The following is a 282821-nucleotide window of genomic DNA, read 5'->3' as shown; positions in this document are numbered from 1 at the left end:
GTCTTGTCAGACTTGTGGGGGGAGGTGGTGGGAGCTTGACATGCAGTGCAGCTTTTGTGAGCGTTGCTTGTAAGGCCAGCATTTGTTGCACAACCATAATTGCCCTTGACAAGGTGATGGTGAGCAGCCTTTTGGAATCGCTGCAGTCCATGTGCTGTAGGCACACCCACAGTGCTGTTAGGAAGGCAGTTTCTGGATTTTGACACAGTAATCTGAAAGGTCAATTCTTGGATGCCTACTATAGAATTGGCACAGGGACTCCTAAAAAGGAACAGAAAAGTAACATTAAGCTAACCATGTGCAATGCCAAGTCAGAGAAACAATGAAAACAGATAGAATGCTGAGATACATAGGCCCAGATCTTCCAGTCTAGGGATCATCGGAGACTGGACATATGACCAAAGATGTGTGTCGGGACGGAGCCCGCAGGTCTGATGATGTGCTAACCTCTGTGGGAATTGCCAGGGAAGTTTGAGTTTCCAACGGGCAATTCCCCTGCTCCCCAGAACCCCCTGCAAAATGCTCCCACTCTGAGCTAGAGTCGAAGAATTTGGACAGTTCCGACTTATTTACCTGAATAATTACCCAGGAAATATTTGATAGAAAAATCCTAGTCTAACTCCTAGGTAACCATGGAACTGACCCCCCAATCATTCACACTGACCCCCGGCTTCTGCCTTGACCCCCTGACTACAGCCCCAACTCCCCAACTCCAGCAACCCTACCCAACTCAATTATTCCACCTGACCTGATGACTCCTGACCATCCCCCACAACTCCACAATCAACATCCCAACCTGACCCAACTACTCCTCCTGAGCATTTAAACCTCTGACCATCTGACACCCCCTCCTGACCTGACCCAACTAGCCCCCAACTAGATCTGACTACCTCCCACCACCTGACTAGCCGCCGACCTGACTACCCCTCCTGACTCGACCTGACTATTCACCTACCACCTTACTGACTTATCCACCTACCCACTCACTCATTCATCAACTCACCCATTCACTAACATTGATATTTGACATGTAAACTTACCTTACAGCAGCTAGTGCCTTAAAAGGGGGTGTGTTCAGACATCCCCCCCCACCCCGCAATGTTTCAGCACTGCAATGGAGCTCTCCGATGGATGCTGTGCTCCATATTTCTGGATAAGCCAGGGTCCGAAGACCTAGCCAGAAATGCGGAGCTGCGTGCAGTGCAGAAAAGTATGGTTGGAGTGGCAATCGGATGGTGATTGCCGTTTTGCGAAAGATCCGGGCCATAGTCATTATAACGGGGTGATTCTCAGCCATATTTTCAGGTGCTAAAGAGCCTCCATAGTGGCCAAGTTGGAGTATTGCGCTGAAACACAGGTTGAACCCGTACTTTTCACAAGATGTAGGGCTGCATTTTGTGCTGGTGGCAGTGTCCCACAGCCAGGGTCAAAAGTGAGGTTGGGGTGGGGGCGGAAACATATGCTTCAGCAGGCAGTAGGACGTGGAGCCACATCTTGTCAGCGGTGGCAAATAGAGAAGTTTAAATTTATTAAATATATTAATATTAAATATTAAAAAATATTGCCAGACTATTACTTTGAAATAAGTATCAATAGAATCAGGGAATATAAGTTTTTGCTGGCACTGTGTCACCTGCCAATGATGTCATTGGCATTGGTTTTCTGCACATGCATGGACAAGTGCGCATGTGCAGACGGGTATCGGTGGCCATTTTGTGAGGCCATCCTGCATTGGCAAGGACACGATGATGATTTAAATAAGTTAAAAATTAAAATTGCAACAGTTTAAGGGAAAAGAATACTCAAAGAGAAACAAACATTTGGAGTATTCTATCAAAGGTAAAGATGTCAAGAACGTTAGACCATTCAAAATGCAGCTGGATGCAAGGTTTGATGAGTTGCAATAATGGCCGAATGGCCGTTTCTCATACATAACTTCTCTCTCATATCGAGAGAACACGTACGGGGTCAGCAACTGCACGGACACTGCAGGAGACATTTTCTCCCAGATACTTTAGGGCTTGAATTTTTCAGTCAGCATGCGGGCGGTGGGCCTGACACGCTGGCGTGTAAAACGACACACGATGATGTTAGGCATGCGTTCCGATGTCATCACGCTGTCTCATGATGTTTCGTTTGGCGGATGCGCACCAGCGTCGGCTGTGCACCCGCTGATAACTGATAGGCCTATTAAGGCTATTAACTAATTAATTAATGTAATTGTTTACACTGCTCGTCCAACCTAATGGTTGGCAGGCAGCCAAAAAGGTCAAGCAGCCTTCACATTTTTTGGGAAACCTCATCCACAAGCGGGATGAGGTTTCCTAAAGCTTTTACCATTTAAACAAAAAAATTTTTGAAATATAAAAACATGCCCCATCTCATGTGACACAGTCACATGAGGGACATGTTTAATTAAATTTTCAAACCATTTATTTATTTATCTCAAAAGCGCTTTTATCTCCCTGAGGCACCTCTGTGCCTCAGGGAGATTGAAGCACTCTTTCATGTACATGCACATCATTTTGGTGCCTTGTGTTTGACTGAAAGCCCTCTCCCAACAGCAACTTGCTGTAAATTAAGCTTTTGTTGAAGATTTGAAAGCTATTTAAATACATCCTCAACTTTCGCTGTTCATCTGCTGTTGAAGGTATGAATGGGACACATCTGGAAACTTTCTGGATAGTTCAGTGAAACTTCACCAACATCTTCATCAACACTAATTCTAGAAATTTGCTGAGGACGTTTACGAAAAACAGTAAGTGCTGTACTACCCTACCTTAGAGGAGTCACCAGGAAAATGGGAATGCAATGGGTGTCATGCTAGTGGCCCCCCTTGCGTCTGGAGGAAGAATGGACAGAGGACATGGGATCAAGCAGAAAAGCACCTGATGCTGCAGGAGAGAGGGACAGGAGGTTGAGGTGGCCTCCTTTCTCTGTGCAGGAGGCCTCCCTCCTCCTCTGGGCCTCCACCACCTTGTCCAAGAATCTGTGTGCTCTCTCCCTAATTCCTTGAGCCATCTTGAAACATTTTCTTGTGTGACAGTAAGCTGGGTCCACACCCTCATTGGAAATGGGTGCATGGAGCCCACACATGCTGCTCCAGGAACATTATGACTAATCAGCACTTAAGTGCTAAACCTGGAGGTGCCTGTTTTAGCACCTCCAGGCAAGGTGCATGGAGCCCACACATCCTGCTCCAGGAACATTATGACTAATCAGCACTTAAGTGCTAAACCTGGAGGTGCCTGTTTTAGCACCTCCAGGCAAGTTCAAATTATGGTAATAAGCAATTAGGCCCAAAATTGCAGGCTAAAACCAGACTTTCAAACAGGCATGCCTTATTAATACAGAACCCACATAGTGTATGTTTCACCCTTTCAGAAAAACATCCCTCACATAGTAACTACCAAACTAGATTCGTTGCTATTTGATATTACTGGTTTATTTTGTGTAGGAGAATCAGAGGAGAGTCAGAACTCGGATATTGTGGCTACTGTTTTCTCAATTAAACCGACAGCACCCTAGTGCCTCCATATCATAATTAGAATAAGATGTAAAATGCTATCATGCAATTCATGTTAAATATTTCCAAATAAATGATTATGGAATTGGTTGTATCATAATACTATCGCGTCTTGATGATTATTGCCGGCTATCATTCCTTTCTTCTTCAGCTAATGGTGAAGGTGGTGATCTGAGTTACCTAATATCTACAACTATTTTCAATACCAGTTCTTAATCAGATGATTGGAGGACATTTCCTGGAAGCCAGATCTGGGGCACAATTTTTCTCTTATCGGGCGGGTGCACACCTGACTGGAAGGGGAGTAAAATAGTGCGTGATGATGTCAGGCAAGCATCCCAGCGTCATCACACACTCTCGTGATATTTCACTTGGCGGACGTGTGGGAGAGGCAGCAGCACGTCTGCCAACAATTAAGAGGCCTATTAAGGGCCTTAATCAATTAATAAATGCCATTCTGAATGCAAGCTGCTAACTTATCACAGATTGTTTAAAACCAACAAATACCAACAGCCTATATATCCTGGCGGGTATCACTCCCCGATATAAGAACGGTAGCCAGCAAGAACGAGCGACTTCGTCAAACATCAGATGAGAGGCATCCTCTACCTACACCCAGCCGCCTAAAGTCAAGGAAGAGCTTCATGAACAGTGTTGTTCCATTACAATCAATCCCAGCTGAAGCCTGCATCACCTTGTGGAAAGACCGGCTTGCCAGTCTCGAACAACCCCCAGCGATGGAAATTCTACAGGATGAAAGACTTCCCCCAGGAGCTAATTGCAACTGGGCAACCGGGAAGTGTCTTAACAGACTTAGGACTGGTGTAGGTCGTTCAAAGGTGTCACTAAGCAAATGGGGATAAACAACCAGCCCGACAACTTGTGAATGTGGAACTGAGCCACAGGCTATGCAACATCTCCTGCAGATCTTGCTGAATTCAACAACAAGGCGCAAAAATGTGTCCAGTTCTGGCTGGGCCATGTATAGACTGTCCATGGACACAATAGGAAGAAGAATTAATAAAATTTGATTTTTCGCTGCCCGCCCAACTGTTTGGTTGGTAGGCAGGCGAAAAGGCCACGCAGCCTTTGTATTTTTATGAACCCTCATCCAGGGGCGGGATGAGGTTTCCAACAGTAATTACAGAGTCACATGAGAGGACGTGTTTTTAACATTTTCAAATGCTTTATTTATGTTTTTAAAAACCTTCAGCTCCCCAAGGCAACTCTGTGCATTCAGGGAGCTTTCAGTGTGCATACCCGTGCGCATGCGCAAACGTCCACTCACCCTCCTCCTGCTGCTACCCGGCATTGCAGCGCGCGATTTACGCTGGTTGGCTGTTAATTGACCAGCTGGCGTGAAATCCCAGTCAGATTCGCAGCTGTTCCCGGGCCTGCCAGATGAGGTAAAAATCCTGCCCCTTGTCTTGTTAACTTTTTACTCGACCTTGCACAAAATTCCACTTCACCTCCTGCAACATGCCACCTCTAGTGGTTAATTTGTTAGTGCCTGAATCACTGGCCAGCATTGAAAATGGATTTCATCTGAATGAGAATTCAATTTTCCTCCTTTTGATTTGAGCAGAAAGGATCAACAAACTAAAATATTATTCTAGCTTATGGAGCAAATCATTATTTAATATTAATGCCGATGCTACTCGTACCTTGAATACAACTTCAACAAGTATAAGTGACCATTGTTTCCAGATTATGTAAACTATCACAGGACTCAGCAGGAGAGCACATTCTGCCTTTAGTCTCAGAGCTTTTCCCATGTGCTCTAGATCCAAAATACAAGAGCTTTTTAGAATTTGCCCTGGAAACAAGCTCGAACGGAAGAATACTTTGTTAGATGACAACAAAGTGTAAGTTTAGTCAGACCTGTTGCTGCATAATTATTGTGGACTGAAATCATTCACATAGTCATTATGGCAAATAATTTGCATATGGAAGCTCTTTTATTCTGTCCCCTGTGATCTGTTGGAAATCTTGTTTTCTGGAACATTCTAGCCACCACAGAGCTATTTTACAGCCAGCAATACTTAGCGATTTAAAATAAAATAAAGTAACAGGTATGGAATGCTAATTTTAAGATATAAATAATTTATAGTAAAATAAAACGATTTAAAAAAATGTAGAAGACAACATTTGTGTTATTTCCAGTGCTTTCTCAGTTTCCTGAATATTTTCATTAGGAAGCCACCAAATTCCAACAAAATTCCATGTCATGAATGAACATATCACATGTATCTAAGTCTGAGGCAGTATGTTTCCATGTGCTTCTTTCATCCTGTTTATCTTCATTGCCACACCTTTTCCATCTTATTTTTAATCATGTATTTGTTCTTTTCTCTCCTCTTCCCTTGTCCCTTTTAAATATTGTTCGTCTGTGATAGCTTCCACTTCTGACAGAGTCCAAACCCAAAATGTTAACTCCTTTGAGAATTCTCTCTACTGTTGATCGTGGACCTGCTGAGTAAAATGGTAACAGAAAATGCTTGAAACAGATTTCCAACTTTGGCAGATTTTTTTGCTTTGTGTCAGCAGTATGTTTGCTTGTCTTTACAACAAAATATTTTTTCAGACTTATTAAATAGCAATTACTGTAATAGTACCAATAGCTTGCATATACACAGCATCACTAATGTAGCCAAATATCCAAAAGCATTACACAGGAGCTTTATAGCATATAATATAATGCTAAACTATATAAGAAGGTAATAGAACAGATAATCAAAAACTTGGGGCAAAATATTTAGCTTGGCAGGTGGGCGCCCGCCTGACCTGCTCGAACGTGAAGTGATGCATGTTGATGTTGGCCGAGCGTGCCGATGTCAATGTGCAGTCGCGTAATAGTGCGATCAGAGGGTGCGCGCCAGAGTCAGCAGTGCAACTGCCAACAATTAAAAGGCCTGTTAAGGCCTTTAAACAATCAATTACATTTTAAAATTTAAATTTAAACTTAAATCTTAAATTTTTCACTGCCCGTCCAACCTTACGGTTGGCGGGCAGGCGAAAAGGCCAAGCAGCCTTCGCATTTTTTTGGAAACCCCATCCACTGGGAATGAGATTTCCTAAAGTAAATAAAATTAAAATAAAAGTTTTAAAATTTAATTTATAACATGTCCCTGCTCATGTGACAGAGTCACATTACATTTTTCAAATCTTTATTTTTTTTAAAAAAACACATCATCTCCCTGAGGCAGCTCTGTGCCTCAGGGAGATTTTCAAGTGCTCACTCGCACGCATGCGCAAAGTTCGTGCTCGCCCTGCCCGCCGTCCCACCGCCCCCAACACAAGCAGCGCTGAGCACTGCCACTCGCGTTTCACGCTGGGTGGACCTTAATTGGCACACCAGCGTGAAATCACAGCCCGGCCCCCATCGCGGGCAGCCCCCACTGAGACTGCCCGCCAAGGGCAAAATTCTGCTCTTGGTCAAAAAACTAGTTTCAGAGGTGCATCTTGAGAGGGGAGGAGAGGGGTGTAGATTGGCAGAGAGGCTCATGGAGGGAATTCCAGAACTTAGGACCCAGACAATTGACAGCACAGACTCTAATGGAGAGACAAAGGAAATGGGAGAGTTTTAAAAATGTATTCATTTATGTGTGGGTGGTGCTGGCTAGGCCAGCATTTATTACCCATTCCTAATTGTCCACGGAATGTATAAGAGACAGAATTGGAGTAATACAGAATTTCTGGAGGGTTATAGGGCTAGAGGAAGTTACAGAGATAGGCAATGGAGGGAATAGGGATAGGCAATTGAATGCAAAGATGGAAATTTTAAAATTGAGACATTGCTGGACCTGGAGCATTTGTAAGGTCAGCAAGTACAGGGATTTTCGGTGAACAGGAGAAGTAGAATATGACCAGCAAAGGTTTGGGCGTGCTCAGAATTACAGAGGTAGAGAATGGGAGACCGGTCAGGAGAGCCTTGGAATAGTCAAATCTGGAGCTAACAAAAGCATAGGTGAGGGTTTCAGCCACAGCTGGGCTGAGACAAGGATGGAGATATGTGATATTATAAATGTGGTTGTGGGCAGTCTTGGTGATGGATGAACTCAGGATCAAGTAAGATACTGAGGTTACAAACAGACTGGTTAAGACTCAGAAAGTGGTCAAAGAGGGGGATGGAATTGGCAGGGAAGGGGTAGAATTGGTGGCCAGGGAACACAGTTTTTTGAAGGGTGTCTAAAGACAATGACTTTTGCCTTCCCAATTGTTAGTTGAAGAAAATTGCAGCTTATCCAAGATAAAAGCAAACTACTACAAATGCTGGAAATCTGAAATAAAAACAGAAAATGCTGGAAAAACTCAACAGGTGTGGCAGCATCTGTGGAGCGAGAAACAGAGTTAATGTTTTGAGTCCACATGACTCTTCTTCAGCTCTGAAGAAGAGTCATTTGGACTCAAAATGTTAATCTGTTTCTCTCTCCACAGATGCTGCCAGATCTGCTGAGTTTTTCCAGTATATTCTGCTTATCCAATACTGGATATCAGATAAGCAACATGATAAGGATGCACTAGAGGGGTCGGCTGAAGTGGCGGTGAGGTAGAGTTACATGTGGTCAGTGCACATCTGAAATCTGATATTGTGGCCGGGATTCTGTCAGGCTGATAGGTGTCTCGCTTAAGAGCTAGAGAACTGGCAGGGAAACCCCATCAGTTCCATGGAGGAGGCCCGATGGGATCAAACGCCTTTCAGGCATTAATTGGCCACCATCAGGCCTTTTCCACAATTGAAGGCACTGGTGGCAGAAGTCCCATCCACCAAGAGCTGGAGGCTAATCCACGGAAGGCAGCCCCTTGCTGCCAGGGCCAGTTGGAGTGGTTATAGCTGGCTACAATGCACCCACCAGAGGTCCAGGATCATTGTCAGACCCCAGGCCAAAGCGGAAAGAAAGTAGGATGTGGATTGTGGAGTGGAGGTGGCAAGAGATGGGGCAGCAGGGGGATTGGGGGCAAGGGCAGGGGTGGCTCTCAGTGGACCCCCACTTCCAGATGTCAGGTCCCTACAAGGTCCACCCCACCCCCTCCTCACTTTGGGAGGCTGTTGGTAAATCTGTTAGGGTTTGCTGGGCAGCCTTCTGAGGGTGCAGGAAAGCAGTATGGCCCACATTTAAGTCCTGAGCCACCACTAAATGTGCTTAGGGATAATGAGTGTCAACTGGCTCATTAATGAGCCTAATTAACATCCTGAATCCCACATCAGCTCCTTCCACCCACTGACTTAATTGGGGGAGGTTTGTTTGCTACTGCAAGACTGACTTGGGGTTTCTCCTACAATTAAGTGGGCCCAATTGCCATATTTTCTGCCATGAGAGGCTGCTTTAAATCCAGCCCTGTGTTTTTGGATGTGTCATTGAGGAGTGGCATGTAAATAAGAAATAGGAGAGGACCAAGGATGGATCCATGGGGGATACCAGTGGCAATGGTACAGGGTCAGGAAAAGAAGCCATTGCAGGAGATTTCCTAACTATGACCAGATTAGAACATCTCTACAAATTGGAATATTGGCTTTCATTTGCAGAAAAGGTACATTTTGTCCGATTTCATCAAAAAACAAATTGATAATTTTGTTTACAGGTTTCAAAAAGCCAAAGGTAATTGTTTACCATTACACAATTACACTTGGCCCGGAGTGTCCTGATGGGGCGCATGAATTCTGCCTTCGTCAAACGCGCGCTGAAATGCTCAGCGCTGCCATGGTGGGGGCAGGAGGAGGGCGGGCGTTGACAGAAGCACAGGTGCGGGGAAGCATGGAATGAAAGCTCCCTTAGGCAGAGAGCTGCCTCAGGGAGCTGAAGACTGTAAAAGTGATAAATAAAGATTTTAAAATCCGGAAAAAGTGTCCAAGCATCAGAATTAGTCACCTGAACACATACATGATGAAAATACTCTCCATACATTTTTATTTGTTTAAGTTAATAACGGAAACCTCATCCCTCCCTTGGATGAGGTTCCATCAAAAATGCAAAGTCCACCCGGCAAATTCACCCATCCGCCAACCGTAAGGTTGGATGGACCACGAGAAATCGTGGAAAATTGGGACTTTAATGGGCTTAATTGCCCTCTTAATTGTCAGTGGGCATGCTTCTGACTTTTGTGTGCGCCCGCTGACTGAAATATCTTGTAACACACAGATACAGAAATACAAATCAAACTTAAACATTAAAACTAAAACTCATTCCTAACCCCCACAAGTACCAATATGACGTACTTAAACTATCTCTATTTCTTAACATTACTTACTCTTTTTCTTTTTAAATAATCACAGAATCACAGAATTGTTACAGTGCAGAAGGAGGCCATTCAGCCCATTGTGTCTGCACCGGCTCTCTGAGCATTTTAACTTAGTGCCAATCTCCTGCCTTTTCCCCGTAGCCCTGCACATGGTTTCTATTTAAATAATCATCCAATGCCCTCTTGAATGCCTCAATCGAACCTGCCTCCACCACACTTCCGGACAGTGCATTCCAAACCCTAACTACTTGCTGTGTGAAAAAGTTTTTTCTCACCTCGCATTTACATCTTTTACAAAACATTTTAAAACCCTCTGGTTCTTGATCAGTTTACAAGTAGGACCAGTTTCTCCCTATCAACTCTGTCCAGGCCCCTCATGATCTTGAAAACTTCCATCAAGTCTCCTCTTACCCTTCTCCTCTCCAAGGTAAACAGTCCTAACTTCTCCAATCTTTCCTCATTACTGTAGTGTCTCATCCCTGGAATCATTCTCTCAAACCTCTTATGCACTCTCTCCAATGCGTTCACCTCCTTCCTATAGTGTGCCACCCAGAACTGTACACAATACTCCAGCTGAGGTCTAACCAATGTCTTATATAAGTTCATCAAAACCTCCCTGCCCTTCTACTCTATGCCCTTATTAATGAAGCCTAGAATACTGTATGCTTTAGGAATAGCTCTCTCTACCTGTCCTGCCACCTTTGATGACTTATGAACATATACACCCAGGTCTTTCTGCTCCTGCCACATCCTTTAGAATAGTATCCTTTATTTTATACCATCTCTCCATGTTCTTGTTAACAAAATGCATCACTTCACACTTCTCCGCATTGAACTTCATCTGCCACCAATATGTCAATGTCCTTTTGAAGTTCTACACTGCCCTCCTTACATTTTACAATTCTCCCAAGTTTTGTGTTATCCGCAAACTTTGAAATTGTCCCCTGAACACCAAGATCTAGATCATATATGTATATCAGGAAAAGCAAGGGTCCCAATACCGACCTCTGGAGAACTCCATTACAACCTTCTTCCGGTCGAAAAAATACCCATTAACCATTACTCTCTGTTTCCTATCCTTCAGCCAATTTTTTATCCATGCTGCCACTGACCCTTTTATTCCATGACCTATAACTTTTCTCACAAGTCTGTTGTGTGGCACTGTATCGGAACGACTTTTGGAAGTCCATACACACCACATCAACAGCCTTTCCCTCACCAACCATCTTTGTTACCTCTTCAAAAAACTCCAGAAAGTTAGTTAGACATGATTTTCCTTTAAGAAATCCATGCTGACTCTTCTGAAGGAGTTCACATTTTTCCATGTGACTATTAATTCTATCCCTAATCATTGTTTTTAGATGTTTCCCCATCACTGAAGTTAAACTGACTGGCCTGTAATTGCAGGGCAGATTTTTACAGCCCTTTTTGAACAAGGGCATACTATTTGCAATTTTCCAGTCCTCTGGCACCTCCCCCGTATCCGGGGAATATTGAGAGATCATTGCCAGTGCTTCTGTAATTCCCACTCTCACTTCCTTCAATATTCTTGGATGCATCTCATCCGGTCTCAGTGCTTGTCAGCTTTAAGTGCCATCAGCTTATCCAATACCTCCTCCTTATCAATTTTAAGCCCTTCTAGTGACTGAGTTTCCTACTCTGTCACCATGGTCTGGGCAGCTTCTATCTCGTAGGTAAAGATATATGCAAAGTATCCATTTAACACCTCGGTCATGCCTCTTGCCTCTATGTGTAAATCCCCTTTTTGGTGCCTAATCGATCCTACTCCTCCTTTTACCATCTTTTTACCACTGATGTGCTTATAGAACACTTTAGGATTTTCTTTTATGTTAGCTGCCAGTCTTTTTTCATAATCCCTCTTTGCTTCTCATATTTGCTTTCTCACATCCCTTCTGAACCTTCTGTATTCAGCTTGGTTCTTAATTGTATTTGCTACCTGACACCTGTCGTAAACACACTTTTTCTTCTTTAACTTAATTTCTATCTCTTGTAGAAACTCTTGCTATCTGGTTTTACATTTCTAGTTAGCTTCCTCTCATACTCTAATTTCTTTCCCCTTATTAACCTTTTAGTCATTCTCTGCTGTTCCTTCTAGTCTGATGCATCACATGACCTGCCACTCATCCTTGTGCAGTTATATGCTTTTTCCTTAAGTTTGATGCTTTTCTTAACTTCTTTAGTTAACCACGGATGGTGGGTCCTCTCCTTAGAATTTTTATTTATAGTAGGAGTATACTTATTCTGAGTATTGTGAAATATCCCTTTAAATGCCTGCCACTGCTTCTCTATTAATCTATCCTATAGTCTAGTAACCCAGTACGCTTCAGCCAGCTCAGCTTTCATGCCCACATAATTGCCCTTATTTAAGTTGAAAATACTAGCCTTAGACCCACTCTTCTCCTTTTCGAAATGGATGTAAAATTTGATCATGCTGTGGTCATTGCTACCTAGGGGTGCCTTCACTCTGACGTCATTAATTAATCCTGTCATATTACACAATGCCAAGTCCAATATAACCTGCTCTCTGGTTGGTTCTAGAACATGTTGCTGTAAGAAACTATCTCAAAAACATTCTATGGACTTCTCATCCAGGCTACTACTGCCAATCTGATTTTTCCAGTTTATATGTAGATTAAAGTCACACATGGTTATTGCTGGTCCCTTTATCACAAGCACGCAATCTTTTTTCTTGTATACTTTGTCCTACATTGTGCTTACTGTTAGGGGGCCTGTAGACCACTCCCACTGATGACTTCTTTCCCCTGCTAATTCTCATCTCCACCGAAATCGATTCTACATCCTTATCTCCTGAACCAAGGCCCTCTCTAACTATTGCACTACGCCATTCTTGATTTACAGTGCTACCCCTCCACCATTACTTAGCTTCCTATTCTTCTTGAATATCATATACCCCTCAATATTCAGGGCCTAATCCTTGTCATCCTGCAGCCACATGTCCATAATGGCTATCAAATCATATTTAGTTACTTCAATGTGCGTTATCAATTAATTTACTTTGTTATGAATGCTACGTGCATTCAGGTAGAAAGCCTTTATTGTTGTTCTTTTGTTATCTTTGTAACATCAAGTCTTGACTATTGGTGTATTCTTAGGTTTTATCTCTCTCCCCTTCCTTCTATGACCCTCATTTCCCATACTACTATTATGGTGTCCTGCCTTGAATATACTCCTTGATTTGCCACATCTACCTAAGCTTGAACTCTCACACTCCTTGTCTAGCTTAAAGCCTTGTCCACTTCCCTAATTATGTGATTCACAAGAAAATGCATCCCAGAGTGGTTCGGGTATTGACCATCCCAATGGTACAGCCCTCACTTTCCCCAGTACTGGTGCCAGTGCCCCATGAACCGGAAACCACTTCTCCCACACCAGTCTTTGAGCCACACATTCATCTCTCTGATCTTATTTGTCCTATGCCAATTTGCACGTGGCCCAGGTAATAATTCAGAGATTATTATCTTTGAGGATCTGCTTCTTAATTTGGTACCTAGCTTCTCATACTGACTATGCAGAACCTCCTTCCTATTCTACCTATGTTGTTGGTACTCACAAGCACCACGACAACTGGATCCTCCCTCTCCCACTAAAAGTTTCTCTCTAGCTCTAAGCAGATGTCCTGAACCCTGGTACAAGGCAGGCAACACAGCCCTCTGGACTCTCGCTCTTTGCTGCAGAGAACAGTATCAATTCCCCTCACTATACTGTCACCTACTACCACTACATTCCTGTTTGCTCCCCCCACTTGAATGGCTTCCTGTACCATGGTGCCATTGCCAGTCTGCTCAACCACCCTGCAATCTCAATTTCGTCTACACAGGTTGTGAGCGCCTCAAAGCTGTTTGACAATTGCAAATTGTTCTGAAGAAGAGTCGTGTGGACTGGAAACATTAACTGTTTCTCTCTCCACAAACGCTGTCAGACCTGCTGCGTTTTTCCAGCATTTTCCGTTTTTACGACAATTGCAAAGTCTGAGGCTCTTCCACTACGTCTGCTCAGTCCCATTACCTGCTACACTCATGGTCACATCCTTCTGTCCCTCACTGCTGACCAAAACAGGCAACCCTAATCTAAAAGGCATGACTGTCTTCTGGAACAATGGGTGGAACTCTCCCATGCCTCCTGGCGGGTTTTGTGGCAGGCGGGAGCGGAGAATCCAGCGGGAGGCAAAAAATTGGAAACCGCCATTGTAAAAATAGGTTGCAGTTCTCCTGACAGTGTTTTCATAGTGCGTCGGTTATTCCACCAAATAGTAGCACAGACGACATTTGCATTTATTAGCATGTCATGATTGCTCATTAAAACAGCTGCTCACTGGAAGCTTCACACGCCTTCCGATCTTCCGTCATACCAGCAGGAAATTATGTCGGTGTCAAACCCGTTTGAAAGGGGGTGGCTTGCACAAGTCAGACTTCAGTTCGCGGGTAACTCCGAGGTGAGTGGAACATACCTGCCATAGCACTGTGCTGGTCTTGTTGTGATGAACGCCACTCTGCTGGGGCTGTAGGGTTGGATGGCCCCTTCTCTTTGCTTTCATTGTCCCGAGAAACACAATCTGCTGTCATACTCACACAGCCTCCACTTTCAAAGATTAGCATTTCAGCCAGGGGTGGGTTGTGAGCGAGGGGTCAGGCTGACAAACACAAGGGGGTCAACGGGGAGTGAAGATTGTGGAATGGCAGTCAGGGAAGGGTGAGCATGAGGGGGGCCTTTCTTGGATCATCCTCTAATGTCTTGTTGCCTCCGGAGTGAGCAGGATTCTGCTTAGAAAGAAAGGAGGCAGACTTCCCTGTGATGAAAGCCACTTAAAGCCAATGGATTCATTAGCTCAGAACTCAGAGGCTTCACATCACAGTTGCTGTGTCTCAAGGCTAACACATAGGAATGTAGAATTAGGGAATGCAGGCAATAGTGAGGGAGACACAGCTGTATCATATATGGCATTACATCAATGAAGGCCTGTCACTTGTTTACCAGATGTGGCACTCCTAATGGGCCAAAGGGCATCCACTCATTGACCATTAGCAACTGATTAGTCATTAATATGCCACATCAGAGATTGGAGCACAGAGCTAGGTTGGGTCACTCGTCTCACTGTAACAGTAGCATCCCACACAGGGCTCAAGAAGTTACATCTGTGATGCCATCTTGGTCATCTTGATGTGTGTCCTAGTGTCTCAGGGACAAGGCAGCATCAGCCACCATGCAAGTAGGCAGGAAAAACTATGGACCCTTACAGTCTCCAAGTGTGCCACCTTCTGAGCTTCACTTTCTTTCCCCTTGAATCATTAATATTTTCAATGTTTCCTTTCATATAGAAGGCCAAAGCACATATGGATCCAGGGCTCAATGCTGCCATTGCAATGGAGAAGGCAACTCAGCACGCAGCTCCAGCAGGAGAGACATGGTCAAACAGAATCAAAGCATGAACAGGAGGGTCAGGAGGAGAGACCCAGACAACAGGGGTGACTAACCAGGCCTAGGGTCTATTGTCCAAGCATCTCATATTTACAAATGAGCGAGAAGCAATGCTGTGCATGTCTGTGCTTATCCCAAGATCTAGTACATCACTTATGCCATGCTCTTTGTGAAGATCTGATGCCATGAGGAGTTGGAGGGTATCCCCTGCCAGTGGCTTTGAAGGTGACCACTACACTCAACTTCTTGGCCTCTGGTTCTTTTCAAGGGTTAACAGGCAACCTGTGCAGTATTTCTCAGTCCACGACACATCGCTGCATAAAGAGGTCACAGATGCCCTTTACAAGAAGGCCCATCACTATGTCAGCTTTGCTCTTGATGAAGATAGCCAGATTGCAAGATTCACCGGCTTCACCGCCATCTCAGGCTTCCTTAGAGTGCAGGGTGCTCCATGGCAGCAGGCCCTAATGTTTATACACTGCAAGGGCTATCATTCCATCAATGTGCAACTGGTGTATGTTCACTGGAAGCACATACTGCACGTTTGTGCACGGTACCCTGGGAGTTGCCATGACTCCTACATCTTGAGTCACTCCCCGGTGTCTAAAATTTTTGAGGGATCATTCCATTTGCTTGGGGATAATAGGGTACCCACTGAAATGTTGGCTGTGACCTTCTGAGGAAAGATACAATGCTGCTCACAGCTCCATACACTCCTTTTTAGAGCAGACCATAGGGCTTTGGAAGATGAATTTCAAATGCTTGGAACACTCAGGTGGCTCAGTCCAGTGCACTCCCGGCAAGGTTTCCCGCATCATCACAGTGTGTTGCACCCTTCACAATCCGGCTTTGCAAAGAGTTGACCCCCCTGCCAGAGGATGACCTGGAGGAGGATGAGAGCTCATCAGAGGATGAAGATCCAGAGGCCCAGGAATCTCAGGAGGCTGCTGAGGGTCAGTATAAGCATGATCATGCCATGGAGGAAGGAAGACGTGGGAGACATGCCCCTAATAAGTTAATTGCTGATGAGTTCCAGGAAGAGTAAAGTCAATTGAGAGAATATGGCCACATCTCTCCTAGCCCTCAATGCCATCTTCTTTCAACTGCCAACCACTTGCAGCGAGAACAAGTCCCACATTCACACTTGCCCCATGAATTGCCAGGCCATGACCTTTGCTTTGGTCCCTGGGGCCCTGTGAGTGAGCTCACTCTGGGAACTGAGAGCTCACATAGGAACAAGAACGATGTGAGAGCAGACCTGAAGTCCTTGCCGCCATCTAATGATGCAAAAACTGCTGCGACTGAGATGTGGACATACCGAGGGATCTCCTCCTCCCATGCATGTCTTTCCTTCTGCCACTACCACTGAGGAGACACAATTGCTACCAGATTATCAATGCTGATGAGCAGTCCTGACTCAATAGTGTTCTTTGAGGAAGGAGGGTGAGAAACACTTACATCACACATTTCCAATAAAGATTTTAACACATCACCCTGGCATCACACAAGGGGTGCAGATACTATTTCAACTGAGGTTGGCATCATAGGAATGTGAATCTCACAGTGGGATGCTATTACTGAGTGGGAGGAAGGCTAAATTTCAGAATAAGAGGACTCCAAAGTACAGAATCACAATGCCTTCAGTTGACAGGAACAGTCACAGAGCTATCAAATGTATTAACAAAAATGCAACTTAGTTACATGTCCAGCACTCCTATAACCCAAAAGTGACATCAATTTTTCTTAACTTTCCTAGCTCTAGCGCTATGCCTGGGTGCAGCCCTGACACCCAGAGCAGAGGTGGAGGCAGCCTGCTGATTGTTACGTCCTGATGTCTGTGAGAACCTTGGTAGATGTCCTCTGATGGCACATGGCCTGGAGGACCCCGGCCTGATATGGGTCACCTGCTCAGGGGCAGAAGCACCATTGGTGGCCTGAGAAGCTGAAGTGGATGAGGTCACAGGCAGGGAGGGCTTGGAGTGTTCTGAGAGGAGGCCCCCTGGGTGTTCAGCTGTCGCTCATCCTCCCTGTGGGTGCCCATGGGCCCCACCCTGACTCCTGCAGGAGTTGGTGCACCCAGAAGCAGATCAAGGTGCCTCGTCTCCATGTCACCAACATCCTGATGGTGCCCACCAAGGGGCGTGGCCATGGAGTGCAGGGCCAAGTGCAAATCCGGCAAGACATGCTGAACCAAGGTCTCCATGGTGGCTGCCAGCCTTCCCACGGTGACCTCGAGGTGCTTGCATGTCAGAGACACGACATCAGACAGAACGTGGACTGACTCCTCCATCATTTGCTCTAGTCTGCTGAATGATAGTTGAATCTCTGCCTAATGTTCCGCTGCCTGTTGTTGCATCTCCAGCATAGATTTGGCAGTTGCTTCCAAAGACTCATCATCTGACTTGGACTGAGTGGGTGGCTGGTCCCCAGCAGCCCCCCGAGTTCCGGAGACCTGGGCTGTCCCTGCCTCCAATTGTGAGTGTTCCCCAGGAAGTGAGCCTGAGCCTAATCTACATCCATGACTCATTGACATGTCTCTAGGCTGGTGGAGAGTGCTGTGACGGTTCTTCTGGAGATCCTCTTCAGATGCAGTCTGGGGTCTCACACTGATGGTGCTGGAATGGCCTAGGGGCCTTGAGGTGCTGGTGCCTAGAAAATAGAAAAGAGAGTTTCAGTTAATGAGCATGTACTAAATAAGATTGCACCCGATTCACTGTGATTGTCAGGATTTGATGAGGCGATGGAGCTGTGATCCGTACTAGGTTGGTTGGAGAATCTGATCTCCCTTTCCCCATAGGAGCGATCCCTGTTATCCCCAGCTAGCTTGTCTGCAGTCTCCTTGAATTCATTCGAGGGCGATGATGTCAGCCGTCCCTCCCCCGGTCTGCACTCTCTTGCGCCTGTTGTGTGCCAACTTGGTCTGTATGAAGAAGAAAGAAAGGCACATGCTGAGAAGGGATGGAGTAGATGTTGGGTGAGATGCATGTTCCCTGTATGTGGTGAGCTCTCCCCAGAAGCGCCAGAGGATGGAGTGTGAGCAACATGATTGATGGGATGGTGGTGATGTGAACATCTCGGTGAGAGAACAAATGTCCCCTGTTAATAGTTGCGTGAAACCCCTGAAGAGACTAGACATTTGATTGCATGATGCCATGATGTGAGTTTGGTATTGGAAGGTATTGAAGGATGACTTACTCTGATGGAACGGATAACCTGCACTGGATGGCACTGAGCGCTGATCTGCTCCGCTACGGTGCCCCAGGCCTGAGAGGTAAGCCATCTGTGGGGTAGAGCACATGACGTTGTTCCTGCGCCCCTCTGACCAAGGAATGGAGAGTGAAGTGGGGTACAGACGTCGTTGTGAGGCCCTCAGCCTTTCTCTTACGGGTTGCAGGCATCTCTGGTGGGCTGGAGAGATTGAGATTGTGTGTTGGACTGGCATTTAAATATGGCGCCCAGATCTCCAAACCGGCCAGTTGACGGCAAGGGGATGAATCAGCTCCCAACCTGCCAGGTGATTCAGAGCAAAATGCATCTCTGCATAATTAATGAGGCTCCAAGCACAGAATTGGGCATGTTTGGCACTGTTAGGGATGGCGGGCTGGATGCTGCCCCCAATGTGTCCAGGTATTTCTACCCTTCCCTTTTGTTGTGCACTGTCTGTACTCTGGCTTCCAGGTCAATAATCCTGATCTGGAATTCCTCTAGCTGCTTACACTTTCCGCAGACATGTTTGTCATGGATTGTCTTGGCATCACAAAACCCCACATTCCGTAGCTGCAACATAACATCTGTCTTGCCATTGTTACTTATGTTATTCAGATAATTTAATTACTCACTTAATTAGCTTAGGATAATTCCTATGCATACCATACCTCTTTCCTCATGCACTGAATTCCCATGTGAACCTAATTTGCTACTCACTCAGTCTCCATCTCACTCTAGCATAGTCGCCTGTCACCTTGTGCGCCCCTTACTGATCGTGCGGTTTGAAAAACCTGTCTCTTTTATAGACCCTCTCAAGGGTTACTAGCTAGTTTAGGTTTCTGCTACAATAATTAACACCATTTGAACCAATTGCTTCCAGGTGATTGACAGAGAACTGCTACTCCAGGCAGTTCTCTCTGTTTAACAAGCAAACCTAACTCACCTGAAGGTTAGTACTTTGTCAAGCTTTGATTCTTAATCTGTGGTTAAACCTGAAAAGGATTTACTGGAACTTACCACGTGATCCTTGTTCAAATTATCTGTTGTACTCAACATTGATGGAATAATAAATTAATCAGGGGTGCATATTGCCACAGATGCTAGACAATAGATATTATCAGAAAAAAGAACATATGCTGGCTTGAGCGATCTTCACTTATTCAGAATTCCGTGCATCAATGCATTTCCTTCCAGGAGAGAAATTTATGTCAAGATAGCAGCTAAAATAATGAATGATGACATTGTTAAGATGCGGCAGATGATTTATGCCAGGCAAACGAAATCCTCAAGGGAAACTTGGTTGCGCTATTGCAATGGTTTTGCGATTTGTATTTATTATGAGATGTGTGCACTGAATTCAGAACTAATAGGTTTGAAAAATTAAATTAAATTATTTATTAACAAAATATAAAAGATTTCAAGCTAACACATAAGACTACAATTATTTGCTATTATAATAACTCCTAAAATTTCTAATTAACCTGACCCCCAGTTACACTCTCTTTAAAGCAACAGTGCAAAATAGATTTTAGATTTAAAGCAAAATCAGCAAGTTAACACTTGAAAGTGGAATTCCAAATGGCTTTTCCCCAACTTCAGTTTCATTATAAAGCAGACTGGTACACATGGCTGGAGGTTTCATGAAGGGTATTTCACTTACTCCTGTTAGATCTTACATGGCCTTCTGACACATAGCCTTTCATTCTTCTTTATATATTTCTTCTCTTTTTAATATGTAAATTCTATTGTTCCATATGTATTTGAAATTGCATCTTCCTCATAATATAAAAACTTCCATGTTGCCAATATATTGTCAGTAACCTTTGGGAAAAATAAACACATTCCTTAGCCTTGCTTATCTAGCTAGTTGTAAACAGACTAAGATCCCTTTGAAATCTAAAGCTCTTCATTTATCTAAAAAATGCAAATTCCCTTCACACCTTACATGCTAAGCCAGCATCCATGTTTACTCATTAGCATGTCAAGCACCTACCTTCTTTAGATGATTTCAAACCTGCAGTCGATTTGACTCCAAATGTAATTAAATCACACAGACAGACCCAACATAAACCCACTTCACAACAAACAAACAAAGAATTATGAAATTATTATACTTTCATCACACACATACATTTCAAAAACTGAGAGTGAATGATAGTATTGTTGTTTATGTTACTGGACCAGAGACCTGCAGAGCTATGAGTTCAATTCCCACCAAATTCAGTTAAATAAAAAAACTGAATAATTTTTTTAAAAAGCTACTGTCAATAATGGTGACCGTAAAATTACTAGATTGTCATTAAAAACCCATCTAATTCATTAATTTCCTTTAGGGAAGGAAATTTTTTAGTCTTACTCAGCCTGGCCCATTTATGACTCCAAATCCATAGCAATGTGGTTGAAAAAAATGGGTTCACCACCACCTTCTCCAGGGCAATTATAGGGATGAACAATAAATGCCGGTGTCCATATTCTGTGAATGAATAAAACCAATTCATATTTTATCTTGAAAATCCACAAAGAATGTAATTAAATAAAAAAAGATGTTGTGTTTTAAAGTACACCTATTAATGATGCTTCTAATGCAGCTGGATACTTGGCTGGATGAGTTAGAATATCACAAGTATGAGCTCCAACGGAGTGAGCGATTGTTTCTTGCTATTGATTGCTTTTGTGCTAAAATTAAAAGAAAGATTTTCTTTGCTAAAATAGCCATGCTTTTTCCTTTTGAACTAAGAGCTCTTTCAAGTTCATCATAGCTATAATTTTATAAGTTTGCTCTGCAGTCATGCAAGGCTAATTGTCAACAGTATGGGGAGGATTTTTCCCTTGTCAGGCAGGCTCAGAGGGGCATATGGGGGTGGTCGGGAAGCTGACTGCCACCTGCGATCGGGGCCGGTCCGCAATTTTACTCTGGCGGGCCAACTGAGGCCCGCCGAGCGTAAAACATGAGTAGCAGCGCTCACAGCTGCCTGTGCTGGGGGGAGAGTGGCAGAAGGAAGGGTGAGCGGAACATATAGTCATAGAGGTCTACAACACAGAACAAGGCCCTTTGACCCATCAAGTTTGTGCCGGTCAACCAAGTACCTAATTATTCTAATCCCATTTTCCAATACTAGGCCCATAGCCTTGTATGCCATGGCATCACAAGTGCACATCCAAATACTTCTTAAATGTTATGAGGGTTTCTGCCCCTACCACCCTTTCAGGCAGTGAGTTCCAGATCCCCACCACCCTCTGGGTGAAAAAATTCTTCCTCATATCCCCTCAAAACCTCCTGCCCCTTACCTTAAATCTATGCCCCCTGGTTATTGACCCTTTCACCAAGGGGAAAATTTCCTTCCTATCTAAACTATCTATGCCCCTCATAATTTTATATACCTCAGTCATGTTCCCCCTCAATAGCCTCTGCTCCAAGGAAAATAACCCCAGTCTATCCAATCTCTCCTCATAACTATAACCCTCCAGCCCAGACAACATCCTGGTAAATCTCCTCTGCTCTCTCCATAGTGCAATCACATCCTTCCTATAATGCGGATTCCAGAACTGCACGCAGTACTCTAGCTGTGGCCTAACCAGTGTTTTATACAGTTCCAGCATAACCTCCCTGCTCTTATATTCTATGGCTCAGCTAATAAAGGCAAGTCTCCCATATGCCTTCTTAACTACCTTATCTACCTGTCCCGCTATGCACACCAAGGTCCCTCTGATCCTCGGTACTTCCCAGGGTCCTGCCATTCATCGTGTATTCCCATGCCTTGTTTATCCTGCCCAAGATAAGTTTAAAACATTAAAACGAAGTTTTTAAAAATGTTACAAAACATATACCCTCACGTGACTCTGTCACATGAGCAGGGACATATTATAAATGAAATGGTAAAATATTTATTTTATTTTTATTTGCTGTTGAAAATCTCATCCCGCCCGTGGATGAGGTTTCCTAAAATATGCAAAGGCTGCTTGGCCTTCTCTCCTGCCCGCCAACCGTAAGTTGGACAGGCAGTGAAAAATTTATTTCGATTACAACTTTAATGACCTTAATCAGCCTTTTAATTGTTGGCAGGTGAGCTGTTGACTCCAGTGCGTGCCCGCCAACTGAAATATCGCGTTAGTGTGCAACGATGTCAGGATGCTTGCCTGACGTCATCGCGCGTCACTTTACGCTCAGTTGGACTGGGCGTGTGTCCGCCCAATGAGCTAAAAGCTCTGGCCTATAAATTGATAAAAATCACCCTTCTAGCATCAAAATCAAGCATTCCCAGGTCAGCATGGCAAGGCAGAGTAAAACTGTGTGCTCCAGTCTCAAGTGAACCAACACATTTCACACTGCAAGAGATATTTGCCCCATCAATCATTCTATGCTGCTCTGTCCTCGGGGAATTGAACTGACCATGTCTTATATAGGGCCTTTGTAGGCAGAAGTGAGCGGAATTTTAACCATGGTGCGCCATTCCCGACGCTGGAAAAGCAAGCGGGCGACACTTCTGCTTTTCTTGCTTTTTGCTGGTTCCCATGCGATTGCAATTAAAATTTAAAGTGCCACCGGTGGGCACAGGAGACACGGGCAATCCCATGATGAGGGAAGCTTTTCATTGGTGAAACTCGCCGCCAATCAGCAATGCTGAAGGTATGGGCAGGCTACAAAAGAGCCTCCTACACAAAAGGGAAGGCTCTGCGCTATGGCCACAACTTTCCTGATAAGAACTTAGTTTCATTTCTTGCTGCTTCCCCTGATCCAGCTCACCACACTCAAATTCTCCCTCCACTTACTATTCTTTCTTGTCCTGGAGCACTCCCCATCACATCCAAGCCCCTTCAACCTTAAAGATGTCAGCGCCTAGTAAGAGACTAGCTCCATGGTTCAGCCTTGTCTCGCTGTAGGTTCTCCAGGCAGTTACGGAAAGGTGGGAGGTACTCTTTCCTGGAGATGGCATCAGAAGATCCTCCTGCCTGACCAAGTGGCAGAGGAGATGAGCAACCATGGGGTCCATAGCAGAACTTGGGTACGGTGAAGGAAATGGGTAAATGACCTGTTCTAAACCAACAGGGTAAGTTCCAGGGTGACATCTTAACAAAGGTTCTCTCATGGGGCCATCAATAATTCATATCTGCGAGTGGGCAGCTATGCCAGGAGGGTAAATGCATGATCAGTCTTAGTGCCAAATAGCAATTAAGGCCAAAATGTGTGGAAGTTTGGCATGTGTTTGGACACAATATGAGGATGATGCCAGTATGTATGATGGGAATGCCGTACAGACGCAGGTGTTAGACATCACTTAACATGTTACTAACACTGCACATTATCATGTAGGACAAGCAGATGCATAATGGCCATGAAAGAGCCAAGATAGGAGGTGGAATGGCTGGAATAAGGACACTAACCTCATCTGAGAATGAGGCTCTCCAGCACATGGGAGAGGAGGGAGGTAGAGCAATCGCAGACGGTGAGGCTGGGACAGCTGGGTATAAGGATAAGGCAACAATCCTGATGGGTGGTAGTGGTGGTGGCATTTGGGCACACAGGAGGCAAGCAATAAAATGTGATGCATTCGTTCTGTGATGATGCTTAATGTGATTCTCTTTGCTTTTCACCATAGGTCAACTCCATCTCAGGACCAGGCCACAGCCGAGGCAGGAGCCAGAAGGCTCCTCTTCCGGCGATGATGAGACCAGTGCCCCATAGGATGTACCATCACCTGCCTCATCAGCAACATCTGCCAGCACAATTATATCCATACGGTCCACGGAAAAGTTGCATGTAGAATCGGGATCACTATCTGGTGAGACACATTGTACATGTATTTCAGCAGCTGAGGGAGACTGTGACAGCTGGGTTCCCTGACACTCGGAGGACTGCTGGGGACCAGGCTGAAACTGAGCCCCACACTGATGTTGGGCCTCTGGTTGCAGCCACAAGAAGGCTGCTGGAGATAGAGCATAAGGTAGGGGAATGTATGGTAGAGATACCAGAGGTTATGCACAGTTTTACAGGAGGTGTCCATTCAAGCTATGGGTTCTGCCATGTCCCAGGCATTTGAGCATTTGTCTTCCTCCAAGGGGAAGGTGGCAACTGCCAAGGAGAGCCAGGTTGAGTATTCGATCCATATGCGCTCTGAGCCCTCAAGGCTCCATGTCTCCAGAGGACACCTGTCATGGTTACCAAGGCAACAGGGCACAACATTAAGCAGACAGCCTCCACTTCAGCTGCTCATATCCGATTGCACCAAACCAGATCAGTAGGAAACACAAAAACATAAGACATTTGAGCACAACTGTGGCATGGATGTTTCATAGAAGTACATATCAAAAGTAATTAGCACACAATGTATTGCTTTTGCTATAATCATAGCACTCATTGATGGTGACAGATAACACAGGAATATTGCCTTGCTTATGGAAGAAGATGTTTTACTTTTGTATGCAATCTTTATTGAATGTTCATGTGAGTTTCCAGTTTTGTACTCACCAGTACAATGTGCTGGCCCTCCCTTCTATGCACTGTAAAGGAGATTGATCGAGATTACTCTCAACGAGGATAATTGAAATGGTGTAGACGCACAAAAAATGCAGTAAAGATGGTGAAGGATCACAATAATTGGTTAGAGTAGGCTAATATACATATATTCAAGTGTGGCACAGGTGTCCTCTGCACCAATGAGCGTGTGTGACAAAGCTCCACTTCCCATGCTATTCCAGGAGGCAGAGGATGCAGGTTTAGAGATTGCTCTGCAAGGGAGGATGGCAGGAATAGATCTACATCCCAAGAAAGCAAGAGAGTTCTGGCAATGGGACAATGGTGATGTATGAGCTTCACTCCTGGGGGAAACGTGTATAGAAGGTATTGTCCCTGGTATCCCGGTGCATTTCTCCCCCTAGCCATGGCATCTAGTAGAGGATCATTCACATTCATGGCCTCCTCCTCAGGCTCATACAAATAATGCTTACCAGAGAAGGAGTTATGGTCCCCTGCTCATCTTGTTGCAACAGGTGTCTGAGTTGCAAGGCCAGGTTGTGCATTACACAGCAGACAATGATTTTTCGTGATACCCTCTGTGGTCTGTGCTACAGGGCCCCTCCAGAATGGTCAAGACAGTAAAAGTGCATTTTGAGCAAACCAATGGTGTGTTCAATGATTGCTCTGATGGAGGCATAAGTTTGATTGTAGTGCTTTTCTGTTGTGTTCTGGGGATGCCGCACTGGAGAAGATAGCCCTTATTGCCCAGGGATCCAGCCGTAAACCTGGACTGGGGTGTCAAAAAGCTCTTGAAGCTGTGAGATGTCAAGGTGTATGTGTCATAACAGCTTCCTGAGAGCTGAGTACTGACCTGCATGATTCTTTGCCTGTCATTGCAGACCAGTTACACATTTGAAAATTGAAACTCTTTATGATTCACAAATGCAGCTGACTTGTCCCAGGGAGCTCTAATGGCCACATGACTGCAGTCGATGACCCCTTGAACTCTAGGGAAACGAGCAATGGCCCTGAAGGCCTTGCTGCCTGGCTGTCATAACCTGTGCAAAAATGCATGAACTCATTGTAGAAGAGGGTATGGTGCTTCATGGTGACTTTGTTCCCAATGCCATTCCACATCATTTTGTAGAAGTTCTCTGAGAGGTGCTGTCAGGTCTGACACATTCAGAATGAATTTCCCAAGATAGGTCACCATTCCCAAAAACCTCCCCAAAGTTTTCTTACATTCTGGGGGTGGCATGTTCACAACTGTTTCAATTTTACTCAGGTCCGGCTTCAGTCTCTCACTTCTTAGCACATGTCCCAAGTACTTGATTTCATGAAGACCAACACATCGTCGATATAGGTTTCCACACACTCTAGCTCTTCAAACAGCTGCTTCACTGTTCTATGGAACACCTCCAGAGCTGAATTAATACCAAAAGGTAAGTGTAAAAACCTGTGTCGCCCGTATGGTATGTTGAAGGTACAGAGATAGAAGCTGCATTCATCCAGCTTGACCTGCCAGAAGCCTGAACTCGCATCCAGAACTAATGTATTTAGCATCGGCTAGCTTACACGTGATCTCTTCTACTGAGGGCAGCTGGTAATACTCTCCTTGTATTGCCTGGTTTAGGTCTCTGGGATCCAGGCAGACTCTCAGATTTGCACCTGATTTCCCTACAATTATAATTGGATTAATCTACTTTGTCAGTTATTCAATTTTCTTGATGATGTGAAGTTTCTCCATTCTGTCCAACTCTGCTTTCGGTCCCTCAGCATTACTGGTTTTCCTGGGCAGGTGTATTTTGGGTGTCACAGTTTCGTCAATCTTTATGGTGTGTTCTCCTTTTAAGCAGCCAATCCCCTGGAACACATCTTTATACTCGTTCAGGATGTCATCAGTGGCGACAGTCATTATTCTCTTGATTAGCTTCAGATTTTCACAAGCTTTGATTCTAAGAATGAGTTTTGCATCAGTTTTCACCACAATGAATGGAAATGCTTGAGACTGTTTTTGTAGTTCACTTTAAAAGTGCTCTTGCCTTCTACCACAATTTTTTCACCTGTATAAGTAGACAGCTTTACTTGTGTTATATTTATCTGTTTTTCTTTGCTTATCTTATGATACAGGCTTATGGAAATGCTTGTGCACCTGTGCTAAGCTTGATTTTCACCATCATGTTGGCAATTTTTAAATCAACCTTCCATTCATCTTCTTTGGAATTTGTTGTTACTGCACCAACGAAAAGTTCAGTTTTAGTGACTGTGTCATCTGCAATCATGTGCACTTCCTTCGATTTGCACATCTTAGCAAAGTGATTTGGTTTATCAAAATTCTTACACTGTTTTCCATAGGCTGGACAACCACATGGTAAATACTCTGTTCCTCATGGGCTGCATTTAAATGTTTTAATAGCAGTTTTGTTCTTTTTACATTCAGACTGTCTATTTGTTCTTTCCAGGCACTGTTTCTGTTTAACTGCATCTAACTGTTTGACCACGTACGGCTTATCATCTTCTGTCATCTATTTAATCTGGCATTTCGTTGCCTCTGCCGCTCTGCAGATGCTAATTGCTTTCTCCAGCGTGAAGATCAACTTCTCGCAAAAGCCATTTTCTCAGTGTTGTTTGCAATTCCACAAATTATTGTATCTTGGATGAGTGATTCTTCAAGTGCTCCAAATTCACATGATTTAGATCGTTCCCTCAACTCAGTTACTTACTGACAAATGTTGCCACTGCCTTGCAAGCACATAAAAAATCATGACACTAGTCATGATCAACCCTTTACAAATTCCTGCTGGCTCTCTCTAATAAGCTCAAATAAGCTCAAGTGCTCAGCTGCCTTGAACTTAATTATAAATTCCAATAACTTTTCAACAACAGAGCCTGAATTCCACGTGCCCCCAGCGGATGCGATTCCTGCAGGGTGGGGACATAGGGCACATAAAATAGAGTGGGCACCCATTCCACCATCTTCCTGCCCGCACCTGAGCTCACCACCATAATGTGGGGGTCAGGCGGGTGCTGAAATTGACAGCCCGCCCACCATGCTTAAATGAACAATTAAGCGTCAATTAGGCTTGTTATTGAGCCAATTGACCCCAATAATAGGCTGTCCATACCATAAAATATTTGGCATGAGCAGCACAGCAGGAGCGGGAAGACCGAATTTTCACCTCAAGTGATTAAAGGGCAGGAAGGAAGGGGGGGTAAATGTCACTCATTGGGTGTTGCCCTTTGGCTGATTGCGGGTAGCCACCCTTAGGTTGAACTCCCCTTCCTTCTTATCCACTCACTCCCTTAAACACACCCCCTCCCCCCCAATGCCCCTCTCTCTCACCTACCCAAAATCTCCCAGCCCAAGACCCCAGACTTACCTTCTCCGGGGATCCATGGGCTTGGGGTTCTTTTGTCTCCAGCAGTGGAAGCCACTGATGCCTTCCTGGCACTGCTGGGACTGATTGAGCTACCAGCAGCTCCAGAGGGTGGGACTTCCTCCCCAGCAAGGGGCAGAAGTCCCATTCGGCCCTCATTAATCACCCCCGCAACACTTCACAGCTGCAGGAGGGGGTGAGCATCCAGTGTGTCAGCTCCACGCTGAAATGGTTTACGGGTGAGAGGTGAGGTGGGGGACATGCCATCCACAGCGCCCACACCCACCATCACTGTATTATTCAGCCCTGTATATTAGACTAATGGGTCTATAATTTCCTGGCCTCATTCTCTCGACTTTCTTAAATAATGGAGTTAAAAAGGCATTTTTTCAGTCTGACTCGAGAGAGCTTTGGATGATGATGGCTAAAGTGTCTGCAATCAGGTCCTGAGGTAAGCCAGTCTTTTATGTCATTAGTTTTTCTAATTCTATTTTCTGGTGAACAGAAAAATCTTGTTTTACATGGAGCTTTTAACATAATAAAATTTCCCAAATCACTTCACAGAAGCATTATAAGCATGTTATCAAGCTGCAGAGCTATGAGGGCAGATGACCAAAAATCTTGGTCATAGATGTAGGTTTTAAGGAATGTCTGAAGAAGAAGAGCAAGATAAGAAGCAGAAGTTTAGGGAAGGAATTTAAGAGCTTCGGGCCCAGACAGCTGAAGGCATGGCCACCAAAGGTAGAAAGATTAAAATCAAGGATGCTCCAGAGGCCACAATTAAAGGACTGCAGGCAGGACACAGGCTGAGGTATTTTGGGAGTGACAGAGTGCCCCACCCCCCAGCCACATGGGAAGGCAGCCAGCTTCATGGAGGTGCCCTCTCTGCAGTAGCCCAGGGGATAGCCAGAGGGTTTCCCCTCTGACTCTCAACTCTCTGAATTTTTAAATTTTTAATTTACTTGGCTGGAGATGCTCCAAGATCTTCTAGCTGCTTCAGCAGTAGGGTTGTCTCAGTAGCGCTGCTGGGACTTCAGAGCTGCTAGCCCTCTAACTGGGCCAGTAGCATCAAGAGATTGCCCGTTGTCTTTAAAGGGATGGCAGACCAAGAGGTGGCCAACGGGGAGGCTGCTTCTGGTAAAATTGCTGAGCCTGTCCCACTGCTGGAAAGTGTGGCCTCTGGACCCCCATTTGGTCTTGGTGTCAGGATCCCAATACCCGCAATAAAATTTAGCATATCAGATAATCTGAGGGAGGGGTGGAGTCGGGCAATGTTAGGGAAGTGAGAATAGGTGGACTTGGTGATGGAAAGGATATGTGGGCGGAAGCTCATCTCAGGGTCAAATATGACAACAAGATTGCAAACAATATGGTTCAGCCTCAGACAGTTGCTAGGGAGAGGGATACAGTCAGTGTCTAGGGAGCAGGGCTTGTAATGGGGACCAATGACTATGGCTGTGGCTTTATCATTATATAATATTATATTCGATTAAATTTCTGCTCATCCTGTACTTTGATTCATTGTTAATTTCTATCAAATGTCAGGAATATTTTCCTCTTCCTCCACTGTGAAGACTGATCCAAAGTAACTATTCAGCAAGTCTGCCTTTTCCCTGTTTTTAATTGCAATATTACCTGTAACTGTTTTTAAAGGGTCTACACTGCCCTATACTAACCCTTTTCTTCTAACATAATTGTAAAAAAATTTTGTGTTAATCTTAATATCTCTCAAAAGTTTATTTTTGTATTCCCTTTTTGCAACACTTGTTATTTTTTGTTTTACTTTGCTATATTTTACAACTTTCCCCATCCTCTGGATCTACATTATTCCTTATACTTTTATGCTTTTTAGCATGCTTTTCCTCTAGTTTTATGTTGTCAGTCAATTCTTCTGTCAACCATGACTGTTTAGTTTGGTAAGTAGAGCTCTTGCCCCTTCAGAGTATATACTGACTCTGCATTAAGCTAAACTATTGATGAAAATCTTCCCCTGTTCGTCTGAATGTTGTATCCGATAATAGTTTTGACTTAGTTTGATATCATCAATCCCCATCTCATCCCATTAAAGTTAGCCTTAACAAAATGTGGAATCTTTGTAATTGTGCTAGTTTTCTCCTTTTCAGTCCAACACTGAATTTGACATTATTATCACAGATAAATCTTCCTTTAGAGCTAGATTATTAATTAAATTTGGTTCATTACTCATTACTAAATCTAGAATAACCTGCCCTCTTGTGGATTGTAGAACATATTGTTCCGGAAAACTACCAGTATCTTGGATACACATCTTGCATGTTCTCCAGTGAGCAATTACTGTGACTGAGATTAAATCTGGGCCCTGTTAATCTAAAATCAGTGAAAACTTAAAGATGCAGATTTCAGTTTTCCATTTCCACAGGTAAACACATTTGGACAAAGCAAACTGTTCATGGAAAATAGGGGGAGGACACCTACAAAACCAGAAGTAAATGAATGATCATCATGGGCTAAGTACAAGATTATATTGAAACTGGTTCCCATAAGGGAAACATTCTCTTACATGCTAGCACTTTGGGAGAGAGCAGTCCCACAGTGTTACATTTCGCATTTAAGCACACCTAGGCTAGAAGTTTCCCGTCGGTAATTTGGGGGCAGGGCCCATTCGCCAACGGGAAAATGATGCGGGATGACGTCGGGAGGAACCCCTGACATCATCCTGGTCCCTTTAAGTTTTCAGGAAGGTGGGCGGACAGCAAAATCAGCTGTCCACCCACCGACCTGTCAATGGCCAATTGAGGCCATTGACAGGGTAATTAAAGTAACTAAAGGCCCTGCCCGTCCAACCTTAAGGCTGGCGGGTAGGCCAGGAGCCCCAGAGGGCTTCTGATAATACTTGAAACCTCATCCACTGGCGGGATGAAGTTTCATGTCCGTTTTTAAAAACTTTAATAAATGTCATGTGATATTTATTAACATGTCCCATCTCGTGTGACATTGTCACATGAGGGGGACATGTTAATAATATTTTCATTTTTCTATTTTTTACTAATCTCCCTGAGACAGCACTTAGTCTCAGGGAGTAGTGCACTCTTTCAAGCACATGTGCGAAAGAGCGCACTTTGACAGCTGGGGTTTCCCTCACCCCCACACAGGAAGCACATAGCGCTTCCTGTCGGGCAGGCCTTAATTGGCCCGTCCATTCAAAATGGCAGTGAGCTCCGTTTTGGCAGTGGCGGTCGGCAGTTTGTCCACCACCGAGCCAGTGGGGCCCGCACGCCCACCAAGGGCAAAATTCTGCCACTAAGGTGTGCACATACTGATGGGCCGAAGGGCCTTTTTTGTGCTGTAGACTTCTGTGACTCTATGATCCTCACACTACTGCAATTCACTGATGATCTTCAGAGTCAATGCCGTTCTGGTTATATTGGTGTCAAGTGAAGATTTGTGCTTTCAGCCTTATTAAAGGAAATCATGCAAAAAGAACACTGGGTCCTCTCCCCTACATTTGATACAGAAACTCAACATCATTGGTGCCCCAGAATAGACTTATTAGAAATTAGAAAAATTAAAGTTTGTTGGTATTAAAAGGACAATGGAAGATGGGTACAAAATTGAACAAGGGGCAGAAAGCAAAGAGTAGAGGTAAACTATTGAGCGGAATTTTATGCCGGTGGGAGGTTATGGTTCCGCCAAAGTAGATGAATGTTTGAACAGCTTATTGTTATTTATGGCCCCACTCCTGCCACAACAGGGCCGTAAAATTCCGCTCATTTTTTTTCATACTGGAGGGAGGAATGCAGCGGTGTTCCCTGAGAATCAGTATTCATTCTCATTTTGATATATATTAATGACCCCGGACTAGGGTATATAGCGCAAAATTTCAAAGTTTGCAGATTGATCAGAGTGGGAAACTAATGTGGGGGGACATTTGCAAATCTGGAGGTATGTATAAAGAGCAGTCTGTCCAATCCAATATTGGCCATTTTGTACTGTCACCACAAGCTAAAATGGCCCCCTTTCCATTCTCAAAATGCCTGGCATAACTTTATTGGGGAATCTTATGAAAATGTCAATTAAGGCTAAGATTCAAACTCAGATTGTCAATTTAGGAGCTGAACATTGTGATCTTATGTTGATTAGATGACCATGCTTCATTCATCTTATTTATAAAGTATGGTCTACCTGGGATTTGCATCATTCTACATAAAACAATGACAAAATAAATGTCTAAGAATTTTCCAGGGAACCTTCACAGTTGGATCGGCCTCTTTGACTGATACAGAACACATATAAGTTTGGCATGTACTCAACTACTCATATATGTCAAATATGCAACCACATTATATACCTACAAAACTGCTGCAAAATCTTTTAGCCAGATTATATAAAATGTGGTAAATGATGGCATAGTGGTTATGTTACTGAACTAGAAATCAAAAGGACTGGACTAATGATCCAGAGACATGAATTAAAATCCCACCACAGCAGCTGGTGAATTGAAACTCAGTTAATTAAATGAACCTGGAATGAAATGCCAGTATCATTAAAGGTGACCGTGAAACTACTAAGTTATCAGAAAAAACCATCTAGTCCACTAAAATGTCCTTCAGGGACAGAAATATGCCATCCTTTGCTAGCCTAGCAAGCCCTCACAGCACACATACCCTATGTGATAAGCTTCTGGCATGGAGATGCAGCAGATGCCCATGGCCCCTACATTCCAGGAGGATGATGGTGACATGCAGTGGGGACACTCCATAGATCCTCACATAGCTCATGCAAATGTCTGTCTCCTGTCTGGCTGATTGCACCTCGCTTGCATTCTATGAGCAGGATCATATCATGGAGATGCAGCGGGGAAACAAAGAACAAAGAACAAAGAAAAGTGCAGCACAGGAACAGGCCCTTCGGCCCTTCAAGCCTGCGCCAATCATATTGCCCGTCAACTAAAACAAGTTAGTTAGACATGACCTCCCCTTCACAAAACCATGCTGCCTCTCACTAATACGCCCATTTGCTTCCAAATGGTAGTAAATCCTGTTACGAAGAATCTTCTCCAATAATTTCCCTACCACTGACGTAAAGCTCACCAGCCTGTAATTTCCTGGATTATCCCTGCAAACCTTCCTAAACAATGAAACAACATTTGCCATTCTCCAGTCCCCTGGGACTTCACCCGCAGCCAGTAAGGATACAAAGATTTCTGTCAAGGCCCCAGCAATCTCTTCCCTTGCCTCCCTCAGTACTCTGGGGTAGATCCCATCTGGCCCTGGGGACTTATCCACCTTAATATTCTTCAAGACGCTTAACACCCCCTCTTTTTGGTTCTCAACATGATCCAGGCTATCTACACACTCTTCCCTAGACAAATCGACCGCTAAGTATTTCTCTTTGGTGAATACTGATGAGAAGTATTCATTTAGTATCTCTCCCATTTCTTCTGGCTCCACACACAAATTCCCACCTCTGTCCATGAGTGGGCCTACCCTGTCCCTGGCTACCCTCTTGCTTTTTACATATGTATAAAAGGCCTTGGGATTTTCCTTAATCCTACCTGCCAATGACTTTTCATGACCTCTTTCAGCCCTCCAGACTCCTTGCTTAAGTTTCTTCCTACTTTCTTTGTATTCTCCATGGGCTTCATCTGTTCCCAGCCTTCTAGCCCTTACGAATGCTTCTCTCTTCTTTTTGACTAATCTCACAATATCTTTCATTATCCAAGGTTCCTGAAACTTGTCATGTTTATCCTTCATCCTAGCAGGAACATGCCGGTCCTGAAATCTTATCAACTGACGTTTGAAAGCCCCCCACATGTCAGTTGTTGATTTGCCCTCAAACATCCGGCCCCAGTCTAGATTCCTCGGTTCCTGCCGAATAAACTTTTAACTTCTCCTGATCCTATGGCATCCTTTTTGAGCTGAACCCTTCAGGATCACACTGTCACCGGACACAGATGCTGATAAGATCGGGGCAACTGCACCTCAGAGGTGTTGGGAGCACACAGAGAGAATGACGGAATTCTGTGCCACTGACCCAGGACATTCTGGCTGCAATAAGCCCCATTGAGGTGCCGGCATGACTGATGGGACAGTGAAGGCACAACATCAGTGTGCTGGAAATGTTGCACAAAGCACAGGGGAGAAGCCGTGGACTGAGACAACTGCCTTTATCTTGTGCAGGAAGCAAAGTTTCACATCTGAGCAATACAAACACTGCTCTTCAGAACAAGGAGCCATAGGTAAGGAGAAATTCTTAGGAGTTAATTAACAAAGAGAACATTATGTACATGTGACTAACACCTGTGCTCAGGCTGTGTAACTCTATCTTCTTAACCTTCCTAACCCTGCTGCTATGTCTTGGTGCTTCCCTGACATCCACAGAGGTGGTGGAGGCAGCCTGCTGACTGCAAAGCCCTGTCTGTGATGACCTTGATGGGAGTCCCTGGAGGGCCAAGGCCTGGAGAACCCCAGCCTGCTTTTAGGGCCCTGCTGTGTGGCAGTGGCACCCTCTTTGGCCAGTGGAGCTTGAGCTGCTGAGGTCACAGGAAGAGGGGAGTCGGATGGACCGGGCACTCTCAGAGTCAAGTGGAGGGATGGGCCCAGAGTACGCACCTGCTGACCCTCCTCCCTAAGGGTGCCCAGGGGCCCCTGGCTGACTCTTTGAGGAGAAGCGGAAGCTGGGATGAGATCGAGCTGCTTTGCACCCCTCTTGCGTTGACACTGTTGGAGGCCAACTTTGGCATTTACGATGAAGTTCAGCCTGAGCAGCAGTGCAGGACCGATGTCCTGGACCAAGGTCTCCATGACGGAGTATCGACATGCCGGCGCTATAACCTCAAAGTGAAGTCGGATGGACTCCTCCATCATGCCTTGCAAGCTGAGAAGTGCAAGACATCCCTTTCTCATGTTCCCGAGCTTGCCTTTGCAGCTCCAGCAACTGAGGTATGACTGAGCCCAGAGGCTCATCATCTGACACGGACTCAGCAGATTCCTGGCCTCCAGCAGTACTCTGAGTGCCGGAAACCTGGGAAGTCCCTGCCACCGCCTGCTGTGGATCAGACAGTGCGATGTGCCCACCTCAAGGCTACTCTAAGGCTTGGTCCCACCGAGGTGTGTGTCTCTGCACTGGTGGAGGGTGTGGGTGAGTGCTCTGATGGGCCTTCAATTAGGCTTTCAGCAGATCCCTCTTTTGAGGTGTCTCTGGGGCCTGAGTCAAGGACTTGGATCGTGGGCCCCCTTGGCTGTTCCCCAGATGTGCCTGTGAAAGCATGGAGAGATAATTAATGCATGGCAGTGGCCTGTGAAAGAGGACACATCGCTCACAGCATGGTTGTCTGATGGATATTGCACTGGATTCTCACTTGATAGAGTAGCGCTGACGTCACTATCAGCATAGAAATGGTCCAGGTCTTCGCTGGCCAGTTGTATGACTCTGTTTTCAAAGTCTGTGAGGACTTTTATATCGGGCATTCCTCCACTATTCTGGAACCTCTCTCTCTTGTTGTGTGCCAGCTTGTCCTGCATGAATATAAATGGAGTGTAAGCAGGACGCCTGCCAGACCAGATGATAAATATGCCTGGCATGTGTGGGTGGTGAATGGTCCCATGGATGGGATGAGGACAATGAAGGTGTGTGTGAGAGAATGAACGGGCGATGTCCCTTGAACTGGCAATGAATGAGATCCCTGTGGATGTGTAATGGGTTTGTCAGTGTGTGAGTTGACAGTGATGAGAAGCATGCTTTACCCTGGTGGAATGGAACAGATCATTCATCCTCTTTCGGCACTGGGCAGTTGTCCTTTTTTGCAGGGTGTTGGCACTGACTACCACTGCCACCGCTTCCCAGGATGGATCAGTGATTTTGCTGCCCCTCCCTGCAGTCAGAGCGGGGATACAGGACATCATGGTAGGCCTCCACGGTATCAAAAAGGCATTCCAGTGATGCATCACTGAATCGGCAGGCTGCAGTCTTCTTGCCTTTTGGGGCCATGTTTCCTGTGCAGCAGGAAGCATTGGGAGGTGTGCGCACGGCTGCACTTTAAATATGGCGTCTGGCATGAGGAAGCAGCGAGTAACAGCCTGCCTGCCATCGAAATGGACTGTTTCCCGGGAATGCATAATTAATGAGGCAGGATTGGGAGGGTACAGCGTGAAAAGCTGCCATTGCAGCCAACGGGTAAAACATTCATTTTCCCACCTGCTGCCATACTTCGTGCAAATCTTGGATGACTCTGCTCATTATCTTTTTTTTAATTCAGTCATAAAGGATGAGACTAGTATAACTTAAAGTGCTGTTGGTAGGAAGGCTTGGAAATATCAGAAAACTTCTAAACTATTTGAACAACCCACTTCTATCCCCCTTCCCAAGATCCCAAGAACAGGATTCCCCTTGCAGACCCATTGTTTCAGCCTGCTCCTGCCCCATTGGACAGATTTCTTCCTATTTTGACTCTATTTTTTCTCCCCTTTTCCAGTTTCTGCTTACCTACATCCATGACTCTTTTGATATCTTCCATCGCTTTAACAGTTTCCAGTTCCCTGACACTAACCATTCCTCTTTCAGCATAGGCATCTAATCTCGCCACACCTCCATCCTCAACTGGGATTTTCTTACCGCTTTCTGTTTTTTTCTTGAACAGAGGACCAGCCAGTCTTCATCCACTATCATCCTCCTTCGTCTCACTAAACTTGATCTCACACTGGATAACTTCTCCCGCACTCACTTAGTCCTGAGCCTGAATTTTACATTGGCTAGGCTAGAATTTATTGCCCATCTCTAATTGCCCTTGAGAAGGCGTTGGTGAGCTGCCTTCTTGAACGACTGCAGTCATGTGGTGTAGGTACTTCCACAGCGCTGTTAGGGAGTTCTACGATTTTGACCCAACGACAGTGAAGGAACAGCGATATATTTCCAAGTCAGGATGGTGAGTGGGTTGGAGGGGAACTTCCAGTTGGTGATGTTCCCATGCGTCTGCTGCTCTTGTCCTTCTAGATGGTAGCAGTTGTGGGTTTAGAAGGTGCTATCTAAGGAACCTTGGTGAGTTCCTGCAGTGCATCTTGTAGATGGTAGACACTGCTGCCACTGTGCATCAGTGGTGGAGAGAGTGAATGTTTGTGGGCTTTTAGGCTGGCGGTGAGCATGAAATTTAAGGCACACAATTCCCTCTGGGTTCCTGCCTGCCCCGACCACACAGTGATTTTACACTGGGCCAGGCAAATTCTCAGTTGAGAAGCCTGTCCATTCCCCAATTTAGGCACTTAAGTGGCCAATTAACAGCCATTTAAGGGCCATTTCCCACCTAGCCTCAATTTTTATGCTGGCAGGAAAATTGAACCTCCGTGAGGGAAGCCCGAAATACATCAAAGTTACATCCTGGGCAGGAAGGGTAGGGGGTCACCTCCACCAGAAGCTCCCTTCTGAAGTCATGCACCACCCCCTGGTCTGGTGGCCTCTGGACCTCCCTTCCTCCGGCCTCTCCCCTGAGACCCTGATCGCCCCCCTCACACTCACCCTAGGCCTTTCCCACCCGTCCCGCTCTGAGACCCCCAGAGCTTACCTGGCCTCTGGTTCCTGGATTTAGTCTTCAACGTCTTCCTGAACTTCCTTTTCTAGCACTGCAGGGACTGGAGACCTGCCAGCAAATCAGATTGGCCGGCAGCTCTCTAAGCAGGACCTCCCCCTGCCGTAGTGAGGTGCAGAAGTCCCGCATGCCGCCAATTAATGCTTGTGTGAGCGTGAAATCGGCTGCAGCACAGACTGTGCCAGTGGAGATGTGTTCCCTGCCAACTCTTTGGATGGAGGGAAACATGACCCTGTCATTCTAAAAATTCAGATCCATTTGTTGTTATGGAAGCCTACATGGGTCCTAGCTATGTCTGCCTTTTTGTGGGATATGTGGAACATTCTTTGTTCCAATCCTACTCAGGTCCGCTCCCTCACCTCTTTTTCAATATATTGATGAAGGCATTGATGTTGTTTCCTGCTCTCACTGAAAGATTTTATCAACCTTACTTCCAATTTCCACCCTTCTCTTGCCTTCACATGGTCTCTCTCTGACTTTTCCCTCCCTTTCTTCAACTTCTTTGTCTCCACTTTTGGGGATAGGCTATCACCCAATAAACTCTATAAGCTCATGGACTGCTACAGCTACCTTGACTGCATTTGCTTACAATATGGCTGTAACATCAGAATAGAACCAGTTCAATTGATTCTGGTGCTGGCAGGGGACACCCACAAGAGTTCCTTTCTCAGGATGATGCACTGTGTGGGTCACACCGGAAGTAGCTGGTGGTGCAGTACAAATGTCACATGAAGGTAATCTGCTTCCATAGCACGTTTCCTAAGGCGTTGTGGATTTGAATTTCGTGCCCTATAGGTTTTGAATGTTGTTACAGATGTAAGATTGCTGCAGCAAAGATGAACAGGGTTTTTTCATTTGAATAGATACATATTTTTTTCAGATGTTTGTAGCACCATCACATACCTGATGGTGGAACTGTTGAGCTTGTGAAAATCAACCTTTCAACAGCATTGATAATTACTAGTTTTGCAAATCTGATTCTCAACCTTTCTATGTTAATCCCTTTTTAATTGCCTTATTTGCTTTAATGTTATAATTACAAACCAAATCAAATTCTCAGACATATATAAAATATAAAAGCAAAATGCTGTGGTTGCTAGAAATCTGAACACTGGATTTTACCAGCCCTTTAGAGATGGATTGGGAGGCATGAGGGCTGGTAATATGATGGGGTAAGGCACTGGCAGGGAAGCTCAAGGTCTTTCCACCACCAGGGGATATGTGGTGGGAATCTCAGTGGTGCGGCATAGCCTCATAAATAGAGACCAGGGAAGTCAAGAAAGGGAAGGGAAAAGTCATAGATGGACAATGTGAATGTGAGAGGAGGGTGAGAATTGGAAGTAAGATTGACAAAATTTTCCAGCGCGGGGGCAGAACAGGACACGGCACCGATGCAGTCATCAAAGTCCTGGAAAATTGAGGTAGGACACCTGAGTAGGACTAAAACAAGGAATGTTCTACCGACGTCATGTCTGATTTTTCCCTTTCTCAACTTCTCTGTCTCTATTTCTGGGGACCTGCTTTCAACCATTAATCACAAAAAGCCCAATGACTCCCACACCCAGCTTAAAAATGCTTCCTTGCATCATGGTTCTTGTAAGGACTCTATTCCAATCTTAATTTCTCCATCTATGAGCGAACTGTCACAGTCCCCTGGTGGGCCAGATAGCAATTTGGGGGTACAAGGTGGGTTGAGATGGGGCACTGCTGCAAGGGTGATACCCTCACCGACACCCGAGGGCCCTGCTCAGGGGACTGCAGCAAGGGAATGGGGGTTTGGGCTCCCCCAAGAGGGAAGAGTGAGGACTTATGGAGCGGAGATGCCACCACCACTTCACTGGGGGAGGGGACATATCTGACCTTGCGAGTCGCAATGTTCTCCCCCGCCCCTCTGAGATGTGTGGCATCTCTTCTGCGGTAGGCTGGGGGCTGGAGACCTCCATCTGTGAGGCCCCTGCCACCTCATCCAGACCCTCCAGATGCTCTGCCCTATGGGGTTTGGGCTGGTCCACCCTCTTTAACAGGACCACCAGCATGGGGTTGTGCGCTCCACTGCTGCCGGACACGGGAACCCACGTGGAGATGACAGCAGGTCCAGCACATGGCGCTGAGGCGCACAGGGGCCTGGGAGCAAGCACAGATACGTTGGTGGGGCGGGATGATGAGCCGGTGTTTTCAGGAGTCAGGGGATCAGGGTGGGTTTGGGGGTCCTGGGGGGGCTGCCTCCAGGTGTTGGGTCTTCCTCCGCACCTTCTTGCAGTGTGGGGTCTCTCCTCTCGCCTCGCTGGCAGCTGAGATGGCTGTGGGGCTGCCTGTGGCACCTCCCCTTGCGGGGAGGAAGATGGACCGGTGGCGGGGGGAGGAGCGACGGTGCCAGCCGTGGCCGCCTGGATGGTGCGGGCAGCCTTGGAGATGGGGCAGTTCTTACGGACATGCCCCATCTCCTTGCAGGCATGGCACCGTATGCCATCCACAGTCCAGAAGATCCTATAGACGGCCCCTTGAACTCCACAGTAAAATCCCCCTCAGTGCACCCCTCCCAGGCCAGGCAGACAAAAACCTGGCGCTGGAAGGAGTACATGTGCTGGAGGGCTGCATCTTTGAGGCCGAGCAGGATTGGCAAACCCCTAACCTAACCTACCCGAGTTGATGGAGGTGGGGAAGGAGGAGCTCACTGGGGACAAATGGCGGGACGTTGGAAAGTATGATCCTCTGGTCGGTAGCTGCCAAGGCCCACAGTGAGCCCCTTCTTTGACCTCAAGAAAATTAGGGCTTTGCCATACATTTTCGAGGCAGCAATTACAGCTGAGGGGCCAACAACCCCAGCCAACGCCCTCATGCACGCCTTGAATGGCATTTCTGGGTTGGTGTAGCTCTTCACCCCCTTGGTGAGGAGGTGGAAAGGTGACAGGGCTGCGGAAGCAGCTGCACCCGCTCAAGTTTTCTTGGGGGGCCCTTCGACTGGTGACAGCACTGCCTCCGCAGTCATCTGGGAAGGCCCGGCTACAGGCAACCCTGTCGCAGCCTTAGGGGCTGAGCCACACCCACCCTGAGCTCTATATTCCACAATATCCCACCCCAGGAAGAGGGGGAAGGAAGGTGTAACCTCCCCCTCCAGGGTGACAAAAAAGAGAGGAGAGAAGGGAGAGAGGTAAAGGACAGGGAGACACAGGAGGAGAGAGCAAAGGGAAGGTGGGTGTCACTCAGTGGAGTGGAGTGTGGATAGGGGCCTCAATGTTCTTGCCATAGGGGGAGGGTGATGTCTTCACCAGGCAGCCAGTATTGCATGGTACACAGGAGTCAGCCCTGTCCCTCTTCACCAGGCAGCACCAGCTACCTGGACTCAGACACGGTTGGCGCAATGGGGGCAGGTGGCGGGGTTGGGGGAGAGTGGTAAGATCTTAAACACACGCACACACACACACACCCCTTCTCCTTCAAGTCTCTCTGCAGTGGTCTTCTCTCCTCCCCCTATGAAACACACACAGCTACCTTCAGCCCCCACTGAACCAAAAGACCAGACACCCATCTCGGATGTTAAAACAAACAGTCCTTGCCTCCTGGCCTCCCTGTCCAGCAGCAGCAGCACCTCCTCTCTCTCTCTACCTCACCTCCTAGCCTGAGGCCCTGCAGGATCCAGATCCCCAACAACACAGAAGATAGAAGAAGGCTTGAGGGAAGGCAGCAACATAATAACTGGAACAGCCATTGGAAAACAGCAGCAGGAACAGCCACAGGAATACAGCAGGAGCAGCCACAGGAAATACAATAGCAGCAGGAACAGCCATCGGAAAACAGCAGCAGGAATAGCCACTGGATATACCACAGCAGCCAGAACAGCCACCAGAAAACAGCAGCAGGAACAGCCACATGAAATCCCACAGCAGCAGGAACAGCCACTGGAAAACAGCAGCAGGAACAGCCACAGGAAATCCCACAGCAGCAGGAACAGCCACAGGAAATCCCACAGCAGCAGGAACAGCCACAGGAAATCCCACAGCAGCAGGAACGGCCACAGGAAAACAGCAGCAGGAACGGCCACCGGAAATACCACAGCAGCCAGAACAGCCACAGGAAATCCCACAGCAGCAGGAACAGCCACAGGAAATCCCACAGCAGCAGGAACAGCCACCAGAAAACAGCAGCAGGAACAGCCACAGGAAATCCCACAGCAGCAGGAACGGCCACAGGAAAACAGCAGCAGCAGGAACAGCCACTGGAAAAGAGCAACAGGAACAGCCACTGGAAATCCCACAGCATCAGGAACAGCCACAGGAAATACACCAGTAACAGCAGGAACAGCCACAGGAAAACAGCAGCAGGAACAGCCACTGGAAATCCCACAGCATCAGGAACAGCCACAGGAAATACCACAGCAGCAGGAACAGCGACAGGAAATACACCAGCAGCAGCAGGAACAGCCACCGGAAATACCACAGCAGGAACAGCCACAGGAAATCCCACAGCAGTAGGAACAGCCACCGGAAAACAGCAGCAGCAGGAACAGCTACCGGAAATACCGCAGCAGCCAGAACAGCCACCAAACAGCAGCAGGAACAGCCACAGGAAATCCCACAGCAGCAGGAACAGCCACAGGAAAACAGCAGCAGCAGGAACAGCCACTGGAAAAGAGGAGCAGGAACAGCCACTGGAAATCCCACAGCATCAGGAACAGCCACAGGAAATACACCAGTAACAGCAGGAACAGCCACAGGAAAACAGCAGCAGGAACAGCCGCTGGAAATCCCACAGCATCAGGAACAGCCACAGGAAATACCACAGCAGCAAGAACAGCCACAGGAAATACCACAGCAGCAGGAACAGCGACAGCAAATACACCAGCAGCAGCAGGAACAGCTACAGGAAATACCACAGCAGCAGGAATAGCCACAGAAAATGCACCAGCAGCAGCAGGAACAGCCGCAGGAAAACAGTAGCAGGAACAGCCATAGGGAATACCACAGTAGCAGGAACAGCCACAGGAAATACCACAGCAACAGGAACAGCCACAGGAAATCCCACAGCAGCAGGAACAGCCACAGGAAAAGAGCAGCAGGAACAGTCACTGGAAATCTCAAAGCAGCTGCAACAACCACAGCCAGCACCAAGCTCAACCACAGCAACAGCACACAGCTCAGGCAGTAATAAGCTGCAACTGAGACCGATCAGGAAGCACAGCCTGGGTATTAATCACTTGTACATACTGTTCACTATTGTCAATAAATGCCTAAGAATGTCTCCCTGCCTGTGGCTCCATGTTCTGATGAGCAGTGTTCTTGTCATTCAGATGCGAAACCTTTCAGCACAAGATAAAAGGCAGATGTCTCAGTCCAGGACCTCTTCCCTGTGCTCTGTGCAGGATTCAGACCACAGTGATGGTCCAGCCGCACAGTCCGTAGAAACATTACAGATGCCTGTACCTTGGCGGTACTGTTCATTGCTGCCAGAATGTAGTGAGCAGGCGCCACAGAGTTCTCTTATTCTCTATTTGTGCTTTCAGCACCTTTAAGGTGGGACTGGACCCCATCAAACCAACATCTGCGATCAGTGATGCTGTGCACCAGCTCCTTGAGGGGCTGAGGTGCTGAAGGCGGACACAGCATCAGATCTGTCTAAAGTTTCATGCTGTCTCTGAGATGGCCCTGAGATGGTCATAGAGCGCAAGTGAGCTGCTCTCAGCTATACAGGAGTCAGACAATCTCAGGGGCTGTGTGAAGATCTGTGGAGTGTCCTCACTGCATCTTCCTGCCATTGAGCGACTATTAGGGCCTCCACTACATCTCCATGACAGGAGCATTCTCACAGAGGGTGATGATGCTGCCATAAGCCAGACTGGAGTGAAACGTTCACAACTGCGATGTGAGGATCTATGGGGACACCTCACTGCATGTCATCATCATCCTCCACAAATCTGGCAGTTATAAGGATCTCCCAAGTGCACTTGCCTCATCCAGCGTGAGAGCCTCATCTCTGTCATTGTAACCACTGAGGACCCCCTCACTTTCATCCCCATCGGTGTCCTCCTCATCCGAGAAGACCTCTATTCAGCTCCTCCATCTCTTCCTCCTCTCCCCGTTGCAGCGCCAGGTTATAAAGGGCGCAGCAGACGACAATGATGCATGACAACCTCTGTGAACCGTATTGCAGGGCTCCACCAGACTGGTCCAGGCACCGGAACCGCATCTACAGCATCCCGATGGTCTGTTCCACCAAGCTGTGGGCTGCTGCATTAGCCTCATTATAGTGCCGCTCTGCTGCAGTCTGAGGCCACCGAACGGGTGTCTTCAACATTGGCCTCTGTGGGGGTAGCCCTTGTCCCCGAGGAGCCAAACTTGCAGTCTCTGTGGACCCTGGAAGACTGCAGGGATCTGCCAGTGACTCAGGATGTAGGCATTCCCTGGAAACCATGCGCACACCTGCAGGGTGTGTTTCTGGTGGTCGCACACCAGCTGCACATTCAGTGACTGGAACCTTGTGGTTGATCAAGTCCACCGAGGTTAGCGATAAAGACCTGAGCACCACATGAGTACAGTCAATGGCACCCTGCACCTGTGGGAATCCCAAGGTCAGGGCGAATCCAACAGCTCTTGCGTCCTGGCTATCCTGGTCCTGGGAAAAATGCACAAAATTGTGTGCCCTTGAGAAGATGGCATCGTGACCTCATAGATGCATTTGTGGGTGGCGGCTTGTGAAATCCCACAGATGTCCCCTGTGAAGCCCTGAAAGGAGCCACTGGCATAGAAATCGAGTGCCGTGGTCACTTTCACAGTCACTGGCAGTGGATGCCCTCCCTGTCCCCTTGCGCAAGTCCTGTTGTAAGTGGCAGATGTGAGCCACCAGGTCTCTAGATATATGCAGTTGTCAGCGACACTGGTGCTCAGTCATCTGCAGGAATGGCAGGTGGTGTCTATAGGCCCTGGGTGTCGCTAGGCGGTGACCAGCTACGCCTCCCTGTCTCTCCTGGGTAGCGTGTGCAGGAGTCCCTGCTGACCCTTCTTCATAAGTTTGCTGCTCCTGCCTTAGCACAGCCAGGAGCCTCAGTTGCTCTCTCCTCGGTCTTCTACAGTCTCTGTAGGCCATCAGGCATACAGCTAGGTCATCAGGATCCATGATCCATGATCCTGATGTGGTCCTCCTGCAGCATGAAAGAGAGAGAGAGACATGGTTATCATGGCTGTACTTAGCACCTTCCCTGGTCCGATGTGACCACCCCTTAATGCTTCCCAGAGAGTGCTGGCCACCCCTTGGATGGCTAGAGATGAGTGTGCTGCACGGCTGCCTTGTCAGCCGTGACATGGGGGAGACAGGTCCCAAACGGGATGCTGAGATTGCAAGGGGCTTTGAGCGTCTCCAGCAGTGACTTCTACATGGCCAGCGATGGCAAGGAGATTGTACAACATGTGCAGTCCAACTGCTCTGCGGTCCAATAAAGTGGTGGCAGATTCAAAGAGGGTGAGGGTGCAGGGGGGATGGAGCTGGGTAAGGTATAGAGTGCCCTTTGGTGCCTCCGCATTGCTTGCATGGGTGGGCAGGCTAGGAGGCTGACCCCAAACATACCACAGTGGCTGCGCCTGATCTGTCTCAGTTGCAGAGGCATGGTTAGTTTATACAGGTGTCCCTAATGCATGGCCATTTCCCTCACTTACCCTGGCCCCCACCTCGGTCTGCACGCGGAATGCAGTGCCAGGGCAGCGCTCCTACCCCCTCCCCCGACTGACAACAGTTGCCTAAAGGCTGGCCAGCACTTGCCCCCTGACACTTCCTCTCCTCAGCATAGTCACAGCCAGAGTCACAGCCTTCAGCCAATCTGTATAACCCATTTATGAAAGAGTCAATGGTTTCTCCAGACTCCTGGACTTGCTTGTTGAATTTTGCTAGCTCTAAACTTTTATTACTTATTTAAAAAAAATTGAGGGATTTCAGAACCTCTTCAAACTCATCTGATGATTCACTTATTTGTTGCCTCGCTATGATGTTATCGGCTATTGGACCTTCTAAGTACAGGAGTGTATTCACTTGTTCAGCCTCTGGCCCTTCTAAGTACAGGAGTGCATTCACTTGTTCAGCCTCTGTCTTCTTATCTAATCCTGGAGCTATCATGTACCTTGAAAATCTTTTTTACCAAAGCCTCCAATTCTGCACTTGGGCTGATCCTTGTACGAGCTCAGACTGATCTGGTTGGGTTGATTCATGATGGTTTTTCAGCACAGGTAAGTACAGCTTTAAATATTGTGTCTGTTTTATGGATGGTGCAGCAGTAACTGTTTTGTTCCCTTCTTTCTGCGCCTGTTGGGTTTTGTTGGGCGATTGTGGGTCCAATTTCAAAGGGATTCATATTTGCAGCAAATCTTTAAATTGAAGGTTTGGGCCCTGTAGAACATTTTTGGAGTATTCTAAGCAAATTAAAAGGTGATTGCCAGCTCTGGCTGAGGTTTTAAAACTTACTTTTGTTTCTTTCAATGGAGCTCAGTCACCACGTGGTATGGTGCTGACCCTAGACCCAGATTGGTCATTGTGATTAAAGAAACTGATTGCTGTGCCTGATCAATGCTCTGAAAGGCCTTTGTACTAAATATTGCTCAGCTTTGCGATCCGGCTAGATCCTTTGACGCTCTAATCGATGGGGCCTCACAATGGACCTCCATGTTCTCTGGTGGAGTCCTTTAGTTGCACAGTGGATTTTTCTTCTGCCCTTCCAGCCTCCATATCTGCATAGGAGGCTCTTTTAAGGTGATTTCCAGCTGTGTCTTCAGTTCAGGTGCACTCCAGTCAGGTCAAGGTACTGTTCCTTTTGTTTTTCAGATTCCAAGGTCCTCCACCAGCTTCTTTGTGGTTCTGGGTTTGTCCATTAGCTGCCACCATGTTGTAAGGTTGCTTGGTGTCTCATTAAGAGGTCTGGAGGTTTGTGTGGTTGAACATAAACCGTTTATTGTTAACATACAACTATATACATATCTCGAAGTTATAACCCTAGTTAGGTGTTATCTTCATGGTTAACTCTCTCTACACACAGTCTACTGTCATGTGACTCTCTACATCACAATGTGCGCGGTACTATCCTCCATTCCCACATTAACTCTTGCTATGCCAAACACCCTGATACTACATCAACCAGAGCAATTTTTTTAGACTTAATCTAATTGGTTATAGCTAAGAAACAAGAGGCACTATTACAATACTGTATATAATCTATAGACCAACAACTAATGGACCTTGTATAGCCTTGCCTTCTGTGTAACTCTGTCCCCTGACTGGCTTGTTTGACACTGTTCCCTGTGTAACTAGGCCCCCTTGTAACCATGCCCACCTTGAACTCTGATCCCTGTGTAACACCCATCTGCTATGTAGCTCTGCCTCCTGACCAGCTGGTGTAACCCCACTGCCATGTATAAACCCAGTTTCTTATTACTTGGTGAGTTCAGGTAGTATAGCATCAGCAGCTAGAGCTTTGCCCAAGGCAAGTAAGTCAATAGCTTCACTAAGCTTCTCCATTGTGATTCAATATCCAGCTCTCTCATGGCAGGAAGGCTTCCTATGGTGTACAGCTTCTTCATTGACCGTGTTCTCCCTAGAGTTCAACTCAAGGTAGTGTTCTACCCATCCCTCCAACTGTTCCCTGCAGTATCTGCACAAACTTCTCTGTGTCTGCTGGAGGGAGGGGCAGTATATGCTTTGATGCAAAGTTAGTGACCCGGTGCAAGAACAAGGGCGATCTCATGATTACAACAACTATGTTTCACTGCTGAGCATCATGGGAAAAATATTTGCCTGCGTTGACCTTGTAGAGTGCAGATCCTGGCTGAACAGATCTGGCCAGTATGTAATCAGAACTGTAAGATATAGGGCAGGATTTTTCCTTCGTGGGGAGGTCACGGCAGGTGGGTCCCGGGAGTGACCAGGAAATGGACTGCCGCCGGTGATCAGGTTCGTACTGCAATTTCACGTCAGCAGGCCAATTAAGGCCCACCCAGGATGAAACACAGCTCTGCATTGGCCGGGAAGGGTCGAGCGAGGGCAGGGGCCTGTCGGCTGCCGGGTCCAATGGCGACCCGGTGGCCAGTTTAAAAGCCGCTGGAAAGCTGCCACAGAAGACATTTCTTGAACCGACACCATGGACCCGATTGCAGCTGGAATGGCAGGAAGGAAGGTTGGGTGAGCACTCGGCCCCCCTCTTCTCTGATGAGTGACTCACCATCCTCCTGGAAGAGGTGGCTGTCAGGAGGGACATCCTTATCCCCAGAGGTGGAACGAGGAGGCCACCACACCCTCACCAAGAGGGCACGGGAGGAGGTGACAACGCTGGTCAGCAGCCGTAACGTGGTGCGACACTCCTGGGTGCAGTGTCAGGAGTGCTTCAATGACCTGCTGTGCTCAGGGAGGGTGAATACCATGTTGGCATGGGTCAGTGTGTAGATGTGTTAAGGTCTGGCCGTCCCCCCATGGACCTCAGGGTGATAGAGTCTGAGAGCCAACTGTCAATTGTGCCCAAGCTGGCCAAGGGGGTGAACCCTGGCTGTTTGGCCTGAGTGCCTTGCGGCTGGAAGGCCATGACTAAGATGTGCCCTGCAAGGTGCTCCTCAGCTGGGGTTGGCCAGGCTGCAATGGTGCTGCAGATACAGAGTGGACTAATCAACTCTTGTTGTTTCAGGAGAAAACAGCCCACAACAATATAGAAAGGTCATGGACTGGCAGAGGCCCCGCTAGCCTCCTGATCCTCTCAAGGTATGAACAAGATGCGCTAGAGCTTGAGAACCGGCACGCCCTACGTGCAACCGGGCGTGGAGAAGGTGTGCCAGACGATGGCAAGAATGCAGTCCACAGAGGTGAGAATTTCGGCTTGTGCAACCATTCTAGTGTAGTTTTTTTCATTGATGTGAGCCCCGAACCTAGAGTCCCCATTGATTATTGGAAGACAAAGGCACCATGATGCTGATTTCCATTGTGTCAACAGGGTGCCTGGCATGCACAGTGACAGTGTGATGACTTTAACTAATGACATGTCCTTCTTTTCCCTTTTAGGTTCACCAGCAGGCGTTCGCTCTCTGGATCCCGAAGGGCCACCCCTGACACTGGAGGACGACCAGGTGTCATTTGTACCTGCGTCACATCCGCTCTCTGAAGCAGGCACTAGTGCAGATACCAGCACCTCGGTGAGCATTAGAGCGGCGACTAGTATCTCAGTGCACATTGGTGAGGGCACTTAACAATTGCTTGAGGCGCAGGCAGAGGTAGAGAGTGCCCCGGGCAATGGCAGTCGGAAGACTGCTGGAGACCAGGATGATGCTCAGTTAAAGGCTGATGATGAGTCTTTGGAGTTGTCCATTAGGCGGCAAATGCTGGATGTCCAGCTAGATGTGGAGGATCTGGCGGAGATCCATGAGGGTGTGTGTGCCATGGTTTCCGTGATGGAGGAGTTCATGCGGAGCATGAGCACTGTGTCATGACCGAGTGTACTGCTTCCTCCATTGAGAGAGTGGCGACTTTCATGGAGAGGAAGCTCCAGGGACAGAATGAGGGGTTGCCCTCAGGTGGTCAGTGTCAGTGTGGGAGAAGGATGAGGCATCCAGTATCCCAGCTAGGTGCTCATCCATCAATGGTGTGCAGCAAGGTCCAGAGCAACCTCACATTGGTGCATGAGTTGCTTCTTATCTCTGCAGGTTCCTCTCAGGGTGCTCTGGATGACGGCAGCAGCTCCTTCGCCCCTCTGCGAGTGACTGTGGCATCTGCTGAGGCTGTGGCGACTGGGGAGATGTCAGCAGTGGCACTGCCACTCCCTTCCAGGTGGGGTGAGCACAGACCCCAGAGGCCAGAGGACGACTGCCAAGGTTATCAAGGCCAACAAGACAGCAGAATCAGCAAGCTGTCCTCAGTGCCAGTGCCTGTGAAGGGGGAGAACCTAGACATAGCACTGGCAAACATAAGTTAAAGGCACCATGAGCACAAAAGGGACAGATCATGGGTGATTTTATGTTCATTTTTGTTTACTTTATGCATACTGGTCTGATGTTGAATGTCAGAAATGTTTCTGTTAAGATTATTGAACTGTCAGAATGACATAAATTATGTTTTTGTCATCATGGCCTGAGTATGCTTCACCTTTTAATTTCATTGGTGTGGGTAATGCTGGACGTAGGTAGCTCTGAACTTTATTGCACAGGCACTGAGTATTCCTTGGGTTCAAATGAAAGGGTCTGTTCAGACATCTGGGATGGAGTTTGAAGCTGATCTTTGGTAGCCTAGCTGAATGAGCGTTGGATCAAGGCGTTCCTGCAGGTTACTGAGGTCTGATTATGCGCCCTCAGCGTTCTCCTTTTCAGACTCACTACTGGACTCATCCTCTGTGGCCTGTGGAGCTGCGTGAAGATCCTCTTCCTCCAGTGGGTCCCCCCTTGCCAATGCCAGATTGTGGAGGGCGTAGCATGCAACCACGATCAGTGACACCCGTTCTTGGGGGGGGGGGGGGTATATTAGTCCTCCCCTTGAATGGTCCAGGCATCGGTAATGCATCTTAAGAAGACCTATGGTCCTCTGTACTAATGCCCTTGTGGAGGCATGACACGTATTGTAACGCTTCTCTGCTTCTGTTCTTAGGTGGTGGAGAGGCATCATGAGCCACCTCTTCAGCAGATAACTCTTCTCACCCAGCTGCCATTCATCCAGTTGGGCTGAGCACTGAAGAGCTTTGGCACCTGGGAGTGTCTTAGGATGTATGAATCATGGGAGCTGCTAGGGTACCTTGCACAGACTTGCAGAATCTGTATCGTGTAGTCACACACCATCTGCACCTTCGTGGAGTGGAAGCCCTTCCTAATGACGAATGTTCCCAGTTCACCCGCTGGCACCTTGATGGCCACATGCGTGTAGTCAATTGGATCCTGGACACAGGGGAACCCAGCAATCACTGCAAAGCTCTGGCTCACTCAGCCTGGCTGGCTTCCACCGTATGGTAAAGAATAAAGATCAGTACCCACCTGAACAGAACATCTGTCACCAGCTTGACACAACTGTGGACAGCTGATTGGGAGGCTCCACACAGATCCCCCACTGACCCCTGGAACGAGCCAGAGGCATAGATGTTGAGGGCCACTATGACCGTCAGAGCCACTGGCACAGGGTGTCCACCCACACAGTTGGAACTGATCTCAGGCCCAATCATCTGGCAAATGGAAGTTATGCTCTCCCTTGAGAGACAAAGCCTCCTTCGGCATTGCACCTCAGACATATTGAGGTAGCTGCATCGCCGCCTGCAGACCCTGGCAGCAGGATAGCGGCGTCTTCTGTGGTCCCTTCCGCCTTGGACTATTGGCTGGCCATGCACCCCTTGTGCCTGTGCCTCTCCTCCCACAGGTCCCTCCCCTGGAAGTTGCATTGGGACACGTGATCTCCTCTCCCTTCTACCCCTCTCTTCCACCTCAGAAGAGGTGCCGCCAGCAGGGACCACAGTCCCCATTACCAGGGTAAGGGATGGTTGTCTGATACATGGAAGGGTCCACACTATCTGAATCCTCCGGGGGTTGGCAGACAGCAATGAGTCCTGAAATGAAGCCTGGAAATGCTAACAATGAAGCCCCGAACAGAGATGAAGCTGCCAAGTACCAGTAGGCAACCAGCTGCAAATTATCTCCAAAACTCCTCACTGCTCACATTGGCAATGCTGCTGACCCTTTTTATCCCGCCCTTGGATGAAGTTTGTGAAAATGTCGGCTGGCTACCTGCCCATTTTGCCCATTGGACGAGCAGAAAATTGCACGGGCAAGGAAAAATCAGTCAACTAGGCTGTTATAAGGGCCTTAATTGGCTGTTTAATGAATGGCAGGCACCACCCTGGCACCTGCATGCACCCACTGAGCGAGATATCGCTGAGTGCATGATGAAGTCGGGACACTCACCGATGTCATCGCGCACTATTTTACTCCCAATTGGGTTGGGCCCGCAGGATGAAAAATTCTGGCCATGATCTTCTCAGTCCAGCAGCTGCAAGAGAAATGCTGTAAACAAAGTAGACCACTATATATTGCCTTCATCGATCACACCATGGCAATCGACCATGTGACCAGAGGGGATCTATTTAAGCTAATGGAGAAAATTGGTTGCCCGACAAAGCTGCTCAATGGGATCTCTTCTTTCTTTGACAACATGATGGGTAAGCTCAGCTATGAAGGAACAATGTCAGAACCCTTTGAGATCCATAATGGGGTCAAAAAGGATAGTGTTCTACTACCGACACTCTTTGGCATATCCCCTCTCTGCTGTCCTGTGCTGTCAGTTCATCTACCGAAGTCTACATACCAGAACTGATGGAAAGCTGTTCAGCCTTGTCGGCTTGGGATCCAAGACAAAAGTGTGCCAAGACTAAGTAGAGAGTTGCTCTATGCTGACAATGATGCACAGCATTCGATACCGAGGAACATCTACAGCAGCAAATGGACAAACACTGTAAAAAGTTTGGTTTGACCATCAGCATCTGGAAGACAAATGGCATGGTTCAGGCTGTTGCCATACCGCTATCTATCAGCATTAACAATGTGATGCTGAAGGTCATTGATAGCTTCACATATCTATCCTCACTTGATGCTGAAAACAACACAAGTATCGCAAAAGCTGCAGCTAATATACCTAAGCTGCGTAAGAAATTGTGGAACAACAGCAATTTGACTGAGAATACCAAACCGCGAGTCTATCAAGCCTGTGTCCTCGGTACAGTCCACTTCTACAATAGTGAAAACTGAACAACATATAGATAAAAGCAAAAAGCTGCAGATGCTGGAAATCCAAAACAAAAACAAAAATAAAAATACCTGGAAAAACTCAGCACGTCTGACAGCATCTGTGGAGAGGAACACAGTTAATGTTTTGAGTCGGTATGACTCTTCAACAGAACTGAACAATATATGCTAGGCAGGAGAAAAGGCTTCACGTTTCGAGAGCTCATGACCCTTCAGCAGAACTGAGTAAAATTAGGAGAGGGGTGAAATATAAGCTGGTTTAAGGTGGGGGAGGGGAGGAGGAGAAGTTGGGGGGAGGGGATGCGGTTGTAGGGACAAGCAAGCAGTGATAGGTACAGATAATCAAAAGATGTCACAGACAAAAGAACAAAGAGGTGTTGAAGGTGGTGATATTACCTAAACGAATGTGCTAATTAAGAATGGATGGCAGGACACACAAGATACAGGATAGGGGTGGGGTGGAATAAGACCAATAGGGCATAAAAGGTATAGATTTAAAAATAATGGAAATAGGTGGGAAAAGAAAAATCTATATAAATTATTGGAAAAAACAAAAACAAAAGGGAGGGGGAAGAAACAGAAAGGAGGTGGGGATGGAGGAGGGAGTTCAAGATCTAAAGTTGTTGACTCAATATTCAGTCCAGAAGGCTGTAAAGTGCCTAGTCGGAAGATGAGGTGCTGTTTCTCCAGTTTGCATTGAGCTTCGCTGGAACAATGCAGCAGGCCAAGGACAGACATGTGGCCAAGAGAGCAGCGTGGAATGTTAAAATGGCAAGTGAGGTTTGGGTCATTCTTGCGGACAGACCGCAGGTGTTCTGCAAAGCGGTCGCCCAGTTTGCGTTTGGTTTCTCCAATGTAGAGGAGACCACATTGGGAGCAATGAATGCAGTAGACTAAGTTGGGGGAAATGCAAGTGAAAGGCTGCTTCACTTGAAAGGAGTGTTTGGGCCCTTGGACGGTGAGGAGGGAGGAAGTGAAGGGGCAGGTGTTGCATCTTTTGCATTTACATGGGGCGGGGCCGTAGGTGGGGGTTGAGGAGTTGGGAGTGATGGACGAGTTCCAGTCCTACTCCGGCCCCCTCCCACAACTCTTTCTCCGGTACATCGATGATTACTTCGGTGCTGCTTCATGCTCTCGTTGGGATCTGGGAAAATTTATTAATTTTGCTTCCAATCTCCACCCCTCCATCATTTTCACATGGTCCATTGCTGACACTTCCCTTCCCTTCCTTGACCTGTCTCAATTTCTGATGATAGACTGTCCACCAATATCCATTACAAGCCTAGCGACTCCCACTGCTACCTCAATTACAGCTCCTCACACCCCGCTTCCTGTAAGGACTCCATCCCATTCTCTCAGTTCATTCGCCTCTGTCGCATCTGTTCTGATGATGCTACCTTCAAAAACAGTTCCTCTGACATGTCCTCCTTCTTCCTTAACCGAGGTTTTCCACCCACGGTCGTTGACAGGGCCCTCAACTGTGTCCAGCCCATCTCCCGCGCATCCGCCCTCACACTTTCTCCTCCCTCCCAGAAACATGATAGGGTCCCCCTTGTCCTCACTTATCACCCCACCAGCCTCCGCATTCAAAGGATCATCCTCCGCCATTTCCGCCAACTCCAGCATGATGCCACCACCAAACACAACTTTCCTTCACCACACCACCACCCCCTCCCCCCCAGCGGCATTCCGTAGGGATCGTTCCCTCCGGGACACCCTGGTCCACTCCTCCATCACCCCCTACTCCTCAACCCCCACCTACAGCACCACCCCATGCAAACGCTAAAGATGCAACACCTGCCCCTTCACTTCCTCCCTCCTCACCGTCCAAGGGCCCAAACACTCCTTTCAAGTGAAGCAGCCTTTCACTTGCATTTCCCCAATTTAGTCTACTGCATTCGTTGCTCCCAATGTGGTCTCCTCTACATTGGAGAGACCAAACGCAAACTGGGCGATCACTTTGCAGAACACCAGTGGTCTGTCCGCAAGAATGACCCAAACCTCCCTGTCGCTTGCCATTTCTACACTCCGCCCTGCTCTCTTGCCCACATGTCTGCTCTTGTCTTGCTGCATTGTTCCAGCGAAGCTCAATGCAAACTGCAGGAACAGCACCTCATCTTCCGACTAGGCACTTTACAGCCTTCTGGACTGAATATTGAGTCAAACAACTTTAGATCTTGAACTCCCTCCTCCATCCCCACCTCCTTTCCGTTTCTTACCCCTCCCTTTTGTTTGTTCCAATAATTTATATAGATTTTTCTTTTCCCACCTATTTCCAATATTTTTAAATCTATACCTTTTATGCCCTGTTAGTCTTATTACACCCCACCCCCACTAGAGCTGTACCTTGTGTCCTGCCATCCATTCTTAATTAGCATATTCGTTTAGATAATATCACCACCTTCAACACCTCTTTGTTCTTTTGTCTGTTACATCTTTTGATTATCTGCTCCTATCACTGCTTGCTTGTCCCTACAACCACAACCCACCCCCCCAACAACTTCTCTCCCCTCATCCACCCCCTCCCCCACCTTAAACCAGCTTATATTTCACCCCTCTCCTAATTTTACTCAGTTCTGTTGAAGGGTCATGAGGACTCGAAACGTCAACTTTTTTCTTCTCCTCCGATGCTGCCAGATCTGCTGAGTTTTTCCAGGTAATTCTGTTTTTGTTTTGGATTTCCAGCATCCGCAGTTTTTTGTTTTTAATCTTAGGAGAAAAGGCTTCAATGGTTCAGACGTATTCTTGGCACCTCTTGGCAGGGCCATGTCACCACTTCAGAAGTCCTGGAGCATTCTGATTCCATCAGCTTATGTTCATTGCTGAGAGAACATCAACAACCTCTACTGTTTTGTTCATGTTCATCAGATAGATGATGACTGTATGCCCAAAGACCTTCTGTGCAGTGAACTTTCTACTACGTCACGACCTGCTGGGCATCTATACCTTCACTACAAGGACACATGAAAGAGATATATGAAGATGACGGACATTGACACTGATAACAGGGAGACAGTTGCCTACAGCTGTGACTTCCAGAGTATGACTGTTTGGAAGGGCATGGAAAAGGCAAGCAGAAACAAGAAAGCTCAGCTGGCTGAGAAGAGGGCCCAGAGAAAGCAGAGGCAAGCAAATCATGCACCTTCATAGCCCACTATCTTCCTTTGCAGCAGCTGCAGCAGATACTGCCATGCCAGAGCAGAGAAAAGCATCTGATGACTCAGAAGGCTGCCAAGAGATGTGTAACCCCACCCGCTGACTGGGCTATCGACTCTGCCTCCAGTGTAAACCATCTATATAACCCTACCCCCCGTGCAGCCCGTCTCTATATATAACCCCACCTCCTGTGTAACCCTTGTGTTGTCCCACCATGTGTGCCCCCACCCATCTCCCCATCCATGTAAGGCTCCACCCCGTGTGTTGATCCGTCCCCTCTGTTGTCCCCCTCTGCATCCCTGACGTGTGTGGCCAGATCCTGGCCTAACCCTGCCTTCTTGTCTAATCCAACCGTCAGTCTAACTCTGCCCCCAATCTAACCCGCCCATTCTCTAACCCCAAACAGTGTGTAACCCCAACCCCACTCTAACCTTGCCCCCAATCTAACACGCCCATGGTCTAACCTGCCCCGGTCTTACCCCACTCCCGGTCTAAACCCATCCAGTGTGTGACCCCCCCCACGCACTCTCTAACCCCCCACCCCCACCCCGCTCTCTAACCAACCCCACCCCCACGCGCTCTCTAAACCAAGCCACCACCGCGTGCTCTCTAACCCGCCCACCCCACCCCCACGCGCTCTCCAAACCGCCCAGCCCCCCACGCTCTCTCCAACCTGCCCACACCACCACGCTCTCTCCAACCCCCCCACAACCCCCACGCTATCTAATCGCCACACAGGCCCCTATGCTATCTAAAACCCTACCCGCCCCGCTATCTAACCCCCTCGCTATCTAACCCCCCCCCACTCTATCTAACCCCTCCACCTCCCCACACTATCTAACCCCCCTACGCTATCAAACCCCCCCCAAGCTTTCTAACACCCCCACCACCCCCCACGCTTTCTAACACCCCCACCACCCCCCACGCTATCTAACCCCCCCACCACACCATCTAACACCCCCACCCCCCCACGCTATCTAATCCCCCCATGCTATCTAACCCCCCCCACGCTATCTAATCCCCCCACGCTATCTAATCCCCCCACGCTATCTAAACCCCCCCACGCTATCTAACTCCCCCCACCACCCCCCATGCTATCTAAACCCCCCACCTCCCCACCACGCTATCTACCCCCCTCACGCCATCTAACCCCCCCCACACCCCCTAACCCCCCCCCCACACCCCCTTACGCTATCTAACCCCCAGCTCCCCCGCTATCTAGCCCCACGCCCCTCGCTTTCTAGCCCTGCCCCCTCACTTTCTAGCCCCACCTCTCACTATCTAACCCCACCCCCCCGCTCTATCTAACCCCCAATCCCCCCCAACCCCGTCCAACCCCGCCCCTCAGGTTCTCACCCGGACCTGTGTGCAACTCCGCCCTCCGATATCACCCTGGCCTTTCTCTCGCGCCCTGGGAAGATTGTTTCCGGGTCGCGCCCGGCAGCCTGAGGTAGCGCATGCGCAGTAGTTAGCACGGATTCAGGCCACCTGAGCGGCGCATGCCTGGGCCTAAGCTGTTATCTTTGTCGTTTTATTGTTTTCTTTTATTATTAGTGTTGTGGTGATTGAGGTGGCTAGAATCAAGAGAGTGGAGCTGCCCAGTGTTGTGATCTGCCCCCCTCCCATCCCCCCCTCCCTGGTCACCATGGCGATCAGTCAGTTCCGATCACTCAGAGTCTGTACATGTTTGGCCTGGCTGCTCTCCTTCTTCAAGAGGCTCATCTGCAGGTCAGTCCTGAGGCTCATTTACCAGCTCAGAGTTTGCATATTAACACACTGTGTGGAATTATGATAACTGCATAGCTTAAAATCAAGAATGAAAACATAGCAATATCTATCTTGCCTCTACTGGTTTTTCTCCGTTCTATTTGCAGATTTCTTCATATTGTTACCAGTGTTGTGTATTTTTGAGTGATTTTGTTACCTGGTATATTGGTGTTTACTTTTTAAAATTAGTATTCTTCGCGCGGCCTCCTTTCAATTTGCTGGCATTGCTAGTGCCGTTTGGCGATGTTAATCTCTTGGTTCTACGTTTCAATGGAAGAAGCAATTTTGCTTCATAAAGTGGCACCACATTTATTTCCCTTAAAATATCTGGGTTCATGGTATCCTCATGTCATAGTTCAGAAGCAAATGCAAATCAGTCTTGTCATGTTTGAAAATACTTATTGAGTTTATATTTAGATTCTCTCGTGAGCTGAACATTTAAAATGTTGATAAAAACAAAAACAGAATTTTGAGTTCAGCAATTCTAACATAGAAGGGTTGACTGGAAAGAGAGACTCTCAATGTGGAGCTTAAATTATTTTTTTTATCCTGTGAAGAATGAGGCAAGTTTTAAAGACAACATATGCCCCTGATTGAGAGTGCATATTCTATACATTAGTTAGCTTGTTAATGTCTAGTTAGTTTGTTAATGTCTTCTAATCTTCAATGGGTTAGGAGGGTGAAATAATTGATATTAATCTGAAAATAACAAAGCAGTGTGCTTCAGGAGCTTCAAGTCAGTCATTCAGTACAGTGTCCTTTCACATTTGTGGCCTTCAGGTTATAAAGAACAACAAGTTGCATTTATATAGTGCCACTAATGTCATTGAACATCCAAGGTATTTCACAGGAAAGATATCAGACAGAATTTGAAATCGAGCCACATATTAGGACAGATGATCAGAAGCTGGATAAAGAGGTAGTTTTTAAGATCAAACTTAAAGAAGAGAAAGAGGTAAAAGGTGAATTCCAGGGTTTATGGCTGAGCAGCTGAAAACACACTGCCTATGGTGAAGCAAGTTAAAATGTATGCACAAGGGACAAGAATTGGAGGGGTACAGATCTTGAAAGGTTGTAGGACTATACAGACAGAGGGAGGTGAAAACATGGAGGGATTTGAAAACAAGGATGAGAATTTTTAAATTGAGGCTTTGTTGATTCAGGAGCCAATGTAGGTCAGCGAGAGCAGATGATGGGCAAATAGGATTGGTGCAAGTTAGGATAATGGCTGCAGAGTTTTATATAATCGCAAGTTTACAGAGGATGAAAGATGGGAGGCCGGCTAGGGGAATGTTGAAGTGGTCAAGTCTGGAGGTAATGAATGGATGAGGGTTTCAGAGGCAGATGAACTGAGGCAGAGCTGAAGTCAGGTGTTGTTATGGAAATGAAGATAGTGGTCTTAGAAATAACATGGGCATGTCTTTGGAAGCCAGTTGGATGTTTTGTTGTTATAGGAGTATTTTTGTCTTATACTGAAAATGAGTTTGATATTAAGATTCAAACATAGCAAAACAATTGACTACAGTTGAGTATTGGAGTCATAACCTGGAGTTTAGCTGATACTTTTGGGGGCCAGATAGCTTTTTTGCTGAAGAAATTATACAACTGAAGCAGCAGCCATGACCAAGTTGATTGTACATGGTCTGTTCAAGAAGTCAACTTGATAGTCAATTTTTCTCATTCATAATTCCACACAGTGTGTTAATGTGAAAGCGTTGCCACATGTATGCAAAGATACATTAAAGTAGTTTTCTTTACAACTGTAAGGCTGAATCTGGCTGCAATGAAAGTTGCTGTACACTTGTCTCACTTCTTGATATTTCCAGTAGTTTCTTGATTGCAGAAGGAGTTCAAATAATATCTTGTGCATCAGGAGAAATATTCCAATGTTCTTAACTTTGTAATTGAATAACTTTATTCTTGATCCTGCTAATTGTTAAAGTTCTGTAAACACCTTACTGATTTTTTTTTTATATAAACTTCCTAAATTTTCACACTTAATTTTGTTGAGGGAAACATCATAGTGTAAATGGTACATGCAAAATTTGTGATCGCTTCAGTTTGTTTGAGATATCATTTAAATTTCTGCCTAATCTGTCTCTATATCATTTAATACTCAAGTTATTCTGTAGGTACTCTGGAGCCACCAGTGTTATGAAATTTATCATGATTATATGGCAGAACGCATTTCATCTCATTGGAGCAACAAAGAACTACGAATCTGCAAATGTTTTGAAGGTGCCATTTTGCCTGGACCACCTGTAGTGTCTGGGAAGATAAATACAAGCCAGCAAGTGAAACATTACTTCCAGCTCACCCATATAGATTAGAAGAGGTTTAGAATAGTTAACTGCCTGCATTTCCAAAGTATGTATTTCCTAGTCACAGTTGTATTTAGAGATGCCGGCAAAACCAGCTTTCCAATGGTATTCTTGAAAATGCATGCAGCATACCTTGCATCACATCTGTTATTAGTTTGGAAAGGAAAGGCAAGCAGCACTTAAAGCTTATGACTAATTGTCATGTGTGTTCTGCCTGAAGGCAAGCCCTTGGCCCATCGTCTGATGATGCTTTATCCTGAGCCATTTTCTTGCCAGTATTTTTTTCAGTGGTGGTTTGCCATTGCTTTCCACTCTCGAGCAGGGCAAGGAAGCAGGTCCCAAGTCTATCTGGACTGGAATCGAACCCACGCTGGTATCATTCTGAAAGATACGCTAGCCATCTAGCGATACTTCAACACTAATTAGTGCATTGTTAACTGAGTACAGATATGGTTTTTCTAGTCCTGTCTAAGAGCTGAATAAATGTAGCTGAACACAGAATGTGTCTTAGTCACCATTGCTGAATGCAAGTGAGGAACGACTAAACCATGGTAGATAAGTGAAAATATTGTTTACAGGTTTGTGAAAAACAAATCCTATTTATGTGTTTGATTTTGAGGGCATGGGGGGGTGCTCCAAACTTACTAATCCATCTCAAAAGACGATCCTTCAACCATAAAAGATTAAGAAGTATTGTACGATACAACTGCAGATCCTGGCATGGCTATAGTGAATGTTTCAAGTTCAACTGTCTTCTTCGGAACTGAATTCATTTTAGACTTAAATCATTAACTCTGTTTCTCTCTCCACAGATTCTGCCAGACATGCTGAGTTTTTCCAGCATTTTCTGTTTTCATTTCAGATCTTCATTGCAATATTTTGCTTTTCTTTTCCTCCACATCCTTCAGTTTTTCCATTTAACCTTATTCCCCTTTCTGGTTTTTCCTCCAAAAATGGTATTGCGTTTGAGTTCTCCACATTAAGTGTTATCTTTTGTCTTTCCAGTCAACCTGCCAGCTTATGTGTCTTCCTGAACTCTCCTTCAGTTTTCTATTGTTTTCCAAACTTCTCACCTTTGTGTTATGGAGTCATAGAATTATTTATAATTCGGAAGGAGGCCATTCAGCCTATTGACTCCATATCAGTTCTCCATTTGTCAAGGCAGTCAGCCCCACTTCCCCGCTCAATCTGTGTAACAGTGTAGTTTAACAGTTATTATGGTAGTAATTTGTAGACATGTGTATGTGTTTAATTTGTTAAATTAATAAATGTTTAATTTATATAAGTTTTACGTAAAAAAAAAAACTCTGAAGGCTCGGTGGTCTTATTTTCTTCAAGTGCCCATCCAATTTCCTTTTAAAATCACCGATTGTTTCCACGACCTTCATGGACAGCAAGTTTCAGGTCATTGTCACTCGGTGTGTAGAAGCGCTTCCTCTCATTCCCCTGCATCTCTTGCCCAAGATCTTAAACCTATGTTCACTAGTCCTTCTACCATCAGCTAATGGGTAGTTTCTGTCTGCCTACCATTTCTAAGCCTGTCATAATTTTGTATACCTCTATCAAATCTCCCCTCAGTTGTCTTCATTACAAGGAGAACAACCTCAGCCTTTCCAACCTAACCGTATGACTAAAACCCTCTTGTCCCTGCAACCATTGAACCATTGTCAGCAAATGTGTATACGTTTAACACCTTACTCCTCCAGCGAGGTAATTGTAAATTAGTAGTGGCAAAATTAGTTAATTAATATTCTCTGCTGGATTAACTAGCCAATCTAGTAAGTAATTACAGTATTCCATAAACTCACTGGTTGTTTCTGAGTTTAATCATCTCCACTGGGTTAGCATGAGGAATATTGTATTTAGGCACACATCCCCATCATGAAGAGCTGTTCATATTGTTGTTATTGTTATTGTTATTGGAAATTATTTTTAAATTGGAATTGTAGTAGGGTCTGTGATTGTGTGTGTGGCTTAATTGGATTAAAGCCAGCTAGTCTGGGTGCTTTGATGTATATTGGTTTTGAGATGTTAATTAGATAAACTTAAGGAGGAGGAGGTAAAGTGTAAATTTGCATTTGTTGAATAAACCATTCAAAAGAACGGGTAAAATCTTGCAACTAGCTGGGAGACACCAAACAAAAAAATGTCTATATTACTAATAAAATTGGTGGAATGAAAAGATTATTGTTAGGAGAGGCAAAATTTAAAAAAAAAATAGTAATACAATGGAAAATTTACATTCAAAGGGGAAGCTAGATATAAACAGAAAGGTGTGTGTAAATCAGGCATTTAAGATCTAACCAGCCTGTACGCCTGCAACTGTGTCTGCAAGGAGCCTCATTTTGAACTCATATGGTCAAATGTGCTTTGCCTGGTGTCTGTTTAAAGTCAATGGGTTATTGTTGCCTTGGTGAGGATTTACCCGGGAGTGATTAATTTGGGGATTGGTTTAACAGTTATTATGGTAGTAATTTGTAGACATGTGTATGTGTTTAATTTGTTAAATTAATAAATGTTTAATTTATATAAGTTTTACGTAAAAAAAAACTCTGAAGGCTCGGTGGTCTTATTCCTGAATTCAGAGCTGCATCTCAAACATTTCAATTGAAAATATAGGTTATGATATTGTTCAAGTTTCCCTCTGGGATTTAAACAACTCAGGCTTTACCAACGGCTGTGTCATAACACCCCTCAGGTAGGAAGAGAAATGTTGTTAGAGTTTCTGCTCTAAATGATTGTTGGAAAAATGCATTTAGTTGAGAGCAATATCAAACATGGTAGTGAAGTTTCCACAAGTGGCCCATGCAGGTTTACATATGAATAATGTTCACTTGAATCAAATTTTAGTGGATAGCTGGTATCTGAGAAATAGTACACCAACAGAGAGTCTTTTTAAAAAAATTCTGTATATATCTATTATTCCTTATTGTCCTTGAGAAGGTGTTGCTGGACTTTGAACTGCTGCAATCTGTGTAGTGTTCTTAGGTAGGCAGTTCCAAGATTTTGACCCAGCAGTCAAGAAGAAACTTGAAGGGGAATTTGGAGTTGATGGTTCTCTCATGTACCTGCTGCCCTTGCCCTTCTCGATACTGGAGGTCATGGGCTTGGGAAGTGCTGCTAAAGCAGTAGTGTAGATAATATAGTATGGACTACGCCCCTGATAAAATGATGGTGGATGTTTGTTTAAGCTGATGGATGGGATACCAATCAAGTGGACTGCTTTGTCTTGGTTAGATGCACTAATCCAAGCAAATGGACAGTATTCTATCTCAATGCTGACTTACACCTTGTAGATGGTGACGAGGCTTTGGAGAGTGGGAGGTGAGCCACTTGCTGCAGAATATCTACCCAGTAACCTGCTCCATTAGCAATGACATTTGTGAGTTTCTGATCAATAATTACCCAAGAATGTTGATGCTGGAGGATTTGGCAATGGTAATGTCATTCTCTCCTCTTGGAGTTGGTCAGTGCTTGGCACTTGAATGGTGTGAATGTTGAGATGTGGGGTGAGGAGAAAATTGACAAAGATGTGTAATTTACAGATTGTTGAGAAGTGAGTTTTAAACCACTCGTTGCATGCCTAGTTATTGAAAAACAAGATCCATGTTTGTATCCTTTTATCTGATCAAGATACAAAATGGAATGAATACTTCATATCCATCTTCACCCAAGCGAATGAGGATGAAGGTATTGAACTCCGGGAGAGAGACTGCGAGGTTCTTAAGCAAATTGATATAGGGAGTGACAAGGTATTGGAGGTGTTGGCAGGCTTATAAGTGGACAAACCTCCAGGTCTGGATGATTTGTGTCCCAGACTGTGGAGGGAGGCGAGGGAGGAGATCGCAGGGGCTCTGACCCAAATTTTTAATTCCTCTCTGACCACGGGGAGATGCCAGAGGACTGGAGAACAGCTAATGTGGTTCCTCTATTTAAGAAGGGTTGTAGAGAGAAGCCAGAGAACTAGAGCCCTGTGAGTCTCGCATCAGTGTTAGGGAAACTATTACAGAAAATTCTGAAGGAGGGAATCTACCTCCACTTGGAGAGGCAAGGTTTGATCAGGGATAGTTAGCATGGCTTTGTCAGAGGGAGGTCATGCCTGACAAATTTGATTGAATTTTTTTCAGGAGGTGACCTGGTGTGTAGATGAGGGTAGCGTGGTTGATGTACTTTATATGGATTTTAGCGAAGCCTTTGACAAGGTCCCACATGGGAGAAGGCAAATACACATGGGATACAGGGTAATTTGATAAAGTGGATTCAAAATTGGCTTAGTTGTAGGAGACAGAGGGTGATGACAGAAGACTGCTTTAGTGACTGGAAGCCAGTGGCATACCACAGGGATCTGTGCTGGGCCCCCTATTATTTGTCATTTATATAAACGACATAGATGACTATGTGGGGAGTAGGATTAGTAAGTTTGCGGATGACACAAAGATTGGCCGGGTGGTTAACATTGAGTTGATTGTTTTGGGCTATAGGAAGATATAGACAGGATGGTCAAATGGGCAGATAAGTGGCAGATGGAATTTAACCCTGAAAAATGTGAGGTGATACACAGTAATTTGACAAGGAAGTATTCAATGAACAGCATGACACTAGGAAGTTCTGAGGAACAAAGGGACCTTGGCATGTGTCCATAGATCTCTGAAGGCAGAGGGGCATGTTAGTGGGGTGATGAAAAAGGCATATGGGACACTTGCCTTTATCAATCGAGGCATAGATTACAAAAGTGGGGAGGTCATGTTGGAGTTGTATAGAACCTTGGTGAGGCCACAGCTGGAGTACTGTGTGCAGTTTTGGTCGCCACATTATAGGAAGGATGTGATTGCACTGGATGGGGTGCAGAGGAGATTCACCAGGATGTTGTCTGGGCTGAAACATTTAAGTTATGAAGAAAGGTTAGATAGACTTTGGTTGTTTTCGTTGGAGCAGAGAAGACTGAGGGGCGACCTGATCAAGCTGTATAAGATTATGAGGGGCATGGACAGGGTAGATAGGGAGCAGCTGTTCCCCTTAGCTGAAGGGTCAGTCACGAGAAGACATAAGTTCAAGGTGAGCGGCAGGAGGTTTAGGGGGGCTGTGAGGAAAAACTTTTTTACCCAAAGGGTGGTGACGGTCTGGATTGCACTGCCTGAGAGGGTGGTGGAGGCGGGTTGCCTCACATCCTTTAAAAAGTACCTGGATGAGCACTTGGCATGCCATAACATTCAAGGTTATGGGCTAAATGCTGGTAAATAGGATTAGGTAGGTAGGTCAGGTGTTTCTCACGTGTTGGTGCAGACTCGATGGGCCAAAGGGCCTCTTCTGCACTGTGTGATTCTGTGATTCTCCTAATTAAAACTGATGAAACAGTTGAACTTAGTTGTATTTTGGGTGCAAAATTAACAGTTAAATATTTTGAAGCTTTAAGGGATTAATGCTTGTAGCCCCTGTTTAAAAACTTCTGAGTATTTTGCAGGCTCAAGTATTTTAATTCTGCACCAGTTTCTTCTGGAGGCACTGTTCTTGGTCACTGACGTTGCCAGTTCCCTTGTTTGAAGTAATCTGTAGAAACAGGCTTCCTGTTTCAGCTAGGTCACTGATTCTGAGACACCATTTTTAAATTGAGGCCGGAGCTTGATACTTGGAAAAAATCTGCTTTGAGCAAGCAGTTTGTTTGAATGGATAGCAGTCAGACTGAATATTGGCCCAGTTGCTCAGTTTTTTATTGCAGCTAAAATATTAAACTTTTTAAAACTGACTTGTGATGCTTGAAATTAAAGTTCACATATTTTCTTCAACAATTGTCTTATACTATTAGCTTATACTAACCAAAAATCCTTGGGGGCACCTCCTTTGTGATGTTGTTGAATCCCAGGTGCCTAACTACCTTCTAGATCTTTTGCAAGACAACTCTCAGTACTTGAAATTATTTTAATAATTATCCATTAAATAATGTAAAAGATTACACATTGTGGTATGCTAATGCTGCATTATTCTTTTCCTCAAGGTCTGGAAGGGGTAGGAAATTGAGTGGAGATCAAATAACCTTACCAACAACGGTTGATTATCCATCTGTTCCTAAGCAGGTACCCATTTTCACCATCAAGTAAATAGTTAATTTTATTGAGTGTTTTATTTTGCTGTTAAGCGGTGTATGACAATAGGAGTTTCAAATAAATTAATAATGGTTGTCTTTCCATAACAGTTATTAACTGTCGTAGTTTAATTTCCAAAGTTTGCAATTAAATCTACTTTTAAACGGCATTTTAAACTTTGTTACAGTCCAGCAGCATTTCATATTGAAAGGGTTGGAAAAAAGCCTGTACTTCTTGCTAGGTGTTTTTTTTTTCCCTAATTGTTCTTGGGATGCAGTCATCACTAGTAAGCCAATATTTATTGCCCACCCAATTGCCTTTGAGAAGGTGATGGTAAATTGCCTTCTTGGGCTGCAGTGCGTATGGTGTAGGAGCACCCATGGTGCTGATAGGTAGGAAGCTTCAGGATTTGGACCCCGTAATGATGAAGCAACGATGATATATTTCCAAGTCAGGATTGTATGTGGCTTGGAGGGGAACTTCTAGGTGGTGATGTTCCCATGTGCCTGCTGTTCTTATCCTAAACAGTGGAGGTTGCAGTTTTTGAGGGTACTGTTGAAGAAACATTGGTGAGTTGCTGTCGTGAATCTTATAGATGGTATTCACTGTAGCCATGGTGTGTCAGTGCTGGAGGAAATGAATGCTTAAGGTGGTTGATGGGGTGCCAGTCATGGGCTGCTTTGCCCTAGATAGTATCGAGCTTTTTGAGCATTGTTGGAGCTGCATGGATCCAAGCAAGTAAAGGTTATTTCATCACACTGCTGACACACAAGTGTAAGGCAATGACCATCATCAATGAGAGAGAATCCAACTATCGCATCTTGATGTCCAATGGCCTTACCATCACTGAATACTCCACTATCAACATCCTGGGGTTTACCATTGACTAGAAACTGAACTGGAATAGTGATATAATACAGTGGCTACAAGAGCAGGTCAGAGGCCAGGAGTCCTGCGACGAATAACTTACCTTCTGACTCCCCAAAGCCTGTCTATAATCTACAAAGGCACAAGTCAGAAGTGTGATGGAGTACTCCTCACTTGTTTGGATGAATGCAGCTCTCACAATGCTCAAGAAGCTTGATACCGTCCAGGACAAAACAGCCCACTTGATTGGCACCACATCCATAAACATTCACTCCCTCCGCCACCGATGCACAGTAGCAGTAGTGTGCACCATCTACAAAATGCACTGTAGGAATTCACCAAGGCTCCTTCGACAACACCTTCTAAACCCACGGCTGCTACCATCTAGAAGGACAAGGGCAACAGATGGAGGGGAACTTCCAGGTGGTGGTGTTCCCATCTAAGTCACCCACCATTGTGACTTGGAAATATATCGCTGTTCCTTCACTGTCACTGGGTCAAAACCCTGAAACTCCCTTCCTGACAGCACTGTGGGTGTACCTATGCCACATGGACTGCAGCAGTTCAAGAAGGCAGCTCACCACCACCCTCTCAAGGGCAACAAGGGATGGGCAATAAATGCTGAACCAGCCAGTGAAGCCCACATCCCGTGAATGAATTTTTTTTTAAAATTGCGTCTTGTAGGTGCTGGACAGGTTTTGGGGAGGCAGAAGGTGAGTTACTCAGCACAGAATACCCCAGTCTCTAACCTGTTCTTGTAGCCATAAAAATTATGTGGCGGTCCTGTAGAGTTTCTTGTCAATAGTGATTCTCAGGTTGTTGATGGAGGGAGATTCAGTGCTGAAAATCCCTTGATTGTCAAGGGGAAATGGTTACATTTTCCTGGTGGAGTTGCTCATTGCCTGGTGCATGCATGCTGTACATGTTACTTGCCACTTATCAACCCAAGCTTGAATGTTGCACAGGTGTTAATGCATGTGAGGACTGACTGCTTTATTATCTGAGGAGTTGCAAATGGAACTGTACACTGTGCAATCATCAAACATCCCCGCTTCTGACTTTGATGGCGGAGGGGAAGTCACTGATGTGGCTGCAGATGGTTGGGTCTAGGACATTGAGGGCTAATGTTATGAGCTTCCACCCATTTTTGCTCACGGGATGTGGGTGTTGCTGACTAGGCCAGCATTTATTGTCCATCCTTAACTGCCCTGTTCAGAGGGCATTTAAGAGTCAACCACATGGCTGTGGGTCTGGAGTCATATGTGGGCCATACCAGGCAAGGGCATCAGATCTCCTTCCCTAAAGGACACTAGTGAACCAGATGGGTTTGATGGGTTTCTTTATCCAGTTGCTCTTAAAATAGCACACAAGTGGATGTCAGGGTGTGTAAAGTTGGCCCCGCTGGTGTTTCTCAACTCAGTTTCTTAATGTTGTTGGTCCAAACAAAAAATGCACCATAATTCAGGATAATTGTCACTATTAACATAAGAATGGTCAGTGTGGAAAGTGGAAGAATTCATAATGGGGCCAATTGTGGTTCTTTTTCAAGATCAGAGGAAAAAGTACATTGTTAGACCAGAGAAGAGAAGGCTACATCCGGTCATACAAACTGACATTTGTTTGATACCAATATATTGGATGACTAATAATATACAAAACAAATTTATCATTATCTGTAGTATAGTAGTTACATGGAATTACATGGAATGTACATACAGAAACAGACCATTTGGCCAACAAGTCTGTGCTTGTGTGTTTACAGCACACAAGTCTTCTCCTTATCTCAAATGAGTTGGGTGCAAATAATCATGCAGCAGTATGTGGCGAGTTATTTACAGTTCACTATAATGTAACATTGAAAGTGTTGTGAAACATTGCACTTTATGGTATTGCTCAGTGACACTAATTAGGATCTTTTGTATCACAGACATGTAAATGTGAAGTTGAAGCAAGCCAGTGGGAAATAATTGTATGGGCGAATTTTATGACCCCAATCGTGGTGGGGTCAGGGCCGTAAAATATGGCGGGCCATTCAAAAATCCATTGACTTCGGCAGGACCTTAAAATCCTGCCAGCTTAAAATTCTGCCTTGTGTGTGTATTTGAACCCATATAAACAACATATTAATTGGTCTTCAACTTAACTCCAGCCCATAAAGATAGTTGTGTATGGAGAACTGAGCTACTAGGATAAACAGTACATTCTCCTTTACCTCAGGAACAGCGCAATGTAAGGACCAAACATCTCGATTCTTGCAGCTCCCCTGCGGCCACATGAGTTTATCAGAGTTCTCTGATTTGAAGTTAGATAACTCAAACTGCAACTGCCCATCAGGGGCTTAGTATAGACAGTGTAATTTTCTTTCAGGTACGTCTATTGAGAATTTTTTTCTTCCCTTCACCCATTGGTAGTATCTGTTAACTGAGCATTTGAAAGTGACGCAGAAGCTAATATTGATGAGGACAAAAATGAGAACTGTTTCCCCTCTGGAGATACCTCATAATTTCCTGATACCTCTTTGTCTAGTTCTCCATGAGCATTTTCCCATAACCCCTGTACGCTGTGGACCCTCATTTGGGTTAGCTTGGCATTTTACCTGACACTGACATTGATCTAGGATGGATCCTTACTTGAACTGAAATTTGGACTTCTTCATTTGTAGTAACATTTCTTTTGTCAAGCATTCCAGAGCCAAATATTTTCCTATTAGGTACATATTCTCCAAATGTTGTAACTCCTGCCGACCGGAAAGACGTCAGGAACAATTGTGCCATAGACACTTGGCCTGCACTGCAGCCACCGGTGCATACGCAGATTCTCAGAGTTGCCACTGTACTCCTCAAAATTGAAGTATATTTCACAAACTATTGGTTATGTTGGGGCAATCTCAAAACTTTTTAAAATCATAACAATGAGATGCTGTCATTTTATACAAGTATAAGTACTCAAAGATGCAATATTGTACCAGAAGACTGCCAACATTGTGATTAGCTACTGGAGTAAATTGAAAGGCAAGAAAGTAACTGAAAATGCAGTACATAGAGAAAATGCCAGCTTAATACTGTAACTTTAACCACTAAATTATATTTTTATTTTGCTTTATTGAACAAGCTGGAAAGGATTTGTGCACTGAGTTCCTACACAGCCTGATTAGTTCAGTTGGTAGGTAATGGGATTCATAACCCAGGGGTCTTGAGGCCCATGTTGGATGATGTTCTTTTCTTATATTTTATTCAAAATACTATTTTTTATTGATTTTTACCAATGGCAAAACTTCACAGTTAACAGCATGTAGTTTTGGTTTCCAAGACTGGGTCTTGCCCAAACTAGTTGGTTGCTGGTGGAAGAAAAATCTATTTTTTGGCATTACGCAAGATTGATTGATTGTTAAAATAATTGCTGTCTGAGTAGTTGCAATAGATAGTTGTGAAAAAATGCATAATATGGCGGCAGAAAGCAGAATTGCACTCGAAGGCATCTCTCACATGAAAAACTGACATTGCATCTGTGCATGTGCAGGAAGTGTCCCCACCTCCCACCACCACCACCATGTTGCAGCACAAACAAGTGCAGCCTTCTCCAAAATCATCTGCAGGTGGGCCTTGCAGGGATGAGCGGATACTTCCGGTCGAGAGAAATTACAGGGTTATTAAATGGTTGTCTGATGATAAATATAGTATATTAATTGTGCTAATGTGATGGGGAACTCTGATAGCCAACATCAATGATGCTAAACAAAAACAGAATTACCTGGAAAAACTCAGCAGGTCTGGCAGCATCGGCGGAGAAGAAAAGAGTTGACGTTTCGAGTCCTCATGACCCTTCAGAACTGAGTGAATCTTAGGAAAGGAGTGAAATATAAGCTGGTTTGGTGGTGGGGGGGGGTTGTAGGGACAAGCAAGCAGTGATAGGAGCAGATAATCAAAAGATGTTACAGACAAAAGAACACAGAGGTGTTGATTTTGGTAATATCTAAATGAATGTGCTAATTAAGAATAGAGGTAGGGCACTCAAGTTACAGCTCTAGTGGGGGTGGGGTGGAAAGGCTAGCAGGGCATAAAAGATTTAAAAATAATGGAAATAGGTGGGAAAAGAAAAATCTATATAAATTATTGGAAAAAACAAAAGGAAGGGGGAAGAAACAGAAAGGAGGTGGGGATGGAGGAGGGAGTTCAAGATCTAAAGTTGTTGAATTCAATATTCAGTCCGGAAGGCTGTAAAGTGCCTAGTCGGAACATGAGGTGTTGTTCCTCCAGTTTGCGTTGGGCTTCATTGGAACAATGCAGCAAGCCAAGGACAGACATGTGGGCAAGAGAGCAGGGTGGAGTGTTAAAATGGCAAGCGACAGGGAGGTTTGGGTTATTCTTGCGGACAGACCGCAGGTGTTCTGCAAAGCGGTCGCCCAGTTTACGTTTGCACTCTCCAATGTAGAGGAGACCACATTGGGAGCAACGAATGCAGTAGACTAAGTTGGGGGAAATGCAAGTGAAATGTTGCTTCACTTGAAAGGAGTGTTTGGGCCCTTGGGCGGTGAGGAGAGAGGAAGTGAAGGGGCAGGTGTTGCATCTTTTGCATGGGCATGGGGAGGTGCCATAGATGGGGGTTGAGAAGTAGGGGGTGATGGAGGAGTGGACCAGGGTGTCCTGGAGGGAACGATCCCTACGAAATGCTGCTTGGGGGGGGTGAAGGGAAGATGTATTTGGTGGTGGCATCATGCTGGAGTTGGCGGAAATGGCAGAGGATGATCTGCGGAGGCTGGTGGGGTGATAAGTGAGGACAAGGGGGACCCTATCATGTTTCTGGGAGGGAGGGGAAGGCGTGAGGGCGGATGCACGGGAGATGGGCTGGACATGGTTGAGGGCCCTGTCAACGACCGTGGGTGGAAAACCTCGGTTAAGGAAGAAGGAGGACATGTCAGAGGAACTGTTTTTGAAGGTAGCATCATCAGAACAGATGCGACGGAGGCGAAGGAACTGAGAGAATGGATAGGAATCCTTACAGGAAGTCCTTACAATCCCCATCCACCACTACTCTCCTCCGTCTGGCTGAACTTGTTCTTACACAACAATTTCTCCTTCAACTCCTCTCACTCCCTCCAAATAAAAGGTGTGGCTATGGGTACCCGCATGGGCCCCAGCTATGCCTGTCTCTTTATGGGGTATGTGGAACATTCCTTGTTCCAGTCCTACTCCAGCCCCCTTCCACAACTCTTTCTACGGTACATCGATGATTACTTCGGTGCTGCTTCATGCTCGCGTCGGGACTTGGAAAAATTTATTAATTCTGCTTCCAATCTCCACCTCTCCATCATTTTCACATGGTCCATCTCTGACACTTCCCTTCCTTGACTTCTCTGTCTCAATCTCTGGTGATAGACTGTCTACCAATATCCATTACAAGCCTACCGACTCCCACAGCTACCTCGACTACAGCTCCTCACACCCCGCTTCCTGTAAGGACTCCATTCCATTCTCTCTTCACCTCAGTCGCATCTGTTCTGATGATGCTACCTTCAAAAACAGTTCCTCTGACATGTCCTCCTTCTTCCTTAACCGAGGTTTTCCACCCACGGTCGTTGACAGGGCCCTGTCAACCGTGTCCGGCCCATCTCCCGCGCATCCACCGTCACGCCTTCCCCTCCCTCCCAGAAACATGATGGGGTCCCCCTTGTCCTCACTTATCACCCCATCAGCCTCCGCATTCAAAGGATCATCCTCTGCCATTTCCGCCAACTCCAGCATGATGCCACCACCAAACACATCTTCCCTTCACCCCCCCAGCAGCATTCCGTAGGGATCGTTCCCTCCGGGACACCCTGGTCCACTCCTCCATCACCCCCTACTCCTCAAACCCCACCTATGGCACCTCCCCATGCCCACGCAAAAGATGCAACACCTGCCCCTTCTCTTCCTCTCTCCTCACCGTCCAAGGGCCCAAACACTCCTTTCAAGTGAAGCAGCATTTCACTTGCATTTCCCCCAACTTAGTCTACCGCATTCGTTGCTCCCAATGTGGTCTCCTCTACATTGGAGAGACCAAACGTAAACTGGGCGACCACTTTGCAGAACACCTGCGGTCTGTCCGCAAGAATGACCCAAACCTCCCTGTCGCTTGCCATTTCAACACTCCACCCTGCTCTCTTGCCCACATGTCTGTCCTTGGCTTGCTGCATTGTTCCAATGAAGCCCACGCAAACTGGAGGAACAGCACCTCATCTTCTGACTAGGCACTTTACAGCCTTCCGGACTGAATATTGAATTCAACAACTTTAGATCTTGAACTCCCTCCTCCATCCCCACCTCCTTTCTGTTTCTTCCCCCTTCCTTTTGTTTTTTCCAATAATTTATATAGATTTTTCTTTTCCCACCTATTTCCATTATTTTTAAATCTTTTATCCCCTGCTAGCCTTTCCACCCCACCCCCACTGGAGCTGTACCTTGAGTGCCCTATCATCCATTCTTAATTAGCGCTTTCTTTTAGATAATATCACCAAAATCAACACCTCTGTGTTCTTTTGTCTGTAACATCTTTTGATTATCTGCTCCTATCACTGCTTGCTTGTCCCTACAACCACCCCAGCCCCCCCAACTTCTCTCCACCTGCCACCCCCCCCCCCCCCATCTTAAACCAGCTTATATTTCACTCCTTTTCTAAGATTCACTCAGTTCTGCTGAAGGGTCATGAGGACTCGAAACATCAACTGTTTTCTTCTCCGCCGATGCTACCAGACCTGCTGAGTTTTCCAGGTAATTCTGTTTTTGTTTTGGATTTCCAGCATCCGCAGTTTTTTGTTTTTATATCAATATTGCTAATTTGCCCTCCATAACCTAATTTCAGTCTTGATTGCTCAGTTCACTCCCTGTTTGGTCTGTCCCAAGAGAATATGGTAATATTGTATGTTGTTTAATTTCCATTGGCTCTGTTATCTCTAAGAAGTGTGTTTGTAATTGCTGTTTACTGGTCAGACACCTGCTATGTTGGAGCTCATAACATGTAAAATTTCTCCATCCAGCTTCTTTCTTGGCAGCCCCTTTAGCTATTGCTTGTCCAGCAGAAAATATTCTGCAATTTGGAAAAGTTTAAAGAATCCCAGCAAGGAACAATCCCCTCTTTGGATGAAGGAAGAGGTCCAGCAAAATTCATTTCCCTACTGCAGTGGAATCACAGGCTTGATAAACAACAATTTATAAGACACCAGCTTGCAAAAAAATGCATAATATAAGAACAGAAAGGAGAGCTGCATTAAAAGCATCTCTCTCATTAAACAAAGAGATAAAAACAAAAAAACTGCGGATGCTGGAAATCCAAAACAAAAACAGAATTACCTGGAAAAACTCAGCAGGTCTGGCAGCATCGGCGGAGAAGAAAAGAGTTGACGTTTCGAGTCCTCATGACCCTTCGACAGAACTTGAGTTCGAGTCCAGGAAAGAGCTGAAATATAAGCTGGTTTAAGGTGTGTGTGTGGGGGGCGGAGAGATAGAGAGACAGAGAGGTGGAGGGGGTTGGTGTGGTTGTAGCGACAAACAAGCAGTGATAGAAGCAGATCATCAAAAGATGACATCTTTTGATGATCTGCTTCTATCACTGCTTGTTTGTCGCTACAACCACACCAACCCCCTCCACCTCTCTGTCTCTCTATCTCTCCGCCCCCCACACACACACCTTAAACCAGCTTATATTTCAGCTCTTTCCTGGACTCGAACTCAAGTTCTGTCGAAGGGTCATGAGGACTCGAAACGTCAACTCTTTTCTTCTCCGCCGATGCTGCCAGACCTGCTGAGTTTTTCCAGGTAATTCTGTTTTTGTTCTCTCATTAAACAACCTGACACTATATCTGTGCATGTGCAGGAAATTCTCCATCTTGTTTTGTGGCACAAATAAATTTGGCCATCACTGAAATGACCTGCAGGTGAGCCTTGCAGGGATCAACAGATACTTCATTCATTCATCTGCTTTACTCCAATAGAATCACAGGCTTGATAAACAACTATTTGTAAGACACCAGGTTGGTGGAGCCTGATGGTTTTGTTTTGAAACTTTACATAGATGAAAAGATGTTAACTTGTATGTTTTGTCATGCTAGACTAGTAGCTTGTTTGCTAAAATAAAAAGCAAAGTGCTGGAAAAACTGAGCAGGTCTGGCAGCATCTTTGGAGAGAGAAAGAGTTGATGTTTTGAGCCCAATATGACTCCTCTTTATTTCAGACCTCCAGCAACTGCAGTATTTTGCTTTTATATTAGCCCGTTGGCTGATGTTTTTGAAAGGTTACAGAATTGTGTTAGCTAAGTGGTTCGTATAATTTCTGGCAAATAGAACTTCAGACGTGCCTTTCATTTCATATTTTGTCTATTCTGTTCAGCATGAGAGTACACAATACTTTCCTCATGTGGCAGAATTGTATTCCTTCACTCAGCAGCTGACCTGCTGATAGATCACCAGATTCTCATCATGCAGTTTTTTGGGTATTGCTTGACATTGATTTAAACTGTTGGTTGGGCTTTGAATTAAGTGAATTATTACCGATACTGATGTCTCAGCTAGATTTCTAGTTCTAGCTTTATGTACAGCACAAGATTTCCGAATAATGTATTTGATTATCTTTCTCAGTTCTCTAAATTACATGAAAGCCAAACTCTAGAAGATACCTGCATTGTTGCTACAATCAGAGTCAGGAAGATATAATAAATTCCAATAACTAATATTGTAAAGTAGAGTAATAGTGGTGGGTGGGTGTGTGCATACGTGTGTGTGTGTACGTACATATGATCTGAAGGCTTTGATGTATCAGAAGATAAGTTTGAGATGTTAAGTAGGTAAACGTGGGTGAAGTTTTAGAATGTGGGGTATTTTTGCATTTTTTAATAAACCAGATTAGCTTGAATTCAAAAGAGGGGGTGAAATGTTTCACCTGGCCAGGAGAAATTGAGTGTATTTATTTTTCCCAAAGATTACTGGTAAAATTGGTACTATGATAGATTTTTATTATTAGAGTGGTAAAGTCCAAAGGCATAGTGAAACATTGGGAATTTGTATTCATAAGGGGAAAACATGTATAAAGGAGCGAAGGTTGTGTGTAAGGGAAGGCATTTTAAGATCTAACACAACTGTGAAAAGCCTCCAGCACCTAAGCCTCAAGCTGCTGTCCACAAGGAAACGAAACTGAGAAAAACTCACTTTGAATTTGACTGTCCAGGGTGTGTGCTTTGCCTGGGTCTGTTTAAATCTGTTGTTTTACTGTTGCCTTAACAGAGGTGTAACTGGGAGTTAGATTAACTAGGGGAGCTAGGCGTTATCATAGTAGTAATTTGTAAACCTATGTATGTGCTTAAAATAATTTTTTTTTTTGTTTAGTAAAGGTTTCATTTAGTTTTGGAGGAAACCTAGAAGACAAGGTGGTCTTATTACTACTGAATTCAAGGCACGCATCTCGAAATATATACTAATTGCAAAACAGTTGTGGCTTTTCAAGTTTCCCTTTGGGATTTGAGCAGCTCAGCATTTAACATCAGCTGTCAGGCAGATCTGGTGGAAGAACCTACTGCAGTTGTGTATTAATCTGAAATTGAATTCCATCAAGAGAAAGTGCTCTACCAGTCGAATAACCACCAAGCAATGACCATTTCCATCAAGAGCATGTCACATCCTTCACCTCACCTTCAAGGGTGCCACCATTGCTGATTCCTCCACCATCAACATCCTGTGGATCACCATTGACCAGAAGCTTAAAAAGACCAGTGAACACTCGATTGCAAGAAACTAGGTGCTCTGCAATGGGTGACTCGCCTGTTGAAATTTAATGGCCCAGATCTTGGCGTTCAGCAGTGAAGGAACGGCACTTGCCGTTCACCTTGCTGACAGCTACTTGCAAACATTTGACCAGCTTTAGAGTGGAGACTTCCTGTCATCATGTATCCAATTCAGCATGGCACCCTTTACATTGATCTGTAACGTCTGAGCAGTGCTGTAAACGGCAAGGCTCTTCAGCCAATCAGATTGAAGAATATTTATTGAGCCATGCAGAGTCCAAACCAAAATGTATTAAGCAATATCAATTCAACTTGAATGATGTACAGAAGATGAAGTAAAGATTGGAAATGCAGATGGGATGAAGGGAGAGCAATAAAAGACACAAGACAGAAAAAGTTTTTAAAAACTTTTAAAAAAAAATCTAACACTTTCCTTTGGGAATGGGAATGAGACTCTGCTGGTAAATTTACTTTTTCAGGGCAAGAGAGGTGTTTATAAATGATCATTACTAATCACATCATGAAAAACTCATGAATGCACCAGCCCTAACTTTTTCAGCCCTCACTATTGCAGAACTGGTGGGCATGCACCTCTAGTTCATGCCAATGCAGCCATTTCAGTACAAAGTTTATCTGCGCAGACTGCAACAGCACACCATGTGGAGGTGCGGGGTATCTCTGACAACAACCTTTGGATTTCCACCTTTAACTGTGCATCTGTGGTGTTAAAGTTGCTGTCAGAATTACCCCATTATAATGCTGTACACTGAGTCTCACTGTTGGTATTACAGCAAAATTTGGGCTAATGCCTTTTCCCATCTAAAATGCTGGATGTATTAGAATACTTAGTACTTTCTTGGAAGATTGCAGTTGCAACACTCAAAGCTTGCTGCCATCCGCTGCTGTCATTCATCACTACAATATTGGCTACAATATGTAATAACTTTTATCCACAATACTGAACCACCTGAAAGATTTGTAGGAAGCATTCTGCCATCTACAGAAATATCAAAATAATGCCAGCTACAAGTGCATTTCTACAACTTTGAGGTTCCTTTTTCTCTAGAAATACTGGAGGTTGAAAGTGATAATGATCCTGAACATCCCTATACCATCTATGTATCTTGTGAGTAATATGCTAGAGGTCTGTAGTTGATGAAATCAAATCTTTCATGGTGTATATCCTTGTAGAAGATATGCCCTTCAACAGGGCTGCAAAGACTTTCAACAGCTGCCTGTTGCATCAAATGGGGAGCAGAGTGCTGTAATTAGTGCATGTTTAACATTCAAATATTAATACAGTGGTCAACATTGCAGGCACACCTGCAGCATCCAGTGACCTGTTAACATCTGATGAGACCATTCCACTCTAGTGTAGGGAAACCCCACTTTTCAATCAATAACAAAACCGGCCTCTAGAGGGATCAATGGGAAGTATTGCTTTCTGGTATGTGTTAATGACCTGAACTTCTGAACTTGGCTATTCAGGGAATGATTTCAAAGTTTGCAGATGACACCAAATCTGGAAATGTAGGCGATACAGAGAAGAGTTACCAACTTCAGACAAGAATGGGCAGACACCTGGCAGTTGAAATTTAACAGAGAAATCTGATTAGAATAAGAAGTATGTAATTTAGGGCTGAGGTGAGGAGGAATTTGTTCATTCAGAGGGTAGTGAACCTTTGGAATTCTCTGCCCCAGAGCATTGTGGAGGCTCAGTCATTTGAGTATGTTCAAGGCAAGAGATTGATAGATTTCTAGATTAAGGGTATCTAGTGTCATGCAGAGATATTGATGTCTACAGTATTACTTAAATTATTTTTAAAAATGGAATTGAAGTGTGTGTCTGTGTGCGTCTCAATTGGATTAAAGCCAGCTAGTCTGGGTGCTTTGATGTATAGAAAGAAGTAGGTTTGAAATGGTAATTAGATATACTTGGAGAAGTTTAAAAACATAGGTGTTAAGGGGGCAATTTGCATTTTTAAATAAACCATTCAGAAGAATGGGTACAATCTTGCACCAAGCTGTAAGACGCCAAGCAATGTGTTTATATTACTAATAAAATTAGTGGGATGAAAATGCTATTGTTAGAAGATTTGATGTTAAAAGCCGAGGATACAATTGAAAATTTACATTCAAAGGAAAAGCTAGGTATTACCACAAGTATGTGTGTGTGTCTCGTAAGGTCAAATGGTGTCTGTTTAAAGTCTATGGGTTGCCTTTGGTGAAGATTTACCTGGGAGTGATTAATTTGGGGATTTGTTTAAAAGCTATTATGGTAGTAAATTATGGACGTATGTATGTGTTTCATTTGTTAAATTAATAAATGTTTAATTTAATTTTATATAAAAACCCTTGAGGCTTGGTGGTCTTATTCTTGAATTTAGAGCTGCATTTCAAACCTACCAATTGAAAATATAGGCTATGACAGTTTTCAAGTTTCCCTCTGGGATTTAAACAACTCAGCCTTTACCAACTGCTGCTAGATTATCAAGGAATATGGGGATAGTGCAGGAAAATGGCATTGAGGTAGAAGATCAGCCATGATCTAGTTGAATGGCAGGGCAGGCTTGAGGGGCCGAATGACACACTCCTGATCCTATTTTGTATGCTCCTATGATACATTTTGGTAGAAAGATTGAAACCATTTTAAAGGGAGCACAGGAACAGAGATTCCAGCAGAGGTTTGTGCATGTAAGCTGACACAGCACAAAAAAGCCATAAAAATTTGCATGTTTTATGATATGCAGGTTCTCACTGGGAGTCCTTTTTTAAAAAAAACTTTTTTATATCTTCCAAGCCTGAGGTAGAAGATTGGAGTTCCTGGGATGAAGATGGTCCAACCAGTATTAAGATTGAAGGAGGCAATGGTAATCTTTCAGCACAACAGAATGGTACTGGAGAGACTGAAGAACCTGATTACTTTAAAGACATGACACCAACCATACGAAAACCTCAAAAAGTATGTCACCTTAATAATCTCCAATTAATACGACATAATGAAAAATGTTCCTTGCAGTTTATACTCTATGAAATACAATTTTTGCTAAGAAAATATTGTAATACGAGTTCATCATTTAATATTTTTCCTTTTTACTGTCAATATTAAATTATCCAAAATAGTTTAATATTTTAAACTTCTTGCACCCGAGGATTGATTGCAAATTTTAATTTGAATATGTACTGCTGACTTTGATCGTGAAATTCTACTATAAATTCAATAAGTCTGTTTGAAAGTTTTAACTTTTTTTTTATTTCATAGATTGTTATTAAGAAAAAAGAACCATTAAATTTTGGAACTCAAGATGGCAGCATGGGATTTTCCAGTAGACTAGCAGCTACACAGGACATCCCATTCAATCAACCATCAGTAAGTATTTTAATGACTTGCATTTAGCTTTGTTTCTGATCATTCCCAGGAAAAATAACATTGGAGAAACAGACTGATCAGGACTAGGTGTTTCATGGTGTAGGACATAGAGGCTTTATTGCAGAATTAAAATCCATGATTATTCAGAACAAGGTCATTCTAATTGGCCATTGGTTATAATATTCGAGAGTATCCCTTAAAGCTCTATATTGTTTGCTTGCTCACTACTGTTTCCTAATTATGAGGAAGCAACATTATTGGAATTGGACTTGAAGCTGCCAGTGAAATTCAGGGTATTAAATGATTCAAATTTTGGATTAAATGAGTTAGAACTTTAAAGGTCATTCTAATGGGCCTTTGGTTATAATATTTGAGAGTATCCCTTAAAGCTCTATATTGTTTGCTTGCTCATTACTGTTTCCTAATTATGAGGAAGCAAAATTATTGGAATTGGACTTGAAGCTGCCAGTGAAATTCAGGGTATTAAATGATACAAATTTTGGATTAAATGAGTTAGAACATTAAAGGAATTTGATTCTACGCTTCAAATTATAAAGTTCTAAATGCCTAATAGCTATTATAATTAAATCCTTTCACAATTTGCTGATTAAAATTGTTTCACGTTTTCACGTTCTCTCACCCTCTTAAGAATAGAAGGGGTAATATAGTGTATATTATCCAGTATTGTCAGTCTGGGTATTGATACTGATTTTATCAATATCTCAGCTTTGTTTCCATGGTCTTATTGCCTACAAAAGGCACTGATTACACTTGAAAGTTAATCAGTTGGCTGTTTTGAGGTTCCGTGTTTTGTGGACATGAAAGACATTATATGAGGTTTTTTATCCGTTCTTAGGATGTGAATGTCACTGGCAAGGCCAGCATTCATTGCTGATTTTAATGGCCCTTGAGAAGGTGGTAGTGAGCCACCTTCTTGGGCGGCTGCGATCCATGTGATGTAGGGAGGGAGTTCCTGGAGCTTGACCCAACGACAGTGAAGGAACAGTGATATAGTTCTTCCTAGTTTTTTATTTATCCAAAATTCAGAAATGTCTAAATTTAAAGCAGTAAAGAAAACTTTATTTTGAAGGCCTAATTTTCTAAGGTAGCATTGTGTTATAGGTTTTAAATATAGGAAAAAATTACTCATGTCACTTGTCCTTTTGCAGCCCGAACTAGGAGATTTTGAAACTTGGCAGGAAAACATTAATGCCTGGGAAGAGGAGGGAGATGCCACCTGGGAGGCAGAAGAAGTGCTGAGGTACTTAATTTTAGGTTTGTTATTGGCATCAAAATAAGTTGGGTATAATGGTTTGCAGTATTGGCTTTTGTCTTAATATCATAGCCAAAGCATATTAAATAACAATGTGCAGTTACATAATGCTTTGGCATAGTCCAAGGAGCTTCACAGGAGTTGAGTCTGACAAAAACTGACACTGAGCTCAAGAAGGAGATATTGGATGGGTGACAGCTACCAATTCTGGGGCAAAAGGATTGGGAGATGCATTACATGCCAGAGTTGGAGGAACAGAGTTCTTGGGCTCAATATTTACTCAATAGTTCCATACATAAGGAGTCTCTCCTTTTCTGTGGAGGATCAGGGAGGCAAGGAAGCCTCTGATAATTTTCTCACATACTCATACACCTCCATCTGACTGGAATTTGTTTTTTCTCTATTATTCAAATGTGGCTTAATGTGTCATATAGTCACTCAAAGGAAAGATCTGTTTTTCAATTCTTCTGCAAACTATTTCAAATTTTCATTAGATGCCAAAGTTTTTTTTTGACATCCTGTGATTTAGTTTTTATTATAATCTCATGGTTATTTCAATAATTTGAGGGTTTTTTTGATGGATATACTGGTATCCGACTCAATGTAAAGACTTTGATATGAACATTTTAAGATGGCTTTTTTGCATCTTCAAAGTATTGTGCATCCATACCTAACTCTCCCCATCCCACTCCATAAATTGCAACTTAATTAGACTGTTACACCCTTATATGTTTAAACACCCATATTTCTGTTGTCTTAGTTCCTGACTGTACCTCTAAGTTTTTAAAACCCTTCTACAAAAGCAAAGCAAAGGTCCTGGTTCTGATCAAGGGTCATCATTGACCTGAAAATTTAAGACCATAAGAAATAGAAGCAGGAGTAGCCCATTTAGCCCTTCTGTTTTTCTCCAATAATACTGTCCTGTTGAGTATTTCCAGCATTTTGTTATTTTAAAATCCTTCTTGGTTTTAAAGACCTGCATAACCTCAGTTTATACGACCCCTACAACATCCTCCCACCTTATGTTTTTTTGCCTTCTGACATGATCTGCTCCACAATTACTCTTTCAGCCTATTATGTGATTGGCATAAAAGCTGCCCTGGCAGCTTGTTTTAAAAAAAAGTCTACTGCAAATTAATAGGGATGATCTAGTTAAATATGTATTTTAAGTCAATAAGCAGCTGCCTATATTTACAATTTATTCATGCTTAAAAAAAATGTCTTTACTCTGAAATGAGAAGGATGCCTAGTGTCTCCTCATAGTCTTAAAAAGCTGAATTGTTAGCATTCTTTAATACTGCAGAAGAAATATTAAGCTAGTAATTGTACACAGATGAAGCTATTTGAATAATTAGAATAATACTATTTGAAAAGTGGCTTCCTAGTATAGATACAAACTGATACAGGCTTGGCCTAAATAGCCAAGTGGTTATGGTACTGGGCTTGTAACCCCAAGATCAAGAGTTCAAATCTCACAATGACAAACTATGAAACAATGTAACTTCATCTGAATAGGAACAGATGGAAACGTGTTTGTACTGGAAAGAGTTACAAACTGATACAGATCTCAAAACCGGCTGTCCGAAAACAATTTCAGAATGTGCCATGCATCATTTTTTTTATTTTACTCAATTACTCAATTAAAATTAACTTGCCTGGGGGCAATTCAGCAAGAGGCTGCACAGTGCTGTACTTATATGCTTTGCTGCTTATGTGCCTGTCTATTCCCTTGCTTCAAGTGACCCTTGACCCCACCTGACCTGGTATAGCCTGAACCACCCACTGCCCGAAGGCCTAACCCAAAATCAGGAAAAGATCCAAATTCCACCCCAGCCCTGAGGCTGCTGGTCTTGAGAGAATGTACCTCCAATTCTGCCACAAAGGTTTCCTCCCTCCTATCATTCAGCTTACCAAAGCTAACCAAAGTGATTTTTAAAAATCTTGTTAATGCAGTAGAGGGAGTGTGTGTGTGGATAATTTAATATAAATCTATTATACTTTTAAAGTATGTATGTGCTAATTGAAGATGACCTTTTCAAAAATAAAAAACAGACCTTTTTAAAAAGTCTCATTTTTGTCACAAAGTATCTGAAATATTAATGTTGATTTGTGTGATATTTTAATTCTGTGGTTTGAAATGTTCAGTTTAAGCCCCAATTTTAAGGGCTGCTCTGAAGTAACCCATACAGTACTATATCATTTTGTGTTGCTGTGCAAGTTTATCCTTTGTTTCCTTCATCAACTCTTTTTTGCAAGGTTCCTTGTCAGTGGAACCATGTATTAGTTTTGCTGTTTGTGCTAAATAATATGCTGAACAATGTTCTGTGTAAATGTACAATTTATTGCTCCTTTTTCTCCTTTAACATTTCCTATCCCCACCCCCCTCCCTACACACTTCAGGCAGCAGAAGCTTGCAGAGAGGGAGAAGAGGTCAGCTGAACAACAGAGGAAGAAGATGGAGAAGGATGCACAGAGATTATTGAGAAAGGAACAGAACAAAATTGCTGTAAAACTTTCATAACGTGAGTGATATGTGGACCTGTCACTGTCAGCAGAAGACGTTACCCTCCCATGGCAACTATGACCAGTATACTTTGATGAAGAATGCTTTTATAAGTAATTTCTACTGATGTGCATTTGACCAATGAGCATGCATTTTAGCTCAAGTCACCATCTGATGCTCTGAAATCTTCATGGATTACTGGAAATCATTGGGATAGATACAAGATTTTACGATATATGTACATTTTATTCTCAGCTATCCAATCAGTGCATTGTTGAGTGCAGTACTTCACTGCCCCAGTTCCTGAACATCCTAATAGATTATTTGCTGGAGTTCTTTTCTGATTCCCTGGGTTGAATATAGGAATATTTGTGGCTTGATGGACATAATTTATCTGCTGTGTGTAAAATATCTTTTATTTGAAATTATATTTAATCATAAATATGTGTTGGCCTGTTCCTTTGCCTGTCTGGATTTGACAGTTATCCATCTGTTCTGTTATGCCAGACACTGAAATGTTACCAACAAAATCAATGGATTATCAGAACTTGAGGGTTGGTGCTGTATATATTCATTTTAACAGGTTACTGAGAGAATAGTAAGTATATTTAAAAAAAGCTAAATGCATTTGTATATATCTGGTAAACTAGTTGCTCTGGGGTAATTGGCAACAGCCAAAAAGAGGACTGTTACTGAAATTTGTTTTTGTTTTTTGACTTTTGGCATTCTGGAAGTTAGCATTTCAGCTGAGATTACTGTACAAATTTGAAAACAAGCTCTGCAGAAAACAATGAAGAACATAATAAGCTTGGTATGTGTGTCTATATTCGTAGTACATATTGACTTTGTCAGAGCGCTGCAAAATTCGAAATTTTATGTAATTAATTGTTCTGCAGTTTTTGCCATATTTTGTCTTTTGGAAACCAGCTGAATCAGTTTGAATTTATTTTTTCTTAATGTTTTTCATGTTTCTTTTAACTATAAAATGACACGAATGATGCCTTGAGTGAAATTGTGAATCCTAAATGAAGCCGGTTGTTATTCTGCTATAAGCTGATACCTATTTGTAGTCTTATGATTTTCATTATTAAGAGCAGAACATTTTTAATATTGCCTGAAATGAGGCTAACCTGCTGCCTAATTTTACAGACGGAATGGAAACCAACTTGCTTTACTTTGTTTACTACATTCTCTATTGCTATTCATGTCCACCTGTTTTGAAATGTTTTAATTAAAAGGCACTTCTTGTACAGCTAAAATTAATTAACTTGCAATGAGCATATAATTTTTCCTAATTAAGGTGCATTCTACTTTGGGCCCTTTTCACTTCAAGACCCGTCCAACCCGAACCTTTCTCATCCTGCATGTACTTGGGTTTTTAGGGAAGTTTTTCAAATAAAATGATAAGTTGCATACAAAATGTATGTTATTGCACTAAAAGTAATTTATCGTGCATCATCTTGACCAAAAGCTGACAAAATAACTTGTAAACGATGTATTCAAGATCTCTTGTGACAGCTTTACTCCTTTAGCACATGTTTCAATCTATGTACTATTCACCTTGCAGTTGAAAATTTTTTAGTAACATTTTCTTTGTTCAGTGCTACTTCAAATCCATTATTACTTTGAACAAATTTGATGGAAATATTACCAAAATCAATGATCCCTTACATCCAAAACTATTACAACAGCTTTGGTGATGGCGTTGAACCATAAACTGCAATATTATGTGGCCACATCAGATGCCTTTGCAGGTAAAATTGTGAGAATACAAATTACTTGTCAAACTGGTGATCATTGACTCTCAGAAACATAATTGTTTCCTTTAACACATATAACAGCTTATTTCGCGATACAGCTTTTCTCATCAACCTTTATGCTAAGTAATGTAAATTGTATAAATTTTTCTGCCTGTATAATACCTATGTTTAAATCTATTGCACAGCACATTGTACAGTATTAAAAGGGTGATTGAAAATTCATGGGCTTTTTGTTCAGTTCAATACAGGTGGGACACTAAATGAAACTTGGAGCACTATAGCTAGTGTTATCTGATCTTCCTGTGAAATCTATTTACCGTTGCTTTCTCCTGCAAGTGATGACAAATCAAACCTGTGTTGAAACAGTTTGAAGTTATTACCATGTTTTGTTTGCTTTATAACATCAATTTTTGGTGAAAAGTAAATGTTTTCTTTTATGTCTTGAAAACAGGAAGCAAAGAAGCTGTTTGCACTTTCAACATTGCATTGGTACATAACCTAAAGTGACTAATGAGAGCATTTGAATGGATGATGTGTTTTTAAGATGTAATTCATATCGGGATACCACCTAAAACTTTAGTGATGCATTTAGTGAAAAAACTTCCCCAAAGACTAGTTCCTAGTCATAGACATTTAGTTTTGGCTCTCTCTGGTAGTTGACACCTTAGTGTTAGATTAGTGGTTGCTTCTAGATAGTATTATTCCTACAGTTTTGTCTAAAGCTACAAAACATTGGTCCTGGTGCTTCTGAATTGGGTCACTTATTAACATCACTCATAAGACTGAAAATTACTATTGATGATATCAACAGAAGCACTTATGTATTTGTAATGACTTAATTCATTCGTGGAATATGGGTGCCATTGACAAGGCCAGTATTTATTCCCAATCTCTAATGACCCTTGAGAAGGTGATGGCAACCTGTGTCCTTCAATCGCTGTATTTGGTCAAGTGCATATTGTACTTTGCTGTAGCAGTTTGGTAAAACTGAGTGGTGTGCTAGACCATTTCAGAAGGCAGCCAAGAGTCAACCACATTGCTATGGGTCTGGACTCACATACAAACTTGACTGTAAAAGTGGCAAATTTCCTTTTCTATAAGACATTAATGAACCAGATGGGTTTTTTAACGATAATGTGATAGTTTCCTGATCACCATGACTGATTGTAACTCTCTTACAGATTTATATCATTAACTGAATTTAAATTCCCCAGCTGCCATGATGGGATTTGAAATTGTTTTTCTGGATCATAGACCAATCCTCTGGATTACTAGTCCAGTGCCATATCCACTATGTTACCATCCCCCTCAACACTCTTCCATTTCACTTTATCGTAAGCAGATTTGAGAATATTGGACGGAAAATACCACGGCATTCATGTAACGTTCTACTATTAGCTATTTTACTGAAAGCGTCAATTAATAAACTGGTTTAATATTTCCATTAAAGAAGCAATCACAAGCAAATCGTACAAATGCATTGAGTATTGTCCACTATCATCAATAGCAAATTTCTAGCCTCATTTCCTTTTGAGCCATTAGAAACATAACCAAAACATCTCCCTGGGGAAGGAAAAGATGGATAACAGATCTCATACCTTGCTCCAGATAGTTTTGAATTCATGTTTTAAAGTAAGCCTGAGTCTCAATATTCTAAACACCGTGCTTGGAGCACTGCAGCTCCGAATAACAATGATCTGATCTTTTCCAATGCTCTAGAGCAAACTATTGCCCTTCAAATGCAGGTACAAATAGGTTAGGATACAAAGAGGTTACAGGGAGTATCAGAAAATTGTGAAGTATCAATGACTCACCTGAAGTAAGAGCATCATTCTTTGAATAATGTGAATCCACTGTAAATATAGGAGTAAAGCTTAATTTTAATGGTTCTGAAGAAATCATGATTAGCATGTATGTAACATGCTTTATAATATTGTAGCTTGGTGGTATTGCACTTAAAGTAAAAGGATGTTTAAAGGAATGATGAGGATGTTTAAGGAACGAAAATTTTGTGAAGGCAGGGCCATGACTAAGACAATGAATGAGTACCTTGCATCTGTCTTTGCAAATCTATTCACATTTTTGTGGCATTTTTAACATAAAATGGCCTAAGGCAATTCATGGGAGCATAAAGAGATATGGCGGATGACAAATATTTGGTCAGAGGTTTTAATGAGTGTTTTGAAGGTGGAAAGGAAGGTAAAAAGGATTGGGGAGGAAATTCCAGTGCTTACCACCTTGGCAACTGAAGGCACAGCCACCAATGATGGAGCAATTAAAATTGGGGAGGCTTGAGACCAAAATTAGAGAATAACGGATATCTTGGAGCGTTATAGGGCTGAATATTGGTATAGAGGTAGAGTAAGGCCGTGGAGGGGATTTGAAAGCAGAGTGTTGCTTAACTGGAAACCAATGTAGGTCAGTGAGCACAAGAGTGATGGGTGAACAGAACTTGGTATGAGTTAGAAGATGGCAGCAGAGTTTTGGATGATCTCAAGTTTACAGAGGGTAGAATGTGGGAGGCTGGCCAAAAGTGCATTGGGACAGTGTAGAGGTAAAAAACGACATGAATGAGAGTTCCAGCAGCAGATGAGCAGAGGTGGATTTGTATTATATTATGGAGGTGGAAATTGGCAGCCTCTGAGATTGCCCAGACATGTGGTTGGAAGCTGATCTCATGGTCAAATATGACACCAAGGTTGTGAATGGTGTTTCAGCCTCACAGTTGCCAGGGAAAGGATGAAGTTAATAAGAACATAAAATTCTGGAGTTACTCAACTGGTCAGGTAGCATCTGTGGAGAGGGAAATACATTAATGCTTCATGTTGGTTTCCTTTCATCAGAACTGGAACAAGTTAAAGATGCAACAGGCAAGTACAAAGGTATAGAGAGGGGGAGGGGGTATAAAGTTAATGATGCAACAGAGCTATTGGAGGAGTTTAAAAATAGGAAGGAGGCACTAAATAGCTTAGAACCACTCAATGTTAACAAGTCACCCATTCCAAACGGGAGGGGTCAAGTTCTTGGAGAGAAACGCTAAGGGACATAACTTCTGGTGGAGTGGCAATTGAGTTGGATTGCCACTCCGCTCGTTATTACTTACCTTGAAATCCAGCCGCTCCTATCTTGCCCAATCTTCCGACTCAGGCTAGGTGAGACCTGTGTAATGCAGCGGATTCCCAAGGCCTACAGACGAGGGCAGCACAGTTGATGGTAAGTAAGCCATGCCCCCTTTTATACTGCACTAGCTGCCATAAAGCAGGTAGGTTTAAAAGTCCAGCCGCTTTGTCAAGCCAGGGAGAAGGTAACTATATAAGGCAAGTGGGGGGTTGGCGGGGTGTTGTGCTGGGCCCTGGGTGGGGGGGTGAACATGTTTGGTGCTGGGTCAGGCCTTGTGGGGTTGCCAGATTAGGCCTCGGGTAGGGGGCGTTCTGTCGGTTAGGGGGCAGTCTGGTTTACGGGGTGGGGGTGGCGGGGAGAGTGTAATACGGCGGGATTTTCTGCACCCCGTCACCACGATCTTCCGGTCCTGCTGCAAGTTACTGGACTTCTAGCTGGTGCCACCTCGCCTGCAATGGGGGCCGGTACATCCTGGCCATAGTTACCCAGAAGCTAGAAGTCTTCTAACTTTTTCTGGCTAACTTGCTGGATGACAGTTGGAACTATCCAAAATTTGCGATTTAAGTTGTATTTTTGGATGGTTCCCTGGCAGGGTAATTGACCAAAGGAAGTTTGAACTTCCTGGGCAATTACCTTGCAATCCTTACCTGGGAATTTTATATTTTGTTGGGGGGGGTGGGTGCACTGCATGGTTCCCCAACACATCCTTGGGGTTTTGGGGTACCCCCCCCCCCAGATACAATGCCCAAAATTTGCAAGTTACAGCCCCAGGATTCGGTGAGAAACAGAACGCATGTGCTGTTAAAGCACAAATTCCTTAATTCTTCTTGAATCTTTCTGTAGGTATGTGTTTGGTAACTTTAAATGGACAAAGTGCACAATGCAATTTTCAACACTAGCAATATTATGCATTCTCACTTTTTTCTATAAATTTAATATTGCACTCAGTAAGTACACCTTTCTGAGGAAAGGAGTTGGTGGGTTGAATATGAAAATGCAGACCTTTGTGAAAACTCTCATGGGGAAAACTATTACCCTTGAGGTTGAACCCTCAGATACTATTGAAAATGTAAAGGCTAAGATTCAGCACAAGGAAGGTATTCCCCCTGATCAGCAGCGACTGATCTTTGCTGGAAAATAGTTGGAGATGAAAGATTTGTTCACCAACTCAAATACTTAGGTGACTATGTTACAAAACTATGGTGGACATTTTCTCTCATGAGTAGGATATCACCTAACTTCAGGTGTGGCCTCATTTAACTCACGTTCTTCATATGAGATGTTGACGCCACCGCCTTTGGTGGATTGTCCTGCTGGGACAGGAACTACCCACGGAAGAGTGTGGTGTCTAGGACGTTGTTAGTAAGGCATGATCCTGTGATTATGACTGTCAGGCTGCTGCTTGTTGAGGGACAGCTCTCAATTTTGACGCAAGTCCCCAGATGTTTGTAAAGAGGACTTTGCAGATTTCACAGGGCTGAATGTGCTCTTGTTTAAGGTGCCTACATCGGCCTAGTTTTATTCCTTTTTTGACATATCTGCAGCGATTTGGTATAATCGAGTTAAAAGCAAAAAACTGCAGATGCTGGAAATCCAAAACAAAACGAAAATACTTGGAAAAACTCAGCAGGTCTGACAGCATCTGCAGAGAGGAATACAGTTAATGTTTCGAGTCCGTATGACTCTTGTTCTGGTGAGTCATACGGACTCAAAACATTAACTGTATTCCTCTCCGCAGATGCTGTCAGACCTGTTGAGTTTTTCCAGGTATTTTTGTTTGTGTTTTGGTATAACTGAGTGGCTTGCTAGGCCATATCAGAGAGCATTTAAGAGTTAACCACATTGCTGTCGGTCTGGAGTCACATGTAGGCCAGACCAGGTAAGCATGAAAGATTTCCTTCCCTAAAAGGCATAGTGAACCAGATTGCTTTTTATGACAATAATTGTAGTTTCATGGCACCATTACTGAGATGAGCTTTTGAATTCCAGATTTATTACTTGAATTTAAATTTCACCAGCTTCCATGATGGAATGTGAACCTGTTCCCTGGAGCATTAGCCTAGGCCTCTGAATTACTAGCCGAATGACATTACCACTTTACCACTGCCAACCCATATAGATACAGAAACCCATTGGAAGGTGGGAATAACTGTGGGCTGTTTATTAAAAGGACTGTAATTCCATGGAGGCTGCAATGGGTCATAGGTATAAAAGGGGAACATCACTTTCTGTAATTTAAAGTATAAATTGACTAAGAAAAACAAAGCTTTGTCAAAAAAATGTGTCATTTATTACAGCAGAAGTTTTAAAATGTAAAATATTGTCATTATATCAGATGGATGTTTGAATCTCAAAGTTATCTGTCTCTATAAAGATCGTAACAGCTCTGCATTTACTCTCATTCGATCCTCTTGATCGTGTTTGCTTGCATGTTGATTATTTGTTCTATGAGGTAGCTCAGGAAAACGTGTGTATGGGAGGTGCAAATATGTGTAGCTGGAAGCTTCCCAGTAGTCAAATGAGCCATTGTGTAATTGCGAGGAAAACAATACAACTCTTACTTCCATGATCGCTCTTGGCTGCAGCTATATGTATCATTTTTTTCCCTAAGTTTTCAAACTGTGAATGGATCTTTTGATTTCTCCATTAGCTTTTGACCAACAGGGGGTGATTTTTTTAATGAGTGAAGTTGAGGCAGTTTACGAATTGACAACTCATGGCTGCTGAATGGGAGCCTATTGTCACTTCTCACCATTTGAGGGACTCCAAAGTGAAAATCTGGTCAAGCTTCGGGATAACAACTTTAATTGAAATAGACTTAACTATTTCCACAACTACGAATCTGCTGTAGTCATCAATGACAACAAGTAGGTGTTCATCAATGTGCAATTCTGCAAAATCAACATTAACTTCAATCCATGGTTCTGGAGCTAGTTCTGACACCTCGACAGGGTCACGAAGATTTAACACTGTGGTCACTTGACATGGCAAACACTGATTTTGTGCTCTACCATGCTGTCAATTCCTGGGAACCATACCTTTTGCCAAAGGAGTTGTTTGGTTTTTGACAATCACCTGGTGACCTTTGTGCTATATCTACAGCACATTCCCTTAATGATTGTGATATGACAATGCTGTTATCACAAGACACAAGATCAGATGTGGCTGTAACAGTGAGCTCATTTTGAACATTGTGAAGGCTGTATTATGTCAGCAATTTCATTTGTATACACTCTTAATTATGTCTTTCCAGTTTTGTGATTCCTTTCCCATCACACACAGTTGCAATGCCTCAGCTTTGTTGCTGTTTTGACGTAGCAACTTTGGCACTGGATTTAGGCTTATTTAGTTAAGATGTTGTTTGGAAACCTTTTCTTCATGAATATTTGTACTAACTGTTGGCAACAGATGTTACACAAGATAGTCCCCTGGGTTGAGTTTGCCTGGCTGATACTTAACATGGAACTCGTATTCCCATAGTGTGACTATCTAACACTCTGTTTTCGAGTGGATGGTTTGCTATGTTGGTTGTTGAACAAGCTTACTAGTGGTCTATGATTGGTTATGAATTCAAAATCGTTTTCGTACAAGTAGAAATGAAAGTAGAACCATAGAAAAGTTATGGCACAGAAAGAGGCCATTCAGCCCATCATATCTGCATCAGCCAAGATAAAAACTAGCTGTCCATTCTAACGGCACCTTCCAGCACCTGGTCCATTCATTCAGATTGCAACACCTCAGGTTCAGATCCAGGTACTTTTTTAAATGAGTTGAGGGTGTCCGCCTCCACCACCAAACTGGGCAGTGAATTCCAGACTCCCACCACCCTCTGGGTGAAGATGTTTTTCATTATGTCCTCTTTCATCCTTCTACCAATCACCTTAAATCTGTGCCCCCTGGTAATTGACCTCTCCGCTGAGGGAAACAGGTCTTTCCTGTCAAGTCACCCCTCGGCCTCCTCTGCTCAAAAGAAAACAACCACAGCTTTTCCAATCTTTCCTCATAGCTACAATTTTCAAGCCCTGGCAACGTTCTTGTAAATCTCCTCTGTACTCTCTCTAGAGCAATAATGTCCTTCCTGGAATGTGATGACCAGGACTGCATGCAAAACTCCTGCTGTGGCCTAACCAGCATTTTATACAGCTCCAGCATTACATTCCTGATTTTGTATTCTTTGCCTCATACAATAAAGGAAAGCATTCCAAATGTTTTCTTTACCACCTTATCCAATTGTCCTGCCACCTTCAGGCACCAGTGGACATGCACTCCAAGGCTTTCTCTACCCCTCTCAATATCCCCCTGTTTATTGTGTATTCCCAGCTTTGTTTGCCCTCCCCAAATGCCATTACTTCACACTTCTGTGGATTGAATTCTATTTGTCATTTTTCCTCCCATTCAACCAAACTATAGATATCATTCTGGAGTAAGGATACACCATGTGATTGAGAGTGTTTCTCTTTCGGCAAATAAGGTTGCTCTACAGGCATTAGTGATTCGCTTGTCATTGCAACGATTGGTGCATTATCTGTCTTGTGTTTCTGCACAAGAACTGCACTTGAGCCTGGTTTGCACTCACAACTAGCTAGGTAGTTTTTTTGAGGGTTGAAATAAGCATTTGTACAACTTGCTGACAACAGTTGTTTGATCTGATATAGAGCCTGTTTGGGTGATTTTGTCCACTCCCACTTGATGGTCTGTTTTGTCAGATCATGTCAGGGTCAGATAATGTAACAAGATCAGGAGTGAAGTGACCACTATGTGTGATGGGTCTCACAGACTCTGGACATCCTGCACATTTGTATGATCAGTAACAGTCAACATGTATTTGTGAAAGGGAAATCACAATTGAATAATTTATTGGAGTTCTTTGAGGCATTAAATTATATGCCCCCCCCCCCCCCCCCCCCCACCTCCAAGCTCACCATCAGTGCTAGTAGAATATTGTGCCTTTCAATGGCTAATAACGGTTAAAGAATTCACCATTGTAACCCATGCTTTTCATTTTGGTCAATTCTTGTTGACATTTACAACTTTTCTAAAATATTTATCTCAAGACATATCTCAGCCTTGACTCATGATAGCATTCTCACTTCAGAAACTTGTAGACTCAAGTGCAACTCTAGACATTATAGCATAAAATCCAAGCTATGCAACGGTGCATTACTGAGGGAGTGCTGCACTGTCAGAGGTGCTATCTTTCAGCTGAGACATTAAACTGGTCTCTAAGGTGAGTGTGAAAGATCCAATGGCACAACTTTGAATAAGATCTGGGGAGTTCTCCCTGTTTTCCTGACCAATATTTATCTTCAAACAAATATTAGTAAAACTGATAATCTGGTCACTATCATATTGCCATTTATGAGATCTTGCTAGATGCAAATCAGTTGTTGTATTTCCTACAAGAGACAACACTTCATAAGTATTTGTGCTTGGGGCATTCTTAGTTTGTGAAAGCTGCTATATAAATGCAAGCGTTTTTATATGACTTTTTATTATTTTAATTTTATTATTCTGCAGTTATCAATGCAGCCAAAAAAAACCCAATGCCTTGGCAGGTTTTCTTTTAGGAAGGTTTGCAACTAGATCACAAAAATATGGACCATAAGGACAACCAAACTCTTTGATTAAACCAAACCTCTGTTATTTATGGATCATCTTTTGATTAAGTACACTTTGGAACGATACCACTATTAAGTTCAAATTGTTACACTTACATTGATCATCAAACATGTTACTATGTGACTATTACCTTTAATGTATTTTTGATATTTGAGTTTTAAGAAAATATTTGGCTGTTTTAGTGTAAATCGAAAATCAGAATCTATAATCAAATAATCAAAAAAATTATTTGCTAGACCCCTCCAATATTGACATTATATTAAAAAAAGATACAGGACAATCCATCCAAATTCCAAAAAAAAATCATAATACTAGCAGTCTTAGTTAAGTTATGAACTTTTGGCTTAGCTAGAGATTATTGAATGACTGACTATTATAGGAAATAGAAAAAATTCTGACATTGGTGGAAGTTAGGGGACTCCTTCTGAGTTTCAGACTGAGGTACATAATGCAGCAGAGTGCAGGGAATTTAAGTTTGTATACTTAACCTGGATGTACTTGCGCTTCATGACTTTTTGATAAAATTCACACAAAACTGGTTTAAAAAATGTATTAAGGCTCAAAGCAAGAGGCAGAGGTGCTGGTAACTTTTTGGCATGCTTTAATTTAATAAATTTATAACCTTTAATTTAGAAACATCTGAAGTACAGTAAAGAAAAGTGAAAGTAAACAATTCAGCAATATTGCACATGGCTCGAACACAACACAAATCAGGAAAATGCAATATTTTGTAAGAAGCAACTACATAGAAGCATCTTGTTGATTACTTTAAAACATGTCAATGTACTGTGCGTAGCAACTACTTATACAGGTCACTGTTATATTACTTGATCCAACTAGCCGATGCTTGTACTGATGCAACACAACAGTAACAAGACGTTTCAGGTTTCCAGTACACCGTCCCATACCACTGAAAACATACAGACAGCAAAAGGCCAAGAACCTTTGGTTGCACTCCATTTTATCATAAACATAAAAATACAGCATTACCATTAAACTGTAGCTTCTTAAAACAGCAACAATATACCCAGCTGAACCATAATAAAACATTGAAAAATATGTTCAAGCAGATGCTGGAGCCAGCTACCTTTTAGAAGGCTGAATATTCAGTATCTTCTATGCAAAACCTTGAAGGCAGTTTTCACTATCGGGGATTAATCTCTGTTTAGAACAGTCCTTTAGTAATTAAAATGGTGTTCAAATCGAGATCCAGGCCCATACACTTAAACAAAAATACATCACTGTTCCATGCCTTTTAAAAATGTCACCACTACACAGTATACTGGTATATTGCTCAGTAGTGGGTCAACTTTGGCCACGTAAATTCCATTTCTTTCCTCACAAGGAAAGCATTCACATTTATAAATTACCCATTCTTCAAAAGCAGCTTGCAACACTGTAAACTCATACCACCATAAGTCAAGTAATATATCTATACTTATTAACAGTGCAAATTAAACCTCACTGATGTGATGAAACACATCTAGCCACATACAAAGACGACGCAATAAGCTAATTCCAGTACTCTTCAAGTATCCTAAGCTAAAATCTAAGTGCAATTAGTGGGTGTTTTTATTTTCAGCTGGGTGACAGAACAGTGTGCGAGGTGCATGGCGCAAAGAGTGCAAGGCCACCAAACAGCACCCACGCAACAGAGCACCAATATTGTACAGGGGCTCTGTCCCTCCTCTATGTGTGGAAAATACCCATGCCAAAGTAGGCACCACAGGTGCAGCCACTGCCAACAAATCAATAATAAAATGGCTGCTCCAATAGTTTTTCTGACATAGTGCAGATGGCTGCTCCTTTGATAAATCATGTTCAGTACTGTCTGTTTCATCAAACATGGATGTGGAAGTAAGTTCTCTCATGTGGTTTACCCTAGGCAGGTGTTGAGCTTGTTTATTGTAAGTATTTGCCTGAGGGCTCATGAAATGGTTAACAGATTCTAATTTAGACACCAAAATTGCAGTGTTTGGATTGTTTGGAGTCAAATCCAACAAAGCATCGGTGACTATTGTTTCAAACTGTGGTGCACATGTTGCTTGACCGGCATCTGGTGCCCAGGCTGAAGATATGGGGCTGGTTGGGCTGCTATGCTGTGACTTCAGCATGTGTAGAATGAGGCTCTGTACATCTGGGCTATATGGTACTACGTCAGTCTGAATAGCTTGCTCCCTCACCAGCCTATTATAATTGTTCATAAAGATCATGCCACTTTGAGCAGAAATCTCAAGTGCTGCACTGTTAACAAGTGACACCTGCATTTCATTAGCCTGAGGCCAACACCCATCTCCAGAGCTACCTTCCGTGGGTTTTGACCTAAGAATTTGGTCAAAGAGATCTGTTCTGCTTGCCATATCGTCATTGGCAAGCAGACCACTATCAGCCAATTCTTCAACAGCTTGGTCTTCTAGGCCCATAGCTTCAGCCATTTTTGTGTAGGTTGTGCTACGTGCCAATGACTTCACTGGTGATGGACACATGCAGTCCAGAGAGGAATCATCTCTTAAAGCACCATTCTGAGCCAACTCCATGCTCTGTAGCAAAGACTCCAGTTTCTTGTTTTGGATATTAATGTCAACAAAGTATTTTTGAACACCTTTGTCCTTCTCCACCAAACTGTTCTTCATAGTGTCAATCACCTCACGTAATTGTTTGATTTCCTTTCGAGCTTCCTTTAGCGCTAGCTGGGCTTCAACTCGATGACATTCTTCTTCAATCCAGTCTTCCCGCATGCGAGCGAGCTGGGACTTGAGATCTGCAACTTCGGATTCCCTTTTAAAAGAAAGGTATGATATACATAAATATAGCTTGGAGACTAAAATTTACAAAAAAATATGGGTAGATCCAAAAATGTATTGGAAATCTTAAGTGCTTAGAAACTGTGTAAAATCATCTGCCAATAAAACAGAGGATGCATAGAATTTTGGCAACTTGCACTAAAAGACCACATATTAAACATATGATGTTTTTGTTTTGTTTTATATGAATTTAGGACATGTTTGTATGAGTAAAACAAATAATGAGTCTTATGAATGCACCCTAATGAAGTTTTGTATTTTTTTTTGGAGAAGACAATACTGGGTATTATCAGTATACTGTAGCGGTACTAGATTTGTATTTGACGAATTGGAAAACCTTTGTTGGAGCCTTAGAAATAAGACTTTTATAAAATATGTACAAATTAGCTAAAACTGTTCCAACAAAACAGGTTTCGTGCATCTTCCTCACTGGTCAATCACAATGCAAGATTCAAGCTATAACATTAAATTAAGTATTATTTATTTAAATTTAAAGTTCTTCACGAATTGAAATTCTACTGGCTAACATCATATATAAAAATTTTGTACAGGGAATGAAAATGCAAAGTGCACTCTAGATTTATTTTTTGACTTCATCTACATAAAAATGTATATATCCCATAATTTTGATGGACAAAAGATCCTGCGGGCCTGCTGATCTCTGTGTCCAACTCCACAGTACAGCCAATATTATGGATGCTAAAATGCCAGTACTGTTGAGACATTGTCTGTACCTGTTCCACTAATACAAGGTCAGCTTATTTGAATAGTTTTCTGGCGCCCAATTATATGGATACAGATTACATTGGTACATGAAGCATTTTACTTGTGGTCAAACATTTCCACCATTTCAGCCGAGAGATTACTGTTGTCAATATTAGCCTACAGCACTTAAGACATTTATTTGATGTTCCTTGGTCTGTTACTCAAAACAAGCATCAACTCATTTATTTTTAATAATTAATGCCTCCACTAAAACAACAGACATGAGGGGCTGGATTTTCAGGGACATAGGACTGGGGAAAACTGGCCACAGAGCAGCGTGCCCTGAAGTTCTTACTTGCTTTCTGCCCTCAGCTGTTTTCACAAGGGCAGGGGAGGGAGTGGGTCCCAGAACGGGCCTGCTACTATTAAGAACGCAACTAACAGCATTGTGGGCTGATTGAGAGCCTGTCTCCAGTAAGTTTTTTAATTTTTAAGGAAGTGGCTGGACTTAAGCAACTGCTTTACACCAGCTGCATGCAGGTGTGAACCATGTATTGGAAGCATCAAAAGATTAAAAAGTAAAATAGTTTTGCCTCCTTTGCAGTTAATCATAAAATGCTGTAGCATGGGTTGTATCTATATTCATTATGGTGAGATATGACAGGGCTGTGATTGGAAGATGTAACTATCTATTAAACAATGTGTTTGCCAGATTGTTACTTCTGCCAACTGGCAAGCTGTCAAGTAAAAGATCAACACTGTAAATGTGGAAAAGTCTGCAGATGAATTAAAAAGTTTATGAAATGGATAAAATGTAGAGTACATTTCACAGTATTGAAAGTGTAGCACAGTATGATAAAAATGTCTAATTGTTTAAACTTTTCTCATTGCTTTTATGTATTCAGTTTAGATATCTATTGAGATGACAGTTATAAAGTCAGTTTGTTTGCTTGGGGAGAATTATGGGGCGGAATTTGACAGCCCCATTTCGATGGGGGTGCGGCCATAAAATGTGGCGAGCCATTCAAACATCCATTGACTGCAGTGGGACTGTAAAATCCCACCAGCGTAAAATTCCATCCATGGGCTTTTGGCAGCAATCCAATTGCCTCATGGTTTTACAAATGCTTGACTCTATTTATATAGCTCGTTTGAAGAGTCAGTTTGTTTACCGGGGGAAAGTTATAGGCTATTTATTGGTTTCCAACTGTTATAATAGGGCTCGTGAATTCTGTTCATAAAGTGAATAATGGGTGACGGTAGAAGGGTAGGTTTAAAGAGCAGGTTGGGTTGGAGGGGGTTAAATTGATCAGAGGGTTTACATTTCTACAATTTGAGGCCTTCCCGATACAACTCCTGATTCCTTTGAAAGCAACAGGCTGATGTTTTTTGAGAATGGAGGTGGGCCTTTTAACCAGCCTAGAATCACTCTGATTCCATCCCCACCTCTGGCCTGTCACTGAGGCCAATTAAGGCCATGTTGCTGGAAAATCCTGCTTCCCAGCAGTCTTGCAACAGAAGCAGGATCGCAAAGAAGGGATTAGACACAACTCCTGATTCCCGCCTCCAAGATGATAATGTGGTCCAAGGAATGGCATATGCTCACATTTTCAACAACTGAAGTCACCAAAATAATATCTAAACTTTAATGGTGTTATACAATCTTATTGCAGTTTGTTTTATGTACTTTCAATGCTCCTGTTTACCAGAAATGCTGGTGGAATAAAATCAAACAAACCTTTTAACTGTTCTCCTCTTCCTAAAAAGAGTAAAACTTATATGACATGAGGAGTGTGTGGCATAATTGGGAACTTTGATGCCTCCTATTAATAGAGTGGGAGCTGTCTACAGCAGTCAGCATAACTGAAGAAAGAATCTTGAAGTATTAGCAATCTAGTACAGAATTCAACCACCCTACCATGCCAGGTCTGTATTACAGTAAACTCTACATGACCTGCAAAACTAAATGTTGTAGGAGGCAGCAGTGAAGCCGCTGCGTACATCATGATGGAAGAGGGGAAGCAATCAGTTTTCATGTGGGTGCTGAGTCAATAGTACGGGCAACAATCAGCGGTGAGCACAATCAAAGCAGAGGTCTCAGGCATGGATGCGCTGGACCCAGGCAACAATAAAGATGACAGAAAGCACACAAGTTTCTCTGTAGCAATCATCTTCTCCCAGCTTCATACTCTTTACAGTAAAAGGCCAAGTTCAAAATCTAACACTGAACAAGCCACACACACACACACACATACATACACACACATACACTCACACTCCACTTTGTCTTAACTGATAAATTCTGGGTGAAATTGGAATCAAACAAGCACCAAACCATGTACACTCTGGTCATGTTCACACATCTGGGAGGTGACCAGGATGGGTCTCCATGTTCCTAGATTTCACCCCATGACCACTTGACCTGCTTGCAACGAGATTCTTCCATGGTTTGTGGCCTTACTCATATTTCACAATAAGACATATGGACAAAGCAACTGTGGAACATTTGCCAGTAAGAACAAGTGATGCATGGGCTGTGTATAGAATGGATAAACGTGGTGGGACGTGGCCAAATTTCCAAAGGCCCATTACATTCACAGCTCCTCCCTAACACACCTGAGGTTAGTCATGGTCCAAAAATTGACTAAGAAGACTTCGCCCCCCCCCTCATCAGCATCCTAAAACATTGCACAGTGCCCAAATCCTCACCACAACCACCTGCCAGCTTCTCTTGCCCAATTTCATTACCTGACCCTAAGTTCTCTCTAATGAGTAAAAATCTGGCTTCAAAAGGTACATAGACTTCATTGTATGTACTTGCAGGCACCATATAACCTGTAATGTATCACACCTCCCCCCACTAATCCCAAATTGTGTACTTTGGTGAAATCAATGACAAGTCTTCTAAATTTCTTCACAGTTTCCCATCAGTTATTTTATCAATGGAGGCAGCAGCGCACAATTAGGGCAAATATAGTCAAAGAACAGGCAACAGTTAAAAAAAATGAAGAACACAAAGTCATTTGGTGCATGCGACAAAAACAATATCATAGAGCTTTTTGAAATATTACTGGAAGTAAGTTTTCAATAATTTGTTGAGGGAAAAAAAGAAAACGAGACAATGGAAGCAGAGGACAATGTTCAACGGTTTCACACTGCATAACAAAATGGATAAGTAACATTAGCTCAGGGATCAGCAAATATTTTTTACCTGAAAAGCCTTTCTTAAAAAATGCTTAAAATAAAAAAACTGAGAAGCGGCAAGATGAAAATTTGGCACTTATAAATCAAATATGTGGCAAATTGCCTAGTGTCTCTGGTAGACCATACATCATAAGACATAGGAGCAGAAGTAGGCCATTTGGCCCATTGAGTCTGCTCCACCATTCAATGAGATCATGGCTAATCTGATAATCCTCAACTCCACTTTACTGCCTTTCCCCCATAATCTTTGATTCCCTTACTGATTAAAAATGTCTATCTCAGCCTTGAATATACTTAACGACACAGCCTCTACAGCCCTCTGCAGTAAAATATTCCACAAATTCACTACCCTCTGAGAGAAGAAATTCCTTTTCATCTCTGTCTTAAATGGGTGACTACTTACTCTGAGATCATGCCCTCTGGTCCTAGACTCTCCCACAAGGGGAAACAACCTCTCAGCATCTATCCTGTCAAGCCCCCTAAGAATTTTATGTGTTTCAATAAGGTCACCTCTCATTCTTCTAAATTCCAATGAGTATGGGCCCAACCTACTCAACCTCTCCTCATAAGAAAATACCTGGGATCAACCTAGTGAACCTTCTCTGAACTGCCTCCAATGCCAGTATATCTTTCCTTAGATAAGGGGACCAAATCTGTTCACAGTATTCTAGGTGTGGTCTAACTAGTGCCTTGTATAATTTTAGCAAGACTTCCCTATTTTTATACTCATTTCCCTTTGAAATAAAGGCCAACATTCGATTTACCTTCCCAAATGCCTGCTGAACGTGTATGCTAGCTTTTTGTGATTCATGTACGAGGACCCCCAAATCCCTCTGTGCTGCAGCTTTCTGCAGTCTTTTGCCATTTAAATAATATTCTACTCCTCTATTCTTCCTGCCAAAATGCATAACCTCACATTTTCCCACATTATATGCCACCTGCCAAATTTTGCCCGCTCATTTAACCTGTCTATATCACTCTGTAGACTCTTTGGGGAGAATTTTCTCCTTGGGGGTGGGGTGGTGGGGGAGCTGAGTAGGAGTGGCATGTAGCTGATGACTGATGACTGGCCATTTTATGTGGGCGGAGTGATGCACACCCGGAAATTCTGAGCGTTCCTGTATGGGCGGGGGGAGGTGGCTGAGTCGGGGCCCGCACTCTTTCATGCATGTGCACAAAAGAGCACAAAAATCTCCCTGAGACACAGCTGCCTTAGGGAGATCAGTTTCATCATCAAAAAATTAAATAAAGAAAAAAAAAATTAAGACATGTCCCCTCATGTGAACTTTAATAAAATTTTTTAATCAATTTATAAACACTTCATGAAAGCTCACCCAGCCCGTGGATGAGGTTTCATGATAAATGCAATGTCTGGGCTCTTTGCCTGCCCACCAACCTTAAGGTTGGAGGGGCAGCTCCGTTAATTACTTTATTTAGTTTTAAAATGGTCTTAATAGGCCTTTGACAGTTCGGAGGGTGTGCAGCCGACTCCAGTGCGCACCCGCTGAACTGAAAATCAGAATGATGTGGTGATGTTGGGACGCATGCCCATTTTTACCACGAGTCATTTTATGCGTTGGCGAGCAGGGCTGCGCCCCCGCATGCCGACCCTAAGATTCTGGCCTATGTGTCATCCTCATCACTTGCCTTCCCACCTATTTTTGTGTCATCCGCAAACTTGGCAGTAGTACATTCGCTTCCTTCATCCAAGTCATTAATATATATTGTAAATAATTGAGGCCCCAGCACTGATCCCTGTGGCACACCAATAGTTACAGGTTGCCATCCTGAAAATGCCCCCCTTATCCCAACTCTCTGTCTTCTATTAGTTAGCCAATCCTCTATCCATGCTAATATCCTATACCCAACACCATCTTACCTTAGCCTCATGTGCGGTACTTTATCGAACACCTTTTGGAAATCCAAATATATTACATCTACTGGTTCCCCTTCTCTATCCTGCTTGTTATCTCCTCAAAGAATTCAAATAAATTTGTCAGGCATGATTTCCCCCTCATGAAGCCATGCTGACTCTGCTTGATGATATTATGTATTTCCAAATGCTCTGCTATTACATTCTTTATAATAGTCTCTAACATTTTCCCAATGATGGATGTTAAGCTAACTGGCTAACTGGTTAAGTTACCTGTTTTTTGCCTCTCTCCTTTTTTGAATAAGCGTGTTACATTGGCAGTTTTCCAATCCTCTGGGACTTTTCCAGAATCTAAGGATTCTTGGAAGATTGCTACCAGTGCATCCACTATCTCTGTAGGTACTACTTTTAATAATATAGGATGCAATCCATTAGGTCCTGGGGACTTGTCGGCTTTTAGCCCCATGAGTTTCCCTAGTACTTTTTCTCTAGTGATAGTTATTGTATTTATTTCCTTGCCTCTTTCGCCCCTTGACTATTTAGTATTTTTGGAATGCAATTAGTGTCTTCTACTGTGAAGACTGATGCAAAGTATTTATTCAACTTCTCTGCCATTTCCTGGTTCCTCATTATTATTTCCCCAGCCTCATTCTCTCAGGGGCCTATGTTCACTTTGGTCTCTCCCTTTTTTTTCTTTAAAGATCATACTGTCCGTTTTTATATTACTTGCTAGTTTACCCTCAAATTTTACTTTCTCCTTCTTTATTTTTATGGTCATCTTTTGTTTTTTTTAAACTTTCGCAATCCTCTGACTTACCACTAATCATTGCCACATTGTTTTTTCTTTCAATGATACTATCCTTAACTTTCTTGATTAACCATGCTTGGTTTATCCCCTTCCTAGAATCCTTCTTCCTCGCTAGGATATATCTTTGTTGTGAGTCATGAATTATTTTCTCAAACGTCTGCTGTTGTTCATCAACCGTCTTTTCTGCTAGACTCCTTTCCCAGTCCACACCAGCCAACTCATTCTTTGTAAGCATCCTTATTTAAGTTTTTTCCGAACCATGTTTCTCACTCTCAGACTGAATGCTAAATTCTACTAGTTATGGTCACTGTTTCCTAGGGGATCTTTTACTCTAAGATCATTTATTAAACCTGCCTCATTACACATTACCAAATTCAAAATAACCTGATCCCTGGTTCAGTCCACAACTTACTGTTCTAGGAAACTGTCCCAAAATACACTCTATATCTTGCTTGTGGCTTTCTCTGCCAATTTGATTTTCCCAATCTATATGAAGATTAAAGTCACCCATGATTAATGTTCTGCCTTTTTTACATGCCCTCATTATCTCCTAATTTGTTCTCTGTCCTACAGTATAGCTACTATCAAGAGGACTAAAGACAACTCCCACCTGTGTCGTCTTCCCCTTGTTATTTCTTACCTCCACCCATATGGATTCTACATCTTCTGATCCAAGATCATTTCTTGCTATCGTACTTATTTCATCCGGTACTAACAAAGTTTCTCCACCACCCTTTCCTTCCTGGCTGTCCTTTAGAAAAGTCACGTACCGCTGAACATTTAGCTCCCAGCTTTGATCTCCCTGTAACCATGTCTTTGTAATGGTATAACATCATACCCATTAGCCTCTATTTGTGCCGTTAATTCATTTATCTTGTTCCGGATACTACATGTATTTATGTAAAGAGCCATTAATTTTGCCTTTTTACCATTTGACCCCCCTTTGACCCTATTGTCTGCTTTTTTTAATGTTTGTATATTCTCTCCCTTCCTGTTACACTCTGGGAATCAATACCTAAACAGCTGCCCTGCAACGCTGCAATATCCTTTAGTTTTGTTAGCCTACATATCCCTGCTCCAGAACCCTCCCATCCTCCCCCCATTTAGTTTAAAACCCTTTCTACAGCCCTAGTTATTCGATTTGCAAGGACATTGGTCCTAGTACAGTTCAAGTCCCACCGGAACAGCCCCCTTTTACCCCAGTACTGTTGCCAGTGCCCCATGAATTGAAACCCATTCTTCCCACACCAATCTCTGAGCGTTTTAGCTCCTTGACTTTATTTACCCTATGCCAGTTTGCCCGTGGCTCAAGTAATAATCCCGAGATTATTACCTTGAAAGTTCTGTTTTTTAACTTAGCTCCAAACTGTTCAAATTCTTTCAGCAGAACTGCCTTTCTAGTCCTATCAATGTTGTTGGTATCAACGTGGACAACTGGATCCCTCCCCTCCCACTCCAAGTTCCTCTCCAGCTCTGAGATGTCCTTAACCTGGCATTGGGCACGCAACACAGCCTTTGGGACTCATGCTCATGGCTGCAAAGAACAGTATCCATACCTCTAATTATGCCATCCCCTATCACTACTATGTTCCTATTTCCTCCCCCTACTTGAATGGCTCCCTGTAGCACGGTGCCATGGTCAGTTTCCTCATTCTCCCTGCAGACCCCGCTCTTGTCCGCACAGCTTGCAAGAACCTAATAACTGTTGGACAATTGCAGGGGCTGAGGCTCCTCTAATACTACCCCCTGGGTTCCCATACTTGCCTCACCTGCAGTCACACCTTCATGTCCCTGATCACAGACCAGGTTTGAATGACCTAATCTGAGGAGTGTGACCACCTCCTGGAGCAAAGTGTCCAGGTAACTTTCCCCTCCCTGATGTGGTGCAATGTCTGCAGCTCGGACTCCAGCTCCTCACTCAGATCCGAAGTTCCTCAAGCTGCAAATACTTATTATGGATCTATTCACTCTGGATCACCTTGGTGTCTAGCAGTTCCCACATGCTGCAGCAGCAAAACATCACCCATCCTGCCATCACTATTGTATTTATTTAATTTATTAATTAATTACTCCAGTATCCCTGCTCTTTACACTTTATTGTAATTATCTTTACACCAGTATTGATGTTATACATTACTTTTACTTTAAAGACTAGAAATACTCACCAATCAGCTGCTTTCCCTGTACTCGAGTCACATTGTGATTTGTGATGTCACTCCGCCACTGGTCGCCCATGAAACTCCCCGCTTTTTTAAAAATGAAGTCTCCTTGTTCCTTTTTAAATGAAGTCTCCTCGCTCTTTTTTCAAATGAACTCTGCCCACTCTTTCTAAAAATTAAGTGTCCCGGCTCACTTTAAAATGAAATCTCTTTTTAAAATGAGGTCTCCCCACTCTCCGTGCTCTTTTTAAAATGAGGTCTCCCCGCTCTCCATGCTCTTTTTAAGATGAAATCTTCCTGCTCACTTTAAAATGAAATCTCTTTTTAAAATGAGGTCTCCCCGCTCAATTTAAAATGAAATCTCTTTTTAAAATGAAGTCTTTTTTAAATGAAGTCTCCCCGCTCTTTTTTAAATGAAGTCTCCCCGCTCTTTTTTAAATGAAGTCTCCTCGCTCTTTTTTAAATGAAGTCTCCCCGCTCTTTTTAAATGAAGTCTCCCCGCTCTTTTTTAAATGAAGTCTCCCCGCTCTTTTTTAAATGAAGTCTCCCCGCTCTTTTTTAAATGAAGTCTCCCCGCTCTTTTTTAAATGAAGTCTCCCCGCTCTTTTTTAAATGAAGTCTCCCCGCTCTTTTTTAAATGAAGTCTCCCCGCTCTTTTTTAAATGAAGTCTCCCCGCTCTTTTTTAAATGAAGTCTCCCCGCTCTTTTTTAAATGAAGTCTCCCCGCTCTTTTTTAAATGAAGTCTCCCCGTTCTTTTTAAGATGAACTCTCTCCATTCTTTTTAAAATGAAGTCTCTTTGCTCTCAGCACTCTTTTTGAAAATGAAGTCTCCCCGCACTCTTTTTAAATGAAGTCTCCTCATTCTCCGCGCTTTTTAAAAAAAATGCATAAATGGTAGAATGCATAATTTTCATTTAAAATAAATAAAATCATGTTTACAGTTTATGAATCAAAAAAGACCTAACTGAATTATAATTTTTTACAATAATTCTGTCAGTGAAGCCAACTTTAAAACAAACTTAGCTTAAGAGGCATAGAATTTTTTCAGCTATTAATTTTCTTGATTAAAAAAAGCTTCTAATAACATATCCAGGATAATTTATCATCTCAGCTATATTAGAAACAATAATGGTCTCAACCAAAAAAACTTGTTCCACAAACCAAAGGCATTGGTGGGATTTTCCGGCCCTGCGAGTGGTTGGCGTCATCATGGGCGGCCAAAATGTTCTCGTCCACAACGATGCCCACCGCTGGCAGGACCGGAAAATCCTGGCCATTAACTACAACCATGATGTAGCTATGCCACTTCAACAGGTTTATTTAGAGCATGATGATTTTTTTTGTTAAAATAATCATTTGAATCCATATAGTGCAGCATAACGATTAGCTTTCCATCCGCACAACAAAAACAAGGCTCTTACTTTTCTTGACTTAATATTTTTATCATGGTGATATGATCCAACTGGAAAAGGTTGAGAGACATGAATGAGGTGCAAAGAGCTGCATGCAGCTCCGAAGCTGCAGGTTGCAGATTTGTGCTCTAGCTGATAAATCAGTACTGCAATAGTATTGTTTGTCAGCAGACCTCAGCATTTTTAATTGGTGATTCTGTTTACACAACAGAAAGAAACTGCAAATAAAAATAGGAAAACCAACACAGGTTAGTTGATTGCTTTGCCAAGCTGCTTTACTCTGTCCATGAAAGCAACCACCCTGTGATAAGCCACCAACTCCTCTACTATTGATATTTTGACCTCTTTGTCTTTGGCTGCCTACAATGTTCTAATCAAGTGCAAGGGCTGAATTGAAGATCTGGTAAGGCAGCAGCTCTTACAGTTGCAGATTGGCATTAGAAAGCAGGTGGAAGAAAAGCTGAGCAATTGTTCAGAATGACACAGAGAACTGTGTGCGAAATTGCTCCATTTGATATGGAAGAGATGGGCATTCTACTGCAGGATGTGGATCAAGGAAGAATGGGCCATATTTCATGCATGGATGCAGATTTCCAACTGAAATCAATGAATCACCAGGTTCCCTCACATCTAGCAGCAAATGAGAAGACTTGCTGGTAATAAGCACCAATTATGACATACGCCTAAATTGGGAACTCCCACACCCACTTGGAGGTACCATTTAATGCACTGCACAAGCACTCTATTTTGAACACACACTTTTGTTCTGCCAAAGCAGGATGGCATACATTTCTGACAGATGGAAGTGGCTGTTATGGAACAACAAACAGCTGCCCAGAATTCCAGTTCAAGAGGCTTCTCTGCTCTTAAGAGATTTCTTACTGTAGCCAGCAGAATGGCTGCAGAGGATTGCCTAAGTTTTCTAAAAGCCATCCATTGAATGTTTACTTCAAATAATACAGGCAATGCGGCCTAGTACATGAAGAAAGCATTGTGGCTGCTTACTGGATAATGGCAATCCGTATGTATATTTTTTCTTTGATCAAATACTTAACCATTAATTGAATACAATCTTCTATTTAAGTAACTCATAGATTGTATCAAGAACACTGGTTATCTCATGAATGCTATCTATAATGCCCTGCATCGAAGGGAACCCTATCACCTGCTGAAAGCTGTGTGTGCTGTATACTCTATGCCTACTGTTTAAGCAGGAAAATTGTTTGTTAAGCAGGGAAAATGATGAAGGTGTTGCCCCTTACAAACGCAACAATTTTCCTTTGCTTGTTCAATGTATGCTACATTCTAGTGGGTCTGGCAGAGGTCCCATTCTGTCTATGACTATTGTACTGCATCAAAGCTTCGGAAGTATTTTCATTCCTCATTTTAAATCTTAAATTAGAAGCTCAACAGAATTCCTATCCTCACCGATGGTATGGTATGATTTAAATGGAAGCCAGAATCAAGAATATTGAAGAAAAATTTTGGCAGCAGAAACAAAAGTATAATTGCAAAGCCAGTGCATGGAGCAAAATCCACCAAAGTTAACTGCAAATGCAAAATAAAAGTCCTGTAAAAAATAGGTAACCACAAATATGTGGCAATAATCGCTTTATGGGCTGAAATTTTATGGTTCCCCTGGAGTGGGATGGCAGGCATCATAACAGTGGTGTCATGCCTGCTGTTTACCCACGTTGGCTGAGATTTTTACAATAATGATGGAGGTGTTGGGCAGTCCACTTGCCAGTGGACCAATTAAGGCCCTTGAGTGGCTAACTAGTTACCACTTAAGGATCTTTTCCCACCTCCACTGGGATTTTACCTGTTAGGTGGGGAGGCTGGCGTCAGTTATCCAAACGATTAGGTGAAACCTGGCAGACTGGTGGCCGGGCAAAGGGGGGGGGGGTGTGCCTGCTTTTCAGGCCCCGTCCACCCACCAGAGACCTCCCCAAGGTAATTCTACCCTCAGGTTTCCTCTGTCCCCAGTCCCTTTGCCAGGGAATGCTAGTCTGAGCCCAGACTTACCTTTAAGACTGACTATAATCGCTGCATGTCCCTTTCTGGGACTGCCTGTAGTCTCAGCAGTGGCCACTACTCCCGATGACGTTACTTGGACAAGAGAGCTGCCGACCATTTGATCAGCTGATAGCTGTGAGATGAGACTTCTTCCCCATGGGGGCAGATGGCCTGTCTCAAGCGGGTTGCGGGGCAAGTCGGCCAAGTGGAAATGGGCTCACCTCCGCATTTTACATTGGGGATGGGAACTCCGCCCCATCATAAAATTCAGCCTATGAAGTTGACTTAAGTTGACCAGATCTCAGGTGTCCATTTTATATAAATGAGCTGTATGGATAGGGGTTTAGCATTGGTGAGGATGGTTAGGGAGAGTAGAACCTCCTGCAGGGAACCCGATTTCAATAAATATTCCATTTGAAGGAGGCTTATGCTTGTCTGAGGTACAGAATCATCCAGTAGAATATTTGGCGCACTCCACACTGGCTGTGTGTCTGATTTCACAACCTATGTCTGTCATTACTGAATTCTGCTTTGCCAGTGAAGCCTTGTAAAATTGTTTCTGCTGTCTTGTCTTTTTTGAGGAAACTTTGTATCCTCTGGTCTGAACACTTGTCATTGGTAACTTCAGATATTATCCTTTTCCATAATATTTACAGCACTGGGTGTTGGCATCTGAAGGTAAGGGAGGCAGTTTGGAACTTTGAGCATAAACCCTCCATCAGAACATATTTCTGACAGAACAGAGGAGTCCTTTTGCCATGAAACTGACAGGCTTGCAAGCTTCTGATCAGTGAAACTGAAAAGATCCAGTCATGGCCAGATGAGAGGCTGTTGCTCAAGCACTTACTCTCTGAGATTACCTTAACTCCTTGATAAGAGGTTCCAACCTCTTTGAAGTCACTTCAAACGTCTTGCATTTCACACACTTTTAGCTGCACTTCCTGCTGCTAGCCTTCACCATGGCATGAGACCAGCTTATGCAACTCTACCTTGCACCTCTGACAAAGAACAAGAGGAGCAGCCACACCAACACCAGCGGCAGCAGGAGCAACAAACAGGACCAGCATGAGGTGTCTTCTCCTCAGTCACATGCAGCTCCATATGGCAGAGGGGATGGAAACAGGGACTATGAAGTATGAAAGTGAGGATGAGTGCTGGCTGTTTAGATCAGGATGTAAGATCCATGGAAAGGAATGAATGAATGCAGCTGCAAAGTGTGCAGCTCTGAACAGTGCTGTGCAGGAGAACCTGAGGAAGTCTAGAATGTGGGGCTTGGCACCTAGCAATATTATGCCACTTAACTCTTCTATCTCCCTGAGGTCCTGAATCCTCTTGGTACACTATCTCCAGGTTGGAGGGATCATACTTCTGCTGATGACTTCTTCAACCACTTCAATGCATGCCTGCTGGGTTGATGAGGTTGTCTTCTTCCTTCTATCTTTGGGAGAGCTCACCTCACTGCAGTCTCACAGCAGAACCTCCAGTTAAGAATCAGAGAACCAGGGAGTAGCCTTCTGTTCCTAAGTTGCTGCTGCCTCAAAAATCCATGTCCAGTTGAGGAATTCTAACCCATGTCAGGGTCCTTTTAATTAGAAATATGTCCTTCGACAAAAACTGATGAGTCATTCTGCTCACCCTCCCTCACTGGCCAGGGATCTCAGAGCCAGGATGCTAATGTCATGGCTCATTAAAAGCACTTTAGCAAAGCCCGCTGAAGAATTTGCTAATGTTCCAGCTGTTTTGTTAGGGACTAATTAAGGTGAGAAAAATTCCACCCATAGTTTTAGCCTTTAATGTCCATAAAGTTTAAATCCCTATTTAGCATTAAGGAACATTACTTTTATATTATTTAAAAACACTTAGTAATTAATTTATTCTGAAAGCCAAATGGAGCTCTGGGTAGCAGGTACCAGAATGCCACACACAGAATTTGGGGTTGTAGTGATGATGAATTGGGTACTGTGTAAAACTGACAGTGTATGCACATGCACAGTTAAAAGCAAAAGTCTGGAAATTATTGTCAGTGATGCCCTGTACCTTCGTAGGGTGTGTTGTTGTAATCTTTGTTGATGAAATCAGTACAAAATGAGTGATTTGACATCAACTTCAATGAACATGTTAAGTAAGCCTTGATAGCTGAGCTCTTAACAACATAATATATCATAATTACTGCTGAACAACTTCTCTGGCCATGAAAATCTAATTTTAGAAGTGTGGGGGCTCATTCCATCAGAAAAAGACTTGAAAATTGCATGATTTTCAAAATTGATAATTTTTTAAAGATGGTTGATAATTTTCAGCTTCTACCTTAATGCCACATGCATGTCCCAATCTCTATTTTGCTTTTGGTACAATGAACAAAATGTGAGTTAAAATTCCCAATTCTTACTTCCTGTTTTGCTGTATATGTGAACTCATCAATGTGATTGGAAGATCAGCTTGTTGCTAAACACCATATATGGCAGAAAATTCAAAGTCACATTAGAATAGAAGAAAGCCACTTCTGGAGCCAACTAAATCTTTGTGGGCAGATTTTTTTCAAGGTTAGTGGTCCTTTTGCCTCTGACCATAAAATCCAGGTCATTATGTATTATTCATACAAAATTAAGATTGCTTCCTAGGTGAGTGTAAACTAGACAAATTGAAGATTTAAAAGTACTTGTATGAAACTCAACTAATATAGTTTCACATTTTCTTGTCAAACAAAACCATGGTCTTTACAATGAGCAAAACACAGATAGGCCTGATTTTCTGGTCAGCGTGCAGGGTGGGCCCTGCTCGCCGATGCGTAAAATGACGCAGTGACGTCCGGCGTGCATCCCGATGTCACAGTGCGTCATTCTGATCTTCAGTTTGGTAGGCGCACACCAGAGTTGGCTGAGCGCCCACTGAACTGTCAGAGGCCTGTTCGGGCCATTTAAAAACCAATTGTAACAATTAATAGGGCTGCCTGTCCAACCTTAAGTTTGGTGGGCAGGCGAAGAGCCCACGCAGCGTTTGCATTTTTTATGGAACCTCATCCACGGGCGTGATGAGGTTTCATGAACGGTATATAAGTTTAATTAAAAAATTTATCAAAATTCATTGACATGTCCCAGCTCATGTGACGCTGTCACATGAGGGGACGTGTCTGAATTTCTTTTTCTTTATTTCAATTTTTCATGATCAAAGTAATCTCCCTGAGGCAGCTCTGTGCCTCAGGGAGGTTTCTGCGCTCTCTCGTGCGCATGAGCAAAAGAGTGCAGGCCCCGACTCTCCCTCCTCCCCCACATGGAGCGCTCAGCGCTTCCGGATCCGCGTCATGCTGGGTGGGCCTTAATTGGCCTGCCCATGTAAAATGGCGGCGCGCAACCCATAGAAACTTATGACTTTAACAGAAAACAAGATACAGATAAGAAAGAGTCAGGGAAAGAAGCTGGTGAGAGAAAAAAGAAAGAACAAATGGTGGCAAAGGTAAACTCACTGGATGAGCTAGCAAAACATTTCAGCTGGCATTATTTTGAATAAATGAAATTTTCAAATCTTGGGAAGATTTGTAAATTTAAGTGATAATGCTGTACTATGATAAGAATCAGACTGAATGGGGTAGAAAGAAACCAACTGAAACTGGCACGCAAGCCGAAGACAGAGAGAGTAAACAGTGGGAGTTCAAACTAAGAGTGAGAGGAGCAGGTGTTTGGATTCGGACAGGAGACAGAGAGGAAGCAGCAAGATATAAGATCCAAAAAAAGGAAGCAATGGGAGCTTGGATTCAGGAAAAGAGGAAACAGCGAAAGTTCAGACTCACAAGAGAGTAAAGCGGCAGGAACCCAGGTTGAGAGAAAAATCAGCAAGGCCTCATAAGATAAGGAAAGCAGCAGTAGCTAGGATGCAGGTATGAGGCAGAGAAAAAATAGTGTAAACTTATATTCAGATACAGGAAGAAGCAGGGGCTTGGATTCAGAAAGTGAAAATGGGGGAACCCGGATCAGAGAAAGCAGAAGCTCAGATTGAGGGGAGGGAGTGAAATAGTGGGAGATCAGTTTCAGAAAGCGAGAAAACAACCAGAGCTTAGATTAAGGGAGGGGAAACAGCGGAAGCTTGGATTCCAAAAGGGAGAAAGCAGCAGGAACTTAGATTCAGTGAGATAGAATAAGCAGTGGGAGCTTAGGTTACGACTGGAGACAAAAAGAGAGGAAACAGGTGAAAGCTGGAACTAAGAATGTAGAATGAGAGGGAGCAATGGAAGTAAGGACTCTCGCCTATTTAAGACCAAAAAAACCAGAAAAGGTGGAAGGCCATAAGAAGGAAAGTGTTAATTAGCAAGAATTAACAAAGAAAAGAAAACCTTAATTGCGTTTGTCAGAGCAAATAAAAATGTCAGTGAATGTGTGGAGTACCTATTAACTTCCCTTATTCTCGCTGGACTGTAAGAAAATGGGTAGTAAAGCTGACACCTTCTTACAATTCCGCAGCCAATTGTTTTCCTCAAGTTCCTGTGATTGCAAGAATTTACATTTTCATCTCTGAAAATGATGGAGCATCATTTTGAATCTTCTCCTGCTAGATGCATTTCTGACTTTTAGGGCAGAAGTTTACAAGTTGGTGAGCGGGGGCAGAGCCTGCAGGCCGACGTGTAAAATGACACGCGGTGACCTCCCAACATCACCGTGTCCGATTTAAATTTTCAGGAAGGCGGGAGCCTAGTGAAATCAGCTGCGCGCCCGCCGACCGGTCAATGGCCAATTGAGGCACTGACAGGGTCAATTAAGTAATTAAAAGGACCCGGCCGTCCAACCTTAAGGTTGTCTGGCAGGCTAGGAGCCCCGGCGGGAACTAGAAAAAACATGAAACCTCATCCACAGGCGGGATGAGTTTTCATGTAAGCTTTAAAAAATTAATAAAGATTTTGTAAAAATTATGGACATGTCCCAACTCATGTGACATTGTCACATGAGAGGACATGTAAGGGAAGTTTTATTTTTCTATTTTTATCTTTTTTACATTTAGAGCCCATCTCCCTGAAGCTGCACTTAGCCTGCACCAAAGAGCATACTCTTAATTTTGGGATTCCCCCCACCCCACCCCACCCCCCACCCTGCACAGGGAGTGCATAGCGCCTCTGTGTGATGTCACACTGGGTGGGTCTTAATTGGCCCACCCACGTAAAATGGCAGCGCACCTCCGATCGTGGGCACTGATTGGAAGCGCGCCTGCCCATCAACCTCCCCCCCACCCCCGACAGGGGGAAAATTCAGCCCTTAAATTCACTTTTGCCCTTACTGAGTCAAGTCCCTGAACAAACCATTTAATCAGTTCTCTATTAAGTATCACTCTTTCTTTCCTGCTCTTGCAAGGGTTGTTTATGGTGCATTGTGTTGTTCTAACTTCTTTGCCCTCATAAAATGGATCATACCACGCTTTCTAGTCATATTCTTTGTTGTGTGCTGAGACAAAGAACAAGGAAGAAAACATATGTTCTGGCACTAGAAAGCAAAGTGAAGGTAAATAATTCTTCCAACTGGGAGACAGGGATGGGAACGGGAAGGAGTCTGGAAACAAAGGGAACACAAATGCCTGTTGCTTTTGTACCTCTTTGAACCTCCAGACTTGTGACAATAGTTGCAATGGCATACATATAGAAATAATTTGCTCCCCATTTTATGATTATGCTCATGTCACTTGGTCTGAAGGTTGTGCGAGATATGTTTACAGAAGGGAATGCTGATGAGTAAACTCATCTAGAAACAGATAAAGCACAAGGTGGCAATTATACAACAAAAGTAACCCAAAACTCCCAAGTGTTTTAAGTTAAGTCTTCAATCTGAAACAAGAATTTTTTGTTGTTTTATTTTTGTAATCACTTAAGCAGCTGCACATAACCTTCTGTGTTGTATGGTTAGCTTTGGCAACTCTGAATGTCCACCTCATCTATTTAGAAGAAAATCAAAATTGGTCTGGAATTTTAACATTAATTTCAGTTTTCTCATCCTTTGTCTACAATATGCAGATCTTGATAACAACAGAAAAAAAATGACGATATGAATTCCATGGGATCTACTACCATGTTTTCCAACATCTCTCACACTTGATGCCTTATCTGCTCACCACAGGACTTTATTCAGGGAAGGATAGGCAAGTTTGACACCAAAATCTAAGTTGAATGTAAACAACTTATTAGTTGTTAGAATTAAAATAATTACCACCTCTCTTGAAGGCTGCTCTCAGAATCCTTTAGTTTTGTCCTCAGATGTCTAATGGTAACCTCCTTTTGCTGCAGTGGAGTCAAGTACTGCTCCGGGTTTGGGGGCTTAATGCCATGATTATCACTGCAAGAAGTGTATTTACCAGATCGCCTGGAAAATGCAGATAATGAAAGTAAAAGGAAAGAAGAGAATGAGTTATTGAAGCCCAGGTGAACAAAACAGTTGAGGGATTTAAAAAAGGAAATCTCATTGTTAATGAACTAGATAAAAATAATAACTGGGTACAAAGAGTTCTAATCAATAGATCACTTTTTTCACAAGCTTTTCTATAAATGGAGTTGAATGCTTTAAGCGGTTGCCAATGATATTGAAGCAGACTTTATAGGTAGAATTTGAACCTTCATGTAAGATGGCAGAATTTTGCTTTTGTATTAGTTCCCCAATCCTATTATTTGGGCCACACATGTTAATTCAGCTTGCTCATATGTTTGAGTTCAGTATTCAGTCTGAGCTGAATGTCCTGAGTAGTCTTAAAAAAAAGCATTGTAGGCAAGCATTCCCATTCAGTGTTTTATTCACCCAGAAGTTGAATCTATTTACATTACTTCACTATTTATTTTCAATAATCCTCTCTGAAATTGGCAGTGGAAAGAGAAAAGAGGAAAAAGAGAATAAAATGGCTATGTAGAAGTCTGTGTGTACAACATTTTAAAAATATATACTTCTATTCACAAACCACAAGTTTCTGTTACAACTACACAAACAATAAAAATAACAAATACATAAGTTATTCTACTTAAGCAATGTTCAAAGAATGCTCTAAAGTGACATTTCATGAATATATTTATGTCTATATATGTAGATCCCTCATTTGGATCCCATATTTGCTATTTTTTGGCCTGGATATAAACAGGGGTGGTTACATACAAAGGCAGGGGATAACTTTTGGCTGAGAAAACCACAACAGGCCATAGGGCCAAGTAGATCCGATTCACAATCTCATTGTGCATGTAAGGGCGGGGGGGGGGGGGGGGGGGGGGGTGCGTGGTGGAAAAGAGTGGGGGAGCAGTGGGTGACTCCAGGATCTGATTCTAGAACCAAGGGTCTTCTTATGGAGGTAGGGTTCTGATAGGGCAGGGAGCTTCCAGGACAAGGGAAAGGAGGAGCAGGAGTGCCTTCCCTTGTTGTAAATGTGCTTAACTCCTTTCCAAAGTTGTCCTCGCGTTCTTTCAGCTGTTGAGTTTCCCCAAGGCCTGGAAACCCAGCCGGCCAGGATTAAACCTGCAAAGCAGGTTATGCCATTCCCAGCATAATATTTAAATTGCCAGCCTGCCACCTCAAAATGGGCAGGTTGGAGTAGGGTATGGGGATTTTTAAAATTTTAACCTCAGCCTAGCTCAAACTCATCTGGTAAAATCCAGCCCATAGCTTTTAGCTTTCTTAAGATAAATTCCATCTTTCTGTGCTAATCAATATTGTATAAGCACAATAACATTTATTCTATAATTTCTGCACTATAATCAATCACTGCAACAAGAGCATTTTGTTTTTACTTACATATTGAAAGACTGCTATGCTGAATAAAATAATTTTATGTTGGTGAAGTTCACTGTAACAACACTAAGTTCTCATTCAATCTTATTTTTGTGAGGACAGTAGTCCTTCATTGAGTGTATTTTCTCCTTTATATTTGATGATTCAATGCTCTTTCTGGAATGGAGAGAATGGGCAAGTAATATGCTCTTCGGTCATCATCAATACCACTCTGGAACCAATGTTGTTGTGAAAGCCGCAACAGAATACTTTATCCATTTTCTTTGCTCCACCCTCCACAAACTTCAGCTCATCCAAAATTGGCTAACTATCCTAACTCTCACTTAACCACCACCTCGGTGCTTGCTGTCTACATTGGCTCCCAGCCCACCAATGGGTCAATTTTAAATGCAAATTTCACTATGGCCTGCTCCACCATGGTCTATTCCTTTTCCTTAAACAGCTCTACAATCCTCAAAGATCGGTGCGTTCCTCCAATTCTGGCCTCTTCTGCACTCCCTACTCCCTCCTCCCCAACAGTTGTGTTCATGCCTTCAGCTGTCTAGGCTGTGAGCTTAGAAATTCCCTCCCTAAATCTCTTCATTTTGCCACTTCTCTCTGCTTTTTATGACCCTCCTTAAAACTTAGCTGTTTGACCAACCTTTTAGTCATCTGTGAATAGCTTCCTCTTTAGCTTGGTGTCAAATTTTGTCTTTATTATGCTCTTGGGGCTCCATATCAATACAAGTTGTTTTTGTTCAGCAGGTAAGTGCATAGCTTTGCTCAGTATCTCATTGCTGTATTGCAGAACACAAGGACTTGTTCATTGGTGGGGAAGGAAAGTGAAGGTTTTGTGAATACAAATTTATACCCAAGCATTCCTCAGTGTTGTCTTTCAATCCTATGAGGCAACATGCTATCTCTGCGTTAATGGTTTTCAAAGTACCACTGATTTCCTATATCTTTCTTGTTCATGGTGTTGCAGCATGGAACGGTTCATACATTGACATAGGAAGGCCATTTCTACCAAATGAATTCTAAGACACAATTCCCTAGTATTCATTAGAATGTTATTAGGACTTTTTTATTTAAATTTCAAGAACACCATAATACTGATCATTTCAAACTGAAGAACAATCAAAGTTTACAGCACAGGATGTGACTGTTCGCTCATCATGTCTGTGCCAAATCTTTGTAAATGCAATCCAAAATTAAATCACTGCCCTGCAGTAACCTCAGGCCCTTTTATCTTCCTCTGCTTCGATTCTTTATCCACCTTGCATTAAAAGATTCCTCAATTGCTCCCTAAGGCAAAACATTCCATGCTACACAACATTCTGCAGAAAGAAATTTATTCTAATTTCTTTGTTTGCTCTCTTGATAACGATTTTAAACAGATGACAGCTTGTCACTGTGGCTGATTTTCAGCAGGATGGAAAATAGGCAGTTGCAGATGAGCCACCAGTCTGACATCTTGCCCAATTTTCCTTTCCACTGAATTGGAAAGGATTGTATTCATTTTTAATAATAGAAATAGGAAGAAAACAATGCAGACTTACACCAATCATAAGGAAGCTTATTTACAACTGGAACACACGGTTAAGTCCCAGAGTTAGTAATCTGTCAAACTTGCTTGCCTCAGGTAGCAATTCTGTTTTGTTTTCGTTCAATGATTCAGTAATAGCCATGTACACAACAGCCTTTGGTTTCATGTTTCCTGCTGACCTGAATGAGCATACAGAAGTCTGCAGTTCTTCTGGATAAAGAATAGCATGTTGTGTTAAACTCAGCATTTATAAATAGGAAAGAGGGAAAAAAAAACACCAGAGATTTGAGTCATTTGTCTGCTCATGTGCAGCTACCATGGTTACAATAAAAGCAGTCTTTTTGGGGTTTTTTTCAAGAGAAAAGTTAGACACAACAGAACAATTATTCACCAACACATTATGCTACTTCAGGTAAGATTTTTAGAAATAACACTCTAAATATCTGCAGCAGAAGCCCTTAAACATCAGGAAAAGTTTTCATTTTTGGTTATCACAAACAAAGTTATCAATGTGATCTTCAGAATTTCAACTTCCTTAATCATTCACTATAACTATAGACCTTCTATTGGAATATTAATGCAGAACTAACATAAACTATAAGGTAATTGCCCATGGATAATCCCACATTTGGAAGTAATTCCAGGCATCCTGTTTACACATTTCATTCTATCATACCTGTATGCTGTACCCAATACTGTAGTTATCACCCCAAAAATGAAAGCAGTTATATTATTAAACACAAGCATACATCACATACTTCACCATATGTTTTAATATTTGAATGATATGACTAAAGAGCAACAATGTACTTTTAAGAATTCTGCAGCACAAAATGAATAACAGAAGTATGGCTTCATCTCCTGGTATTAGCAATTCAGTCAGTTCCACACTTCAGTACAAACCCACACAAGCTCTTCAGAGGTATAGGAAATGTTAAAAATATTGGTATTTTTGCTTCCTTGTCATAGAATAATATGCTCTTACTTCTTGGCTGAAAGAAGACCAATGACAGTCATGGGAGGAAATAGACACAGAGTAATTCAGAAACAAAATACATGTAAATCATCAGTTGTATAGTTGCTGCAATGAAAATCAAATCTAGGACAATCCTAAAATCAACGGGTAGTTGCCATAGAACTGTTCACAGCAAACCATCTGATGTCAGCAGTTGTTTCTATATATATAACACTGCATACACCCTGGAAATCGGAAATACTCAGACATCAGAGAAGAGGTTAACAGTTGCCAGTTCAATACAAAAATCATGAGTTGAGTCACCAGGAATTGGCTGACATTTCAGCAAGTGGGTATGGGAGGAAGAATGGTTCCTTTTGTTTACAGATTTAATTAAAATCTGCTGTAACTGAATCAGTAATTGGTGTTTGACAACCACTAAGGCCTGCCCAAAAAGACTCATGTTAAATCAATTAAGCAATTCCTTCCAGGCATTAATTTGACTGTTTTCATAGCTTCTTCCATTATTTGTCCACACGCTCAAAAGGCCTTGAAGCCATTAGTTTTGAACAATTTATGATACATCTTTGAGTCAAGAGCGTTAAATCAGACATTTATAAAAGCAAAATTCTACGCTAGAGACTTGCACAGATGATTCATAAGTCTTTTAGTAATTGATTTTTACTGCAACAGCTGTAATTATTGTTTTTTTCTGAACTCTAATTGTGTTCATAATGTTCTACTTGTTTCATTTCCTTAAATTTTCTCTTTCTCCTTACACCCTCCATCATACACCATTAACTGATTCCTGAATTCATTATTAGATTCGTAACAGTAATGACAGCCAAGAGTTTACAAAGCTTAAACATTTCTGTGTGACCTTTTTCTGTGTATAAATGTGAGATATCATTGCTGGGAATGGAACAATTAGCATCTTGAGCACCCAGTCAAGTTCTCCCAGTCCATCTATGGCATGGCATAGTTAGATGCTTCACAATGCACCATTCTAGGAAAAGCACCTTCACCATATGATTATTCTAATGCCCACACTTGCTACATAATTGAGATTTTGTCAAATAGTGTCAATTTTGGGCAGTTTTGTTCCCTAGGCCCTCGTCCATAGAAAACTGGATTCAGACTACGTCAACCCATTTCAAATAAAGCTCTTCCAGCAACCAGAAAGTCTTGAGTGTCATCCCATTAGTCAAGGCTAGATTGGAACTTAGATTCCAAACATGAAAGATCAGCATCTAGCCCAGCACACATCCCACTCCTTCCTTCCACACATTATTTCATGCTGTTTTAGATTTTATTTCTCTAGATATGATAAGGACTTGGATAGACTTCTGTTTGACTTCATAAGAATTTTTAAAAAATCAAGCTCATTTCAAGGCTATGGAAAGAACAGGTGAATGGGACTAATTGGGGAGTTCTTTCAAGAGCTGGCACAGGTACGGTGGATAAATGGCTTCCTTCTGTACAATCCAGTGCTTTCCTATTACTTTTTATGCAATAGCCACCATTTAAGAAGTGATTTAATTCTAATATGCCAGCTCTCACAGCATCACCATTCTAATTCTGAGCTTTCCTTGCTGTTACTACTGCTCTCTATTGATAGATCTTGTTCATTCTGTTGATGTGACTGTCATTTTAGTTTTAAATCACAATTATAAAAACATCAGAATAAAATTCATAGCAATCTGAATGCAAACTAGACTGTTTAGGTTGCAGGGTTTTCTTCAATCTTCAAATGACTTTTATCCTGCACAAATCAAAGCAGTAAAGTGTAGTTGGATTATTTCTGGAGCAACTATATGCCTAGCGTGCCTACATAAATGTTGTCACCACACTGCAGATAAGCATGCAGTACATGATATCCTACATCTGTACCATATAAATCATAGTACCTACACCACTATGCCAATCCATTCTAATCTTAAAGATACAAGCAAAATAGATGTTTTTCCAGGCTCCTACTATTTTCCAGGCAAATACTGTAGGCCACTGCCATCTCAGGATTGCCACCCCCTCCATGATTGGTCCTCCCCTGGACTGCCTCAAAGAGTGGGTTTGGACAAGCCAATTGTCAAGATACAGGAAAATATTGAGGTCCTACATCATGAAATATTCTAGAACTATGGGACAAACACTTGGTAGAAGTCCTAAACCATGAGCAAAGGTTAAAGGGTACTGTCTCATTCTGACAGCTTTGAATGTAAAAACTGAACCTGAGAAACTTTCAATGACGCTCTTTTCTATCGATTTAGAAGTAAGCATCTTATTGGTTTATATTTTCTAGACAATCCTCTGAGCAAACAATATGTTGTTTCGTTTCTGACTTTATTCAGTTGTGTCATTTGTAGCATTCATGGTTGGCCTCACTCTAGGATTCCTAGGGAAAAGAGAGAAAAAAATCCCACCAGAAGGATGGAAATAGAAGACACCTGTGTTGGTTTAAACATCATCTGACCTAAATGACATCCAAGGAAAAAATGTTTCAAGTTCTTCAATGAGAAGTCTAAAGCAAGGTGTAGAGAACACAATTTTAACTGTGGATAGATGGACAGCCATAGACCTAGGGGTTTATACACATGTAAATGAGAGAAAACATGCAAGACCATCATTCTTCAACATGATAACACTTTAATATATTTGCAAAGCATGTGGTTTTCCTAAGCAATCAAGTTAGATGTCACTCCTACTGTATTTAGAGGATGTGTAAAATGAAAGGAAAAAGTGATCTCCAAGATTTTCAAGAATTTTATCACTCCAATGTTTAAGGATTAATCTTTGTCATTTATGTACAAATTCCTTGTAATTCATTTACAACCTAAAATTTAGGATTTAACAATAAAAAGAATTTGAAGATCATTTCCTTGAGTATGCACCGCTCAAATATTTGGTGCCTTAGCATTTGAAGTGATTGTTGGTCAACTCCAAAGGCAGAAAGACCTGTGATTGCAGGTGTCACATAGAAGTAAATGATGTAGCACAGAAGCTGGCCATTCAGACCATCATTCCAGTACAAGCTCTTTTCAAGAGTTATCCAATTAGTCCCATTAACCCAGTCTCTTATTTAACCAATTCCCTTTTGTAAGTTTTTGTTGAATCTGCTTCCAAAATCCTTTCAGGCGATGCATTCCAGACCATTTTAACTCAGTCCTCATCATGCTTCTGTTTCTTTTGCCAATTGAAAGTTTCATTAAAGTTGTCAGGGATATCAGAAGAATCAGGGGGTGGCTGGGCAAGTTAGGGGAAGATCAAGGGGAGATGAGTGGTCAGGACAAACTGAAATGGTTGGTGGGTGGGGGGGAGGCACACAAACCATAGGCAGTGGGTGAAGCAGATAAACTGAATCCAGAAGGGAGGTGGAAAGTCACTTATCTCCTCATCTTCATTTAGCCATTGGACTTCCAGAGGCTGTAACTCTTTTAGAGTTAAAACAATTAAACTAAATTAACAAAATGAGGGATAAATCAAGCACAGCCCCTAATTCAGGTCAGCTGTAAAACTAAGGACAAAGTTTAAAGGAAACTTACAAACTTTAAACCAAAATGTGATCAAAGAGGTCAATAAAACACCCCAGTCCCCGCGGTGCCCACCGAGCACGGAAGGCCTCGAGAGTGCCGGCAGACACCGCGTGCTCCCTCTCCAGGAACATTCGGCCGCGAACGTAGCCGCGGAAGAGGGACAAACAATCGGGCGGGACTCCCCCATCGATCGCCCGCTGCCTGGACCTGTTAATGGTCAACTTGGCCAGGCCCAGGAGCAGGTTCACGAGGAGGTCCTCCTCCTTCCCGACCCCCTTCCGCACCGGGTGTCCGTAGATCAGGAGCGTGGAGCTGAAGTGCAAACAAAACATTAATAAAAGGCTTTTTAAATAACTAAAAAGGGAGTGCAGCCTACCACACCCTAAATAAGCGTGGTCCACGGACTCCACAAGACCACAAAAAGGGCAGGTGTCCTGGGAGTCTGTTAACCTATGCATTCTACGATTGTAGGGGACTGCTGCATGCAACACCCTCCAACCCAGGTCCCCAATAGAAAGTGGGAGGACAATCCCGTAGAGGGCCTCCCATCGGGGGCCTCCACCGCCGGACGGCAACAAGGCACACCAGGGCGTGTCCGGGCAGCTGACAAGGGCGAGAAAATGGACAGTGTGCAGCAGCAGTCCGTACAGACAGCTCCTCCGCGCCGTGCCAAATGGCACAGAGGGCATGTCCCCAAAGCGGCTCATATTGCAGGGCACCGGCACCTGAGGGAGGGGTCGGGGCTTGGGGCTTCCAGAGGCTGTAGAGGGTTAAATTTAAGATGGTGGTTAAATATGAGACATGCAGCCTCATTATGTTATTTAAATTGCCATAACGCCATCTGGGAGTGGGTTGGTTGCCCACCCTCTATTCCAGCTCTGTCAAAACTGGAAGTGGACAGGTTTGGTTCAGGATTCAGATTTTTAATACTTTGACACCTCAACAAACTCAAATTTGCTAATTTCCAATGGATTTTGCATGTTTTTTCAAACCAGCCTTCTCAACTTATCCTACCACATTCAGAGATTTGTGTACTTACACCCCAAGGTTGCTTTCTTCAGCAACCCGTTTAAAAATATTCAGTTTTTTATTTCTTTTTTCTCATTCCTACTAAAATATGTATCACCACATTTCTCTGCATTAAATTGTCTGCCATATGTCTGCCCATTTCACTATTCAGTCGATATCTTCCTTAAGACTGTTAACCTCCTCACTGTTCATTACTTTTACAAGTTTTGTGTCTTCTACAAACTTAGAAACCCTGTATACCCAAATCCAGAACATTAATATATATGTAAAAGTGGCATTTATAATATTAGCCCTGTGGGACCCACTTTATACTTGCATCCAGTCTGAAAATCAACCATTTACCACTTCTCTCTATCTTCTATCTCTTAGCCAATTCCACCTCCACGCTGTCACTTCCCCATTAATCTTATTGGCTACAGTTTTGATAACAATGATATGATGTGGTACTTTACCTGGTATAGGGTGTATGTGCACTTATCAGTGAAGGCTGCACCGCTGGTTGAGAAAGTGGTTAATAAGACATATGGGACCCAGGGCTTTATAAATAGAGGCAAAAGCAACAAAGTTATGGTAAACCACTATAAAACACTGGTTCGGCCTCAACTGGAGTATTGTGTCCAATTCTGGGCACTACACGTAAGGAAAGATGTGAAGGCACTGGAGAGGGTGCAGAAAAGATTTACAAGAATGGTTCCAAGCATGAGGGACTTCAGTTATGTGGATAGCTTGGAGAAGCTGGAGCTGTTCTTAGAGAAAAGAAGTTTGTGAAGAGATTTGATAGAAGTCGAATCATTAATGGTCTGGAAGAAAGAGGTAAGAAGAAACTGTTCTCATTGGTGGAAGAGTTGGGAACCAGATGACATCGAATTAAGATGAATGGCAAAAGAACCAAAGGTGATGTGAGGAAAATCATTTTTACACAGCAAATGGTTAGGATCTAGAATGCACTGCCGGAGGGTATGATGGAGTCAGATTCAATCGTAGCTTTGAAAAGGGATTTGAATAATTTTCTGGATAATTATTGGATAATTAGATCTTTCAGAGGTTCCCAGCATCACAAATGGCAGTCTTCAGCCAATTCAATTCATTCCAAGTGATATCAAGTGATGGCTGAGGGCACTGGATAGTGCAAAGGCTATGGGCCCTGACAATTTTCTGGCAATAGTACTAAAGATTTGTGCTCCAGAACTTGTTGTGCCCCTAAGCTAAGCTGTTCCATTACAGTTGCAACACTGGCATCTAGCAGACAGTGTGGAAAATTGCCCAGTATGTCCTGTACAAATCTAACCTGGCCAATTGCTGTCCCACCAGTCTATTCTCAATCATCAGTAAAATGATGGAACAGGTCAAGAGTGCTATCAAGCGGCACTTGCTTAGTAATAACCTACTCACTGATGCTGAGTTTGGGTTTCGCTAGGGTCACTCAGCTCCTGACCTCATTACAGCCTTGGCCCAAACACGGACGAAAGACCTGAACTCCAGAGGCGGGGTGAGTGGCTGCCCTTGACATCAAGGCAGCACTTCACCAAGTGTGGCATCAAGGAACCCTGGCAAAACTGGAGTCAATGGGAATTAGGGGAAAACTCTCCACTGGTTGGAGTCATACCTAGCACAAAGGAAGATGGTTGTGGTTGTTGGAGGTCAAACATCTCAATTCAAGGACATCACTGCAGGAATTCCTCAGGGTAGTGTCCTAGGCCGTTTTCAACTGCTTCATCAATGACCTTCCATCATAAGGTCAGATATGGGCTTGTTCGCTGATGACTGCACAACGTTCAGCACCATTCACGACTCCTCAAATACTGAAGCAGACCATGTCCAAATGCAGAAAGACCTGGACAATATCCAACTTGAGCTGACAAGTGGCAAGTAACATTCGCGCCACATAAGTGCCAGGCAATGACCATCTCCGAGAAGATAGAAATCAACCATTGCGCTTGACATTCAATGGCATTACCATTGCTGAATCCCCCACTTTCAACATCCTGGGGATTACTATTGACCAGAAACTGAAATGGACTGGCATATAAATACTGTGGCGACCAGAAGCTAGGAATCTTGCAGCGAGTAACTCACCGCCTGACTCTCCAAAACCTGTCCACCATCTACAAGGCACAAGTCAGGAGTGTGATGGAATACTCCACTTGCCTGGAGCTCCAACAACGCTCAAGAACTTGACACCACCCAGGACAAAGCTGCCCGCTTGATTGGCATCCCATCCACAAACATTCACTTCCTCCACCACCGAAACACGGCAGCAGTAAAGTGTACTATCTACAAGATGCACTGCTGGAACTCATCAAGCCTCCTCAGACAGCACCTTACAAACCCACGACCACTACCATCTAGAAGGCCAAGGGCAGCAGACACATGGGAACACCATCACCTGGAGGTTCCCCTCCAAGCCACTCATTATCCTGAGTTGGAAATATATCGCTGTTCCTTCACTCTCGCTAAGTCAAAATCCTAGAACTCCCTCCCCAACAGCACTGTGAATATACCTACACCACATGGACTGCAGCGGTTCAAGAATACAGCTCACCACCATCTTCTCAAGGGCAACTAGGGGTGGGCAATAAATACTGGCCTGCCAGTAAAGCCCACATCCCGTGAATGAATAAAAAAAAAGTTGCTCTTGCAGAGAGCCAGCATGTACATGAAGGGCTGAATGGCATCCATCTGCGCTGTAACAATTCTATGATTTTATGATTCAAAAACCTTTATCAAAAACCTTATGAAAGTCTATAACCATAAGAACAGGCGCACTATCTTCATCACCCTCTTCATTAACTTCATCAAAAAACTTGATAAAGTTACTCAAACAGGATTTGTCTTTAACATATTCGTGTTGTCATTAATTAATCCATACTTTTTGAAGTGACAATTACTTCTGTCTTGGACTATTATGTCTAATGATATCAGGCTGGCTGGCTTTTAACTCTTTTGAGTACAAACCCGTTTCCATCTGTTTCAGATGAAGTTATGTTGTTTCATAGTTTTGCCATTGTGAGATTTAAACTCTTGATCTTGGGGTTACAAACCCAGTAACATAACCACTTGGCTATTTAGGCCAAGCCTCTGGCTGGCTTGTAGTTGCTCGGTTTATTCTTCTCTTTTTTGAACAGGTGTGTAACATTTGCAATTCTCCTGTTCTGTGGAATCATTCCCATTTCTAAAGAGAATTGAAAAGTTACGGCCTGAGCCTCCACCATCTCCACCCTTACTTCCTTCAGCAACCTACCATGCATCCTATCCAGACTGAGTGACTTATCCACTTCAAACACTGCCAGCCTTTTAAGCACCTCCTCCATTTTTATCCTATCCACTTTTGTTACTATGTTCTCCTTTACTGTATAATTGGCAGCATCCTTTTCTTTAGTTCTTTAGAATTGGTTCTGATGGAACGTCATCGACGTGAAATGTTAACTTCAATTCTCTCTCCACAGATGCTACCACACCTGCTGAGCTTTTACAGCTTTTTCTGCATTTACTCATTTTGTACCTCAGGCATGTGCTCTGCATCTACAAGATCTTCTTTATGTCACTAATCAGCTCCATCCTTTCTTTAACTAACCTTAAACTATATATAATTGTTATAACTTTTGTGTTCACTTTCATGTTATCCGCTAATCTATTCATATATACTCTTATATCCTTTTTCAGATCCTCTGATCTTTCTGTATTCAGTTTGGTTTTCCATTGCATGATGGATTAAGCATTTATCATAAGCCTCCTTTCTCGGTTTCATTTAATCCTCTGTATCTTTAGTCAACCAGGATTCTCTAGCATTGGATGTCCTTCCTTTCCCCCTTATGTCAATGTCGGTACCCAACTATCTCCTCTTTGAAAGACTCCCGTCACTCATATATTGCTTTACCTGTCAATCTTTGATTCCAAACCACCTGGGCCAAGTCCCTTTTCAACTTACTGAAATCAATGCTCCTCCAGTTGAGTATTTTCACATTTGGTTGATCCTTGTCTTTTTCCATGACTACTCTAAACTTAATGATTCCCAAATACTCCCTCATAATCCACCTGTCCCACATCATTTTTCATAATGAGTTCCGGCACTGCTGCTTTTCCTGTTGGGCTGAAAATATGTTGATAGAGAAAACTCTCTTGTACAAATTTCCTCTCCCTCTTTGCCTTTAATACTGTTATTTTCCCAGTATATGGGCTGGATTTTCCTCTCCCGACGTGGGACAAACCCATGCTGGACGGGTAGACAAAGAGGTGGGCGGGTCCCACATGCAGAAAGCATTCACCAATTCCTGTCGCTGGCAATTTTTAATGGCAATGGAGGGGGGTGAGGGGCAGGTTGGGAGCCCACACAGAGCACTCCTGATCTTGCCTGCTCCATTGTGCAAACGGCAGGCATTTTAGGTTTTAGGTGGGGTAGAGTGGGCGAAGGCAGCAGCCATGCATTAGGGACACCTTGTATAAAGTGACCATTCCTCTGCAGCTGAGACAGTTCAAGCACAACCACAATGATATTATTTGAGTCGGGCTTCTAACTTAGTGCCCACTCAGGCAACGCAGAGGCATCAAAGTGCAACCAAGTGCTCCAGAGCTTTTCAGCCCCCGGCACAGTCTACAAAGTCATGAATAATTTAGTGGACTGCAGAACAGCTGGACGACTGCACACTTTGTACAATCTCCTTGCTAAAGCTGGCCATGGAGCAGTCACTGGTGGAGGTGCTCACGGCCCCTTGCAATGTCATCATTCTGGTTTGGACAAGTCTCCCCGATGGTTCAAACTAACAGTGCTGCCTAGCAGCATGGGTTAGGAGAATGCCTACACCTGAGCTGAGAGCAAGCATGCAGTCCATTGGGCAAAGCTGCCACCATTTGGTCGGGTGGAGTGGGGAGGAGGTGGGTGTAGTTTCAGGCAGCCATGCAGCGCACTAATCTCTGGCTAACCAAGTGGTGGCCAGCACTCTCTGGGAAGCGTTAAGGAGCCTTTTCACTTAACTAGGAGAGGTTCTTAGTACACCCTTGCTTCTTAGTACATCCATGGGTCTCTCTCTTTTATCCTGCAGGAGGAGGACATCAGGATCATGGATACTGGTGAACTAGCTGTATGCCTTATGGCGTATAGAGAGCAAAGACGACGGAGGAGAGACTGTGGATCCTGGCTACGCAGAGGCAGGAGCAGCAACCTCAGGAAGAAGGGGCAGCTGGGGCTCCCACATGCGCTGCTGAAGAGCCACAGTGAGCCGTCGCAGGCCAGTACCTAGCAACATCCAGGGTCTATAGACGCCGCCTTTCATTCCTGCAGATGATCGAAAACCAGTGTCGCCAAAGACTATGTATGTCTAGGGAACTGGTTGGTCACATGTGCCTGCTACTACAGGATCTGAAGCCACAAGGACATGGAGGGCATCCACTGCCCAGGTCATGTAAGTGACCGTGGGGCTCAATTTCTATGCCAGTGGCTCCTTTCAGGGCTCCACAGGTGACCTATGTGCGATCTCACAAGCCTCCACCCACAAACGCATCCATGAGGTCATGGATGGCCACCTTTGCGAGGGCACACAACTTTGTGCATTTCACCTGGGTCCAGGACAGCCAAGATGCAAGAGCAATTGGATTTGCCCAAATCTCAGGTTTCCCACAGGTGTATGGTCCGATTGACTGCATTCATGTGGCGCTCAGATCTCCATCTCAACACACAGCGAACTAGATCAACCACAAGGGGTTCCACTCTCTGAATATGCAGCTGGTGTGTGACCACCAGAAACGCATCCTGCAGGGATGTGCAGTTTCCAGCGAGTGCGCACGATTCCTACATCCTCAGTTTGACACAGATCCCTGAAGTTTTCCAGGGTCCACAGAAGCTACAAGGATAGCTCTTCAGGGGCTGATGACACCCATGTGGAGGCCTCAGGCTGCATCAGAGCGACGCTATAATGAGGCACATGCTGCGACTCGCAACTTGGTGGAGCAGACCATCGGGATACTGAAGATGAGGTTCTGGTGCCTGGGCAGATCTGGTGGAACCCTGCAATACAGTCTGCAGAGGGTGTCTTGCAATGTCATCATCTGATGCGCCCTTTACAACCTGGCACTGCAATGGGGAGACGAGCTGGCTGAGGAGATGGAGGAGCTGCACATCTCCTCCAATGAGGAGGACATCGACAGGGATGAGGGTGAGGAGATCCTCAAAGGTGACGATGATGGGAATGAGGCCCTTGCACTGGCCAGATGAGGCAGGCGCGCTCAGGAGGCCCTCATAGGTGCTAGATTTGTGGAGGATGATGACGACATGAAGTGAGGGAACTCCACAGTTCCACACATCGCATTCATGAATATTTGACTCCAATCTGGCTTATGACAGCGCCAATACCCTCTGTGAGAATGCTCCCGTCATGGAAATGCAGTGGATGTCCTAATTGCAGGTGGATGATGATGACATGCAGTAAGGACACCCCATAGATATTCACAATGCCTCTGAGGATGTCTGACTCCTGTCTGGCCTGGGGCAGCTCGCTTGTGCTCTGGGATCAGGGTCATATCATAGAGACACAGCCATGAAACTTTAGAAGCACCTGTTTCTTCAACACCTGAGCCCTTCAGAAGCATGGCGTTACTGGTCACAGATGCTGAAGAGATGGGGGTCAGCCCCAACTTAAAGGTACTGAGAGCACACATAGAGAATGATGGAACTCTGTGAGGCCTGCTCACTACATTCTGGCAGCAATGACCAGAACCATCAAAATGCAGGCAGCAGCATTGTGTCCAGGGAGTGTGAGGCCAGACCATCACCGTCAGGCCCTGGACTGAGACACCTGCCTTCATCTTGTGCAGAAAGGTTTCACATCTGAGTGACACAAACACTGCTCATCAGAACAAGGAGCCATCGGCTGGGAGACATTCTTGGGAGTTTATTGACAATAGTGAACACTATGTACAAATGATTAACACCCATGCTAATTCTGTGCAGCTAATTCTTCTTAGCCTTGTCGCTATGTCTTGGTGCTCCCTGGACATCCACAGAGGAGGTGGAGGCAGGCCGTTGACTGCTATGCCCTGTCTGTGATGACCTTGGCAGGGGTGCTCTGGAGGGTCGAGACTTGGAGGGCCCTGGCCTGCTTCTGGGGTGCTGCTGTGTGGCAGAGGCACCCTCCTCAGCTTGTGGAGCTGGAGCAGCTGAGGTCACAGGAAGAGAGGATTCAGATGAGTCAGACACTCCTGGAGTCACCTGGGTGGATAGCCTCGGGAACTGCTAAGCCTCCTCCCTAAGGGTGCCCGAGGGCCCCAAGCTGGCTCCTTGAGAAGAAGGGGTAGCTAGAATAAGATCGAGCTGCCTGGCACCCCTCTCGCGCACTCACTGTTGAAGGTCAACTATGTCATCAGCGATAGAGTTGAGCCCACGCAGCAGTGCAGAAGTGACATCCTGGACCAAGGTCTCCATGGCAGCCACCATCCTGCCAGTGTTGAACTTGGTTTATTGGCATGCCGGCGCTATCACCTTAGAGTGAAGGCGTATGGACTCCTCCATCGCGCCTTGCAATCTGAGGAGTTCAGTGGACATCCCTTGCTGATCTTCCTGAGCTTGCCTTTGCAGCACCAGCAACTGTGACATGACATAGTCCAGAAGCTCCTCATCTGACTCAGAGTCAGCAAATTTCTTGCCTGTAGCAGTCCTCTGAGTGTCGGACACCTGGGAAGTCCCTGCCTCGCCTGCTGTGGGTCAGACGGTGCGATGTGTTCACCAGATTGTGATCCTGAGGCTACTCTAAAGCTAGGTCCCACTGAGATTTGTCTCTCTGCGCTGGTGGCGTGGGTGAGTACTGTGACGGGATGTCAAGGAGGCGCTTCCAGATTCCTCTTCAGAGGTTTGTTTGGGGCTTGATTGGAAGCCCTGGATCATGGACTCTGTCGGCCGTTTCCCAGATGTGCCTGTGGAAGCAAGGGGAGATAATTAGTGCATGGCAGTGGCCTGTAGAACAGGACACATCACTCACAGCATGGTTGTCTGATGGATGTTGCACCGTTGGACCCTCACTTGGTAAAGCACCGCCTACCGTCAGCACAGGACCAGTCCTGGTCCTTGATGGCCAGCTGATGGCTCTATTTTCAACATCTGTGGGGATTTTGATGTCAGGCATTCCTCCACCAGTCTGCGACCTCTCCCTGTTGTTGTGTGCCAGCTTGTCCTGCATGAATAGAGATGGAGAGAGTGCAAGCAGAACGCCTGTCAGGCTAGATGATAAGCATGCCTGGCATATGTGGGTGGTGAGTGGTCCCATGGACGGGATAAGGACAATGAAGGTGTATCTGAGAGAGTGAATGGTAATATCCCTTGAACTGGCAGTGAGTGAGATCCCTGTGGATGTGTGATGGGTTTTTGAGTATGAATTGAGAATGATGAGAAGAGTGACTTATCCTGGCGAAACGGAGGAGGTCATTCATCCTCTTTCGTCACTGGGTGGCTGTCATCTTTTGAAGGGCGTTAGCGCTGACCACCGCTTCCCAAGCCTGGTTGGTCATGCTGCTGCCAATCCTGCGGCTAGAGTGGGGGTACAGGACATCCTGGCAGGTCTCCACAGCATCCAAAAGGCGTTCCAGTGACACGTTGCTAAACCTGGGGGCTGCAGTCTTTTTGTCTTTCATGGACATCTTCCCTGCAGTAGTCGTGGGCTGGAAGCACTGAGATATGGTGCGTGCAGCTGGACGTTAAATATGGCGCCCGGCCTGATGAAACGATGAGGTGATGGCGGCCGGGCAAATGAGACCCCGTCCGCCATGGAAACAGTGTGTTTCCCGGGAATGCATCAATAATGTGGCAAGTTTGGGACAATACAGCGTGAAAACCCGCTATCGCAAAAGTCATTTTACTCTCCCTGTACTGCACTTAGTGCAAATCTGGGACGATTTCACCCAATATGTATGCTTGGCTAGGCTGGATTCAGATCAGCAGGGGTTATTGATAAAGCTGTCAAGGAAACAAGGATCTTGACAGTTTTATAAACACTTCATAGGATTATACTTTTTTGAAGTGGATTTTGAATGACTTTTTTTATCTTTACAGCTTTATGAGCATCTCAAAGATTTCTCAGTCTTATTATAGGGCTCAAGAGTTCTGTACGTAGTGAATACTGGATGAGTGGGCATGCAGGAGGTGAGGAGGTATGAAGGGGTGACAGGGGCATGAGGTAGTGAGTGGGGGCATGGGGGTGAAGGGTGGGTGAGGGGTGTCAGGATTAGGGGCTCTCACATTCATTTACTGAACTGGGCTGATGTCCTAACAAACGGAGGCAGGCCTTCTAAACTGCATCTGCCTGCCTCTATCCTGCTTCGTGAAGTGGTGTCCCTGACTCCAGCTCACCCCTGACTCCCTGCGGTGAAAATACACAAGACAGGCATGGCCATTCAGGAGGCAGGATCTTGATGTCGGGAAATGGCCTGACTCCCGATTCCTGCCTTAAAGGGGAAAATCCAGCCCTACATTAGGACAACTGAAGTCCTCCATTATCGCTACTCTATAGTTCTTGCATTTTTCTGTAATTTGTCTTAAAATTTTCTCTATTATCCCCTTCACACTATTTGGTGGCATATATTATGTACCCTTTTATTGTTCCTTATTTCCAAATTTGGTCTTTGAACACTCAAGAACATCAGACTTTTCCATTGTTGTAATAGTAGCTATGAACAATACTGCCACCTTCAATGTCTTGTAGCCAGGAATGTTTAAGATCCCAAGGACCAAATGAGTGAGGAAAAATGCTAAGGGATCACAATATACAGTTGAAACACCTTACAGCAGTCGTTCCCAAAATATGGTACATGTACCCCTGGGGGTATGGCAGATGTCTCTGGGGGGCACTTTTCTCTTAACTGTGTAATTGCAGATTCTCAGTGATAAGAATTTTTTTCCAACCTCCATTTCCTTTTCTCCATAGTCCAGGGGTTTCCAAACTTGTGTTTCTAGTGACAGCAGGGAAATATGCAGTCTTGCGTCTTAGCTGAGAGTGTGGGAGCATGAGCACTGGAGCAGCGATGGTGCAGAAGCAGCAGCTGCTAGCTGATATACTGTCTGAGCAGGATAAGTGGATGCTTGACACGCAGGTCAGAAAACTGTTGGGTAGACACAGCCTCCCTGACCAAGGCCTTCAGCCTGGTGGAGCTGTCTCACAAAGGTACAAATGATTGACTGGGGGTAGGGGCTTTGAGAAGAGGGGCTGCTGAGTGAGTAAGTGGATGGAGGGGGTTGTGAAGAGGGACTACTAAGTGAGTGACTGCGGGAGTGGGTTGGGAAGAGGGGCTGCTGAGCGAGAGTGGGGGAAGGGGGTTAGGAAGAGGGGCTGCTCAGTGAGTGAGTGGGGGTGTGGGAGGAGGGGTTCAGAAGAGGGGCTGCTGAGTGAATGCAGGGGTGGCTGGAGGGGTTGGGAAGAAGGGCTGCTGAGTGAGTGGAGTGAGGGAACTGGGTGTGAAGAGGGGCTGCTGTGTGACTGAGTGGAAGGTGGGAGGAGGGGTTAGGAAGAGGGGCTGCTCAGTGATTGAGTCGGGGTTTGGGAGCAGGGGTTCAGAAGAGGGGCTGCTGAGTGAGTGAGAGGGTGGCAGGAGGGGTTGGGAAGAGGCTGCTGAGTGAGTGGAGTGGGAGGACATTGGGAAGAAGGGCTGCAGAGTAAGTGAGTGTGGGGGGTTAGGAAGAGGAGCTGATGAGTGAGTGAGGGGGTTAGGAAGAGGAGCTGCTGAGTGAGTGAGTGGAATGGGAGGACATTGGGAAGAAGAGGCTGCAGAGTGAGTGAGTGGGGGGGTTAGGAAGAGGAGCTGCTGAGTGAGTGGAGGTGTTAGGAAGAGGAGCTGCTGAGTGAGTGAGTGGAGTGGGAGGACATTGGGAAGAGGAGCTGCTGAGTGAGTGGAGTGGGAGGACATTGGGGAAAAGGGCTGCTGAGTGAGTGAGTTGAGTGGGAGGACATTGGGAAGAGGGGCTGCTGAGTGAGTGAGTGGAGTGGGAGAACATTGGGAAGAAGGGCTGCTGAGTGAGTGAGTTGAGTGGGAGGACATTGGGAAGAGGGGCTGCTGAGTGAGTGAGTGGAGTGGGAAGGGGATTGGGAAAAGGGGCTTCAGGTGCTTATGCTCCAACAAACAAGCACATCCATCACATTAATGTTAAGTAAAATAATTATATTATAGACACATGTTTACCTGTGCTGTGAAATTATAAATGATTTAGAAAATATGTGGTCACTGGAGTAGTTAAGAAAGAAACTGCTTGTAGGTGTACACAGAAAGTTGGTAAATCTGAAAGGGGTACACGAATAGGGGAACAATTGCCTTAGAGAATCATGGTCTGAAGTTGGCAAGCGTAATCAGGGAAGCAAAGGAATAGCCCCTTACAGTTTATTTGTAAAGTTAGGCAACATAATTAACAATTATCATTCATTTTTTAGAATGATTACACTAACCATCACTTAAGAAATGTGTGTATTTAAAATGTAAAGTGGTTAGTCAAGGCCTTTGTCTAAGCCAAATATTCATGTTTGAATACTTGGATCAGAATTTGTGCATACAGGATGTCAAGTATAGAGTATACAGCATGAAGTTCTGACCAGCAGAATGAAAGACAGTACTTCTGTCAATCCTACCAGTTTTCGTTGGTATACCTGATAGTCGGACTGCTGTCACTGCCTTTGTATGAACCAGAGTTACTGCTGCTGCTGCGAGATGAAGCTCCATAGATATCACGAATGTTGGCTGTATTTCTATACACTGCTGACACCGGATCTTTCTCTCGAGGAACAGTTGGGCTCCCCGACTGCTTGTGGCCACTAGAAGAATTACCTCTCCCATGAATACCGCGGCTGACAATTTGAGAAGAAATTATTTTTGCATGAATAACTTACAACAGTGTAGATTACATGCATGCCACATAACACAAAACATACACTCTCAGTCAGTAATCTTTCCAACTCTGGAAATATGTATATTACCAAAAGAGAAAATTTATATTGCTTTACTGATCAAGAATGCACATAAGCAAGAAAATCTATAACAGTAATTAAGGGCAAAGTTTACAACAAAACAAACCAAAAGACACAACACAATACAATGCTACATAACACAACACTCTTTCCATCGGCATCATGATTAGTTCAAAAACATCTCTGTGTAGCCCAAAGAGCAAATATTTCATGAAAGTTAAAACAAGGTGACCATGCTCTGTTGGCAAAAGACAAATGGATCCTTATGCAATTTGCCTCCATTGCATTACTGGATTGATGTATTTTACAAGGTAACAAGGACAAATTTTAAAACAGCAGTTCCCAAGGGTGTATGCTAGGAATGTTTTAAATGGGAAAATTCTACATGTAAAGACAAATAATCAGCATTTAGAAGGTATGCTCTGTTTAAAAAAAAACCCTCCTGGATATTTTTAAATCACATCCACTTTCATCAAATATTGGTTACCCTGAGGAGCCATTTAATTAACAAGCAGAAATAAACACAAAAAGCTAAAAAGACATAGCAAATCCATCAGCATCTATGAAGTGAAAAGGACAGTGTAATACTTCTGCGTAATATTTAGGCTGAATTTTAACTTGGGAGAGCATGTGGGTTTGGGTGAGAGTGAGAGTGAGAGGTTAAAACCAAGAAAAATGTCAACTCACCAGAAAGCTGGCTCCAACCCACCAATTTACACGTTTAATTCGAATACACAACGTTGTATTCATGCAATCACCTTGGAAATGATGGGTTGACAATTGTCATATGTTCATCCCAAATTAGGGCAATATTAAAAACACTTTTGACTTTAATGTTGGGTCTATATGTTTCCTGGGTTCAGTGAAGGTGAGATGAACACATCGCAAAAATTAGGCAGCTGAAGCAATTTCAGGAGAATATAATAATAAATACTCAGTACTCACAGCAGCTTTCTAACTTGCTTCTATAAATGGGATTGTTCACTGCATTTTGCTGAGAGGTAACTTTCTACACTTGGGAGGATAGGTGTTTGCTTATGCAGCCTTGGATTGGACCTCAGATGAGGAGGAAGGTGGCTAACAACATCTCCAGTAACTGCACCAAGCAGGATGCTGCTCACAGACCAGTAGCTTTGTGGAAGAGGGCAGCTGTGGAGAGGGCAGTAGCAGAGATGGGAGCAGCAGTGGCAGAGAGGAGAGCAGCAGAGGGGAAGGGGGGGAGGTGGTGAGCAGTAGAGAGTGGAGCAGCAGACAGGGGAGGAGCGGCAGCAGAGAGGAGGGCAGCAGAGAGGAGAGCAGCAGAGAGGAGAGCAGCAGAGGGGGGGCAGTAGAGAGCAGAGCAGGAGAGAGGGGAGCAGCATGCAGAGAGGGAAGCAGCAGCAGATAGTTACAGCTATCGGGGACAATACCATTGAACAAGTTCTACGGGCCTAGACTGTGTTTCCTTGAAATGTCCGACTGCCAATGTCTCAGGGTAACACGCTAGGTGGATGCAGACATCTGTAGCCTCTTAGAAGCGGACTCATTGTGCCTTCTGGACCTTGTGTCACAAATCATCAGTGACTCCCAAAGTCACCACCACCCTCAACTTCGTTTGCCTCTAGCTGTTCTTTCCAGGGTTCTGCCGCAGACATATCCAGGAACTCCAAGCCCACAAACATATAAGGCAGATGGCTTAATTGCTAGGGCTGGCAATTATGTCAACTTTACCACTGAGGATGCCAGTTAGAATAAGCAGGAGCTCAACACTGCAGTCTGGCTGACTTCCTACAGGTTCAGCGCACCACAAACAGCACACATATGGCTCTCTGGACATCCCCTAGATCAATCAGGAGTATTTGCCAGCTGCAAGAGCTTCTACTCTATTAGTCTGCTGCTTGGGTGCAACCAGTGGAACACGATTACCTGCATGTGCACCAGGGTCCTGAAAGGCTACTGTCAAGATGCCACCCCATGGCAGTCCAAGTTCCCTCTTGGACTTGGAACTAGACTATAACTCCATAACGAAACATCTGTTTAGAGATGTAACTCTTTCGAGTACAAACACGTTTCTATCTGTTCCAATTCAGATGAAATTACATTGTTTCATAATTTGCCATGGTGAGATTTGAACTCTTGATCTTGGGGTTACAAGCCCAGTACCATAACCACTTGGCTATTTAGGCCAAGCTTTTCATAGTTTGCCATTGTGAGATTTGAACTCTTGATCTTGGGGTTACAAGCCCAGTACCATAATCACTTGGCTATTTTTGGTAAATTAGTAAATTTGTGTCAATTTTAACACAGGGGGAAATTTTCAACTCGTCACCCAGGTGGCTGCTGGACAACAAGGGATATACATGACAAACTTAGATCCTGATATCTGTCAGAAACTTGACCATTGAGGCCCAACAGCGCTACAATGAATCCTATATCACCATAAGATGGGTAATCAAACAAGCTATCAGTATGCTGAAGGTGTGCTTCAGGTGCTGGGCAGATCTGGAGGCAGCCCTTTAGTACACACCAGGCACGGTCTACAGAATGGTCACGCTCTGCACAACGTCACACAACAGCAAGGTCTTGTCCTGCAGGAGGAACAAGACAAAGAGCTCAGGTCCTCCTCTAACAATTTAGAGGGGAAGGAGCAAGAGGATGAGGGTGATGCAGTTAAGTATCCCCAGCTGTTCACATTGCTGTTTGGGACATTCCTTAATAATATAAACTTCATTACAAGGTCCATGGCACTGGTCATAATATCCATAGAAAGATATTGTCTCAGTGGACTATGTCATCACCACCACCCCACACCCCATGCTCCAAACTCGTTAAAATTTTGGTGAGTATGCTTTGAAGGGCAGTAGTTGCAGAATATATTTTCTGCTGCTGCTCAATGATTCTCCTTTTCATCGAAGGCTCCTTGAGGTACAGCACTTGTGTCTAATTGAGCAGAACTTGGAGAGAGTTAGGTCCTCCAGCGTGGATACTCCACTGCTGTTCCTGTCTCCACCATCTGCTCTTGTTCATTTGGGAACCAATGACTTGATGAAAACTCAGCTATCTGTCTAACTGGCCCCACTGAAGTTTGAGTATCTGAACTAAGCACGACGCAATGCCCATGAGTGCCCTGTGGCAGTGCACACTTGGCAGAAATCAGCTCCTCTGAGGACCTGTTGCTTGCCACATCCACTGACTCTTCCGCACAAGTGAAGGCCCTTTGGAGACAGAAGACATGAATTCATCATGGCAAGGTAAGAATGTCTCAAGTTATCATGGTGAAGATGATTATATTTCACTCACTGTTGAAATCAAGTCAACTTGACTGAATGCCTAATTAATTTTACACCCATTAGTTGGGAGTTCCCCATCTCTGATAACAACCTAATTTATATAACACCTTAGTGTAATAAAACATCCCAAGACACTTAACAGGAACATTATAAAGCAAGACTTAACACCAAGCCACAGAAGGTGATAACTCGAGCTGACAGCCAAAACCTGGTCCAAAGGGTAGGCTTTAAAGAGTATCTTAAAGGAGGAAAGAGAGGTAGTTAGGCAGGGAGGTTTAGGGAGACAATTCCAGATCTTAGTGCCCAGGCATCTGAGGATGGGTGTGATGATTGGATAAATGTGTATGTGCAGAAGTGAATATAAAGAGGATGGGTTACCTGCGAAAGGTAAAAGTGTGAGGGAGGATGTGATTCAGTATGCTTGAGAAGGCAAAAAGAGGGGGTAGGGTGATGTACATAGCAGGATGGAGATGAATGTGGCATTGTGGTACTCACCTTTCCTTTGTTCAGGTTATTAAACCACTTTCTGATCCAGGAACATGACACCATGCTCCTGCTGGTGCTCTCCTCTGCCATCTCCCACCACACTTCCTTTGTTTTAACAACAGGCTTCTACCTCCTGTGGCTAGACAAGAGCTTCTTCCCCCTGTCTCCTCACAACCCATAGTAGCATATCCAGGGTGGCATCTAGCTGAGAGGCGGACTCTTCCAGTTCTCTGACAGCCAATTCCAGATTCTTTAACCTGTAGATTTGGATTGCCCCTACAAATACTGGAATTGAGTCTGCATCATGCTGGTCCACATCAAGCCCAATACTGTTGATTGGATGGGAAACCCAGAAGAAAATTGATAATGAAGCTGGAGAGTCAAAAAGCCAGTGACAAACATGTTTAACATATTTCTAGGCTTCCCCCATCCCTTTATTGCGTTCTGGCCAAAGCTAACACCCCTAATCTTTTTTCCTTATAGACACTGATGGATCTGTTGTATGTCCCCAGAATTTCCCATTTAATCAATGATGATGATCCCTGAGAGTAGAGCTTGAGTGACATTGAATAACATAGCCTACGTTCACATTTATATCATTGGCTGAAATGAATGTTCATAATGCCACATTTGGGTAAATATTTGATATAAATATCTAGTTCCAGGCATGAAACGACTTATGATGGGAGTCCTAAAACATATAAACCTGTAACAATTGAGGACCAGTGCACACTGATAAAATTCTAGTAGTTCTCCATGGAAAGTTGAGGAATTAAGAAGCAATTCAAAAGTATGTGCTTGCTTTTAAATGGCTTAAAATATTCGATCCATCGTGTAATAGTATATTCCTGTAACATATCACCCTGTCCAAACATTAAACACTTTGGTTTCACCTATTAGAATACTCATAGCCTAAGTTAGTCATGTTATAGTGGCAGCTAAAATCCTCTGCCCTTTATATTGATAGCACTTGTTATGTTAACAGATAATCAATTCACTTCCTGATTTAGTTTTATATATATATATATGTAGATATAATATATAACTTTAATTTTGGTTCTATTGAAATTTCTCATAGTAAGATGCATCAGTGCTGAAAATATATTCAAAACTGGTAAAGGAAACTAAAACTCCACAACAAAACCTCCAATCAGAGATGTGAACATCTTAATGTTTTTAGTAAATTAGTAAATTTGTGTCAAATTCAACAGTGGGGGAAATTTTCAACTCGTCACCCGTGTGGCAAATTGGCATTATGAATTGGCCGCTCATTATAGAAACTACTTAATTTTTCTTTGATTCTCAACTTGCAATCCTAATTGTAAATTCCACTGGCAAGTTGAAAATTAACCCTAGAATTTCAAGATATGACAAAAAGACAAACTCTAGAAACAACCATTTGGGGAATGTCTGATTGCAGAAACTTTAAAGTTTTATATGTTACTTAGTTACTTACTAAGCACCAATGCAATCAATTTGATAGCTGAGCCTGACTGAAGTTTTCACCTGTAACTATCTGTGCACCAAGCCTCCTAAATGCCTTGCTGGTATTTGGCAACAGCAGAAGCTGGGCATTGCTCCACAATGAGAGACCAAGCAAAACCCTGGCACAACTCTGAATAGCTAGACTTGAAGGACATTGACTTTGAGAGAGTTGACAAGTGTGCACTATGTGCAAGGCATCCTAAGAGGGAGAGCGATAAATAACCACATTTTTTGTATTAATTTTATTTTTGAATCAAACTGGAGGCAATCATTTATGTTAAAACTCCTTAGGAAAGTGGATATTTAATATATGATTGAATTTCTAACTGACTGTTGCAAGAATTGATTTTTTTCTTCTATGTCAAAAGGCCTGTGATGCACTGATCATCGCCCTAGTTATTAAAAAGAAAACAAGGCTTACCTGCGGGAAGCCGAGCTCCGCTTGCTCCCTGTACTTGACATAAGACCTTCAGGTGCTGAGATGCTGCCTGTGCTACTGGAGGAACTAAAGTCAGCTTCACTGCCTATACATAAGAACAAAATGCATTTTAAAATTTCATAGGTCAAGCAAAAGTGCACAGTTTCCTATTACCACAAATTATGCAGTTAAATTTCCTGTATTTGGGGAAATTTCAGGTGTCAGCAAACCTACAGTGCAAATGAGCCCCAATCTGAGAGAATTTACATATACACACGTATGCGTGGTGCTTCAGTGCAATTCCTATTGCATTCTGAAGTAAAACATAGCTAAATTGACATTTGCAAAATAAGTTAGCAATGAAAAATCATATATCTTTTAGACAATAATCAAACTAAAATTAATTAAATTATGCACACAGCTATACTATCAGGTTACAGATATTCTCTGTGACTAAACAAAACTGGCTATTACTTTTTAAATCATTCAGCAAAAGCTGCTTTGACTTAATCTGCCAATAGCAGTGAGACACAATCAATCCTGCTTTCTAGAGATCAGCTCTAATTACATAAATGGATCACATTCAAGTGTACCCTTTACAGTGTGTATTCGCATACACTGGTGCAGCATATCCTCTGTTCCGGCACTAACATTGTTGTCAGCCATTCTATATCCACGCTTGCTGAACATCGGGTTTGATGAGATTATTCTCCTTACAACATTTTTAACCAGCTTCTTACTGTCATGTGTAGCAGAGGTCAAGAAAATGGCACCAAATCCAGCATAAGGGAGCTTTCTTTGATTTAGATCACAGATTTTGTTTGGACCAAGCCCGTAAAACAGAAAGCTGCATTTAAAAACTAACATGGATACTGCAGCAAATCCAACATCTACAAGAGTCATCCTGATGAATTCTGTTTACAGAACATGTCCAGACATGAAAAGCAGCCTCTAGGGTTTATGCTTTAATGTGGAATAAAATGTGAAACGCAAGGCTATAATTTTTCTAGGTGAGGGGCTGGGAGTGGAGGTGGATTTGAAGAGAAGAATAATTTCTTCAGCATTTCCCATCTCTTGATGTCCGGGCAGCATTATAACCAGAGCCGCTTTCTTACTAGGAGTGTTTTAATTTGCACTCAGCAAACTTATAGTAATAAAAACAAAAAGACTGCGGATGCTGGAAATCCAAAACAAAAACAGAATTACCTGGAAAAACTCAGCAGGTCTGGCAGCATCGGCGGAGAAGAAAAGAGTTGACGTTTCGAGTCCTCATGACCCTTCGACAGAACTTGAGTTCGAGTCCAAGAAAGAGTTGAAATATAAGCTGTTTTAAGGTGTGTGTGTGGGGGGCGGAGAGATAGAGAGAGAGAGAGGTGGAGGGGGGGGGTGTGGTTGTAGGGACAAACAAGCAGTGATAGAAGCAGATCATCAAAAGATGTCAATGAAAATAGTACAATAGAACACATAGTTGTTAAAGTTAAAGTTGGTGATATTATCTAAACGAATGTGCTAATTAAGAATGGATGGTAGGGCACTCAAGGTATAGCTCTAGTGGGGTTTTTTTTAATAATGGAAATAGGTGGGAAAAGGAAAATCTTTATAATTTATTGGAAAAAAAAAGGAAGGGGGAAACAGAAAAGGGGTGGGGATGGGGGAGGGAGCTCACGACCTAAAGTTGTTGAATTCAATATTCAGTCCGGATGGCTGTAAAGTGCCTAGTCGGAAGATGAGGTGCTGTTCCTCCAGTTTGCGTTGGGCTTCACTGGAACAATGCAGCAAGCCAAGGACAGACATGTGGGCAAGAGAGCAGGGTGGAGTGTTAAAATGGCAAGCGACAGGGAGGTTTGGGTCATTCTTGCGGACAGACCGCAGGTGTTCTGCAAAGCGGTCGCCCAGTTTACGTTTGGTCTCTCCAATGTAGAGGAGACCACATTGGGAGCAACGAATGCAGTAGACTAAGTTGGGGGAAATGCAAGTGAAATGCTGCTTCACTTGAAAGGAGTGTTTGGGTCCTTGGACGGTGAGGAGAGAGGAAGTGAAGGGGCAGGTGTTGCATCTTTTGCGTGGGCATAGGGTGGTGCCATAGGAGGGGGTTGAGGGTTAGGGGATGATGGAGGAGTGGACCAGGGTGTCCCGGAGGGAGCGATCCCTACGGAATGCCGATAAGGGGGGTGAAGGGAAGATGTGTTTGGTGGTGGCATCATGCTGGAGTTGGCGGAAATGGCGGAGGATGATCCTTTGAATGCGGAGGCTGGTGGGGTGATAAGTGAGGACAAGGGGGACCCTATCATGTTTCTGGGAGGGAGGAGAAGGCGTGAGGGCGGATGCGCGGGAGATGGGCCGGACACGGTTGAGCTTATAGTGAACCATTTATTGGCATTTACACTGCAAAATCCATCTCTCTTATCCAACAGGCCGACTCATGAACCTACAAAAGCTATGTGCTGGATTTTACATTCCCAAATTGCATGCACTGCCCCACCCTGACAAAAAATCCATCGTCATGACGTCGGGTCCAGTCTCCAACAATACGGATGGTAGGCAGGTGCCAAAATGGGCAGTCCGCCTGCTTTTTGAAATCATTAATTAACAAGCTATTAAGTTTGTTAACAACTCAATTGTCCATAATTAATGAGGTAGCACAAGAGTGGTAGAAAAGACCTGCCATCAGGACTGTTGTTGAATGTACCAGCAGATTCTGGCGGGGAAGGTGGCAGCGTCTATATGATTTTAGATGACATTTTCATCTTTATTGCGCCTTCAATGAATAATAAGGGACTTTACAATACTAGCCGTGACTGTGGCATTACCCCCCACTCCACCCCCGCCACATGACATCCCAGCCTGTCAATTCTCAGAACCCACAACTTATGTATTCACATCAAGGTTTGATTCATATCCCACTGTGAATGTAGCTGCAACAAAAATTAATCACTATATTATTTTTTATATTAATTCAAAATCACTAGAGCTGACTGTGTCGCAGAGTCTAAAAACATGCATGAGAAACTGGCCCTGATAATAACTGCAAGGTTGGAAAGAAGCAGGGTTTGTGGGAACAAGCTTCCTATGCATCTATAACTGGCCTCCTTCCTGCTGGACAGCCGCTAATTGGCTATTTGACGGTTTATTGGATGTGCAGTGGGGTTTGGATTGAGCGGATTCCTCAGTTTCTGTTCCATCTCCTTCACACCTCCAAGAAATGTAAAATCCAGCCATGTGCCTATAAATCTTGCCCTGAGATAAAGGAACCAGACTCAATAAAGTAAATAATAATGCAAATAAAAACAGAAAAATGCTGGAAATACTCAGCAGGTCAGTCAGCATTTGTGTAGAGAGAAACAGAGTTAACATTTCACGTCTGTGACCTTTCATCAGAACTGCATGGGTCCTAACTATGCCTGTCTTTTATTGGTATATGTGGAGCATTCTTTGTTAAAGTCCGTCTTAGCCTCTTTTCCCAATACAAGCAGTTGATGAAAGGTCACAGCTCCAAAACGTTATCTCGGTTTCTATCTCCACAGATGCTGCCAAACCTGCTGTGTATTTCCAGCATTTTTTGTTTTGATTTCAGATTTCTAGTATTCTGCAGTATTTTGCTTTTGAGATAATGACGTAAATGTCAGATGTTAACTTATGGACAATTGGTCTCCTAGAATCCAAATGTAGAAAGCACCAATATAAGAGCACATTACATAACACCAAAAGAACACCGGCTCTCACTATTGCTGCCAAAAAAAAAAGCCCAAAACAATTTTACAAATGAAAAATAATTGCAAATGGCAAGACTAAAGGCAGCTTATTTTCAAGTCTCATTCCAACAACCAAATAAGAAACAGCTGTGAAATTTTCTGCATAAGATGGAAGGAAAAATCTGAACAAGGACAAAATGAACTTCTTTGTAATAATGTAATAACATCTAAATTTAAACAAAGCAATTGGTGAAAACTTGACTTAACTTCAACTTAATACTCGACTGTCATTTACATTCATGTCTGATGAACAGTAAAAGCTGGCTTCTTCCAGTGAAAGCCACAACCAACTCAAACAGATTAAAACTAATCTGCAAGCCGTACTACTTCACTGAGCTCAGTTTGGGATGAACGTTACATCCTGGTACAAACAGCACCAATGATAATGATTTTCCTTGTTAGTGCATCGTAGGATAGATGTTACAATGTGTACCCTTGTTCTGTTTGCATCAGTATAATTCTGCTCAGTACACGAAGCATAGAATTAATATATTAAACTTCATGCTACATAGATTGTTGCATTGGTTGATCAAAATACTTTCTAGGAAAAATTAGTGTCCGAGTTTTGAAATGAAAAGATTCAACAAAGTACCTTTTGTTTGAATTATGACTCATATCTGAAGATTATACAACGGCATTGACAATGACTATGCATGAATTACTGAGCCACAACATCCTAGCTTCCCCTGACTGGGGGAGATGGTAATTGACAGCATCTGGTGGACTTTTCAAGTTGAATGATTATTAAAAACAAGTATGAAAAGGAGACACCCAAAGCAGAATATTCTGTTGAAATGTTTTTACTAATCGTACATTACATGGCATCACGATAGGATACAGGCGGAGGTATCTCTTAAAACACATGTCTCACATGTTGACTGCAGTGGTTGCCTGCACAGAAAAAAACCAGTCCAACTCTAAATTCCTGCATTTAATCGCATAAATTCTACCTTACTGAGAATTCCACTTGCAAAGTACTGTGGAAAGCATTGCTGCTGTTGCTTCTTAAGACTATTTTTAAAACTCCTTGGGCAGGATTTCTTGCTGAGCAGGTGGACGCGCTTCCCCGTCTCGAGCATATAATGATGTGCGATGACGTCGGGCAAGTGCACACTGGAGTCACCAGTGCGCCCGCCAACCATTAAAAGGCCTATTAAGGCCATTAAAGATTTAATTAAATGTTATTTTTTGCTGCTCGTCCACCTTACGATTGGTGGGCAGGTGGAAAGGCCAAGAGGCCTTTGTACTTTTTAGGAAACCTCATCCACGGGCGGCATGAAGTTTCCAACAGCAAATGAAAATAAAATATAAATTTTAAGATTTCATTGAAAACATGTCCATGTTCATGTGGCAGAATCACATGAAGGGACATGGTTTTTAACAATTTAAAATTGTTTATTTTTGATTCTTAAACTCATCTCCCTGAGGCAGTTCTGCACTTGCACGCTCACCCTCCTCCCCACTGACACAGGCAGCGCTGAGCGCTGCAGCACGCGTTTCATGCTGGGCAGGCCTTAAGTGGGCCACCAGCATGAAATCACTGTACGGCCTTGAGTGCGGGCAGCAGTTGGCTTCCCGACTGCTCCCGCCCTCCCCTGCCGTGCCAGCCTGACGGTGAAAATTCCTGGCCATACAGTTCTGGTTTTAGTATTAATAATTTAAAGCTCTTCTGATAGCTCTGGGCATTTATGCAGTATATCTACAACTGAATTGCAAAGACTTTAGAATTTGGGAGAATTACACATTGCATCGCAAACCATGTTGGCGTGCATCCTCCATGTGATGAGGAGTCTCGATTCCATGGGTCTGACTTGTTCTGATATCAATTTTTCCTTCATTTTCCTTCCTAGTCAATTCTTAAGTAATGAGTATTGATTTTAACCCCAAGTGGGTTTTGGGTAAGTTGGGGTGGGGAAGTAGGCAAGTACAGAATCACTTACTGATTTAAGTTCCAGGTTCAGGGTCTTTTAATTCTCAGGTCTCAATTAAATAATGCCAGTCTACTTCCTGCCCAGAATGGGTAATAAGAGGGTACAGGGAATGAAAGGGCAGTCCTAGGCTGTCTGCTAGCTTGCAGGTAAGTAGCAAGATAGAGATTTCCGAAGGGTCACACATTGAATATGTCACCTTCATCAATAGTTAGCTTGCATGACTTTAGATTTTACTGAGTCCAGAATAAAAAAAGTAACTCTTCTTCATGCTGCTAAATGCGGGCATAATTTATTGCTAGGCAGATTCAGGGTTGGCGAGAGCATGCCATGTTTGGGAGCACACGCATGTTTGAGTACACTCCACTCCTTCTACCACCAACCCCTGCCCCAGCCCCACAAACCCTCCCTCCACCCCTCCCAATCACCAGGCGCAGTGTTAGTACCCTGGAGACAACTAGTGAGGAGCTCCGATACTGAGCCTCGGATTTCACCTTCATGAAGACTTGCTACGGGAGGTGGTAAGTGCTTAATGTTTGGGCCATGTTAAGTACTACAGCTCAGCATCAGAATCTCGGGCTCAGGATTAAGGTTTTTGGAGGAGTGATTGGTTGAGCAGAAGGTATTGAGATTCGGAAGGACCTACTGTGAGGGCCAGGATGTGTGAGAATGATTTGGAAACCTGCTTGGTGTAGGTCCATGAACAGATCGTGACCAGAAATGACTGTGGTACCTTTTTTGTTTTATTTAGACGATGCTGAAACTTGATTTTCTCTGATGAAGGCAGGCCTGGTATTTGTTGCTTCAGGCAAAACCAAAGTTGCAACAAAGACCAGAACAAGTGACTTGCACAAGTAAATGATCTAATGCCTGCTACAGGTGCGGGAAAGGATATCTCCTTTGTCTTTGCCCAATATGGTAGACCCTTACAAATGGCAGTGTGCACATGCTTCCTGTCCACCATTTTGGTGTCTTAAGAGTTGGCAAAAGGACCAAAAAAATGGGCACTACTGGGGCCCAATTTAAGTCCCACTGACTTTGTTAAGTATTCAAGTTGAAGACTGTTGTAAGTTTCCTTAAGGAATGCTATTCATTATCATATTTCCTCACAGTATTTCACATTTATTTTCCCCAAATTAAGATAGAAATAACCATCAAACCAAGCACTTAAATGTCACTGGGGAGAGCGTAGCACCAATACAATATAGAATTGAGTGAGCAAGGTTAAATGCAAGGGGTTTTTTCCCTTACTGACTTGCTCCTCTTAACTTTCAGGCAAAAAATTAAATCAATGCAGAAAGTCTAATGCTATCAGTAACTTCTAATTGAAATTTCTTATGTGACCATTTCACAATTGATGGTTTCCATCCACCAACCTCCATTCTTTCCCAACCATCAGGAACCAATTTAAGCAATTCCTATTACCATTCTCCTTCGAATTTTCAATGGTGACAAGCGCATCCCTAGGAATATGGAACTGTTTATCAGGGCAAACAATAAATAAAACATTCCACTTGATAAATAAATTGATAAGAATAAATATCAGTAAGTTTACCTTAAAATGCTTCCAAAATATAGCACAGGCAAAGCCAGTATGTGTGTGGTTGAACAACATTACTGTCATCAGACATGTGAATAATTAGGGGAAGATCCACTAAAACCTCCACTCCGATTCCATCTTCAAAGATGTAATTTTACTAGTAAACCTTACGCAGAATTTTACGTCCCACGGGTGGGCATGCGCCTGACCCGATTGGGCATAAAACAGTGCGTGATGATGTCGGCCAAGTGTCCTGAGGTCATCGCACACTTGCACGATAGTTCGGCCGGCAGGCGCACGTTAGAGTCGGCAGCATGCCCGCTGACAATTAAGAGGCCTATTAAGGCCCTTAATCAATTAACTAAAAGCAATTTTTCACTGCCTATCCAACCTGACAGTTGGTGCATGGGTGAATCGGCCAGGCGGCCTTTGGATTTTTTAGGAAACCTCATCCACGGGCGGGATGAGGTTTCCAACATTATTTAAAAAAAAATAGAACATTTTAAACATAAATTTTAGTGTGTCCTTGTTCATGTGACTGAGTGCTTGGTTTGATGGTTATGTCTATCATTTTTAAAATCTTTATTTTGGAATCCACAATTTTTCAGCTCCTTGAGGCAGCTCTGTGCCTTCAGGGAGCTTTCAGTGCGTACTCCCCTGCACATGTGCAGACTTTTCCACTTGCTCTCCTCCCTCTCGCTCTCCTCCCGAGATCCTCAGCGCACGTTTCACGCTGGCTGGCTGTTAATTGGCCAGCCAGTATGAAATCGTGGTCGGTGCCCGATGTCGGGCAGTGAGCTGTTTTGCGGCTGCTCCCGGGCTTGCCTGCTGCGCCCGCCTGATGACCGGAAAACCCTGCCCCTTGATTCCAAGGTTATTCAATCAGTGCAACATTTAGCCATGGAATGCAATTATAGGAGCAAACAGCACCCATCATTTCAGAGTCCATCCTTACAAATGGAAAATCTAACTCGTGGTATTTCAGGACATTTCAAGTCTGTAGTTAAAAGCACTTTCCAATTCTTACTGTGAGACCCCACTACCTGCATTAAATACCACCCTTGGAGTGGGGATAATTAAGGTAATCAAGCTGTGATTCTAGTGTGGGAGGCATTTAATGGGCTGTTAGCTACCTCCTTAAGGGTAGATTCCCCTTGAGGAGCCACTGAGGATGTCTCTGCCTCTAGGAATTCCTCTATGTCAGGCCTTTTCTGATGAGGAGGAAATGGAAGAGGAGCAAAGGGACCAGATAAAGGCCTAACTGCACTGGTGAAGACTGAGGTTGCTCAGTATTGTTCAGCCATCAAACTATACAACATATGTAACTCTTACCTTCAAGTGTACAGTCTGAGGAACAACACTTCAGGTTTCTAACTATAGTACTTCATGAGTTGGGCAGAATATTGGAACCAGGCATTTTCGTGGAATTATGCTGTTCTGTCCTTGGAAGTGAGGATATTCACAAAACTAACATTATATGCAGCTTGATCCTTCCAGTTGCCAGCCTGGGATCTCTGCAACATTTCAGTCTGCAATCCATTGCAACACCAGCCTGATGCTTTCTTCATTACAGCTGGTCAAATCATATCTCATTTCCTGTGGATGCAGGTTCTCAAGACAGCATTGAGTTGTTTCCAGGTAGCAGGCTACCCAAGTATACAAGGGCTGTGGGCTACGCTTATGAGGCTATTAGATGAGTTAGTAGAAACCATAAAGAATACCAATACCTAAATGTTCAGCTGGTTAGTGACCACAGATATAAGATTCTACACGTTAGCCTAAGATACCTGGGCAGTTACCATGATGTGCTTATAATGGAGCAATCATTTGCATCAGCCCTTTTTGTCAGTAAAAGGCAGATCACTGGATGGCTTACAAACCCAGTCAGTATTGCTCACAGTATTGCTGCGGAGAGATTCAATGAACTCCAATCAGTCACCAGTCACGAGATACAATTTTGGAATGGTAAAAACATAATGTGGCTGTGTGAACAAGTTTGCAACGTTGTGCATCCTAAAAATTTTCTCCAGCATCAGAAGGTAAAGTCGCACAGGATCAGAGGTGAGCTGGCAAGATGGATACAGAATTGGCTTGGTTATAGAAGACAGAGGATAGCAGTAGAAGGGTGCTTTTCTGAATGGAGGGCTGTGACTAGTGGAGTTCCACAGGGATCAGTGCTGGGACCTTTGCTGTTTGTAATATACATAAATGATTTGGAGGAAAATGTAACTGGGCTAATTAGTAAATTTGCAGACTACACTAAGGTTGGAGGAATTGCAGATAGTGAAGAGGATTGTCAAAGGATACAACGGGATATAGATCGGTTGGAGACTTGGGCAGAGAAATGGCAGATGGAGTTTAATCCGGACAAATGCAAGGTAATGCATTTTGGAAGGTCTAATACAGGCAGGAATTATACAGTAAATGGCAGAACCCTTAAGTGCATTGATGGGCAGAGGGATCAAGGTGTACAGGTCCACAGGTCACTGAAAGTGGCAACGCAGGTGGATAAGGTAGTCAGGAAGGCATATAGCATGCTTGCCTTCATTGGCAGGGGTATAAAGTATAAAAGCTTGGAAGTCATGCTGCAGCTGTATAGAACCTTGGTTAGGCCACACTTGGAATATTGTGTGCAATTCTGGTCACCACATTACCAGAAGGATATGGAGGCATTGGAGAGGGTGCAAAGAAGGTTTACCAGGATGCTGCCTGGTCTGGAGATTATTAGCTATGAGGAGAGGTTGGAGAAACTCGGATTGTTCTCACTAGAGCGACGGAGATTGAGGGGCGACTTGATAGAAGTTTACAAAATTATGAGTGGCATGGACAGAGTAGATAGTCAGAAGCTTTTTCCCATGGTGGAAGAGTCAATTACCAGGGGACATAGATTTAAGGTGAGAGGAGAAAACTATAGAGGAGATGTGCGGGGCAAGATTTTTACGCAGAGGGTAGTGAGTGTCTGGAATTCGTTGCCAGAGGAGGTGGTGGAATCAGGTACGATAGTGGTGTTTAAGAGGCAGCTTTGCAAATACATGAATAGGATGGGAATAGAGGGATATGGACCCCGGAAGTACAAAATGTTTTAGCTGACGGGCAATATGATCGGCGCAGGCTTGGAGGGTCGAAGGGCCTGTTCCTGTGCTGTACTTGTCTTTGTTCTATTCAAAATTGTCATCTCCTACAGCATCCTAAATAATCATGCATTGGAGAAATGAGTCCAGCTAGAGGAAGGGGATGAGCCATCTTGAAAAAAGGATCCAGAAAGGGGTAACTGGGAATAGGAGAGTAAGGAAAACCTGGAAGGTCATCCTGCAATGGATCCAAGCAGTTTAGAATTGTTCCATTATAGTAGACTCTCCAGAAAATAAATTACCCATCACCATGATTATAATGGGCAGTGAGAAGCAACTTCTGATCACCAGCACCAACCCACAACATTGGAATCACACTCTACAATTTCGTGCATCTTCCCAATAATTATCCTCATATCCTGAACATGCTTGAGTGTAGAAATTGTTTCTACTAAGCCCAAGGGACTAAGGTAGTCATGGTCTTGAAAAAAACTAATTGCAGGCTGCATCTCCAGATCAGACACTGACAATCTGATCCTGCTGCCAAAAACCAACATGTTCAGGCATCTGTGGACCTAGTAGAAAGGCTCATTTGACCTGGATTCCTGAAAGAGTCCTAGATCCTGTGAAGGTCTGCCAGGTAGGCCACTGGTGCTAGATATATTCTCCATTGGGCTGGTGATCATTGTTAAGGCAGACCCAATGATAGCAATCAGAGATGCAAAACATCCTGCTGGTGATCAAGACATCTATGGCAGCAGTCTCAGCAAATTCACAGTGCTCTACTGATCTCATTCATAGGTATATTCTCTAAAGATCATCCTGAAGTTGCTAGCCTCTCCTGGGAATGCTGCAATCAGATAAAATACTCCCAAAAGTGCTGTGTATATTGGTAATGGACACCTCCAGTAGACAGATGCAACACTGTCATTAATTAAAGAGACACAGCCATATTGGTGAGGCCAACATTTATTGCCCATCCCTGGTTATCCTTGGTGGTGAGCCTTCTTCTGGAACCGCTGCAGTCCATGCAGTGTAGATACGCCCACAATTCTATTAGATAGAGAATTGCAGGATTTTGATCTGGTGACAGTGAAGGAATGGCAATTTATTTCCAAATCAGGGTGGAACATGGAGGAGAGCTTGCAGGTGGTGGTGCTCCCTTGCACTTATTGCCCTTGTCCTTCTAGGTGGTAGGGGTAGGGGTTTGTAAGTCTGGGCGAGTTGCTGCAATGCATCTTGTAAGTGGTAACTGCAGCCACAGTGCAATAGTGGAGGAATCTGTGAAATGTTTAAGGTGGTTGAAGAGCTGCCAATCAAGTGAACTGCTTTGTCCTGGATTTTGTTGAACTTCTTCAATGTTGCTGGAGCTGCACAAATTCAGGCAAGTGGAGAGTATCCCATTACGCTCCTGACTTATTGGTGATGAAAAAGCTTTGGGGAGTCAGGGAATGAATTGTTCATCACAGAATACCAAAATCTCTGACCTGAACTTGTAGCCACAAGATTAATGTGGATGCTGCTGTTAAGTTTGGTTAATGATAATCCTCAGGTTATTGATGCCAGGGGATTCTGCAGCTAAATATTACGTGGTTAAACTTTGTCTTGAGTAAGATTTTCGTTGCTACCTAGATGTCAAGGGCAGTGACTCTTTTCACCTCTGGAATTCAGTTATTTTGTTCATGTTTGCTGTCAGGCTGTAATGAGGTCTCCTCTAATGAGGTTCAAACTGAGTGCTCCTGGTGGAACTCAAACTGAACATTGTTGAGCTGGTACAAAAACAGAATTATCTGGAAAAACTCAGCAGGTCCGGCAGCATCGGCGGAGAAGAAAAGAGTTGACGTTTCAATTCCTCATGACCCTTCAACAGAGCTTATTTTTGAGCTGGTTATTGCTGAATAAGTGCTGCTTGATTCCACTGTCTATGATATCTTCCATCTCTGTAATGATAATTGGGCAGTAATTGGCCTGATTATACTTGCCTTGCTATTTGTGGACATAGCGTGGCAGTTTACCACTTTTTCAGGTAGATGCAGTGTTGTAGCTGTACTGGAACAGCTTGGCTAGAGGCATGGCTTGTTGTGGAGTGCAAGTTTTCTGCAGTAGGATCAGGATGTTGTCCAGACCAATAGTGCTTGCTGCATCCAGTGTGCTTAGCCATTTCTTGATAACTTGTGGAGCAAATCAAATTGGCCGAAGTCTGGCATCTCAGATGGTGGGAACCTCAGGAAGAGGCTAATATATATCATCCAATTAAACATTTTTAGCTGAAAATTGTTGTGAGCCTTGCCTTTTGCTCTCACCTGTTGTGCTCTGCCATAATTGAGGATGGGGATATTTATGGAGCTGCCTTCTTCAATTTGTTGTTTAATTACCTAATGCCGATCTTAACTAGATTTTTTTTTAATGTTTACATGATTTGAATGTTGTGAGCAAGACCAGCATTTATTGCCCATCCCTAATTTCCTTCCCAAAAGAACATTAATGAACCAGATAGGTTTAAAACTTCAATAGTTTTATAGTTAGATGTGGCAGGAGTACAGAGCTTTGATTTGATGCAATCCAGTCTGTTGGTTGTGGGAGATAGTCTGCACTGCCTGCACACATGCAAATGCCAGAATTATGTCATTTAGATGTAAACCTGTTGTTGCTACCTGCCCATTGATGTTTCCATCTCAAACTTGTTCTGCAATTGGGAATGCCTCCTTCCCAGAAGATGTCAATATTTGCGAATCCTCTCCCTGTGGACTTTTGCTCCTTGACATTATGCACTGCTTTTGCAGGAGCAGAGATGCTAAAGTTCAGTCTCATCTGTTACTGTGGCGATTTGGAAAGAGACTGAGACAGTTGGCACTGAAAGTTTCAGTCGAAAGCATTGACATCAGTGAACTGGCAACTGCATGAGTGAGCACTGGGGTTTCACAATGATTATACTGGCAGCAAAAGCCACACAAACATTGATTGTGCTAAGAGGAAAATGGACACAGTAGTATTAGAATGTAATTCAATGGGGTGGATGTCACACTTACCTTGTTCATTCTGGTCATTACATTTTTTCCAGCAGTAATGTGATGAGACTGTGATGTTGGTACTCAACACTTCAACCACCTCTTTCTGCTGTGCCTACAATATGATTTGAGATGATCTCATGGCTGAACCTTACCTATGTTGGGCAGGCCGGACAGGGGTGGGTGCGGAGCCAATCGCTGCCGCCATTTTACATGGGCGAGCCAATTAAGACCCACCCAGCATAATACACAGCCGGTAGCGCTCAGCGTTACCTGTGCGGGCAGGGGTAGGAGAGAGAGTTGGGGACAGGGTCACATGTTTGTGCATTTTGCAAAATTTATTTAATTATTTTATTAAACCTTCAGGAAACTTCATCCTGCCCGTGAATGAGGTTTCCTGAAAAACGCAAAGGCCGCTTGGGCTCTTCGCCTGCCCGCCAGCCTTAAGGTTGGACGGGCAGCGCTGTTAACGTCAATTACTTTTTTAATGGCCTTAATCGGCCTTTGGCTGTTCGGCGGGCGCACACCCACTGAACGCAATATCAAAATGACGCCTGACGACGGCAGGACGCACGACTGACCTCAATATTCTGGCCCATCTGTCAAAATAGCTTGTCTGTCTTGTTTACCTCCATATCAGTGTCTGCGAAGTTGAAAGCTGTCATTTCTGCAGGGTTTCTACCTTACACCTTTCAGCTCCTCTCCTATAATTGCCAGCACTTTCCTCTGTGGTTAGTACAAGACCCTAAGGGCTAGCAAAAGGTATCCAACCTGAAATATGCAGCACACACAAAGTCGTACCAAGAGATGGAAGACTGAAGCTCACTGTAATTGGGTTGTGGGCCTTATTTTAATAATTGCAGTGAGCTGCCAGAGCCTGCCACGCCTTCAGAGGCAGCTCAGTGATCACTAGGGGGCTAATCCTGTCATTGGTGGTACATTTGCCGACATAATAAATTATTGAATTCCAAGGGGGAGAAATTTGCTTGTGTAGTTTGGGTAGCATCTTTTTTAGTGGCACTATGCAGACTGTGACAATTGCCCAGAGGCTGGCAGTGCTGTGGGTCTTCACCCGCACGACTTGTGCAATGTTTTTCATTGATATCAGGTAGCTTGCCTCCGGGGAATCTACACAGTCTGCATAGCGTCACTATTCTCTCCACAGATGCTGACAAAGCTACTTTGTGTTTCTAGCATTTTCTATTTTTTTCAGAAGTAACTCATGCCTTCAAGATAATGGCCATTTGCTTATCTTATTCTGTATTGAGGTCAGACACCTGAGCACTAATTAAATGGAAGCCTTTTCTGGTGAGGTAGGCAATTGAAAAAGCCTCAGAGTCTCACAGATAACATCTATTATGACCACTGCTGTACCATCCATTGAGAGTTATATGCTGTCCTTTCCATCATGAAAGTGAAGGTGTTGCCCCCTGGTAAACAATACATCTATCACTTTCTTGGTACAATTGAGACCAAAAGTCTGGTTGATCTGGCAGACGTGCACTGCGGTGGTTTAGAAGTTTCTGGTGGTACAAAAGCTTAAAGCTTTGGTAATATTCACTGCTATGGGAAGTGATGCAGGTCGGACAAGAAAGGATGGCATAGCTCACCCACAGATATCTCTGTGAAGTAGAGATGGGAAGACATATCCAGGACTATCTAGATCTGTAAATGTGGGCTTTTAAATAATGATAATTATGAAGGCATTGCCTCAGGTGTCACCACTGTTAAGAAAAAGTATTTTCAAAAACACCTGACTGTTCAAAATTGGCACTTTCCACAGGAACAAAAACTAATGCAGCAAAAAAACACATAAATATTAACACATACTGGAAAAATAATTGTAGCAACTTTATAAAGTTCATTTCTTTTTGGTCCTCTAAGCTTCTAGCTTTTCATCATCTAGAACATAGTCCGTTCTGTCCTTTTCAGGTCCAAAGCGAACAATTGCCCATTTGCCTGCATTGAAATCTATGTGCCACAGTTTTACCCATTTACTTAAACAATTAATATCTCTCTGTCAGGTTACGCTTCCATTTACACTGCCTATCTACATGTCATTGGCAAACTTAGACATGTTGCTTTTTAACCCATCATCTAAGTTACTAACAAACATGATGAATGATTGAGCCCCAACACAGATCCTTGTGAGGCATCAGTCACATTCTGCCATTACCCGCTCTTTGTCTCCTGCCACTCTGCCAATTTCCTAACCAGATCAGCAGTCTGCTGGAATTCACGTTCACTTTGTTACTCCTCCTTCATTTTTACACTTACTGGGCAGAATTTTGCCCTTGACGGGCGTGAGGGCCCCACTGGCTCAGTGGTGGGCGGACAGCCGACCCCTGCTGCTGAAACGGGGCCCGCCGCCATTTTGAGTGGGTGGGCCAATTAAGGCTGGCCCAGCGGCCTGCCCGACAGGAAACGCTATGCGCTTCCTGTGCAGAGGGGGGAGGGAATCCCCAGCTGTCAAAGTGCGCTCTTTCGCACATGCGTGTGAAAGAGCGCACTGCTCCCTGAGACTAAGTGCTGTCTCAGTGAGACAGTATAAAAAACTTAAAAAATAGAAAAATAAAAATATTATTAACATGTCCCCCCTCATGTGACAATGTCACACGAGATGGGACATGTTAATAAATATACCATTACATTTATTAAAGTTTTTAAAAAGGAACATGAAACCTCATCCCGCCAGTGGATGAGGTTTCATGTGTTATCAGAAGCCCGTTGGGCTCCTGGCCTTAAGGTTGGGCGGGCAGGGCCTTTAATTACTTTAATTACCCTGTCAATGGCGTCAATTGGCCATTGACAGGTCAGCAGGCGGACAGCTGATTTCGCTGTCCGCTGCCTTCCTGAAAATTTAAAGGGGTCGGGATGATGTCAGGGGTTCCTCCCGATGTCATCCCACGTCATTTTCCCGTCGGCCAACAGGAAAATTCTGGCCACTATTTTTGTTAGCTATTTCAACGAGAAATAAACAAGTTGAATAAAGATAAAACCCAAATGGGTCAATATTTACAGGTTCAAATTCAGATTGAATAGAACCATAGAAAAATTATGGTATAGAAAGAGGCTATTCAGCCCATCGTGTCTGCGCCAGCCAAAAAAGAAGGAAAAAGAAACTAGCTGCTTATTTTAAAACAAAAACAGAATTACCTGGAAAAACTCAGCAGTCTGGCAGCACCTGGTCCATAGCTTTGCAGGTTACAGCACTTCAGATGCAGATCCAGGTACCTTTTAAATGAGTGGAGCATTTCAGCCTGAACCACCAATTCAGGCAGTGAATTTCAGATGTCCACCTCCCTCTGGGTGAGAAGCTTTTCCTCATGTCCCCTCTAATTTTTCTATCAATCATCTTAAATCTATGCCCCCTGGTAACTGACTCCTCAGCTAGGGGAAATAAGTCTTTCCTGTCTATCCCGTTTAGGTCCCTCAATTTTGTACACCTCGATTAGGTCAGCCTCCTCTGTTCTAATCCAATATTTCCTCATAGCTGCAATTTTCAAGCCCTGGCAACATTCTTGTAAATCTCCTCTGTATTCTCTCCATAACAGTTATGTCCTTCCAGTAATGTGACCAGAACTGTATACAAAATTCTAACCAACTAGTTCTAGCATTACCTCCCTGCTTTTATATTCAATATCTCACCCAACAAAGAAAAGCATTCCATATGCTCTGTTTATTGAGTATTTCCTTGCTTTGTTTGCCCTCCCCAATGCATTACCCCACACTTCTCTGGTTCCAATTGTCACTTTTCCACCCACTCAACCAAGCCATTGATATCATTCTGGAGACAACAGCTATCCTCTTCACTATCAATGACACAGCCAATTTTTGTGCCATCTGCAAATTTCCCAATCATGCCTCCCACATTTAAGTCCAAATCATTAATGCATATGGCAAATAGCAAGCCCCAGCACTGAGCCCTATGGAACACCACTGGAAACCGTTTTCCATTCGCAAAAACATCCATCGACCATTACACTTTGTTTCCTGTCGCTGAGCCAATTTTGGATCTAACTTGCCATCTCCTGTATCCCATGCGATCTCACTTTTCTGACCAGTCTGCGATGTGGGACCTTGTCAAATGACTTACTAAAATGTAGATAACATCCACTGAACTACCCTCACCAATCTTCCTTGTTACTTCCTCAAAAAAGTCTATTAAGTTAGTAAGACACAATCTTCCCCAAACAAAACCATGTTGACTATCTCTGATCAATCTATGCCTTTCTAAGTGGCAGTTTATCCTGTCGCTCAGAATTGATTTTAATAATTTGCCCACCACCGAAGTCAGAATGACCAGCCTATCATTTTCTGGCTATCCCTCGCACTGTTTTTAAATAATACCACTAAGTTCGCAGACCTCCAATTCTCTGGTACCTCGCCTGTATCTCGTGAGGATTGGAAAATGATCCTCAGAGCATCCGCTATTTCCTCCCTGGTTTCCTTTAACAGCCAGGGATACAATCCATCTGGCCTTGGTGAATTATTCACCTTCAAGGATGTCAGTCCCTCCAGTACTTCCTCTCTCATTATGCTTATTGTATCTCCTATTTCACACTCCTCCTCTTTAACTAGAATGCCTGCACCATCCCTCTCCTTAATGAAGACAAAGACAAAGTACTCATTGAGAACCCTGCCCACATATTCAAGTCAAAATCCTGGAACTCCCTAACAGCACTGTGGGTACCACACCACAGAAACTGCAGTGGTTCAAGAAGGCAGCTCGCCCCACCTTCTCAAAGGCAATCAGGGATGGGCAATAAATGCTGGCCCAGCCAGTCATGCCCACATCCCGTAAATGAATTAAAAAAAGTTACCACATGCATCTCTGATAGGCCCTACCCTTTCCTTAGTTACTCTCTTGCTCTTAATGTGCTGGTAAAACATTTTTGGGTTTTCTTTGATTTTACTTGCCAATATTGTTTTCTATCCTCTTGTTTCTTTCCTAATTTCCTTTTTCGCTTCACCCTGTTCTTTCTATACTCCTCTAGGCTTTCTATTAAGCTTTTGGTGACTGTCATAAGCTTCTTTTTCTGTTTTATCTTACCCTATATGCTTCTGGATAACCAGGGGGCTCTAGATTTGGCAGTACCGTCCTTTTTCTTTGTGGGGACATGTCTACACTGTGCCTGGTGAATCTTGTTTTTGAATTCCTCCCACCTGATCTGACACTGTTTTCCCTTATAGAAGCTGTATCCAATCTACATTCACCAGTTCATCTTTCAGCTTTGTAAGGTTTGTCTTCCCCCAATTTAGAACTTCTACTCAAGGCCTATCTTTGTCTTTTGCCATAATGATGCTAAATCTAACTGTATTATGGTCACTGTCTCCAAAACAGTCCCACACTGCTACTTCATCCACTTGCCCAGCTTCATTTCCTTAGACTAAATCTAGAATTGTGCCCTGTCTCATTGGGCTTCTTACGTACTGGCTAAAAAAGTTCTCTTGAATACAGTTCAAGAATTTTGTGCCCTCTGCGCCCTTTACACTGTTCATATCCCAATTGATATTAGGGTAGTTGAAGTCTCCAACTAAGACCGCCTTATTGTTTTGCACTCAGAAATTTGCCTACATACTTGCTTTTCTAACTCCCATCCACTATTTGGGGATCTATAGTACACTCCCAGCAGTGTGGCTGCCCCTTTTTGTTTCCCAGCTCAACACATGTGGCTTTATTTGATGCTTCATATAAGATATCATCCCTCCTCGCAACTGTAATTGATTCTTTGACCAATACTGCTATATCACCATCTTTTTTATCCCCCTCTCTATCCCGCCTAAAAACTCTATATCCAGGAATGTTGAACTGCTGTTTTTGCCCCTCTTTAAGTCAAGTTTCCCTTATAACAATAATATCACGGTGACGTGTTCAGCTGTGCCCTCAGCTAATTGGCTTTATCTGCTATACTCCTTGCATTTACAAATATACCTTTTAACACTGCCAAATTCCTGTGCTGTATTTTTCCTAACCTGTGCTTCTTCCATTTTTCAGAGTCACTCACTAATTTTCTACCTCCTGAATTTGCCCCCAGGTTCCCATCACCCTGCCAATCTAGTTTAAAACCTCCACTCCCCCAACAGCACTAGCAAAACTCGCTGCAAGGGTATTCATCCCAGTCCTGTTCAGGTGTAGACCATCCACCTTACCCAGAACTGGTTCCAATGCCTCAGAAATCTGATACCCTCCCTCCTACACCAGCTTTCTAGGTACGTGTTTAATCACTCAATTTTTCTATTTCTATACTCACTTGCATGTGGGACTGGGAGTAAGCTTTAGGGGTCCTCCTTTTCAATCTCCTTCCTAGCTCCCAGAAATCTGCTTTCAGGATCTCCTCCCCTTTTCTACCTAACTCATCAGTAGTGACATGGGCCATGACCTCTAGCTGATCACCCTCACCTAGAGCCTATAGCTCTATAGCCTATAGCTGTTCTGTGACCTCCGTGGCCCTGGTTGCAGGGAGGCATCCTAGAGTCACATCTATGGCCACAGAAACGCCTGTCTATTCCCCAAACTAGCGAATTCCCTATCACTACTGCTCTTTCTTTCTTCTTCCTCCCCTCCTGTACAGCAGAGCCATCTGTGGTGCCACAAACTTGGCTCTGGCTGCACTCCTCCAAGGAACCAATGCCCTCACCAGTATCCAAAATGGAAAACCGATTAGTGAGTGGGACCCCAGGGGACTACCTGCCTAGTTATCTTGGACTGCCTGGAGGTCACCCATTCCCTTTCTGCCTCCAGGCTCCTAAGCTATGGTGTGACTGCCTCTAGGTGCTATCCATCTAGCTCTCAGCCTCGCGGATGCGTAACAATAATTCCAGCTGCCGCTTGAGCTCCAAAACCCAGAGCTCAAGTTTCTGCAACTGGTGACACTTCCTGCACATGTGGTCATCTAGAATACTGGTAGTTTTCATGACTTCCCACATATTACAGGATACGCATTCCACATGACTGAGCTGTCCTGCCATGTCTTCAATTTACTTCCCTTAAGTTAACCTGATTTTATTTTGATTTACTTTCAAAGCTAAATACCATAAATATATTTTTACCTCTGTATGTTTCTTCCTATTGTGTCTCCCTTCAAAGTTACAAGCCAAATCTGTGCAAAGATCCTATCCATTCTTTTTTTCTCTCTGTCTTGCTGTTGATACATTATACATTTGCTGCTGCTCAGAGAGAAAAGCTCTTTAATGTTTTAGCAGTTCAATTAAATCAACCATGCGGTTTGCCATGACAACAGAAAAAGAAGAAAAATGGGCCTATTAGAAGAAGCCTGTTCTTGAGGGAATACAGCATTCTACCTGGTAAACAACTCTCTCCATGCATTGTAACAGATTATACCAACCCTGCCATGAACCAATTTTGATTGGATATTGAATATTCAGTTAAAATTTTGAAGATCAGTGCTTCTGTTGTATTAATTATAATGTAGAGGCTTTTGCTTGTATTCTTTTTGAATTCTAAATGTTATATTTACTAAGTAACAGAAATTGCAGGGCTCTAATCTTATCCTATCTTAGGCATTGCTCTGAGTTTCTTGATATTACCTAAACCCCTTGGCATTACTGCTTTGTAACCAATCCAGGTACACAGTGTACTCAACAATTTATCTGCAACATATTTTATTTAAACCTTAGTGGAGGTAAACGTCCACTGTGGAACATCATAAACCTTTTTTAAGAAGGGTGAAATAATTTCTAGTATTTAACACACTAATCATACAGTCATATAACCTACGAATCTTACATTAATGGGCCCTAACTCCCACGGAGTGGCAATCACAGTTGGATTGCCACTCTGCTCCTAGTTACCTACCCTGAATTGCAGCTGTATCTTTCTTGCCCGATCTTCCGATTCAGGCCAGGTGAGAAAGGTGGGTTCCCAGTGCCTTGTGTCGAGTGCAGCTGAGGAAACTGAGTGCAGAATTGGAGTCTGATGGCGGGGAGGGGGGTGGGGGGGGTGGTGGTGGTGGTAGTGAAGTTCGGTGAAGTGGGGAGAAGCAGGTGTTTGTTTCCTTTTCCTACCTTTCTCAAACTGTAGGAATCACTAAGGAAGCGGTACTGAGCAAACTGATGGAGCTGCGGGCTGACAAGTCTCTGGGTCTAAATAGGCTTCATCCTATGGTCTTAAAAGAGGTGATTAATGAGGTGGTTGATGCATTGGTTTTAATTTTCCAAAATTCCCTAGATTCTGGAAAGGTTCCATCAGACTGGGAATTAGCAAATATAACCCCTCTATTCAATAAGGGAGGGAGGCAGAAAACAGGAAACCATAGTCCACTTAGCTTGACCTGTATCATGGGAAAGGTGTAAAAGAGTTGATCGTTGAAGAGGTTATAGCTGGACACTTAGAAAAACACAAGGTAATTGGGAAGAGTCAGCATGGTTTTGTTAAAGGGAACTCATGTTTAACCAATTTATTGGCGTTCTTTGAGGGAGTAACATGCACTGTGGATAAGGGGGAGCCTGTAGATACGCTGTACTTGTATTTCCAAAAGGCATTTGATAAGGTGCCACATAAAATAAAAATAAAATAAAAGGGGGTAGCATATTAGGATAGAGGATTGGCTGGCTGGCAGAAAACAGAGAGAATGCATAAATGGATCAATATGCTGGAGCATCATCGAGTGTATTTTTTGCTGCTCTCCACGTGGTTGGCAGACTGATACATTGTTGCTGAACACATGACTCCAGTGCAGCTGTAAAATGTGGCACCCCAGGTCATATATTCACATAACAATTAGTTCCTAGCTCTTTATGAAAAATATAACATTATAGCATCCCTCTTCCTTAATAAAAAAATGCCTCTATATCAATGTAACATTTCCAAACATTAACTATTTTTTTCTAAACTAAAGAAAATTAACAATCAACTTTTATAAATAAACTAAACCCCTGAAGAATCTTTATAGCTTGTTTCTTTTTCCCAGAAAAACATTATTCACGGTTTTAGGATGTTATGCCTTTATCTTGTGGACTTTGGCATTCATCGGTCTCAGTGGTGAGCTGGCATGCTGCACAGGCAATGTTATGTGTGTAACCACATGGTGTTGTAGAAGTCGTGCTTGATGTTGCTAATGTTGTGTCACTTGCTGCTGAGTGTTGATATTGCACTGCTTGTCGGTGACGTTTTTGTTGACTCGCTAGTGATGTTCTTTTGAAGTGTCCAACCTTGATCCAACCTTGATCTTTTCTGCTTTTCCGGTGTAATTCGAATATGGACTCTCTTCCTTCTCATTTGCTTACTGGTTTCAGTCTTGATGATGTATGACTTTGGAGTCTCTGCTTCCCCAACAACTTTTGCTGGGTTCCAGGTTTTCATGATTGGATCCTGTACATGTACAGTTTGTCCTTTCAACAGCTCAGGTAGGCATTTAGCATGTTTGTTGAAGTGTTGACCTTCTACCTGTGCATCGGTGACTTACTTCCTCCTGGTTATTTGGAGGAAGGATCTTGCTTGGCAAAGTTGTCACTTTCTTCCATTCAACAGCTCTGCAGGAGATTTCATATCAGCCTTGAGATGTGTAGATCAGAGTGACATATTTTGGATCTTCCTTTGGCTCTCAGCATTTCATAAGCGTTACCTTGATTGTTGACATGTCTTTCCATAAACCCATATCCCCTTAGGTAATGTGATGATGAGGTAATGATGACTCTGTTCAACAAATTCCTTAAATTCTTTGGAGGTGAATTGGGTTCCATTGTCACATATTATTCTTTCAGGAGTCCCTTGCTCAGCAAATAGTACTGCTGAGATGATTGCTGTAACTCTCAAATCTTTCACCTTTTGAATAATAACAAACTTTGAGTAGCAATCTGCAGGATGAGATATCAGGCAGAATTTTCCGGTACCGCCAGCGGCAGGAGGGGCAACAAATTTTGGAATGAGGCCAAAAGTCAGAATTTTGCTGGCAGGAAAACAAGTCGCAATTTTCCCCTCAGCACTTTCATGGCGGGTTCATGGTGGGCTGCCTTTCCCACTGCTGAATAATGGAATCATAATTTGCATTTCATGGCTTCTCATTGATGGGGCAACAGAGTGGAATTGTGCTCCCTCATGAAATCCTCCAACCCCAGAAATCAGAACATTCTGTTTCCCGATCTGCACATGTGGCATGCGCCCAGCATGGGAGTATTTCACATACCTGCCACAAGATGCTGTCTTCGCCATTCACACCGCCACTGTTCTCCTCCTGGGCGCTGGCAGTGTATTGCACAACAGATGGCATGCATATGAAGCAGGGGTGGTTGGAAGACATGAAGGAACCAGAGTGGGGGGGGGGGGCATGGTCAGGATGCAAAGTCCAATGGGGGAGGTGTGGGTAAGGGTAACTCTGCAAGGGAGGGATGTGTGCAGGGAAGGGCAACTCTGCAGGAGGAGGGGCATATCTGGGGTAGGGGAACTCTGCAAAAGGGGGGTGTCCAGGGGAAAGCAACTCTCCAAGAGGGGCGTGTCCAGGGAAGGGCAGCTCTGCAAGAGGGGGGTTGTCCGGGTGCCTTTTAAATATGACACCCGGACATGACGGTGTGGTGGCCGACTTCTGGCCGGTCCGACCCATTACGAGATTCGAGGTGAACCTCACAGCTGCATAATTAATGAGCTGAACACTGTGTGATTCAGCGGGTTTACCTGCTATGCTCTGCGGCGGGTGTTCCTCCAACTTCCTGGCCCCACCACGGGACTTAGTCCCAGAGCAGAAGATTCTGCCCACCATTCTTGATTGTGTATGAATAACTCAGTTCCCACAGTATGCCCTGGTCTGAGTGGTAGCTATCTTTCCTCTTTCTGCTGTGTATTTCTGTACTTCTGACATACATTACATGTAGACATCATTATTTCGATGTCTTTGGAGATGCTTATCCAGTAGACAGCTGATCTGGCTCTGAGCTTATCTTCTCCACTCCCATGTTACTTCAAATATTTCCTGGAGAAGATCTTCCTGCATCATTTTGGTTATGGTTATTCTGGATCCAGCTAGCAGAGCACCATCTTCTAGTGAGATGTTATTTCTGATAGACTAGTGCTGTTGTATTGCTGGCTGTTCTTGCTTCTTATCAGGACATCCCTGGATCACTTGCTGTAACTGTTTGCCTTTGCTGGTTTCATCTCTAATTTGACTCAGTTTCTGTGGTGTTACATTCACTAGGTGATGGATCCTTATACATAGATCTTTTTATCATGTGTTTCTAATGTGGCGACAACCAAGATAAGGGTATCTGCTAGCACCATTTCTCTTCCTGGCTTGTATTTCAGAATGAAATTGTAACTCTGAAACCTCAAGAGTAACCTCTGTAGCCTTGCTGGAGCTCTACACAGATTTTTCTTGTAGATCTGCTCCAGTGGACGATGAACACTCTCCACTATGAACTTTTTCCACATAGATATGTATGGAATTTCTCACATCTGTATATGACTGCCAAAAGCTCTCTTTCTATGTTATATACCTGATCTCAACCGATGTTAGAGTTTTTGATGTGAATGCGATCGGTTTTCCCACTTGCACCAGGGCTGTTCTCAGTCCTTTTGTGGAAGCATCTACTTGCAGAGTGGCAGGTTTATTTCTGTTGTGATATGACAGACTTGTCTCCTTGCATACAAGCTTTTTGAGTTTGTTGAAACTCCTCTCATGTGACTGTGACCATAGGTTCTCAACATCTTCCCTCATCAGCTCTTGTAGGTTTGCTGCGTGTTCTAACGTGTGATATATAAAAAAAGAATCAAGCCAAGGAAGCTTCTCAATTCTACCATGAACTCTGGCATTGTTTACAGCCTGTGATATTGTGAGCTTGTCCTTTCCAATAAATTCTTTTTGTACTTCAGAGTGTGCAGAGCCCCGAATTAGCTCATCTAGCAGCCTTTCATCTGTGCCCTGAATTTACACTTTCTTGTTGTGAAATTGGCAACAGGCTCAACTGATTCCTGTCTCAGGCCTTGAAATTCATATCAGTAGATCCAATGATGTGATTTTGGTTGGGAATGTGTCCTGAACTTTTCAAAACTTTTGTGTGAGGTTTTGCTGTCGTCTCCCCTCAGCTCTTGAACAAATTTAACCCTTTCGCTACTGCCCACAAAAAGATGTGGCTGACTGTTTTCTCTTCGCTAATGCCTTTTAGAAAGCTACTGAATGTTAGTCTGCACTTTTGTTTAAAATTATCAAATGCCTCAGTAATACCATCGGTCTCCCAATTTATCATGGGCTGGAACTGTGCATTCATTGCCATGGTGGTGGCCATTTTGTTTTGACACAAGTCACTCATCTTTTCTCTGGCACTAAGTCAGGTGGATTGTTCTAATCAAATTCAGCATTAAATCTGCTTAAAATGTTTGGATTTTTACTCACTGATCCCACCACTGCCACCATGTTATGCCTTCTGGTTCCCATAAGTTAGAAAAAAATCACTCAAAATGCTGGAGCTTCACCAAGTGTACTTTTTGCTGCTCTACACTTGGCTGGTAGACTGATACATTTTTGCTCGGCACCTGGCTGCACTGCAGCAGTAAAATGTGGAATCCCAGGCTATATATTCACATAACAATAGTTCCTAGCTCTTTACAAATAATATAACAATAGAACATAGTCTTCCACGAAAAAACATAGATGCTGTTCCCAGCAGGTTTTGCCTGACAGAGAAGCCGCTGTTACCCTGCTCAGGCCTCAGGTTAAATCATTATTAGAGCCAAGACAACTCTGCCAGCTTGGGGTGGTTTCCCTCGTCGCCTGCAATTTAAAATTGCAGTAGGTCAGATCAGGATGGAAAAGGGGTTGGTATGTCCTCACTCCATTTTAACTGCCACCCGCTTCCCCACCTTGTTTCTTCCAGGCAGGGATACTTAAAACTAATCTATGTGAGTTGTCTGCAATAGAGAATAGCAGGAGCCAGTATAAGAGCTGTATCGAGATACAGACTTTTTCAAGCCTGGTTTCAAGTAGAGACTGTTGCAGCAACAACACTACTGTGGAGTCACTTAATTTAATATCTACTATAGTGAGGATTGGTACTGTGTGCATATCCATTACTCAAATGTAGAACCATGTCATGTCACACCAGTTGCAAGCACTATAGTCTACCACTGAATGGACTGTAGTCATGCAGGAAAAATAACAACAGCTTTCCTGAATGTCCCTATGATTACCATGGATGCTTTGAGATCAAAACTCCAAAGGTCAGTTGTGGTTTCATTTGCATCATAGGTCTCCAATTTCACATTAAAAGAGTTTTTTCCCTGAAACAGGAAGATTATTACCAGGTGATTGGCCTCCTGTAAAATGGAGCTGACTGCATTGCCAGTATTAACTGGATGGTAAGGCTTACAACCCCATTTTGAAGCCATTACCTCTTGGTTAATGCCAGGCGTAAGCACTGAAAATAGATTCCTAAGAGTGGGAGGGGCCATCTTACTTCTACAACAAACCCAAAATACTGCGACATGCAATTTCTTCAATTGACCTCTGCTCACTTACAATGTGCAAGCACTTCCTACCATATGTCTGTATCCTCAGCTTTAGAAAAGGTAAGAAATTAAATTAACTATATTGTTATACTAATAATCAAACAGTAATCGAGAGCATCAATTAGCAGCATCCATGACATATTTCCTGGACCAGAAGGTTTATACTTCACATGTGTCATGTGTCACATTGCTTACTGGAATGTTTGCATGTGGGTGTTCACAGTTGTTATGATTTCATTTGTGTCTGCAGTGCAGTACAGTGTCTGGGCAATCTTTAAGTCACCATTTTTGAAAAAAAAATGAGTGAATCTGAACCAAGCAGTAAACGTCCTAGAAAAGTGATGACATTTGCTAAAAAAGTGACAATATTAGATAGGCTGAAAAATGGTGCTAGTGTCACCATGTTGGCCAGAGAATACAGTGTTAATCAATCTACAAATAGGTACATTAGGCACCTTCAAATAAACCTCCGCCGACTTCACCTCCAAGTTTAACACATTCTGCTGGAGAGCCTTATAATAAGGGCAAGTCTGACTAATATATATTTATTTTGTTAAACAGGAGGACATCTTTATATTTATTAAAACATTGTTTTTATTGTCTTTTATTCTCTAGATGTATCAAATTTTAGGATGGTTGGAACCTAGCTAATTGACTCCCATAAAATATGTTTGCAGTTTGCAAATTCGCTGTTTGCGAAGTTTGCCAAGAACATAACCGCACCAACGGTAGAACATTATTGTATTATAAGACAGCATGTCAGTTTGTATTTCCTTTAAATTTTACTTTGCATATGCAAATTGCTTGCATTTTGCCTCAAATTTTCCATTCAAATCAGAACTATGAGCAGTGATAGAACCTCTACATGAACTGAACCGATCAAGTCACCAAACAAAAGCAGCTTTAAAAAAAATTAATGTCACTTTAATGACGATTTGTTTGTAGTGGAAACTGTTTTGAATACTGCAGAGGCTGAATCCCATATGGGCTCTTCATTGGGCTTTCCTTATGGGAAAAAATACTGTCATACTTACCTGGCAGGGGAGAGACCTTCATCGCGTTTCAGCCAGGGAAACAGCAATGGCTATAACCAGTCAAACCCCTTACCATGGGGTACCTCACACCATCCGAGTCATGGTGAAGGGCAGCGAGCAAGGAACAGGAATGGATAGGACCTTCTTCACCAAGAGGATCCTATTCAAGCTGTGTGGTTTCGAGGCTGCGGAGATCCACTGCCTACAGGATTTCCCCAGTGCTGGTTTCTTTGATGTGACCTTCAAGCAAGTGGCAGCTTGTGTCAAACTCCTGAAGGTGAGGAAAAGAAAGACCTGCCAGAAATGAAGATCCTGACGGCGGAGCCGCTCTTTGCTCTACAGTTGCAACGAGAACGGGTTGCGACGGTGCATCTGTGCAACCCCTACGTCCCTGTCGCTGACGTGCTCACCTTCCTTACCAGGTACTTCGATAAGGTTGGGAGCTGCACTGAGGTTAAAGATAATTTGGGGATCTGGACATGTAAACGCCAGGTTAAGGTAACGCTCAAGACCGACGGTAAGGGAGCCGTCTTCCACCCCCCCTTCCAGATTCGCTATCGGGGGAAGCCGTGGGTACCTTGACTACCCTGGGCAACCCAAACTTTGTCGCTCATGCGGCAAGTCTGGTCATGTGGTGGCCAACTGCAGCGCTGTCCTCTGCAAGAACTGCAAAAAGGAAGGGCACCAGACAAAATATTGTAAACAGGCTAAGTGCTGCAACCTGTGTGGCGAGGCAAGTCACCTCTACAAGACCTGCCCCAAACGTTGCCGTGCTTATGCACAGGCAGCTAAAGCCAACGAGGGGGAAGCAGAAGAAATGCCTCGTGTCACTCCAACCACCAAGGCCCCCAGGGAGAACAACGGGACAAAGGAGGACACAGAGAGAGACAAGGTGGAGGAAAAGATTGGGGCAACAGACGGCCAACCAACAGCACTGCCCCCTGAACCTCCCACTCCTCAGGAGAGCGAATCAACGGAGGAGGAGGAGGCAGCAGTGGGAAAGCAGCAGGGGGAGCGGCAGCTGGTGAAGAGAGCCAAAAGGAAGAAGGGGCTAAAAAGAAACCAAGCCACTTCCCAGACAAGAGTCAAGAGGCGTCTCCTATCCGACACGGATAACAAGAGCAGCAGCTCTTTGGACGAAGAAGGGCCAGGGCGGCGCCAACAGAAGAAGCAGCAAAACACTAGGGAGTTGGAGGATGAGACACCCGAGCTCCAGAACATTGGAGACAATGAGGAGACCAGCGCACTCCAACTTTGCCCACAACCCAAAGAGGCCAGTGCACCACAACCCCAGGAATCTGGGAACAGTGAGGCGCTCAGCGCACCCCAGCTCCGGGAAACCGGGAGCAGCAACGCCCCAGAGGGGGAGAGGATTGGAGAAGCTTCTCCAACAGAGGACATTTCAAACCCCGCTCTCTGCACGGACCCCCAGATGCCACCCGAGCAGAACATCTCCAATGGGGAGCTTCATGACGCTTTCCTCAGCCCATCCCAAGTGAAGCAATTTGAGCACACCACGGGCATGAAGGAGCAGACCAATGGTCTGGAACTCTCAGAGACAACAGGTTTGGTAAGCGACTAACTGCTTTAAAATGGGTGTAAAGATTGTATCCATAAATGTGCGTAGCATTAAATCTACTACGTGATGTGTTGCGACCTTGGACTACCTTGCCAAGGTCAAAGCTGACCTGTTGTTTCTGCAGCAGTGTGCGATACCGCACCTCAGCTCCTACAGGCAATGGTCACGATGGTGGTCCCATGGGCCATCGATCTGGTCGGGAGGAAACGACTCTCGTTCCTCCGACCTGGGGATTCTGCTGCGGGGAGGCAGCTTCACCGTCTCCCAGGTTAAGGAGATGGTGGGCGGGCGCTTCCTCGTAGCAGACTTAATGTATAAGAATGCTCCACTCCGGTTAATTAACATCTACGCCCCGTCACAAGGGGCTGAGCGGCTGGAGGTTTTTCAGCAGCTCCCACTGCTGCTGGTGACCTCCAGGCCGGTCATTCTGGGCGGTGACTTCAACTGCATCATCGATGCGGCTGGACGATCCGGCAGGGCCGACAGCAGATTGGATGCTACATCCAGATCCCTGATGGAAACAGTAAAGGATGCCAAGCTGCACGACGTCTTCAGCAACCCTGCAGACGGAGCGCAGCGTAGATACACCTGGTCGCGGCCTGACGGGTCCGTCTGTTCCAGGATAGATTTCCTGTTTGTGTCCCGTGCATTCACAGTCAGATCCACTGACGTCAAGCCGGTGTTCTTCTCTGACCACTGCCTCCTACTGGCTGACTGTCACTTAGAGAAGGACCAGAGGGTTGGCAGGGGGGCATGGAAGCTAAACGTGAAACTGCTGACCCCAGAGAACATTGAGGAGCTCAAGAGGGATTACAAAGGTTGGAGAACCATGAAACCCCACTTTGAGTCACTGACACACTGGTGGGAAGCGATCAAGGGAAACATCAAGAGGTTTTTCGTCCTCAAAGGCACCCAGAAAGCTAGAAAGGAACAGAGGGAAATGTCCCGACTCCAGAAAAACATGCAGAATCTGCTCTGGCTGCGGTCGATGGGGGTCGATGTCAAGGAGGAACTCCAAGAGGTGAAGAGCCAGCAAGCCTCGCTCTTTGCCTCGGAGGCCTCCAAGATCATCTTCTGTTCCAGAGTCCGCTCCGTGGAGCAGGATGAGACGTGCTCACGTTTCTTCTTCCAAAAGGTACACAGAGAGAGCTCTGTGATTAGCAGCCTGAAGGAAGAAGATGGCTCAGTAAAGTCATCACAGTCCGACATTTTGAGGATCAGCAAATCCTTCTATGCCGGATTATATGACGTGAAGCCCACAGACAGCACCGCCTCCCAGTCCTTCTTGTCCTCTAGCACGGAGGTCTTAGACAACAGTACACAGGAGAGTCTGGACAAAGCACTAACTCCTGACGAACTGACTGAGGCCCTTGAGTCCTTCGAGAAGAGTAAAACTCCCAGAAGCGACGGCTTGCCAGCGGAGTTGTATTCGGCTCTGTGGGACTGGATCGGCCCAGACCTGCTAGACGTGTACGAGAGTATGCTCCTGGCCGGCAGTATGTCAGAATCCATGAGGAAAGGCATTATCACCCTCATCTACAAGCACAAGGGGGAAAGGGAGGAAATTAGAAATTGGTGACCCATTTCACTGTTGAATGTCGACTATAAAATTCTGTCCAAGGTCATCGCCAATCGGGTCAAATCCGCTCTGGAATTGGTGATCCACCCTGACCAGACCTGCACTGTGCCGGGCAGGAAGATCTCTGACTGCCTCGTGCTGCTCAGGGATACGATTGCCTATGTACAGGACAGGGGTGTGGACACCTGCCTCATCAGCCTGGATCAGGAGAAGGCCTTTGACAGAATATCGCACACCTACATGGTGGATGTGCTCTCCAAAATGGGGTTTGGGGAGGGAATTCGCAATTGGATCCAACTGCTCTACACTAACATCAGTAGTGCAGTCTCAATCAACAGGTGGGAATCAGATAGCTTTCCTATTAAATCTGGAGTCAGGCAGGGCTGCCCTCTCTCGCCTGTTCTTTTCGTGTGTTGCATAGAACCCTTTGCTGAGTCCATCAGGAAGGATCCAGGAATAAGAGGAGTGACGATCCCAGGTAGTGGAGGCACTCAGATCAAAGTCTCCCTTTACGTGGACGATGTCGCCGTCTTCTGCTCGGATCCGCTGCCGGTGCACAGACTTATCCACATCTGCGACCAGTTCGAACTGGCCTCGGGAGCCAAGGTAAATCGTGGGAAGAGCGAGGCCATGTTCTTTGGGAAATGGGCTGACCGATCCTTTGTCCCCTTCACTGTCAGGGCTGATGGCCTGAAGGTGCTGGGGATATGGTTCGGAGGGACCAGGGCACGCGTTAGAAACTGGAAGGAGCGAGTGTCTATGGTGAAGAGAAAACAGGGCATGTGGGAGCGACGCTCCCTCTCCATTGCGGGTAAGAACCTGGTCATCAGGTGTGAGGCACTCTCGCTGTTGCTGTACGTGGCGCAGGTCTGGCCCATTCCACACTCCTGTGTGGTGGCGATCACCCGAGCCATCTTCCGCTTTACCTGGAGGTCGAAAATGGATCGTGTCCGCAGGGACCCGATGTACAAGCCTCTAGATAAAGGGGGAAAAAACGTGCCCAACATCGCCCTCATACTGACGGCCACCTTTGTGTGCGGCTGCATCAAGCGGTGCGTAGACCCTCAGTATGCAAACACCAAGTGTCACTACATGCTGAGGTTCTACCTGTCCCCAGTGTTGCGAAGGATGGGTCTGGCCATGATGCCGCGGAACGCTCCAAGTAGTTGGACCGTGCCGTACCACCTGTCCCTTGTGGGAAAATTTATGCAGAGAAACACCTTCGACTACAAGTCCGTCAGGCAGTGGTCGGTACATAACGTCTTAAAGGCCCTGAGGGAAAAGGAGAGGGTGGATCCTGTGGGATGGTTCCCTGAGCAGACTGACAAAGTCATTTGGCAGAATGCCTTATCACCAGAACTTTCCAACAAACACCAAGATGTAGCTTGGCTGGTGGAGAGAAAGGCCCTCCCTGTAAGATCCTTCCTACACGCCAGGAGTCTCACCCCCACTGCACGTTGCCCTCGAGGTGGCTGTGGTGGGGAAGAGACTGTTGTTCACCTCCTTGTAGATTGTGTCTTTGCGAAGAAGGTCTGGAGAGAGATGCAGTGGTTTCTGTCGAGGTTCATCCCGAACAGTTCTGTGACAGAGGACTCTGTGCTCTACGGGCTGTTCCCAGGGATACACACCGAGACAAACATCAACTGCAGCTGGAGGATCATCAACTCGGTGAAAGACGCTCTTTGGTCTGCCCGAAACTTGTTGGTTTTCCAGCGCAAAGAGTTGTCCCCGACCGAGTGTTGCAGACTGGCACATTCCAAGGTCCAGGACTACGTGCTGAGGGACACGGTTAAGCTTGGGGCAGCCGCCGCAAAGGCGCAATGGGGAAGGGTCGCTGCCTAAGACCTTTCTGCCACAGTGCACTGGGGGGCTGGGAACTGTAAAGAGCCCCTCAGGCTGTACAGATTAAAATGAATGTCTGCCAATGATTGAAATATTCATTCTTTGTTCTGATACACCTTGTGATTCATGTTGTAAAAGTTGAACCTGATTGTATTTTTGTAATGGTGATTTGAAATGGTTCGATATGTTTTTGAAGATTTATGAATGAAGTATATTTTTGCAAAAAAAAAAATACTGTCAGACTTAAACAATAATATTTGATGTTTAAAGGGTTTCGGTAATACACATCCCGAGAATTGTGTCCAAATGCTCCAAATCTCCAAACTCTATTTTTCTGTGATTATTACAGCCAGCCCATTGGTACATTCCATGACCCAAACTCTCAATGCTCCCTACTCCAACATTTCCAGCACCAACACAAGGATAGAGATGTACTCCAAAATCCAAATATCACACCCTGTATCATGTTCTCTGTATTACCATAAGCAGGAACCTTTATTCCATCATTGACACACACTATGCACAGATAGTGAAGCTTTCCATATGCCACTATAACCACTATAATCATCCCAGTGTTCCAACCTATTGACCCTTCTTTCAAGATTGTGATGATTAACAGTCATCCCATTCCTCCCAAATTCCAGCAGAGTCCTCGACAATTATCACATGCCCTCCCATTTCACTGAAAGTTCAGGGCTGCCCTATTTTTCAAAGCCTGGGACATCCCGACTACACTCTTTGGAGTGCTGATCCTATGGACATTACCATTAGTCCAGCTATCACTGCTCCTCTCCACACCTCCCTACAGAATGTCCTTTCACTTATGAACAAAACCCTTGCCATCCAAGAGCTTACTGTGGATGACTGTATCGACATCATGAGCAGAATTTTGCAGTTGGTGATCAGGGGGTGGGGCCTGTTCACCAATGCGTAAAATGATGTGGGACGATGTCGGGTGGAACCCCCGACGTCATCCCGTCCCATTTAGATTTTCAGGAAGGCGGGGGCGCAGCAAAATCAGCTGCAGGCTTGCCAACCAGTCAATGGCCAATCGAGGCCATTGACAGGATCATTTAAACAATTAAAGGACGTGCCCGTCCAACCGTTGGCGTCAGGTATGTTTGCAGATGTGAGCAGACAATATTGCGAGAAGGTCAAACATTGGTTTCACAATGTCGTGAAGCCAGTTTGCAATCGTCCGCTCTGCCTATCAATGGTGAGCTGTGTTTCCCGCCGTCAGATGTTGGGAACCTTATTGTAATACATCTGCATATCATTATAAAGCCAGCCCACCGGAATCATCCCACCACACTGGATCATCCGCCCACATCAGCAGGAAAACACGCCAGTGCTGAACACATCTTGACAAGTGTGATGTGCAGAAGTCGGAATTTACTGTAGGGTCTTGCTCGCATTGTGGACATCCGAGAAGCAGAAGATACTGGAGCCCGACAGCAATGGGATCCTGGAAGGACATTGAGATAAGTGTGATGTGGGAAGAATCCGTGAGCTTGGGAGAGTGCTTGTATGACACTCTGAAAGGCCCTGCCATACACAATTCTCCCTCCAGAATCAACAGCTCAATGGTGGGGCGGGGGAGTTACAGTGGTTGACTGGCGAAGCTTGTCAATGAAGCTGAAAGACACCATTCCAATTAGTCAGCATAAGCAAATATATTTCCAGATTTTAAAGTGACAAAATGTGTTCACCCATGTAATGAACAGTGATCAGAATTTCTTAACTTTTGAACGCCTTAGACTTCTAATCTCTGACATCTAGGGTGGAGGGGTGGAGACAGTCTGTGTAATGGTTGGCCCCGTTGCCTCTGATGTCTTCAGTGTGGGTCCTCTGGCAGCTGTCCTCCTGTGGGCCAGCAGCTCCCTCTGCGACGACAGAGGACAAGGCTGACACAGGCAAAAGGGACGCAGAGGGAGCGGACAGCCTCTAAAATTACTGAGTGGATGACCCAGGATGTTCAGCTGCCGCTCCTCCTCCCTTTGGGTGCCCAAGGGCCCAGGCCTTACTCCTTGAAGGGAGGAACCACCTGGAGGGAATGTGAGGTGTCTCTCACATCGCCACTGCAGGAACTCACCCATGGCTCTCACGATGGAGTACAGGCCCACACACATCTCTGCATTTTGCTGGGCCAGGGTCTCCATGGCATCCAACATCCTCCCCATGGAGACCTCCATACATGCACATATGGGCAGTATTTCATCAGAGATCAGGCGGACACAGTCCTCCAGTCTCCAGCAAACCACTCTGTTGAGGGCTGCCAACAGCTCTGCGTGGTGTTCCCCCACCTTTTGCTGACTCTTCAGGATGAGTTGTAAGGCCAAATCCAGAGGCTCGACATCTGACTCGGACCTCACAGATGCCTCTTCTCTAGCAGTCCTCCGAGTGCCGGGGAGCTCAGCTGAACCTGCCTTCTCCTGCTGCGGATACGTGTCTGTTCGGTGACCATCAGATTGTGAACCAGAGTCTGCTCTTGATCTAGGACCCACCGAGATGTATGCCTCTGTGCTGGTGGAGGAGTGGGTAAGCACTGTGATGGGTCTTCCAGACGGCTTATTTCCAGTTCTTCAATGGAGGAGGAGTACTCTTTGTTGGAGATGAGGACATGAATGCAGCTGATGGATTGGCTGGCTGAGGATGTCGGTCTCTTGACAGAGCTCCCTATGAAACAAAGTAGAGATAAGTAGTGCATGGCAGCAAAGTCAAAAGCAGGAGAGAGAGAGCACTCATATTTGTGTTGAGGGAGGGATGATGTGGTGCAGGATCCTCATGAGGGTGTTCGCTGCCAACATCACCGTCACGGTCCACATCCTCACCAGTCAGTGCACTGGCATTCTCCTCAAAGTGAGTGAGGGGCCTAATGTGGGCCACTCCACTCCAAGGCTGGGACCTCTCCCTGCTGTTGTGAGCCAGCTTCTTCTGCATAAAAACAGACGGAGAGAGTGTGAGCAGGACACATGGCACTGCATAGAATGTTTGTGTGGTGAACGGAGACATGGACGGGATGAGGAAGCGAGCTCCAGAGGGACCTGATTTAGATGTGAGAGTGTGTGTGAGAGTTAGTGGTGTTGTCCCTTGAGGTGAGAGATCCCTGTGGATGTGTGATGGTTTTGTGAGTGTGAGTTGAGAGTGATGAGAAGAGTGACTTACCCTGGTGGAATGGATGAGACCATTCATCCTGTTGCAGCACTTTGTGGCTGTCCTCTTTTGCAAGGCATTTGCAGGCCACTGGCTCCCATGCTGGATGAATGATATTGTTGTCACTCCTGCGGATAGAGCGGGGATAGAGGACATCACAGTGGGCCTCCATTGCATCCAAAAGGTGCTTGAGGGATGCGTCATTAAACTGGGGGTTTGCAGTCTTCTTGTCTTCTGGGGCCAGGTCTTCCATGCAGCAGTCCTGGGCTGGAAGCACTGAGAGGTGTACATACGGATGCACTTGAAATATGGCACCTGGCATGAGGAAGCGGCGAGGCGATAGCATGCCGGGTGAATGAGAGCCCGCTCACCATCGAAACGGCATGTTTCCTGGACATGCATAATTAATATGGTGGGACTGGGATGATACGGCTTGAGAAGCGTCATTATGGCTGGCAGGTAAAACGTCTTTTTTCCTGCCTGCTGCCACACTTGGTGCAAATCTGGGATGATTCTGCCCTTCCTTGGAGTACCTCACTTTGTTCTATCTCTTCCACTTCTCATTTAAAATCCTGGTTCTCAACCACCCACCTAAATACCATGCCAATTTTCTCATTGAGATTTCTTCGCTGCTTTCCTCTCTCATCCTAGGTGACTTCAACCTTCATCTCAATTCATCATATTCTCTCTCTTATGAGTTTACTGCCCTTCTATCTGCCTTATTACTCCCTTAATCTCACCTTTTATATAAGCTCCCCAACTCATATTCATGACTATCTGCTTCATTTTGCCATCTCACGCGACTGTCATAGCATCAATCATAGATAGGACCATCTCTAATCATTTTGCTATATCGCTCTTCATCCACATCCTGCTTCCCCCTCCACGCCCTACTTCCTTCTGTATACGTCCTTGGAAAAAACTCTCTCTCGTTTCACTTACAACTGCACTCTCAAAATCCCAACTGTCTAGTCTTTGGCCCTCCATTCACCACAGCATTTCTTCAGCTAGTAATCTGCTCAGGGAAACCCTTAGCTCCACCTTTGATGACGCTAAAATCTTTACTCTCTCTCAACCTGGTCGTTCTGCTGTTACGGCCTTCATCTCTGCTCCTTTAAGTCCAAGAGACACAGACTTGAACAGATATGGCAGACAAGTTCATTTTTTGATTTTGACTTTTTCAAAGGTTGAACTAGGGCAACGCATTAAAGCACTATCGGATTTCTGCGTGCTACTTATGCTAAATCCCTTACAACAGTACGATGGATATACCACTAATGGGTGATTAAAAGTAGAAAGCAAATAGACTATTGACATTGGAAGGAACATATCAGCAAAATGTGGCATCGTTACACCTCACATTTTCTCTTGCCCTTACAAACATCAAGCATTCATGCTCCTGCTTCCATCCCAACAATCAATGGCACTCTTCTTCCCTGGCCAGTATTAAGTCCAGGGTATTTTAATGATGTATTTAAGCCCTGTATTATTAATAAAGTTCATCAGGAAAAGTAGAAAACCGAGGCTCAGTTATCATTAATATTTCTTTCTTTGATGTGGTAATCCATGTCCCAAATGCTTAATATTTTGCCAAAAGAACATTAATGTTAAATAATGTTTGCAACACAGTATTGAATGCACAGTGGTTCCACACCTAGGGCGGGATTTTCCATACACACCCGCCGCCAGGATCGTCCGGTCCCGCCGCAAGTCAATGGGCTTGTGCACGCCTGCAACGGGACTGGAAAATCCCGGCCCTAGTGTATGTTAAATCCTTTCCACTAGTCTTAAATCACCGACATCATCATTGTAGCTAGCAGTCTGCAAGCTGAAAGTTACAACTCCGATGCTTCGCTTCCAGGTACTGTTCTCAAAAGGCCTCAAGTCTAAAAACAATTCCTCCCATCCTGTTTCTGGCCTGAAACTCTATTTTGTGCTATGTTCTCAACTAATGTGATCAAGTTTAAGTCATTGCACAAGATTTCTAAAAAGGAAATAATTCTTCAGTCAGTCATACCAAATGTTTCCAATTTCAGTACATGTCATCACAGTGATCATTATCGTTTATAATTATCATAATCAGGGAAAGTTATATTTGATATTGCCCACCACAATATTCCATGATGTTACTGCACTTTTTTACACGTAGTCAACATACAGTAAAGGTTAGATTTATTCTACCAAGCATCCAAGTGTGCAAAGCCACGATGGCAGTTCTAAAATTAGAGAATTGCACTTAATACTTTTATATGTGACTCTAATAATGGCTCCTTACCTGGCTGCACCAGACATAACTTTTGCTCTCTCTTGTGTTTGATGTGCTGAATGTTCCACTCAGTTGCAGTTCCAGAGTTCAGTTTCCTTCCACTTTCTTCTTCTTCATTCACCGTAGGAAATGTTAACAAACTACTTGCTGACTTTGAAGGCGATTTAACTGGAGACACTGACTGGCTGCTGGGACATCCTGTGTCATCTGTTCAATAAGGACAAAAAAAAATGATGACATGTTTTTCTAGTATTCTGGATGTACAATTTTTAGACTTTCCAAAGCTCTGGGCTGGATTTTCAATCCGTGGTCAGGAACCCAACATCCAGATCGTTTCCAGGTCCTGTGCTGTCCGGTTTTCATGTGCTATGTTCATGTGCTATGTCTGTGTCAGTGATGCAATACTATTTTTATATGCAAAGTCTCTAAAGGCTGGAGGTGCGCTCGATACCCAGTGGTGCCTGGAGGCAGAAACTGGCTCTGGGGAGCGAATCTCAAAGGTATACTGCAGCCATGAGTGGGCTTGCCGTTGCTTTGCAGTTTGGAGAAGGCAGGACAGCAGAGGGCCAGTGTCCAAACGGTCAGTCATAATGTTCTTAATCTGCTCTGCACAAGTGATGGCAACTTTGTGCCAATGCTTGAGTACCACAGTTAGAATTTCCCTTTCATTCCAAAAGTTTAAATCAGCAGCAATAATACTTACTGTTGCTCTCCTGACAGTTGGGAGTAAGGTGCCCCAGACTGCTTGCTCCTCAGTTAATTGGAGGCATGAAGGTTACCGGCTCCCCATTTCCCCATCCTCGCTTTGAAAATTGCAGCACATTTTGGAGGCATCGGAGTCTGACACATCATCCTTCAACGCTATTTTCAAAGCACGCACCTGACTTGCCCCCATGAGCATTTGAAAGTCGTGCCCCTACAATTAAACTGTAGGAGAATATAGGGCAGAATCTTCTGTTCGGCGAGTTGGGGGGGGGCCTCGCCGATGTGTAAAATGACATGGGGTGACATTGGGCATGCGACCCGACGTCACCCTGCGTTATTTAGATTTTCAGTTCGGTGGGCGCGTAGCCAAATCGGCTGCTTGCCCGCCGAACTGTCAAAGGCCTATTAAGGCCATTAACAAAGTGACTAACATGATTAATGAACCTGCCCGCCCAACCTTAAGGTTGGCGGGCAGGTCGGGAGCCCAGGCGGGCTTCTGTAAAAACATGAAACCTCATCCACGGGTGGGATGACGTTTCATGAGGGTATTAAATTTTTTATAAAATGTTTAAGTAAAAGAAATTGACATGTCCCAGCTCAGTAATTTTTTTCCCCTTCTTTATTGAACCTTTCAAACCTGAACTGATCTCCCTGATGCAACATTATGCCTCAGGAAGATCTGTATGCTCTTGCGTGTACATGCGTGAAAGAGCGCACTCCTCGCTCAGGGAATCCGCCCACATGCTCACAGGGAGCGCATGGCGTTTCCTGGCGGCTGTCATTTTACGTGGGTGGGCCAATTAAGGCCCATCCACATAAAATGGTGGCGCGCCCCCAATCGGGAACCTGTCCCTTCGTGACTGCTCCCACACAACCCCCCCAACAGGGGGAAGATCCTGCCCATAGTAATCATTTATTAAACGATAGATAATGGAGGACAAGAAAATTAACTTAAGAAACACAATTATTAACTACCTCCAATGGGAAATGGGCAGCGTGATGGTGGTGGGAAGCAAGTTAGTTGAGTCACTTACCTCCTCCAATCGTACTGCTTTCTGACCGAATCGTGATGTTGCTATGTGTCTTTGAGCAGGTGAGCAGGACAGCCACAGGAAGGATGAGGAATCCCACTTTAACTATGCAGATCAGGGTCTGATGATGTCATCAAGACCAGTTCTGCAAGTTCAGCCTGAAATTTAGCAGGAGGCTTTGAGGGAAAGGTGAGTGTGGGCCATGCCAGGCAAATGTGCAGGGAGCTGGATCGTAGGACAGAAGAGGCCCAGAAGGTAAGTGGAAAAGTCCTACTTCAGGCTACATTGTACAGCAGAAGTGCTTATGAACTTTTTTAGTGCCTCCATCACCAAGCCACCTATTGACTGCAAGAGACCATTCCTATGGCTCCCCAGCTCTAGCCTCCTGCCATAAATTCCCCTTCCTGCTCACCGGCCACGTACAGGACTCTGCAGAGTTTTACTTAATTGAGTTCCTACCTTTAAATTTGGCAGGATCTCCATATCTCCAGCTTTGCTGCTCCCTCACACACTTCCTAACTTCTTATGAAAATCAAGGCAATTACCTTTGTAACTTTTCTACGTGATGACTTCTAGAAATATTAGCATAATCATAGGAACATTTGCAAATATTAGCACACTATGAGGAATCCCTATTCTACTTTCCAAATAACCATGCAGGCATCAAGAATGGGAGCACATTCACAGCAGAAAACTGTTTTTTTTGGCATGTAACAACAACAATAATATGCGAGGTTAACAAATACAGAAAAAAAAAAATTCTGATATCCTCAGGAACCCCCTGAAGACCATGCACTCCAGTTTGAACATCTATATTGTACAGGGAGAATAATGTTAAAAAGGCTATGAATGAGTATAGATGCAGTAAATTATTAATCTACTGGTGCATTATTGTTATATTTTCAGGGTATTATATTTCCAGTTGTTAAATTTGCAGCTTTAAAGTCAAAACCTATTTTGAAATACAAAATGCCAATTTTGTTCTTTATTCAATTCCATCAAGAATACAAGTATCAAATTAATGTTTGAAATAATCTCTGGAATTTGTAATGAGCTAATACAGAATTTAAATTGAACTACTGTTAATAATGATGATGTTTTTGGTGCTTTCCTAATTTGTATCTGTCTTGAGTTTTCTTCCCAAGGGTAAATAGCTGTAGATAGTGTTGAAAACCTATGAAAATAAAATTCCATTTTAAAATTCCCTCAAAAATAATTTGTTGGCTTCTACTGCTGACAGAAGTAATTCATAAGTTCTGAATGTTTTAATCTTCATGTGATACTGAGAATGGAAATCTTGGATTGTAAATTTTGCACTCAATCCGATGTTCGTAACGTAATCATTGACTTCCACTGCTGGTGGTAAGATGTCTGAGCTCTGTTGATGATACTTCAGTGCAGTTCTAACAACTGTACAAAATTATCTCTGAATATTAAGAAAAGATTGATCATTGAAATATGAAGCACTGGGCCACAAAGAAAGACTCATTATCAAAAGATTAAAGGAGGTGGAGGACAGGTTTTCAAGTGAAAGTGCATTTGAAGGTGGTTTGTTGTAATAAAGTTTCTTGTGCAGAATCAATGAGATGATTAAGAGATGAATAAATAAAAATTAAAAAATAATTCAAGGAATAGGCATTTTTAGAATTAATAGTTATCTGGGGAGGTGCTGAAGGATTACAAAGTGGCAAATGTGACACCCTTATTCAAGAAAGGGTGCAAGGGCAGTCCTAGTAACTGCAGGGCAGTTAGCTTAACATCGACAAGCACTTGGAGAGGTTTGAGTTAATTAAGGAAAGCCAACATGGAATTATAAAAAGACAGACTAATCTAATTGAATTTTTACACAGAAGGTTGATGAAGGGAATGCCATAGATGTTGTCTCTATCAATTTTTAGAAAGCGTTTAACAAAGTTCGACATAACAGCTGGTTAACAACACTGTAGCTCATGGAAGGATCAGTATCACACTGGATAAAAAAATTGGTTTAGGCTAGAAAACAATAAGTCATGGTAAATGGTTATTTTTTCAGACTGGGGAATAGTAGACAGTGGTTTTACCTAAGGGTCAGTGCTAGGACCACTGCTTTTTTGATATACATGAATGACTTGGATATTCAAATATACCATAAAATTTAAAAATTTGCCAATGATCCCAAACTTGGAGGAATGACAAACAGTGAAGATTATGCAAATCAACTATAACATGACACAGACAGGCTAACAAAATAGACAGACAAGTGGCAGATGGAATTTAATAGAAAGAAGTATGAGGTGATGCATTTTGGCAGAGCCATAGCGAGAGGCAATATAAACATAATGGCATAGCTCTAAAGAGTGTGCAGGGATGGGGGAACTGAGGGTGCATGTGCATAGATCTTTGAAGGTGGCAGGACATATTGAGAGAGTGGTTTGCAAAGCATGTGAGCTCTTGGGCTTCATAAACAGCACTGAATACAAAAGCAGGGAAGTTATGTTGAACCTTTATAAAGCTCTGGTTAGGCCACAACTAGAGTACATGTCCAATTCTGGTCACCCCGCTTTAGAAAATATGTGAGGGTTCTTGAGAGGCTGCAGAGGAGATTTACCAGAATAGGTTCAATTGGCCAGCCAGCGTGAAATCGTGGCTGGGGTCCGATCGCCATCGGCAATCTGTTCCCTGGCCGATCCCGGACCTGCTGACTGCACCCTGCCCCCCAACCTAAGAATTCTGCCCATGATTTTAAGGAGTACCTTAAAGGAGGAAAGCGAGTTAGGATGGCAGAGAGGTGTAGGGAGGGTATGGCAGAGCTTGGGAACTAGGCAACTGAAGGCATGGCCACCGATGGTGGAGTGATTATAATTGGTGAAATATGAGAGGCCAGAATTAGAGGATTGCAGGTATCTTGGAAGGTTCTGGGACTGGAGGAGATTGCAAAGATAGGGAGAGATGAGGCCTTGGAGGGATTTGAAAAAAAGATGAGAATTTTAAAATCAAGACATATGATTTAAAATCAAGACATTGATGGGAGCGAATAAAAGGGAAATGGGACTTTCTGTGAGTTAAGAAATGGGCAGCAGAGTTTTGGATAACATCAAACTTAGAAACATTCCAGAAACAGTTTCCAGGCATCTGAACCTTTTAATTAATAAATTGGAAATTTTTCAAGTAATCTTGATTTGGTTCACATAGGAGAGAATTTTCTCTCCGTTGGGCGGGTGGTTCGGGAGCGGGCATGGGCGAGCGCGGAGCTGATCGCCGCCTGCAATCTGCTGTGCGCTGCCATTTTGTGGCCCGCCCAGCATGACGTGCACCCGGAAACGCTACGTGTGCGGGTGGGGGGAGGAGGGAGAGTTGGGACCTGCGCTCTTTTGTGCCGAAATCTCCCTGAGGCAGCTCCGAGCCTCAGGGAGATTAATTTAAGAATAAAACATTGCAAAAATGACAAAAAATTACTGACATGTCCCCTCATGTGACAGTGTCACATAAGCTGGGACATGTTTATGAATTTTAATAAAAATTTTTATTTAATTTATAAACCCTTCATGAAATCTCATCCCGCCTGTGGATGAGGTTTCAGAGAAATGCGAAGGGCACCTGGGCTCTTTGCCTGCCCGCCAAACTTAAGGTTGGACGGGCATGCCACACAATCAGTTTAATTAGGTAATAATGGCCTTAACAGGCCTTTGATAGTTTGGCGGGTGAGCAGCCGACTCCGGTGCGTGCCTGCCGAACTGAAGGTCAGTATGACGTGTGGTGCCATTGGGACACACGCCTGACGTCACCGCTCATCATTTTAAATTTAGGATTAGGGCACTCACATGCGCTTTTAAAAGGGAAATGGTGTATTGTGTGGGAAAAAGAGATTGCATAAGTGTATTAAAATTGAGCAGAAATGTTATTTTTCAATTACCCAACAAATATATATGCATGTTTAAAATGTTAAACAAGAAAAATAAAGTAAAACAACAAAAACAGAATTACCTGGAAAAACTCAGTAGGTCTGGCAGCATCGGCGGAGAAGAGTTGATGTTTCGAGTCCTCATGACCCTTCGACAGAACTAGGTAGAAATAGGAAAAGGGTGAAATATCAGCTTATATTTCACCCCTTTCCCATTTCTAGTTAGTTCTGTCGAAGGGTCATGAGGACTCGAAACGTCAACTCTTTTCTTCTCCGCCGATGCTGCCAGACCTGCTGAGTTTTTCCAGGTAATTCTGTTTTTGTTTTGGATTTCCAGCATCCGCAGTTTTTTGTTTTTATTATTATTAGAAAAATAAAGTGCTTGTTTTGCTTGCAGATCAGTTAATTAATAATTAAATAATTGTAATTGGTCACATTGAAATATACACTCACAAAATTGACGTTTTTTTGAAATACAGTAATTTTGGATTGTAGAGAATTACTTATAAAGACACTAAGATATGATGCCCCTTAATTTTACCTGCTGTGCCCCTGATATGTTTATTTGGCCAAGCTAGCACATTTGAATGTCTTCATGTCACAGACTGGTTTGTTCATGTCTATAGATTAGGTTTTCAACCAACAAAGACCCAACATTCTAGAAGTTGCTCCTACCTTTAAATGGAAAATGAGAACCAGGGGAAAAGTAGTATTTTTAGGAAAATGGCATAAAGTTACGGTGAAAGAAAACAGAAGTCTAAAAGAATTAAGCAGATGAATTAGAGATAAATAAGAATGGTGAGATAACTTCTTTTATTATGTTTTAACATTTAGTTTAGATTTTTGAGGTTATTGCCAGAGTAATGAAGCTACTCATAGTATTTGGCAGCTTTATTAAAATATTTAGTATACAGTAATAGCTTCAGCTTCACATTTTTGAGGTTGCAAATTTACAAATCAGGCCAACATAAGGAGGCATCCATTCTATGTACCTGCTAAGTAGATTAGAATAAATGCATTTTTAAAGGACTAGTTCAGAATTGGATGATATTTTAATAAACGACCTAAATAAAATTAACTGTTGATTCCAAGGCTATGAGTTACAAAACGATGAGTTTTTGTGAAGTAGCACACCTAACATAGTAATTAATTTAAATCTATTTCCCACTGCTTTTTGGCCTCTGATGTCATACAAGTGACCGATGGTCCTCAGGCCCAAATTTTCGAGGAGACGGAAGGGCTTCGCTCCTTAGCTCAGATGGCGCTGCGGCCCCGATTCCGGAAACTCCACCCCAAACTGGGCACTCACCATTTTTAGGGGGTGTGTGAAGGTGGAGAATGGGGTAGAGCACTTTTCATACATCTGTGGTTTACAGAAGCAGTGGCACATTTAAAAGTGTAGTTTCCTTCAATCAGAAGCAATATTCATGACCCAGATTTCTGACTGGAGGGCTTTATGAATTCAAGGTGAAGGTCTGAACTGACCAGCGCTCCTAGGAGAGATCAGATACACTTTTGGAGAGGTTCAGGTACCCCTTTGGGATTGTTAACATGTGCATAGAAGATGGATAAGGAATGTGGAACAGTCAAGCTGTAAAGTCGTTTAAATCCCCTGCCCTTTAAATTTTGAAAAAATACAGACTGCTTTGACTCTCAGTTGGAAAAACTGGTGCTTGCAATTTCAATAGATGTTTGTTGACATAAGCCTGAAGACTCCAATTATAGGTTTAGGACTACTTGACTGCTTCCACAATGTATCATTATCACAGTGGGGTGTCAGTAAATTCAGTTTGATTGACAGCTCCAAGTTGTTATAAAGGGGTTAGCTGTTTTTGATGTGGGGCTATGAATACAAATGTTTGTTTTGATAAGGAATTAAGTACTTACATAGGAACATACATAAGGATTAGCAGCAGGAGTAGGACACTCAGCCCCTGGAGCCTGCTCCTCCATTCAATAAGATCATGGCTGATCTGAATGTAACCTCAACCCCACATTCCTTCCTAGCCCCCCATAACCTTTCAACCACCACCACCCCCCACCCCGTGTTAATCAAGAATCTATCTAGCTCTCCCTTAAGAATATTCAAAGATTCTGCTTCCATCAACTTTTGAGGAAGCGTTCCAAAGACTCACTACCCTCTGAGAGAAAAATTTTCTCCCCATCTCTGTCATAAATGAGCAAACACTTAATTTTAAACAATGACCTCCAGTTCTAGATTCTCCCACAAGAGGAAACATCCTCTCCACATTAACCCTGTCAAGACCCCTCTGGATCTTAAAGGTTTCAATTAAGTCGCTCTTACTCTTCTAAATTCCAGTGGATACAAGCATAACCTGTCCAGCCTTTCCTCATAAGACAACCAGTCCATTCCTGGTAGTAGTCCACTAAACCGTCTCTGAACTGCTTCTAACATCTTTACATCTTTCTTTAAAATAAAGACACCAGAACTGTACATAATACTCTCACCAATGCCATGTACAGCTGAAGCATAACCTCCCTACTTTTGTAATCAATTCCCCTCACAATAAATGATAACATTTTATTAGCTTTCTAATCACCTGCTGTACCTGCGTACTAATCTTTTGTGATTCATGCACTAGGACACCCAGATTCCTCTGAATCTCAGAGCTCTGCAATATCTCACCATTTAGATAGTAAGCTTCCTTTTTATTTTTCCTGACAAAATGAATGATTTCACATTTGCCCAGATTATACTCCATTTGCCAGATCTTTGCCCACTCACCTTACCCATCTATGTCACTTTGTAGCCTCCTTACATCCTCTTCACAATTTACTTTCCTACCTATCTTTGTGTCTATTCTACCTATCTAGGGTCCATTATAAAAGATTTAATAGATGAGCACTGGAAAATAATGGCAGAATCAGCCAGAGTCAGCATGGACTTATGAAAGAGAAATCATGCTTGACAAATCTACTGGAATTTTTCGAGAATGCAACTAGTAGAATTGATGAGGGGGAGCCAGTAGATGTGGTTTATTTGTTCTTTCAGCAGGCTTTCGACAAAGTCCCACATAAGAGATTTTCGCTTAAAATTAAAGCACATGGGATTGGGGCTAGTGCATTGAGATGGTCAGAAAACTGGGTGGCAGACAGGAAACAAAGAGTAGGAATAAACAGGTCTTTTTCCGAATGGCAGGCAGTAACTAGTGGGGTACCGCAGGAATCAGTGCTGGGACCCCAGCTATTCACAATATATATTAATGATTTAGATGAGGGAGCTAAATGTAATATCTCTAAATTTGCAGATGACACAAAGCTGGGTGGGAGGGTGAGCTGTGAGGAGGATGAAGAGATGCTTCAGTGTGATTTGGACAAGCTGAGTGAGTGGGCAAATGCATGGCAAATGCAATATAATGTGGATAAATGTGAGGTTCCTGCATCTACCCTGTCTAGTCTTGTTAGAATTTTATAGGTTTCTATGAGATCCCCCCTCATTCTTCTGAACTCCAGCGTATATAATCCTAATCGACTCAATCTCTCCTCATATTTCAGTCCTGCCATCCCAGGAATCAGTCTGGTAAACCTTCGCTGCACTCCCTCAAAACAGGAAGCAAAAACAGGAAGGCAGATTATTATCTGCATGGCTATAAATTGAGAGAGGTGAAGGTGCAACGAGACCTGGGTGTCTTTGTACACCAGCCGTTGAAGGTAAGCATGCAGGTGCAGCAGGCAGTAAAGAAGGCAAATGCTATGTTGGCCTTCATAGCCAGAGGATTTGAGTACAGGAGCAGGGATGTCTTGCTGCAATTATACAGGGCCTTGGTGAGACCACACTTGGAATATTATGTGCAGTTTTGGTCTCCTTATTTGAGGAAGGATGTTCTTGCCAAAGAGGGAGTGCAGCGAAGGTTTACCAGACTGATTCCTGGGATGGCAGGACTGAAATATGAGGAGAGATTGAGTCGATTAGGATTATATACGCTGGAGTTCAGAAGAATGAGGGGGGATCTCATAGAAACCTATAAAATTCTAACAAGACTAGACAGGGTAGATGCAGGAAGGATGTTCCCAATGGTGGGGGAGTTCAGAACCAGGGTCACAAACTCAGGATATGGGGTAGACTATTTAGGACTGAGATGAAGAGAAATTTCTTCACCCAGAGAGTGGTGAGTCTGTGGAATTCACTACCACAGAAAGTAGTTGAGGCCAAAACATTGTATGTTTTCAAGGTGTTAGATGTAGCTTTTCGGGCGAAATGGATCAAAGGGTATGGGGCGAAAGTGGGAGCAGGCTATTGAGTTGGATGATCAGCCATGATCATAATGAATGGTGGAGCAGACTCGAAGGGCTGAATGGCCTACTCCTGCTCCTATTTTCTATGTTTCTATGTGTCATCAGCAAATTTCACCACCATTCCTTCGGTCCCGTCATCCAAGTCATTTATATACTTGAAGGGAATTTGATGTATTGAATGGGCTTTTATCAATGAAAGTTTTTTTTAATATATTGAAATCTGTAATAGATACTTCGAACTTTATTTTATTAAATCTCAGCATGGCTACTGAATTCTGCCCCATGGTGGATACTGGGTGAGTTACCATGGAGGGTATAAGGGCGAAGAGTGATGGATGGGGAGGCATTGGTTGGCATGAAACAAGAACAAAAAATGCTGGTAAAACACAGCAGGTCTGACAGCATCTGTGGAAAGATGGAGTTAAGGTTTCGAGTTCGTATGACTCTTCTTCAGAGCTAAAGGGAAGTAGAAATGTGGTGAAATATATACTGTTTTAGGGGGGGTGGTGGAACAGGTGAAGCTGGATAGAAGGTCAGCAATAGGTGGAGGCAAAGGAGAGATTGCGAAAGATGTCATAAAAAAAGGTCAAAGGGTTGTTAGCAGTGGTGGTAATAGCTAAAGGAGTTGCTAATGGTGACATTAAGAGTGGAAAGGAGAATTTGATAATGGCAGGAACAGGGTAAGCCCTCTGGAAAGTGACAGATGGCCATAGTGGGGGTGAGGTGGGGATGGTGGTGAGAAAAAAAGATTGAAAAGGCTAAAAGCTGGGGATAAAACAATGAATAAAAATGGAAATAAATTTTAAAAAAATAATGAAAATAAGTGGGAAAAAATAAGTAAATAAAGAAAAATAAAAAATAAAAATGAATATGGAAAAAAGAGGGGGATCAAAAAGGGGGTGGGGATGGAGGAGAGAATTCACGGTCTGATGTTGTTGAACTCAACGTTAAGTCCAGAAGGCTGTAGAGTGCCTAATTGGAAGATGAGGTGCTGTTCCTCCAGTTTGCGTTGAGCTTCACTGGAGCGTTGCAACAGGCCAAGGATGGACATGTGGGCATGAGAGCAGGATGGAGTGTTGAAATGGCAAGCGACAGGAAGGCCTGGGTCATGTTTGTAGATAGACCGAAGTGTTCCTCAAAGCGGTCACCCAGTCTGTGTTTGATCTCTCCAATGTAGAGGAGACTGCATTGGGAGCAGCGAATGCAGTAGACTAAATTGAGGGAAATGCAAGTGAAATGCTGCTTCACTTGAAAGGAGTGTTTGGGCCCTTGGACGGTGAGGAGAAGGGAAGTAAAGGAGCAAGTGTTGCACCTTTTGCGATTGCATGGTAAGATGCCGTGGGAGGGCGATGAGGTGTTGGGGGTGATGGAGGAGTGGACCAGGGTGTCCCAGAGGGAACAGTCCCTATGGAGTGCCGACGGGGGGAGTTGAAGGGAAGGCGTGTTTGGTGGTAGCATCATACTGAATTGGCGGAAATGGCAGAGGATGATCCTTTGAATGCGAAGGCTGGTGGGGTGAAAAGTGAGGACAAGGGGGACCCTATCATGGTTCTGGGAGGGAGGGGAAGGTGTGAGGGCAGAGGCACGGGAGATGGGTCGGACACAGTTGAGGGCCCTGTCAACCACCGTGTGTGGAAAACCTCGGTTAAGGAAGAAGGAAGACATATCAGAGGAACTGTTTTGGAAGTGGCATCATCAGAACAGATGCAACAGAGGCGAAGGAGCTGAGAGAATGGGATGCAGTCCTTACAGGAAGCAGTCTGTGAGGAGCTGTAGTCAAGGAAGCTGTGGGAGTCGGTGGGCTTGTAAAGAATATTGGTGGATAGTCTAACACTAGGAATTGAGATAGAGAGGTCAAGGAAGGGAAGGGAAGTGTCAGAGATGGACCATATGAAAGTGATAGAGGGGTGGAAATTGGAAGCAAAATTGATACATTTTTCCAGGTCCAGGCGAGAGCATGAAGCGGCACCGAAACAGTCATTGATGTACTGGGAAAAGAGTTGTGGGAGAAGGCCTGAGTAGAACTGGAACAAGGAATGTTCCACATACCCCAAAAAGAGACAGGCATAACTGGGGCCCATGTGGGTACCCATAGCCACACCTGTTATTTGAAGGAAGTGAGACAAGTTTAAGGAGAAATTGTTCAGTGAGAGAACAAGTTCAGCCAGACGGAGGAGAGTAGTGGTGGATGGGGATTGTTCGGGCCTCTGTTCAAGGAAGAAGTGGAGAGCCCTCAGACCAACCTGGTGGGTGATGGAGGTGTAGAGGGGTTGAACGTCCATAGTGAAGAGGAGGCGATTAGGGCCAGGGAACTGGAAATTGTTGATATGATGAAGGGCATGAGAGGAATGGTGGATGTAGGTGGGAAGATACTGGGCAAGGGGAGAGAGAACGGAGTCAAGATAGGGATAGGAAGAAAGGAGTTCTTTTCGATCTTTTTTCCCACCACCGTCCCCTCCCCCCACCTCACCCCCACTAGGGCCATCTGTCACTTTCCAGAGGGCTTACCCTGGTCCTGCCATTATCACATTCTCCTTTCCACTTTTAATGTCACCATTGGCACCTCCTTTAGCCAGTACCACCACTATTAACAACCCTTTGACCTTTTGTTTATGACATCTTTCATAATCTCTCTTTTGCCCCTACCTATTGCTGGCCTTCTATCCAGCTTCACCTGTTCCACCTCCCTTAAACAGTTTAAATTTCATCACATTTTTACTTCCCTTTAGCTCTGAAGAAGAGTCATATGGACTCGAAACATTAACTCTGTCTTTCTCTCCACAGATGCTGTCAGACCTGCTGAGTTTTTCTAGCATTTTTTGTTTTTGTTTCAGATTTCCAGCATCTGCAGTATTTTGCCTTTATATTGTATTGGTTGGCATGACTTGGCATTAAGTTGGCATATGGATTATAGAGGACTATGGGGATGAGTGGGAGGGATTGGCTGGTGTGGTTTGACACTAATTTGGCATGCAGGGTATCAGGGACTATGGAGGGGTAGATGGGGACATGGGGTGGCATGAGTTGGCATGGGGACTGTGTGGGCATGGGCAAGGGGCTGTAGGGGGATGGTGAGGGCTAAAGGGTCTTCCTGTTTTTATTATAACTATTTCTGGGGGCAGTAGGCCCAACTCTAGTTAGCCCCTGTCCCCCGAGCGAAAATCTGGCATTTCAGGGACATTTCTCCCAAGTTGGGGGAACGCAAATTCGGTCCTTGGGTGCATTGCCTCAGATGTTGAGCAAATTACATTCTCATTCATCTAAGTTTCATAGAAGGCCCTGCTACATGAGATTTAACAACTGACAGTCAAAATAAAGTTGGTCACACATACCTTAATATTTTACATTCAGATTCCATTGACTTTTTATTTAGGATAACACACTATTGATTGTCCCTATTGTAATGGCTACAGCTTTTACTCACTACTCGTTTAACATATTACACAATGTATTGTGTACAATTATGGCAGCACCATCTAAGTTAATTGCTTAACATAGGTAATATTTATCTGTTCACAGCTATGTATTATTAGTTCCGGACTTAAAGCCCTTAATAAAACTGAATCAATTCATAAAATCTGGTTCAAAAATGCATCTAGATATAATGCATATTCTCCCTAAGAGAAAATTTATCAGTTGCATTTAAAATATTAACCGTGCAAGTACTTCATTTTTTGGTATTGTGAGAATAATTTCCCCAACATGCTGATTTTAATATAAATGTATTTTCTTATGATACTGAGTGACAGAGGAGGTCAGGCAGGGGCTGGGGAGAGTGGGGGAAGAATTTCAGAGCCTGGCGTTGGGGAGAATTGGTGGTGCCTTGTTGGTAGGGAGTATCGGAGGCCTGATATTAGTGGGGTTGGATTGGGAGTCTAGTGGTTGTTGGTGGGAGTGGTGGGGGCAGGTTGGGGGGGGGGAGTGGTTGGGAGGGACAGGTGGCATTTGGCATTTGGTGGTGGAAGGTGTTGGTAATGAATCCAATGCCTATTGGTAAGGGATGGTTCAAAAGCCTGGTGATGGATTGGGGTGGGGGTGGAATGGGTTGTCTGGTGGTTGGTCAGACAGATTGGGGGCCTGGTGGTGGGGGAACAGAGAGCTCCATGCTGGTCTTGGAGGTGGGAGGGTGTAGGTCATTAAGGGGGTGCTTGATCGCAGAGGCTCCTCAGATAGGCACCTAGATACAGAACGTATATGTAAAGACACTTACCTCCTGAGTCCACTTTTAAGTTTTCACTTCGATGAAGCTGCTGGGTTTCCTGCCTGGGAAACCCAGCCAACCAGTGATAAAGTTTAAAATTGGAATGACAATGAGGCTCACAGTCTCATTATCATATTGGAGCCTCTTTGGATCAGATTTTTCACCGTCCACCTTCCAGACTTTGTTAAAGCCGAAATGGGTGGGTTGGAGTCAGTTTCAGTTGGGAAACAGATTTTAACATTCCCCTCACAACCCAGCTAAAATTCACACTTTTTTAAGCCTAAATTTCCCCCACTCGGTTGTAGCCTTTGACCAAGTAGATTCATTTGAGTAAGAGAGTCAGTTCCCACATCTGAAAAAATATGAAAATTTAAATTCACTAAGAAAAATGGTGCTCAGAACCTATCTTCACACCTATGAGATAAACTCATTTCCCAACAGCATACTGTACATTATTTGTATTTTATATTAGGAGTATAGGAACATAGAAATAGGAGGAGTAAGCCATTCAGCCCCTCGAGCCTGCTCTGCTACTTAATTAGATCATGGCTGATCTTCTACCTCAAGCCATCTTCCTACATTATCCCCATATCCCTTGATGTCTTTACTATCTAGAAATCTATTGATCACTGTCTTGAACATAGCCCTATAAGATAGAGAACTGCAAAGATTTACCACCCTCAGAGCAAAGAAATTCCTCCTCACCTCAGTCCTAATTGGCCTACACATTCTGAAACTGTGTTGTATGGTTCTAGACCCCCACCCCACTCCCCAAGCCAGGGGAAACATCCTTCCCGCATCTACCCTGTTGAGCCCTATAAGAATTTTGTAAGTTTCAGCAAGATCACCTCTTATTCCTAACCCTAACCCAGTCTCCTCACTATCTCCTCATAGGACAATCCTGCCATCCCAGGAATCAGTCCGGTGAATCTTCATTGCATTCCTTCTATGACAAGTATATCCTTTCTTAGATAAGGAGTCTAAAACTGTACACAATACTCCATGTGTGGTCTCACCAAGGCTCTATACAATTGTAGCAAGACATATTTATTCCTGTATTCAAATCCTCAATATACTATTTGCCTTCTTAATTGCTTGCTGCACCTGCATGCTAGCTTTCAGTGACTCATGAACAAGAATACCCAGGTCTCTTTGGACATCTGTCTCACCATTTAAAAAAAAACTCTGCATTTTTGTTTTTCCTACCAAAGTGGCTAACTTCACATTTTTTCACATTATATTCCATCTGCATGTTCTTGCCCACTTACTTAGCCAACAAAAGTGATTGTCTTTGTATTGAAAGGGGGGTTTGTTATTTGTCATTCAGAAAACCAGACCAGCTGGAATGATGGCTGTAAGAAGCAAACAAAAAGAAAGTTTGCCAAATAATTTCATAACAGCGTCCAATTAAATGTATCGTGGATACCAGCTAAATGACACTGTACGGTCAGGGGAGCAAAACACTCCATTGTCTGAAGCTGTTGAAACTGGAGCCGTAACCAATAACGTTTTGCATCTGTCTCCCTCCCTCTTTCGGAACCGTTCCAACATTTTAGCTGATATCACTTTATCTTGACCTTGGCAGCAGTCCTATGGATTGCAGAGGCTGCAGTACAATCACAAAAACAATAACCAGGAAAGCCTTTTATCAAACTATAAACAAATGATAGGTTAAAATAGGTTCCACGCAAATGACTGTCGTTTGTAATGGACTCGAGTGGAAGAAAGAGCATGTCTATTGGGAATATAAATCTACCATAGAAAATTAATACTCCTTCGTCATCAGAGGTACCTGAACAGAAGCTGATGCTGCTGACGGTGGTGGATCTCCGTGACTGCCCAGAGCTCAGGTCGTAATCGCGACTCTCTTCCTCGGATAAGGGGGATTCAGAAGAAGGCGATCCTTTCTGGATGTGGGGATAAGGGCGGAGAACCAGTCTCGGGATGCGACTGCGTGGACTTCGCTTCTCTCGCACCTTCTGGTCCTACCCAACAGAAAGCGTGTCGATTATTGATTTGAACCCTGTATCTAAGCAAATCGCAAACCCCCTCCACCCCCGAACAAAATCAGTCTTTGCAAGAGAATAAAAAATAAACATACCTGTTCCATGCCGACAGAGCTTACAGCTAAAGGGCAGCTCGGTCTGTCTGTTTGCAGCTGGGTCTGCTGCTATCAGTTTTAATGTCAGACATTGTGATCGGAGAAAGGTTCAATTCTGCGCACAGCTCGAAGAGCGACACCACGAGTTTCCCTCACTGCCGCCCTGAATATAAATCTCTCTCTCCCCCATCGCAAACCATGTCCATAGAAGAAGCCGCTCTTTCATGACCTCACTCATTGCGCAACCCAATACGCAATCCGATTGCTGCCAAAACCCATCCTCTTCTCCACAAAATAACATTTACAGTAACCTTCTTGTCAGCGCATTGACACTAATATCATGAGTTAGCCAAAAAAAATGAGATAATCGCCCGGCGCCAGCAGATAGCAAAAAATCAGCATTGTCCAATCGTCACTCAGACAGAGTTTAACCACCAGTTGCACTTAGTCAATTCAGGCATCATCAGCCCTTCCTAAAATTAGGGGGAATGATGAAGCGGCATTTACCTTATGATATTCATTAAACGGTCCCATCCCGCCTCTTCCTCCTGGAACCTGTCATTTGGGATGAAAAGAGATACATTAGGCGCATGCGTGCTACTGCAGCAGTGACAGCACACGTGGCACCGCGGCTGGAGCGGGCAGTGAGTGTGGACAAGGCTGGACTGGCTGAACTCACTCAAATCAGGCAAAACTCACTTACCCTCGGAACATATTTGCCCACCTTCTTGTCAACACTGCCCACATTAAATTACGCTAATTAGTCCCTCAGATTCATGTCAAACTCACCCACATTCAGGTGCATTGCCCTCAGATTCAATTTTTCTATTTAATCCAAGCAGAAAGCTTTGTTCTTTTTTGCAAAATAAATTAAAATGGTTTCATTTTGAAAAAAATAACATTTAGATGTTTTCAATTTCTCACAGCAACAAAATATAAGTGGAATAAAGACACAAAATTAAGCAATGTCTCCATCCAGCAGCTTGTTACTCATTTTATCCCATTTGAATAGCATGCCATGACAACATTTTGAGCATCAGCATTGTTAGCATTTGAAAAACAGACCCCCCCAGGTAGCATCCAAATCTGCAAAATAATTAGCCTTGCAGGGGAATCTTACTGCTGCCCCCTCCCCCCTTCCCTATTTAGTGTTGACCTTGCTCAGATGAAGCACCTTGCTTTAGAAGGCATGGGTTCAAGCTGTACACCAGAATTTGCACACATAATCTAGGCTGGCACTTCAGTGCAACAGCAAGACAGGAGGACTGCATTGTCAAAGACAGTCTTTCAGATGAGACGCTAACCTGAGACCCACCCAATCTCTTAGGTAAAAGACCCTGTGGCACTGTTTGAAGAAGACCATCAGCGGTCTCCTGGCCAATATTTATTTTAAAAAAATACTGCAAAAACAGAATGGTCAGTTAGCTTATTATTGTTTGTGGAATCTTGTGTGCAAATTGTCTGTACATTTTCTGACATTTTACAACAGTGAATATACTCAAAAAACTATTTAATTGGCTATAAAGCATCCTAAGGTCATGAAGTGCACTATATAAATGCAAGTTTCTGTGATAGTAAATTACTGTACAGGATATGTGATATGTAAAAGAAAACACAAGACTATGACAGGTTTAGACAATGTAGGCATAATAAAATTCTTCCCATTTGCTGATTGTACAAGGACTAGTGAATACAGATTTAAGGTTTGGGGCAAGAGATCCATGGGGAATGTGAGGAAGAACTTTTTTTATGCAGTGAGTGTTAATGAGCTGGAACTCACTGCCTATAAGGGTGGTGGAAGCAGAGACTATCAATGATTTTAGATGGAAATTGGATGAGTACATGAGGGGGATAAACCTGCAGGATTACAGGGATGGAGCCGGGGAATGAGAATTGGTCTACAGAGAGCTAGCAGCAATTAGTCTGTGGCTCAAGTGCACATCCTTCCTATCCCAGGCTTGGACAATGACATATTCCAGGAGGTGTCAATGCTTAGATTGTGGATATTTCCATTTTGTCTTGTATTTATTTTTCTTACAAAAGATTGTATTTGCAATGGTGAGCTCATCTTCAGTGGACTTGTTGAGGAGAAGGAGACAATTGATATTCTTTCCTGATGGTGCCCTTCCAGGCATTGTAGTTGCATCCAATGCTGGCATTAAAATCTCCCAGCAGAATGAATCTGTCTTGTTTTGGGATGGCTGTGTACACAGGATCCAGATCTGCAGGAAAGAACTCTTGGGTTTCATCAGTAGAATCGAGTGTGGCAGCATAAGGATTGATGATTGTGGCCTTTTGGCTGATTCTAAGTTGAAGGTGTAGGGTCAGGAGCCATTTATTAATGTCAACTGGAAGTTCTGTAAATATATCTGTGATTCTGTTTTTGATGGCAAACTCAACTCTGTGAATATGATGATTTCCTTTTGGTTTCCCCTTCTAGAAGTGTATCTGGCCTTCTGTAGGGAGTCAGGTTTCATTGACAGCAGCAACATCAATGTTACATCTCACAAGTTCTGGTGAAACTATGGTGGTTCTTATTTCAGAGCATTCATATCCACAACTTACAAAATGCTGGCAACTTTGTGGTGGTGACCCACACTGCAAGTGACACTCAGGCTACCCTCAATTTCATCAACTCCACATACAAAAGGGTTGGTCTCTCACTCAATATCAGCAAGACAAAAGTCCTTCACTAGTCCTTCCCCAAGACAAGCACCTACATTTCCAGATATTGTTATTTATGGGGAGACTTTAGAAGTCATTGAATACTTCTTATATCTCAGCAGTTACCTTTCTTAAAAGGTCACCATCGAAGAGGAGATCCAGCACAGAATCAGTAGTGCCAACACAGCCTTCCAACCTGCAACTGGGTTTTCCAACTCCAGCATCCTCATAGAAGCCAATTCCTCCTGCATCAACCATGAGCTGCTTGTCTGGAAACTGCAACCCCTTGCCAAATATCTGACTTCCAAAGCAGATACTCTTTTCAAAACCAATCTCAAGGAAGGCAGAGAATAACAACAATCATTGCCCAAGGAGCCTGTCAATTGGGATGGTTTATATATTTTATATATCTGATTGGCTCCTTTGGACATTGACCATTCTGAATGACAGGCTTGGCCAATGAGCATTGGGCTCTGCCAAGACCCCAGGACCCGGTCATTTGGAGGGGCCAAACCGACAGCTGTCATTTTCCTGTCATTTTGGCGTGCAAACACTTCTGTTTCTGCCATAATGGGATTTTACCTGCAAAGTCTCAATTTGGGAACGACTGATATAGAGGAAATTTATGATGATATTACCGCTTGTGGAAATTTTAATCTATAAGGAAAAACTGGATAGGCTGGAATTGTTTTCTTTAGGGAGGCTGAGCGAACAGCCCATATAGGCTGTATAAGGAAAGATCTATTTCCCTAAGCAGAGAGGTCAGGGGGCAAAGGTTTCAAGTCATTGGTAGAGGGGGCTTGAGGAAAATTATTTTCACCCAGAGGATCTGGAACTCACTGCATGAAAGGGTGGTAGAGGCAGAAACCTCCATCACTTTTTAAAAATACTTGGATATGCGCTGGAAGTTTCATAACCAACAAGAGAATGGATCAAGAGCTGCGAAGTGGAATTAAACTGGCTAGCTCTTTTTTGGCTAACACAGACACAATGGGCCAAATGGCCTCTTCTTGTTCCATAAATATCTGTGATTCTACTACAGAAGGTTAGAGGGAGATTTAACAGAGATGTTCAAAATTTAAAGGGTCTTAATACAACACATAGGGAGAAACTATTTCAGTGGCAGGAGGTTTGGCAACCAGATAGCACATAGTAAAGATAATTGGCAAAAATATCCAGGGAGGTAACGAGGAGCATAATTTCAAGACAGAGAGTTCTACTGGGATACATTACCTGAAAGGGTGATGGAAGCAGATTCAAGAGTAACTATTAAGAGGATATTAAAAACGAACTGGACAGAGATGAGGCGAAATCTTTTCTCTCAGAGAGTTGTGTGGCTTTGGAATTCTCTACAACAAAAACAGAATTATCTGGAAAAACTCAGCAGGTCCGGCAGCATCGGCAGAGAAGAAAAGAGTTGACGTTTCGAGTCCTCATAACCCTTCAACAGAACTAGGTGAATCCAAGAAAGGGGTGAAATATAAGCTGGTTTAAGGTGGGGGGGTGGGTGGCGCTTTGGGGGAGAGAAGTGGAGGGGGTGGTGTGGTTGTAGGGACAAACAAGCAGTGATAGAAGCAGATCATCAAAAGATGTCACAGACAACAGAACAAAAGAACACATAGGTGTTGAAGTTGGTGATATTATCTAAGCGAATGTGCTAATTAAGAATGGATGGTAGGGCACTCAAGGTATAGCTCTAGTGGGGATGGGGGAGCATAAAAGATTTAAAAATATTTAAAAATAATGGAAATAGGTGGGAAAAGAAAAATCTATATAATTTATTGGAAAAAACAAAAGGAAGGGGGAAGAAACAGAAAGGGGGTGGGGATGGAGGAGGGAGCTCAAGACCTAAAGTTGTTGAATTCAATATTCAGTCTGGAAGGCTGTAAAGTGCCTAGTCGGAAGATGAGGTGTTGTTCCTCCAGTTTGCGTTGGGCTTCACTGGAACAATGCAGCAAGCCAAGGACAGACATGTGGGCAAGAGAGCAGGGTGGAGTGTTAAAATGGCAAGCGACAGGGAGCTTTGGGTCATTCTTGCGGACAGACCGCAGGTGTTCTGCAAAGCGGTTGCCCTATTTACATTTGGTCTCTCCAATGTAGAGGAGACCACATTGGGAGCAACGAATGCAGTAAACTAATTTGCGGGAAATGCAAGTGAAATGCTGCTTCACTTGAAAGGAGTGTTTGGGCCCTTGGACGGTGAGGAGAGAGGAAGTGAAGGGGCAGGTGTTACATCTATTGCGTGGGCATGGAGTGGTGCCATAGGTGGGGGTTGAGGAGTAGGGGGTGATGGAGGAGTGGACCAGGGTGTCCCGGAGGGAACGATCCCTACGGAATGCCGACAGGGGGAGTGAAGGGAAGATGTGTTTGGTGGTGGCATCGTGCTGGAGTTGGCGGAAATGGCAGAGGATGATCCTTTGAATGCGGAGGCTGGTGGAGTGATAAGTGAGGACAAGGGGGACCCTATCATGTTTCTGGGAGGGAGGAGAAGGCGTGAGGGAGGATGCGCGGGAGATGGGCCAGACACGGTTGAGGGCCCTGTCAACGACCGTGGGTGGAAAACCTCAGTTAAGGAAGAGGGAGGACATGTCAGAGGAACTGTTTTTGAAGGTAGCATCCTCGGAACAGATGCAACGGAGGCGAAGGAACTGAGAGAATGAGATGGAGTCCTTACAGGAAGCGGGGTGTGAGGTGCTGTAGTCGAGGTAGCTGTGGGAGTCGGTAGGCTTGTAAAGGATATTGGTGGACAGTCTATCACCAGAGATTGAGACAGAGAGGTCAAGGAAGGGAAGGGAAGTGTCAGAGATGGACCACGTGAAAATGATGGAGAGGTGGAGATTGGAAGCAAAATTAATAAATTTTTCCAAGTCCCGACGAGAGCATGAAGTAGCACCGAAGTAATCATCGATGTACCGGAGAAAGAGTTGTGGAAGGGGGCCGGAGTAGGACTGGAACAAGGAATGTTCCACATACCTCATAAAGAGACAGGCATAGCTGGGGCCCATGCGGGTACCCATAGCCACACCTTTTATTTGGAGGAAGTGAGAGGAGTTGAAGGAGAAATTGTTCAGTGTGAGAACAAGTTCAGCCAGACGGAGGAGAGTAGTGGTGGATGGGGATTGTTCGGGCCTCTGTTCGAGGAAGAAGCTAAGGGCCCTCAGACCATCCTGGTGGGGGATGGAGGTGTAGAGGGATTGGACGTCCATGGTGAAGAGGAAGCGGTTGTGGCCAGGGAACTGGAAATTGTTGATGTGACGTAAGGTGTCAGAGGAATCACGGATGTAGGTGGGAAGGGACTGGACAAGGGGAGAGAGAAGGGAGTCAAGACAACGAGAAATGAGTTCTGTGGGACAGGAGCAAGCTGACACGATCGGTCTACCGGGACAGTTCTGTTTGTGGATTTTCGGTAGGAGGTAGAAGCGGGCCGTCCGAGGTTGGGCGACAATTAAGTTGGAAGCTGTGGGAGGAAGATCCCCAGAGGAGATGAGGTCAGTGACAGTCCTGGAAACAATGGCTTGATGTTCAGTGGTGGAGTCATGGTCCAGGGAGAGGTTGGAGGAAGTGTCTGCAAGTTGACACTCAGCCTCCGCGAGGTAGAGGTCAGTGCGCCAGACAACAACAGCACCACCCTTGTCAGCAGGTTTGATGACAATGTCAGGGTTGGATCTGAGAGAATGGAGTGCAGTAAGTTCAGAGAGAGAGAGATTAGAATGGGTGAGAGGAGCAGAGAAATTGAGACGACTAATGTCGCGCCGACAGTTCTCAATTAAAAGATCAAGAGAAGGTAAGAATCCAGAGGGAGGGGTCCAGGTGGAGGGAGAATATTGGAGGTGGGTGAAAGGATCCGTTGAACGGGGAGAGGACTCCTGCCTAAAGAAGTGAGCCCAGAGACGAAGACGGCGGAAGAAGAGTTCAGCAACGTGCCGAGCTCGAAATTCATTAAGGTGAGGGCGTAAGGGTATGAAACTAAGTCCTTTGCTGAGCACTGAATGTTCAGCGTCAGAGAGGGGAAGGTCAGGGGGTATAGTGAATACATGGCTGGGGCTGGGATTGGAAGATGGGGTGGGGACGGAGGGACAGGCAGGAGTGGAGGGTCCTAGATGGGTGTTGGTGTCGATGAGTTGTTGGAGCTTGCGTTCCTTAGCACTTGAGAGAAAGAGAAAAAGTTTCTTGTTGAGGCGTCGGATGAGACGAAGAATAAAATGAAACTGGGGACACGCGCAGCTTTGAAAAAGGGTACGGCGGTGCTGCTGGAGGGCGAGGTCGAGTGTGTTCATATGGCGGCGCATGGCACTGAGTGTGGATCTCAGAATGTGACGGGAACAGCAGATCGAGAAACGTTTTATGTCCCGGAGATACCTGGAATCCTGGGTGGGTTCGAAACATGCGGGGTGGAATTTCAGTTGAAATCCACGTGGGGTAAGTCGGAGACGGAGACAGTCACTGAGAAAGGAGATATGGCTGTGAAAGCGGGTTTTAGTAAACACCTTGTCAAACACCAGGAGAGAAATGGAAAGCAATGAAGGTGAGCAAGGCAAAAGAGAGATATGGAAATCTTGTCACAGAGATGAACAAAACTTCTTCAAGGAAGGCATTTCTTGAAGAGCAGTGGCAGTCAATTAAACACAGAGATAAAAACAAAAAAACTGCGGATGCTGGAAATCCAAAATAAAAACAGAATTACCTGGAAAAACTCAGCAGGTCTGGCAGCATCGGCGGAGAAGAAAAGAGTTGACGTTTCGAGTCCTCATGACCCTTCAACAGAACTGGGTGAATCCAAGAAAGGGGTGAAATATAAGCTGGTTTAAGGTGGGGGGGTTTGGAATTCTCTACCTGAGAAGGCAGTAGAGGCGGGGTCATTGAATGTTTTTAAGGTGGAGGTAGATAGATTTTTGTTAGGTAAGGGAATCAAAGGTTATCGGGGGTATATGAGAATGTCGAATTTGAAATGCAGACAGATCGGCCATGATCTTATTGAAGGTTGGAGCAGGCTCGAGAAGCCGAGTGGCCTACTTCTGTTCCAATTCTGTATGTTTGTATGTAAAAATTGTGATGATACGGCAAAACTACAAAGGAGTGGACGAATTGGATAGAACTTTCAAAGAACCGCCCCAAGCACATTGGGCCAAACAATGTCACTTAATGTGGTATGATTCTATGGGGCAGGACTTTTTGGACGGCGGGGTTTCCCCACTGCCCGCAAAAAAGTCAGCTAAGCATGCAGTCCACCGGTCATGGCAGCCCTGCAGTCATTTAGCTTTCTGTGGGGCGTTATTTGGCTGGAGGCAGGACTTCCATCCCTTATGCAGGAGGAAGTCCCACCTCAGAGAGTTGCCTGCCATTCTGATTGGCCAGCAGCTCTGTAGTTCCAGCAATACTACCGTGAGGTAGTGATTACTGCTGGGACTACTGACCGTCCCACCACTCCCACCATTCTAAGTGCCGGAATATATGGGACCATGTAAGTCTTACTTTAATTATTTTCCCCCTGACCTCTCTGGCAGTGGGAATGGAAGGGGAGGGCTGGAGTGCAGGGAGTTAAGGGGTTTGGGCAGTCTGATGGCAAGGCCATGTGGGAGGGAGCACCCGGGTGGGAGGACAGGGGTAAACCTTGTGGGGGGGGGGGACCAGCCTGGAAAGGGGGTCAGTGATAGAGAATGGAGGAGGCTACCCCCCATTACCTCTCCCACACAGCACCTGAGCAGGCTTACCTGCTGGACTTCCCCACCCCATTCCTAAACTCATCCTACTGACCTCAAAATTGAGGCTGGGCAGGAAACGGCCCTTATATGGGCCATTATAAGGCCTCAAATGTGGCAAAGATGGGTGGCCACCTCACTCTGCCCCCCATAAAATTGCAGCGTTGGGGTATTCTCTGTCATTAAATTTATCAATAGGATGGCTTAAACCACTTTGCATATTAAAATATTCTTACGATGGAAATCATTACAAAGAACTCAGTGGAAATCATGGGGAAAATCTCCACTGGTTGGAGTCATACCTAATACAAAGGAAGATGGTTTCGGTTTTTGGAGGCCAATCATCACAGTCCCATAATATCAATGCAGGAATTCCTCAAGTCAGTGTCTTAGGCTAAGCATTTCAGTTGTTCTATCAATAACTTCCCTCCAACATAAGGTCAGAAGTGGGGATGTTTGTTGATGATTGCTGTGTTCAGTGCCATTTGCAACTCCTCAGATACTGAAGCAGTCCGTGCCCAGATGCAACAAGAGCTGGACAACATTCAGGCTTGACCTGATAAGTGGCAAGTAACATTCATACCATACAAATGCCAGACAATGACCATTTCCAATAAGAGAGAATCTAACCATCACCCCTTGACATTCAATGGCATTACCATAATAGGATACCCCACCATCAATATCCTGGGGTTTGCCATTGATTGGAAACTTAAACAGACTAGCCATATAAATACTGTGCCTACAAGAGCAGTTCAGAAGCTGGGAATTCTGCGGTGAGTAACTCATCTCCTGACTCTCCAAAGCTTGTCTGCCATCAACAAGGCACCGTCAGGGGTATGCTGGAATATTCTCCACATGAGTGGATGAGTTCAGCTGCAACAACACTTAAGAAGCTGAACACCATCCAGGACAAAGCATCCAGCTGATCAACATCCCATCCATTGCCTTCAGCATTCACTCCCTTCACCACTGACACACAGTGGCAGGAGTGTGTACCATCTACAAGATGTAATGCAAAATTGACCAAGGTTCCTTCGACAGCAACTTCAAAACCTGCACCTCTACCACCCAGAAGGGCAAGGGTAGGAAATGCATGGGAACACCGTTCCCCACCAAGTCACACACCATCCTGACTTGGAAAAATGTTGCTGTTCGTTCACAGTCACTGGATCAAAATCCTTGAACTCCCTTCCTAACAGGAATGTGGGAGTAGCTGCACTACACGGATTGCAGCGGTTCAAGAAGGGAGCTCATCACAATCTTCTCAAGGGCACTTAGGGATGGGCAACAAATGCTGGCCTTGCCAGCAATACTTACATCCCATGAATGCATAAAACAAAGTCGTGTCATTTGTAAACAATTTTATATTCTCAGCATGAACTCTCAGTCAAAATATACAATGTTTTTAATATCACTATTAAAATTATGCAAATCAAATGGTAAAGGCTGACACAACTCTTGCTCTACCTCAGCCATAAAATAGCAATCCACACAGAACTCCATCACAATTAATGTCATAGGATAGTCTTTATGGGAATTGTGACATACAGCTGTAATAAGACAATAAATAAATGCCCATGCTATGTTCGTACATTTGCTATCATACTGTATTATTAGAACATGTATTGATTGAGTAGAGGGGTTGCAGATGTTAAAGGAAATTATGAGCCTGGATCTTGGAAAATATGAGGACAATTTTCTCCCTGTCAGTGGGGGCTGAGCAGGAGCGGGCAGGTGTGCAGCCGATCGCCGCCCGCGATCAGCTGCGCGCCACCATTTTACGTGCGCAGGACAATTAAGGCCTGTCCAGCATGTTGCGCACCCGGAAGCGCTGAGCGCTTCCTTTGCGGCACAGAGCTGCCTCAGGGAGATTCGTTTCATGATAGTGTCACATAAGCTGGGACATGTCAATGAACTTTAATAAAAAAATTTATTTGAATTATAAATCCTTCATGAAGTCTCGTCCCGCCCGTGGATGAGGCTCCATGATAAATGCGAAGGCCGCCTGGGCTCTTTGCCTGCCCGTCAACCTTAAGGTTGGACGGGCAGCTCAGTTAAATACTTTAATTAGTTTTTAAATGGCCTTAATAGGCCTTTGACAGTTCGATAGGCGCGCAGCCGACTCCGGTGTGTGCCCGCCAAACTGAAGATCTGAATAATGCGAGGTGATGTCAGGACACACGCCCAACTCACTGCGCGTCATATTACGCATTGGCAAGCAGGGCTCTCCCTCATATGCCGACCCGAAGATTCTGGCCTATGTGATCCATTAATTATGCAATAAATAATATGAGCTAGCATTAAACCTGATATATATTCACAATTATTATGTAATGGTTACAATTACATGTGCATGATCAGTATTTTCATTGTTAGCAATGACTGTGATGATGGCCTGATCTCTCTCTTTATTTTGTATCCGGGGCAGTGCCAAGTAATTCTAGAGTTTGTGTTGCTTGAGTCATGCTCACCACAAATGAGCTCCTTTTCAGATTGTTGAGGAACACAGCTCAATGAACATTATAGATCAAATGTATTGTATAACATAATTAAAGCTTTGACTTTGTTTTTGAGGCAAGTTGTGGAGGGACCAGACGAATTGCAAGAATGAATTATGACATATGAAAGATTTAGAAATCACAAATTCAACAGACATAAGTATCAGTCAGTTTTTAACAGAAAGTTTCAAAAGATTGTTTAACCTTATTGAAAAACATTGTAATATACAAAATAAGGTATTTCAAATGATAAAATAAATTTCCTTACTCTGTCAACAAGACTCCATTTCCATTATTCTCAATTCAGGGTCTCTCATACAATAATGAAAATGCTAAATTACTTTAAAAGAACAAAGGAAATAAACAGCCAAATAAAGCATTTTTATAAAAGGGTGTAAAAAGTAACAACAATTTACAACCTCAATGTTAAAATTAAATTCCAGTTATATTTCTCTAGCAATCTGATGCAATGTTTAAGCCAATAAGAAAATAGTTGTGTTAACAACGCATTTCATGTCATGCAATAGTCACTGTAGAAGTGAAGACTGATAATAAACCAGCAAAGCAACTTCAACAGCTGAAAACCAGAGAAATAAGTGGAACAAAAATAAAAACAAAAAAACTGCGGATGCTGGAAATCCAAAACAAAAACAGAATTACCTGGAAAAACTCAGCAGGTCTGGCAGCATCGGCGGAGAAGAAAAGAGTTGACGTTTCGAGTCCTCATGACCCTTCGACAGAACTTGAGTTCGAGTCCAGGAAAGAGCTGAAATATAAGCTGGTTTAAGGTGTGTGTGTGGGGGGCGGAGAGATAGAGAGACAGAGAGGTGGAGGGGGTTGGTGTGGTTGTAGCGACAAACAAGCAGTGATAGAAGCAGAATATCAAAAGATGTCAACAACAATAGTACAATAGAACACATAGGTGTTAAAGATAAAGTTGGTGATATTATCTAAACGAATGTGCTAATTAAGAATGGATGGTAGGGCACTCAAGGTATAGCTCTAGTGGGTTTTTTTTTTATTTTATATAATGGAAATAGGTGGGAAAAGGAAAATCTTTATAATTTATTGGGAAAAAAAAAAAAAGAGAAGGGGGAAACAGAAAGGGGGTGAGGATGGGGGAGGGGACTCACGACCTAAAGTTGTTGAATTCAATATTCAGTCCGGAAGGCTGTAAAGTCCCTAGTCGGAAGATGAGGTGTTGTTCCTCCAGTTTGCGTTGGGCTTCACTGGAACAATGCAGCAAGCCAAGGACAGACATGTGGGCAAGAGAGCAGGGTGGAGTGTTAAAATGGCAAGCGACAGGGAGGTTTGGGTCATTCTTGCGGACAGACCGCAGGTGTTCTGCAAAGCGGTCGCCCAGTTTACGTTTGGTCTCTCCAATGTAGAGGAGACCACATTGGGAGCAACGAATGCAGTAGACTAAGTTGGGGGAAATGCAAGTGAAATGCTGCTTCACTTGAAAGGAGTGTTTGGGTCCTTGGACGGTGAGGAGAGAGGAAGTGAAGGGGCAGGTGTTGCATCTTTTGCGTGGGCAAGGGGTTGTGCCATAGGAGGGGGTTGAGGAGTAGGGGGTGATGGAGGAGTGGACCAGGGTGTCCCGGAGGGAGCGATCCCTACGGAATGCCGATAAGGGGGGTGAAGGGAAGATGTGTTTGGTAGTGGCATCATGCTGGAGTTGGCGGAAATGGCGGAGGATGATCCTTTGAATGCGGAGGCTGGTGGGGTGATAAGTGAGGACAAGGGGGACCCTATCATGTTTCTGGGAGGGAGGAGAAGGAGTGAGGGCGGATGCGCGGGAGATGGGCCGGACACGGTTGAGGGCCCTGTCAACGACCGTGGGTGGAAAACCTCGGTTAAGGAAGAAGGAGGACATGTCAGAGGAACTGTTTTTGAATGTAGCATCATCGGAACAGATGCGACGGAGGCAAAGGAACTGAGAGAATGGGATGGAGTCCTTACAGGAAGTGGGGTGTGAGGAGCTGTAGTCGAGATAGCTGTGGGTGTCGGTGGGTTTGTAATGGATATTGGTGGACAGTCTATCACCAGAGATTGAGACAGAGAGGTCAAGGAAGGGAAGGGAAGTGTCAGAGATGGACCACGTGAAAATGATGGAGGGGTGGAGATTGGAAGCAAAATTAATAAATTTTTCCAAGTCCTGACGAGAGCATGAAGCAGCACCGAAATAATCATCGATGTACCGGAGAAAGAGTTGTGGAAGGGGGCCGGAGTAGGACTGCAACAAGGAATGTTCCACATACCCCATAAAGAGACAGGCATAGCTGGGGCCCATGCGGGTACCCATAGCCACACCTTTTATTTGGAGGAAGTGAGAGGAGTTGAAGGAGAAATTGTTCAGCGTGAGAACAAGTTCAGCCAGACGGAGGAGAGTAGTGGTGGATGGGGATTGTTCGGGCCTCTGTTCGAGGAAGAAGCTAAGGGCCCTCAGACCATCCTGGTGGGGGATGGAGGTGTAGAGGGATTGGACGTCCATGGTGAAGAGGAAGCGGTAGGGGCCAGGGAACTGGAAATTGTTGATGTGACGTAAGGTGTCAGAGGAATCACGGATGTAGGTGGGAAGGGACTGGACAAGGGGAGAGAGAAGGGAGTCAAGATAACGAGAAATGAGTTCTGTGGGGCAGGAGCAAGCTGAGACGATCGGTCTACCGGGGCAGTTCTGTTTGTGGATTTTGGGTAGGAGATAGAAGCGGGCCGTCCGAGGTTGGGCAACTATCAGGTTGGAAGCTGTGGGAGGGAGATCTCCAGAGGAGATGAGGTCAGTGACAGTCCTGGAAACAATGGCTTGATGTTCAGTGGTGGGGTCATGGTCCAGGGAGAGGTAGGAGGAAGTGTCTGCGAGTTGACGCTCAGCCTCCGCGTGGTAGAGGTCAGTGCGCCAGACAACAACAGCACCACCCTTGTCAGCGGGTTTGATGACAATGTCAGGGTTGGACCTGAGAGAATGGAGTGCAGTAAGTTCAGAGAGAGACAGGTTAGAATGGGTGAGAGGAGCAGAGAAATTGAGACGACTAATGTCGCGCCGACAGTTCTCAATGAAAAGATCGAGAGAAGGTAAGAATCCAGAGGGAGGGGTCCAGGTGGAGGGAGAATATTGAAGATGGGTAAAAGGATCCGTTGAACTGGGAGAGGACTCCTGCCCAAAGAAGTGAGCCCGGAGACGAAGACGGCGGAAGAAGAGTTCAGTATCATGCCGAGCCCGAAATTCATTGAGGTGAGGGCGTAAGGGTATGAAACTAAGTCCTTTGCTGAGCACTGAACGTTCAGCATCGGAGAGGGGAAGGTCAGGGGGTATAGTGAATACACGGCTGGGGTTGGGATTGGAAGATGGGGTGGGGACGGAGGGACAGGCAGGGGTGGAGGGTCCTAGATGGGTGTTGGTGTCGATGAGTTGTTGGAGCTTGCGTTCCTTAGCACTTGAGAGAAAGAGAAAAAGTTTCTTGTTGAGGCGTCGGATGAGCCGAAGGATAAAATGAAACTGGGGGCACGCGCAGCTTTGAAAAAGGGTACGGCGGTGCTGCTGGAGGGAGAGGTCGAGTGTGTTCATATGGCGGCGCATGGCACTGAGAGTGGATTTCAGAATGTGACGGGAACAGCAGTCCGAGAAACGTTTTATGTCCCGGAGATACCTGTAATCCTGGGTGGGTTCGAAACATGAGGGGTGGAATTTCAGTTGAAATCCATGTGGGGTAAGTCGGAGACGGAGACAGTCACTGAGAAAGGAGATATGGCTGTGAAAGCGGGTTTTAGTAAACACCTTGTCAAACACTAGGAGAGAAATGGAAAGCAATGAAGGTGAACAAGGCAACAGAGAAATCCGGAAATCTTGTCGCAGAGAGGAACAGAACTTCTTCAAGGAGGTAGGCATTTCTTGAAGAGCAGTGGCAGTCAATTAAACACAGAGATAAAAACAAAAAAACTGCGGATGCTGGAAATCCAAAACAAAAACAGAATTACCTGGAAAAACTCAGCAGGTCTGGCAGCATCGGCGGAGAAGAAAAGAGTTGACGTTTCGAGTCCTCATGACCCTTCGACAGAACTTGAGTTCGAGTCCAGGAAAGAGCTGAAATATAAGCTGGTTTAAGGTGTGTGTGTGGGGGGCGGAGAGATAGAGAGACAGAGAGGTGGAGGGGGTTGGTGTGGTTGTAGCGACAAACAAGCAGTGATAGAAGCAGAATATCAAAAGATGTCAACAACAATAGTACAATAGAACACATAGGTGTTAAAGATAAAGTTGGTGATATTATCTAAACGAATGTGCTAATTAAGAATGGATGGTAGGGCACTCAAGGTATAGCTCTAGTGGGTTTTTTTTTTATTTTATATAATGGAAATAGGTGGGAAAAGGAAAATCTTTATAATTTATTGGGAAAAAAAAAAGAGAAGGGGGAAACAGAAAGGGGGTGAGGATGGGGGAGGGGACTCACGACCTAAAGTTGTTGAATTCAATATTCAGTCCGGAAGGCTGTAAAGTCCCTAGTCGGAAGATGAGGTGTTGTTCCTCCAGTTTGCGTTGGGCTTCACTGGAACAATGCAGCAAGCCAAGGACAGACATGTGGGCAAGAGAGCAGGGTGGAGTGTTAAAATGGCAAGCGACAGGGAGGTTTGGGTCATTCTTGCGGACAGACCGCAGGTGTTCTGCAAAGCGGTCGCCCAGTTTACGTTTGGTCTCTCCAATGTAGAGGAGACCACATTGGGAGCAACGAATGCAGTAGACTAAGTTGGGGGAAATGCAAGTGAAATGCTGCTTCACTTGAAAGGAGTGTTTGGGTCCTTGGACGGTGAGGAGAGAGGAAGTGAAGGGGCAGGTGTTGCATCTTTTGCGTGGGCAAGGGGTTGTGCCATAGGAGGGGGTTGAGGAGTAGGGGGTGATGGAGGAGTGGACCAGGGTGTCCCGGAGGGAGCGATCCCTACGGAATGCCGATAAGGGGGGTGAAGGGAAGATGTGTTTGGTAGTGGCATCATGCTGGAGTTGGCGGAAATGGCGGAGGATGATCCTTTGAATGCGGAGGCTGGTGGGGTGATAAGTGAGGACAAGGGGGACCCTATCATGTTTCTGGGAGGGAGGAGAAGGAGTGAGGGCGGATGCGCGGGAGATGGGCCGGACACGGTTGAGGGCCCTGTCAACGACCGTGGGTGGAAAACCTCGGTTAAGGAAGAAGGAGGACATGTCAGAGGAACTGTTTTTGAATGTAGCATCATCGGAACAGATGCGACGGAGGCAAAGGAACTGAGAGAATGGGATGGAGTCCTTACAGGAAGTGGGGTGTGAGGAGCTGTAGTCGAGATAGCTGTGGGTGTCGGTGGGTTTGTAATGGATATTGGTGGACAGTCTATCACCAGAGATTGAGACAGAGAGGTCAAGGAAGGGAAGGGAAGTGTCAGAGATGGACCACGTGAAAATGATGGAGGGGTGGAGATTGGAAGCAAAATTAATAAATTTTTCCAAGTCCTGACGAGAGCATGAAGCAGCACCGAAATAATCATCGATGTACCGGAGAAAGAGTTGTGGAAGGGGGCCGGAGTAGGACTGCAACAAGGAATGTTCCACATACCCCATAAAGAGACAGGCATAGCTGGGGCCCATGCGGGTACCCATAGCCACACCTTTTATTTGGAGGAAGTGAGAGGAGTTGAAGGAGAAATTGTTCAGCGTGAGAACAAGTTCAGCCAGACGGAGGAGAGTAGTGGTGGATGGGGATTGTTCGGGCCTCTGTTCGAGGAAGAAGCTAAGGGCCCTCAGACCATCCTGGTGGGGGATGGAGGTGTAGAGGGATTGGACGTCCATGGTGAAGAGGAAGCGGTAGGGGCCAGGGAACTGGAAATTGTTGATGTGACGTAAGGTGTCAGAGGAATCACGGATGTAGGTGGGAAGGGACTGGACAAGGGGAGAGAGAAGGGAGTCAAGATAACGAGAAATGAGTTCTGTGGGGCAGGAGCAAGCTGAGACGATCGGTCTACCGGGGCAGTTCTGTTTGTGGATTTTGGGTAGGAGATAGAAGCGGGCCGTCCGAGGTTGGGCAACTATCAGGTTGGAAGCTGTGGGAGGGAGATCCCCAGAGGAGATGAGGTCAGTGACAGTCCTGGAAACAATGGCTTGATGTTCAGTGGTGGGGTCATGGTCCAGGGAGAGGTAGGAGGAAGTGTCTGCGAGTTGACGCTCAGCCTCCGCGTGGTAGAGGTCAGTGCGCCAGACAACAACAGCACCACCCTTGTCAGCGGGTTTGATGACAATGTCAGGGTTGGACCTGAGAGAATGGAGTGCAGTAAGTTCAGAGAGAGACAGGTTAGAATGGGTGAGAGGAGCAGAGAAATTGAGACGACTAATGTCGCGCCGACAGTTCTCAATGAAAAGATCGAGAGAAGGTAAGAATCCAGAGGGAGGGGTCCAGGTGGAGGGAGAATATTGAAGATGGGTAAAAGGATCCGTTGAACTGGGAGAGGACTCCTGCCCAAAGAAGTGAGCCCGGAGACGAAGACGGCGGAAGAAGAGTTCAGTATCATGCCGAGCCCGAAATTCATTGAGGTGAGGGCGTAAGGGTATGAAACTAAGTCCTTTGCTGAGCACTGAACGTTCAGCATCGGAGAGGGGAAGGTCAGGGGGTATAGTGAATACACGGCTGGGGTTGGGATTGGAAGATGGGGTGGGGACGGAGGGACAGGCAGGGGTGGAGGGTCCTAGATGGGTGTTGGTGTCGATGAGTTGTTGGAGCTTGCGTTCCTTAGCACTTGAGAGAAAGAGAAAAAGTTTCTTGTTGAGGCGTCGGATGAGCCGAAGGATAAAATGAAACTGGGGGCACGCGCAGCTTTGAAAAAGGGTACGGCGGTGCTGCTGGAGGGAGAGGTCGAGTGTGTTCATATGGCGGCGCATGGCACTGAGAGTGGATTTCAGAATGTGACGGGAACAGCAGTCCGAGAAACGTTTTATGTCCCGGAGATACCTGTAATCCTGGGTGGGTTCGAAACATGAGGGGTGGAATTTCAGTTGAAATCCATGTGGGGTAAGTCGGAGACGGAGACAGTCACTGAGAAAGGAGATATGGCTGTGAAAGCGGGTTTTAGTAAACACCTTGTCAAACACTAGGAGAGAAATGGAAAGCAATGAAGGTGAACAAGGCAACAGAGAAATCCGGAAATCTTGTCGCAGAGAGGAACAGAACTTCTTCAAGGAGGTAGGCATTTCTTGAAGAGCAGTGGCAGTCAATTAAACACAGAGATAAAAACAAAAAAACTGCGGATGCTGGAAATCCAAAACAAAAACAGAATTACCTGGAAAAACTCAGCAGGTCTGGCAGCATCGGCGGAGAAGAAAAGAGTTGACGTTTCGAGTCCTCATGACCCTTCGACAGAACTTGAGTTCGAGTCCAGGAAAGAGCTGAAATATAAGCTGGTTTAAGGTGTGTGTGTGGGGGGCGGAGAGATAGAGAGACAGAGAGGTGGAGGGGGTTGGTGTGGTTGTAGCGACAAACAAGCAGTGATAGAAGCAGAATATCAAAAGATGTCAACAACAATAGTACAATAGAACACATAGGTGTTAAAGATAAAGTTGGTGATATTATCTAAACGAATGTGCTAATTAAGAATGGATGGTAGGGCACTCAAGGTATAGCTCTAGTGGGTTTTTTTTTTATTTTATATAATGGAAATAGGTGGGAAAAGGAAAATCTTTATAATTTATTGGGAAAAAAAAAAGAGAAGGGGGAAACAGAAAGGGGGTGAGGATGGGGGAGGGGACTCACGACCTAAAGTTGTTGAATTCAATATTCAGTCCGGAAGGCTGTAAAGTCCCTAGTCGGAAGATGAGGTGTTGTTCCTCCAGTTTGCGTTGGGCTTCACTGGAACAATGCAGCAAGCCAAGGACAGACATGTGGGCAAGAGAGCAGGGTGGAGTGTTAAAATGGCAAGCGACAGGGAGGTTTGGGTCATTCTTGCGGACAGACCGCAGGTGTTCTGCAAAGCGGTCGCCCAGTTTACGTTTGGTCTCTCCAATGTAGAGGAGACCACATTGGGAGCAACGAATGCAGTAGACTAAGTTGGGGGAAATGCAAGTGAAATGCTGCTTCACTTGAAAGGAGTGTTTGGGTCCTTGGACGGTGAGGAGAGAGGAAGTGAAGGGGCAGGTGTTGCATCTTTTGCGTGGGCAAGGGGTTGTGCCATAGGAGGGGGTTGAGGAGTAGGGGGTGATGGAGGAGTGGACCAGGGTGTCCCGGAGGGAGCGATCCCTACGGAATGCCGATAAGGGGGGTGAAGGGAAGATGTGTTTGGTAGTGGCATCATGCTGGAGTTGGCGGAAATGGCGGAGGATGATCCTTTGAATGCGGAGGCTGGTGGGGTGATAAGTGAGGACAAGGGGGACCCTATCATGTTTCTGGGAGGGAGGAGAAGGAGTGAGGGCGGATGCGCGGGAGATGGGCCGGACACGGTTGAGGGCCCTGTCAACGACCGTGGGTGGAAAACCTCGGTTAAGGAAGAAGGAGGACATGTCAGAGGAACTGTTTTTGAATGTAGCATCATCGGAACAGATGCGACGGAGGCAAAGGAACTGAGAGAATGGGATGGAGTCCTTACAGGAAGTGGGGTGTGAGGAGCTGTAGTCGAGATAGCTGTGGGTGTCGGTGGGTTTGTAATGGATATTGGTGGACAGTCTATCACCAGAGATTGAGACAGAGAGGTCAAGGAAGGGAAGGGAAGTGTCAGAGATGGACCACGTGAAAATGATGGAGGGGTGGAGATTGGAAGCAAAATTAATAAATTTTTCCAAGTCCTGACGAGAGCATGAAGCAGCACCGAAATAATCATCGATGTACCGGAGAAAGAGTTGTGGAAGGGGGCCGGAGTAGGACTGCAACAAGGAATGTTCCACATACCCCATAAAGAGACAGGCATAGCTGGGGCCCATGCGGGTACCCATAGCCACACCTTTTATTTGGAGGAAGTGAGAGGAGTTGAAGGAGAAATTGTTCAGCGTGAGAACAAGTTCAGCCAGACGGAGGAGAGTAGTGGTGGATGGGGATTGTTCGGGCCTCTGTTCGAGGAAGAAGCTAAGGGCCCTCAGACCATCCTGGTGGGGGATGGAGGTGTAGAGGGATTGGACGTCCATGGTGAAGAGGAAGCGGTAGGGGCCAGGGAACTGGAAATTGTTGATGTGACGTAAGGTGTCAGAGGAATCACGGATGTAGGTGGGAAGGGACTGGACAAGGGGAGAGAGAAGGGAGTCAAGATAACGAGAAATGAGTTCTGTGGGGCAGGAGCAAGCTGAGACGATCGGTCTACCGGGGCAGTTCTGTTTGTGGATTTTGGGTAGGAGATAGAAGCGGGCCGTCCGAGGTTGGGCAACTATCAGGTTGGAAGCTGTGGGAGGGAGATCCCCAGAGGAGATGAGGTCAGTGACAGTCCTGGAAACAATGGCTTGATGTTCAGTGGTGGGGTCATGGTCCAGGGAGAGGTAGGAGGAAGTGTCTGCGAGTTGACGCTCAGCCTCCGCGTGGTAGAGGTCAGTGCGCCAGACAACAACAGCACCACCCTTGTCAGCGGGTTTGATGACAATGTCAGGGTTGGACCTGAGAGAATGGAGTGCAGTAAGTTCAGAGAGAGACAGGTTAGAATGGGTGAGAGGAGCAGAGAAATTGAGACGACTAATGTCGCGCCGACAGTTCTCAATGAAAAGATCGAGAGAAGGTAAGAATCCAGAGGGAGGGGTCCAGGTGGAGGGAGAATATTGAAGATGGGTAAAAGGATCCGTTGAACTGGGAGAGGACTCCTGCCCAAAGAAGTGAGCCCGGAGACGAAGACGGCGGAAGAAGAGTTCAGTATCATGCCGAGCCCGAAATTCATTGAGGTGAGGGCGTAAGGGTATGAAACTAAGTCCTTTGCTGAGCACTGAACGTTCAGCATCGGAGAGGGGAAGGTCAGGGGGTATAGTGAATACACGGCTGGGGTTGGGATTGGAAGATGGGGTGGGGACGGAGGGACAGGCAGGGGTGGAGGGTCCTAGATGGGTGTTGGTGTCGATGAGTTGTTGGAGCTTGCGTTCCTTAGCACTTGAGAGAAAGAGAAAAAGTTTCTTGTTGAGGCGTCGGATGAGCCGAAGGATAAAATGAAACTGGGGGCACGCGCAGCTTTGAAAAAGGGTACGGCGGTGCTGCTGGAGGGAGAGGTCGAGTGTGTTCATATGGCGGCGCATGGCACTGAGAGTGGATTTCAGAATGTGACGGGAACAGCAGTCCGAGAAACGTTTTATGTCCCGGAGATACCTGTAATCCTGGGTGGGTTCGAAACATGAGGGGTGGAATTTCAGTTGAAATCCATGTGGGGTAAGTCGGAGACGGAGACAGTCACTGAGAAAGGAGATATGGCTGTGAAAGCGGGTTTTAGTAAACACCTTGTCAAACACTAGGAGAGAAATGGAAATAAGTGGAACAACTACTTATTCTGATTTTTTTTTAAAAAGGCATATGAAGATACTCATAATAGCACTTAAATATTTTAGGATTTTCTGTTCCTATTTATAAGGCTACTGGGAGTATTGGACATAATCGTTACCATCAGTTAGTTGAATTAAATCACCTAATTTCACTGAGCTGAATTCAAGCTCACAGAAAGAGACGAAGGGCAATACTAAAAGATTAGTGTCACAACCAGCTGTGCACAATCTCTGTCAATGTTTTACTCTGTTAATTCTGCATCTGACACATCATGGGTTGGAAAACATGTAACTATACAAGGTTGTCACTTTTAGCTATGAGAGTCCAGGCAGAAAACTTAATACTACTTTACATTTTTTAACAGCAGGGATTATTGAAGTAAAATATTACCATCAGTGTAATGTTTTCATTAGAGTAAGTACCCTTCCTAAACCGAATCAATAATTTTGACAATAATCACTGAAGTTTGTGTGTGCGTCCACCACAAATCAAAAATATAATCCAAACAACTCAATTACTATAGGGAACCATTTAATTAAGACCATACAAGACATTGTGTAATCTACTGGTTGTAAAGCAATTCTTTAACTGTATTTTTTTTTACACTCAAAAGTTGGCAAGATTGAAAAACAATGCAAGTGCATATGATATCTAATGCATGCGTTCATCAGCCAATTTTCCTCTTTCTGTTTTATCTGTTACTCCCGAAGAGGCCTTGTTTGTAAAATTTTAACCCTACTGAACCAACTAACTTTTTTGTTGATGTGCCAACTGAAATCCAATGTCTTTGAACTTAACCTACTCTTTTGAATAAGCAGAAAGGCACCCATTGAAGTCAGCTGGGTCCTTCTTTAACTTATGATGTTACTGGGTCCCGAAAGTCATTTTAATGCTGAGCTGGGAAATTGCTGCAGCTTTCCTTCTAGGTGAACTATAGTCAGAAGAGGATCAGAAACAAAGAGGCTTTTCAAGGTAATTTTTAAAAACTTTTCCTTGTGGGTCCAAGAGAAGCAGAAGTATTTCTCCAGGCCACACAAGGAAAGTTTAGACCTCTCCTGCCCCAGATATCCTACCACACATGACAAAAGAGCCCCTGGAAACCCAATCTCCATGCTTACTTGCGTGCTGGCAGATGATCAAAGATCAATCAAATTTCAATAGGTAGCTGTTCCAGGCAGGAAGATGTAACCGTTATAAACTGTCAACAAAACAGAAATTGATAATTAATTGACTTCAAAATTCTCCTGTTTTTTTCCTTGAAAACTGAAGGAATTACATGAAAAACATATTCTTTCTCTCCATTTCCCTCGCTCTTTACTTTTGCCTCTTTTTAAAATATCTAACATTTTATAGAACACACACAAACATTGGCTCTGTCATTTGTACTGATGCAGTTGCGCCCACTGAGGTCGTGGTTGGAAGAGCAGGGGGGAGGGCAATAGCATAATTACAATTTGATAAGTTACATTGGGTATTTCCATTAAAAATTTAGACATAATAAGTTATAATCAAAATATATAAAAATAAGTGCAGAATATTTGACTTTAAAATGGGGAGTGAAATATATCTAGGCACAGTAACCCTACACCCTTATTTTACATAAGACTGCATTAGATAACACTGCTCTGTGCAACGCCATGGGAGATCAATTAGCACATGATAAATATTGTCTTTTTTCAGCAAAGAACATGCTGTAATTGTTTTTATTTGTTCATGGGATATGGGTGTCATTGGCTAGGCCAGCGTTTATTGCCCATATCTAATTGCCCTTGAGAAGTTGGTAGGTGAGCTGCCTTCTTGAACTACTGCAGTCGTTGTGGTGTGGGTATACCCACAGTGCTGTTAGGAAGGGGGTTCCAGGATTTTGACTCAGCGACAGTGAAGGAGTGGCGAAATATTCCCAAGTCAAGATGGTGAGTGACTTGGAGGGGAACTTGCAGGTGGTGGCGTTCCCCATGCATCTGCTGCCCTTGTCCTTCTAGGCGGAGAGTCAATAACTAGGCCATGAAATACAATAAACTCTGAAAAAAAGCACAGGGATTATGATCAACTATTAACCCCTGCACGTGCCTTCTGATGCAGGCAGCATGCAAACATTGTGCTTGATGTTGATTTAAATGATCTCCATCAGAAGTTAGTTTTAATTGGACTGCTAAGTGGTTGCACACCTGAGCAGCGGGTGCAAAATCAGGAGAGGCTAGCACTATTACATAAAGCCATCTTCCCACCCCTTTCCTTTACCACAGCCCTAACCTTGTGCTTTTCTTCTTTTGGATTTCAAAGATCTATAACCTGGCCAGTGGTGGAAGAGCAGGTAGACAATGATAAACAAGATAGGACATCGCTCACTCTCACACTAGCCGCCCTCAGCTCAGTATACTTTGCATTCTTTAGAGAATAGCTTAGAAGTGGGATCTGCACATGATGAGACAATGGGCGCGAGTGGGCTGCAGCAAGGGAAGGTGACAAAGCTAGCATAGCCCAGGTATCAGGTGCCTGGTGGCAAGGTCACACACAAGTTGTCCTGAGAACTCAGTCGAGGACATCAATGAGGTAGGCTAGAGAAAAAGGCTGATGGGCATGCACATTGAAATGCATAGTGCATTATGCAGCTTGTAATAAAGTCTGTGGTCACTGCCAAGAAGCATGGAGTACTCTGGCAGCAGCTTGGCACAGAGCTTTGCATAGAACTTGAAACCCATCCTTTCCAATGCAAAAGTTATGGCCAACTTCATTTAGAACAATTGTGGATCCAACCATGATGCAGTGTGTGAAGGCCAATGCATCAGCTTCCATGGCAGCACAATCAGAAGCCACTCAGTGTACATCTGCTACAGTGGATGCTCAGACTAAAGTCATTCAAGTGAAGCTGGCTGCCACGCAAACTCAGATTGCTGCCATTATTACTGCAGATGCCAATGTGGAAAGTGGCCTGTAGGCTCTTGTAGCACGCCAGCAATCTGCCCTGCAAAACCTGGCCAGGATTCCTGAGGCGATGCCCCAGGGGAGTGACAGTGGCTCTCTAGAGCATAAACCTGCTATACCCTTTTAGGATGACAGCACTTATCCTCCCATCACTGCCATTCCACCACTGCTTCTCAGACAGACAGCCCAGACTGGCTGGGCCATACCGAGGTAATTCAGTTTGAAACCAAGCCTGTTAGGATCAAAGCTGCTCAAGGTCACCCTGCAAAGCCAACTGCAATCTCCCCCATTAAAAGTCAGCAGCCTTCTGCCAGCAATGCTGCATTCAATGGGTTAGTACAGTGGAGAAGCACCAGCACTGGAAAAGGCACATGGAAGACAGGCACGAAGGGACTGCATAAGGATAACCTTTGCATGGAATATTGGATGATCGATTTAAGAAGTTTGTTTATTTTGTGTTGGCTTTTATATTACAATTGGGGCTAAGAGGACACTGTGATGGTCAGTAACAGAGGGAAGGCAAGGTGTAGAACAGCTTTTGAATGGGAATTGGCAATGTATTCACTAATCACAGATAGCCCAGTAAGAAATGGGATGTGTTTGTTGCCTGCTCCTTTACTTCTCTTCAACTGCTCACTGTAAATCTGCTGGCATGGGCCATGCCCTCATGATGGCAAGATTGTGCAGGATGAAGCAGGTCACAACCAATCAGTGTAAAAGGGAGTATAATAAAGTCTAAATTATGGTTACTGTGAAGATATGTGAATGCACAGTGTGTGATAAACAAGGTTGGCGAAAGGCAGGCTCAGATAGCCATGTGGAAATATCATGTTGTGATGGTAACAGAGACCTGGCTCAAAGAAAGGCAAGACTTGGTACTAAATATTCCTGGATACGAGGTATTCAGGAAAGATAGGGAAGGAATGAAAGGAGGAAGGGTGACAGTATTGATTAAGGAGAATATTGAAGTGCTGGAGAGAGGGTATCCCAGAGACGCCAAGGACAGAACCTAATTGACTAGAGCTAAGAAACAATAAAGGTACAATTACATTGCTCAGTGTATTCTATAGACCACCAGTTAGTAGGAAACATGTAGAGAAACAAATTTGCAAAGAAATTGCAGAGAAGTGAGACTTCAATTATCCTAATGTCGACTGGGATAAAGTATAAAGGGCAGAGAGAGGCAAGAATTCCTAAAGTGTGTCCAGGAGAACTTTCTACATCAGGATATTTTCAGTCCAATGAGAAAGGAGGTAATGATGAATCAGGTTCTTGGAAATGAGGTGGGCCAAGTGGATCAAATGTCATAAATGGAATATTTAGGGGACAATGATCATTGTAACTTAAGGTTTAGGTTGGGTATGGAAAAGGACCAGAGTAAGAATAATTAATTGGGGGAGTGCAAACTTCAGTGTGGTGAGAATGGATCTGGCCCACAAAGATTGGATCTATGATTGGCAGGCAAAACTGTAAGTGAACAAAAAGTGCCCTTACAGAGAAGATAGTTAGGGTACAGTCAAGGTGCATTCCCACAGGTTGGGGGTGGGGACGGGGGTGAGGGTGGAAAGGTAGGGCAGACAAATCCAGAGGTCCCTGGATGCCGAAAGAGATAGAGAGTACAATGAAGCAAAAAAAGGTGCACATGACAGATACTAGGTTGAAAATACAACTGAGAATCAGGTTCAATACAGAAGGTTCAGAGCAGATTTGCAAAAGAAAATCAGAGAAGCAAAGAAAGAGTATGAGAAGAGACTGACAGCTAACATAAAAGGGAGTCCAAAAGTCTTCTATGGACATATTAATAAAGAAAGGGTGGTGAAAGGGATAGAGCCAATTATAGATCAAAAAAGGGATTTATGCATGGAGGCAGGGAGCATGGCTGAGGTGCTAAATGAAAACTTTGCATCTTTCTTTAACAAGAAAGAAGGTGCTACCCAGGTCATGGTGAAAGAGGAGGTACTTGAGAGACTTGATGGATTTAAAATTGATAAAGAGGTGGCATTGGATAGGCTATCTGCATTTAAAGTTGATAAGGCACCAGGATCAGATACTGAGGGAAGTAAGGGTAGAAATTCAAAGGTGCTGGCCATATTTTTCCAATCCCCTTTAGATACAGAGGTGCCTTGCTCAAAAAAGGATGTAAGGATAATCCCAGCAACCAATGGCCGGTTATTTTAACTTTGGCGGTGAGGAAACTTTTAGAAATAATGATTCGGGATAAAATTAACAGCTGTTTGAGCAAACACAGGTTAATTAAGGAAATCCAGCACAGATTTATTAAGGGAAAATTGTGTTTTACTAACTTTCTTAAGTTTTTTGATAAGGTATCAGAGAGGTTAGATGAAGGTAATGTGGTTCATGTGGCATGGATTTCCAAAAGGCATTTGATAAATTGCCATACAACAGGCTCCTGAGCAAAGTTAGAGCTCATGGAATAAAAGGGACAATAGCAACATGTATAAGAAGTTGGTTGAGTGTCAGGAAACAGAGTAGTGGTGAACAGTTGTTTTTTGGACTGGAGGAAGGTTTACAGCGGGATTCCCCAGGGATTTGTGTTAGGACCCCTGTTCTTCCTGATTTATAATAATGTCCTAGACTTTGGTGCACAGGGCACAATTTCAAAATTTGCAGATGACATGAAACTTGGAAGTATTGTGGGCTGTGAGGAGGATAGTGTTAAATTTCAAAAGGACATAGATAGGTTGGTGGAATGGGCAGTCAATGGTAGTTGAAATTTAATGCAGTGAAGTATGAAATGATTCATTTTGATGAGGAGAGGCAATATAAAATAAAGGGTACAATTCTTAAGAGGGTGCAGGAGCAGAGGCACCTGCATGGGGCTATATGTGCACAAATTATTGAAGGTGACAGGGCAGGTTGAGACAGCAGTTAAAAAATACAGGATTTTGGGCTTTATAAATAGTGTTACTACCAGGTGAGAAAGAGTGAATTGGCTCCCCTCCATTCAATGTTGAAATTTGACAAGTCATATTTTCAAAAATAAAGGGGCATAACCTCGTGACAATTGGGGTATTGAATGCAAAAGCATAGAGATTATGAAAATCCTGTGTAGAACTGGTTTAACCTCAACTGGAGTGTTGCAGCTAGTTTTAGGCACCCCACGTTTTAGAAAGGATGTGAAGACATTAGAGACGGTGAAGAAAAGATTCACCTGAATGATACCAGGAATGAAGAACTTCGGTTACATAGACAGATTGGAAAAGTTGGGGCTGTCCTCTTTGGAGAATAGAAGGTTGAGAGGAGATTTGATAAAGGTATGCAAAATCAGGAAGGGTCTGAACAGAGTAATAGGGAGATACTGTTCTCATTGGTGGAAGGATTGAGAATGGGAGGACACTGATTTAGGGTGATTGGCAAAAGAATCAATGGCAGCATGAGGAAAAGCTTTTTATAAAGTGAGTAGTTAGGGTCTGGAATGAACTTCCTGAGAATGTAGTTCAGGCAGACTCAACCGTGGCTGTGAAAAGAAAATTGGGTCATTATCTGAAGAGAATAAATTTGCAGGACCACAGGGAAAAGGTGGGAGTGTGGTACTAATTGCTCTTGCAGATAGCCAGCACAGACGATGGTTCAAAAGGCCTCCTTCTGTGTTGTAACCATTCCATGATTCTATGAATTGTTACATGCACTCTGGCGATACTGCAAGGCTCCTTCAGAGGAACCCAGGCAATAGAAGCTTTGCTTAAACAACCCAATGGTCTGCTTGATTACATTTTGTATGGTAGCATGGCCCTTGTTATATGCATGCTGCACACATGTGTGGGTTGCACATAGGAATTGTGAGTCAGATGGTCAGTTGATAGCCCTTGTTGCCTAGTAATCACCCTCTGGTTTCTTGTCACGGCAGGAATGCAAATCATATAACAAACTGCATCAGAATAAAGACATCATGACTGTTGCCAGGATACTTTCATGATGTGCTGAGTATGATCACATATCAGCTATACATTGAGGGAGTGGAAACCCTTCCAGTTGTGTTACATTTGAGAATTTAGATGTGTTTCCTGCAAAACAATATGCAAGCAGTCAATGTCACCCTGCACTATGTCTTACAAATATGAAGTTTGCAAAATTGTTAAGTTTTTGGACAGTTTCTCTAATGTAGGATAAAATGGAGGAGGGAAGGGGCTCATGTGACCTGTCCTGTTCTGAATTCTGCCCAGTAACAAGACAAGTTTGGGTGGTTTGGATGTTAAAGGGATGGTGGTGGTGGTGGTGGTGGTGGTGGTGGTGGTGGTGGGAGTGCGACGGCGGCAGAGAATGCAGGGGGTACAGCTCAGGTTGACTTACTGAGAAGAGGATGCAAGATATTCACACCAGAAAACAATGCCCAGGGCAGCTGTGCTGGTGGTGGGTAGACTGTTGGGGCAGGATTTTCCAATCCTGACACCAGTGGGCATCATTGTGAGTGGGAAGGGAAAATTTGGGGAAACGTTAAAAGTCAATGGCTCTCCAAATTTTCCTGTTCCACCTGTGAGAATGTCCGCCGGTGGCAGCACTGGAAAATCCCGGTGTTAGGAATGTCAGGTTTTGTAAACAATTATACTTTAAACAGTCTATTTGATTTCAAGATAGAATGGAGTTGGGAGTCTAGAGGATAGCTAATTCTACCTGGAAAAAGACCCATACAATTCATGTTGTGATGGAGATGGGTTTTGAAACGGAAAGGTCCATAGTAAGCCATTGTAGGATCAGGTTACAGGGTTTTTCTTAACATATTTTCACAGTCAGGTTAATCTGCATAAATCTGAGAGAGAGAGAGAGTGGAGAGAAAGAAACAGTCAGAATCCACTGTTCACCACAGAGAATGTGGGTGGGGGCCGGGGCTCAGATTGAAGAGACTAAATACACGAGGATTTAAACAAAACTAGAAGAGTCACTTAGCTTCGGCTAGAGTGAGGAATCTCCAAGGTAACCCTCACTGTAAAAGTCAGGTCAGGGATGAGAAGTTATCTGGCTGGAAAACAAAACAGGAAGCAAGCCATCAGGAGCTGAGAATTATTTTGGAGTGGTTCCCAGAGAATGCAGTGTCCCTGAAGGGACAGAGCAAAATATAACTGTGCAGGGGGATTTTTGGTCATTTTAAAGAAATAAATGGGGGATCTTTTCTGTGTTTTAGAGTATAAGTTACCTGCTGAATAGTGTTGCTTTTAGTTTATTTATTACATCACATGTAATGAATATGAATAGAAGCAGGATAGGCCATTCAGCCCCATTGAGCCTGCTTCTCCATTCAAACAGATCATGGCTGATACCTACCATCAATGCCATTTTCCCCACTATCTGAGTAAAAGTTTTAAAAATTGAAATCTTTTTGCACGATCTGTTCAGTTGGTCACTGGAACTCAAGTATCTTTTTAAAAGTTCTCTTCTCAGTCTCTATGGGGATTGTAATGTATGGAGAAACCTGCTATCCTGAAGCTTTACTCACTTCACTTGCTTCTCTCTGGAAAAAGAGATGAAAGGCATTCTTTTTGTACAACCATAGTAGATAGCAAACTGGGATAGATTGGAAGTATCATCCGCTCTATTCTGGAAGTTTTTGGCTACACTTACCTGCATTGCCACTGGCAATGCTATTCTCACCTTGCTCTACAGAAGCAGTTCAGCCCGCAATAGGTGGCAGATTTCAGTGAGCACCTCCTTGGTGAAGCAGAGGCATCTAACATACTGGTCCTTGTTGAATTGGAAGTAGGAGAATTGCTTCCTAAAGACTCTGGATTGAAATGGCCTCCTGCTGATTGCTCTCCTCCCTCTCCTCTGGCTTTTTTTTTGAGCAGCTTGTCTACCTCTGTCTTGCCTCTGCTTCATTTCCCTGTCATCCTAGCAGCCAAGGGAGATAGAAACAACTGTAATGTATGCCTGAGTGTAAATGGTCTGAGCAGAACCCTTGAAGTCAGAACCAAGGCCTTAACTATGTGCCACACCATTTCCTGTAGACTTCAGAAACTTTAGATAACTGTACAAACCATCAAACACTTTTGCTAATTCAGTAGCAGCCAATAATCAATTAACAACTAACCTGAAAACACGTAAAGAACCCTTTAATAGCTCTGCTGAGGGGTCCTTACTGCTGCTTAATGCAGCTACGCGAGGTTTAAGGGGACAATAACTGCAGCATTCAGGTCAAAAATGGTACCACTAAAATCAAATCAGCATTACAGGTTTACAAACATTACAATCTGCCTACTTGCTATACTTGCAGCGCATACTCCCTATGGCCATGCTAATACTCTTACCATAATGGCATCCAATGTGTGTGCACCGCATACTGCATTTTGTGCCCAAAATAGTGCCAAAGTGTCAGAAGTACAGGCACTACATGCCCAAATTTTTCAGCCCAAGTGCTAACTTCATGTGAAGTGCGATTAGTAGTTAAGGACATTTGGACCAGCTTGCAAAAATTTAATTCCATCCCTGTGTTTTTAAATCATGTATTCTATCCTATTTTTATATTTACATTATAAATTCATATGTCTACATTGATGCTAGAACCTCACTATATGAACTTTTCATCCTGTAATTACACCCTCTTGACAATGATGACTGTAACAGCTCCATGATGAGAGGGTGTAATTATAGCATGACAAGTTTACATGGGGTGTTTCCATTATAAATGTGGACAAAGGAATTTATCATGGTAAAAGTTGACAGGAGGTCCACAGAAATGAATAGCAGGGCTGTAATTACAAAAGAAAGAAACTGTGAAAGTGGGAGTTAAAAATAAATAGCACAGCTATACTTAAAAAAAACAAACACTGGGAGCAACATTTAATAAAAACTGCACAACACTTGGAACTCTTGTTTGTCGATGACTGTGCTCTCATAGCACATCCAGGTGAAGGACATCCAGCTACTTACTGACCCCTTTGCCCAAACCTCTGAACACTTCTGCCTTACAATAAGGCTGGGATTTTCTGGCAGCGCCTTGGCAGGACCTGCAGCGGGGGATGCAGCAGGGCAGCCAAAAGTCCATTGACTTTTGGCAGGACCAGAAGATCCCAGCGGTGGGTAGGGCTGGAAACTTCTGGCCCAAGTCTGGAAAAGACAAAGATTTTGTTCCAACCTGCTCCTGGCCACAAATACTGAGACACCATTGTCACAATCAATAACCCAGACCTTAACACAGTTCAGAGGTTCTGCTATCTTGGAAGTATCTTCTCCAAAACACTATGTTGGATGATGAAATTGCCCATCACCTGGGAAAAACAGGCTCAGTATTCAGCAGACTCACTCACAGGCTTTGGAGAGAGCATGGAGTTTCTCTCATAACAAAAATCAAAGTCTGCCAGGCAGTGCTTCTCACATTACTTCATGGCTGTGAGACAGTCTTGCACGCCGACTCATAAAATGACGTGTGGTGATGTCAAGCATGCACTGCGTGTCATTCCGATCTGCGGTCTGGGGGGCATGCACCGGAGTCGGCTGTGCACCCGCCAAACAGTCAACAACCTGTTGAGGCCAAATCAACTAATTAAAGTAGTTGTCAGGGCTGTCTGTCCAACCTTAAGGTTGGCAGGCAGGCAAAGAGCCCAGGAAGCCTTCGCATTTTTCATGGCACCTCATCCAAGGGCGGAATAAGGTTTTATGAAGGGTTTATTAATTCAATAAAATGTTTTGTGAAAATTCATGAACATGTCCCAGCTCATGGCAATGTCATATGACGGGACATGTCTGAATAATTTTATTTCTTTATTTTTCACATCTTTATGGCTGAAGTTAATCTCCCTCAGGCACAGGGCTGCCTCAGGGAGATTTCTGCGCTCTTTCGCGTGCACGTGCAAAGGAGGGCAGGCCCCGGCTCTTCCTTCTCCCCCCACCTGCACAGGTAGCACTGAACGCTTCCGGGTACACGTCAAGCTGGGCGGGCCTTAATTGGCCTGCCCACATAAAATGGTGGCACGCAGCCGATCGTGAGTGGCAATCGGCTCCACGCCTGCCCGTGCCCGCTCCCGGCCTGCCCGTCCAATGGGGAGAAAATTCCCCATGGGCACAAAGCAAAAAGGTGCATTCCAGCTTCACTGCTTAAGATCTATTTGCAACATCAAGCGGTATGAAAAAATCCCTAACACTGAAGTTCTTGCAAGGTGCTGCATATCTGATATCAACAGCATGCTCATCAGAGTTCAGCTTTGCTGTGTTGGCCATGTGGTTTGCATGAAGGATTCCTGCATACCAAAGGTGGTATTCTACAGGTAGCTGAGTATAGGAACCTGTACTATATGGCGTCCCAAACTCAGATACAAGGACATTCTGAATGCCAACCTCAAGTTGAACCCCACCATATGGAAAAAACAACCCTGGGCAAATAGAGAAGACACTGGGCAGAATTTGCTGCCAGTTGGGCAGGCGGGCCCAACCCAATCTCCGGTGGGCACGGAGCTGATCCCTGCCAGCGAAGTGGGCCGCACCACCATTTTACGTGGGCGGGCCAATTAAGGCCCGCCCAATGTGACGTCCAGCAGAAAACGCCCTGTGCGGGCTGGGGGGGATTCCCTAAAAGCGAGAGTGTGCTCTTTCGCGCATGCGCACTAAAGAGCGCATATCTCCCTGAGGATAAGTGCAGCCTCAGGGAGATTGCTTCCACTTTGAACAATATTAAAAATAGAAAAAAAAGTCCCTAATGCATCCCCCTCATGTGACAATGTTCATAATTTACAGATTAACTTTATTAAAATTTTTAACACCCTGCATGAAACCTCATCCTGCCTGTGGATGAGGTTTCATATTTTCTCTATTTGCCGCCGGGGCTCCTGGCCTGCCCGCCAACCTTAAGGTTGGACGGGCAGGTCCTTTTATTGTTTAAATTATCCTGTCATTGGCCTCAATTAACCATTGACAGGTCGGCGGACCCGCAGCTGATTTTGCTGTGCCCCCGCCTTCCTGAAAATGTAAATGGGGCGGGATGATGTCCTGGGTTCTGCCCGACATCATCCCGCGTCATTTTATGTGTCCGTGAGCGGGCCCCGTCCCCTGCTCGCCGACGGCAAAATTCTGCCCACTATCATCAAGCAATCTCAACATTTGAGGAAAACTGAGTCAGGATAATCAAATACGCCGCAAAGCCAGGGCCTTCACCCACCCCTCCAACAATGACTTTGCTTAGGATATCTGCAATCAGCCCTACAAACCAGGATTTGGCTTAACATCACATTTGAGACATCACCAATCCATATGGTGAGCAACTGGTTTCCTTGATGCAACAGGAATATCCATCACTGGGAACAGTATTAAAGAAAGCACAAACACCAAGAGACACACAACAAAAATTCCAACAATCATGACCAGAAAGTAGAAAAAAAGACAAAGCTGTGACACAGGAGTGAATAGGTTATTATAGCATCATTGTTTAGTGTCCTACTTCCATTAATCCAATAGAATGGAGGGCCTAGATAAAATTCAAAAATGAACAATTAAAATAAGCTCAAGAACTAAGGTATGTTTGGCATGAAAAATGTATTCGCCCTTTAACGACTAGCTATACACAGCTGAATGTTTGCCCAGCATCGCATAATGATACAAATTGTTTGAGAAGCATAACATTAGTTGCTCAGAGCAATACATGCATCATTAAAGAAAATCATATTTTGAATCACATGGAAATAAATGAAAGGGACTGCCTGTTATTATCTGCTAATACAATTAGATAATGGAATAAAATTGAATTAAGAATTCCTTGGAAAAAAACTGTTAAGAAAACTTTAATGGATCACTTAATAAAATATAGAAATTGACGTTTTGTATATAACAGCATTTTATTTATGGTCCTGAAACAGGATTCTAAATTTGGTAACAATCAAAAGGGGAAGTTTCTGCTTTGAAGTTTCTATCTTTCCTATGGCTTGGAGAAATTTTTGCTCCTGGAGGACCATCAGCTTCAGAATGTCAGTCCTTGGGTCGCTAAACACATCACCGTGTTAAAAGGTTCAACCAAACCAGAGATTACGGAAAAATTAAACACACTCTAGATGTACCCAATGTGCAACATGGCTCCCAACAAGGTTAGGCACTTTTCACAACCACAAACCAAACATCAGCTGGCTCATGCATTAAATCAAGAGATGCTTGTATGGCATTTACCAGGGGCCTGGGTCCATCTGCATTCAGAAGCTGATCATTATAGTGTTCCAGGGATATGATCCATTTATTCATTCCTCCAAGTGGTAAAACATTTATCCCATTGCTAACATTCCCAGTGCTTTGAATATAAAAAGTTTTACTTACCCAAATATATGAATGTTATTAGTTTTATTACCTAAAATAATTTGCATTGCTTCGAAATACAGTGGGTTTGCAATGTCCAGGAAGATAATCTACCAACTTTCTAGGGTCACCACATAAATTTTTCATCCCAAGCTGGTTCTGTTTTATGCCGTAGAACAATTAGCTGCAAAAATAACTGTTTAACAATATTGTTTCCCATGGAAACTCTGGCTGATGATGGTTATAACCTAGCTCAAATGTCAAGTAAACAATATGGGTAGGATTTCCTGGCCCCGCCTGCCGCCAGGATTGTCCAGTCCCACTGAAAGTCAATAGACTTTGGCTGGGCCGTCAAATCTCCCGCAATGAGTTCCGCCACAACAGGGCTGGAAAATCTCGGCTCATGTCATGATGATGTGACTTGTGCATGAATGATATCAATCTGTAATTTTAATGGCTGATCAAACATATATTGAACTGTTTAAAAGGGTTTATTAAAAGCAAGAAAAGACACTGACTTGAGATGGCTGTCACAGTAACCTCTGTTATTGCAAGTTGATCAATTTTTGGGAAGTTCCAATGTGAACTACAATTCAGACATACCACAAAATCCTCATGGAATTTCACATCTGCTTATATCAAGAACTACATCTAGCATGATCCAACTATCGCAAGCATGACCCAGATACCAAACACATCTTCCCCTCACCTTCCCTGCCAGCATTCCGTAGGGACCGTTCCCTCCGGGACATCATGGTACACTCCTCCATCACCCCCAACGCCTCATTCCCTTCCCAAAACACCTTCCTATGCAATTGAAGATGGTGCAACACCTGTTCCTTTACCTCCTCTCTCCTCATCATCCAAGGGCCCAAACACTCCTTTCAGATGCACCTCCTTCAATTTGGTCCACAGCATTTACCGGTTCCAATGTGGTCTCCTTTACATTGGGGAGACCAAATGCAGACTGGGTAACCGCTTTGTGGAACACCTTCGGTCTGTGTGCAAGCATGACCCAGACCCTGCTCTCATGCTCACATGTCCATCCTTGGCCTGCTGCAATATTCTAGCGAAGCCCAATGCAAATTGGAGGAACAGCACCTCATCTTCCGATTAGGCACTTTACAGCCTTCCGGACTTAACATTGAGTTTAACAACTTCAGACCATGAGCTCTCTTCTCTCTCCTCACCCCTTTCTTTAATCCCCTTTTTTCTACATTAATTTTTATTTTTTACCCCTTTATTTTTATTTTTATTCCTTTAATCATTATTTTATCCCTTTTTTATCCCTCCTTCTAACCCATTTTCTATCCCAGAGACAGAAAGTCTGCTAAGACAATAGCTACATGGAAAGGTGCTTTTCCTGCAATGTTGTTTGCCTCCGCCTCTATCTCACTACCATGTCTGCTGAAAACTTAATACGATTTCATTACCTTCAGACTCAACATCTAGAGCATCACGCTCCAATGTCACCTAAAAGTCTCTTACACCTGGTGCACTTGCCTTTTCCTCACTAATTTCCATTAGCTTGCTGTCTTTAATGCATTAAATGTCAAATCTTTGTCTCTGTTTACAAAGGAATTTGCAAATTCCTTTACTAACATTGCCTTATACCTGTAATATTCTCCACCCATATTTCCTATCCTGTGCCCTTTGGTCTTCCAGTTCTTGTCTCTTGTATATTCCCTCCTCTTTCTGTGCACTCATCAGTGGAAGGTTTCATCCTTGAAACTCCTTCTGGAAATCGTGGATATTTTGTTACTACTTACTGTGTTCTTAAAAGTCACCTTCAAAATTATCTCTTCATCTCTCCTAACTCTTCTCCCTTTGTTTAATTTATCTCCTATGAAGCACCTTGGAATGGCTACAATATAAAAAGCATTATTGCTAAAAAGAGGGACATGTTGCCAAAACCTCTCATCTTGCACTTATCAGGACAAGCATAAAAATGCCAAATTTCAAACGATCACAACAATTTATACTGCAGGAGAGCTGTTGCCATGGAGAAGGCAAAGGAGAACTATAGGCTCTCCAAGTTCCCAGGTAATTTAAAAAAGGCACAAAGCTTGAACACGTTCCTTTCATTTGAAGAGAATTGACCCCTGTGTATGAATGTATATCACTTCTGGCAAGCGTAAATGAGCCACAACTGATTATCTTAAATTGGTTGTTAGTGTAGTTACTAATACACTCAAGATTGTTCAGCAAGTGCTGCTCAATCACAGAATCACATCCAACAGTAGACATTTTGTTTTGGGCTTTGCAAGCATGGGCTGGTTGAGTAGGGTCTGCACTCTGCCTTTTGCAGAATATGCTGTTAGATTCAATCAGCCAACCGTTGGGACTTACGACCTTCGGCATTACATAGATACAATCTGTTTCTTCCAGAAAGTAGCCTGATAATTATGTAACAACATTATTTTTATTTTAATTAGTAGCTTGAATTTTACTGGCCCCTGGTAGGCAAAGTGCAAGGTGGGGATTCAGTAAATCAGGTCAGCTCCTGGGGTTCCCAATATTGGGACATTTTACCAATGGCTTGACTGGAGGCAGGCCACCTATTTTCATAATTAAAGGCTCAATTAGGAGCCATTTTATGGCGTTGTTGCCTTTTCGCTTATGGCGGATTGACACCCTGTCATGTGAGCTAAATGGAGCAAGCCCTCGAGCAGCAATCCAGGAAGCAAGGATTTTTGAGGCAAAGAGAAAGCCAGGGGCAGGGAGGGCAGCTCCTGTGGCCCCAACAATTTTCCAGGAGGGGTTAATCCTGTCATAATATTAAATCTTCCCTTCTCCTACCTGCTGTAGGACCAGGGTCTCCAGCCTGTCTTAGCAGCAACCACTGGTCCTGATGGCTCTGGTGAGCTGTTGGTCCTCTGACTGGGTTGGCAACCATTGGGGGCAGGCTGTTGTCCTAATGGCAGCCCCAGAGGCAGCCACCTAATTGGCTGTAAAATGCAGGGTCAGGTCCCGCCACCCGCCTGTGCATACCGGCAAGATGATTTACACCCAACGTCGTGACCTCCGCACAAATGGTAAAATCCTGACCATTAATTTATTTTCCAACTATATAAATGTACAATTTAAAATCTCCTTGGTCAGAATCTTCGGTTCAGTGTGCGGGGAGGGGGGTGGGGGTGGGGGGGGGGTGGGGGGAGGCGCTCACTGATGCGTGAAATGATGTGTGTGTCCTGACTTCACTGTGCGTCATTCAGATCTTCAGTTCGGCGGGCGTGCACTGTAATCGGCTGCACTCCCACCCGCACCTGCTCCTGCCCAGCAGCCCCCAAAGGGGAGAAAATTCCTCCCCTTGGGCAACATTTTCCCCCCATCGGCGGGGGGGGGATGTGCGGGAGTGGGCGCGGGTGGGCAAGTTCCCGATCGCGCCCCCTCTTGGGGGGGCGCACCGCCATTTTAATTGGCCCACCCAGTATGATGTCTGCTTGGAAGCGCTGTGCACAGATCTCCCTGAGGCAAAATGCCACCTCAGGGAGATCACTGGAAGTTTTAAAAATTTGTGGAAGTGTGGAAAAAAATTTCCTGATATGTCCCCTCAGTCACATGAGCTGGGACATGCCAATTTCTTTTATTTCAACATTTCATAAACATTGTAAAGCCCTCATGAAACCTCATCCCACCCATGGATGAGGTTTCATGTTTTTTCTAAAGGCTGCCTGATCTCCTTGCCTGCCCGCCAACCTTAAGGTTGGACGGGCAGGTCCTTTAATTAGCTTAATTACTTTTTGAAGGCCTTAAGTGGCCGTTGACAGTTCGGCCGGTGTGCAGCCGACTCGGCTGAATGCCCGCAGAACTGAACATCTAAATAACGCGGGGTGACATCGGGACGCACACCCGACGTCAGCCCGCATCATTTTACGTGTCGGTGACCCTGCTCACCGACTGAAAGATGCAGCCCCTTGTATATTTTATTAACTTGTTGATTGGGTAATTGAAATTTTTGAACAGTGTGACACAAATGCAGACAAAATAGATTTCAAACTAGGAAGTAGGAAGGGAAACAAAATACTTGTGACAGGTGAAGAGGGTTGACATTTGGAGCAGAACCCAGATCTGTTTAGCTCCTGTCCTGTTTATTAATATGGAACTTTCAAAGCAGGTGTTGGGCACTTCCAGTATCCACACCACTCTATGTCCTGGCAATAGTTTGTGGGCAAGTCAGGGGCATATCCGGACCATTCTCGGAATTTTGCCCAGCTCATCCCTGTTTGCCCAGCAGTTTTCAGAAGAATTCATCTTTTCAAGGCTGCTCCTTGGTTCCCTTGTATGATTCTTTAAACCATTTAATCTTAATTGCAGTAAGAACCTTGGATTTCCCTCTTGGAGCACCACTGAAATGGCAGAATGCTGTGAGATTCGTCATGGAGAGAGAGCAAACTGCAGAAAGAAGTTCCACCCTGCCACACTTCTGCCAGTATAATTGGTTCAAAGGAGTTGTTACACGTTGGAAATAACTCAACTGTGATACCAAACATAAATTTTCTCATAAAATCTTTCAGTGCAGTTGGACTCTTCCATTAAAGGCTTGTATTGATCCCAATGTTGTAATGTTATCCAAAATAATAGATTCAAAGAATATGCTTATCTCAGGGTTAGACATTTGTAATACCTAAATACCTAATTAGGCTACAAATTTTTATAATATACTAATCTACAAAATATTTAGTGGGAAAAGATTTCCACTGTGCAAAATGAAATAAAATTGTAAAGTTATACTTTACAAAACGGAATGGTCTAATTTTTTTACATATAAATCACAGGCACTCTCACCTCAGCACATATTTAGCTTGAGATCAAATTTTAGATTGTTGCATCGAGATATTTAGCTGCTGAATATGAAATGTATTCTGCAGCTGAGTTGTACAATGGCTCCTACATATGTGAAAATAACATATTCAACAGAAAACATCTGCATGATTTTGTTTCCACTTGGCATTAAAATATAGTTCTAAAAGCACTGTGAGCACTTTAATCTTTAGACCACTGGCATTTTCCATATCATGTCCTGTCTGCTGAAGCTATAAAATTGTAATGTTTGTAAACCAGCCAGAATTCAATTATACTTTTTGATGTCATAATACATTTACATTATGTAAATATTTTAAAGGTCTTGAATTGAATTTTGTGTATAAATATACTCACTATTCTATATTTTCAACTTTAAATGTTATTTAGTGATAAGCTTTGGCATAGCTTAAATATTGATATTTATACTGCTGCTATGGCAAAAGTTCAACGCAATGTGGACTGATAATCAGAAACAAATGGCGCTAAGCTACTAAAAACATATTTTTAGGTAGAAAGCCATCTTTTTTATTTTCAATGAAAAAAACTCAATTTATTTTTGTATACCACAAGACCATAACCATAAGACATAGGAGCAGAAGTAGGCCATTCAGCTCATTGAGTCTGCTCCGCCATTCAATGAGATCATGGCTGATCTGATAATCCTCAATCCACTTTCCTGCCTTTTCCCCATAACCCTTGATTCCTTTACTGATTAAAAATCTGTCTATCTCAGCCTTGAATACACCTAACGACCCAGCCTCTACAGCCCTCTGTGGTAAAGAATTCCACAGATTCACTACCCTCTGAGAGAAGAAATTCCTCCTCACCTCTATCTTAAATGGACAACCCCTTACTCTGAGATTATACCCTCTGGTCCTAGATTCTCCCACAAGGGGAAACAACCTCTCAGCATCTAACCTGTCAAGCCCCCTAAGAATCTTTTATGTTCCAATAAGGTCGCCTCTCATTCTTCTAAACTCCAATGAGTACACGCCCAACTTACTCAACCTCTCCTCATAAGAAAATCCCTCCATTCCCGGGATCAACCTGGTGAACTTTCTCTGGACTGCCTCCAATGCTAGCATATCTTTCCTTAGATAAGGGGACCAAAACTGTACACAGTATTCTAGGTTTGGTCTAATTAGTGCCTTGTATAATTTTGGCAAGTCTTCCCTATTTTTATACTCCATTCCCTTTGAAATAAAGACCAACATTCCATTTGCCATCCCTATTACCTGCTGAACTTGTACATTAGCTTTTTGTGATTCATGCACGAGGGCTCCCTCTGTGCTGCAGCTTTCTGCAGTCCTTCTCCATTTAAATAATATTCAGCTTCCCTATTCTTCCTGCCAAAATGAATAATCTCACATATTCCCACATTATATTCCATCTGCCAAGTTTTTGCCCACTCATCTCACCTGTCTATATCCCTCTGTAGACTCTTTGTGTCATTCTCACCACTTGCCTTCCCACTTATTTTTGTGGCATCTGCAAACTTGGCGATAGTATATGCACTTCCTTCATCTAAGTCACTAAGATATCTTGTAAATAATTGTGGCCTCAGCACTGATCCCTGTGGCACTCCACTAGTTACAGGTTGCCATCCTGAAAATGCCCCCTTATCCCAACTCTCTGTACTCTATTAGTTACCCAATCTATCCATGTTAATATACTACCCACAACACCATGAGCAGAATATTCCAGTTGGCATGTGGGTGGGCCCGACATGCCGACGCGTAAAATGACTCGTGATGATGGCGTGCACGTGCCAGAGTTGGCTGCACTCCCGCCAAAATGTCAACGGCCTATTAAGGCCATTAAGAGATTAATTAAAGTTGTTAAGAATGCTGCCAGTCCAATCTTAAGGCTGGCGGGCAGGCGAAAAGTCCATGCGGCCTTCACATTTTTCAGGAAACCTCATCCATTGGTGGGGTGAGGTTTCCTGAAACTTTTATAAGTTAAATAAATTTTCCCACCTTTACAAAAATGTCCAAACTCATGTGACACTGTCACATGAGGGAACATGTTTAAATAAATTTTTACATCATTTATTAAACTGCTTTATTATCTATTCAATCTCCCGAGGCAGCTCCATGCCTCAGGGAGGTTGCTGCGCTCTTTTGGGCACATTAGTGAAAGAGCAAAGGCCCCGATTCTCCCTCCTACCCACCCACCCACCCCCCCACCCCCCCACATTGGTAGCACTGAGTGCTATCGGCCGCACGTTATGCTGGGCGGGCCTTAATTGGCCTGCCCACATAAAATGGCAGCATGGAGCTGACTGCGGGTGGCGATCAGCTCTGCACCCCACCCTGCTCGCTCCCGCCCAGCCCACCCGCCATAGGTAAAATCCTGACCAATGTGCTCTTATCTTATTAAGTACCTTATTGAACACCTTTTGGAAATCCAAATATGTTACATCTACTGGTTCCCCTTTATCTATCCTGCTTGTTACCCCCTCAAAGAATTCTAATAAATTTGTCAGGCATGATTTCCCCTTCATGAAGCCATGCTGACTCTGCTGGATTATATTCTGCATTTCTAATTGCTCTGTTATTACATCATTTATAATAGACTCTAACATTTTCTCAATGACAGATATTAAGCTAACTGGCCTATAGTTACCTGTTTTTTTGTCTCCCTACTTTTTTGAATAAGGGTGTTACATTGGCTGCTCTCCAATTCTCTGGGACTTTTCCAGAATCTAAGGATTCTTGGAAGATTACTCCCAGTGCATCCACTATATCTGTAGCTATTTCTTTTAATGTCCTAGGATGCAACCCATTAGGTCCAGGGCCTTTAGCCCCATTAGTTTCCGTAGTACTTTTTCTCTTGCAATAATTATTGTATTTATTTCCTCCACCCCTTTTGCCCAAATGTAACACAGTGTCCATAAAAATCCTAGAAAATAATCAAATCAAACTTGATTAAGGATTTATATCCCCTCACTGCTATGCTACAATTTATAAGACATCATTATACATTTCAGAATTATTCATTAACTTCCCATGCAAGTGCATTATTTTACTGCAAATTTTAGATATATGAAGATTTGTAAATGCTTTAATATTGAGTGTTAAAAACAAGGTGCTAAATAACAATGGCTTGAATTTTGCAGTCAGCGATGAAAGAATGGTGTTTATCGTTCACCTTGCTGACCAGCTTTAAAGCAGAGAGTTCTTGGTTTTAGGCATGCGTTCAAGCATGGGGGCCACACAGGGTATCTGTGTTGTCTGTGAGTAGGGCAAGGAATAGAAAGGCTCTTCAACTAATTAGATAGAAAAATATCCTCACATCGTCTAAACCAGGAAATATAAAGCAAAAGATATTGTCATTGTCGAATGAGCCTCAATTCAATGCTGACATCTACTCAGCGTTGCGAGTTTCTGCCATGGGTCCTCATGTGACTGAACAGGCAATTCTCAAACTACAGACCTTTGGGTATATGGGGAAGAATGTCTCACGAGGTTGTGGGATCTGGAGATTAGGATTTGCTTTCTTTCATTTCCTTCTCTGTCCCCACTCTGCCTCATCATTAAGACGTTGTGGCTCAAAGTGTGATGCAACCTGATGAACAAGTTGTCGGCATTTTGAATGACTGGTAGCAAGCTTCCCCCAGTCATTAATGTCAATCCTGTCATGCTTCAAAAGACTGTCTTTGAAGTGTTTCCTTTGTCCTTCCCCGGAACATTAGCTATTTGAGAGTTGAATGAACTGGATCTCGCAGGGCAGAAACTTTTTTGCCATCCAGACAGAGTGTCCAGTCCATCAAAACTGATTTTTCAAAAATTATGCCTGAATGCACATGGGACTAGATTCAAGAAGGACACTAGCATTTGTTCAGTAGCCGTCCCACTGAATCTGGAAGATGAGGTAGAGGCATTGATGGTGGAACTTCTCTAGCACTCTTATGGGTCGCTGGTACACAAAACATGTTTCACTGCAGTACAGGGATGTGGTGATGACAACTGCTCAGTACAATAGGACTACTGTTGACTTGGTGATGCTTTTGTTGTCAAAAACTCACTGCTGTAATTTGTAGAATGATGAACTGGGGCAGCTGATCTGGTGTTGGAACTCCTTGTCTAAGGTGGCTTTTTGAGGGAGGTGTCTGCCAAGGTATGGAGAATGCTCAACATATCCCAGAATCTCTCCTTCAATATATATGACAGGTGGAACATTTGGCTTACCAGGTGAGGGTTGTTACATGAGTTTTCCTTTGGAAATATTCAAGGGCAGGCAGAGCTTATCATATGCAGAATTGATGGGATCAAAAATGGCTTGCAAATCTGGTATAGAGTGGACAACAACACTGCAGTCATCCACAAACTGTAGTTTATGCATTCGACAATGGTCAGTTTAATTTAGGCATCCAACACTTTTTTTCTGAACAAATGAGACTTCACACTTGTAAAAGTAATTTTTCAGGGCCAGAGAGGTTGTTCAACAGTAATTATCACTTATCAAACTATTAAAAACTCCCTGACTCCTGAGTGCACCAGCCCTAACTTTTTCAGCTATCTTCAGTGCTGACCTAGCAGGTTAACGCTATTGCAGTTATTTCAATATCAAATCATCGATGAGGCCTGCAACAGCACACTCTGTGGAGGTGAAAGATATCTCTGACAACAACTTCTGGATTTTTACATTTAATTGCACATGTACGGATGCCGGAAATTGATGTCCTGTAATAATAGTAAGTGCTGATGGCTTCACAGTTAATATTAATATTGTTGGCATCTGTATTTCATCTACTGTCTCCCTATTTCTCATCTACATGTTGCCCGTCAGAGATATCATCCAAAAACATGTTAGATTCCATATGTATGCTGACATAACCCAGCTCTATCTCACCACAATTTTGCTCGACATGCCCACTGCTACTTTGTTGGCAGACTCGTTGTCTGGCTTCCAGTCTTGGCTCAACCAAAATTTCTTTTAATTAAGCATTGTCAATACTAAAGCATTCTGAGCTTTTAGTGTGGACTTTGACGACTACTCTTAAAAAGAATTAAGTGAAGCTTATGGGCAGGTCAAAACTCACCTGAGAGCCTTGAGAACAACAATGGAGTGTGATATTTTGAGATAAAAGGGTGCCCTCTTTCAAAGCACAGACAAATAAGCAGGACTAGCACATGTGCAGCAAACATAACCTGGAACAAAATTACAGACAGACTAACACAGATCAACAGCCTTCTGGCACATGTGTTGACTACAGTGAAATACCAGTTGAGTAAGGGCTTCTGGACCATAATTGACAGCTTGATCAAAATTGGACATGATGCTGGACTTGCTTTACTGTTCAAGCTGCAATGAGGAATGGAAATGTGGTAATACTCACTGACAAGGCTGTATTATTCAAGAGTGAAAATTGTTCATACTTATTTGTGTTGCAAAAGGAGACAAATGAAGAGAGAAGCCTGGATGCTGGTAGTTAGAAGCAGAGAAATACTAAGTTCAAATTTGGTTCTTCTTCCAAGAACAAGAACTTGATTACCCTTCGTTATGAGTCGTGCTCCAAGAGAAAGGTTAGAATAATACTTTATCCAATAAAACTGCCTATTTTGAGTGTCAATTAAATTATTGAAATTATAAAGTCTTGCTTGATTCTTGGTCTTTCATGTCTGAAAAAGAAAACCCTACAGTCTCTTCACTTACCATCAATTTCATTCACTCCCTGGCCACAAATTCGGGCTGCACATAAGTATTCACAAAATTTACATCATATTCAATCTGAGCTCAGATTCCAATCCCCTCTCCTCTTCATCATCAAGCTCTTTTACTTCCACATGTGTAACATCACCCATCTCCATCCCTGTCTCAGCCCATCTGTTTCTGAAACCCTCATCAATTCTGTTTGACTATTCCATTGCTCTCCTGATCAACCTCCCAACTTCCATCCGCATCTTAACTTAAGCTAATTAAAACTTCTGCTGCCCACATCTTAATGTGTGTCAAGTCCAGTCACCCATTATCACTGTGCTTATTGACCTGTATTGATTCCCAGTCTACCCACTACTTCAATTTTAAACTTTCCATCCTGGTGCTCAAATCCCTTCATGGCCTCGTCCCTCCCTATCTCTGCAATCTTTACCAGCCTACAACTTTGCAAGAACTCTGGATCAGATCTTCCGATCAGCAGTGATGCAGCTCAGAGAGATCATTGCATGCCTATCTTTTTGTGACCTTTCAACCAGAATTTCTAATCCTGGCTGAACAATGAAGACTCAGCACAGCCATCCAGGAGAAGACTAGTGAATAGGAGCAGCACAGAGGATACACCTCCTTTTTATGACACTAGATGCCATATTCAGGTTAAGTTTTCAAAGATCTCAAGTCATTCAGTGGGGTTAGTGGGTGAGTGGATGGGTAAATGGATAGGTGGGAGTGGATAGTCAGGATGGATGGTCAGGAGTAGATAGGTTGGAGTGTGGGTAGTTGGGTTGGAGGGTCAGGGGCCAGATAGTTGAAGGGTGGGTAGTTGGGTTGGGAGGGGTGGGTAGTCAGGTGGGGGATGAGTAGTTCAGTCAGGGGATGGGTAGTCAAGTCAGGTTGGGTCAGGGGGATGGTTGGGAGCGTGGATGTGTGTGTGCAGGGAGTGGTGGGTTGAGTTGCACTGTTAATCACAGAGTTACACCAGAGTTTAAGGAGACCAATGTTACAGATGTTAGATTTGATAAAATAATTACATTTTGGCACTGTCTCTTCAATGCCAGGTAAAATGGAGCACTGAGAGGGTCATGAGATCTGCTTTGAATTCATCAAGCCTGGGTGGATTGGTTACACTGGGGACAGTTAGGCCCAGGGTGAGATTAACTGGGAGCAAAGTGTAAAATGCTCATAACTGAAAACAAAAGCAACATCAGCTGTGCTGGCTGTGGATAGACTTTCAGTTCCAAGTTTTGGGCACAAATGAAAGATGGAGGTCTCAGAGAGACAAAATACTGCAGCTAGTGTGGCCAGAAGAAAGGGGAATGTGTCCCTTCTCTAAGCAGAAACGCAGAAGGAAAGAAGATACCTGGTCAGAGACACATTTTGTGGTAATCTAAGGAATCCGGAAGATTTGTCCTGGCCAGGAGGGGAATGAATCGCTGAAGTAGGCCTTATTGTGCGTGTTCAGTTCAGGTCTTCTCTGAAACTGAGAGAAGCACCTTTTGACTGTCACAACTCAGCAAAATGGGGAGAAGTGAACCCATAGGTTGTTGAGTGATGTTGGACTGATTCCTGTAAAATCTTCAATTCTGCGGAGAATGGGTTGTGTTAAAAGGTTAAGGAGGAGATAGCTTTGCTGTAGTTTAGAATTCTAGTTGCCAACTAAATAGAGTTTAGTCAATGTTGCTTTTAGCTCATTTTAGACAGTAAAAGTCTTAAAACTTGAAATCTTGTCATGTGACCCTTTTAGTTGGCGATGGAATTAAATCTCTTGTTTAAAGTTATCAAAGGGGATGGTAACAATAATAATTTTTGGGTCAATACCTGGGTAAGTACTACATATCTAGGCCAATTCTCCAATACTGAGATCAATGTAAGAGACATTTGCAAAGGGTCTCAGGTATTGCAAATCAGCTCATTGACAGTTTAAACTTCCTGGATAATTACAATGCATGTTTGCACTTCAGGACCTCCTCAGCAACCCTAAATGCACCAGCAGTATATGTTCAGTGCATTGCCACTTCCTATATCGGAAGATTTGACCCATCGTTTTATGCCACTCTGGGCTCTTGGGCATTCCCCCACTTCCTGCGTCTCATCCAACCTTCAACATCTAGACCCTAAACTCCCTCATCTCCTTTTCTCTTTCCTCTTTTAAGATGTTCCTTAAATCCTATCCCTTAAGCTTTTACTTAACTTTCCTAATAAATTTTTTAGCTCATTGTGAATGTTTGAAATATTACGCTGCTGTGACGTGCCATGGAGCAGTTTACTACTTGAAACATGATATTTAAAGATGGTATACAAATGCAGTTACTGCTGTTATTACTGGTTGCAAAATCTGATAAAATGTAGTGAATGTTCAGAATTTTAAAGGTCAAGGTTTAACTATAATGTCGATTCTTGTTTCCAAGAGATATTCTTAGGCCTGAATTTTTAGCTCGGCGGGTGGGCAGGATTGGCCGAGAAATGAACCCCTGACTGAAATCGGCCCCCGACCACAATTTCATGCTGTCTGGCCAATTAACGGCCAGCCAGTGTGAAACGCACACTGAAAAGTTCAGCACTGCTGGGGTGGGGGTGGGAAGAGGGCAGGCGATGATGCCAACGCGAGCGCGGGCCATCGCTGACAGAAAGCTCCCTGAAGGCAGAGAGCTCCCCCAGGGAGCTACGGACCTGAAAACCATCAAATAAAGTTTCAAAAAGCTGGAACAAAATGTCCAAGCATCAGAATCAGGCACCTGAAAATACAGATGATAAAAATGCTGCCCACAAATTTTTATTTTTATTTATGGAAACCGCATGCTGCCCTTGGAAGAGGTTTCATGAAAAATATAAAGGCTGTCTGGCCGATTTGCCCATCCGCCCAACATAAGGTTGGATGGGCCACAAAAAATTGGAGTCAAATGCCCTGTTAATGGGCTTAATTGCCTTCTTAATTGTCAGTGGGTGCGCTTCCAAATTTTGTGTGCGCCCGCCGACCGAAACATTGCATGAGCGTGGGATGATGTTGGGACACCTCCGATGTCATCTCGCACAATTTCATGTCCGATTGGGTCGGGCGCATGCCCACCTGCTCAGTGTAAAATTCTGCCCTTGAAATGAAAAATAATGCCATGGAACATTAAGATGTAACGCTATAAAATAGAAGAGAATCTCTGTTCAGTCCACCTTATAGGCTCTAAATATATGGGGAGGCTAGATGTGGCCTTATCGAGATCAGGGAATATCAATAGCACTTTCATCAAACAACCCTTGCATTCAATATAATATTCAACTAAGAGCAGCATTTGCAGTGGTTTGAAAAGATATGACAGTAGCAAAGTTCAGAAAAGACCTATAAAGGGAGCAAAACAAAGGGGAAAGAACATTGTACCCTAACTGAATGGTAACATACTCCCAAAAAGACTCGCTGCTTGCATATAACTGATCCACCCCCTCTCTCTCTCACCAATCTTCTTCCTGATCTTGTTTCTCCACTGCCAACCCCCCACCCCCACCCCTGCACCCCCCCTCCCGCCCAACATGTTAGACAATTCTTGCCAATTTTCTGGCCTGAAAATACTAGATGTCCTGCTCTCTATTAGAGCAAGGGAGTTAGGAACTGTTATCAGGTAGTAGGGCAATTTCATCCATGCTCTGATGATGCTGATCTATTGTCTGTATTTAGAATTGTGAGGGACGGGGGGAGAATCAGCAGAGTCAGAGGGATAAAATTCAGAGGAAAGATTGGTAGCTGTACTAAAAACAGACATATACACACATCTAGCATAAAGGTGTTTTTTAAATCTCTCTTTTAATGGTTTTTTTTTTGCATTTCATGGAAAATGCCCCATATTTGAATATAACAGTACATTCCAAGGAACAAAATACTGCAAATAGAACAAGTTCAAAATCCACATGTCAATATATTTTCTTCTTAAAATGAATGTGTTTTAACAAGTGGGAAATAATGTGAGTGAAATACCAACACTTCACCTCTGGGATCTGAGTTCAAACACAGCCAAGAATGATGATATTAAAGTTTCATCCTTCCGTTGCACTTAAGTATCTTCTATAATATTATTTTGGGCAGTTTGAATCTAGTTACCAGTGTGCATGGACCCACAGCACAAATTTGACACTAAACTGGAAATCTCATTCAAACATGCCACAGAATGGAAGGAATGAGAAATGGAAAATATGATACTAACACGGCATTAGGTTGAGATTTTCTGAGGTTGAGGTTGAGGCACATTGCCAGGGGAGTTTAGAGGCAGCTTTACTTTGTAAGTAACCCCTTCAATACATGACCTAGAAATGTCTGATGTTAATTCTGGGCACTTGAAATGAACAGTATGCCAGTTCCCAACACTAACATCCTGGAGCGTGATTTTCAGAAAAGTGGAAAAAAACATCTTCAATATTTCAATAAATATAACTGTAATGACCTCACTGCACTAACTTTAATTAGTGATCCAGAAAGTTGAGATGGTCAAGCCAGATAATTTATGAAATTTCACTAATAAACTAACGGTTCTCATCACGCATGCTCTTTACTTTCCATAGGACAAGTTTGAATTTCTAGCTTTGCGAATTATTCCTTACATGCCTACTGAAAAGTGATAAATAGTTAAAGTGTAATCTCACTTGTAAGCATTTAATTGGATAAATATGTCAGCTTTAATTTTGTAACTTCCATGATCTGCTACTTGAAGAACTAATAAGCAAGTCCCGATTACCAACAAGTCTACAAAACTAAAGTGTACACTTTTTAAAAAACTGCCCCTCACCAATGTATTCTGCAGATTGAATTGTAGCAATTAATGGAAAAAAAACTGAAAAAGTTTTTTTTGGCGTTGAAATTACAAAGGATATCTGGTGTCACATTGCACCAGGATTAGGGTATTCAGGGTATTATTTGAAACCCATTAATAATACCAGTGGCAAGAATCAAGATCGAACTCTTTTTAGACTGATTAGATAAAAGTCACTTCAGATGGCGACTGAGATCAACAGGGAAAGCTGCTTGGGGAGAACAGTTTCAATGTAATTCCAAGACAATACTAGTCCACAGCACATACTGCAGTTTAGGAAACAGACATGTCACAAAATCTGGCGGTGCCTTCCGACGGGAATTAGAAGTATTGTTAAAAGATTGTCGGGGAAGCTTTTCCCTGCATGTTGGCTATTCTAGGCTTAACACTGGAGTATATCTGATGCTGACAATTGGTTTAAAAGCGAAGAAAAAGTTCTGTCTCTACGGCAGAATACGCCATTGATTGGAAGTATTGGTCCCAGCAATGAATATGTTGTACAAATAGCGCACTGAAGTAACTCATTAATTCTATTCTGTACATTTATAGTTGCAAAAACAATACAGCTAACACAATGCGGTAAACTCACTGACGGATTGAGACAGCATTAGCAGAACAAGCGATTTGTTATTAGAACTGGCATTTGCACTGCCTCCAGCATATTTGGTGCAAATTTATATCTGGGCAGCAGATCGTGCTAAATCTGCTAAATGCAGAAATGTCAAGGATTATCGTGCTGTGATGAATCAGTAGCCGTATCATAAACTGCGAGACGGAAGCTCAGTTTAAAATCCTAATGGAGACTCGCTTCGTGTTATAACTCAGTAATTCCCTACTTTCTCTTTGGATGGGGGTGCCAGAGGTTGATGGGCAGGAGGCTCCCATAGTCACATTATCAATAAACAAAAAATTACAGAGATTCGTTTCGCAGGAGAGCATCACAACTTGTGCACAACCCACTGAAAATAAACCCTTCTAACAAATAAATGCAAACAGCCAGCTCAGTTATACCTTTCAGATCAGTACCCTCTCAATAAAAAGGTGCTGCAAAGGGTTTTTTTTGGCTCTTTAATTTTTAACCAGATTTCACCGAGGAACCCGATTTACACGACACAAGAGGAATGATCAAAAAGACTTACCTTTGGCACCAGCTGAAGAAGAAATCCGTCCTTCTGCCTCCAAAGCAATTAAACCCCCCCTCGCCCAACGGATCGCGGGATACAAACAAACAAAAAAAAACAGGAGCAGATCGCAAGCCAAAAGTTTGACAACATTAAAGATAAAAACAAAAGTCTGTTTTGAGGCGAGAAGAGGTGAGAAGTGAGCGAACAGGCTGCAGACGGCCACTGGAGCTGGAGCTGGAGCGGGGGCGGGATGCAGAGGCGCAGACTCAGGAAGGGGGCGAAATGCGCGCGGCTCCGGGATCAGACCTGGATCCGACCTGACAGCCCCCGAAATAAATCCAGCTCAACCATCCCGAGGGGGAAGTAAAGGCTGCTCCTTCCTCACGGCGAACCGCGACCTTCTGCCAAACAAATGTGGTAACTGCGGGGGCTTGAGGGACGTCAGCGGCCGGCGGGGAGGGAGGACGATGCTGAGATGCGGCTGTCAGTTTGAGTTACCTCAGAAAACCACAGCATCAGCACCCACCCTCCGGGAGAGCCGCTACCCACAGCAAGCTCAGCACTCTGTCTCTATTACAATTTAAAATATTACCGACTGAACATCTGTGTGTATATATTTCCCTCCTCAGATATATATATATATATATATATATATACATATAAAGTAGGTCTGGCACATTTGGATCAGTCCTCGAGCCAACTGCCCATTTGTTCAATCTTTCCAAATCTCTGCTCAAACCAGATATTAAAACTGCCAGGGAGATGGAAATGACTAACCACCACCTCCCCTCCTCTCCCCGCCCAGAATTAATCTATATAGGGAAAAAAAGAGCAAATTTCTGCAGATTTTGGAAATGTGAAGCAAAACCAGAAACGACAGCAACTGCTCAGCAGGTCAGGCGGTCGCTATGGCGAAAGTAAAAGAACATAACATGCCCTCTAGGTTAGGGCCAGAACATGCTGGAATATTTGCCTGCTGTGAGTTGAAAAGTTTTCCTTATTCCTTCAGGTCCAATTGATTTTGCACACCACAAAATGATGGGAGTGCAACTTAAAATAGTGCAACTGGATATTGGAGGAATACAGTACCCTGTTGCATTTGGAAAACCTGCCTAAGGATGAGACATACAGTCCTACTTATGGCATTTAAGGATGGAGAAAAAACAGCTCAAAGGACATAGAAGGAATTGAGCGAATTAGAGTCAAATTATAGACAGAAAAAGTCTCATTTAGCTCACACCAAAAAAAATCTCTCTGGCCCTGCTTGTTGATCTTCTGCAGCTTCCTGCCATGTATCAGCTTGAGTCTGTACCCTCATTACTTGAGCTTGAGAAGGCCATTGACTCCCAGTAGCAAGGAAAGCACCTGGAAAGGTTGGAATGCCAGATGCTACTCAAGAATGGAAGGTCCTACCTGCTGTCACACCTCCATGACCACCACCTCCTCTGCTGGATAGAAGGCTCTGTCCCACAAGCTTCATCACGTTAAACAAGAACAAAGGTGATCAAGGGGATTGCAACAACTATCAGGACATCTCACTCTCAGAATCACTGGGAAGACCTTTGCCAAAGTCATTCTGATGAGGCTTCATTGACTAGCCAATAAAATATACCCAGAGGTACAATGTGGTTTCAATGCAGGCAGATACGTGGTAGATATGATTTCTCCCTGTATCAGCTTCAAGACAAGTGCAGAGAGCAGCAATCACCACTCTACCTTGTTCTTGTGGTTCTCACAATAGTGTTTGACATGATGAGCAGGACAGGGCTCTTCTAGATACCTGAGAAAATCGGCTGTCCTCCCAAGCTTCTCAGTCTCATATGATCCTTCCATGGCAACATGCACAGCAATATTCAGTTCAACAGCTCCACCCCTGACAGTTCTTAGATCTAGAATGGAATGAAACAGGGCTGTGTCTTAGATACTATTCTATTTGGTATAGTTTTTCTCTTTCCTCTTGACTTATGCTTTCCCTGCTGACATGGAAGGACTGTACCTCCACATATGATCAGATGGGAAATTCCTCACCTATCAAGACTGAAAGCCAAGACAAAAGTGTGGCATGCCCTGATTAGGGTATCTCTGTATGCCATTGATGCTGCCCAGACAGAAGACCAGCTCCAAAGGGTCATGGATTGCCTGTTCCACACCTTTGCCATGTTCTTCCTCAGCATCTGTGTCAAGAGAACTGCAGTTATGGAACAGGGCATTGTGTTTCTGTCTGTGATCAGAATCCACAACACACAACTGGAAGCAGTCAGCAAATTCTGCTACTTTGGATCTGAGGTGATCGATAACCAGTCTTTGAACTCAGCACATGCATTGGAAAGACAGGCAACTATCTTTCTGGTTAACAAAACGAGCATGGAAGAATCTACAAACTGACCCATAGGATCAAGATGCTTATCTCCATGGCCTGTGTCCTCAGCACATTATTGTATGGCAGGGAAGCCTGGACGACTTATACCTCCCTTGAAAAAATGCTCACTACCTTCCATCTCTGGTATCTACAATGCATCCTCTGCAGTACATGGAAAGATAAAGTCACTAGTGAGGCAATCCTTTCAATGGCAAACATGCCAAGCATGGTAGCGCTAATTAAGTAAAGAAGGCTTCGCAGGCTTGGGCATGTGCACAGGCTGGAAGATGGCTGCATTCCCAAGGATATATCATATGGAGAGCTAGCACATCCCAAAAGACCAGCAGGGCACCCAAAGCTACAATTCAAGGATGCTGTCAAAAGAGACATGAAAACACTTAATAGCAATCATGACAAGTTTGAACTCTATCTGATGACCAATACAAACAGTGATACCAGCTGTGGGCAGGAATTTGTCACTATGATGACATGTGGTTTTAGAAGCTGCAAAGCAGACGTCAGCGCTGCGAACAAGGCATGAGTAGACATTATCCCACACCATCGGCAAGGGACAACTTAATGTGTGGCACTTGTGGCAGGCTTTGCCTTTACAGAATCATCATGTTCAACCATTAAAAGAAGTGCAGCTGATGATCTCATCTAACCTCACCAAAGTATAGAGGCTGCATTCCCATCATCTCTTGCAGGTGGAAGGAAGTCAGTTGCCAAGAAAGAAAGTTAAAGACAGATTGGATTAAAAAGGAGGGAAAAAGAAACAGAAAGGAAATATTTAAATTTAAAAAAAAAACCTCCAAAAGTTATAGGAATGAGGCATCACAGTTTCAATTGTTCCCTTTCCGGGCCATAGAGGTTTAGTGGCATTATCGGACATTAACCCTCATTATTAAATGGAAATACGACCCACAAATTTCTGTGGTAAATTTAATTACAGTGCAAATGCAGCAATTTCTTAAAATTCATGGGGACATTAATGCGAAGATGCCATTTTTGTGAGGCTAATAAATCACCAGCAATTTGTAGCAATTCACATTTAATCGGGTATCTCTTTATTACCACAAATTGCTGGATTTTTTTGCATTAGTAATAGCATACATCTTTAACTCACCTTTTTGCCAGAAAATTCAATGTAATTTAAAAACTTTTCTGATTTTTATTTATTTTACTTATTAAGTGTTGTCACTAATGAACCTTTTCCTTCTATTTAGTTTTAACGCCTGGGTAGCACTAAAGCTTCTTCTTTGGCACAGAGAGGAAGGGAAAGGTACCAAGCATATGGATAAACTTTTGCTGGAATAGAGAAGCAAGGCTTTGGGCCAATGCTAGTCACAAAAGAGATCTGTTACATATTCCTTTGTCACTCAAAGTTGGTACTTTTTTTATTTAAAAGATCATCACCTTCACATAATAATATTTGACAAATTTTTGTTTGATTTACAAAATCACATCTGATTAAATGGTGAACAATTCATCTGTGCTTATAATCCTCTAGGCGTATTGTTGTGATCTCAGCAGAGGCCAATAATGTGTTTTATTTACTTAGAATCCGAAAACCTGGATGTTTACTGAAAGAATGAAGGCACAAGATTCATCTTTTAAATAATAAAAGTAATTTTACTACACCAAACTCAAAGAACATGCGCTATAATGATAATAACATTCTATCTTAAATAGTCAGTTATGTTAAAGATAATAAAGATACAATGAATACAATCACTTATACTCCAAATGAAATGTCTTAACTCCACTTTCCTTCTACACCCATTAGACTTTCACCACAAAACCCTCATGTCAGATACTTATAAAAAATGGGAAGATTAACCACTTGACCTAGGTACTTCATCAACGATTTGTATACAGGCTGAGATTTCTTGGACTGTCCAATTACTTCCAGCAAGGTTATCCCTTCAAATTTCCTCCAACCATCTTAAAGTTGCAAACTTCCTTTTTAGTATAGGCATCTCTGGCATCTTAAGCATAGCTACCCTTGGATCAGAACTCTCCTGGTTCTAATATTCTAATATTACATCTAAAACTCTCTGTCTCCTCAGCTTGGTTATACCAGAAATTCAGCTCATTGTAAATCAAGTCCATCAATTAATAAATTTGCCAAAACCCAGAATTTCAACGGAATTCTTCACTCCAGATTGATCGAAAATCTCAAATTGAATAGCATGAAATGAGAACACCCCTCAAAACCTGTTCACCCCTACAATTAACTTGTTGACTCAATTTTTCCTATTGTTCATATTCTAGGCAACCTGCTCCCATGGTAATTTACTGGGACCCAGCTATTTTTTTTTTAACCAGAAATCAGACCCTAGTTCTTAAAGGGACCACCATCGCACATAAAATATAGGACCAGAATTTTTCGCCCACGTTAGCATCGGGCTTCGTGTGGTGGGCATGAGTGGACAATATGGCGAGAAGGTAAAAAGTCTGTTTCATGCTGTTGTGAAACCAGATTGCGATCTTCCACTCCACCAGCCTTTCCCGCTGCTGCACTTTTGGAAATTCATTTTAATATATATGCATCTAATTATAAGCCCTGCTCACCAGAATCATCATTCCTCATCAAATGTACTGCCCACACCGGCAGGAAAACACCCGGCCCAGAACATGTCTTGACAAGTGTGACGTGCAGAAGTCGGGACTTACCATTAGGGCCGTCTCACATCGTGGACATCCGAGGAGCAGAAGATGCTGGAGTCCTACAGCAACTGGACATTGGAGGAATAAATGCAGCTGGATTCTGATGGGGATTCTGATGGACATGGTTCCGCCGCGAAGCAGCTCACGGAAGGTGGAAGGTCTCCATTGATGCCTGGGGTCTGCTTTGGGACATCATAACCTTGGCCATGGGCTGCTACAGATGATCATCGAGACAGGGGAGAAGAAGGTCTCAGTTTGACTGGGAGAGTAAGGTGAACAATGAATTTGGGTGGGGGGAAACGAAAATGTTGGGGGATGAGGTTGTGAGGGGGGGACAAAGGTGTCAGGGGTGTGAAGTTGGGAGTGGGGAGAAGGGTGTACGGGGAGGAGGTTGTAATGGAGGAGAATGTGGAAACTAAGGAGGTAGGTGTAAAGGGGGAGGAAGGTGTAAGGGAAGGAGTATGGAGGGAGGATGAACTTTGTTGGGAGGAAGGAGGTCGGAGATGGGCAGGAACTTGGGACGAAGGAGTTCATGGGGGCAGGACTTCATGGGGAGAAAGGAGTTTGGAGGGGGGAAGGAGCCCAGGGGCAGGAAGGAGTTCAAAGGGGGAAGAAGCCTGGAAGAAGGAAGGGGTTTGGAGGGGGGAAGCAGTCTGGGGGGGTGTGCGGGTTAGGAAGGAGTTCGGAAGGGGGAAGGAATCTGGGGGCAGGAAGGAGTTCGGAGGAGGGAAGAAGTCCAGGGGGAGGAAGGAGTCTTGGGGGAGCAGGGAGTAAGGGTGGAGGAGGGCGGATGTGCAGGTGAACATGCAAGGGTGGGGGTCTGTGGAGTCAATGACTGCCTCCTGGGAAGCCAACTGAGGGTGGGTGTGGTAACAGGGAATAGTAAGTATGAGAAGGAGCAGAGTGAGCAGAAGGGTCAGAGAGGGTGGTGGATGGTGGCTTGGATGCAGGCACAGACCCTTGGGGTGGGCGGGAATAGTCTGGGGAGGTAAACATCAATGAGGGTGGAATTCTCAGAATGGCAGGGAACGTGCACATTCACCTGGACACCCTGGAAAGGTAAAATGCTTGTACAAGGCTCCAAAAGGCCCTGTCACACAAACACACTTTTCTCTCCAGAATCACTTGTGGTCTGGCTACATGTAGCCGAACTGCTAGTGGTGGGGGGCAGGGGGAGGGTGCAGGGGAAGGACTCGCAAACACTGTAAATGGAGCTGAAAGGGACCATTACATGTTACTCAGCGAAAGTGAACATATTTTCAGATTATAAAGTGACAAAATGTGTTCGCCCATACAACCAGTTATGATCAGAAATTCTTAACTTTCCTAGGCCTAGCACTTCTTTTAGGTGCTGCCCTGACATCCGCAGGAGGGGTGGAGACAGCCTGTGCAATAGTTGGATCCATTGCCTCCTCCTGTGGGCCAGCTGCTTCTTATGCTGTGACAGAGGATGAGGTTGAGGTGGTTACAGACAAAGGAAGCTTGGAAGGGAAGGACAATCTCTGAGGTTCCTGAGTAGATGACCCAGAGGTGCCCAGCTGCTGCTCCTCCTCCCTGTGGGTGCCCAAGGACCATGGCCTGACTCCTTTAAGGGAAAGAGCACCTGGAGGGACATTGAGATAGCCTGTTTCCCTCTTGCATTGCCACTACAGAAACGCACCCATGGTTACTGCGATAGAGCACAGGTCTGCGTACATCTCCGCTTTCTGTTGGACCAGGGTCTCTATGGCATCTGCCATCCTCCCCATGGAAACCTTAATGCGTGCACCTGTAGGCACCACTTCATCAGAGAGCTGGCGGATGCACTCCTCTGACTCGTGTGCCACTCTGTTGAGGGCTTCCAACAGCTCTGCATGATGTTCCCCCACCTTCTGCTGCCTCTCCATTATCAGATGGAAGGCCGAATCCAGAGGCTTGCCATCTGACTCGGACCCCCACAGATGCCTCTAACTAGCTGTCCTTCGAGTGCTGGGCAGCTCGGCTGAAACTTCCTCCTCCTGCTGGGCTCACATGTCTGTGCGGTGACCACCAGGTTGTGAACCCAAGCCTGCTCTAAGTCTAGGTCCCACTGGGGTGTGTAGCTCTGCACTGTTGGAAGGTGTGGGCAGGCGCTGTGATGGATCTTCCAGGCTGCTTATTTCCAGCTATTCAATGGAGGAGGTGTCCTCTTGGGTGGAGGTGAGGGCCTGGATGGAGCTGAGGGACTGGCTGGCTGAAGCTGTTGGTTGCTTGGCAAAGCTCCCTGTGAACCAAAGTTGAAATGATTAGTGCATGACAGCAGAGTCAAAAGTAGAAGAGAGGGCACTCACCAATCAGTGTGGTGGCACGCTAATCAAAGTGAGTGAGGGGTCTAATGTGGGCCACTCCACCCCTGGCCTGGGACCTTTGCCTGCTGTTGTAAGCCAGCTTCTCCTGCATGAAAACAGATGGAGAGAACATGAGCAGGTCGCATGGCACTGCATGGAATGTTTGCATGGTAAGCGGAGCCATGGGCGAGATGAGGATGTGAGCTCCAGGAGATATGAGCCTGATGGAGATGTGAGGGTATGTGTAAATGTTAGTGGTGTTGGCCCTTGTGGTGTGAGATCCCTGTGAATGCGTGAATGGTTTGTGAATGTGTGAGTTGACAGCAATGAGAAGAGTGACTTACCCTGGTGGAATGGATGAGAGAATCATCCTGTTCCTGCACTGGTTAGCTGTTCGCTTTTGTAGGGTGCTGACCACCACTGACACTGCCTCCCATGGTGGATTGGTGACCTTGCTTGCTGGTCTTTTCCCAAAGCAGGGGTAGAGGACCTCACTGTGGGCCTTCACTGCGTCCATAAGGTGGTCGAGGGAGTAATCACTAAATTTGGGGGCAGCATGTTTCCTCCCTTTGGCAGCCATCAGTTCTCAGCAGTTTCCTATCTCTTGAAGAGTGCTAGAATGCTTCTGCAGGAGTGGCTTTTAAATATGGCACCCAGTTTACTGAAGAACTGAGATGACGGTGGGGCGGGCGAATCAGAGGGTGCCCCGCCAGCGGCCAGGCCTGTTTCCTGGGAATGAATTTTTAATGAGGCACTGGAAAAGGGACTGAAAAATATGAAAAGCCGCCTTTGTGGCCAGTGGGTTAAACGTCCTTTTTCCCACTGCTACACACTTAGCGCAAATCTGGAACAATTCGATCCATAGTTTTTCTCCCCCCAAAAGTAAATGGGTCATCAAAATACCCATGCTTCAAGAAGGGTGCAAACACATAACAAAAAGTGAGAAAAAAGGCAAGCAAATGACCTGGTCTCGTATTCCACAGCTACAGTCACATTGGAAATAGTAATATGTAATTACGTATGTGATATGTAATAGTTCAGACCCAGCATTGATGAGTGTAAGGAAGATTATTCTGAAATATCACCAAAAATTATCCATTCAAAGGCAGAGGGGTAAAGGTCAAAAACAATAAACCATGCTCTGGGTGCAAAATACTCCTCTTCAACTCCTCTAATCCTTCCACCAATGCCTCCTGATTATTGACCTCTCTGCTAACAGAAGTAAGTCCTTCCTGTCCACCCTCTCTAGATACCTCATAATTTTATATAACTCAGTGAAATCTACCCTTATTCTCCTTTGTACCAAAGAAAACAAACATAGCCTATCCAAATTTGCTGTTCCAGGCAATAACCTTGTAAATCTTCTTTACCCTGTCTAGTGTGATCACATTCTTCCTGCATTGCTATGACCAGAACAGTATGGTGTACTTTGGTTGCTGTCTTGCTTGTGTTTTGTACAGTTCTAACATAAACTCCCTGCTTGTGTACACTAGGCTTGACCAATAAAGGAAAGTATTTTTATGCCTTCTGGAGTACCTTTTGTACCTGTTCTGTTACCTTCAGTGATATGTGAGCATACTCCAAAGCTCCTGTTCCTCTACACTTTTCAGTATCCTACCATATATTATGTATTCCCTTGCCTTGTTTTGTCATCCCAAATGCATTACCTCACCTTCTCCAGACTGAATTCCTTTGCCAGTTTTCTGCCCATCTGGCCAGTCCATTGATAATTTCCCACAGTCTATGGTTTTCTTCCTCATTGACAACCACATGGCCAATTTTCTTTTTGTCATCTGCAAACATCCTAATCATACCCCTATATTTAAATCTCAAGCATTGATATACACCACAAACAGCAAGGGGCCTAGTACTGAGCCATGTGGAGGCCTAATGGAGACAGTCTTCCACTCATAAAAGTACTGTCAACCTTTAGCTTCATGCCACTGAACCAATTTTTGATCCAACTTGCCATTTTCCCTTGAATCCCATAAGATTTTAATATACTGATCAGAATGCAATGTGGAACCCTGCCAAAAGGCTTCCTAAAAAAACAAGCAGACTACATCAAACTCTTCTTTGGGAGTTTCAGAATGCTATACAATTGCAAGATGCTGCTAATGAATCAGTGAATAATTTTCCCTCATCTATTATGTTAAATAAATTAGGTATTTAAACAAATTCACCTTGATTTTTCTTTAAAAACTATCTCCCAAGTCAACTCAGGCAAGAAACAACATGTGCACTGTTTATTTATAGCAGCTGTCAAAAGATCTTAGTCTTCACCATAAGATAGCTGACCACATCATCTTAGCCTTTTATCATTTTTTGACCTGTATTTTTGGGACAAGAATTTCATGTCTTTCATTAGGTGTCAAAGGGAAAGAGGTGGGCATTCAAGTTTACAAAATAAGATTTGCTATGTTTGAAATTAACAATAGCGTTCTGAGGTTTGTCAATATATTGCTCATTCGACTCAAATCTCTTTCAAGTTCAGCTATGCTGCACACCAGGGCCAGGATTTTACAGTTGGCATGCAGGGGTGGGCCCGACATGCATCTGCGTAAAATGACGTGCGATGATGTCGAGTGTGCATCCCAATGTCACCGCGTGCCATTGCGGTATTTTGGAAGGCGGACATGCTATGAGTTCGGAGGCACGCCCGCTAGTAATTAATGGGCCAGTTAAGGCCCTCAAGGCAGCAATTGATTTCCATTTTGCACAGTGCTTGTGATTTTCAGGGCATCGCTCCAGCACAACAGGCAGGCGGGTCAGCTACATCTTCAAAAACCTCATCCACGGGCAGGATAAGAGGGATGAGTGGGCTCACTAATGCGACTTGTTAGAACTTTAGATTATTACTTGCTGCTACTTGCTTGCGTGAACAGGACAACTTCATTTCGCTTCAGTGTTGTTTTGACAGAAGTAACAGGCTTCAGTTCAGGACTCCAGAGGAGTCATAACACTTGGGGCTTTCCAGGTATTAGACAACTTTCCCTTACCCTTGGAATGAGGATTGTGGTCTCTGCTGGAAGCACCTCCTCTGAGGAGGAAGGGAGGGCCAGAAGGGGGGGAGGCCAGGTGTCCCTTTTCAGCTTTCAGGGGAGGACAGGCGCAGGCACAAGGGGCACAGGGCCAACAGGAAGTGCAAGGCAGAAGGGGCCACAGAAGACGCCACTATCCTGCGGCCATGGTTTACAGGCGGCGAAGCAGCTGCCTCAATATATCTGAGGTGCAATGCCAAAGGAAGCTCTGCATCTTAAGGGAGACAGTAACCTCCATCTGTCAGTTGATTGGCCCTGAGATCAGCTCCAACCATGTGGGTGGACACCCCATGCCAGTGGCACTGAGCGTCATGGTCGTCCTCAACTTCTGTGCCTCTGGCTCTTTCCGGGGGTTGGTGGGTGATATTTGTGGAGTCTCCCACTCAGCTGTCCACAGTTGTGTTAAGCTGGTGACAGACGGTCTGTCCAGGCAAGCATTGACTTTCATTCACTACCACACGGATGAGGCTAGCCAGGAAGAGTGACCCAGAGGCTTTGCCATGATTGCTGGGTTCCCCCACATCCAGGATGCAATCGACTGCACACATGTGATCATCAAGGAGCCAGCGGGTGAGCCGGGGGTCTTAGTTAACAGGAAGGGCTTCCACTCCATGAACGTGCAGGTAGTGTGTGACCATAGGATGTAGATTCTGCAAGTCTATGCAAGGTATCCTGGCAGCTCCCATGATGCTTACATCCTCAGACACTCCCAGGTGCCCAGGCTCTTCAGTGTTCCAGCATGACTGGATGGATGGCTGCTCAAAAGCTGGCTCCTGGCGCCTCTCTGCCATCCAAGAAAAGAGGCCAAACAGTGGTACAAAGGAGCCACACTTCCACAAGGGTGGTGGTAGAGAGAACCATCGGTTTTCTCAAGATGCGCTTCCAATGCCTGGATCGTTCAGGGGGCGCATTGCAATACCTCCCAGATCGCGTGCCACTGATAGTGGTTGCATACTGTGCTCTCCACAATCTGGCGCTGGAAAGGGGGGACACAGTGAAAGAAGAAGATGTAGATACAGCTGCTCTGGCAGCAGATGATGAGTCCAGTAGTGAGTCTGAGGATGAGCACGCTCAGGAGAATGCTGAGGGAATAGACACTGATTTGAGCAACCTCCAGAGAGGCAGGGACACCCGGGAGGCTGTGCTCCAATGCTTCTTCGGCTAGTCTGCCAAAGATAAACCACTGCCACATGCCAGGGCTGCAGGCTCCATACTTGATACCTGACAAGAACATTTACTTGGTCAACAGCATGCACTGTATGCCATTTCAGTAAAGCTCAATGACAAACAAGTCACTCATAGCACCATGGGTTCCCCTTCACCTACAGAACTAATGAAGCACCCAGAGTCTTGTTGAGAACAAACACATTTACTGCTTTGGAGCCTGGCATACATAAATCAAAGTAAATGAAAAGGTGTTCAACATCACACCAAGTTAAAAATAACAAAATTGGGGCAAAAGAAAAACACCAGTGATAAGCCCATGTTGTGCCTAAGCTGATCTACATTTGCGTTTGTGGGTGCTCTGTCTAGGTGCTCCCACCTCGCTGGCCATGGCAGTGGAGACAGCCTGCTCACTCTGCTGTCCTGTTGACCTTGATGACCTTGGTGGGCATCCTCTGGCCCGTGGAGCCTTTGCTGGCCCCACCTGGGAGGGAGTGGTCAGCCTCATCGGATACCACAGTCACTGACAGAGTGGCAGAGGAGCTGCTGCCTTCATCCGGAGCACCCAGAGAGGAGCCCGCAGAGATGATTAACAGCTTGTGCACCAATGGCAGGTCGCTTTAGACCTCTCTGCTCACCATTGAAGGATAGTCACCTAGTTGAGATACTGGCAGTGACCACCTGAGCCCATTGCAGCTGTGAGGGCTTGCAGGTCTGAGCGCATCCCCAGGAGATCCTGATTGATTTCCTGGAGGACCCTCACCATGAGAGTCACTACTGTCTCCATGGAGGAGGCAGTGCACGAGGGTCTTGAATTGCTCCAGCTCCACATGCTCTGCTCCATCATGGATACCATGGCACGCATTCCCTCGTGTATCTCCGCCAGATCCTCCCGCACATCCTGCTGGACTTCCAGCATCTGCTACATCAGGGACTACTCCAGAGGCTCATCATCAGCCACTGACTGAACATGTTCCTGCTTCCCAGCAGTACTCTGACTGCCGGTGTCATGGGCACTCTCCGCCTGCACTTCAAGTGAGTGTGAAGTGCCCTCACCACTGTGCACTGAGATACTAGCCTACAATCTTATTTCCACCAGGGTGCTGGGATCTGCGCTGGTGCCTGCCTGGCTGAGAGGGTGTGATGCCGGTGCATTCAGATTATCTGTGTCCTCAGGGATGAGTGGTGGTCCTTCAAGCGCCTGAGACTGAGGGTGTTCTGGTGAGCCTGAAAGGAAGAACAAGGACATTTGATTAGTTGAAGTAGTTACACTGTTAATGTGCATGCCTGGCACCCGGATCAGGGTGCCCTAGTCTTTCCAATATCAATGGGGATTCCATGTTGGAGACTGAAACGAATCTTTAGTCAACAGTGGACTCGTTGCAGTGACAGATGTTCTGACCTCAGTGCACTGCACCTCCCTGTGGCACCCTAACCTCACCGCGGCTGGTTGACCTGGGCCTTTGGCGCCTCTCCAGCTCCAGTGCCTCCAGCTCGTATCTGGTGAGGATCAGAGGGTGGGGCGGCCCTCCGCCAGTCCGTAGCCTCTCTGCGCTATTGTGGGCTGTCTTCTCCTGAAAGGAGAGAGGAGCATTGATTAGTCCACCCTATACCTGCATTGCCATTGCAGCCCTGCCACACCCAACTGAGAAAAACCTTGCAGGGCTCAGCTGATTTGTGATTCTGGAGCCATAAAACACTCATTCCAAGCAGCCAGGGCTCACCCCCATGCCCGGATGCTGCCTCCATGACATTTGCCACTCACAGTCTAAGAACTCTGAGATCCGGATCAGGGGGCACGAGGGGGCGGGGGGAGGGGGCCCACCTAACTGCTGAGCTAAGCGACCCATGCCGACACAATACTCACCCATCCCGATTGCAGGAGATCATTAAACCGCTTGCGGTACTGCACGCATGTGCGCCTCACCACGTCATGGGAGCTTACCCTTGATGCTACCTCCTCCCAGGCATGTTTGGTTACGTGGGGGTGACCTCCTCTTCCATCCCTTGGGACAAGGATATCCTGGCATGCTGCCACCTCCTCCAGGAGGGCAGCAAGGCAGTCGTCTGAAAACCCCGGGACCGAGTGCCCCGCTGACCTGCATTCCCGCCTGCCCTGTTCCCTGACGACGTTCTGCATCCTTGCTGACCTGTGAAGTCAATGGCAGCCTTAGCATGGCTGCCTGCGCCATTTTTGAATAGGCTGCCGGGTCACCATTGGACCCAGTGGACATTGACCTTCCGTCCCTGCCCGCCCCTTCCCGCTGATCTCTGGAGACGCGCATTATGCTGGACGGGCCTTAATTGGCCCGCCCACAAAAAATGGCAGTGTGGACCCGATCGCGGGTGGCAGCCGAGTTCCCAATCGTCCCTGCTGACTCCCACTGAGCCTGTCTGACGCAGGAAAATTTCTGGCACATTACTAGGAGAGGTTCTAAATCACTGGGCTCATTTTTATGTTCTGCTTATAGTTCCAGTACAACTGATGGCTTTGAGCAGCTAAGCAAGAACAGTGATGAATGTGGGACACTTTGTTACCATATCAGATACATGGGACAAAAATCCATTTCTTGGGCACCTCCATCTTCATGTCTGCTAGAAACCTTAGTGTGGGCATTGCTGGAGGAAGACAGCTGCAGCTTTGTGTCATTTTTGAGACTTTGTAGGAACTGCCCTTCGTAAAAGTTCCTTAGTTTACAATTTAGCCTGAGAGAAAGAGAACTGAATTTCCCCAAGTACTTGGTTTCCTTAGCCTCCTCAGATTTGTTCTTGGTTTATTGTTAAAGGAATTTTAGTTAAATGTTCTGCATGAGGTAACATCATGGAATGGCTTTAAGGCTCCTGTGATGAGTTGGGAAACTCCTGTGACACATCATAGAGCAGACTAAAATCACACAAGAATTTTGGGCTTGCAATTTAGGTAGCTAACCTCTCAAATTGCATCTAATTTATCCTGTGGTTCATTAGTAGCAGTCTTAAAGTGGTGGAAGAGGCTATTAGGATACCCCCACAGTTTTCCGTGTTCTGAAGCTAGTTATTACTCAACATTAGTCCAGGATGGATCAGAAACATTAATCTTGCAAGTCCAGCTCAATGGATGCTTTTTTTTAAGCTAATGCTGATTCTCGGTGGTTCATTACTGTCCATAAAATCCTTGAAATGATTAATGTTCATAACCATAGGTACAACATTGATCATAATAAACTAGAAATTATGATTTGGGTAATGCCAGGTGGGGAGAAGTGGATACTGTTTACAAAACTGTGAGGACACTCCTAATCTTCCCCCAAACATGATATATGAGAGCATTGCAGGAGACCTGGGGATCTTAAATACTGAAAAGGCAGGGCAAGAACAAGAGAGCTTTACAAAACAACCAGAGGGAAAACTGAAGAAGTCACATCGCAACGAGTGCAAGAGTAGAAAACGTCATTGAAGGTGCAGAACATTTTAAGGAGGGGAGGCAACAGAAGTTGTGATCCATTTGTGAACCAATGATACAGGAAGCAAAAGGGTTGAGATTCTGCAGTCAGATTTTCAAGAGCAAGAGAGTATTGTATATAGGGTTAACAGATGGGATATTCTATTGCATGACATAGATAATGATGTATTACTAATATCAGTCGGTCATGTGTTAGACTCTTGAGAGAGAGGTTGGAACCCCATGCCCAGGAGCAACATGCTTACTCTGTAACTGTTTAGATGTAATGTTAATAAACAAGTATTAAGCAGATATGGGAGTATGGCTACAGTCAGTCTAATAATCAAATGCCACCCTTAGAGTCCACAAATAAGAAGGACCATCTGAGAACAGGGAGGACTTTGAAAATGAGAATCTCAAAGGTAGGAATCACTTGATATCTCTCAGTGTCATGTGAAAGTCAATATAGGAATTGCAGGAGAAGATAACACGTTCCAGGAGAAATGATGCAGGAGGGAGTACTCCAGATTCTTGTGGCATTGAGACCAGATCTGGGCAGGAGGGATCTGTTTGAGTTGGATGGATTATACCTCAACAGAGCTAGGACCAATCTCTGTTGGAAGGTTGAATGGTGCTGCAGGAATGAGTTTAACCCAATTTGACAAGGGGATGGGTCATGATGAAAAATTGGAGAGGAGAGACAAGGTAAACACAGGACTGGGAGAAACTAATGACACAAGATTAAAGAATTGTTCAGAATTAGGAATGGTCAGCTAGGAGGTAAATGCAAGGCAATCCAAGACAGGTTTGAAGTGCATATGTGAAATGCATGTATCATGGTAAATAAGGCTAGTGAGCTAAAGGCACAAGTCTATGCACAAGACAAAAATTCTATATATAATGACAATAACAAGGGGAACTTAATATTTTAAGCAGTGCGTTTCCAGCCCAATGTGGAAGGAAGTATTGTTGGATCTAATTTTGGGGAATAAAATGGGGCAAGTGGAGCATGTTACAATGGAGAAGAATTTGGTGAACAGTGATCATTATATCATCAGGTTTAGAATAGTTAAAAAAAAGGACAATAAACAATCAAGCATAATAATGCTTAACTGGAGCAGGGTTAATTCCAATGAGATAAAAAGGGATTTTGTCCAGGTGAATTGGAATGAAACACTATTGGGTAAAACAGTAAATGAACATAGGAGATCTTCAAAAAGAAGATGGTTCAGCCGCAGACCAGACACAATCCTATGAGGGGAGAAAGAAATGGCATCCAAAGATTGAGATCCCTGGATGACTAAAGCAAAGAGATTAACATGAAACAGAAAAATATTTGATAATCTAAGTTTCATAATGCAGCAGAGAACCAAGGCGAAAAGAAGGGAATTAGAGGAGCAAAGAGAGAGTATAAGAATAGATTAGTTGGTAACAAAAGGGAACTCAAAAGTATTTTTATAAAGACCCAAATGATAAAAAGATAGACAAAGGAAGGGTGGTGGGGTGATTAGGGACCAAACAGAGATCTTCTTGTGGAGGTAGAAGGTATGACTGAGGTGATAAATAAATACTTTGCACCTGCCTTTACTAGAGAAGCGAATGCTGTCAATGTAGCAATAACGTAGGAGGCAGTAGTGATATTAGATTGATTAAAAATAGATATGGAGGATGTACTTAAAAGGCTGACAGCATTATATATAGAAAAATGATCCAGTCTGGATGTGTGCATTATAGGTTACATTATAGGGAAGCGAGAGTGAAAATTGAGGAAACTCTGGTCAAAATCTCCATTCCTCCTTAGATAGGAGGAAGATATGAGAGGACCAAAGAATTGCAAATAGTACACTCCTGTTCAAACAGAGAGAGGGATAAACCCAGCAATTACAGGCCAGTGGGCCTAATATCAGTTGTGGGGAAACTTTTAGTTGCGATAATCCAGGACAAGATTAGTTTGCACTTGGAAAGTATGGGCTAATAAATGAAAGTTTGCATGGATTTATTAAAGGCAAATTGTGTTTGATAATTTTCCTGAATCCTTTGATGAAGTAAGGGAGAGGTTTGATGAAGTTAGTGTGGTTGGTGTTGTGCCTATGGACTTTCAAAAGGCTTTTGATAAAGAGGTTGTGTAATCCTCAGCAGATGATAATTACCGGAGACCGTCTGAAGCACATATTGTAGAGCTTCAGCAGAGCGCAGCAAGCAGTGGAACCTCAGTTTCAATAATTCCAGTCAATCCTTGTTGATTCATGGCATTCATTATAATGCTCCTCGGCTGGAGTTCAAGGATGGTATCTTCAGCTACGTATTCAGCGGATAACACCTGTCATCCAGAATCCATCCCTGCAGGTTTGCAGGTGCCTCAAAGAGCTGTGTAGAATGTAAGCATCATGAGAGCAACCTGGGAACCGAGCACACACCTGGAGAATATGTCTCCTGTTGTTGCAACAATTGAACAATAATAGAGTGGAATGCTTTTCTGTTAACAGTTGCTACAACCTGGTCCCATGGAGCCTGATTGCCACATGTGTCCAATCAATAAATCCCTGCACTTGTGGGAAACCTGCAAGTGCTCAAAAACTCATAGATCTTTCGGCCTGGCTCTCAGGGAGTGTCCTGTAAAACACAAACTCTCTGGCCACTTTAAACAAAGCATTTGTCATTTCTTCGTGTTGTGATGAGTGGCTGCCTGCGAGATGTCATACATGTCGCCAGTGGATCCTGGAAGGAGCTGCTGGTGTAGAGTTTAATGCCGGTGTCACTTTCAAAGCCACAGGTATTGGGCTGCCTCTGAGTCATGGGGCTGCAGGTCGTCCTGCAACAGAGCACACAGGTTAGTGACGGCCTCCGGAGACATCCTCTCTGACATTTCATGCTAGTTGGGGGGAGACTTGTATACCCTGGATGCAGCAATGACAACCTGAGCCTCTTGATAGCTTCCCGCCATTTGTGTGTCTGGACCCAGTTTTAGCCTCTGCCTGCATCTCTCCTCCTCTGCCCAGGGCTTGAGAAACACTGGGTGCATGAGAACCATGTTGACTCTAAATGCTCTACAGTTGTCAAGACCCTGGCAAGGATATGTCCTTCACTGGGTCCCTTGCCTTCAGGAAACACCTGGCATCTGTGTTTGAAGGGCCTCTTCAACAGTTGCCCCGCTCCGCAGCCAGTTAAATCTGCCCTTGTCCTCCCCATGTGACCCTCGATCTCACGGAGACAGCCCTCAATCTCACTGCGACCATCCTGTCCTTCCCGGAACCACCCTGTCCTCCCTGCAGTGACCCTCAACCTCCCCACAATGACCCTTGAATTCCCTGCAATGACCATTGTCTTCTCTGAGATCACCTGTCCCCCTCAAGGGCACCCTTGCACTCTTTGCAGTGACTCTTGTCTTCCCCAAGATCACCCTGTTTTCCCCCATGACAAACCACAGCCTCCTCTTCTCCCTTCGAAGAAAATTTTTGAGTGGTGGCAGACAGCTCCAAGTGCCTCACCTTCCCCTCATAGACTGACTAACTTGCTTACCACCAGCTTTACCAGCCAGGAAACTGAAGGCCTATGATCCCTGTGTGGCTTATGCTTAATTCCAAAAGTACCATTTAATTGTAAAAAGTTCCATGTTAATGAGCTATAATGATATGCAAAGCCATTGAAATTATCTTCCCACCTGGTGGCATCAGCATTGCTGTCCTGCTTCCTACCTGCTGATGTAATAATTCAGGACTTTTATCCTGATTTCAGAGAACTGACCTGGTGGCTCCCACATGATTCAACACCAATCCCCACGCACCTTGAACCCCGATCAATCAGCCCTATGATTCTATGATGCAGATGAACATTGCATAAATTTCAGGTGGATTGAAAGCATTCATGAAGTGACTTGAGCAATGTGTGCCTCAAGTTCATTGTGTTCAGAAATTATACTGAAGTCCATATACACAGTATTAGCACTGTCTTCTTACTTAGAGTGGTTCATCCCTCGATTGGAACCAACAACTTTGATGATGATGATGTAACAAGGTTGTGAACTATTTGCTTCCTTGTCTTAGCTGCATCTTGGTTAACATTAGAGGTTGAGTTGTCATATGTATAAGATGATCCAGGATTAACAAAACCAGTGTCAGGGTTCTAAGGCCTCACTTTATCCTCCTGGCTAAGATATAATTTAAAAAAAGACTGGACAAAGACTTTGAAATAACTGAAGCCATGGCTGGTTATGACTCAAACAAAAGGAACTTCATGGCATTCTGAACAGCTGCTGCCTCATTATCTCTGAAGGGGCACCAGACTGCAGAGGTCAAATCCCAAGGAATTGTACAAAGGCAATTTACATTTCTTCGGCCAGGCCCTGGCCATTGGAGATGATCAGTCTGTGACGATTAATGACCCTGAAACCTCTGTTGAGCTTATTAATGATTGAAACATTAGCCATCTCAAGAATCCAGATAAAGAATTATACATCCTTTGTCCAAGCCAAGGTGGAGAATTGGGTATCAGTTCACATGACAACTCCCTCCCTCGCCAAGCTGCTAGTATCTGTAATATTGCCTTGTGATGCTGAAAAGCTCAGTCTGCCATCTTCCACCAACCAAGCAGTAGCAAAACCAGAGCTCTGTCCAAGTTTAATATTGCTTGACCCCCGTCTACACTTTTTCTGCTGGAACTTCTAAACTTTTGTACCAGCACCTACAGCACAAATTCATCCCAACATGCCCACCTCATTGTGGAAGTCATCTCTATTGGAAAAATGAATTATCTAGATCACTCTTCAGCCTGTCGACTCTGAAAGAATACACCATTGGACTTTAATTCTGGACTCTGGACTCATGTGAAACACTAATTCTGATTTTGTTTATGATCTTTGCCCTGTACCTCTTTCTTTTCTCTATCCCTCTTTTAATGCATGAAAACATCAGAGGCTATGTAACTTTAATTGTGTGTGAATAGACTAATCCTCTGAGTTCTCCCTAGCTTGAGTTTGCTGTGGGGTTATTAATAGAAATTGGATCACACCAAAACTGAGGGGTTGGGAAAAATATGCCACCACTTAGAAAAGGGGAAATCCAAAAAAAAAGCTTTTCTGTTTACGGACGGTGAGAGGAGAAATCAGACCTGTTTAAATTAAACCCCCTCTAATCCATAACACGAACCAAACCAAATGTATAGAGCACTTCTAACATAGTAAAATGTCACAATGCACTTCACAGGAATGCACTTCAAACAAGACATTGACATCAAACCACATATGGAGATATTAAGACAGGTGACCCAAAGATACATTAAAGAGTTATGTAGAGAGTTTTAGGGAAGTGATTCCAAAGCTTAGGGCCCACGCAGCAGAAGGTACAGCCAACAATGGCCTGTGAAGAAAATCAGGAATGTGCAAGAGACCACAATTGATGGAGCGACGAGATCGCAAAGGGTTGTAGGGTTGGAGGAGGTTACAGAAATAGACAGGAGTGAGGCCATGACAGATTTGAAAACAAGGATGAGAATTTTAAATCAAGGCCATTGGGCTTTGTTTTCCCCAATATCCAATTAAAGGAAATATTTGCTCATTCAATACTGGATGTCGGGCAAGTGGTGTGACAAATCAAAGGCTGTGTTGGGGTCGAGAGCGGTGGTGAGGTAGACCTGGGTGTTATATGTGTACATGTGAATCTGACATTGAACAGGATTTTATCGGCCTGGGTCAATGTGCTGGCAGGTGAGTGGACTGGTAAAATGCTGGAGAATAGCATGGTGAGATAGTTGTCATCCCTAATTGGACAGTAGGCATGGTGGGACCCATTATGAGGCTAACTCTGGGAAAATTGCCACTGTGGTCCTGCTGATTTCCCATGCAGGCTCAGCATCCACATATGGTCCCGATAACAGACCTTCCCCACTTCCGGTAAAGATCCACCCATTGGCCAGAATATTTCCGTTGGCGAGTTGGGGACAGGGCCCGCTCGCTGACGCAAAAATGATGCGGGATGACATCGGGGGGGAAACCCCGACATCATTCCGCCACATTTAAATATTCAGGAAGGCGGGTGGATAGTGAAATCAGCTATCTGCCCGCCGACCTGTCAATAGCCAACTGAGGCCACTGACAGGATAGTTAACCCAATTAAAGCCACTGCCCGTCCAACCGTAAGGCTGGTGAGCAGGCCAGGAGCCCCAGCGGGCTTCTAAAAAAAAACATGAACCCTTATCCACCGGCAAGATGAGGTTTCATGTCTGTTTTTAAAAAGTTTAATAAAGTTTATGTGATATTTATTTACAAGTCCCATCTCGCGTGACATTGTCACATGAGGGGGACATGTTAATAATTTTTTATTTTTCTATTTTTGAAGTTTATAAAGCTTTCACTGATCTCCCTGAGACAGCACTTAGTCTCAGGGAGATGTGAGCTCTTTTGTGCGCATGCGCAGAAGAGCACACTCTGACAGTTGGGAAATCCCCCCCACCCCCACCCCACACAGGAAGCAAATAGCACTTTTGGTCGGGTGGGCCTTAATTAGCCACTGCTGCCTACTTGCCGCCAAGCCGGTCGGGCTCGCTCATCAAGGGTAAAATTCTGCCCATTGTGTTTTTGAATGATGTGAAAAGTAGCATGAAGGTGAGAAATAGATGGATGGAGTGGGTGGGGTGGGGAGGGGTTAGGGGGCAGTTGGGGAAGATAGATCCCTGGGGGACATTACACCTGTAAGAGGTTCCATTCCATTCCTCCCTACAGTGATCCTTGGACCGCAGAATTGCAAGAACAAAATATAGACAACAAACAAGTTTTGGCTCAACCTTAAACTTATTACTTTATTAAATGAATAAAACCCCAGTAAGAAACCCTTTACGATTTGATTGAAACTTACAATCATCCACATAGTTGTTCATTACCAGTCTGTTCTGATGAAGGGTCATACAGACTCGAAACATTAACTCTGTCTTCCTTTCAGATGATGACAGATGCTGTCAGACCTGCTGAGTTTTTCCAGCATTTTTTGTTTTTGCTTATTACCAGTGTTGATTGTAGGCCTGGATCTGGAGATGACTGGTCCCCATCCTTCTTCATCTGCAGTGCCCACACTTCAGTGTTGCCCTTTTTTATATAGTGTCCCAGTCACTCTATTACATACCTGGGGCTGAATTTTTCTGTCGTCAAGAAGGGGTGGGGCCCGCTCACCGACAGCGAAATGATGTGGGATGAAGTTGGGGGGAACTCCCAATGTCATCCCGCCTCATTTAAATTTTCAAGAAGTCGTGGGCGCAGCACAATTAGCTGTCTGCCCGCCGACCTGTCAATGGCCAATTGAGGCCATTGACAGGATCATTAAAATGATTAAAGGACCTGCCTGTCCAACCTTAAGGTTGGTGGGCAGGCCAGGAGCCCCGGCAAGGAATAGAAAAAACATGAAACCTCATCCACCGGCGGGATGTGGTTTCATGTCGGTTGTAAAAAAGTTTAATAACATTTTTGTGAACTTTATTAACATGTCCCATCTCGTGTGACATTGTCACATTAGAGGGACATGTTAATAATTTTAAAAATTTTCTATTTTTAAACTTTGAAAACCTTTCAGCGATCTCCCTGAGGCACCATTTAGCCTCAGGGAGATGTGTGCTCTTTCGTGCGCATTTGCGATAGAACGCACTCTCGCATTTGGGGAATCCCCCACTGCCCGCGCAGGAAGCACATAGCACATAGCGTTTCTTGTCAGGCATCATGCTGGGGGGGGACTTTAATTGGCCTGCCCACTTAAAATGGCGGCAGGGCCCGTTTTGGCGGCAGTGATTGGCTGCCCACCTGCTGCCGAGTTGGTCGGACCTGCCTGCCTGTCAAGGGCAAAATTCAGCCCCTGGGCCTCAGGCGTAGACCCAGCCCCTGGTCTTTCATACCTCTTTATTTTGGCCTTTCACATCTCCTGAGCTATGCAAAATTGCAAGGTGAAAGACAATTTCTTATTTCCTCCCCTACGGTTAACAAAACAAAAGATAAGATGATTTCCCTCACAGTGATTGGTGCTGAGCCCATTGCATTGTTACGATGTTAATGCTTCTTTCATTGTTGCCAGGAATTGATGGTGATTCATAATTGCTGTTAAGCATTGATGAAAAAAGTGATTTTTTCTCATAGCTTTTCGTCTTGCACACATCAGAACAATCCACAAGAAATTCCCAATGTCAGAGGAAACAAAAAAATTATATTGTATGAGAAGAGAGTGTTGATTGGTTGGCAAGTGGACTCTGATTGGTAGAGGCATTGCCATGGAGAATGCACCAGTAGATGGTTAACTGCCAAGCATTGTTTGAAATTTAAGCCAGGCAGGTTATCTCTGATTGGTCAAGACATTACCCTGGGGAATGAAGCAGCAAATGGCTGCCACTTATTTTGTTTAGCTGAAACAGGTGCAATGTTTGCATTTGGTCTTTCTGTTTGCAAAGAGCAGGGCCCTGTTATTAATATATGTAGCTTCCAGTACACGCAAATGCATCACATCGCGAGCCTGACTGACAATTTTAAATTGGTTGCCAGCATAATTCTTAGCACACTGAGGATTTTTTTTAGCGAATGTTGTCCAATCATGGAATCACATCTAATATTGGACACTGATGCCGGAATTCTCCCATCGTTTCATGGCGGATGGGAGTGGAGAATCCAGCAGCAGACAAAAAGTCACAAATCCACCATTATAAAAACAAGTCACAATTCTCCCGACTGCGTGTTCATGGCAGGTCGGTTATCCCGCTGATGATTGGTGCGAGCGCCATTTGCATTCATTAGCATGTCATAAATGCCCACGAAAACAGCTGCTCAGTGGAATCTTGCCATGCCTTCCAATCTTCCGTCACGCCAGAGGGAAATTACATCAGCCTCAAATCTGTTTGAAAAAAGGTGGCATGTACAAGTCAGGTCTCAGTTTGCTGGTAATTTCGAGGTGAATGGAACATTCCTGCCATAGCACTGTGCTTGTCTTGTGATTAACACCACTCTGTTGGGGCTGTAGGGTTGGAACATTCCTTTTCTTTACTTTCATTGTCCCGAGGAACACCACTGTACTGTGGTCCTCACACAGGCCTCCACTTTCACAGACTAGCATTTCAACTGGGGTTGGACTGTGAGGCGAGGGTTGGGGTGACGAAAAGAATGGAGGCAACAGGGAGGAAAGGCGGTGGAATGACAGTGAGAGGGAAGGACGAACATGACTGGGGCCTTTCTGAGGTTGCCCTCTAACCTCTTGTTGCCGCAGGAGTGAGAAGGAGTCTGCTTAGAAAGAACGGAGGAACACCTCCTTGCGATGAAAGCCACTTAAAGCCAATGGCTTCATTAGCACTGTTAAAGGGTTATTCAGAATTCAGTGGCTACTCATCCCAGTCTCAAGAGTAACACATAGAAATGTAGAATTTGGGAATGCAGGCAATAGTGAATGAGGCAAAGCTTGTATCATATATGGCATTCCATCAGTGAAGGACTGTCATGTGTTTACCAGATGTGACACTCCTTATGGGCCAAAGGGAATCCACTCATTGACCATGAGCAACTGGTTGGACATTAATATGCCACATCAGAGATTGGAGCACAGAGCTAGGTTGGGTCACTCACTTAATCTTTAGCATCCCAAGCAGGACTCAAGATGTTACATCTGTGATGCCATCTTGGCCACCTCGATGTGTGTACTAGTGTCTCAGGGTCAAGGCAGCATCAGCCACCATGCAAGTAGGGCAGGAAGAACTATGCACCCTTATGGTTTCCAAATGTGCCATCTTCTGAGCTTTGCTTTCTTTCCCCTTGAACAATTAATGTCTTCAATGTTTACTTTCAGAGAGAAGGCAAAAGCAGATATGGATCCAGGGCTCGGGTAACCCTTATCAGGCCTAGGCGCTCCAGGCCACAGGCCACCAGGGGACATCGACCAAGGTCATCACAGACATCAGGACGTAGCAGTCAGCAGGCTGTCTCCACCTCTGCTGTGGATGTTGGGGCTGCACCCAGGCGTAACGCTAGATTTAGGAAAAATAAGAAATAATAATGTCACTTTTGGGTTGCTGGACATGTACCTAAATTGCACTTTTGTGAATACGTTTGATGGTTATGTAAATGTTCCTGTCAACTGAAGGCATTGTGATTTTGTACTTTGACATCCTCTTATTTTGAGATTTAACCTTCCTCCTACCCAGTGATAGTATCCCATTGTGAAGTTCACATTCCTGTGATGTCAACCTCAATTGAACTAGTCTTGGGTGATGTCAGGGAGATGTATTTAAATCTTTGTTGCAAGTGTGTGATTTATGCATTTCTAACCCTTCTTCCTTTAAGAACACAATGAAGGCAGTTCATCAGCATTGATAATCTGGCAGCATTTGTGTCTCCTCAGTGGTAGAGACAGAAGAAAAGACATGCACAGGAGGAGATCCCTAGGTATGTCCACATCTCAGTTGCAGCAGTGTTTGCATCATTAGATGGCGGTGAAGGCTTCACATCTTCTCTCACATCACTCTTGTTCCTAAGTGGGCTCTCTAGTTCCCAGAGTGAGCTCATTCACAGGGCTCCATGCACCAAAGCAAAGATCATGGCCTGACAATTCATGACCCAAGTGTGAATGCGTGACTCGTTCTCACTGGGTGGACATGTCCTGAGTTGAAAGAAGATAGCATTGAGGGCTAGCAGAGATGTGGCCATATTCCCTCACTTAACTTTACTCTTCCTGGAATCTGTTAACAATTAATGTATTATGGGCATGTCTCCCATGTCTTCTTTCCTCCATACGTGCTCATACTGACCCTCAGCAGCCTCCTGAGGTTCTTGGGCCTCTGGATCTTCATCCTCTGATGAGCTCCTATCCTCCTCCAGGTCATCCTCTGGCAGTGGGTCACCTCTTTGCGTAGCCAGATTGTGAAGGGCGCAACACACTGTGATGATGCAGGAAATCCTGTTGGGAGTGTATTAGAGTGAGTCACCTGAGCAGATGGATTCCTAAATCATTTGCTCTGGTCTGCTGAGTGACTGCCGAATCTCTGCCTGACGTTCCACCATCTGTCATTGCATCCCAAGCATAGATTCAGCGGCTGCTTCCAGAGACTTATCATCTGACTCAGAACGAGTGGGTGGCTGGTCTCCAGAGTGCCAGAGACCTGGGCTGTCCCTGCCTCCAACTGCTGCAGACATGTGTCAATGTTCCTAGAAAGTGAGGCCAAGGCTAGTCTACATCTGTGCCTTACCAATTTGTGTGTGAGCTGTGAAGGGTGTCTGTGAGTGCTGTGATGGTTCTTCTGAAATTTCTTCCTCGGATGAAGTCTGGGTGCTCACACTAGTGGTGCTGGACTGACTTGGGGGCCTTGATCTGCTGGTGCCTAGAAAATAGAAAATAAAGTTTCAACTAATGAGCATAAGCGAGGTAAGACTCACTGTGAATGTCAGGATTTGATGAAGTGTTGGAGCTGCGATCCATATTGGGTTGGTGGGAGAGGCCAAGCTCCCCTCCCCCACAGAAGCGATCCCTATCCTCCCCAGGAAGCTCAGCTGCAGCCTCCTCTAACTCACTAAGGGCAATGATGTCGGCCATCCCTCCCCCAGTCTGCATGCCCTCGCGCCTGTTGTGTGCCAGCTTGGCCTGTATGAAGATGAAAGAAAGGCATGTGATGAGAAGGGATGGAGCAGAGGTTGGGTGAGATGCATGTCCCCTGTGTGTGGTGAGCCCTCCTCGATGGGCCAGAGGATGGAGTGTGAGCAACATGATAGATGGGATAAAAGCAAAATACTGCGGATGCTGGAAATCTGAAACAAAAACAAAAATAGCTGGAAAAATTCAGCAGGTCTGACAGCATCTGCGAAGAGGAATACAGTTAACATTTTGAGTCCGTATGATTCTTCGTCAGAACTAAGGAAAAATAGAAATGAGTTGAAATATAAGCTGGTTGAGGGGGGTGGAACAGGTAGAGCTGGATAGAGGGTCATGAGGACTCGAAATGTCAACTCTTTTCTTCTCCGCCGATGCTGCCAGACCTGCTGAGTTTTTCCAGGTAATTCTGATTTTGTTTTAGAGCTGGATAGAGGGCCAGTGATAGGTGGAGGCAAAGAAGAGATTGCCAAAGATGTAATAGACAAAAGGACAAAGGGGTGTTGACAGTGGTGATGTTAACTATAGAATGTGCTAAAGGTGAGATTAAGGGCAGAAAGCAAGACAAGCAAGTGACAGATAGCCCTAGTGGGGTGAGGTATGGGGAAGGGATTGAAATGGGCTAAAAGGTGGAGATAAAACAATGAATGAAATTGCATTTAAAAATAATAAAAATAGGTGCGAAAAGAAAAATATAAATTAAAAAATATATATTAAAAATATATAAATTATTGGAAAAAGAGGGATCAGAAAGGGGGTGGAGATGGAGGAGAGAGTTCATGATCTGAAATTGTTGAACTCAATGTTAAGTCCGGAAGGCTGCCAAGTGCCTAACTGGAAGATGAGGTGCTGTTCCTCCAGTTTGCGTTGAGCTTCACTAGAACATTGCAGCAGGCCAAGGACGGACAAGCTATCTTGACTCCATTCTCTCTCCCCTTGTCCAGTCTCTTCCCACCTACTTTCGCGATTCCTCTGATGCCCTACATCATATCAACAATTTCCAGTTCCCTGTCCCCAACATCCTCCTCTTCACCATGGACGTCCAATCCCTCTACACTTCCATCCCCCACCAGGATGGTCTGAGGGCTCTCCACTTCTTCCTCGAACAGAGGTCCGAACAATCCCCATCCACCACCACTCGCCTCTGTCTGGCTGAACTTGTTCTCTCACTGAACAATTTCTCCTTAAACTCATCTCACTTCCTTCAAATAAAAGGTCTGGCCATGGATATCCGCATGGGCCCCAGTTATGCCTGTTTCTTTATGGGGTATGTGGCAAATTCCTTGTTCCAGTCCTACTCAGGCCTCCTCTCACAACTCTTTCTCTGGTATATCGATGACTGTTTCGGTGCCGCTTCATGCTCTCGTCTGGACCTGGAAAAATTTATTAATTTTGCTTCCAATTTCCACTCCTCCATCATTTTCATGTGGTCCATCACTGACTCTTCCATTCCCTTCCTTGACCTCTCTGTCTCAATTTCTGGTGATAGACTCTCCACCAATATTTATTACAAGCCTACCAACTCACACAGTTACCTCGACTACAGCTCCTCACACTCTGCTTCCAGTAAGGACTCCATCCCATTCTCTCAGTTCCTTTGCCTCTGTCGTATCTGTTCCGATGATGCCACTTGCCAAAACAGTTCCTCTGACATGTCTTCCTTCTTCCTTAACCAAGGTTTTCCACCCATGGTGGTTGACAGGACCCTCAACCGTGTTCGGCCCACCTCCTGTGCATCCGCCCTCACACCTTCCTCTCCCTCCCAGAACCATGATAGGGTCCCCCTTGTCCTCACTTTTCACCCCACCAGCTCCCGCATTTAAAGGATCATCCTCCGCCATTTCCGCCAACTCCAGCATGATGCCACCACCAAACACATCTTCCCTTCATACCCCCTTGGACACCCTGGTCCACTCCTCCATCACCCCCTGCACCTCAACCCCCTCCCACAGCACCTTCCCATGCAACCGCAGAAGGCACAACACCTACCCCTTTACTTCCCCACTCCTCACCGTCCAAGGGCCCAAGCGTTCCTTTCAAGTGAAGCAGCATTTCACTTGCACTTCCCTCAATTTAGTCTACTGCATTCGCTGCTCCCAATGCGATCTCCTCTACATTGGAGAGACCAAACGCAGACTGGGTGACCACTTTGCAAAACATCTTTGGTCCGTCTGCAAGCATGACCCGGATCTCCCTGTCGCTTGCCATTTCAACACACCACCCTGCTTTCATGCCCACATGTCCGTCCTTGGCCTGCTGCAATGTTCCAGTGAAGCTCAATGCAAACTGGAGGAACAGCACCTCATCTTCTGATTAGGCACTTTACGGCCTTCCAGACTGAATATTGAGTTCAACAATTTTAGATCATGAACTCTCTCCTCCATCCCCACTCCCTTTCCGATCCCCCTTTTTCCAATAATTTACATGTTTTTAATAAATATATATATTTTTATATATCTTTTTCTTTTCCCACCTATTTCTATTATTTTTAAATGCATTTCCATTCATTATTTTATCTCCACCTTTTAGCCCATTTCGATCCCTTCCACCTACCCCACCCCCACTAGGGCTATCTGTCACTTGCTTGTCCTGCTTTCTACCCTTACTGTCACCTTTAGCACCATCATCATCAACTTTGTCCTTTTGTGTACGACATCTTTGGCAATTTCTTCTTTGCCTCCACCTATCACTGGCCCTCTATCCAGCTCCATCTGTCCCACCCCCCTCAACCAGCTTATATTTCATCTCATTTCTATTTTTCCTTAGTTCTGATGAAGAGTCATATGGACTCAAAATGTTAATTGTGTTCCTCCCTGCAGATGATAGATGGGATGATGGTGATGTGAAAGTCTCAGTGAGAGAATGAGTGTTGGTATGTGAGCCTTGCTAATGGTTACATGAGATCCCTGAAGGGAGTAGCCAATTGAGTACATGATGCCATGATGAGAGTTTCATATCGGAGGGTCTTAAAGGATGACTTACCCTGATGGAGCGGATGAGATCATTCATCCTCTTCCTGCACGAATGGCATTTCGGTTGTGGGTGCCAGCCGCGATGACCTGCTCCGCGACAGCTTCCCACACCAGAGAGGTGAGGCTGTGCTTCCTGCAGCCACCCCTGGGATAGAGTGCATCCCTGTGAGCATGCACTTCTCTGATTATGGCCTGGAGGGCCTGGTGTGTGAAGTAGGGTGCTGCCTTGTTCTTCAGGCTCTTGGCCTTCCTCTTCTGGCTGCCAGACATCTTTGGTGGGTCGGAGAGAGTGAGATTGTGTGTTTGCCTGGACTTTAAAAAGGCGCCCAGACCTGCGAACCCACCAGCTGATGGTGGCCGCGTGTATCAACTCCCAACCTGCCAGGTGATTCAGACCGATACACGCCTTTGCATAATTAATGAGGCTCCAGGCACAGAATCGGGTGCAGGTTCCCACAATTCCAGACAGCGGGGTGGTGCTGCTGAAGCGGGCCGCCATTGCACGTAGTCTCATTTATGGAAAATTCATCCTGTACTTTGAGATTTGTAGGCACGGGCTGGTTGGGTGCGGTCTGTATCATGCCCATTGCGAACAGCGGAAGCGACACGCTGTTTGATATGATCCACCAGTTTTTGGGACATGCAGCCTAAATACCTGGCATCACACTGGCACTGAAATTCATTTACAACATCACTCATTTGTATGATAGGCAGAATGTATTTTTGGCTTGATGGAAGCATCCTGTTAGTGGCGAATACCATTTGGGTTGCTATTGCATTGTAGCAGTGTGAAACAGTTAGCTTCACCTGTTGCTCAAATTTTTGAGATACCTTGCCCTTCCAGGGTAACATGAGGTAGACTGGGCACTTTTCAGGGCTGAAAGTAACAGCCTTGGGCCTGTTCATAAGTTTGTATGATATACAGCATGAAATGATCTGATCAGAGTAGCCATTATCCCTATCTTTGGTGCGCCCTACTTCAGCATCAAGCTTGCGGTGGTGAACAAATGGCTCAGGGCCTATTTAAGAGATTGCCGATAAGGTCAATCTTATGGTGCATTGAACTGCAAGAATTCCAATGCATATATTGATCAGTGAATGTAGGCTTGCAGTAGACCATGGTAGAAACCCCATGGCAGATTTCTCAACTAGTACACCAAGGAAAGGGAGTTCATTTGACTGCTCCATTTCAAAGGTGAATTTGAGTGCACAAATATCCATGGCTTCCTTAAGCGGAACATTGGTGGATAGGTTAGCAATGTCAAACACATGAACTCAGCATTGCTATTGATATGCAAACCCTGTATGGTCTTCACAAGTGTGAAGGAATCCTTCACTGTGTATGTGGAAAACTTGCTCAAAACTGGTTGTAGCAACTCGGCCAACCATTTGGCCAATTGATGCTGTGCAGAACCAGTCATAGATAAGTGCTGCATTCTCCCTGGCAATGCCTCTACCAATCAGAGTCCACTTGTCAACCAATCAGGACTCTCTTCTCATACAGTGTAAATTTGTTGTTGCCCCTGACATTGATATTTTCTTGCGAATTGTCTTGATGAGTGCAAGGCAAAAAGCTTCGACAAAAAAATGATCTTTTTTCAGCAATGCTCAAGTTTTGTACTACCAAAAGCCTAATTGCAGTTAATGTGTGGCATTGTCCAGTTGTTAACATTCTCCAAACCCATCATAAGCCAGGGTTTCAGTTAACTCATTCTTTCTGCGCATTGAGGTTAACTGTTTCATGTCCTTCAGATATAAGGGCGCAGGTCTGAGAAGAGAAGTAAATATAGAAGATTTTCTGGCTACTACTGGATCATTGGGTATGGAACCAGGCAAGGGCTATCCCACAAAACTGGGACTCTTCAGCTGCTGTAGCTCTGTATTTATCTTATAGTCGTTGAATGATCATTGGCACCTTGAAAAGTTTTCAGCAGTCTTGAAGACACGATCCTGAATGACAGCAATGGATTCATTTTCAAGAGTAGTGTGAATGTATTGCACCTGTAAGAATGTTTCAGTGGCATCCATCCTAAATTGCTGCCTGAATGTGCCTCATTGTGCCTTTACAAGAGTGGAGAGTAAGACGAGTGAGGCCCTGAAGCAAATCTTCCTGTTCGCATCTTTTGTTAAGCCAAAAGTGGTAAACAGAGTTCATGGGGAAGGGGAGCCATACACTCTATGATCAATCATGTTTCTCCAGAAAAGGGTTGGGACCTTTTAATGTCCCCAGCAAGGATCATGCCAGTTCTTGGCTGGGGTGAGTTTCTCTGAATTCTACAGATCGCATAAAGGGCATAATTCACAGGTTATCTGGGATCTCCCCAGACATGTTCCTTTGATGGCAGCGGGCAGGTGATGGAACTTTGTTACCTCTTCCAGCCGTACAATCCTTCAAGATCTCTGCGCTCCTCAAATTCTTGCCTCTGCCACATGTCTGATTTTAATTGCACCATCATTGGCAGCCATGCCTTCAGCCATCAAGGCTCTAAGCTCTGGAATTTCCTTTCTAAATCTCTTTGCCTTTCCACATCTCTTCCCTCCCTTAGGGCTACTCTTTAAATCTACATTTTGACCAAGCTTTTGCCATAATCTGCACTAATTTCCCGTTATGCGACCTGATGATAAGCTTTCTTTGATAATGTTCCTATTAAGTGCTATGAGATGGTTGATTGTGTTAAACGTACAATATAAATTCCAGCTATTGCTGTTGTTAGAGAGCCTTTGCAAACAGGACACATTCCAGGTGAAACTGGGAAGAAATCAGTCCCTCTACCTTTATGGTCTTGGGAATCTGTGGCCTTACTTAGCAACGTTTGTTACTAAACAACAGCACAGGAGGAGTCCATTTACCCATTGTGTCTGTGCCAGTTCTTTAAAAGAGTGATCCAGTTAGTCCCACTTCCCTGCTCTTTTCCCCGAAGCCTGCAATGTTTTTGTTTTCAAATATTATGAGAAATGAATTTTTTAAATGTTTTTGGGGAATGTTGTATTATTCTATGAAAATGCTATGTGTGCGTGTGTTTCTGTGTTTGTGTGTGTGTGTATGATTTAATGAAGCTGGGCAAAGATTAATAGGAAACAGATTGTCTGGGTGGGGGGGGGGGTTGAAACATGAAGAGGATAGAGGCGTTAGACTTGAGGTACCAGTGAATAGGTTACATCTAACATTTGTATTTTTAGATAAGTTGAGAGTTTGTTTGAATATCAAAGGGGAGTCAGGGGTGAAGAAACATGTTTGCATCTTACAAGAGTTCCATAGGTAAATAGGGAGGGGGTATTATATTTTATTGATTTCTGAAAGCAAAAATGGAAACACGAAATATCTTATATTTGGAAGGTTTTGAGTTTCAAAGAAGTATGAAAACAATGGAACCTGACATGAAAGGGAAAAATGTATTTTAGAGTTACTGTGGAGAACCTAGTGTAGCTGGAGCTGTGGCTAAGAGAGAGTGCAATTTGTATCAGCCATTCAGTCAAGCCAGCAAAGTCTTGGGCTGCAAAAAGCAGATTTATCTTGAAGTTTGGATCTTCACAACAGAGTGGAAGAGAGTTACATCTCATGTGGTATGCCTTTATTGAAGCTACAGCAGTTTGCCTTGGGTAATGTTACTGGATTTTTTAACACCTGTAAGGGACTGTTGCCTGGAAGGTGTTTACTTGTGGGCCTGATCAAGTAGAGAGTATTTCTGTTTTGTAAGACTAAGTTCAACCATGTATCTGAAATCTTGTGTGCTTAAGTTTTGTTTTATTCTTGTTAATAAAACCTTTAATTTCAATTTTTAAAATCCCAAAAGTGTCACTAGACTTCTTACTGCTGACTTCAGTGTATCCCCATCATGTTTTCAGAATACAATAAAAAGGGTATGGCCCAAAAGCCAAGTTTCCCTCTAGGCTTTGGTTTGGGCAGCAATTAACATCGGCTGTGGTCATAACAGTATGTATTCACTTTCCTTTTGAAAGTTACTATTAAATCTGCTTCCTCCACCCTTTTGGGCAATGAGCTCCAGATCATCTCACTGAGTAAAAAGATCTTCCTGGTATTTTTGCCATTTATCTTAAGCCTGTGTCATTTGTCTCTTGCTAGTGGAAACAACTTCCCTCTATTTAATCTGTCAAAAGCCCTCATGATTTATGAATGCCTTTATTCAATCTCCCCTTAACTTTCTATTCTCTGAGAACTTATCTGGTCTCTGATTTCTCTCATTCCTGGTACTATGCTGGTAAATCTCCTCTTCAACCTGCCAAGGCTTGACATCCTTTCTAAAGTGTAGTGCACAGGATTGGACACAATATTGTAGCTGAGGCCGATCCAGCATTTTTTAAGGAATACCACAACGTCCTTGCACTCTGTGGGCTGGATTCACATTATTAAGGGAGGTAGCTTGTGTTGGGAGATTTTCTGACTTGGCAGACCTGCCTTGATAGAAAGTGCCCTGTCAGGCCCAATTTTCATTCCAGGGGGTGGTGCAGATGGAGTTAGGCCCGCAGCCAACAGAAGCAGGGCGTTCGCTTGCCAAGACGGGCTATTTAAAAAAGCCTGCCTTAGTTCTCTGAGATTTCACCCACTTGTTTGCTTATATTTTAGGCATTCTAACCATCACCCTTCACACCCCATGACCCCCCCACCCCTCCACTCAATCCACTCACTCCCCATGCCAACTCATGGCTGATCACAACCTCCATGTCAACTCATACACCCTACCCTCTACCCTCTACAGGTAGGGGCTTGATAAATATTTAAACATCGGGTGATCACTTTGTGGAGCTCTGTTTAGTCTGTAAGTGTGACTCTGAGTTTCCAGTCCCTTGTCTTTTTAATTCCCTGTCCCACTCCCACTTTGACCCCTATCTCAGTCTCATGCAGTGTTCCAATGAAGACCAACAGAAGCTTCGGGATTTACAACTTTGCATCCTCAACATTGAGTTCAACAATTTTAGATGATAAACACCAATCCCATATTTATGGATAGCAGATGCTGGTAATAGTTTTGCTGTTGCCACTTACAGGCCCTCCGGGCCCATCCTTTGTTTTTTCACTTTACCCATTAACATCTTTTCTTGTTCCGTTTTGTAACTTAATCACTTCTGCATTCTACATTTTCACAAACAGTCCCTTTTGCTCTTTCCTCCATTCTTTGCCTTTGTACTTTCTTAAACAATGTTACATCTATAAACTATTTCAGTTTTGACAAAATGTCACCAACCTGGAACATTAATTATGTTTCTCACTCCACAAATGCTGCTCAACCTGCTGATTATTCCCAGCATCTCTTATTTAAATTTTGATGTTTGATGATGCTGCTAGAACCCTAATACGATCTTAACTACTGATACTAACTACTCAGTGCCACTCAGTAGCTGGCCCACTGGTGAAATCTGTGCAGCAGGTAGCACCGTGGCCAGGAGGGTCAGGTAAGTTTAAATATTTTGTAGGCTATGGACTACGAGCAGCCATTGGCATTCCAATCCCTTCTCTCAATCAGAATTGACTTTGGACCTCCCCTCTGCACACTTACTTTTGCTGGGGTTTGCTCTACTCAGATCATGCAGGCTGTGTCTTATTGTCCAAGATCCTTCTCTCGCCCGCTGGCCAGGTAGCAACTTCTGCCTTGGAGCACGAGTCTGATTTCAATCACAAGTGAATACATGGCTTGTGGTCCATCTTTCACCCTACATGATGCACTTGCAACCTGAGTTAAAATTGTGACAGTAGGAGTTAAGTGATAAAACACTGACTCACCAAGTTGGACAACTGGGAAGAGGTAATGAAAGAAAGTGATGTGCTTGTCTGTGTCCAATGCTGCAAAGGGCAGGATTTCAGACAAAGACAATTTGAATTGTGACTACTGAGGTAGGCTCAGTGCTGAATAGAATGTAAGTCAAACTGAAGGGCTTCAAGCAGGGGGTTTTGGTAGAGACAGTGTGGAATGAGGAGGTGTCATCAGCTTCAAGGATTTTGGGACACAAAGGGAGGTTAGAGATGAAACAGTAGTTGGAAAAGATAAGCAAATTAAGGACGGACCCGTCCCAGATTTGCACTAAGTGCAGTAGCGGGCAAGTAAAACGCCGTTTTACCCGATGGCCGCAATTGCGGGTTTTCACGCCGTATCGTCCCAAACCCGCCACATTACTTATGCATTCCCGGGAAACACACCGTTTCCATGGCGGGTGGGCACTCATTCACCCACCTTGCCATCACCTTGCCACTTCATCATGCCAGGCACTGCATTTAAAGTACAGACGTGCTCAGTTCTTCCAGCCCAGGACTGCAGCAAAGAAGACAAGGCCCCTAGAGGCAAGAAGACTGCAGCCCTTGAATGCCTTTTGGACACTGTGCAGGCCCGCTGTGATGTCCTCTCCCCCGCTGTAGCTGCAGGAGGGGCAGTTACGTTGCCACTCTGGCTTGGTAGGCGATGGCAGCGGTGGTCAGTGCCAATGCTGCACAGAAGAGGTTGGCCATCCAATGCAGATAGAGGATGAATGCTCTCATCTGTGCAGCCAGCATATGGCAACCATCTCATCACTCTAAACTCACACACTCAAGCCCATCACACAGTCACTGGCATCTCACTCACTGCCAGCTCATGGGGCATCACCACCCATT

At 44.1% G+C, this 282821-nt stretch overlaps 2 protein-coding genes across 9 annotated transcripts; one reads left to right on the top strand and one right to left on the bottom strand.

Moving 5' to 3' along the window:
- Positions 1-57130: 57130 nt before the first annotated feature.
- ebag9 (estrogen receptor binding site associated antigen 9) lies at positions 57131-85610 on the top strand. The gene is made up of 6 exons (XM_041190572.1): positions 57131-57430; positions 65783-65861; positions 79285-79446; positions 79747-79854; positions 81024-81115; positions 83528-85610. Exons 1-6 carry the CDS (start codon positions 57348-57350, stop codon positions 83646-83648), a joined length of 645 nt encoding a protein of 214 aa, XP_041046506.1. The 5' UTR covers positions 57131-57347; the 3' UTR covers positions 83649-85610.
- Positions 85611-94713: 9103 nt separating this feature from the next.
- On the bottom strand, positions 94714-247001 carry LOC121279290 (syntabulin-like). 8 transcript variants are annotated; one of them, XM_041190417.1, is made up of 9 exons: positions 246709-247001; positions 218285-218364; positions 196368-196415; positions 195552-195744; positions 179695-179892; positions 141481-141583; positions 135502-135699; positions 115294-115446; positions 94714-96907 (listed from the first exon to the last, which is right to left on the bottom strand). In XM_041190417.1, the coding sequence occupies exons 3-9, from the start codon at positions 196392-196394 to the stop codon at positions 95689-95691; spliced, it is 2091 nt and encodes a 696-aa protein (XP_041046351.1). In that variant the 5' UTR covers positions 196395-196415; positions 218285-218364; positions 246709-247001; the 3' UTR covers positions 94714-95688. The 8 variants fall into 8 exon arrangements, with proteins under 8 accessions (XP_041046351.1, XP_041046349.1, XP_041046352.1 ...); XM_041190415.1 differs by lacking the exon at positions 246709-247001 and adding an exon at positions 224724-224752; XM_041190418.1 differs by lacking the exon at positions 246709-247001 and adding an exon at positions 224724-224751 and having other exon boundaries at positions 115297-115446.
- Between the last annotated feature and the right edge of the window lie 35820 nt (positions 247002-282821).

The sequence above is a fragment of the Carcharodon carcharias genome, chromosome 6 (assembly GCF_017639515.1).
Source record: "Carcharodon carcharias isolate sCarCar2 chromosome 6, sCarCar2.pri, whole genome shotgun sequence".
NCBI lineage: Eukaryota > Metazoa > Chordata > Chondrichthyes > Lamniformes > Lamnidae > Carcharodon > Carcharodon carcharias.
This window is presented reverse-complemented; position numbering and strand designations above follow the sequence as displayed.

Excerpts from the sequence above, each read along its gene's own strand:
- LOC121279290 (XM_041190417.1), bottom strand. The coding sequence starts at position 196,394 with ATGGGACCGTTTAATGAATATCATAAG. Across the intron at positions 195,745-196,367 it reads CGTTTAATGAATATCATAAG|GACCAGAAGGTGCGAGAGAA; the intron begins GTAAATGCCGCT and ends TCTGTTGGGTAG. Across the intron at positions 115,447-135,501 it reads GACAGCAGTCCGACTATCAG|GCGATCTGGTAAATACACTT; the intron begins GTATACCAACGA and ends TGCATTTTCCAG.
- ebag9 (XM_041190572.1), top strand. The coding sequence starts at position 57,348 with ATGGCGATCAGTCAGTTCCGATCACTCAGAGTCTGTACATGTTTGGCC. Across the intron at positions 65,862-79,284 it reads ATCCATCTGTTCCTAAGCAG|CCTGAGGTAGAAGATTGGAG; the intron begins GTACCCATTTTC and ends ATATCTTCCAAG. Across the intron at positions 79,447-79,746 it reads CCATACGAAAACCTCAAAAA|ATTGTTATTAAGAAAAAAGA; the intron begins GTATGTCACCTT and ends TTTATTTCATAG.